The 288358-nt window shown below is 43.7% G+C and overlaps 4 protein-coding genes across 9 annotated transcripts; 2 read left to right on the top strand and 2 right to left on the bottom strand.

The window, feature by feature from the left end:
• The first annotated feature begins 105226 nt into the window (after nt 1–105226).
• Nucleotides 105227–171241, top strand: FHL2 (four and a half LIM domains 2). Of its 3 annotated transcripts, none has more exons than XM_014791696.2 (6): nt 105227–105431; nt 145189–145368; nt 156887–157061; nt 163161–163330; nt 166245–166431; nt 170639–171241. In XM_014791696.2, the coding sequence occupies exons 2-6, from the start codon at nt 145213–145215 to the stop codon at nt 170788–170790; spliced, it is 840 nt and encodes a 279-aa protein (XP_014647182.1). In that variant the 5' UTR covers nt 105227–105431; nt 145189–145212; the 3' UTR covers nt 170791–171241. The 3 variants fall into 3 exon arrangements, with proteins under 3 accessions (XP_014647182.1, XP_087282437.1, XP_087282436.1); XM_087426311.1 differs by lacking the exon at nt 105227–105431 and adding an exon at nt 134332–134439; XM_087426310.1 differs by lacking the exon at nt 105227–105431 and adding an exon at nt 134858–134964.
• Nucleotides 171242–171342: 101 nt separating this feature from the next.
• TSLIG2 (tRNA splicing ligase complex subunit 2) lies at nt 171343–193163 on the bottom strand. Of its 4 annotated transcripts, none has more exons than XM_014791697.2 (5): nt 193034–193162; nt 190957–191123; nt 187792–188167; nt 185756–185830; nt 171343–171744 (listed from the first exon to the last, which is right to left on the bottom strand). In XM_014791697.2, exons 1-4 carry the CDS (start codon nt 193130–193132, stop codon nt 185774–185776), a joined length of 699 nt encoding a protein of 232 aa, XP_014647183.1. In that variant the 5' UTR covers nt 193133–193162; the 3' UTR covers nt 171343–171744; nt 185756–185773. The 4 variants fall into 4 exon arrangements, with proteins under 4 accessions (XP_014647183.1, XP_004435934.1, XP_004435933.1 ...); XM_004435877.3 differs by lacking the exon at nt 171343–171744 and having other exon boundaries at nt 185243–185830; nt 187792–187914; nt 188041–188167; nt 193034–193161; XM_087426312.1 differs by lacking the exon at nt 171343–171744 and having other exon boundaries at nt 185811–185830; nt 187792–187894; nt 188041–188167; nt 193034–193163.
• A 6925-nt stretch (nt 193164–200088) lies between these two features.
• On the top strand, nt 200089–265393 carry TGFBRAP1 (transforming growth factor beta receptor associated protein 1). The gene is made up of 12 exons (XM_087426309.1): nt 200089–200131; nt 226867–227568; nt 236607–236801; nt 238917–239071; nt 247645–247727; nt 250951–251292; nt 253075–253132; nt 255306–255449; nt 255910–256056; nt 256613–256772; nt 260181–260614; nt 262650–265393. The coding sequence occupies exons 2-12, from the start codon at nt 226881–226883 to the stop codon at nt 262824–262826; spliced, it is 2583 nt and encodes an 860-aa protein (XP_087282435.1). The 5' UTR covers nt 200089–200131; nt 226867–226880; the 3' UTR covers nt 262827–265393.
• Nucleotides 265394–277094: 11701 nt separating this feature from the next.
• On the bottom strand, nt 277095–279287 carry GPR45 (G protein-coupled receptor 45). The gene has a single exon (XM_004435874.3). The coding sequence runs from the start codon at nt 279173–279175 to the stop codon at nt 278054–278056; it is 1122 nt and encodes a 373-aa protein (XP_004435931.1). The 5' UTR covers nt 279176–279287; the 3' UTR covers nt 277095–278053.
• Between the last annotated feature and the right edge of the window lie 9071 nt (nt 279288–288358).

Here is a 288358-nt window from a genome sequence, read left to right as displayed (position 1 = left end):
TAGAAGGAAAGGACAACCCATAGTTCCTTTTCCTTCCAATCTTTCCGTACTCATCAGTAAGCCAAAGATAGATACTGTTGGCAGAATATCCATGCATTAAGAAGGGAAATAAAAACAGTCGAATTAGGTTTGTGCAGTGTTTCCATTGTTCAGTTAAGAACGAAATACACATGCATATGTGAGCTATGGAATATAAATTGTTTCATTTTTGAGATTTCAAATACGAGTTTAATGCTCTAATATTTGCATTTAACACCAGCATCATACTATATAAATATGAATGGTAAAATTCATGCTAATAACCTAAAATTTTAATTTTTCTTTACTTAGAATGGCATTACATAGTAAATAATACTGTGACAAGTTGAGAGGGAGACCACAGAAGAAAGGAAAAAGCTATATATTTTAATACTTTTGGTAGCACTTTTTTCCTGCTTTTTGAACAAGGGACCCCTCATTATCATTTTGCACTGGACCCCACAAATTATGTAGCCAGACTGTTCTACACCCCAGGGTATGAAAATTTCCTTAAGTGATCACTCCTGACAGCCTATTGGCAAAGAAAATTGGTTGATATTGATCAGAAGGGATTATTTGGTCTCTTGAAAGTTGAAGTTTTAGAATAACTGGGAGTCAGCATAGGAGGGTAGAGTCTTGTGCTGGGGGCAGTGAGCCAAGTTCAGACCAGTTCCTGAATGCCTATCAGCTGTGGATGCATGTGACATTGACATGAATGACCTAAACTCCTGTTCTCTCCTTACTCAGGCACCTAGGACCTCACTGCCTTCCTGCAGATAGCACCCGCCCCCCCCCCCAAAGGCTCTGGGCATCGCCAAAGGGGAGTTTGATCTTATAAACCCCCTGCCAGCTTTTTTCCCACAGAGACATCCACCATGCTCTGTCTCACTCGCTCGGCTCCCTGTTCATCAATGCCAACTGCTCTTGAAGCTGCTTGAACAAGCCTCCTTGCTGACTACAGCAACACTATTTCTGTTGCAAATTAAAGAAACGTTAAGGAACAGGAGATTTGTTGGTTCCTATTCCTGAGGCTCAAAGGTCATGAAGAGGACTCCTTGGGTCTCCATCTGTGAGGTTTGCTCTCCTCGTGCTGGCTTCACTGCAGCCCCAGACCCTGTCAAAATCTCCTAGGCCCACTCCAGAAGGATTGTGTCAGAATTTCTAGAGGCAGGGCCCCCGAACTCTGCACCTGAACAAGGTCCCCTGGAAATTCTTTGGCACACTACAGTTTGGGAGCCTCTGCCCTAGGGGTTCCGGCCACTCCCAGAGCCTTGGTGGCAAAGAGTCACCAAGCCAGCCGTTCCAGCAGGGCCATCGGCTCCATCGTCTTGGTCTCTCTTCCTTCCTTAGCCTCCTAAGTAATCCACCCAGGGAGAAACAACCGGAGTCCCTGGCTCGCGGGTGAGCAGTGCCTGTGTGCGCTCGCCAGGATACTAGCTACAGCTCTGAAACGCCAGCCAGCTACCCACCTCTCTGCGTTCCGGCAGGTTTGCCTATAAAACGTAGACAAGCAAACCTTACCTGCCAAAAAGCCAGAGACCTCCTGAGTTCTCTTCCGCTTCTAAAACATGTAACTCGGGAAGTGAAATGACTTCATAACCATAGCACATTTTATTAACCAGTGTGTTAGGGAAAGCACAACGCGGCATCACACCATCCTGTGACCTCTGAGATTCAAGCACTGCAGACACCCAAGGGGTATGCACGTTGTTTTGTTTTCTATCTAAGAGTGAAGGAGGAGATGTGGCTGTTGTTAGAAGAAAATTAAATCAATGGGCTTAAGAAAGCAGGGGCTGAAGGCGGAATTTGTTGAGTGGCCTGGGAAATAGGGAAACGTAATGGACATTCTTCGGTGTGGAGGGACAAAACAATCCGTGCTGTGGGCAGCCGGCCGCAGAGCACGCTGGAAGCCCATTTCTATTTTGGCGGCACCTGTCATCTAAGGCTGCGATGTCAGGCAGCCATCGGGCCTTCCCAGGAAGGACTACCCACTCCTTCGTTTCGTTTCCCTCTCCTCCGAGGATGGCTCCTGTGCTCTCACTCCCCACCTTTCACTTTGCGGTTGCTGTTCCCCAAGTTTTCATTGCCTTCCGTAACGCGAGCTGTTCTCTGGGCTCTCATTTCGGCTTGAGCCACGGCTGTTTCATGGAAGGCCCTGGAGAATGTGCTGTCCTTTCCACCAGGGTTAACAGGGATGAACTTAACAGAACTTAAACCAACTCCAGCCCAGAGCTTCCGTTCATGGATTCAGGCTCAGACACATGCGCATGCAGTGGGAACTGAGCACGGCTCGGGGCCAGGCTGCTGGGGTCGGACTCCCAGCTCCATCACTTACTGGTATTCGCGTGGGCGAACGACTGGATTGCTTTGGGCCTTACCATTTTCCCTCTGACGATTGAGAGAAATAAGAATACCTTCGTCTTCCCCGACTTCCTGTTGGTGCAGATCTCATTGCCCCGGTGGCGCAGTGTGGCCCTGGAGGACAGGGCTTGTGCTGAGGCTCTCAGGGCTGCGGAGAGAATGCCAGGACTTCACCTTTAGTGCCTGGCACACAGTGAGTGCTCAGTAATTGCTAGCTATTATTTTCACGTGTTGAGCACCCAGCAAAAGTGTCCAGCACAGACAGCACATTTTCAGTAAACATTATCTGTGTGAGTGTATTATTTACATATTTAAATTCATATTTTTCCCTCTAATTGAGGGCACCAAAAGACAGGGCCCCCTTACCTGAGATGGGATGGGGAAGATGTGCTCTGGAGAATGAGGCTGTTTTGGTTAAATTACACGTATCTGAGATTTTTTTCTCACTGTCTGACATCTTTCATGCTCTTTTCTGTTTTTTAATCCCTTTTTCTCTCTTCTGATTTGTTTTATACAAATTTGTCTGATCTGTTGTTAAATCCATCCACTGAGTTCTTCACTTTAGTAATTGTCCTTTTCAGTGATATTTCCATTTGATTTTTTTTTATAGTTTCCAGTTGTCTGTTTATATTCTTTGTTTTGTCATCTAATTTCATGACATTTTAATCATAGTTGTTTTTAAATCTCTGTAGGGACAACTCCAAAATCTGGATCTCCTTTGGCTCTGTAATTAGTGTTTGATTTTTTTAACTTTTAATTTTGAAATAATTTTAGACCTAGAATTGCATAGATAATACAAAAAAATTCCTATATCTCCTTCAGTCAACTTCCCCCAATGTTAACACCTTACATAATCATGGTACAAGTTTCAAAACTAGGAAACTAATGTTGGTACAATACTACAGTGGTCCCCCCTTATCCTCGGGGGGTATGTTCCAAGACCCCCAGTGGATACCTGAAACTGCGGGTAGTACCAAACATATCTACACTATGTTTTTTCCTATACGTACATACCTATGATAAAGTTTAGTTTACAAATTAGGCAGAGTAAGAGAGTAACAACAATATCTAGTAATAAAATAGAACAATTATAACCCAACATACGGTAATAAAAGTTACCGTAGATCTTAACCTCAACATACCATTTTTTTTCTTTCCTTATTAAGCGGAGAACTTTCACTTTTTCACTTAAAGGAAGCACGTTATAGCTTCTCTCTGGCATATCCAAATTGCCACCATCAGTAGTCTTGTGCTTTGGGGCCATTATTAAGTAAAACAAGGGTTACTGGAACACAAGCATTGCAATACCATGACAGTCCATCTGATAACTGAGACAGCTACTAAGTGACTAACGGGCAGGTGGTGTATGCAGCACAGATCCGCTGGACAAAGGGATGATTCACCTCCCAGGCAAGACAGAGCAGGACAATGGCTGATGGCGGGAGGTTTCATCACGCTACTCAGAAAGGTGCACAATTTAAAACTTATGAATTGTTTATTTCTAGAATTTTCCATTTAATATTTTCAGACCATGGTTAACCATAGGTAACTGAAACTGTGGAAAGTGAAGCCCTGGATAAGAGGGGACTACTGTGTTAACTAAATGACAGACTTTATTTGGATTCCTCTAGTTTTTCTTCTAAAGTCCTTCTGTTCCAGGATCCCACCCAAGATCCCACATTGCATTTAGTCCTCCTGTGACTTAGTCTCCTCCAGGCTGTGACAGCTCCTCAGTCTTTCTTTGTCTTTCATGACCTTGACACTTTGAAATGCACTGGCCAGGCATTTTGTAGAATCCCTCAGTCTGAGTTAATCTGACGTTTTCTCACGAGGCTGAGGTTGTGGGTCCTGAGGAGGAAGACCACACAGGTGGCGTGCCCCTTTCAGGGCATCACGGCAGGGGTACACGATGGCAACACGTCTTATCACCAGCAAGGCTACCTCGACCACGTGCCCAAGGTGGTGTATGCCAGGTGTCCCCGCTGTGGTTACTCTTTTCCTTTTCCTCCTCTTATTTAGAAGTGAGAAACCAACTCCAGACACATTTACAGTGAAGGGAATTCAGCTCCACGTTCCAGAGGGAGGCAGATCAAAGAATTTGTGAAGTGCAGTAATTAATTGCTGTTAACCACAGTAATTAATAAACATTTGGGAGTGATACTTTGAGGCTTTGCCAAACTGAGTTTCTCCTTAAAATTTTGTCCATTAATTTTAACATTCATTGGGGATCTCGCCTGCAACAACTGTTACTGTTCTGGTGGTGATTTTCTTTTTTTCTCAATCTTTTTACACTTATTAATTGGAATTTTTCTGTAAGGAAGTGTTGTCCCTTATGCCCACTTACTTAATCATTAATTTATATCAATGTGGACTCGTAGATACTTATTTCATTCTTCACACTATAATCCAATACTTGAAGATTTTATTTTGTTTCCTCAAATTATTCTAATTTGTTCCTCCTCCTCCTCCTCCTCCTCTCCCTCTTCCTCTTCCTTCTTCCTCGTCCTTAAATTCTTGGCACTACTAGATGCTCCAGGCTAATCTCATCTTTGCTATGCCCCAGCCCTGGAGTCAACCAGCGCTCTAGGGAGCCCTCTTCCTCTTATTGGAGAAAGGTAAGTCAAGACCAAGACACGGGCCCTAGTTGTGCTTGTTACTACTGGGTGTCACTGCTTCTATGCCCTTTGAGCAGACAGAGCTAGAAAATGAGATATATACATATCTCTGTGTATAAATATGTATCTATATTTACTTCTATATCAGTTTAAAATAAACATGAGTTTGAACTGGTGTCTCCCACTCCAGTCCAGGGCCACAGAGTTCATTCTAGCTTTGCCACTTTTCTTACTTGTAACTTCTTTTTCCAACAGTCAGAAACCTGACTCTAAATATTTGCAATATATTTTTCATTTGTTCAACCCTTGTACAAGTAGAAAGTAGTTACAGAATTGCTAACCTGCACTCCTGTGAAAATTGAATTTACCGGCTAGAGTGCAACGTTTTTGTACAATGCTTTTTTTGTCTTTATCTTTACAGTATCCAGGGAAAAAACACAAAGAAACCTGTTTTCCAAAGTTACTTAGATCAGCTCCTTTCTTACCCACTCTCTTCAGTGTGGTGAGGTCATTCATTAGAAATACAATTAAATTCATTTGTCACAGTTTGCCTTCCATCTTGGGTTCCCTGATAGCTAGGTTGAATTTTTTTTTTAATATAGAATAGTAAAGTTCACTCTTTGTGGTGAAGACTTCTGTGGCTTTTAGCAATTGCGTAAAGTCGTGTATTCACCACACAGTCATGATCCAAACAAGTTTTATCATCCCAAAATTTCCTCTGTGTTGTCCCTTTGGCCAGCTCCTCCCCCACCCTCAACCTTCAGCAACCACTGATCTGCCCCACAGCTTTCATCTTCCAGACTGTCACATAAATGGGATCAGACAATATGTGGCCTTTAGTGTCTGAGTTCTTTTGCTTAGTAAAACACATTTAAGATTTGTCCGTGTTATTTCATGAATAAATACCTTGTTGTTTTTTAATGCTGAATGGTATTCCGTTGTATGGATATACCACAGCTTGTTTATCCAGTCACTTGTAGAAAATATCTGGCTTGTTTCCAGTTTTTTATGATTATAAATAAGGATGCTATAAATATTCTCATACAGATTTTCATATGAACATAGTTTTCAATTCAGTTGGGTAAGTAGCTGGGAGTAGGACTGTTGGGTCATACGATAAGTATATATTTAACTTTATAAAAAAAAAAAGCTAAACTATTTGTCAGAATGACTGTACCGTTTTGCATTCCCACCAGCATTGTATGAAAATTCCAGGTGCTTTGCACCTTCATCAGCACTTGGCATTGTCAGATTTTTCTTCTTCTTTTTTTAAGTTATTCTAAAAGGTATGGAGTGGTGTTTCCTTGTAGTTTTAATTTGCATTTCCCTAATGGCTAATAATGTTAAGCATATTTGCAAATGCTTATTTGCCATCTGTATATGGTGAAGTCTCTGTTTAGATCCTTTGCATATTTTTTTTTTTGTTTGGGTTATTTCTTATTGTTGAGTTTTTAAAGTTCTCTATATATGCTAGATACAGGTCCTTTATCAGATATGTGATTCACAAATATCTCCTAGTTTGTGGCTTGTCTTTTCCTTCTGTTAATAGTATCTTCCACAGAGAAAATAGTTTTAATTTTGATAAAGTCAAACTTGTCTTTTGGGGTCATGTCTAAAAACTCTTTGCCAAACCCCAGGTCATGCAGACTTTATCCTGCGGTTTCTTTTAGAAGTTTTATGCTTTATACTCAGTCTGTAATCCTTTTTTTTTTTTTTTTTTTTTTTTGGTGAGGAAGACTAGCCCTGAGCTAACATCTGCTGCCAATCCTCCTCTTTTTGCTGAGGAAGATTGGCCCTGGGCTAACATCTGTGCCCATCTTCCTCTACTTTATATGTGAGACACCTGCCACAGCATGGCTTGAATGATAAGCTTGATAAGAGGTGTGTAGGTCTGCACCCACAATCCAAACCCATGAACCCCAGGCCGCCGAAGTACAGTGCATGAACTTAACCACTACGCCACTGGGCCAGCCCCTATAATCCATTTTGAGTTAATATTGAATAAGTTCTGAAGTACGTATTGAGGTTTTATTGGTTTATTTTTTGCATATGATATCTACTTGTTCCTCCACCATTTGTTGAAAATACTATTCATTCTCCATTGAATTTTCTTTACCCCTTTGTCAAAAATCAGTTCACTATATGTATTTGTCTCTTCTAGTTCCTGTGCCTTTCCATATAAATTTTAGAATCAGCTTATTGATATGTACAAAAAAGCTTGCTGGTATTTTGATTGGAATTCTGTTAAATCTCCAGATCAAATTGGGTAGAATTAACATCTTAACAATATTGAGTTTTCCAGTCCATGAATATGGTACATATCTCCAGTTATTTAAGCCTGCTTTAATTTCTGTCATCAGTGTTTTGTAGTTTTCAGCATACTGATCTTACACATAATTTGTTAGATTTATACCTAAGTATTTTATTGATTTTGGTGCTATTATAAATCTTTTTAAAGCTTCAAGTTTTGATGATTTATTATTGATGTATAGGAACACAACTGACTTTATATATTGACATTGTATCGTGCAACCCTACTCACTTACTTATTAGTTATAGGAAGATTTTTGTAGATCCTTTACGATTTTCTATATAGATAATCATATCATATCCAGATAGAGACTTATTTTTATTTCTTCCTTTCTAATCTGGATATCTTTTTTTTCCTTGCCTTATTACACTAGCTAGTACTTCCAGTACAATGTTGAATAGGAGTGGTTAGAGAAGACATCCTTGCCTTGTTCCTAATCTTAGGGGGACAGCATTTAGTTTTTCACCATTGAGTATGATGGCAGCTATAGGTTTTCCATAGATGCCCTGTATTAGGTTAAGAAAGTTCCCTGTATTCCTAGTTTGCTGAGAGTTTGTGTCACATATGCATGAAATTAATTTTACCTCTAAATACTGATAACAGTTGGAAAATGAAATTTTGCAAAAGTGCCAATTACAATAGCACCAGAAAACCTAAAGTACTCAGGGATAAATTTCACAAAAAATATGCAAAACTCATGCACTAAAAACTACAAAAGATTGATGTGAGAAGCTAAAGAAGACCTACGTAAAAGAAGAGCTGTGTTATGTCATGGATTGGAAGACTCAATATTATTAAGATATAATTCCCCAAGTTGATTTTCCCCAAATTGTCAAATTGATCTATTAGATTCCACACAATCTCAATCAACATCCCAGCAGGGTTTGTTTTTTGTTGTTGTTGTTGTTTTTACTAGAAATTGACAAGTTAATTCTAAAGTTATAGTTATGTTGCTTAATGACAAGGATACTTTCTGAGAAATGCATCCTTAGGCGATTTCGTCGTGGTGGGAACATCATAGAGTGTCCTTACACGAACCTAGATGGTACAGCCTACTACACATCTATGCTGTGTGGTACTAATCTTATGAGACACTATCATATATGTGGTCTGTCCTTGATCAAAACATTGTTGTATGGTGCATGACTGTATATCGAAACACAAAAGGCCCATATACTAAAAAGTTATAGTAATCAAGACTGTATGAAATTTATGTATGGATAGACATATAAGTCAATGTATCAAAATAGAGTTCAGAGATAAATAGAGAGATAGAGAGAGACAGGTATAGTCAATGGATTTTTGACAAAGGTGTAAGGTAATTCAATGAGGAAAAAGAGTCTTTTTCAACAAATGATGCTGGTACCACTGGACACCATATGGAAAAATGATTGCTCTGGCTTAGAGTAGAGAGGGGACCTCAGAGGCTCAAGAGTAGGTGAGGGAACGTCAATCAGGAAGCTATTGCTCCCAAGAGAAATGTTGGTAGCTTTGCTTTTAATCTAGTAACTTCACTTCCAGGAATTTATTTTGTATATATAAAAAAATTGACAATAACCTAAATGCTTATCAATAAGAGACTAGTTAAATTTCAGTTTAATTTAACTGAAATTTCAGCTTATTTCTTTAATAGGATAATATACAGTTGTTTAGAGAATAAAGAAGCTCTTTATGGAATGAGCACCAAGATAAATATTTTAATTAAAACAAAACAAAATGCATAATAATTGGATGTGTTAGACCATCTCTGGAAGGACACCTAAGGACCTGGCGCCATGAGTTGCCCAGGGCAGAGTCACAGGTAGGCTAGGGGACTGGGGAGGGAGGAGACTTTTCAGTGCAAACTCTTCCATACTTTCTGATTTGGGGGTTTTGTACCTTTGTATTGCCAATTAAAATATATAATAAAAATTAAAATTGAAAACAAAGAAATGATAGTAGATAGGACTAGGGTGATGGTCATAAAGACGGGGAGGAATAAACCAACTGCCAATTCAAATGAGCAAGCGTTGAAAAGAAATGAACACATGGCTGTAAGAGAGGGTAGGAACCAGGAAGTTGGTTAGGTTTTTTTGACTTGTGTGACTCCAATGCGAAATAGGAATACAAGTTTAGTGTATAAGGAGTGGCGGGTGGGCAGCAGTGGTGGTGGGAGGAAGGAGAGGGACAGGATGGAGAGGAAAATTCATGAAAATGGTGTTGAGTATGTTGCATTTGCAAAATCTAGGAGATGATGCTGAGTAGGCAGTTTGATGTTCGGATGGCTCCAGAGCTCGGAGGACGGACCTCGGCTGGAGAAGCAAAGTGAAGTTTCCATATGAATAGAGGGGAACTGATGCCAAGGTGTGAATGCAACGATCTACAGCCAGAAGGAATATAGTCTTGGCCGTAAGAATTTTATCCTAGAAAATATTTAAATTAAGCATAACCAAAAACTGAACTCAGCCACTAAACAAATAAACACAGAAACAAAAATTCAGTTGAAAACGTCCCTAGGAAGCCTTGCTTTGTCAGTGCTACTTCTTGGTGTCATAGCTAAGATAAGTTATTGCTGAAATGTGTGTTGATGTCAAATTGAACGAAGCAACTTGCTTCAGGAATGACTCGAAATAGAACAGCTACAAGTTGGGAACATTTTACCAAAGTTTTGAAGTTTAGATGGCAGTGGTTATTTATTGAGAGTTAGCTGTTCGTGAGTCACGTGATCAGAGGCTCTTCTCATTTTCGTCTGAGAGAGCAAGGGCCTTCTGCTCTCTGTCTCGGGAGGCTGTGCCTGCACCACACACGGTGTGGTAAGTTGAACTCTAAGAACCACGTTAGAAAGCAGGGACTCATGCACTGCAGAACCTCAACTCATGTATATTTTCAGAGACTAATATAGCTCATACTTTTCAGCTACAGCAAGCTGTGGGGAGGGAGGGAGAGGTGTGTGGCATGGAAGTGGTGGCCACACGTCCTGGACGTCATGTATGTCACGTAGATAGGAATGATGGGGACCTCCTGCCTGTGTCTCACTCGCTGGTGACAGCTTGACTTCACAGGTGGGCCTCGTGCCCCTTATTGGCTGAGTCACTCAGCAGCCAAAACCCGCTCCCCTCAGTGGCCCAGGGAAGGCTTTCTCAGTCTGATAACCAGCTGCCCTCCCCGCACAGCGTTCCTGGAGGCTTCTTTCTCCATCCGTGCCTTACTTGTCTGCTCTCCCTACAGACGTCTGCTCCCCTTGGGAAGGAATATTCTCCACGGTGCTTTGCAGGGGAAAAGGTCTGCTCGGTGTTCCCTGCTGCTTCCCAAGCATCCAGAAGTTGCTTTGCTTGAATGGCTTTTCCTGAAGAGAGAGGGCATCGAGCTCCAAAGGGGGTGCCCGGTGAGTGCGTTCCGCTCACACACGCCACCTGCTTCATGGAGAAATGCATTGCTTCGGGGGCAGCAACTCTGCCTCCAGGAAAGCCCTGCCACGTGTGAGCACGGTTCTGCTCTGCTGTGGAGGGGCTGGGGAGAAAGAGAATTAGACCTCAGGCAACAGCACTAAGGTGCTCGTCCAATCCAAAACATTCATAGTTATGGCAGGCTCCTGATCTAGTCAGCATTTTCTATTTTCTACAACATTTTACACTTTTAAAAGCTCAATTCCTCAGATAAAAGTCATTTTGTAAAATAAATAGTAGACAAATAGGAGCCGGCTGGGTGGTATAGCAGTTAAGTTCACACGCTCCGCTTTAGCGGCCCGGGGTTCACAGGTGTGGATCCCGAGTGTGCACCTATGCACCGCTTGTCAAGCCATGCTGTGGCCGCGTCCCACACATAAAGTGGAGGAAGATGGGCACAGACGTTAGCTCAGGGCTAATCTTCCTCAGCAAAAAGAGGAGGATTGGCAACAGATGTTAACTCAGGGCTAATCTTCCTCACAAAAAATAAAAATAACTAAATAGACACACAATTACGTAAATTTCATCTCTCATCGGTGGAATTACAGTAAGTTTAAACAAAGACGCCAAGATACAAAGAACTTGAGGTCTATTTAAGTTGCTACTCTGCCTATTTCTCTAAAAAGTATGTAGTAATCATACTTGAATTTAACATTTGCTTGCTGTGGTTAGAAAACCCTAAAGAATAAGGTAGTATATGTGTCTTCCGGCGGCGACCAGGAGATGGCGCCCATGTTAATGTCGGGAATCTGCCTCTGGGGACAGGGTTGCTGTAAGTCCTTGGGACAGGAACTGAACTGAATTGTGAAAAAAAGAGGGAGAAAAATAATCAAGGTATTTCATGGGATGAGAGAGCTTTAGGACAACAGTCTCAAGATCCCCTCAACATCGCTGCTTCTATTTTGGGAGGCTGCGAGAATAACAAGAAAAGCAAAAGAGGAAAAGGCAAGTTAAGGAAAGGAAATGATATTATCATTGTAAGCGCATCCTGTGTGCAGGGCTGTGCTAGGTGCTCCACATATATTGTCTGTACCTTCACCATCAGGCCATGAGGACATTGAGGGACCTTGGCTGGAACTCGGTGAGGTTACACAAGCTGCTCAAGTGCTCACGGCTAAGAAGCAATTGCGAAGCCAGAATTCGAACCCATATCTGTCTGGTGCCACAGTCCATCCACTGAAAGACATGCGTGTTTCTTCAAGAATAAGGAGCTGGAGGGGCCTATCTAGAATATACTCTGGTACACAATAAAGGAAACTTTAAATGAGATAATAGGAAATTAATAAGAGTCTAAGGTTTTTACTAGTATTTCACATCTGGTATATTAGAAATAAAATGTCCTAACTCATGAGGAGTTTCTGCCTCACTTAGCAATGAAATCGTACATAGAAGAGAGGAGGAATAACGTGTGTGTAGCTAAAAGAAACACAATTTAGATGGTAAGTGAGGTGAAAACTCTCAATGTCCCAACAAGCAGTGTTTTGCTGATTAAGCACAAGCTTCAGTGACTTTCCTAGTGGCCAAGGAGAAAAGTACGCCACCTTTTACAATTCGAGGAGGGCTCTGTGGTGCCAGCTGCCGTCCTCCCCCAGCTCTGACGTGAGCTCCACGTAGGTGTACTTCTGGAGTCACTGGAGCTTTGTGAACAGATCTGAGGTGAGGTGTATTTTGCTGCTGGTCGGTTGTCCGCAATTTTATCAATATCGTTTAGAAATTTTGTTGCATTGTTTAGCAACAAATGGGAAGGATAATAAGGCACAGTTACCGAATATCTACTCCATTCCTGGCCCTGTTCTAGGCACTCCCACGTATCACCCCATTCTCGGGACCACTTTCCACGCTGGGCACAGATAGAGAGGGGAGCAAAGGCTCTGAGTGGCACCAGGTTGGATCCCAGCTGCCAGGCTTCCCAGCCATGTGCAGTTACTCAGCCTCTAGGACCCACCTTCGCATCTGTCAACTGTGATTAATTTCTGTCTCATTTGTGGGTTGTGATGATTGAATGAGCTAAGATTTCAAGGGCAGAACTTACAAGTCTGTACTTCGACCAACTATTAGTTACGTAGAATAACCTGGAAGCAAGCCCTTTAATCGTAAGGCAATTTCTTCTCCAATGGTGCATTTATGGTATGTAATTTTGTCCTTGTTTTCCAACGTGCTTTTCAAAGCTTCTTGCTTAGGCCTCATTATATACCAGTGAAGTAGGTTGTGCAGAAATGATTATCTTCCCTGTTTCAAAGTCATGGAAATTGTCACAGCACTTGGCCGCTGGACATGTAGACTGCAATTTCTTAGGATGGTTGGAGAGGAGGGCGCAGAACAACAGACATTTTGGAGTTAGACAGACAGGAAGTGGTGTTGGGTAGGATGTGGTGGGTGAGGGACAGAGAGGGTGCTTCCTGCCCGCACACCAGTGTGGATGCTGAGGCAGTAGATCAACAAACACACCCTGAGGCAAATCCCACCGTGTGGGATTTGAGCATGTCATAGATAGCTCGTCTTCCCTAAATCCTCCCGCCACAGGCAGACGGAATTTGTCACAACATCCTCTGGTTCTTGTAAAATTTGCTATAGGTGATTTTCATTTCCAAAGGATTCTTTTTACTTGCTTTCTCCAATGCAGAGTGAGAAGTTTCCTGACTGAAACCCGTTCTAGGCTGGGCTGCCACATACGATGAGGATACATGGTGATGCCCCGCACACCCTGACAAATGTCTTCCTGACCCTGAAGGCAGAGGTGCAGCTGCAAGAGAATGAAAAAAAAAAAAAGCAACAGATGTGGGCTCAGGAGACAGCCAGCTCCAGGAGTGACGGCGCACGCTGCCTGCTCTACTGGCTGTTCCTACTCCCAGCCCTGGGTTCCCAGGTGTGAATAAAGAAATGGCTTCTCCCTCACCTCAGTTCTCACCACACTATGAGAACTGTGTCACTGGAACATTCTCGCTCAGGCTGAGCCATGACAGTTACCTGGACCCCTCCAGCCAGCCGCAAGTGGCCAACTTCAAAGGCTGCTCCTTCTGGTCTCCTCTGTCAGCAGGGCCCTGGTGTCTGGATGGGTTTATTGATCCAATCACTCATTCATTCATTCACTATCAACGATTAACTGAGGCTGCTCAGGCCAAGGCGCAGTAGACTCTGCATCAACTTGCTAGTCAAAGGCTATTTACAAGGAGAAGATGTCAGCAAAGACTTAATCAAGACTTAATCATCTCGTGAAAGTGAAAGTGAATTGTTCATGCCTCAGATGGACACAGGAAGAGCTCAAGTGTTATTCTACCTACTCAGTCTGCGTAATTAAGCGTTACCATGCGGGAAGGCACAGCATTTCCTAGGGATCCCAGAGCAGCGGGGAGGGTGATAGTCTGTAGAACAGTTGAGGGCCGTTACCTGGTCATCAGATCATTAAAGCTCTGCATTGGCTCATTTCCTATCAAGCTCATTTCCTGTGATGATGCTATTGTTACTGTCATTTTTTAAAATCAGGATATATATGGCCAGGAAGTAAAATGTACATAACCAAAAGAAATAAATTGAATAATCTGAGATAATATTTTCCCTTAATTATCTAAACACTTTATGAAGGAAAGCTATTTTTTAAACGGAAGCATCATTAGAAAATGGGTTCGATTCTTTCCCTCATTGTGCATTGTGCTTAGATTCTGTGCACAGAATCTACACCGGGCAGGAGGATAGACGTGCCCTTAGGTCTCGGAGATTAAGACACAGAGGGACACTGAGAAACCAAGGGCTGACGTGTCAGAGCTTCAGAAGGCGTCATTACATACACTATGCTCCTGTTCTCTCCAACTGGAGGTTTTGTCAAGGTCGTATTAAGGACTTTTAAGGCACCTCTGTACCCTGGATTTACATACCCCACTTACAGCAAATGCATTCTTTCGATTGCAGGAGCTGCATCTGCTCAACCAGCTGGAGGTTCTTTACAAAATCATGGCTCTAGTCTCCCTGGGCAAAGACAAGAGAGAAGGGGCCAGAACCTGGCACAGGAGACCGCTTCTGCTGGCTGCCCCGTTCTCTTCCTCCACAGGCAGAAGTTCCACTTACGCAGCCTCTGCACTTTGGAACTGCTGAGGAGCGAGTTGCATTTGAAACTGCCAAGAGCATGTCAGCACTGGGTTTGATCTCTCTGTGGTGAAATGATTTGACGGACCCACGCGCACACCCTCACTGGAGAGTGCAAGGTGGCCTCTCCGGTAAAGGGGGACCCTGGCAGTCCCGGGTTCTGTGCCCCTGACAGGTGAGGGTGTGCCTTGACTTTGGCCTTGGTTTTGCCACCTGTAAAACCTGTCCTCGGGAATCACCGGCCCTTCTGCAGCAGAGCGTAACTGCCTTGTGTTCATAAACTCAAAGCGCCCGGCAACCCTTCAGCATAGAGGTTGGGACCTGCCCCAGCCGTTACGTGTTCCCCTTTGAGTCAGGGAGCCATTATTTTGTAATTAAAGTATTTTTTATTGTTTATTTAATTTTTTTCTTGGAATTTTCATGTGTTGAGATGAAAACTTCTAAGCCTTTCCATGTATGTGTGTATACGTGTGTGTGTTTGTTTATTCCTTTATTTCATCACACTATGGACCTGTGACATGGCGCACTGGTTATAATCCTACCAGCAAGACTAAGTGCTTCATGATGGTTTAAAGCAGGTGTTAGCAAACGTTTTTCTATAAGGGACCAGACACTAAATATTTAAGCTTTGTGTATTTTGTGGTTTCTGTTACAATTACTCAACTTTGCCATACCACAAAAGCAGCCACAGGCAATATATAAAGGAAAGGGTGTGGCCATGTTCCAATAAAACTTTCTTTATGAAGACTGAAATTTGAACTTCATAGAACGTACATGTGTCACAAAGGATTCTTTGATTTTTTTCCTCAACTCTGAAAATGTGAAAACCATTCTTGCAGGGCACACAGCAACAAGGGGCATGCCCGATTTGGCCCATGGGCTGTAGTTTGCTGACCTATGGTTTAAAGTTTTGGCACAAGTTGTTAAATATAATTTCTCCACGGCTTTAAAGTCGCTGTGGTGTAACACTCCTAAACCTGTGCCAGGACCCAGGGCTCAGTCACATGCTTCATAGCTCAAGGCCTTGCTCAGGCCAGGGATTTATTTTTATTTGCTGGCCCCCTGCCTCCCTCTGTCCAGTGACAAGGGTGGCACTGGGGTCCTTGGGTTCACTGAGGGTCACCCACTCCCCTCAGAGCCCTAGAGCTTCTCCAGCCCAGGGTCCACAGAGCCCCTCAGGATGGGCTACTCTGGGCGTGTTGAGTTTCTCTGCAAGGAGGTACTACAGTGCCAAGACACTCTGCCCTCTGCCGTTGGACACACACGTCTCCTCATCCCGCAAAGACTCTCCACATGGTACTAGGAAGTGACCTGAAAGTTTTCTATAGATTTGGCCACCCCCAGGGTTTAAATGACTGAACCACTTCTATTACTAGAAACTCTGGATCCTTGGTTTCTCCTCCAGGGCTGTCTGATCTTCTCCTACATGGTCATTCCCCACCGTATCAGTCAGGGGTCTCCAGAGAAAGAGAACCCATAGGAGATATATAAGAAGAGTTTTATTTCAAGGAATTGGCTCATGGAATTGTGGAGAGTGGCAAGTCTGAAATCTGTGGAGCAAGCTGGCAGGCTAGAAACACAGACAGGAGTTCTATGTTGGATCGGGATTTCCTTCTTCTCCAGGAAGTCTCTTCTTCTCCTTCTTCTGAGGATACCTTCTTCTCCAGGAATTCCTTCTTCTCCAGGAAACCCCAGGACCTTCAGTTGATTGCATGAGGCCCACCCATGTTATCGAGAGTACTCTGCTTCCCTTAAAGTCAGCTGATTGCAGATGTTAACCTCACTTACAAAATACCTTCACAGCAATGTCTGGATTAGTGTTTGACCAAACTGGGCACCATAGCCTAGGCAAGTTACACATAAAAGTAACCATCACAGGGGCCGGCCCCGTGGCGCAAGCGGTTGAGTGTGTGCGCTCCGCTGCGGCGGCCTGGGGTTCACCGGTTCGGATCCCGGGCGTGCACCGATGCACTGCTTGTTAAGCCATGCTGTGGCAGCGTCCCATATAAAGTAGAGGAAGATGGGCACGGATGTTAGCCCAGGGCCAGTCTTCCTCAGCAAAAAAGAAGAGGATTGGCATTAGATGTTAGCTCAGGGCTGGTTCTCCTCACAAAAAAAAAAAAAGTAACCATCACACCTGTTATGGACTGAATGTGTCCCCCCAGAATCCGTATGTTGAAACCTAACCGCCAATGTGATGGTATTTGAGGTGGGGCCTCTGGGAGGTCATAAGGGTGGAGCCCTCATGAATAGGATTGATGCCCTTATAAGAAGAGGCATGAGAGAAATGATTTCTTTCTTGGCCATGTGAGGATACAGCAAGAAGAGAGCTGTCTGCAAACCAGGCAGCAGGCCCTCACCGGACACTGGGCCTGCCAGCACCCTGATCGTGGACTCTCCAGCCTCGAGAACTGTGAGGAATAAATGTCTGTTGTGTAATCTCCCAGTCTATGGTCTTCTTATTATAGCAGCCTGAGCTCCGACAATCCTCAAACACAAAACGCTGAGCAAAGCAAGGACCAAGGCCGCGGTGTCCCTGTGAGGAGCGGGAAGCGCCTTATTCCTTTTCTCCAAACTTCTCTTCTGCTCCTGCCTTGGGGGAGAAGGCAGGAAATTCCACTTGGTAAATGTGTTTGAAACGAAGACATGAACATTCGGAGGGCCGTCAAGCTCACTTGTCCTTCCAGCTCTGCCTGAAGAGCAAGAATTTGCCTCCCAACAACCCAGTCATGCTCTTGAGGAACTGACATATATTGTGCAATTTAATTATGCAAATAAATAAAAAGGACCCCACCGCCTGATGAGTAACATTCACATACTCAGATCCCAGTGAAGAACACTGAACTCTACGTGGCTCACTTACAGCGCTCTGTGCAATGTGGACCTGCGGTTGAGGGGCAGCTGCAACTGCAGAAATGACCAGAGCTGTGTGGCTTTTATCAAATCTGTTGATTTCTCTGAATGTCACTTTTCTCATCTGAAAATGTGTATACAGTCATACCTGCTTTCCTGGGTGTATCAGTCTGGGTCCAATCAGGAGACAGGATCACACAGTGACTTAAACAAGGGATGTTTAACTGAAAGAATTACTAAGCTGTGATTTTAGAAAGTAAATAGAAGAAATAGAGAGATCTCTCTCTGGGTCTCCAGGGCTGCAGGAGAGTGCCTGCAGGACAAGAGTGGAAGGGGCAGCTCCACTCCAAGCCTGGGTGCAGATATCCATGGAGAAGGTCTGGTTGCAGCCCCCGGATGGTGAAGGAGTTGGCGGGTTTGCCCAGGTGGGAGCTGGTCCACAGTCCCTGCAAGCAGGGAATAGCCAGGGTGCAGGCGAGCCACAGCCAGTGGGCAGGTTCATGCGCTTGCAGAGGATTTGGGGGTGCTGCTGTGGGCAGGAGTCCTGGAGCTCCTGGCATCGTGTTGAGGGAGCTGCAGGGAGGTGATTGGCAGGCCAGACAGGGGCTGCGAGGTCCCATTCTGGGCATTTGGCTGGGGCGGAGCACCACTGGTGTCCCCACAGCCTCATCACTGCCCATGAGTGCAGCTGCTGGGGCCAGCAAGAGAAGCCCCTTCCTCTCGTATTGTCCCTCCAGAGCCCCCTATTAACAAAGCTGAACATCTCGTTCACTGCAAGGAGAAATGCTGATAGGAATTCTGCCCCTTGCTGCAGAGCAGGTACTAGAGGGTGAATTCGGAGCAGAGAGGTAATCCATTGATGACTAGCACACGAGGAATGTTTGGGAGGTTAATGGGGATGATGTGTGTGAAGCCCTTGGAGTGACCCGATTTCCACCGTGCTGCTACCCCTGGCTGCTGCTCGCCCCGAGGGCAGGTCCATTTCTTTAACCTGAGTTTTCAGTTGGCAAGCCTAAACCTCATAAGTTATGGCAAATGCCAGTCAGCCAGTGTCTGGAGGTCTGGCGAATGCCTCCCAGGAACCAATATGTGGACAGAAAAGAAGGGGGGGAGAAGCAAAAGGCCAGCTCCCAGGCCACACAGCAGCTCTTAGCCAAAACAGACTTTTCTTTGTTGCTTTTACATGCCCTCACGTGCTTTCATGTTTAAAATGCCAGCTTATAGCAACTGTGCCTGGAGAAAGGGGAAGATGAACTAAGAATTCCTTCATCATTCCCCTTCCCATCTGTACTAGTTTGCTAGGACTGCTGTACCGAAGTACCACAGGCTGGGCGGCTTAAACTACAGAAATGCATTGTCTCACAGGTCTGGAGGCTGGAAGAACCAGATCAAGGGGTTGGCAGAGTTGGGTCCTTCTGAGGCCTCTGAGGGAGACTCTGCTCCAGGCCTCTCCCCCAGCTTCTGCTGGTCTGCTAGAAATTTTTGGCGTGCCTTGGCTTGCAGACGCATTGCCCCGATCTCTGCGTTCATGCTCACATGGTGTTCTACCTGTGTGCTTGTTGGTGTCCAAATATCTCCTTTTTATATGGAAACCAGTCATATTGGAGTAGGGGCCCACCCTACTCCAGTATGACCTCATCTTAACTAATCACACCTGCAACAACCCTATTTCCAAATGCGGTCTAAGTCTGAGGATCTAGAGGTTAGGACTTCAACATATGAATTTGAGAGGAAGAAACACAATTCAACCCATAACACATCCTCTTCCCATTCTCAAGCTGTTCATTTGACAGATGTTTATCAAGCGCTGAGCTCCTCCGACAGCGAGCACCATATCGGCCATGTACCAGGCCTCAGGCCCCGTGCTGGGCACTGGAGCCCTGCAGTGAACAGACAGACATGGTGCCTGTGCTCACAGAGCTTTGTGAGGACTACAAGCAAATATTCTGTTACCACAGTGTGACGGGTGCTGTAATGGGGGAAGCGTAGGGTGTCACCTGAGAGGTCCTAGGAGGGACATGTAACTTGAGTTTGGGGGATGATTAGGGAAGAATATTCCAGACAGAGGGAAGAGCATGTGCAGAGCCTAAGGCTTTGGAGGACTGAAGGGGCACACGAGGTTAGCAATGGGTGGGGACAGGTGGAGTCCAGGGGAAGGTCGCAAGAGCCTCCAAAGCCAAGTTAGAGTTTTGACCCCAGCTTGCAGGCAGAGGAGCCACGGAGGGACTCAACAGACGAGTGACTTCAGAGAGTAAGCTGGATGCTCATGGGTTCAGGGAGAATGGAGAGCAGAAGGCAGGACTGGAGGTAGAAGGAGAGTGCCGGAATCCAGGTGGAAGATGCTGGTGACCTGATTACAGATGGGGTGGAGGGGAAGGAGAGAAGTGATGAATCTGAGAGGAGAATGCAAGAAGACAGGCTTAATTGGATGCTGTAGGTAAGGAAGAGAGAGACCATAAAGACAACTCGAGAGTCCTCGCCGGAGTAAGCAGATGGTAGTGCCATTCATCAAGACAAAGCGGAGCAAGAGGGGCAGGGGTGGGAGGGGTGAGGAATAAACTCCTTTTAACTTTAATTTAGAGAACAAATTGATAGTTTCTCACATGTTTGGTTTCCCGACTCAACAACAGAAAGTCTAAAGTTTTTTGTTTTCTTATTAGACTTCTCTAAGAGGAAACATTTCTATAGCCTATAATAAAATACGAAAAGCTACCGCCTTAATGAATTATAAGAAAACGTAGAGCATTTAAAAGTAACATCTAACCTGAGAGGAACTTGGAGATATAAAGAGCTGCATATATTTTAACAGCAGGCGCTTGGAGGAATTACACTAATGGAGTCACGTTACTGTCTTCTGGTATACCCAACACCGTGCTTTTCGTGAGGAGGAGTGTAAATGCACGTATGGAGAAGTGCACAAACGCTAAGTACACTGCGTGATGAACGCACACAAAGTACCCGCCTCCGGAACCACCACTCAGATGGAGAAGTGGAACATTAGCAGCATCCCAGAGGCCCCTCATGTCCAACCCCCTCCTTCCTGAAGGGAGCTGCTCTCTTGACTTTGAACGCCATAAAGCATGGTTGGTGGGTTTTGAACTTTACATGGATGGAATCATACAAGTCAGCGTTCTTTTGTGCCTGCCTCCTTTTGCTCAACAACACATTGGCGAGATTTGCCCGGGTTGCTGCTCATCAGAGCAATTGCTTCACTCACAAAGCCGTTGCACTAATCACCCACCACCACCACCACCTAGTGTATGAGTGTCGAAGGCTCCTCTTCCCAGCCAACACTCCGCAATGCCAGTCTTCTTTTACTTTAGTCATCCTGACGGGTGTGTAGTGGTCTTTCATTGAAGTTTGATTTCTATTTCTTTGACGGATGATGCTGATCTTTTCATATGTTTACTGAGCATTTGGATATCCCCTTTTATGAGATTTGTTTTGCCAGTTAATTTGTAGGAGTTTTTGAAATCTATTTTGGTATGGATCTTGTGTCAGTGAAATATGTTGCAAATGTCTTTTCTTGCTCTCTGGTTTGCCTTTTCACACTCTTAATGGTGTCTTGTGTTCAAAGAAGTTTCTAATTTTAATGTAGTAGACCTTATTAATCTTTTCCTTTATGGTTAATGTTGTCTGTGTCTGGATTAAGAATATTTTTGCCTACCTCAAATTCTCCTATATTATTTTCTAGCTACTTCATGGTTTTTATCTTGAGTTGATTTTTTGGACATAAGGGTCAAGTTTCATTTTTTTCCATATAAATATCCAATTGACCCAGCAACATTTATAAACAGACCATCCTTCCCCCACTACGCTGCAGTGCTGCCTTTGTCTGAGGGTCCGTGTGTGTTTAGGCTGGGTCTGGACCCTCTCTTCTGCTCTGTTGGACTATTTGTTGGTCTTTGCATCAGTATCACATCGTCTTAATTAGTCTAATTTTATTACAGCTCTTGATATCTGGTAATGTAAATCTTCCAACTTTGTAGTTTTGTACTGTCCATAAGTTTATTTCCATAAAGTTTAGAATCAGCTTCTCAGTTCACACACACACACTTGCTGAGATATTAATTGGGATTACATTAAATCCATAAATTTGACATCTTTACAAATTGAGATTTCCTATCCATTAATATATTATGTCCTGCCATTTAACTAGGTCTTCTTTAATTTCTCTTGCAAAATTTTTTAGGTTTATTGGTAAATTAAAAAAAAATTTTTTTGATGCAATTGTAAATAGGATTATTTAAAAATGTTCATCTTCTAATTGTTTGATGCTGGTATTTATAAATACAATTAATTTTTCTATATTGACTTTGTATCCAGCAATCTTCCTAAATTCACTTATAATTTTTAATAGTTTGTAGAATTTTTTGGAATTTCTTTATGCACCATCATGTAATTTCTGAATAATATGAGTTTTACATCTTTTTTGCAATCCTTATACTTTTTTTCCTTACAGCAATGACTAGGACATTCACTACAGTGTTGAGTAAAATTTTTGATAGCAGATACATTGTCTTGTTCTCAATCTCATGGGAAAGCCTTCAGTATTTTATCATGAAGTGTGATGCTTGCTCTGTGTGTGTGTGTATACGTTTTCCTGAGTTAAGGAAGTTTGCTTTACTTCCTACTTTGCTAAGAATTTTCCAACAAATCATAGATCAGTATTTACTTTATTAAATGCTTATTGGTTTTTGACTTCTAAGTAAACCATACATTTTTTAAATAAATCCAAATAACCCTCTTGAAATGAATGCTTAGATCATTGATCATTAGCCTTTCTTCTTTTCTAAAGTATTCCTTTAAAGCTATATATTTCCCTCTAAATTGGGCATTAGCTGAATCCCACAAATATTAATATGTATATTTTCATTATCATTCAGTTGAAAATACTTTCTAATTATTTTTTGTTGTTAATTTTGAGCTAATTGTACAATTTTAAGATAATGTATTTGTATGATTTCAATCTTTCTAACTTTGTTTCGACTTGCTTTGTGTACCACCTTATGATCAATTTTGGTAAATGTTTCATGTGACCTTGAAAAAAAGAATGTGTAATTTTCAGTTATTGATTGCAGTGTTATATGTGAAAATATGGTCAAAACTGTTAATCCCTAGAGGAGATTTGCTGGTGAAAAATTCAGTTTGTGTTTATTTGAAAGTGCCTTTGGTTTGCCTCCATTCTGAAGGATAATTCTCCTGGATATAGAAATCTATATTGGGAGTTATTTTCTTTCACCATTTTGAAGAGATCTTTGTCTTCTGGCTTCTGTTGCCTCTTTAAAATGCACCTCCCAGCCTTGTCATTGCTCCTTTGGAGGTTAATGTGTCTCTTCGTCTTCTGGCTGCTTTTAATTTTTTTTTTTTTTTAATGATTTCCTTTTTTTTTCTTTTTTGCTGGGAAAGCTTTTCCCTGAGGTAACATCTGTTGCCAATCTTCTGCTCTCACTTTTTTTTTTCCCCTCCCCAAAGCCCCAGTACATAGTCATATATTCTAGTTGTAAATCCTTCTATGTGAGCTGCCCCCACAGCATGGCTACTGACAGACTAGTCGCGTGGTTCTGCCCCTGGAAACCAAACCTGGGCTGCCAAAGCAGAGCACATCGAATTTTAACCACTAGGCCATCAGGGCTGGCTCTTAATTTTTTTTTTAACTTTTGTTTTAGCAGTTTTCCTGTGACAGTATAAGAGTGGACTTTTTAAATATTTATCCTGCTTACGGTTTGTAGCACTTCTTGACTCTGTGGTTTAATATTTTGTCCTTTTTTAAAAAAATCCTCACCCATTAACTTTTCTAGAGTGTGTAGGCCTCATTTTCTCTCTTTTCCTTTTGGACTCCAGTATGACATATGGTCAACTTTTCACCATGTCCTATATATCTCTTAAGCTACTTTCTATATATCCCATTCTTTTCTCTCTCAGTGATTCAATATGGCTATTTTTGAATGGTCTATACTCCGTCTTAGTAACTCTCATTTCTGCTCTTCAGCCCTTCTATTTAGGTCTTAATTTCATTATTATCGTTTTCAGTTCTAGAATATCCATTTGATTCTTTTTTATAGTTTCCAGTTCCCTGTTGAATTTCTCCAACCTGTTGTTAAATTTATTGAATTTATCAATCATATTTATTTTAAAGTTCATATCTGATAACTCCAATATCTAGATCTAGAGTGGGTCTCTCTCTATTGTCTGTATATTTTCTTGGTTTTAAGTTCATTGCTTTCTTTTTGCATGTCTGGTTATTTTTAATTGAATGCTCGACATTGTGTAAGAAAATTCACAGAGATCATTTGAAGATCTAGATGATGTCATCTTCCACTAGAGAGAATTTACCTTTGCTTCTGGTAGGCAGTTGGGGAAGGAGAATATTACTTTATCTCTCAGGGATTAATTTGATTCAGATCTGGGATCTTTTAAAGCTCAGATCTAGTTGAGGTTCATGATGTTTCCTGGGGCGTAACCTAGGAATGAAAGGATCCCAAATGAAAACCTGGAGTGCTAACCAGGCTTTCCTCCTTGGTGGGTCCTGACCTCTGACTTTTGTCCTCCCAATGCTCTGCACAGCTTCTCAGCCTCCCCTTTGGAATGGGCAGATAGACGTCTTGAAGGGAGAAAGCAGAGCCACATGTCAGTCTTACCTTTCCTGACTTCCCTTTTACCTGGAATAGTGGCTTCTCAAGGTCTTGCTGCCTAGCAGTTGAGTATTGTTTTCAAACTTACTATTGTTAAACCCAGCTTTTCTAGTTTTCTGGAATTAGAGAATTCTAGAAGGTGAGTGGTCTGAAAAACTGCTAGAAGTGGAATTTTCCAAAAATTTGCATTTTAGAATACTATTTCCAAAGTTATATGGAAAGAAGCATCTATTTCTTTTTTAAAAAACATTTAATTTAAGAGGTTCCATTTAAATAAAAAAAGAGATAGCATTTTTCTGACAAGAAAAGTGAAGGTTTCATTGAATCTGAAGAATAGAATAGAATACTATTTACTTCTGAGTTGATACTATTTACCTAATTCTAGTGTAAACATATTATTTATCATCCAAATTGAGATCGTTTTTGAGAGTGAAAGGGGCATTAAGTATACAAGACACCAGGAAAACAGGTGTAACCTAGGATTTTCTTGGGAAAAATGGGATACATGATCACCCTATCTGTAACCATCAGGTTTAGGAATTATAGGAAAACTTCACTTGAAGAAATTAAAACTCTAAAGATGCAATCTGCTTTAAGATCTATCCTATTAATGATGCACAAGCAATTATTAAGGAGAAAAGAAGAGCTATCGATTTCTCTTCCTCTTTATATGAAACATGTACTTTTAGTGGAAAAATATTTGGAAAAATCACTCTGCACTGTCATTTTAAAATTTCATATAATGATAAAATAGACACTTTAAAAAAACTTCAAAAGTTTTAAAAATGCAATTAAATTCAGAGGCTGGATGGGTAAGATGAGCAAAAAAAAAGTTTGTCTCACAGAATTAGGTAAATTTACAAGTAGGCACTGCAAAGATCCCCAAACTGAATATTCATCAGAAAGTGAGCTCGTAATGCCTGAATTGATTTACTTGATTCCAATCCTCTCGTTTTAGAAATTTACCGCTAGTGTCGGAGTACTTAATAATACAATTTCACCATTATGCTTCTTCATTGGGAGGAAAATTTTAAGCTTCACTTAGTTTATTTTTAAAGCAATATATCAAATAAATATTTCCTGCACAGCATCACAGGAACTCTATATTTCACTAATAAGGTTCATAAGACCAAGGTTCTAGATAAAGAGATCAATAAATGTGAGAAACCACACATAATTTATACGTTGGAGATCTGTTATTTGTTCAACTCAGGCATATGGTCAACAGCCTTGAATTATAGGATTTTAGGAATTGATTTTGTTTCTCAAATTGGGGTCTTTGCACCATCTGGATCAAGGTCATCTGTGGGTTTTATTAGAAAATGAAGACGTGGAGGCCCCATCTCCGTCCTACTGATTCACCATCTCAGGAAAGCCTGGCCAGGGGATCTGTGTTTGTAACCTGCTCCTGGCTGATTCTTCTTCCCACTGCAGTTTGAGGACCGCTGTGATGGCGGGGAAGAAGGAGGCGCCAGGATTTGGACAGAGCTCCGTAAACGTGGGCTGGAGCCACGGTCAACCAAGCGGCAGAATTTCTTCTGGGCTACAGTACTTAGTCTATGATATGGTTCTTCTGCCTCGCCTCATCCTTCCCTCTGTTTTTATTCTTTTGGTGTCTTATTTGCTTCTGTCCCCTGAGAGTTCCCTGGTGATTTGACCTGTTGACCTGCTCTGTTTTTCAGGTTTGCCTCTGCATCTGGGGGCCACTTGTTTCCGGTAAAACCCATCTCTGCCTTGTGGCTTCAGGTTTCTGCAACCGGCTTTCTGGGTACCCAGCTCCAGGTGCCTGGCCAGCTCCCAGAGCTGGGCAGTGACGCTGCACAGAGTAGAAATTCGAACACAGAGTGCTGCAAGCTAGAAAAGCGCAACCCACGGGGCCACTTAGAGTAGGGCCAAATCGCATTTACCCTTGAGGCCATCTCTGTGTCACAGAAACAGTCAGGTAACTAATGCTCATAATGACCATGCTGGGTTGCCAAAGAAAGATGCAATTGTGCTCACCGTAGGCAGCAAATGAGTAATTATTTTAGAAAATTCCCATGAGTGATTTTTTTAAAAATCTGTAACAGGCTTCGGTTACCTGGGAATAATCACTCAGCTGGAATATCACCAAGTCACGATGAGCCTTCATAAATGAAGAATAACTGCATTAGGTGTCTTTTTTTTTTTTTTTTTTTTTTTTTTTTTTGGTGAGGAGGACTAGCCCTGAGCTAACATCCAATGCCAATCCTCCCCGTTTTTCCTTGAGGAAGATTTGCCCCGAGCTAACATCCATGCCCATCTTCTCTATTTTATGTGGGACGCCGCCACAGCATGGCTTCACAAGCAGCGTGTTAGCATGCCCAGGATCCGAACCTGCGAACCCCGGGCCACAGAAGCCGAGCGCGCGCTCTTAACCGCTGCGCCACTGGGCTGGCCCCTAGGTGTCCTTTTTTGTTTGAAGAAAAAAGAAGTTGCAACAACCTGTTTTTACACCAGATGGCAGAGTTGATTTTCCTTTGGCTGTTTCTAAACAGACTTTCCAAAATAACTGCCTGCCTATTTATATGCACAGCCTATTACGAGTTGGTCCACATCAGGTTGATATAATTTGGTAATACCTTTTCACACAAGGACACAGCACACTAGAATTACTTTATCCTAAGCCTTGTCCCGGGGAAGTAGAATTCCAGGCAATCTAAAGGATGTGATTTGCTGGTTCTTACCTATTTTGTCAAAGGAGTTGTGTTTAAATGACACCTGTGTTTGCTTTCAAATTAACACAATTTCTAGTTTAAAAATTTCTTATATCCAACTACACAACCTATTGGCCTATCATTCCAATAGTTTATAGAACTTCAACTATCCAGTTCCCCTACTGCATTAAAAAAAAATTGTTTACTACTCTTGACAATTATAAGGAACTAATTTGTACTTTTACTTCTTCTTTTGTGTGTTATCTTGTCTTTATCTTTTTCCTATTTAACCTGAGAAGCAAAAAGTAAAATACTAAGACATAAATCCCTTTTTAACAACTAGTATTGCTTTCTATAATAAACATTCAATACGCCTTCTATAATAAAATACACCTTCTCTCTAGTCCTAGCAACAAGTGACTATTCAGCAGACACAACTATCCATGAAGGTTATACTACCATACAAATTCCAGAATGTAGCCCTGGATTTGAAAAGGGTAATTACAATCAAACTTTGAGACTATGAAATGTCTTAGTTCATATGTTGCCACTTATACTATTTGTGAACTCGTCTTAGGACTACTTTCATGTATAAACTGCTTGGAGCGTAGAGATTAATCTCGCCATCTTGATCTCCCCAAAGGGCTGGGCCATATTGCAACATAGATGCCCAACAGTGCTGTGGCATGAGTGAATGCACGAATGGGGGGAGAGAAGAGGCTACAGTTTGTTGCATTATAGATTCTTGAAATGCTTAAATTTCACCCCACGTATTCAACACTTCCATTCTTGTCTATCCCACATCCTATGTGAGATCATTTAGCCTAGAGCACTGTGCCTGGCACACCATCAGAACTCAGTAAAGGTCAATGTCCTTCTGGTCTCTTCTCTTCCTCAGTCTATGACCAGAGCCCTTGAGAGCACTGAAACCCAGAGGATATAACATTACCGAAAAACAACTGAAAATCTGATCTCACCAAAAGTGACACTCATTTGGTTAAAACAAGCCCAAATATACCCAAGGGACAGCTTTCTCTGACTGCACCAGCATCAAACTTGCTAACTTTTCCAAGGCAAGTTCTTCACTGTCAGTCAAGAAATAAAGATTTTTATGTAAAGACAAACTAAAGTTTAGCGGTGGCATAAGGAGGTTCGAATGCTTGACATCTTCCAGTAAGTAATGTTGGGTGACTTAGCATGCTCATTTTTTTTCTGTCATATTTAAACTAATTCATTCTTTGCATTGAATAAATTTTGAACGGCCGCTTTGGGCAGAAAGTTTTTTTATAGATATGGAGGTAAGGAAACCAAAGTCTATGAGAGGCATAAAGGCTAAATTGGGCTCCTTTGCATTTTATTTTCATGTATTCATTAAACATCTACTGAGACTGTAATGTTCATAACAGCCAGCCTTAATTAGCTCCTGCTGTGAGCCACGCATGAATCTCAACACTTTACCTATATTAACTCATTTAATTTTTATAAAAACCTTATGAACAAAATAGTACTTTTAGCCCCATTGTGCAAAGGAGGGCCAATAAATATCGGGCTGACTTGACTAGCTCACGGCACACACATGCAAACTGATCAGTTATAACAGGCAACAGAGAAGGAACAACTGCTCCTGTCTCAGGGAGGGGAGCGAGGCAGGGCCTCCCCAGGCAGATTACACTCAAAGGGATCATTACAGGGGGAGGGGGGAGGGGGGTGGGAGGTGGAGACACCACGGCCTAACCGCCTGCGGACCAGCCAGCGGGTCAGGTACGACCTGCGGGGAGGGCTGTGGGGCTGCAGCGGCACCTGGGGGTGAAGGGTCACTCTCCCGCGGGGCTAAGGGCTCGGAATGAATCTTGTAGAGCAAATGGGGGTTTTTAGCAGAAAAGTTAACTCAATCAGACAGCGGCTGTAGACAAGACGCAGCAGTGTGGAAAATGAGCCGAGGTGGAGGGAAATGGGGTCTTTGGGATCTCCTGGGAGGGAGATGAGGAGACAGACGTGGGCTTGAATCTGCTCCTTGGCTGGGTGAGCTCGATGAGGCTTTGCTCCTTCAGGCGTGACCCGGGGAGGACTGCAGGAGCACGGTGCTTGCGCTGCGCGGTGTATAAAGGAGAGGCTCCCCGGTGCTGGAGCCCGTCCTCCCCAGCGCTCCTCCAGCCCCACCGCCAGGCCCCCTGGCCCCGGGCAGTGATAACGACGAGAGCGGGCATTACCGACACCAGACCTGGGCTCCGTGCTGGCCGTCTCTCGGCCAGCCCCGACACCCTGCGAGGTAGGTACAGTTATTGTCACTGTTCACCCGTGAGGACTCCGGCGGGGGGAGTCGGGCCACCTAACCAGGTCACACAGGTGTCACCCAGGGGGCCGGGGTTCAGACCCAGGTCCGTTTGGCTCGTTCTAACTTCACGCTTGCCCTCTGTGCAAGCACTTGCCGTGCTTCCTGCGAGTCCGCCATTGCAGAAAGTTTCCGAATCCCTTTTCCGCACCGGCCCCCGGGGCAGGTTGGCAGTGAAGAGCAAGAGGGTCCTGTCTGGAGCCAGCATGCACTGGTCGGTGCCGTTCGCGTCGTGCCGGGCACACCGGCCTGCGGAGCCGCGCCCCTGGCCTGCCCGCACTGGCTGGAGGCGGCCGGCAGCAGGTCCCCGGGGACAGGCTCGGGCCACACAGCATTCCGCAGAGGGCAGGGGTCAGTTAGAGCAGGCAGCATGGCACGGGCCCGGAACCTGGCTGCAAGCCACAGGCACACCGCCCGCAGCTCCCGGGCCTCGGCGGCCAGGCTGCCGGCGCTCGCTAGTGGGGGCCGGGGGCCGGGGGGCGGGGGGAGCCCCGGGGCGCTCGGAGAGGACGACGCATGCGCGCAAAGGCAGCTCAGCCGGGCCCTGAACGCACGGCATTTCTCAGCTAGACGTTGCCTTGTTACGTTACTGTCTAGAAACCGAAGTCAACAAACCGAGGGGACGTTTCGGTCTGACGCTAGCAGATAGTGTGCGTGTGCGCTCTGTAGGGAAACAAGCAAGTTTGAGCCCGACTGCCACGATAGGATCCACCGAGCCAGAGGCTGCTTATAGCGCCCCTTTCTCTCGCGGATAGCCAAGCTTCTGTTCAGAATCCTTTCTCGCCACCTTCTGTTTGGGTACCTCACCTGCAGAGCAGCTGATCCAGGCCCTCGTTTGCCCCTGGATTCGCAAAAGGCCCCGCTGGGCCCGCTGCAGCCCGACCGGCACAGCCTCCCCGCAGGGGCCCTTACCCCCATCTCACCCCCTCCCAATGCCTCCCCTGTTCCCCTCCCACCAGGGCCCTGTGCTTTGCTAGTTCAGTTAATAAATCAGTGCATGCTAAGGTGACAACTCACGAAAGTGACTTAATAAACCTCTCTGAGACCGTCCAGTTTGTCCTACTTTCTCTTGTCGAATGGGGAAGGGCCAGCTGGCGGAGTGTGGCTGCGGGCACGTTCATCCGTGCAACCTGACCCCCGGCCCCTGGATGTCGGGCAGAGGGCCACGGACGTCACGCCTCCGGGGGAGCTGCTCTCTGCCCCTTCCTACGCCTGGCCTTGCTCTTTCATTTAAACAGGATCAGCTACTGATTGTACACCGACACCCCCACCCCCGTGAAATTCTGGTCCAAATTCTGTTTTCAGCCCAGGTCTGCTCCTAATAGGGGGACTATAGCGTGGGGCACGATAGGAAGTGCTCAAACGGAAGTCTGCCGAAAGAGTGCTAGAGACGCCAACTCTGCCCCAGGTGAGTGAGTCTTGAAGAAGGAGTAGGAGCTTTTTCAGGGGAAAAACAATTTTTTAAGTGTGTGTGTGTGTGTGTATGTGCACACGCTGCGGGGGTGTGTGTGTGTAATAAACAAGTAATTAACATTTAATATGCAAGAAAACTAGTGATAAATGGCCCCAAAACTCAGCGGCTTACAGTAGCAAGCATTCATTTCTCACTTCCGGTCCACAGGTCGGCAAGGGCTTTGCTGGACTCTGGCCTGGCTCCAGGCTGTGGGCTAGATTCAGCTGTGCTCCCTGTTACTCCAGATTTGGGGGCCAGCAGTTACTCAGAGCATGGTCTCCTCATGATAGATGGGAAAAGCACAAGAGGGGTGAGCAGAAACCCACAGTGTCTCTTAAGGCCTTGGCCCGGAACTGGCACACTGTCCTTCTGTGCCTGTTCCCTTGGCCAGAGCAAGTCATTTGGCCAGGTCCAACATCAGCAGGCAGGGGGTGAGTTTGGAGAAAGAGAGTGGGACTGTTAGTGAAGGGCTTGGCTTCCTTGCTTATCCTGTAGGCATAAAACACATTCAGGGCTATGGACCTGCTTGGCCTGTGGCTCCCTCCAACCCACCTGCCCCAGGGCACACAGGGGCTGCATGGAAACTGCCACCTGCTGCCAAGGACAGAGCAGAAGAGCTTTGGGACAGGCCCGGGCTGATTGCCAATGTCACCCTGGGTATGCATGTGTCAACACGTACACTTAGCTCTGAGGGACAGGCTTGCGAAGAAAATTGAGGCCTCTGAAAGCATTTGGTAACTAAAGGGCAAACACCTTAAAGCACAAGACTCTTGCTACAAAAAGAAATGGTTAGTTAGAAAGAGGCTGAAATATTTAGATTCAAAGCCATTGCCACTAATTACTAGCATATTGCTAAACCCAAGGCTCGGTTCCCAGATCTATAAAATGCTTCTATTAATTCTCATACTTCACAGAATTTGTAAGACTCTGATAAAATAATATATGCAAAACCTCTAGATCATTATATAAATGCAAGCTGCCATATCCCCAAGGTAGTGGAAGCAAAAAAATAGCTACCCATCCAATGAACCAAACACTGTCTTTCCTGGGTGGACCCTGGTGCCAGCAGACGTGGTGGAATGAGAGAAAACACATACCCCCTAAATGCCCGTTGGAGACCCAGAGAGGAAGGCAGTGCCAGTCTTTTTAACGGAGCACATGCTTAATGGAGCAAACAGCACTATAGACTGACCCAGTGCCCAAGAAATGATGTAGTGATAAAACTGACAGATACAGCTTCCACTCCCGTTACGTCATTTCAACAGATAGGAAGCATTGCCATGAACTCACCCCCGAAGGCCTCCCTTGGAATCAGATGAAACTTAATATTTACTCTTCCGAGCACTCGAGAAATGAGTGAGAATGGAAGACCTTCAACTGCTTTGGCAGAGAATCTAGAAGAGGGGAAATGAAGATAGGCAGAAAAGAGTGACAGGGATAAATCAGTGCCTTAGAAATGTAAAAAATTGGAGGAGGTGCTGATTTCAACTAAAAATAATCCTTGGAAATCAGACACCCTGAAGTGGAATTTGTTTGTATATTTTGTACCTGACAAGAGTCAGAGCCGCTGGAGCAGCCACAATGGACACAGCTGGGAGAAGATTTGATTCTGGATCTAACAGTGTGGGGCAGACCCGAAGCGGCTTCATCTGGAGACCAGACATAGGCTGGAAGCCAACTTTGTAAAGGGAAACCAATAAAAGTCAGCTGGATTTTATCGCCAGGCTTTGTGCACTGTTCATGAGGCCTGCCCGATCCACAGGGACAGCAGGAACAGAGGACTGACTTATAAAGCGTGTCTTTTGAAGATCCGTCCATCATCCCAGGGAGGCCAGCCTTGAAGCAGTTCCGATATGCTCTTGGCCAGTTCACTATGTAAGATATGGGTTGCTGGGACTATCTGAACAAAAGTGGGGGAATAGATTTCCAACATTTGTATTTTGATGGCTTAATGGGACTCATAGGGTGGGCAAATACACTCCAAAGAAGGCCAATGACCAATTTTCCCTTATGTTATCAGCGAAGTGGGAAGTATGCTAAGCATTGACGCTCTTTATATTTAGCAGAGTCTGGACTGTATGAAATTACCGTGCTAAACTGGTTTGCTTTTTTATAAGGCCCAAAGGAATAGATATTTATCTTTATCTGACTTATTTCCACAAAGATTACTTGGGATAAGAAGTTAATTTATGTATTCACATTTGATAAAATGAGATATGTGTAAAAAGTAAGGAAATGGGGGAAAGTTGCAAAGGTTTTCATTTAGTTCCGGCACGATCTCTACAGATTCACATTCTCTAGTGTTTAGATCAAATTTTGCATGTGGTAGTCATATGGGTCAAACAGCAAGACATGGCAGTTTTATAGATAATGACTGAGTGGGACCAGCCGTGGCTCTGGAGAAGAGATTACAACACTGAGATTCTGTAATATGTCAATGGAACCACAGCCTTGTTTTCTCTTCAGGAGAAAGCTTCTTGGGATAAGGTATTGTATGTACAGGTTTCCCCTGCTATCTGAAAGTAGAGCATTCTTATGAAACCTTTCATAAGCTGAAATAACATAAAGCAAAGAATTAATTTATATGGGAACAATTTTTGAGTGTTCCCACACCCAAAAAAATAACCTACCAAAATAAATTGAGATAAAGCACAGATGCTCACAGACACAATTCAAAGCTACAGTGGCTTGATGATGCTGAGTGTAGTGCCCAGGGAAGGAGCTTGTGGGCACCACTCTCACCGCTCTGGGTGTGCGCTGCCTCTATAAGGGCTGCCTGCAAAACAAATACTGAATAGTATTTTTGCTTTATGCTTTTTTTTGGATGACTGGTCTGCCATGTCGCAATCAGGATGTATATATGTATGTATACCTGCCCAAACACTGCATGAAATTCTAATTTAGATAATAATAATCCTCTTATAAAAATGTAAGTACTTTCAAGAAGGCTAAGGGTATCATCATTCACAGAAAAATGAATTAACTGGCTCAGGTTACTTTCCTTCTATTTTCCAGCTGAATGTAAGTGTAGGGTGGAAGAGGGAACCAGGAGATAGACAAAGGATGTAGGTTGGGGAAGATTCTGTGTGGGTCAGGGTCCCTGGAAGCAGTGCCTGAGATGTGGATTCTAGTGCGAGTGATTTGTTCAGAGCTCTCCTGTGAATCCTGTAAGGACATGTGAGGAGCAGGGGAGGGCTCAATAAGGAGCAAGTTCAGCCGACATCTACCCTCAGCCTGGTCCCATGGAGAGCTCTGGAGTATGGATGGCATCACAGAGCCCAGCCTTGTCTGTGACAAGGAGCCCAGACTTTGTACCCAGCATCGTCAGTCACTGGCTGAGGGCCACCCTGGGGGGAGGGCAAAATCTCCCAGGTATTTCAGGGCCAAGCAGCTCCCACTGACCAAGGGCAATTGTCAGGAGAAGGGGGCAGCTGTGAGCCTGTTGCAGCCAGTGCTCATAGCAGCTTGGGGGTGGGTGCACTGGCCAGTACAGGGGATCTGGGCAGGGCACCCACAGCCTCTACTGGAGATGCCAGAACATACCCCAAACAGTCCCTGTTTCCAATGCACAAAAAGAGAGAAACAAAAACTGTCTTCCTTCACCCCTGTCTCCACCTCCTGGTACCATGATTCAGTACACAGCTAGCCCTATATTTCAGTGATTTTAGGAGTTAGTGCTGGATTTTGTGGACTACTTCAAGAACTTCTCAAGTTATAGAATTTCTTTAATGAGAAGTTATAATAACTTATTGAGACAAATGGACTACATTTTTGGAACTGAATTATTCTTAGAAAATCTAGAACATGTGGTCATCCTACATGGAGTTTACTAACGTAGTCAGATGGAATTACAAAAGCATTCTTCTGACATGCAGACAATGCTGTGGAATTGTTACTCTGTTACATGAAATAGACACATAAGAAGTAAAGAGTTTATATAAATACAATTGACATTACTTTTATGAAACTAAATAAAAATTTTAGGGGTTTTCTCACTCTTTTCTTCAATATTTATAGCCAGTGCCAATATTAATAATTACCCTAATGTTCCCAAAGCCACATCATTGCCGCTTTCACATGGGAAATACAAAGGATTTGGATTTACTTTTCCCCCACCCATGCCTCACTTTCTCCCTCTCCAGTGTCACAGTGCACTCCACGCCCGCTAGATTGGAGTCATTGCTGAACTGGCGTTCTAGGATGCTAACCTAAATACTGAGACTGTTATAGAAATGTTCATACATAACTTGTCAAAGAAAAACAGCACTCCTTTCTTTATTGGTTCTCTAAGATCTTTCCCTTCTCAATCTTATGAGAAAGTGAAAACATTGTACAAGTTCTATCCGTTGGACAATAAGGAATGACTTTTTTTCTTTTAATATCAGAATTGTTTCAAAGGCGTTCATTAAAGGCTAAACGACAAAATGGACCAGTAGGGAAACAGCCTCTCATGAAGGGGGGAATCTTACTTCAATGACTGGCAGGAGGTTGGATGGTATTACTTTTCTTTTATTGGTACACGGGTCAAGGTCTCATTACCTACAGTTTTTAATTTGCTCAGTTCCTGTGCTCTAGGATGGTTTCCTCCAACACCCAAACAATAAAAATTGCCTCGAATTTTGTTGATGCATTTTCCATACAAAGTATCCGTGTAGTTGTGCTTTTCCCTCCTTGCTGACCTCTCCAAGTACGAGTGTTTTGTCAGGAGACCCACCAACCTGCTCAAGTAAAATTCAAATTGGAATTTGAACAGGAAGAAGAAAATGCCTAAAGGAAAGTCTAAAATGTTATTCTGTGGAGAATAAGGGAGGTGACAAGTAGAGGAAGGGTGAGATAATTCTTAGGAGCAAATGTGAGGGGGGAAAGTGGGCATAATTCTTAGGATTTCACACGTGCATATGCCAGTACTCACAATGTGATTAATAAATGTGGACCTAAATTTTGTACTTGAAATAGATACAAGACCAAAGAGACCATAACAACATTGAAACTTATAAAAGTAAGGTCAATTAAGAGGAAGATGGAGGCATTTAAAGAAACCAATGTGGCAGCACAAGAAAATCTCTGATTAGATTATATTTAAAATATGAATAAAGTGAGCGAGGACAAATAGAAAATTAGCATGATCCCATAAGAGTAGGTAGGCTCAAGTCCAGTATGAAATGATCTTGGAAAAACGTTGAGAGCAGCAGAAAATATTGTTTCATCTTGTTCTAAGACTTGTGCTCTCATCACTTACTGAACTTCTCAGTGCCTCAGTTTCCTCTTCTGAAAAAATCATAATACCTATCTTATGGGGTTTCCAAAAGGATTAAATAAGTAATATATGTAAAACACTAAGAACAACGCCTGACGTAAAATAAAGGTTCAATCAGTGTTATTATTAGCTATTATTGGCACTCTGCGTGTGATCCGCATCCAGCTTGTTGCTGGTCTCTTATTTGTTTATATTCCATGATAAATGACTTTCTTCATTGCCTAGAAATTTATACTAGATGACCTCTAAAGGCCTTCTCCAACTTTCAGTATTCTGTAAATGGTTTCATGGCATCTTTCTATAAATTCTGTCTCTCGAGCAAGATTATTTGTTCCTTAAGGTCACAGCTCTGTGTTTAGTTTGTTGGATCCCCAAAATGCCTGGCACAAGGCTGGGTACACAGCAGATATGCATCAAAGAGTGATTTGAGAACATAATTACTGAAGTCCATGTGTAAGTCCACATCTGAAGAAGGTAAGTAGAGAGCTATGTCCATCAAAATAATTTATTAAAAATAATTCCTGGAGCCAGCCTGGTGGCTTAGCGATTAGGTTCGTGTGCTCCGCTTTGGCGGTCCTGGGTTCGCGGGTTTGGATCCCTGGTGCAAACCGGTGCACCGCTTATCAAGCCATGCTGTGGCAGCGTCCCATATAAAGTAGAGGAAGATGGGCATGGATGTTAGCCCAGGGCAGATCTTCCTCAGCAAAAAGAGGAGGATCGGCAATGGATGTTAGCTCAGGGCTAATCTTCCTCAAAAAAAAATAAAAAATAAAAACAATAATTCCTACGTGGGTCAGAAAAATCTCTATCATGAGGATGGTGTGGGTACTTTACGTGAATGCTATCATTTAATCATCTAACAAATTTAAGGGTAAAATATCATTATCCCCATTTACCAATTAATAAAGTTGAGGCTCACAAAGATTAGGTAGTTTGTCCAAATGCTCACAGCTGGTGTGAAATGAAAATGAAATCAGATCTCAGGCCTGTCTGATGACGAGCCCATGTTTTTACCCACTACCTTACACTCTATCAATTTAGAATGTGGTAAAAACATGCAGATTGGTATAATCTCTAGTCTCGAGTACAAAGAAATCAGAGACATAGGAAAAAATATCACTCTGTTATTTTATGTTAATAAAAATAAAACTGATGCCTGAGAGTTCTGGTATCTTATTTCAGGCTGCTAATGCTCATGGGGATGTGGTCGGTTTTCCTCCAGATCATGGACAAGGCTTGTAACTGTCTGAACTTGAGCTTGTTGACTCTGTTGCTGAGGTCAGTAGGCATGAAGGGATTCAAATTGTGGCACTGCAATTTCAGAGACTCCAAACAGACCTCGAAATCTGAGCCAAGATCAGAAAGGATCTCATTAACACATGTAGCCTCAGCAAAGAATATAGGGCAATAAAGTAAATTGGTACATTGTGTGATACTGACTATAAGCACAAAGAAGGCTAGGGTCTTCAGAGTTTGCTGATTCTTGTATTGCCTTGGCTCCCCAACTTGACGGGGAAGCTCTATGAAGGTGTAAGCACTAACTCTTCAGTGTCTCCCTGGCACTCAACTGGGCACATGAGCATTCCTTATATACTTTCCAATCAATTGATTCAGGTGTGAAAGAATAGCCGAGATGAAGATGGAAATGTTCTAATACACATCCAATCCTCTGATCTTCTTTTGCCCTAGAGAACAGTGGTTCTCAAAGTGTGGACCACAGGCCCCTGAGGATCCCCAGGACCCTTTCAAGGGGTCCTCAAGGTAAAAATTGTTTTTATAATAATACTAAAATGTTATTGCAAAAGCAAGAGTGGCTAAAACTGCTGGCACCTTAGCGCAAACCAAGGCAGTAATATCCAACCACACTAGCAGTCGCTCTGTTCTTCACTTCTCTTCACGTATTCTGTTTGGAGTCACAGAAGAAACAAACACACCAAGAATTTCACTTAAAAACTTCCTCCTTAAGTCAGTAAAAAGTATTAATTGCATAAAATATGGACTCTTGAATACACTTCTTTTTAATACTCTGTGTGATGGAATGGGAATTGTGCAAAATCACCCCTGTGGCCTATTGAAGCAAGACGGTTTTCTTTCTCAAGGAAAAAGCGCTTGTGGGATTATGTGAATTACAAGCTGAACTAGCCACTTTTTCAGAAACACCATGTTTACTGGAAAGAACATCAGACAAACTATGGTTGTTCACACTGGGCATTGGGCAGACATTTCTTGAAAAATGCACTGAATAAACCTGTCAATTTAAGGAAAACTATTGAGAGCGTTTGTAGCCAATGATAAAATTTTAAATTTCAAGCAAAAATTAGAGTTTTGTGAAGCTTGTATCCATGACCATTAGCTTGATAGCTTCCAAATAAGGATGTTTCTGATGAGATCAGTGGTGCTATTAGCAAATGTGATTTTTTATATGGTATAATTATCATTTTTTGATATTGTATATATCTTCATACCACAGTGAACCAATATTTTTCCAAATGGCCAACATTTGGAAGTAAGAAATCATGCATGACCAAAAGATCTATTCAAAGTGCGAGATACACCAATGAGTTTTAATGTAATAGAGTACAAAAAGTTCATGAACATGATTTCCATTTCCATTGCAACTAATATTACAAAGCTGACACTTGTCGTGTTCATGTAGAATCAAAGCATATTATCCACAATTATCTGAAAAGACTGATAAAATACTCCTCCCTTTTCCAACTAAATGTATGTGTGAGCCCAGAGTTTTTTCATTCACTACAACCAAAACAGCATATCACAACAGACTAAATGAGAAGCAAGTAGGAGAATCTAGCTGTCTTCTATTAAGTCAGACATCACAAAAAATGGAGAACAATGCCATTCTTCCAACTAAATATTTTTGTTTTGAAGAATATATTTATTTTTCATAAAAATATTTTTGTAAAGTAAACATGTAATGGGTTTAATATTTTAAATGAATTAATATTCTTTTAAAACATCTGTCAGTTTAAATAGCAAATACATTAAATATAAATAGATTTAAAGCATACAAATTGAAGCTATTTGAGTCTTCAATAATTTTTAAGAGCATAAAGAGGTTTTGAGGCCAAAAGTTTTGAGAACTGTTGCCCGAGAAGTTTAGCTTTGCTTCTTGACATGACAGAATTTTCTAGAAACCATTTAGGGGCAAAGCCCTCCAAGGTCCTAGTTTCCTCTTCTCTGGAAGAGATCGAAAGAGTTAGTCACACTAGTGGTTCACCCAGGTGTGCTGTGTATGTGTGGCCATGTCACCAACTGATAACAATGGAAGGCTCGGCATCTAGATCTGCACCCTCTAGGGTGGATGCTTACAAGCCACCTTGATACAGAGGCTTCCAAAGACAGAAGACTTCAGAGTGCGAGGATCTCACACAGATTCACTTGGGGCCCCATGTGACACCCCCCTAGAGTGGACAGACAGGTAACAGCACTGGTGGGGTTTGAATCCTGCTTCTGCTGTGTCTACCTGTGCAATTTTGGACAAGTTACCTAACCTCTCGGAGCCTCATGTCCTCAGCTAGACTATGGAGATGATAGTACCCACCCTCATTGGCTGTGAAACAAGGCTTTGCCCCAGAAAAATCTCCCCTTTTCATTAGAGGTGACTTGAAACCATTAGTTATTTACTTCCCCTTCCTTGGTCTTTATGATTCAAGGGGCGCATGCCCCCAAAATGTCCTTCTTAAAGCCAAAATGCCTGTAGCAAACTGAAGAAAAGCAATTTTCCAACAAAGTGACAGAAAATATCATCAATCAGTCAAAACACACGGGTGAGGGCCAGCCTGGCGGTGTAGTGGTTAAGTTCACATGCTCCACTTTGGCGGTTTGCAGGTTCAGATCCTGGGTATGGACCTACACACCATTCATCAAGCCTTTCTGTGGCGGCGTCCCACATACAAAAAATAGACTAAGATTGGCATAGCTGTTAGCTCAGGGACAATCTTCCTCAAGAAAAAAGAGGAAGATTGGCAACAGATGTTAGCTCAGGGCCAATCTTCCTCACCAAAACAAAACACGTGGATGATGGATATGTTTATGCAAAGAATGTTTAGTATTGGAAGAACTGCATCACAGTAAAACGTATTTCAGAAAACAAAAAGCGTACATCCCTGGGTCCTGATAGTTATGCACTACCACACTCCCCAAAGACTCCCCAGGGTGAGAGCTCACCAGGTTCTCTTCCTCAGCCTAAAATATTCGCTCCTTTTTCTCACCAGCAAATGACTAATGCCTGCACTCTCCTGTAGTTTGGAGAGTTATGCCTTTTTGCCTTTGAAATGCCAGCTGGCTAATGAGAACAAGGGCTCTGGGGAAGAGAGCCCGTCTCCAGCCCAAATAACTAAAGGGGAAGAAAAGAATAATAGAGAACAATAGGAATAGCAGCAGCTTACTACCAAACATGTCTCCTGCAGGTGTTCTCTTATGGCCCAGGGGACACTTAGGCAGTGTGATGACAATGCATGTTAGGGTAGGGCACTCCAGAATTACAGATTATGTAATTATGCCATTTATTTCCTTTTCTTACCTTACTTTGTTGGTTAGAACTTCCAGCACTACGTTGAACAGCAGTGGTGAGAGAGGACATCCTTGCCTTGTACCTGATCTTGCGGGGATCACAATCAGTCTTTCTCCATGAAGAACAATGTTAGCTCTAGGGTTTTTATAGATGTTCTTTATCAAGTTGAGGAAATTTCCCTCTATTAATAGTTTTCTGAGAATTCTTATCCTGAATAGGTGTTGGATTTTGTTGAATTCTTTTTCTGTATCAATTAAAGTGATTAAATGACTTTTTTCTTTAGCTTGTTAATTTGATGGATTACATTGATTGATTTTCAAATGTTGAACCTGCCTTCTATCCTTGGAAAAATTCCACTTGATCATGATACATAATTCTTTTTATATATTGTGAATGCTATATACTAATATTTTGTTAAAATTTTTATGTCTATATTCATGAGGCATGTTGGTCTAAAGTTTTCTTTTTTCCTTTCTTAATTTCTTTTTTTTTTTTTTTTTGTAATATCTTTGTCTGGTTTTAGTATCGGAATAAGACTGGCTTCATAAAATGAATTGGGAAGTGTTCCCACCTCTTGTATTTCTGGAAAAGATTGTGCAGGATTGTGTTAATTCTTTTTTTAACATTTGGTAGAATTCTCCAGTGAAACCATCCGGGCCTATAGATTTTGGAGGCGTGTAAATTACAAACTCAATTTTCTTAATAGTGGTAGGGCTGTTCAAATTATCTACTTCATATTGGGTGAGTTGGGGTAGTTTGTGCATACTGAGAAATTAGTCCATTTCTTCTAAGTTGTTAAATCTTTGTGTGGAGAGTTGTTTGTAGTGTTCCCTTATTATCCTTTTGATGTCTGCAGTGTCTGTAATGATACCTCTGCTTCATTCCTGACATTAGTAATTGTGTCTTCTCTCTTTTTGTCCTTGTCAATCTTGCTAGAAGTTTGTCCATTTTATTGATCTTTTCAAAGAGTGAGATATTTGTTTCGTTGATTTTTTGTTATTGTTTCTGTTTTCAATTTAATTGATTTCTGCCCTTATCTTTATTTTTTCCTTTCTTCCCCTTACTTTGGGTTTATTTGGCTCTTCCTTTTCTAATCTATTGAAGTGGGAACTTAGATTATTCATTTGAGATTGTTCTTCTTTTCTGATGTATGCATCTATTGCTATAAGTTTCCCTCTCATTACTGCTTTAGCTTTGTCCCACAAATTTTGATATGTTGTATTTTCATTTTGATCCAGTTCAATGTATTTTTATTTCCCTCGAGACTTACTCTTTGACTCAGTGATTTTTAGGAAGTATCATGTTTAGTTGCTTCGTTTTGGGAGATTTCTCTGTTATATATCTATAATTGGTTTCTAGTTTGACTCCATTGTAGTCAGAGAACATACTCTATATTATTTCAATTATTTTAAATTAGTTAAGATTTGTTTTATGGCCCAGGATATGGTCTGTCTTGGCATATCTTCTATGGATACTTTAAAAAATGTATCCTGCCATTGGCGGGTAGAGTGTTCTCTAAATGTCAAATAGATCCTATTGGTTGATGGTGTTGTTCAGTTCGTCTATAGCCTGGCTGGTTTTCTGTCTAGTTGTTCTTTCTGTTGTTGAGAGAGGGGTATTTAATTCTCCAACTATAATTGTGGATTTGTCTATTTCTCTTTTCAGTTCTACCTATTTTGGCTTCACATATTTTGCAGCACTGTTGTTTGATGCATGCACACTTAAGATTACTGTGTATTCTTGGTGGACTTACCCTTTTATCGTGATCCCTTTATCTCCCTGTTCCTCAAAATTTTCTTTGCTCTGAAGTCTACATTATCTAATATTAATACAGCCACTTCTGCTTTTTTTAAAACTGGTGTTTGCATTGGACATCTTTCCCCATCTTTTTACTTTGCTTAATTGCTCCTTTCTTGGTCCTTTGGCTAGAGAGAGCAGGCTTTTCTTGGGGCTTTTTTCTCCTCACCCATCATTGTTTCTGGGTTGCTAGCTTCTCTAGCACCTTCTTGGGGTATATGAAGCCAAAAGAAAACTGAAGAACTCACTGCTGTGTTGTTCCCCAGGCTCCAAGGTTTCCACTAGGAGTGAGGTAAGACTGAGTAGCCCAGAGACATCACCTAGCCCTACCCCAGGAACAGATCATGAGTTGCCCCACTGCAGACAAAACGACTGTGAGGGCCCACAGGGCGTGCAGCAATCAGATGGAAAAATGCATCCCCCAGCAGTCAGAGCAGAACAAGAGCACCCAGGGATTCCAACACCCTGGCTTCCCTCAACGCCATGAGGTTGCTACATAAGCCACCTCCCCCTCTCCCGTAGAGCAGCAGAAGAGGAAGTGGGAAGCTATATGAGAGAATGTGAATTTTACAGAGATTAAATAGACTGATTAAATGGACTTCCTAAATGGACTGATTAAAATATTGAATCAGACTAAGCTTTTAACTCAATCGGATGTTGAAATAACTGCATCTCACTAACTGTGGGTAGGAATGCAGATGAAAGCCAGATTCAATGTAGGCAAATTAAAGACATCATAGTTTTTGGAACATCCCAGATCAGAATCGTACTTTCTAGGTGTTTATTGTCTGGTGAGCATGGGAGCCTAGGTTGTGGTGCGAATTCTGTTTTATGTATTTCCTGTAATAGTTTTGTGGTTTTACTTCCATTGGTCTTTTTCATGAGTAGTTCCCATTCTTATCTTTTTCTTTTTTTTTTTAATTCTGAGCACTCAGATTCTTCATAGTCTCCCCTAATTCCCTTTAACTATAAGACTATGGTGATGACATCTTGCGAAATGTTTCACATATTAGATCCCTTAAACCATGGTTTAAGGTTCCATTAAACCATGAAAATGTCTTTTATTTCCAAGCAAAGTGGACTCAGAAGTTTCCAATATTTCAGCTGTGTCAAAGAGTAGAAACAAGAGTTATTTTGATTGAATTTTAATTCAACAAGTCTTTAAGAACCGATGTGGCAGGCACTGAGCCAAATGCTTCCCCTATTATCTCATCTCAGTATCATAATAGCCCTGTGACAACTGTGTTATCAACCCAAATTTCAGATGAAGAAAATGAGAGGTGAATGGACACTCTCCAGGTCGCCCAGCAGGTGTGTGGCTGAGCTGGACACCTTGCAAGTCCAGGCCCCTCCCTACCCTCCACTCTTCTTTGGACAATTCAGAAAAGGCTTTCTCTGTGTTCCCAGATATCATGTCCTCCCCTTCTGTTTCCATTTCAGAACCCTCAAGAGTACAGAATTGACAAGAAAAGTGCCTCCCCAGGATGGGAACCAGTAGCTATTCTCAGTGCTGTTCTGTTGGCCAGGCTGACGTTGGCAAGACTGTTCATATGCTCCTATCTTTCCGAGCTGAAGCAATAACGGAAGACACTATCTTTGAGATGCTTTCTTTTGGGTTCTTGATAACACCCTTAAATCAGCTATTTTATGTGTTTTTCATGTGATACTTTCTCATCTTTTTTCTATTAAAAATATATTCATAATATAAGAGATGATGTTGAATTATTTAATTTGTTTGACCATCTCATCGCTGATTTTAAAGTTATTAACAACGTGCCTGGTTTTTTTTACTTTTCTTATGTATCTAAACCTCCAAACGAAGAAATAGAATCATTCGCATTGTGATCTCTAAGATCATAATGGGGCATTAAAATACCCTTTTTGGATTTTAGGGTGTTTATCACTTGGCTGGGGAGGGAATGGGCAGAAGTGAACACAATTACTTTATCATGGTGTAAAATTTGTCTGATGTTTATTTGAGATAAGGTCAAAGAAATATTATTCCTCGGGAAGAGAGCTTATGTGTGTGTGTGTGTGTGTGTGAGAGAGAGAGAGAGAGAGAGAGAGGGAGGGAGGGAGAGAAAGATCTTAAATGGGAGATTGGAAGGGAGTTCTAGAGATACTGCAAACAGTTGACAAAAATATTAGATTGAACCACGTTAAATTCTCAATAGTCTACCATGTTGACCTTCAAAAATGACAATTTTATATGAGTCAGCACAATTGCACTGAAAGTGAAATAGGTCCGAAGTGGGCAGGAGAAGATGGCAGAGGAGTAGGGAGGACAGGGCTTACAAAGTCGTAATTATTGATGGTCACTCCCCTCAACAGCGCTTGGGCCGAGCAGGGGATTATGTAGTCACAGTAACGGTAAAGTCAGTTCCGAAATTTTCTGGGGACTTATTCAGGAAATACAAGGGGAATGAAGATACAAAAGAGTTTCAGGAGAGTCATTTACTCCTGAAATTGTAAGGTGGATCCAGGGCTCAGTTGGAAAATGTCCCCATGTATCCAGTGACTTTTGGGGTTGAGAGAACTATCTAAACCTCAAGGATCGAATTATGATGAAGGAAGACCCCATCCCCAAGAGGGTCCAGTAGACAGTGAAGATAAATGGTGCCTTTGAGATCAAACACACACACACACACAAACTCACACCCCAAATGTCCTGGATAGCATGTAACTGGGGTCACGTAGTTTACCCATTACGTAAACTGTGTCTCCAGATTCCCTCACTCCAGTCAAAGGCCTGATTGTGTGTGTGCTGGGTGGGTATCAGTGGACAGGATAATTCAAACAGAAGGGCAAGTGGAAGGTGACAGAGCAGAAATCAGGGCTGTGGGCTTTGAAAAAGATCTCCTTACCTTCTGCTCACATCCCCATAGCCATAGGCATGATGGTAGCAGGGAGTGTCATGCCTGAGAAAAAGCCATGGAAAGTTCCACCTCCTGAGATCCACTCCTCACCTGATTCAAAATTAGATGGTTATACAGATACGGGTCAAATCTGCTAGTTGGATCCTAACTCATCACTCCTGAGAATTAAACTAGACAGAACTTCAAACTGTGGGCACAAAGAGTACAGACAGATGGCCTCAGACTTGCTCAAAATATCTTCCCCAGGGCCCCTCATTAGGTAGCAGGCTGCCCTTTCCAAGAATGTGTTTATCAAAAAGGCAACTGGAAACTTTGCTTTCTCTAGAACTCTGTTAACATGCAACTTGAGATAGACGCTACACACGCCTTGATTTGGAGAGCGGAGCCGACTATTTATAATAATAACGGCCGAGGCCATCACCTCCCCGTGGGACCCGCACTGCCAGCAAGGTCAGACGCAGTCATTTGCCCCTCGAGAGAGGCCAAGAGTTTTCGGTGCACCAGCTCCAGCGTGAGGAGGCCGCAGATTCTAACTGCAGCTCTTCCCTGCAAGTGTGGGCCTGGTTGCTCAGATTTTCTTAAGGAAAAATTGAATTTCTAGGCAGAAACAGTCTAATGAGACCCTGAGAGGCAGCAATTCTACACCCCCAGAGAATCCAGCCCTGCAAATCCCTGCTGCATTCAAGAGCGCTCTCCCCCTAGAGGCAGTGGGAGGGAACCAGGCTGTTCTACTGCAGGTGCTGGCAGAACACAAGAGGGCAACAAAGATGATTCTGTGTTGGAATTTAAAAACTTCAAAATAAGGCTTCGGTTATGCGTTTAAATTTTCTAGTCCAAGAAAAGGCATCTCACATTCCTGGGAAGGGGGATATTGTGAACTCCTTTGCCAGCTGGTCACCTGCCATTTATGATTCAGGAATTCTGATCTCAGTTCAGTGTGCAATTGATTATCAAACCTGAGTTTATGAAATAGTACAAGAGAAAATAGTGTAACCTGGTAATTCAAAAACACAAAGCAACTTAAAACTATGCAGGCTTGCCGCCTTCTTCTGGTATTGCTAAAAATGCAAGCACTGTGCCTAAAATGGGTTTTCATTTTTATGCTTTATTTCTTTGACTAGAGAGGGAAATCCTCGAAAAATTTCTAATCTCCGCACACACGCCCTGGGGGTGATGCTTTCATGGGACCACGGCCTTAAGGTGGCCTTCACACACAGCTCATCACCTCGGAAGAGCTGTCAGCAAAGCAACCAACTGAGAACTCCCAGAACCCAGCTGCCTCTGAAGGGCCCAAGGGGTGTGGATCTGTGAGAGCAACACCCTAGATAACAGGCAATAAAAACCGACTGCCTGTCTTAGGAGAAAGTTCAAGCATAATTACAGTTAAAACTGCATCTTAAACAGAAAGAGTATGGTGTTTCAGTAGACTGTACGAAAAGTTGGTATTGCCTGATTAAGGCCAGAAGTCCGAAAGTAAAAAGTACGAAAACACACTTTTCTGAGTAAGGAATCGTACTTAAAATCATTGCTCTATTTCCAACTCTTCTTTTTCTGAAGTCATCAGTAGGGAAGTGCATTTTCTCATCCAGTCTGGAGGCCAGACTGTGTTCCAGAACACGGGTTTTGGACTCAGGCAAAACCAAGCTTGAATGCCAGTTCTGTCTCTCACTACTTCTCGTGTAAAATTAAGCATTTACTTCACTTCCCTGAGCCTGTTTCCTCATCTGCAAAACAAGAAAAATATATCATAAAATTATAAAGAATAAACGAGATAGTCTCTGTAAAGAGCGCATCACACGCAGGGCCGGGCACATAGTAAATGTTTCATGGTCCCAGTCATCACCCACTTCTACACAGGGATAAGCCTTCGAACTGGCCAAGCTGCTTCCCTCTCCTCATTTCTAGAGTGAATTCCTAAGTCCCTCCCCACCCAGCCTCATTCTCTTCTCTCCCATTGCCCACTCTATTCTTCTTTTCCACAATGAAAACACCATGCTTTCGTGCAAGATGATCTCTGGTAACAGAGACTAAAATGCTAGACAAAGTTCAACCAGGAATATTTATTTTTAAGAACATTTTAGAGTCTAATACTAGAAATATGTACTTAGACTTTTAAAAATGCAAGTTATGATTCTTAAAATACTTTTTAAATGTAGGAGTAGACATTTAACATGCAATTAAAATAGATCAAAAATGGAATTTGATTTTCTTCTCCAAAGGCAATTTTGGCTTCTGTAACGTGAGTATAGCTGCTTGTGCTATGAGAAATAAAGGGATTTACCTAAGGCTTCTGAAATCTTAAAATTTATGAATATACAGCCAAAGATCAAAGATTTAAGAAAATCTCTAACATGAAAGGCAACAACTAAACCAAAAAACAGGAACACAAGCTCATAAGAAACAGAAAATGCAGAAGTAGAAGGACATTTTTAAAAAAATAACTAAAATTAATATGCTGAAAGATAAAGGGACAATATTGTATTCATGAAATAAGAACAAGATTCAATAAAAATGAGCATTCAAGGACCAAAACAGAGCTCTAAAAAAAATTTATGATACCAAAAATTCAGTTAGAAGGGTTGAAGCTAAAAATTTAAGAAATCTCCTTAAAAAAAGAAAAGAATAAAGAGACAAAACAAGGAACAATGGAAAAGAAAAAAATAAGAAAATTAGTGGACCCTTCCAAGATAATAGGTGTTCCAGAAAGGGTAAACAGAAAATGGAGTTGAGAAAATAATCTGAAGGAGACACATTTCAAAACTGAAAGAACCTCAAATGATTCAGACCAAGACTCATCATTGTAAACTTTCAGAACCCTGGGGACAAAGGAGAAATCCTAAAATCTTCCAGAAAGAAAAAAGCATAATCAACTAGGCAACATTTAATGGATGTAAATGAGAATGATGTTGCATTTCCCAACAGGAAACTGGAACTTAGAAGACAATGGAGAAAAATCTTCAAAATCCTGAGGGAAAATGTGTAACCTTAGACTTCCATACCCAGCCAAATGGCAGTTATATGTGTAAGCAGAATAAAGTACTCAGGCATTCAAGATCTCAGAGCTTCTACTGCCCATGCGTTCTTTCTCAAGAAGCTATGTGAGAAAGTGTTCTACCAAAATGAGTAAATATTTTAAGAAAGAGGATGGTGTGAGATCCAGGGATCAAGAGATCCAACCCAGGAGAGAGGGAAAGGAATTTTCAAGATGAAGGTGATGGGAAATCTTTCTGCAGCTAGAATGTAATCAGTGCAGATTGGAGCAGAACGACAGAGGGCCACAGCCGGGACGTAGAAGGAAAATTCAACTGATAGATTACCAATTTGTAAGGGGATGTACATTCCCAGGGGAGAATCTGAGCATGAATTAATGATAGGTAAAAGGAAAACAAGCAAATAGAAAAAAAATGAGGCAACTGTCAAATCCATGAAAAAGAAAAGAAAGAAAATATAATTATGGCAAAAACAAACCCCATGGCTCAATGTGTATAACATTTACACAGTTACCATGAGAGCTACCATATTTCGATTTTATAAAAATTTTTGATAAAACTATATTGAAAGGATGGAAAGGCAAAATAAGTGGGTGAGTGTGGGGGAGAGAGTAAGGTTTAAATTAATTGACATCTTATCTTCCACAGGAACAAGACAGTTGGCAAGACCTAAGCAAAATATAAAAATCAAAAAATATTTGAAAACTCAAAAAAGCAAGAAAAGTGGTATAAACAAGTTATTTTGCAATATGAAGCTAAGTACCAGAATAACCAGATAAAACAGTTATAAGTTTTTGCCTCTAGGAAGTGGGGTTAAGGAAGTGTGAAGTATGAGATTGTCCTTTTTCATTATAAGCCGTGTAAAATTGTATAATTTCTAAGATGTTTATTACCCTGTAATAAAGAAAAAGTTTATTTAATTTTACAAACAAAAAAATGTAACTAGCAAATTATAATGAACATAAATTCAGGTGGGAAAGGTCTTAAAAATATATTCTTTAAAAAGTCACACCAAGATAAACATATTTCTTTTCTAGCAGGGTTATGGAGTTAGATCAGGGGCTGTGAGATGCACTGGATACATCCCTTCCAAGGAGACATCAGGCCTGCAACTCAGATGCAAAAGTCTCCCCATTGAGGGTCAGAGTGAAGAGAACAGGGGAGTCCAAATTCTAAGCCCCAAGGCACTTAGATCCCTCCCTGAGAAGTACTGACAATGACGAGGCCACTGCAATGCAGCAGGAAGTGCCAAGCAGAGAGGAGTAAGGGGTTAATTCTAAGCTGCCTAAGGTAAAAACATCCCAGAGTTACCTGTTCATCCAAAAGAGTCAGGCAGGAGGGGTTGGGGTTTTGACCATCAAACGATAACCTCTAAAATACAAGAATGTCCTCATTGGTCACGTTACTAGAACATCAAGGTCATGGGAGATAATGGTTCTCTGCATGCTGCCCCAGTTGGATCACATAGGAATACCGTGCTCAGTTTGGGATGTAACATTTCCAAAAGAACAGAGATGGGAAAACTATGATAAGAAAATTCATGGTTGAAGGCAATATGAATGTTAAACTTGGAGACAAGAAGATGAAGGTGTGATGCAATCATTCTATTAAAAAATTGTGGAGCTGTTACATTGACAAACTAACTTGTAATGAGTGTTTCCAGAAAACAAAAAGTTCAAAACCTAGTTCAGCCAGGGGCTCTGCACTGTGCTCTTCTAGTGCTCTGCCTATCTGTATCATTGTGCTTGCCCCTTCGTATAATTATCACTGACTGTGACCCTCTAAGAGGCAGCGAGGTGTCTTATTCACCTTCATGTCCCCAGCAGTCAGTGCTGTGCCTGACACATGGTAGGCACTTGAAGTTGGGAGGCACGTAGATTTTGGCTCAATATAACTTTAACTCAAAGAACACCAAACACAAGAGAAAGCCAGCAATGGACTGGACTCTCTGGTGAGACGATGAATGTTTAGTCACTGGAGGAATCAAGAGGAACTGGATTCCTTCACTGGGTGAAGGCTTGTAGTAGATGACCTCTGAGATCCTTCCAACTTAAGGAGCTGTCAGTTAAGGTTGGTTTCAGGTCTGCCAATGATAGCCTCTCAGGAGTCTCTCCTGACAGCTAATGGTCTCTACGTCCTTATCTTTCAGGGAGACGGGTAGCAGGGGACGACGAGGTAGGGGAAGAAAGTGTGACTACAAGGGAGAACTCACTTTTGCCAATAGCCCTTAGTGAGTTCTCAAATGTGCTAGAGCAAGACCAATTACCTCTTGGATCAATTAAAGGGAAAGAAGGGAGATGACATGGGTGGCAAACACAACATGACATAGGGCAGAAGGAAGAGGCAAGAAAGCTCCCTCCGATTCAAACTTCCCATATCTCGAAGTCTTCACCATTTCTACCCACCAAATCACCATATCGGGATCTATAGAACAGAAAGAATTGGGGAGACAAGATCAAGGAAATTACAGGTGGCAGGGTTGCCACATTGAACAACTCCAGAAGACACCATTAACCTCATAGTCATGGGAATGGTGCTCTCTGGTCTTGAGCAGTGCATAATCTGCACAGCAGGACATGGTGGTCCTGGTGAGACCAGAATGCTGGCCAGATGAGGGTTTCCTTTATACTTACTCAGAAATGAGATGGGAGAGATTAGTATCAAAGTCCCAGAAAAACAACAGCAATAGCAACAATGAGCTACTTCAACGTGTATTCAAATTTAAGATCTCCCTACTTGCTAGACTGTTCTAGGTTATATTGTACTACCCTAGTCTTGGGTTGATTGTACATGTAGACCCAGACTAACTACGCACCTATATCATTTTTCTAATGAGTAAATATCCAACTTAACGTGCCTTAGTTTCCCAAACACTAGACACTGGGAAATCTGATGGCCTTGTTTTATTGTCCCTTGCCCAGGACTCATTCAGTAGCTCTACTGTAAGGAGCAGAGCAAGTGGAGTTAAGAGGGAGGTGGATAATGGGGAGTAGGTGGGACATCAGAAGCCAGAGGCGCTGACAGCTGAGAAGAGGTGGTGAGCCTGCGTGAGGAGCAAGAGCAGACCGCTCACACCTGTCTATTTTTATACGAGCACTTGGCTGCTTGTGTCACTCAGCTCTGAGGGCATCGGTCCCCAAAGCCTATTTTAAGAGACTTCACTTCAATGACTGATACCAGCGACATGCAAATTCTGCCAAATGACTACGGAAAGGGGGTCTCAGCAGCTTTCATGATTGGAAAAGCAGAAATATTGCCTCGGTGCAGGCTGTAGACTTCAAGGCAACTGGTGAGAAGATCACCAAGGAGGAAGAGGCCCAGCGCGCAGGCTCCTCGTGTCCTGTAAGACATTTCACACCTCGCCATCCCTTCCCCGACACAGGGTAAGTGTCTATTGTTTTGATTTTCCTGTTACTTTTTAAGACTTTCTTCACAAGTGGTCTGTCTCCTTTTTGGGCAAAAGGTTTTATATCTACAAGAAAAAAATAAAGGTTGAAGAAAGAACCTTGCCCTCCCTCCTAACCCTCTCTCAGAGGGATGACAGGGGTTGAGTTCTGAAGACTCACGTGGCTTGGCGGTGATCTGATGCATAATTCAGAGGACACTGGATTCTCCTCCTGGAACAGGCCACACACCAAAACGTTCCTCTCCTCACTCATAGCTTCTCGTGTTCCACGCACCGCTAATCACAGAACTGAGCTGGCCAGGTCCACTGGAGACTTGGACACAGGACACACTTCTTATCAAAGCACAAATGGAGCACAAGGGTGCCATTTCACTCTCCTGCTGGCAGGCGCTGCCTCCTCAGTGTCCTACCCAAGCAAGGGCTCTCAGATAACCATGACTTCTGATGACAGTCAACGCTGAGGGCAGGGGAGGGACTCATGACCAGCGCCGGAGAAGAACCGCTGGACCAGGTTCACCAGTGACCAGTGAGGAGACTGAACAGTCTGGTTTCTCTCTCCAGTCCTCCACACGCCGTGCCAGGCAGATCCTTGGGATACGGTGAGGGATAAGGTGGGCCTGGCAGGTGGCCTTATAGGTGCTGAACGTTGAAGCCCTGGACTGACCTCTCACCCCACCAGATGGCCTTCAAACCACAACCGAGGAAAAGACTCCTGAGCCTGGAAGGCTCTACTGCTCCACACAAAGCCCATGTGACTCAAATAGAATACTTGGAAAGAAAAGGGAAAACAAAACAGGATTTGGATAATTGTGGTTAGAAAAATAGCTTCAGGATCATTTGGCCTGAGCATTTGGAAGACTCAGAGGGCCTGAGGAATGCAGTGGATTCCGGGAAGATGGATCCGAACACGCATTCCTTTAGAACACCCAGATACCGAGTTCTCATTTGTTTTCTGGGAACCGATAGTGTCTGAAAAGGGATCGTCCTCTTTGAGGCTGGAGGGCAGAGAAGTACTCTAAGGTTACAGTCAGATGGGAAAAATAAGGGTAGGGAAGAACATCTAATACTCATTAGACTATTGTTTTTAACAAATTCTAATTCTAAACCAACAAGAGGCAGGCAATGAATGTGCTGCTGTAGTAGTCCTCACAGGGACCTCACAAGGTACCCAGCCCCATAAGAGAACTCAGGCTTCCCCACAAGGCGTCTGGCTGGTGGAGTAAATCAGTGAAGCCAACTAGGGCATAACAGGGAGTGGTGGGACTGGGGTAAGCTGGCAAGCACATGCCCTGTCTAAAAGAGTAGCCCTCCTTGGCATCAATGTCTGCAAGAATGCTCAAAGCAGCCGTTGCCAGATCTCTCACTGTTTCGAGAAGGCCTAAATCTACAATTTTATGTAAAAATCTCATAATGTTGGCAAAACATTTTTAAAAAACAATATTATTCATACTAAAAAAATCTACTGGCTGGATTCTGTCCATGGACTTCTGCTTTACAATTTCTGGCCTATCAAAATAAACTACAGACAAAAAGGAAGAAAGCTGGAGTATCATGCTTCCTGATTTCAAACTTTATTACAAAGCTATAGTAATTAAAATAGTATGGCACTGGCATAAATACAGACACACAGAGCAATGGAACAGAATAGAGAGCCCAGAAGTAAACTTATGCTTACATGGTCAATTAATTTACACAAAGGAATCAAAAACATACAATGGGGAAAGGACAGGCTCTTCAATAAATGGTGTTGGGAAAACTGGACAGCCACATGCGAAAGAATGAAATTGAAACACTGTCTTACACCATACACAAAAATTAACGCAAAAAAGATTAAAGGCTTGAATGTAAGACCTGAAACCACAAAACTCTTAGAAGAAAACACAGGCGGTAAGCTCCTTGACATCAGTCTTGGTGATGAGTTTTTGGATTTGACACCAAAAGCAAAGGCAACAAAAGCAAATATAAACAAGTAGGACTAAAAAGCTTCTGCACAGCAAGGAAACCATCAACAAAATGAAAAGGCAACCTACTGAATAGAAGAAAACATTTGCAAATCATATATCTGATAAGGGACTAATATCCAAAATATAAAAAGAACACATACAATTCAAAAGCTAAAAAACAAACAAGCTTATTAAAAAATGGGCAGAGGATCTGAAGAGATATTTTTCCAAAGAAGATATACAGGTGGGCAACAGGTACACGAAAAGATGCTCAACATCATTTAATCCTCAGGGAAATGCAAATCAAAACCACAGTGAGATATCACCTCACACCTGTTAGAATGGCTATCATCAAAAAGACAAAAAATAACAAGTGTTGGCGAGGATATGGAGAAGAGGGAACCCTTGTGCACTGTTGGTGGGAATGTAAATTGGTGCAGCCACTATGGAAAACAGTACGGAGGTTCCTCAAAAAATTAAAAATAGAACTATCATGTGATCCAGCAATTCCACTTGTGGGTATTTATCTGAAGGAAATGAAGACTAACTTGAAACGATATCTGCACCTCCGTGTTCATTCCAGCGTTATTTACAACAGCCAAGACATGAAAACAACCTAAGTGTCCATTGCTGGATGAATGGCTAATGATGTGGTGTATATATATACACACACACACATACATACATACACAACGGAATACCACTCAGCAATAACAAAGAATGAAATCTTGCCATTTGCAACAACATGGATGGACCTTGAAGGCATCATGCTAAGTGAAATAAGTCAGAGAGAGAAAGACAAATACTGTATAATCTCACTTATATGTGGAATCTAAAAGAAAAAACAAGCTCGTAGATTCAGAGAACAGATTGATGGTTGCCAGAGGCAGGGGGCGGGGGTGGGCGAAAAGGGGTGAAGACCATCAATAGGTCCGAACTTCCTTATAAAATAAATAAGTCATGGGGATGTAATGTACAGCATGGTGACTATAGTTAATAACACTGTATTGCGTATTTGAAAGTTGCTAAGAGAATAGATTTTAAAAGTTCTCATCACAAGAAAAAAAAATTCTGTAACTGTATGGTGATGGATGTTAACTAGACGTGTTGTGATGATCATTTCTCAATATATACAAATATCGAGTCATTATGTCGTACACCTGAAACTACAATCATGTCGTATGTCAATTATACCTCAATAAAAAAATAACCTGCAACGTATAACTTTCTAAGACAAGATATATGTCCAAGAAATGACGTACAAACAATACAATTACAGTCTTTGGGGAATGGAATACTGCTTAGAGATCAGATCAATCCAGATTTGGGATGAGAAGCTGAGGCCTAGAGAGTTGAGCAAGTGCCTGGTGAGCAGCCCGGGCGGATGAGAACTAGAAGCGCCGTCTTCTGCCGTGAAGGCCAGTCCAGTCCAGGGCCCCCCCTCCACGGCAGCCGCCTAGCCAGGCACCTAGACCGGAGACCGTAGAGCCCGTCACGCTTCTCCTCCCAGAATCAGCTGGTGCCTGAGTCCGTCTTTCTGTGCTTCACGTCCTTTACATCTTCATTACAAGAGGGAATTGACGGGATTGCGCTGACTGGTGAGAGAAGGAGAAGCTGCTCAGGAGGAGGCTGTGGGCAGCACTTCCAGCCGGGGGGATCCAGCCCTTCGGCCCCCACCTGTGCCCTTTCCTGTAACGCTGTTACACTGCGCGTTTCATTCCTAACCGGAAACTCAAGTCGGGGTTTCAACTCCCCTGCAAAAAGCCCTCGGACTACGCAGCTGAAAGCGCTCTCTCCTTCCTCCAAGCCCCCCGGACGTTTTGCAAACCTCTCCTTAGGCACCGCCTCTCCAGCTGCATCAGCCATCCCCCGCTTCCGCTGAGCGTGCGAGGCGCCTGGGAGCCTAAAATCGCCCGATACTTGGGCTTCACCCCAGCCAGTTGACTCAGAATCTCCAGGCCCAGGTCGTTAGTGTGCAGCCAAGGTTGAAAACCCCTGAAAATGCCTAAGAGCAAGACCAGTTGCATGGTCTGCACGGCCCCGATGCGCAATGGAAATGGAGGCTCCTGTTCAAAAAGTAGGAATTTCAGTGACAGAAAAGCGTTAACTCCCTCTAGGTGCAGGGCCCTGACTAGAATTGCACATTTTAAATTACAGTTATTAGGTTTTTCAAAAGTGTTTTTACATTTATAAATGACATTGTTCTTTTTAATTTCATTTTCTAATGTTTATCGTAAACATAGCAATACATTTTTGCAAGTTGATTTTGTATTTAGTGACCTTGATAAATACACATAAATTCTAATATTTTATCTATAGAGTTTTGGGTTTTCTGCATACACACTCATATCATCTGAGAGTTATGGCAGTTTTATTTCTTCTTCCCAATATTTATAATTTGTATTTCTCTGGCTTGTCACTCTGACTAGGCCCTCCAGTACAATGTCATATGAAGTGGTGTTAGTGAACTTTGTTGTTTTACTCAAATTCAGGAGAAAAGCATTCAATATGTCACCATTACTTATAATATTTACAGTAGGTGTTTTACAGATTTTCTATTTCGTAATAAGGAAACTTCCTGCTTTTACAGAGAGGTTTTTTTTTATCATGGTTAGGTGATGAATTTTACAAATGCTTTTTAGGACATTAGTTGAGATGAGCATATGGTTTTTATCCTTTATTCAATTAATATGATGAAGTACATTGATTTATTTTGAATAAATTTTTGAACTTGTTTATTCCTGAAATAAACCTCACTTAGTCTGCTGTATTATCTTTTAAAATATTACTGTATTCAGTTAGATAATATTTTGTTCAGAATTTTTATGTCTAAGTTTATGAGAGCTATTGATCTATAATTTTCCTTTTCATAATGTCCATGTCAGGTTTGGTTTTAGGGTTATGCTGGCCTCATAACATGAGTTGAGAAGAGTTCCTTTGGCTTAGAGTTTTTCAAAAGTTTTGTGTAAGATTAGTATTATTTCTTCCTTAAATGCTTGAAAGATTCAGAAGCGAGTCATTTGAGCCTATAGTTTTCTTGGGGGAGGGGGGGCAAGATTTTAATTGTGGATTTAATATTTTTATGAGGTAATTCAGATTTTCTATGTCTTCTATCAGTTTTGGGTAAATTATGTTTTTAAGAAATTTGCCCACTTTGTTTAATTGTCAAATTTAGTGACATTAAGTTGTTTGCAACACTCTTCTTTCTCTGGCAGTTTGTGTTTTTACTCATTTTATCTTGATCAGTCTGGTCAGGGGTTTATTAATTTTGTAAGTAGTTTCAAAATATCAACTTTTGGTCTTGTTACTTTTCTCTGCTGGGTGCTTGTTTTACATGTCATTGATTTCTGTTTTTACTTTATAATCCCCTTTCTTTTATTTAGAGCATTGATTTTTGAACATTTCTGCTTTCTTAATATATATGCATTCAATCCCAGGCATTTTTAAGTTTATGTTTGATGTTCATGTACTAGCTTCTTGAGATAGAGGTTTAAATTGTTGAATTTCAATCTTTCTTCTTTTCTAATGTATGCAATTAAGGCTAAACATTTTCCTCTAAGCATTGTCTTAGCTGAAACCGGTAAGTTTTGGTACGTTGTATTTTAATTATGAGCAAGTTAAAAATGTTTCTAATTTCCTTCCTAGTCTTTTTTTTCCCCAAAATATTTTGCCCATTTTTAGTTGAGACTTCCTAGTTTTTATTTGACCCATAGGTTATTTAGAAATATGTTTTTTAACTTCCAAATATGTGTATCTTCTGGTTATCTTTCTCTTTTTGATTTCTAGTTTAATTCCACTGTGGTCAGTGGTCAGAGAACACTGATTGTATATGATTTCAGTCTTTTGAAATTTGTTGAGGCTTGCTGTGTGGCTCAGAATATGGTCTGTGTTGGTACGTGTCCCTTGTGTCCATGAAAAAAATTGTAGTCTGCAGTATTGTTGTTCTTTGCAGTATTATATACATATATATAAAATTTATATATATATAAAATAGGTCAAGTTGATTTTTTGTGTTGTTCAATCTTTTACATCCTTACTGACTTTTTGTCTGCTGTAACAGTCCCTGAGAAAGGTATGTTAAAGTCTCCAACTATGATTGGGCATTTGTCTCTTTTCTTTATATATTTTTAAGATATATATAGATAGAGATATAGTTATTCAGTGCATAGAAATTTAGGACTGTTATATCTTCCTGTTAAATTGATGTTTTTAGGGCCTGCCCCGTGGCTTAGCGGTTAAGTGCGTGCGCTCCACTACTGGTGGCCCGGGTTCGGATCCTGGGCGTGCACCGACGTACCGCTTCTCCAGCCATGCTGAGGCCTCGTCTCACATACAGCAACTAGAAGGATGTGCAACTACGACATACAACTATCTACTGGGGCTTTGGGGAAAAAAAGGAGGAGGATTGGCAATAGATGTTAGCTCAGAGCCGGTCTTCCTCAGCAAAAAGAGGAGGATTAGCATGGATGTTAGCTCAGGGCTGATCTTCCTCACAAAAAAAAAAAAAAAATTAAATAAATAAATAAATTGATGTTTTTATCATTATGAAATATCCCCCTTTATTTCTAATAATTTATTTTTTCCTTAAAATCTACTTTATCTGTTGGTAATTTATCTATACAAGCTTTACTTTTAGTGCTTGCTTGATATCTGTTCTATTTAATCCTATGTGTATCTTTATATTTAAAATGTGTCTTTTATAATCAGCATATAATTGTTTTTTAATCTAATCTGATATTTTTGTCTTTTAATTTAAGTATTAGTTCACTGACATTTAATGAAATTACTGATACATTTAGTTTTAAATCTATCGTCTTGGTAATTTTTTTCCATTTGTCCCATCTCTTCTTTGTTGTTTTATTTTTCCTTGCTTGCTTTATTTATTAATCAAGCATTTTTATTATTCTGTTTTAATCTATCAGCCTATTACTTATATTTATACTTAGTAATTCTTGTATTATTATTTTAGTGATTAACCATGAGATTAAAAATACATCCTGGACTTAGTATAGTCTGTCTTAAATTAGTACTTGTACTACTTCCTGAAGAGTGCATGAAACTTAAAACAGTTTAACTTCATTTACACCCCTCCTGCTTTTTAATTTTTTTAATTTGGTGCTATTATTGTCATATATGTTACCTATATTTTATTTAATTTACTTATTTTTGTGAGGAAGATTAGCCCTGAGCTAACATCTGTTGTCAATCCTCTTCTTTTTGCTGAGGAAGATTGGCCCTGGGCTAACATCCATGCCCATCTTCCTCTACTTTATATGGGACGCCCCCACAGCATGGCTTGATAAGCGGTGGGTAGGTCGGCACCTGGGATCCGAACCTGTGAACTCCAGGCAGCTGAAGCAGAGCACTCAAACTTAACTGCTACACCACCAGGCCGGCCCCTACCTATATTTTAAACCCCATTAAGTCATTATTAATTTTATTTACCTTCACATTTTCCCTTTTAGGTGCTCTTCTTTTCTTCCTACATATGTGTACTTCCACCTGAGGTATTTTCCTTCTGTCTGAAAAGTTCTCTTTAGTACTTTTTTAATGAGAGTTTGTTTATCTGAAAGTGTCTTATAGGCATTTTTTCCTTTGAGCTCTTAGAGCATGTAAAGATGTCATTACATTGTCTCCTGGCTATCAAAAAGTCATTCATCAGTCTTCCAGTTGCTGCTTTGAAGACAATACGTCTTTTTATTTACTCTTACAATTTTTTCATTATCTTTCACTTTCAACTATTTGTCTATGATGTGACTAGGCATGGGTTTCTTTATATTTATCTGCTGACATTCCCCAAGATTCTTGGATCTATGGTTTGATGTCTTTTATTAATTTTGTAGACAGTATTTTTAAGAACAGTACTTTTAAAAGTATTGCTTCTGTCCCATTCTCTCTCTCCTCTTCTTCTGGGAATCCAATTATCCATATAGTAGACCTTCCATCATGTTCCCTGTCTTTTGCATTCCTTTTTTTGTTTTCCATTCTGTGCTTCAGTCTGGATATTTTTATTATCCTGTCTTTAGTTTACTAATCTTTTCTCCTGCTAAGTCTAATCTTATATTAAAGCCATTCATTTAACTATTAATTTTACTTAGAGTATTTTTTTCAGTTTTAGAGTAATCATTTCACACACGTACACCCATATATATATTCAGATCATTGGTAAAATTCTCCATCTTTTACTGTTTCCTTGAGGATGTCAGTCATAGTTATATTAAAAATCTCTGTCTGATAACTCAGTATCTAAGTTACTTGTGAGACTTTTTATTTCACATTTCTCTCTTGGTTTTCAGTCATTTGGTCTTACTTTTAGTATGGTTTGTGGTTTATTTTGAGTTCTGGACGTTGCGTGTGGAAGGTGTTGTTTTCCTGCAAGTTGTGTTAATGTTCATCTGGCAGACAGAGAGCATGCCCACTGTCACCACGATCCTGCCATGGGTAAATCTTACGCTGTCGGGGTCGGCCTGTTTAAGTTTTGTCCTTTCCTCTCTGATATAGCCCTTCTTCTAAGACAGGGCCCTTCTGGGAGCTCAATCAAGATTCTGTGCTATTTATCAATGCTTCTCCTCTTCTGTGGGCCTTAAACTCCGGTCTTTCTCTCCCCAGGACCCTGTGGCTTCTGAAATCCCTGGTCATCTCTCTAAGCTCCAAGCTGCAACTTCCTGCGAGTTTCTTAGGTTTGCCTGATGCGTACTCACCTTAAGAGTGGGCAAATGTTCCAAAGGAAAGTGTATGTAGAATTTTCAGTTCACTTCTCTACAACTCCTTCCTTTACGCAATTTTGCCTCTTGAGCAGCCACTTTTGCAGCCCTGATCTTGAACCTTTGTCTCCTCAACCCAGTGGGACACTCACTAAATGCTGTGACTCTTTCACCTGGGCAGAGAGCTGGCAGATGCTCTCAGCGAAAGAGCAGGACAGGTGTGGACTCAGGCATTGCCCCATATCTAGTCCTGCCTGCACTGATTGTACTCCAATGCCTACATACATTTATGTATTTTTTCCAGCTTTTATTATTTTCAGCAAGAGAGTTAGTCCAATGCTGGCTACTCTATCTTGGTTGGAAATGATATTCTCTCCCCCATCCCCAAACCTCCCTAACAGTTCTATTTTTATAGATATTTATCATCAGTAATATTAATTATTTGCCTCCCTCTGGGGCACTTTAGTTGCATATTCACACAGAAAGGAAAGATAGGACCTTTTCTTATGGATGATTCCTGATGTTTTTACATTGATAATTATTTAATTTAAGGAAATCCTCAAAAAAATGCATAGTCACAATTTGCATCCCAAGAAGCACTAATATCTGTATATTCAGTGTATTGTGCGACATTCTCCAGCAATGGTAGCCTAGGATATTTCAGGCCTACTCCTGATACCAGAAAAGCTGGACAAAATATAAGAAAATCTGTCTGAAGTCATCCGAGAGAGTTCCAAGGCAGTGAGGACTCAAAGCAACAAAATTCAGGGGAGTGGGGGGAGGGAAGCCAGAGGGTTAGTCTGATGCTCTGTGCCACTTTGCCCTTGAAGCATATGCTGATTCCAAAGGGAACAGACAGGGCTTAGCAATTGCTCATTGATGATCATCATTGAAAAACATGAACAAAACTTTGAGTACCGACCGGACCCTGGCACCCAAACTCATGCCTTAAACACTGTCAGCAGAAACCCAGAGCCCAAAGGATTCATTCTCTAACTGACTTGGAAAATATTTGTGGTTAGAAGAGGGTGGCCCGCCCGTGCCTCGCCCAGAGATCCCCTTTAAGGAGTAGCCCAGTCAGAGAGAGACGAAATGTCGACACGGCTGAGTCTGAGGGCTGGGTTTCCACCGGGACTGAACGGACACCTCGTAGCACTGTCTATAGCAGCTATCATTCACTGTGTGCCCACTGCCCGCCAGGCGCTGGGTGAGGCGTCTTAGACTCACTTCTCCGAGGGAGGGCCCCACATCAGCTTCAGCAGCATCCCCAGGAGAAGGTTAGAAATCCAGAATCTCAGGCCCCACCTAGTGAGTCAGAATCTGCTTTTTTGCAAGATCCCCAGGTGATTCATGTATAAATTAAAGTTTGAGAAACAGTGGTCTAGACTCGTTGTTTCAATCTTCATAATGACTGTTATTATCTCCATTTAATAGATGTGAAACTGCTTCTCATGTTTTTCTCTTTGACAGACTACCCATCTCCATGTGGCTGGCAGTAGTGGAGCCAGACTCTGGACCCAGTTCTGTCCGACACCTGGGCTGATGCACGTAACCATGACCTTATGCCCCCGGCTCCGTCTACTCTCAGTGTCGGCTAAAGTCTGACATCGTGAAGGTCCATCGTCATTCAATTTTTATTACAATTGTTAAAAGTTTCCATGCATCTATATTTGAATTTCGTTATGGGCTGAATCGTGCTCTCCACAAGATTCATGTGTTAAAGTCCTAACTTCAGTCCCAGTACCTCAGAATGTGACTATATTTGGAGAAAAGTCTTTAAAGAGGTATTTAAGGTTAAATGAGTTCATTAGGGTGAGCCCTAATCCAATGTGACTGGAGTCTTTATAAGAAGAAGAAATTAGGTGTTAGGGACTGAGTGTTTGTGTCCCCCCAAAATTCATATGTTGAAACCCTACCCCCCAATGTAATGGTATTAGGAGATGGGACTTTGGGGAGGTAATTAGGATTAGATGAGTTCATGAGGGTGGAGCCCTCGTAAATGCGATTAGTGCCCTTATAAGAGTCATGAGAGAGCTTGCTTCTGCTCTCTGCTCTTTCTGCCCTGTGAGGATACAAGGAGAAGTTGGCTGTCTGCAACCCAGAAGAGGACTCTCACCAGAACTCAACCACACTGGCATCCTGATCTCAGACTTCTAGCACCAGAACTGTGGGGAATAAATTTCTGTTGTTTGTAAGCCACCCAGTCTATGGCACTTTGTTATGGCAGCCGAAACTGACTAAGACATTAGGATACAGACACACACAGAGAAACGACCACGTGAGGACATAGGGAGAAGACGGCCATCTACAAGCCAAGGAGAGAGGCCTCAGAAGAAACCAACCCTGGCAACACATTCATCTTGGCCTTCTAGCCTCCAGAATTGTGAGAAAATAAATTCGTACTGTTTTAGCCCCTCAGTCTGTGGTACTTTGTTATGGTACATCAATTGTATTGATGTAAATATTTCATGGCCCAGGCCTACTGATCTATTTTCATTTGCACAGTGATTTAGATCTAGTGATCCGTCTACTATGTCATGCTTACCATAATTCTACATCTAGATATAGACCCCACAGATTGATTAAAAATTAGTCCACTCAAATCTCAATACTTGAAGATCAAAAGATATCTGTATGATTACATTACATGCCAACTGCGATTGTGGCTTTCCTGATTGAGCTTCGTGGCTTTACTTATGTTGTCTAGACTTAAAATGAAATAGCAGCCCTGAACCCATGTAAGGATTGGCAGGAAGAAAGTGTGACTGTGGGTAGTGGGAACCAAAGACAATACAGGACATAAAACTAGCCTTGAAATAGTAAGTCACCTGTTCTAGGCATGTATGTGTGCTAAAAAGAACACGTGTTCCGTTATCTCAGGAATCTTACAATCATTGAAGAGGCTGAAAGTTAAATGGCTTAAACAATTTTAAAACCTAATTAATGGCAACAAAGGAAGGGCAGATTTGATGCATTCAGAACTGACTGTGTCCATCTATTTGACATAAACGAACACTGCTGGTTCCTTAAACCCCAGCAGCATCACACGCGATGTTCTAGATACAGTCACATGAGTGGTGGGACAAGTGCCCTGTGTTGTCTTCTGATTTAAAGTGATTGCACTCAAGGTCAGAGGCGAAACTGGAGCACGAATCTGCCAGATCTAGGGCAGGGAAGGAGTTGGCTTGGTTCCCAGGTGGACCGTGTACTCCTCCAACTTCACCCATCATTCAAGGCCAAGCCAGCAGAACAAAACTCAGCTCTATTGTGCTGTCTGAGTCACCTCCCAGGTTACTTTTCCCCTATGAGCCTCAGTTCCCTCTTCTGTAGAATGAGACCACTGTACCCATTTCACATGATAGCGCTGGGGATATGATGGAGGGTGCTCACAGGTGGTTAATGCTCTTCGTTTTTAGGAAGCTTGGGAAGAATGAGGGCTAGACAGAAAGATGGTGGGTTCTATAACTATGCCACAGTTCTGGCAATGCCATGTCCTTTTGTGTTTGTATCCTGCAATTCCTCATAGTGCAGTGAGGGAGTTGTTTATCCAAAATTTGTCAGGCTGAGCGCAATGTTGTTAATGATTCTAGAGGAGTGCTCTGAGCAGGAGGGGAGAGGATTTTATTTCCAAGGCCACTGCTGAGAGAGGGCACCCACTTAACCTTGGGAAGTGGTGACCAATAAACCACATGCCATCTGAATGTTCCTGGTGTTGGGGTTACCTGTGAATTTTCTCAGAAGCCAACTCTGATCCAGGAGTACAGATCACTAGCTAAGCCACCACTCCATCAATTTACTTTTATTTGCTGAGGAAGATTTGCCCTGAGCTAACATCTGTGGCCAATCTTCCTCTTTTTATATGTGGGCCACTGCCCAGCATGGCCACTGACGAGTGGCGTAGGTCCACACCCGGGAACCAGACCCGGGCAGCTGAAGCGGAGCACAATGAACTTAACCACTAGGCCACCGGGGCTGGCCCCGATTTACATTTTTTTAAAATGTTGTCTTCCTAATTGTTTTTATCTCTTCATTCTATTTTCATGTGTCATTTAAGTTTTGTTTCCATTTTTGTTGTTTATAAAACATGTTCATAAAGTTCAATGACTTGAACTAGAAAAGTCTTCAAAATCCAGGTAGAACGGCCACCTACCAAGTTGTGCTTCCTTTAAAAGATGAAAGTGGGGAGAAACTAGAACACTCATTCATTGCTGGCATGAGTGTAAAATGGTGCAGCCTCTATGGAAAGCAGTACGATAGTTTCTCAAAAAATTAATCATAGAATTACCACATGATCCAGCAATCCCATTTTGGGTATATACCCCAAAGCATTGAAAGCAGGAATTCAAACAGATATTTGGACACTCATGTTCATAACAGCATTATTCACAATAGCCAAAACGTGGAATCAACTCAAATATCCATCTGCTGAGGAATGGATAAACAAAAGATGGTCTATCCATACAATGGAATATTATTCAGCCTTAGAAAAGAAAAGAAATTCTGACACATGCTACAACATGGATGAACTTTGAAGACATGCTTGGTGAAGTAAGCCAGTCACAAAAGGACGAAAATTGTATGATTCCACTTATATGAGGTACCTAGAGTCATCAAATTCATAGACACAGAAAGTAGAATGATGGTAGCCAGGCGCTGGGGGAAGGGGGAGTATTATTTAGGAGGTACAGAATTTCTGTGTGGGAAGATGAACAAGTTCTGGAGATGGATGGCTGTGACGGTTGCAAATATCGTGAATGTACTTAGTGCCACTGAACTATACACTAGAAATGGTTAAGACGGTAAGTTTTATGTTCTGTATATTTCACCACAGTTTGAAAAAGGCACAAGTGAAAAGCAAACTGGGTGTGTTTGATTGATCAGACTCTTGGTTCGGTTAGTACTCAGACGTTTGTGTGGCTCTCACAGGCAGGGCAGATATCACAGTCGTCTCTAGGGGAAAGTGTGTATTCCTCTGAAAGTGCTCTTTACATCGACCAAGTAAAGTAAAAAGGGCAATATATTTTTTCTTCCAGTTACATAAAAATAGAGAAGTGAATCTAGGTCGATGTTCTTGATAGCTCTGTTTACTTTCCATCTCAAAGAATTCCTTCCTGTTCTGGGAAAAACTAACGAGCATTTTGCGTGCATTTCCATGTTTTCTGAGCCTGAGGAATGTGATTGATGATGGCCGGAATTTAAACTGCCAAGTTCTTAGAAAAGGTATGTTTTTAAACTAAACACCACAACCCAAAGTCCTTTTCCTCAGACTCTCTCTGATACTCAAATGTTACTAGATTTAACTGTCTATTCAGAAATTGGCAAGGGCATCATGTTTAGCTTTGCGATTCTTCTCTCACACCCTACCCCAGGTCATAACTTCTACGCCCACCCTCTTCAAAGACAGAGAATATCAAGAATGATTTGACCTAAGCATGTTCTTTTCATAAAAAGTAAAATCTCGGGACCACTTCCATGAACTTGAAATTACTCTTTCCACGCCCGGGCTTCAAAAAAGGTCTTTGGTGACCCAATATTTTGTGTGGTTTCATGGAGGAAATCTTACCCACACACCCTAAGAGCTAATTTCATCTCATTTTATTGATCCAAATGTGAACACTGGAAGGCAGAACCTAGGCAGGCACACAGCATGAGCTGCTTCTGAATCACGGAAATGCCCTCGGGCTGCTTGGCCAAAATGCACAGGTAACAGAATTTTTTAGTCATCTCTTTTCTGTCCAGTTCTAAAATTGGGAGTTCAAAAGAGCTTCTAATGTGAGCTGACACAGAGGGCCACGCCCCAAGAAAAATGGCCAGCTTTAGTGGCAGAAGAGATCAGGCAGGGCCGCTCGAGAAGGCGTTAATGGGTCCTCTGGCTTCACACTGGCTGTTCCAAGGGCGAGCAGGATGAGGTGTAGTGGGGCCAAGGTCACTGGCAGGAAGCCTGTCACAGGGTAGGAATGTTAATGACAGCTGTTAGTCCCCTCGCAAGTGTAGACATTTGTGAACTCAGATTCTCTTGATTTCACTAAAGGGGCTTGGTAAAGCACTCCACGTGATGGAACAGTTCACTGAAATTGTCATCATTATTATTGAGGAGTAGGGATGGTCACCAAAGAGAAAAGGCAGAATGGCCAAGAACTTGAGTTTCAGTCTCTGCCATTTATGATTGTGTGACTATTAGCAAGTTCCCGGACTTTTCTAAGCCTTAATTTCACGATCTATAAAATGGGAATAGATGTTTGTCCATGAGATGTTTGTCAAGATGGAATGAGATAATGCAGGTATACACACAGGACAGCAGCCGGTGGGTGGGAAAGTGTGTGCCGGTTTTTACGTTTGGTATTCTTTCTGCTTCAAGGGCCATGAGCAAACCACCTGTCTGTTAGTGAGCTGGAGTTTACAGGGCACCTGTCGTGCACCCAGCACCCGGAGAAGTGCTGAAAGCTACATACCTGTAAGATAGGTGGTCCCAGACTTTACAGTCTAAGGAAAGAAAAAGACATACATTGAAAAAGTGTGTCAAGATCAAAGACATATTTATGGAAAACTACAGGACATTAATGAAAGAAACTGAAGAAGACACAAATAAAGATATTCTGTGGTCATGGATTGGAAGAAACAATATGGTTAAAATGTTCATACTACCGAAAGAAATCCAGATTCAATGCCATTCCTATCAAAATACCAATGGCACTTCTCAAAAAATAGAACAAATAATTCTAAAATTTGTATGGAACCACAAAAAAAGAGCCCGAATAGCCAAAGCAATATTGAGAAAGAATAACAAAGCTGGGGATATCATGCTCTCTGATTTCAAACTATATTACAAAGCTATAGCAATTAAAACAATATGGTACCGGCATAAAAATAGACACATAGATCAATGGAACAGAATAGAGAGCCCAGAAATAAACCCACACATATATATGATCAATTAATTTACAACAAGGGAGCCAAGAACATACAGTGGGAAAAGGACAATCTTTTCAATAAGTGGTGTTGGGAAAACTGGACAGCTACATGCAAAAGAATAAAACTGGACCCCTATCTTACACCCTACACAAAAATTAACTCAAAATGGACTAAAGACTTGAACATAAGACCCCAAACCATAAAACTCCCAAAAGTAAACATAGGCAGTAAGCTCCTTGACATAGGTCTTGGCAATGAGTTTTGAATCTGATGTCAAATGCAAAAGTAACAAAAGCAAAAATAAACGAGCAGGACTACATAAAACTACAAAGCTTCTGCACAGCAAAGGAAATCATCAAAAAAATGAAAAGCCAACTTACTAAATTGGAGAAAATATTGGCAAATCATACAGCCAATAAGGGACTAATATCCAAAATACATAAAGAATTCATACAACTCAATAGCAGAAAAACAGTCTGATTGAAAAATGGGCAGAGGATCTGAATAAACACTTTTCCAAAGAAGACACACAGATGGCCAACAGGCACATGAAAAGATGCTCAACATCACTAATCATCAGGGAAATGCAGATCAAAACCACCATGAGAAATCATCTCACACCATTTAGAATGGCTATTATCAGAAAGACACAAATTAACAAATGTTGGTGAGGATGTGGAGAAAAGGGGACCCTCGTGCACTGTTGATGGAAATGTAAATTTGTGAAGCCATTAGAAAAAACGGAATAGAGGTTCCCCCAAAAATTAAAAATAGAACTATCATATGACCCAGGAATTCCACTTCTGGGTATTTATCTGAAGGAAATGAAAACACTAACTTCAAAAGATAGTTGCACCTGCATGTACATTGCAGCATTATTTGCAATAGCCAAGATACAGAAACAACCTGAGTGTCCATTGATGGATGAACGGATAAAGATGTTGTGGCATACACACACACACACACACACACACACACACACACACACCACCTATATATATAGACACCACATTATATATATACACAGACTTACATATACATACCATATATATATATATACCACAGCATCTTTATCCATACACACACACACACACACACAATGGAATATTACTCAGCCATAAAAAGGAATGAGATCAATCTTGCCATTTGCGACAACATGGATGGACCTAGAGGGTATTAGGCTAAGTGAAAGAAGTCAGATGGAGAGAGACAAATACAATATGATCTCTCTATTTTTTCTTTTATTGGTGTCATAATAGTTTATAATATTGTGAAATTTCAGTTGTATATTATTATTTGTCAGTCACCATATATATGTGCCCCTTTACCCCTTATACCCACCCTCCAACCACCTTCCCCTCTGGTAACCACTAATCTGTTCTCTTTGTCCATGTATTGTTTAACTTCCACATATGAGTGAAATCATACGGTGTTTGTCTTTCTCTGTCTGGCTTATTTCACTTAACATAATACCCTCAAGTTCCATCCATGTTGTTGCAAATGGGATGATTTTGTATTTTTAATGGCTGAGTAGTATTCCATTGTGTATATATAGCACATTTTCTTTATCCAATCATCAGTTGACAGACACTTGGGTTGCTTCCACATCTTGGCTATTGTGAATAATGCTGCAATGAACATAGGGGATGCATAAATCTCTTTGAATTGTTGATTTCACAGTCTTTGAAAAAATACCCAGTAGTGGAATAGCTGGGTCGTATGGTATTTCAATTTTTAATTTTTGAGAAATCTCCATACTGTTTTCCATAGTGGCTGTATCAGTTTGCATTCCCACCAACAGTGTATGAGGGTTCCCTTTTCTCCACGTCCTCTCCAACATTTGTTGTTTTTCGTTCTGGTAATTATAGCCATTTAGAAAAATGTCTGTTTGTAGCCTCTGCCCATTTTTTGATCAGGTTGTTTTTTTTGCTGTCGAATTGTATGAGTTCATTAACCCCTTGTTGGATATATGGGTTGTCTTTTTGTTTTGTTCATATTTTCCTTTGCCTTGCAGAAGCTCGTTAGTCTGATGAAGTCCCATTTGTTTATTTTTTCTTTTGTTTCCCTTGCCCAAGTAGACATGGTATTCGAAAAGATCCTTCTAAGACCAATGTCAAAGAGTGAACTGCCTATATTTTCTTCTAGGAGTTTTATGGTTTCACCTCTTACCTTCAAGTCTGAAATCCATTTTGAGTTAATTTTTGTGTATGTGAAAGATAATGGTCTGCCTTCATTCTTTTGCATGTGGCCGTCCAGTTTTCCCAACACCATTTATTGAAGAGACTTTCCTTTCTCCATTGTACGTTCTTAGCTCCTTTGTTGAAGCTTAGCTGTCCGTATACGTGTGGTTTTATTTCTGGGCTTTCAATTCTATTCCATTGATCTGTGTGTCTGTTTTTGTACCAGTACCATGCTGTTTTGATTACTATGGCTTCATAGTATATGTTGAAGTCAGGGATTGTGATGCCTCCAGGTTTGTTCTTTTTTCTCAGGATTGCTTTAGCTATTCCAAGTCTTTTGTTGCCCCATATGAATTTCTGGATTCTTTGTTCTATTTCCGTGAAGAACGTCATTGGGATTCTGATTGGGATTGCATTGAATCTGTAGATTGCTTTAGGTTATATGGACATTTTAACTATGTTTATTCTTCCAATCCATGTGCATGGAATATCTTTACATTTCTTTATGTCATCATTGATTTCTTTCAATATCTTATAATTTTCATTGTACAGGTCTTTCACCTCCTTGGTTAAATTTATTCCTAGATATTTTATTCTTTTTGTAGCAATTGTAAATGGGATTGTATTCTTGAGTTATCTTTCTGTTAGTTCATTATTAGAGTATAGAAATGCAACTAATTTTTAGAAGTTGATTTTGTACCTTGCAATTTTGCTGTAATTGTTGATTATTTCTAATAGTTTTCCAATGGAATCTTTAGAGTTTTCTATATATAAAATCATATTATCCCCAAACAGCGAGAGTTTCACTTTCTCCTTGCCAGTTTGGATACCTTTTATTTCTTCTTCTTGCATAATTGCTCTGGCCAATACCTCCAGTACTATGTTGAATAAGAGTGACAAGAGTGGGCACCCTTGTCTTGTTCCTGATATCAGAGGGATGGCTTTCAGTTTTTCCCCATTGAGTATGGTGTTGGCTGTGGGTTTGTTATATATGGCCTTTATTATGTTGAGGTACTTTCCTTCTATACCCATTTTATTGAGAGTTTTTATCATAAATGGATGTTGGATCTTGTCAAATGCTTTCTCAGCATCTATTAAGATGATCATGTGGATTGTATTCCTCATTTTGTTAATGTGGTGTATCACATTGACTGATTTGCAGATGTTGAACCATCCCTGTGTCCCTGAGATAAATCCCACTTAATCATGGTGCATGATCCTTTTCATGTATTGCTGTATTCTGTTTGCCAGTATTTTGTTGAGGATTTTTGCATCTATGTTCATCAGCAATTTTGGCCTGTAGTTTTCCTTCTTTGTATTGTCCTTGTCTGGCTTTGAGATCAGCGTGATGTTGGCCTCGTAAAATGTGTTAGGAAGTGTTCCATCTTCTTCAATTTTTGGAATATTTTGAGGAGGACAGGTACTAAATCTTCTTTGAATGTTTGGCAGAATTCTCCAGAGACACCATCTGGTCCTGGACTTTTATTTTTGGGGAGGTTTTTGATTACTGTTTCAATATCTTTACTTGTGATTGGTCTATTCAGATTCTCTATTTCTTCATTATTCAGTTTTGAGAGGTTGTATGAGTCTAAGAATTTATCCATTTCTTCTAGATTGTCCAATTTGTTGGCATATTGTTTTTCATAGTATTTGCTTATAATCCTTTGTATTTCTACGGTATCCATTGTAATTTCTCCTCTTTCATTTCTAATTTTATTTATTTGAGCCTTCTCTCTTTTTTTCTTAGTGAATCTGGCTAAGGGTTTGTCAATTTTGTTTATCTTCCCAAGGAACCAGCTCTTAGTTTCATTGATCCTTTCTACTGCACGTTTGGTTTCAATTTCATTTATTTTTGCCCTCATTTTTACTATTTCCCTCCTTCTGCTGACTTTGGGCTTTGTTTGTTCTTCTTTTTGTAGTTCTCTTAGGTGTAGTTTAAGATTGCTTATTTGAGATTTTTCTTGTTTGTTAAGGTGGTCCTGTATTGCTATGAATTTCCCTCTTAGAACCGATTTTGCTGCATCCCATATGAGATGGTATAGTGTATTTTTATTTTCATTTGTCTCAAGATATTCTTTGATTTCTTGTTTAATTTCTTCAATGATCCATTGGTTGTTCAGTAGCATGTTATTTAGTCTCCACATGTTTGTCACTTTCCCAGCTTTTTTCTTATAGTTGGTTTCTAGTTTCATAGCATTATGGTTGGAAAACATGCTTGTTATGATTTCAATCTTCTTAAATTTGTTGAGGCTTGCTTTGTTTCCCAACATATGGTCTGTCTTTGAGAACGTTCCATGTGCACTTGAGAAGAGTGTGTATTCTGCTGATTTTAGATGGAGTCTTCCATATATATCTATTAAGCCCATTTGGTCTGGTTTTTCTGTTAGTTCCACTGTTTCCTGTTGACTTTCTGTCTGGATGATCTATCCATTGATGACAGGGGGGTGTTAAGGTCTCCTACTATTATTGTGTTGCTGTTAATGTCTGCTTTTAGGTCAATTAATAGTTTCTTTATGTACTTTGGTGCTCCTGTGTTAGGTGCATATATGTTTATAAGTCTTATGTCCTCTTGGTGGAGTGTCCGTTTTATCATTATATACTGCCCCTCTTTGTCTCTCATTGTCTTTTTTATCTTGAAGTCTACTTTGTCTGATATAAGTATGGCAACACCTGCTTTCTTTTGTTTGCCGTTATCTTGGAGTATTGTCTTCTATCCCTTCACTCTGAGCCTGTGTTTGTCTTTAGAGCTGAGATGTGTTTCCTGGAGGAAGCAAATTGTTGGGTCTTGTTTTTTAATCCAGCCATCCACTCTGTGTCTTTTGATTGGGGAATTCAATCCATTTACATTTAGAGTGATTATTGATATATGAGGGCTTAATGGTACCATTTTATCACTTGTTTTTCAGTTGTCACGTATTTCTCTTGTTTCTCGTCCCATCTACTTTGGATTGCCAATTCAGTTTGGTGGCTCTCTATGATGGTTTTCTCATTATTTATCATTTGTGTCTTTGTTCTGATTTTTTGTTTAATGGTTACCGTGAGGTTTGTATAAAAGATCTCATAGATGAGATAATCCATTCTCTGATAGCCTCTTATTCCCTTAGTCTAAGCAGGTTTCATCCTTTTCCTCGTCCCCTTCTAAGTTGTTGCTGTCACAACTTATTCCATTATGTTTTGTGAATTTGTGGATAAAATGAAGTGATTATATTTATTTTTAATGTTTCCCTTCCTTTTATCTTTAGAATTATAATTAAGTGTTTGCTAATCTGTTCTGATAGAAAGTTGCAATTTTCTGAATTTTTCTGCCTATTTCTCTCCTTGTTCAGGGTTTTCTAAATATTTTCTTTTTTTCTTCAGGTATGAGGGCCTTCTTGATCAAATCTTGTAGGGGGGATCTTGTGACAATGAACTCCCTCAGCTTTTGTTTATCTGGGAAAGTTTTTATTTCTCCATCATATCTGAAGGATATTTTTGTTGGATATAGTATTCTTGGTTGAAAGTTTTTGTCCTTCAGAATTTTGAATATATCATTCCACTCTCTCGTAGCCTGTAGGGTTTCTGCTGAGAAATCTGATGAAAGCCTGATAGGGGTTCCTTTGTAGGTTATTTTCTTGTACCTTATTGCCTTTAACATTTTTTCTTTGTCATTGACTTCTGCCAGCTTTACTAATATATGCCTTGGAGAAGGTCTTTTTACATTGATGTAGTTAGGGGTTCTATTGGCTTCATTTACATGTAACTCCAGCTCCTCTAGTTTTGGGAAGTTTTCAGCTATTATTTCTCTGAACAAGATCTCTGCTCTTTTCTCCCTGTGTTCTCTGTCTGGCACATCTATAATCTGTATGTTGCATTTCTTAATTGAGTCAGATATTTCTCACAGAATTTCTTCATTTCTTTTTAGCCTTAGTTCTCTGTCCTCCTCCATCTGAAGCATTTCTGTATTCCTATCCTCTAGATTGCTAATTCTGTCCTCCATAACGTCAACTCTGTTATTTAAGGACACCAGATTTTTCTTTATCTTATCCATTGTGTTTTTCATCTCCAACATTTCTGACTGATTTTTATTTATAGTTTCTATCTCTTTTGAGAAGAATTCCCTCTGTTCATTAATTTGGTTCCTGATTTCTTTGAACTGTCTTTCTGAATTCTCTTGTAATTTGGTGAGTATTTTTATGATGGCTGTTTTGAATTCTCTGTCATTTAGATTGTAGATTTTTGTGCCTTCAGGATTGATTTCTGGGTGTTTGTCTTTTTCCTTCTGGTCTGGAGTATTAATATATTTCTTTATACCGTTTGATGGAGTGGATTTGTGCTGGCTGGCGCTCAGTAACAGAATCTGGTCACAGGTTCCACCTGCCACCACTGTGGGAGAGGGGAAAGGAGCTGCGTAATCTGAACCTGCTGCGATCCCTGTCAGCTGTGCCTGTCTGAGCCTGGGCCACTCCTGGGGATCACAGCGGCCCTGTGAGGTCTCCCACTGAATGGGAAAGCAGTCATGCGGGGGCTCAGGGCTGCTGCTGCCTGCTCCCACAGTCCTGCCGTGACACACTTCCCCCTTTGGGGCCATAGCAGTACTATGGGCATTCACAGCGGCTGGGAGCTCTTTCGGTTCCCCCAGACTAGCAGCTCAGCTGCCATCTGCTCCTAGGTCACACCAGCCATTGTGCTTGGTGGGCAGGGCCTCTCCACTGACTCTGAGTCAGAGCCACTCCATGGGACCCCGGTGGGACTGTAGACTCTCCCACTCGACGAGAGTGATCACAGTGGGGCTCAGGGCTGCTGCCACCTGCTCCTACAGTCCCCCCAAGCCACACTCCCCTCTTCAGGGCCACAGTGGTACTACGGGCATTTGTGGCAGCTGGGAGCTTGTTCACTTGGGCTGCAGCTCTGCTGCCGTCTGCTCCTAGATCTGCTACTATGTCGCATCAGCCTTTGTGCTTGGTGGGCAGGGCCTCCTAACTGGATCTGAGCCTGAGCCACTTCCTGTGGACCTCGTGGCCCTGAGGACTCTCCCACTGGATGGAGAAGGGATCACATGGGGGCTCCGGGCTGCCGTCACCTGTTTCTGCAGTCACACCAAGGCACACTCCCGCCCTTGGGGCCATGGCAGTGCTTTGAGTGCTCCAGTTGGGAGTGCATTTGCATGCATGCACTGGGCTGCCTGGGGGCCAGAGAGTGCTCACCTATCTCCACCACCTCCTGGGGGTGGGTAATCCCTCCACCTTCAGATGTATAGCTGTGCAGGTCTCTCAGGCGTCCTGATGTGCTGTGTGGGTATCCTCTGCTGATCAGTGAATGTCCATTTAGTTGTAGTTCGAAGGAGGAGAGACAAAGGGAACAGCTCACTCCGCCATGTTGGTGACATCACTCCTCCATGTGATCTCTCTCATATGCAGAATCTAAAAGAAGAAAACAAGCTCAACAACACAGAGAACAGATCTGTGGCTGCCAGAGGCAGAGGATGGGGGTTGGGAGAAATGGGTGAAGGGGATTAAAAAGTAAAAAGAAAAAAAAAAGTGTGTCAAATTGTATCAGAGTTCAGAGAAGAGCTGGTCCTCAAAGAAGTGGTAGGTTTTGAGCCACACCTTGAAGAGCAGATAGAATTTGGGGAGGAGCTTCTGAGCGAACATGTAAGCCCCACCAGTCCTCCAAGCCTGTTCCCCCCTGATCTCATGCTCACTTCTCTCATTTAGACCTTTCAGAGCCACTTTGACGTCAGAACAAATAGGGCCATCTTTGGGGTGAAGAGCCCGGATTAGGAGGTGAGGATGGTGAAAGTCTGAGAAAAATATGCTCTTGGCTTGACTTTGGGCCACCCCCCAGGACATGAACACAGGAAGGACAATTGTCTGGTGGCTGGTTCTTTGTCATCTCTTTAACTTGTCACCAAAGAAATGATGCTCAAAAAACGTGATCTTGTGCGTTCTGTTCCTCGTGTTTTGCTTGCTCAGATTGTCTAGGAACTCAGGTTGAATAAAAATCTTCACCCAAAGAAGGCAACTATTTCTTTCTTCTTCTGTCTCTCCTCCAGGCATTTGTCCTTTTACAATGCCCAGTTTTACATTTGGTGGAACTGTTTTCCCCTCTGCAGAACAGGCATGTTGACGGGCTTGATTCAGACTCCAGAGAACAACTGGGGGCTGGACACATGAGGAGCCATGCCAGTCACGGGCCAGGTGGGAAGCAGATGGCACTCTGACGGAGGGTAATTTGCAGCGAGTTTAATAAAGGGACTGGTTTTTAAGGGATGGTGAAGCTCCTCAGGGCCGGGGACAAGGGAAAGCATTTACCACCCCAGGACTTAGAGGGACAAGGGAAGAAATGATCACCCGAACCCAGAGAGAGAGGTGATAGTTGTACAGAGGGCATGTGGCAGAAGCTGCAGCTTTCCTTAAGGAAATACAGAAGGAACAACAGCAACCTGACAGGGAGAGAGCTGGGAAATACACAAACACGGCAACTTTCCTCCCTCCTACTCCCGCCAGGGCTCCCTTGGGCCAGACCCAGCTGGCAGCCATGTTGTGGAGTCCAGCGATTCAGTCCACGAAGGCCGGCCTCCCAGACGCAGACCCAGCTGGAGACGGGGGGGATGCGGATGGGGAAGGGGAAAATATTCAGCACAGTAAGCTTTTACTGTTTCTTCATCCTGTGAACATGGCACTTTTTTACTCATATTACAAACTTGCTTTGAGTAGGATTTATTATAGAATAGAATTCAGGATATAAATGGGCCCATCTTTTACTTCCAGCAAGAACACACAATGAGATGTTCTTGAAATTGTTTAATTATTCCCGTTCATTGACTTTCATGACATGTACAGAATGATAATGCGTATGCATACTTTAAAATGTTTTTATTGTATAGATAACAAATATTTATTGTTAAAGAAAGGAAACTAGAGAAAATTATTAAGAAAATAATAAAAATTATCTGTAATATTATAATCCAAAGTTGACATTTTTAACATTTTGATGTATATCCTTTCAGTCTCTTTTCTTTGCACAAGTCTAGGTGTTTTTATATGACAACAGGGGGTTTTGCTCCTTATCCATTTTTATATTCAGCTTTTTTCACTTAATGTGGCTGGTGATCACATTCTTGCATTGCTACATGATCCCTATCTTGTGGATGTATCACAATTTATTTAGACAGCTCCTATTTTGGGACATTTCAGCTGTTTCCAATTTTTTGCTATTATAATTACACCACAATGAGACTATGTGCAACTTTGAAAGAGACGTGTCTGATTTTCTGCTCTTGCTGCCTAATCTCTCTAAAGTAGAGAAAAGCAGCAAGGTCTTGAATACAGCTTCAAAGTGAGCAAAGCAACAAGCATTTGCCGCTTATATGTGGATTATGGCCACACTTTTTCACATACAGATTAAAATGGCCATCCTACTAAACTCTGCTAGAATCTCTGTGCTCAGTGGTCTTCTGACATTCGGCAGGAGAGACACCACGTCCCCCTGAAGGCCTTAGGGGCAGCATGGCGTGGTGTGTCATTGGCTCCCCATTGCCCGCAGGGCAAGTGAACACATGTAGGCCCAGGACAGAGCAAGAGGCAGGCGGGCCATTGGCCTGGAAGGCTTTGGTCACGTCAAGCACTCCATTTCCATTCCCTGTTGGTGCTAAACCACCACCATCACTTTTGATAGTAAGGCTGCTGGGATAGGGCCAGTTTCTGCATGCGATTACCCTTTGCCCCTCCCCAAACCCGAGGTGCAGGACACCTTTCGAACAATGTGAATCTTCCTCCCTTGTCAACCCTGCAGACTCCCTCCCCTCTCTGTTTCTGTTTAAGAAGATTGTCCTCTTGGCAAAGATTTTGATACAATTTATGTTTGCTGGGGGAGAGAGGAAGAGGACTCAAAACCAAAATAGAACAGTTAGCACAAAAATTTTTTCCTGCTGAATGTTGTCTGGCACAGGGTTATGTGGAATCCATCTGCTCCCAAAGGAATTGTAGAAATGTCAGGAAAATTTTTAAAAAGTTTGATTGGGGAAGACTTGCAAGTCCAATACAAGGAAGAGAACCTGCCCACAGTCCTAGAGAGGGACTATAAGAGACTGACAACTGAAAAATTAATACTAGCTCATGGGCAGAGCACAGAAAGCAGGCTTGGCATCACAGACATGCTCTGGGGTCACATTAAATCCTTCAGCCAACGCTCTGTGCTTACTCCTGCCAGGTACGTGCTGGGTCTTAGGGATTCACAAACGAATAAGCCACAGGCCCTGCTTTCCGGGCCTCAGGGTCCAGTCAGCCTACGGTTTCTACCTTTATGTAAATGAGGAAATGCAACACCAAGTTGGAGATGTCACAAAAAATTACGTCCAGCGTTCAGTAGGAGCCCAAATGAGGGAGGCGGGGGTCACGTCCACATGGAGAGGATGAGTCAGGCCCTCCCCAGAAGATGAACCTCGTCCCCAGCCTTGAATGAACGGTGATAACAATGATGGTGACAAAGGCTGATGGGTGTTGGCCGACCACTTACAGGCACTGTCACTGAGCGAACTACTGCCAGGGCCCGTGAGGCAGGCTAGGAGCCCAGGGTGAAAAATTGAAGGAGGCACCCCCCCTCAGGCTCGTGCAAAGACAGACTTACAGCTGAGAGTGAGGGCCTCCTTCACTGATGCCTGGGCTCCCAGCGGGCTCGCCCCAGGCCTGCCCTGGGCTAACACAGCATTTAGACCTCGGTAATCAGTTCTCTCGGCTAAGGGATGAAACGCCTGCTCTATTAACACCAGTTTACACGAGGAGGAGTCGGGGAGGGTAGGTTAACAGTTCATCACAGGCAGAACCGGTATCCTCACCTGGGTTCTTCCTCCAGAGCTGGGCTCTCGACAGCATCTTCACCAGGCAGTGGTGGGTACTGGGGTGTCTTCGAGGCACGAGGAAGAGAGCAGTCAAGGCCGAGAGAGGGAACAGCAGAGCAAGTTCTGAGAACGGCAACCCGCTCCTACCCAGAGGCAGCAAACCTATGGCTCACAGCCCCATCCACCCTGTGAACAGGTTAGCTTCAGCTCCTGGAGCATTTTTGAAAATTTTAGGCCACTATTTAAGAATGAGTTTCCACATTACACTCTGGATTTCTACATTCCCCGGAAAAATGGAACGACAACACTGGCAACGCTGGGCCTGTGTGTCCGCCCAGGAGGACCCAGGAGTGGAGAGAGACTGCCTGCTCTGCTGCCCTCCGCCCTCCACCACTGCCCAGCAAAGGCCTCGAGCCATTTCCTCCCGCCCAGCAGTGCTGTCTTATGTACTGCAGCTAAACATGTGGGTACACTTCTGACAAACGTGGAGGGATGAGGGCCTGAGGTCGAGGGCCCGAGGCCTCTTCCTTCTCCCACAGTGGCCTGCCACACAAGACAGGAGGAGGTGGGGACGTGTGCAGGGGCCGACCACGGAGGGCTCCCAGTCCAAGCCGAGGAATTTAGACCTTGCCTTTGGAGACAACTGAGAGCCTCTGAGCGTTTTAACCAGAGGAGTTTCAGACTCAGAGGGCAGCCCTGTGGGAATGCACGGAGTGACTGGGCCTTCCCCTCGTCATCTTGCTTTTCGTCTCTTACATCTGTACTCCATGTTGCCCCTTAGGGACCCAGCAGAGGGCACAGAGCACCAAGATGCCTTCTGTCTCCTTGTTCTCAGCTGATCGCCCTGATTCGGATTTCACTGAGAAAAGAAAAGCCACCAGGAAGAGAACCACCTCATCTCCCACCACCTCATCTCCCCACCACCTGTGCCTCGACCCTCGGTTCTAGGGATGAACTCTGCTCTCAGGCAAGGCCAGCCCCTCTAGTACGCTGGGTCCCATTCCTTCTCTCCTACTCAAGGACTTTGCTCCTGCATTTTCCTCCTCTCTCTCTTGTATCATCTTGTCTTTCCTTTCTGCTGGTTCTTCTCATCAGCATACATACTACAATATCTTCAGTCTTAAATACAAAAACAGATAAACTAACCAAAAAAGTCCCCTCCAATTACTTCTCTATTTTTCTACTCCCCTTGACGGCAGAATTCCTCAAAAGGGTTCACTCTACCAATTGTCTCCACTTCCTCATCTGCAAGTCCCTCAGACTTTCCTCAGTACATTTCCACTGGACTCCTTTGTCAAGGTCGCAACGCCCGCCACTTTGCCATATTCCATGCCTCTGTAGCACTGACACCCCAATCGATCCCTCCACTGGAAATATTTCCTTTGCTTCGCTTTTGGGACACCATGCTCTCCTGGTTTCCCTCCTCTCTACTCTGTCTCTCCATCTCCACATGCGTGCCACCTTTCAATGATACGATTTGGTTACTAGGGTTTTTGATCTCTCTAATTAAGCTTCGAGCTCCATGCAGGTGGGGACTCATCTGAGCCATTTTCTTGTCTATCGTGAGCCTCCAGACTAGCGCCTAATACTCAAGAAAGGCTTGTTGTGAAGAGAGTCAGTCAACAGGTCATGATTTGTGCAGTGCCCAGCAGAGCACAGAAGCATGTATGAGCGCTTAATAAGGGTATTACGGCACCTGAGGGTGCTGTAACAAATTACCGCAAATAGGCTTTAAACAACAGAAATTTATTCTCTCACAGTTTTTTTGGAAATCAGAACTCCAAAATCAGGATGCCAGCAGGGCAACACTCCCTTCCAAGGCTCTAGGGGAGAATCTTTCCTTGCCTATTCCAACATCTGGTGGCTCCTGGCATTCCTTGGCTTATGAAAGCACAATTCTACTCTTTGCCTCCATTGTCTTCTCCCTTGTGTCCAAATCTCCCTCTCTTTTCTCTTATAAAGACACAAGTCATTGGGTTTAGGGCCCACTCTAAATCCAGGATCTCAAAATCCTTAACCAATTACAAGTGCAAAGACCCTATTTCCAAACAAGGCCATATTCTGAGGTTCCTAGTAGACATGAATTTGGGGGGAATGCTATTCAATCCACTAAATAAGTTTAGATCTCCCTTGATATTTAGATTTTCTAAATACCCCAAACAGCTACTAGAGCTTCACCTATTGAGTCGCAAAGATTTTATAGTTCTTCAAGTCTCTCTTAAAAAGAAACAGTTTGTAAATTGATGGAGCCGATAATGGTATGACATTTTCAATCTAAAAACTCAAACATGTAAAAATGTATCTTCTTTTATTTTCTTATATGTGATTTTTAGTTTTTACCTTGAGGTTCCATTCCACCTAATGGGGAAGATCAAGCTAATCATTTCCAGGTAATTTCGGTCTTTTCCTAAGTCATTCCAGGTTGAAATACACTGAGTTCTAATTCCCACTCCCACCACCATCCCTCCCATTTCTGCTGTCATCCAGAGCCCTGGCTGGTTCTGTGAGCAGGGTCTCTGGGGTCTTGTCTGCACTCCTGGGATATCCCTCAGGGCTGAGCACACAGACCCCTAGACCTACTGGCAGTCTGTCCCTTGTCACAGACTTGGCAAGGACTCCACGCCAGCATCTAACTTCCTTGTGTCTGCTCCAGCTCTGCTCCTCTCTGCTCCTTCCTTCACTCTATCTAGGCTAAGGGAGTGGGGGGAGTGTGTGAGTAAGTAAGTGGCAGGCCAGTTCTGCCCGATTGTACTATGCACACATTTCTCCTGTCTTAAACCTGGTTGGAGATGTGTTTGGTTTGGTTTGGTTTGGTTTTCATTTTTTAACTTATAAGTCAAGAATTGTCTTTCTTTGATCTCAGTTTCCACCACCGCCACTTTTCTCTGAGAGGGTAACTCATGTTTGGCGGCCTGTGTAAAGCAAAGGCCCTCGGGTCATGAGTGAGGAATTTCACTAAAGCGTGGGGACACAAAGCTTAGTGCCAGGACACACCCTTACATCATGCCATCCACATTCGCCAGGAAAGATCGTCCATCAGACTAGACCCAGATGTTCTCCACACACAGCACCCTGAGGATCTCAGAAATTGTTTCATGGTGGCTCTAGGCTGTAGAAATACCTAACAGTTCTGTTGATTAAGTAGTTATGTTCAAACTGCTTGATACATATTTGTGCCCTAACAACATAGTAGCCTTTTGAAAAAAATAATACCCATAGTAATAAAAATAATAAAGATAACTTTTATTTTATTCTTTAATAACCACAATTTCTTATTATTTAGATGTGTGCCTGTTGGGCACTGAACAACTTTTCAAACACTAGAATCAGATTAGACACCATCTGTTATGGACTGTGTCCCCAAAATTCATATGTTGAAACTCTAACCCCCAATATGACTACATTGTGAGATGGGACCTTTCAAGAGGTAATTAAGTTTAAATGAAGTCATATGGGTGAGGCCCTAATTCAGTAGGATCTGTGTCCTTATAACAAGAGGAAGAGACACTAGGGATGTGTGTGCACAGAGAAGACGGTGTCAGGGAGGAAAAACTTTTTCTCTGTCCTCTTAGGTTCAGTGATTGGGAGCCTATAAATTAAACAAACAAAAGGCAGATTAACTGGAGGAAAGGTACACAATTTTTATTAATATTTACATGCATGGTTGCTCACAGAAAAGAAGCAAAACTCAAAAAAGCTGTTAGACTTGAGAGTTTATACACCATCTTAACAAAGGAAGAGGGACCTTGCCTTCAAGGGATGATAAATCATGGGGAAGTGACTAGGAAATGTATGGGGGAACTAATGGAAGGTAAGGGTTATGTTAATAAGGTCTGTTTAGGCAAACTCATCTTGGTGTGACTCTCCATCTCTGGTGATAAGAACGCTTCTCTTCCTGATGAGGGGTGGGGAGGCATCTTCACAAAGGGAAATTTATGTCTTGCTTGTAGGCAGATAAGGGGAGGACAGGGAACTCTTCCTGAATCTGTTGATTTTCAACTGCCTTCAGCTCAAAATAGGCCTTATGACACAGTGGCGTATTTTGGGGTGACATATCCTGACCCCCTTCAACAGCCATCTGCAAGCCAAGGAGAGAGGCCTCAGGAGAAGCCAATCCTGAGGTTGGTCTTCATCTCAGACTTCCAGCCTCCAGAACTGTGGCAAAATAAATTTCTCTTGTTTAAGCCACCCAGTCTGTGGTATCTTGTTATAGCAGCCATTGCAAACGAATACACCATCATTCTTGTTTCCTTTCTTTTAATTTTATTTTATTGCAGTGACTGCCTTTGACAAAGAACAGAGCTCCATCTAGCACTGAAACTAAAAAATGACCTTGAGCTGGTCATCCACGTGGGGTGGGCCAGATGTCTAGGAGGCAATCTTCCCTACAAGAATTTGAAATGTCCCCAGGGCTCTATGAGTTTGCTTTGTGCTCCAGGGCACTACCTCCCACACTTGGGGAACCATGGCATCAGGCCAAAAAATGCAGGTCTTTCTCTTTCAAGAGACACAGGTTTAGTTATATAGGTAAATATTTTCTTCTTATAAATGTCCAACCTTACTACTTGGTTCTTTTGACTATTAATGTTTCATCTTTATAGTACAATCATGCACCACATAATGACGTTTTGGTCAATGACAGACCTCATATACAACAGCGGTCCCATAAGATTAGTACCATACAGCCTAAGTGTGTAGTAGGCTATACCATCTAGGTTTGTGTAAGGACATGATATTCACGCAACAATGAAATCGCCTAACGACACATTTCTCGGAACCTATCCCCGTGGTTAAGCAACACATGACTATAGTATTAAACTTCATGGTTCTCAGTATTTAATATCAACCTATAGGCAAAGCACAGCTATAACCAAGTCAATATAGTTGAAGAGGAGAATGTAAATGTAATGAACCCCATCAAAGAAAAGTAATGGAATTGCTGCAGAGTTGAGAGGTAAAGGGCAGAGAAAGGTGGATGGTGATGGACAGTGGTGGATTTATTATTTTCCTCTACTTACCTGGTGGAAAATCAGGAGGAAATGACTAAATGCTGCAGGATAAGAAATAGAAGCTTAAGTACATTGTTGAAAGTTAGAAAAGTAGAATGGAAGCATTAAAGTAAATATTTAAGAATGGAGAGGAACAGAGAAGATGGGGGAAATGTTAGTGAGCCAAATTCTTCACCCACACTAGGGAAAATTAACAGATACAATCTAAATCTGATAAATTACCAAATAGAGAAATAAACATATGCTCTTAAATTGTTTTAGAAGAACAACAAACAGGTGAAGATGTCTCCGCCTGGAGAGTGCTACTGTGTGCATAGGATGATTTCAAGTTGAAGCAAGATTCCTTTACTTTTCATTTGCCTGCTTTCTGTTTTATTTTTAATTGTTTTCTGTTATTTGACTTTATTGCTTTCATAATAAAAGTTTTGTTTTCTAAGAAGAAAATGTTCTCCAAACGTTAAATGGAAAGAACAGTATCCAAAACAAAATACTGTGTAGTGTGATGTCAATATACTCCAGCTATCTAGTTCTAACATATGTTAGAAAAAGATTGGAAAGAAACGAACTACACTGCTAATAATGGCTAATTCTGGATGATGAGAACACTGGTATTTTTAATTTCTGAAGTTAGTAGGCAACACTCTTTATAATCAGAAAAAAATGTTTATCTTAAGAGCTGGTACCAGAATTTTTCTCAGAGAGAGAACTAAATTTTCAGTATATGAGATTTTAGAAAACACCTTCTTACCCCTTGAGGGGTGGATGAGAGCTGTAGGCACCGATATCTAGCGACACCTGGGCAGTGAAGTAAGAGTGCTCCACGCCCTTCTCAAGCTGCAGAGCCAGCTCACGCTTGAAGACCAAGCCTGGTCACAGAGACAGGTCACTCTGAATTACTGCTTTTCCATAAACTGCTTTTCTACCAAATTCTTAGGCATTATGGGCCCCATTCTGGTCTTTGAACCTCTTTAACAGTCCAAAACAGCTGCCCATACCTGAGGTATGGATGTTCTGGTAGGTCTCCATGAGCCACAGGAGAGAAGTCAGCATGTGTAGATTGATGTCAGGGTGTACGTGTAGCTGTGGTGGGTCGGTGGGAGGTGTTGGTTCTAGCATGAGCCACAAGGGGGGCTCTAATTCAGAGCTGGACTGTCCTCTTCTGTCCAAGGAGCCTCCAGAAGACCCAATAAGTTGTCATGCCACAAGGCTGGAATGGGCTAGGAGCCACCCGTGGGTGGGCCTGCACGGTTTGATCAACCCAGACTTGAAGTGGGTTATAAAATCAAGGCTGTGTGCACAAGAAAGCCTGTTGGGTAGGTGCCAAGGTGACTGTGGGACATATTGGAGGCAGGAAACTTTCTGTCCTATTTTTGTGTCCCTTTGGAAGCTTCTCAGTCTACAATTTTAAGAAAAGGTCCAGGGGGTTGCAAACTCTGAGTCTACAACCTTTAAGAAAAGGTCCAGGGGTTGCAAACTCACATGCCTGTGGCAGCCAGGTAGGGGTAAAAATGTGTGAAGCAGCCTGCTTAAGGCAATAGAGGACGGTGGGGAGACCCTGAGCTGGTGAATAGGACAACAGAAACCATGCTCAGAGGGACTTGGCCCTCTAACTGCAGATGGGTAGCCCTGGAGGAGAATCCAAGGCCAGTCTGATCAATTCAGATCATAAAGCCAGTGGAAATCGTGCTAGGATTGGCGGCATTGGCCCCAGCAGTACTGGCCAAGGTTTCCAGACAAAACCTTAAGCGGAATACGAGCTTCATCAAATCCAGTTACAGTCATCAGCCTTTTGCTCGATTGTTTTCTCCCATATTTTCCTGCTTTCCTCCTTCCTCCTACATTTTTCTTTTCAATTTAAGCAAAACAGACCTTGAGTTTCTTGCTTCTGGAATGTTACTGAAAACAGCTTACTTTGCATAAATACACTGATTTATAAATGAGAGACCATGGTAACTGGGAAGCTGCAGACATTCTTGATTTATTTTTGTTTGTTTGTTTGACTTTCTCAGGGACACAACTGTTCAATGCACATATTCTTTTCAAATCTGCACATTAGTTCCAGAGTCTTGACCAGAATTCCTTAAGCCAAAGGGATTTGTAATCAATGATCCTTCCAGAAGGATCTACTGACAGAGGTAGAGGAAAAATTACTATCCACATAAAGAACATGGAGTTAATGACACTGAGGGCTAAAATTCTTCTCTTTGGTTATGCCTAAATATGTCAAAACAAGTGATTAAAGCAGGAAAAATTATTCATCTTGATACCTTCACTTACCCATCCATGATGTGCTACCACAGTTGGAGGATAGAGACACAAAGTTTCTGGAATAAAGAACTAATTGAAAGAATTCACCAGTGAAACCATCTGGTCCTGGGCTTTTCTTTGTTGGGAGGTTTTTGATTATTGATTCAATCCCCACACTAGTTATAGATCTGTTCCACTTTCTATTTCTTCATGATTTAGTCTTGGTGGGTTGTATGTTTCTAGGAATATATCCACTTCTTCTAGGTTATCCAATTTGTTGGCATATAATTGTTCACAGCAGTCTCTAATGATCTTTTTTATCACCAATCCTTCATAAACTCTTCCAAAAAATTGAAGAGGAGGAAACACTTCCAAACTCATCTTATGAGGCCAGCATTACCCTACTACCAAAGCCAGACAAAGACGCTACAAAAAAAAAAAAACTACAGGCCAATATCCCTGTTAAATGTAAATACAAAAATCCTCAACAAAATACTAGCAAATCTAATTCAACAGCATGTTAAAAGGATCATACACCATGACCAAGTGGGATTTATCCCTGGGATGCAAAGATGGTTCAACCTATGAAAATCAATTAATGTGATACACCACATTAACAGAATAAAGATAAAAACTCACACGATCATTTTAATAGATGCAGAAAAGGCACTTGACAAAATTCAACACTTGTTCATGATAAAAACTCTCAAAAAATTAGGAAGGAAACAAACTAAAAGGAAATTATCTCAACAAAATAAAAGCCATAAATGAAAAGCCCACATCTAACACCATGCTGGATGGTGAAAAGCTGCAAGCCTTTCCTCTAAGACAGGAACAAGACAAGGATGCCGATTCTCACCACTCTATTCAACGTAATACTAGAAGTCCTAGCCAGAGCAACTAGACAGGAAAAAGAAATGAAAGGAATCCAAATTGGAAAGGAAGAATAAAATTGTTCCTGTTTGCAGATGACATGATCTTATATATAGAAAACTCTAAAGACTCCGTAAAAAAAAAAGTGTTAGAACTAATTTTACAATTCAGTAAAGTTGCAGGATACAAAATCAACATTAAAAAAGTCAGTTGGTTTTCTGTATACTAACAACAAACTATCTAAAAAGGAAATTAGGAAAACAATCCCATTTACAATAGCACCAAAAAGAATAAAATATCTAGGAATAAACTGAGGAGGTGAAAGATTGGTATACTGAAAGCTACTATACATTGATGAAAGAAATTAAACAAGACACAAACAAATGGAAAGACAGTCAAGATCGTGGATTGGAAGACATAATATTGTTAATTTGTTCGTACTACCCAAAGCAATCTACAGATTTAACGCAATCCCTATAAAAAGCACAATGACATTTTTTAAATAGAAATATTCAAAAATTCATATGGGACCACCTAAGACCATGAATAGCCAAATCATTCTTGAGAAAGAGGAGCAAATCTGGAGGCATCACAGTTCCCGATTTTAAAGTATATTACAAAGCTATAGCAACTGAAACAGTATGGTGCTGGCGTGAAGACAGACATATAGAACAATGGAATAGAACAGAGAACTCTGAAATAAATCCCTGCATATACAGTAACTGATCTTTTCAAAGGTGTTAAGAATATACAATAGGGAAAGGATAGTCTCTTCAATAAATGGTGTTGAGAAAACTGGACAGCCACAAGCAAAAGAAGGAAATTGATTTCTTACCATACACCATACACAAATATCAACTCTTAATGACTTAAAGATTTAAACGTTAAGACCTGAAACTGTAAAACTCCTAGGGGAAAACCTCATGACATTGATCTTGGCAATGATTTCATGGATATGATGTCAAAAGCAAAGGCAATAAAAACAAAAGTAAACAAGTAAGACTGCACCAAACTAGAAAGCTTCTGCACAGCAAAGGAAACAGTTGAGTGATAAAGCAACCTACAGAATGGGAGAGAATATTTGCAAACCATACATCTGATAAGGGGTTAATTTCCAAAATACATAAGAAACTCCTACAACTCAGTAGTAAAAAAATACTAAAAAAGTGGTTAAAAATAGGCTAAAGACTTGATAGACATTTTCCCACAGAAGACATACAAATAGCACACAGAAGACATACTTGTTTTTCATAACAAGTGTATTAAAAAGTGCTCAACGTCACTAATCATCAGGGAAATGCAAATCAAAACCACAATGAGATATCACCTCACATCTGTCAGGATGGCTATTATAAAAAAAAGATAGTAAGTGTTGGCAAGGATGTGGAGAAATCTGAATCCCTGTACACTGTTGGTGGGCATGCAAAATGATACAGCTGCTATGAAAAACAGTATGGATGTTCCTCAAAAAATCAAAAATAGAACTACCATATGATCCAGCATTCCATTTCTGAGTATTTATTTATCCAAAAGAATTGAAATCAGAATCCTGAAGAAATATCAGCACTCCTATGTTATCCTGCCATATGCAACATCATGGATGAATCTTGAGGACATTATGCTAAGTGAAATAAGCCAGTCACAGAATAAGCCAGTCACAGGAAGACAAATACTGCATGATTCTGCATATATCAGGTACCCCAAATAGTCAAATTCATAGAATCAGCAAGTAGAATGGTGATTGCTAGGGGCTGGGGGGGTGGGGAGGTGGCTTGGGGAATGCAGAGTTACTTATCAACAGGCATAAAGCTTCAGTTGGGCAAGATGAATAAGCTCTAGAGATCTGCTATACAACACTGTATCCATAGTCAACAACACTGTATTGTGCACTTAAAAATTTGTTAAGAGGGTAGATCTCATGTTAAGTATTCTTACCACAATGAAACAAAAAAAGATTTTTTAAAAAGGAAGTAATTGAGCAGCCGGCTTATCAATGTAAGGAGTGTAATTTGATACCAAATGTCTAAGCCCCACTTTCCCACTGGATTTGTTGGCTTTTCCACCCCGGGTTTCAGGACACGTGAAGTGACCCTTGATCTGCACGGCTCAAACTCCCAACCACCGGCTGACTTACCCTGTTTTGGAGAGATTGGTTTTTGAAAGAAAGAAATAGGGTGTTTTTGTTTTGTTCTTGTTTTGCTTTTATCTGATCTCCTTTTTCTACTTCCTGCCCACCTTAAGGGTTTTAAAATCCGTGAAAATCTTCACAGTAGAAAACAAATTTGGACTCCTTGCTCGAAGGCCTCTCTGATTCCTGCCCAAAACTGAATAGTAATTTGGGATGCCTTTTTCCTCGTGATTTTTTATGATAAAAATAAATAATGATGGAAAAAACAGGTCAAATATTGTGCATTTTAAGAACATATGTGTCACAGTAGATAGCTCTCACTTGTTGAATAGCTGCTTGATTTTCTTTTCGAGAAAGTACAGAACTGTCTGTAAGGAAGTGAGTGCATGTGGAGAAAAGGAGACCCCTTGGGTTAGTTCCTCACCACATGCTTAGTCAGAAAGTTTTGTTATCTACTTGATCTTTTTGACTTTTTCTTTGAGGAGCAGCCCCACCTCCTTGCCAAGTTAATTGTTGGGGGTTTAGTAGCATTTTCACAAGACATTTTATTTTCTGGACATCTTCTACATCAGGAAGACATGGCTCTGATCCCGCTTCCTCCTGCCTGTGCATCTTTCATTTCTTTTTCTTATCACCTCTAGCTCCCTCCCTTTCTCCTCTCCCCCATCCTCTTCTCCAGTACTCCCACTCCCTTCCTCCCCCTCAATCCTTTCTTTGCACTCGGCAGCATCCCCCTCCCCACCCTGTGAGACTATTAGCCCACAGTTTCCCCACCTGATGGTGGGAGTCCAGCCTGAAATGATTGCTAACCTCTTTTCCTTACCGTTTACCTCCACAGGGTAAGTGTCAGTTCTTTGTGCCTCTGTTAAAATGTCTTCACTGTAGCACCAATGAGACAACAAAGAAACTACTAATGCCAAGGTTGCTCCCTATGTGTCTGGAGAGTTTCACTGGTGAATTTGTGTTGCCTTAAAACCTTCCATGTTTTCATAAATTACAATGACCCAGTACCATGAAGTGAATTAGAGGACAAGGCCTCTTGTTTTACGCAGGTAAGAGTTCATTTCAAGGGGAGGTTGACAAATATGGTAACATCTTGATTTTGTCAAATGTCACAAGTTATTTTTCAACGATTTTAGTTCAACAAAACCAAACCACTCCCTTCCTGGACATTTTAATTCGTGTGTACTTTAGATGAAATATAATCCTGTGTTTCCACTACATTTGCACTTAATACAGCCAACTGTTGTTTTCTTAATGTCCAAGAACACTTTAAGAGATTTCAATAAGCCTCTTTTGAAAGGCTTTCTTCCTCCCAGGCCCCCAAGCAGGAAATTGTATTTTACTAAGAGTAAACAAATTTTATAATTTCCAAAGGTCAAGTGTGGCTTCATGCCAAGCACCCAACATGATTAAAGAGGTTCCTAAATTTGACAAAATGTGTTCCGTTCCCTCTGGTTCAAAAGTGTGCATATGTAAAATTCCCCAACATGTTTATAATCATATATGTATATATAAAATGATCGATATATTATGTAAATACATTATGTGTCTCTATATCTATCTCCAATTTAATGCTTTCATTTAAGTTCTGATGCTAAGGCCTGTGAATGGTCCTCCAATCTGCATAAGTGTAATCAATAAAGAGTATTGCATCACACATGATAAGAGTTTTGCCTAACCTGGGAAGGTCTGAAGCCTTCTCGTGCCCAACATTTAGACCCCATTGCTTTCCAACTTCTGACACTATGTGTCCTCTCCTCCATCTGAATGCCGTTCTCAAATTTTTATAACTCATTATTTTGTTAACTAAATTGGTTTTCATGCTCTGAATGCATTGCAAAAACTCATTTGCAATATGCCTGCTGCCCTCTTAAAACTGGTTGCTTTCCTCCAACTGGCCTGGGCTACCCCACAAAATGTAAACAATATGTGTGTGCTTCTTGATGGGGACCACTCCCCTAGACCTTGCACCCTTAGAAGCTCAATATTGTCTCTGCCTAATGATTTCAAAATTTTGTTAAATATTTTAATATTACTCAAGACCTATGTACCTAAAAATTCAAGTTAACTATTTTCATGCATAGACATATAGATCTTTGTCAAAAAATGTCAACCTCTTTTCACCTTTCATGATGTCTCTGAAGAATATAAAAAGCATAATTAGGGGCCAGCCCTGTGGCGTAGTGGTTAAGTTTGCACGTTCTGCTTCGTTGGCCTGGGGTTCGCCAGTTTGGATCCTGGGTGCAGACATACTCACCACTTATCAAGCCATGCTGAAGCACTGTCCCATATAGAAGAGCTACAACTCTACAACTATGACACACAACTATGTACTGGGGCTTTGGGGAGAAAAAAGAAAAAGAGGAAGATTGGCAACAGATGTTAGCACAGGGCCAATCTTCCTCAAGAAAAAGAAAAAGCATAACTAGGAAAAGGAAGACGTATTATCACATTTACAGACGTTAAGGAAATCACTGAAACATTCCATCAAGGCTGTTGCTTGATGCTCCTTTGCTCCCTTAAATATGTGATTTAATTGGAACTTTTCTGTGCATCTGATTCAAGTGGAGGTGGGTGTTACCATGTACTCAAACACCTCACTCCAATCTTTTCCCTTTTTCAAAATCCAGCTGACCAACTGGTTCATTCCTCCACAGCCCGTCTCTGATCTAGGACAGGATAGAGTGTCCTCAATTAAGCCCAACTGCAGGATTCTGAGGCCACTCCAGCAATATATTTTCCTGCCAGGATCACCTGGCTGCCAGGTGTGGGGAAAGAGATTCCGGTCAAAACGCTCCCTTTTTTATGTGTGCCAACAATACACTTGGGAAAGGGTTCACAATTTCTGAGCATCCCTTGGTACTCTGCAAGTGTGTATGCTTAGACACACACACATATGCACACAAAGGTATGTGCACACATATATGGCACATAGAACTTTTTCTATTCATTTCCACATATTCCTGAACCCAACATGCCTTCCACTCCATCCCAAGAAAGAGCCTGAAGCTGACTTTAAAGTGTAACTTTTTGCACAATTATTCCAATCTTAAGAAAGAGGAATTTTAGTGTGACCTGGGGCCCAGGACTATCCCAGCTGGTTCTGATTTAGTAACCCCAGACAGCATTCTTGTTCTCTAATCTCACCTTTACATCCGGCCAATAGCCAGATCTCTATCCTCTGAAGTAATCATCAGAAAGGGCAGGAGAGGCAAAGGCTGGAAAGGGGTGGTATTTGTTTACTAATTCAAAGGAAAATCATTCACATTAATGGTTCATTATTGGCATTTGTTTCCTGAAAGTCCTGAGAGCCTTTCCCTGGTGCTTGGCAGATTTCCTGCCTCCTGTGTCTCTTGCCCGTGGCACCACCCTGAATATAAACCTCCCAGTTGGAAATAGGAAGAAATGAAAATATAGGAAGAGGATGAATGGCTCTGACAATAGTTGTCTGAGGACAGTAGAATCAAAATGAAGTGGAGAAATGCAACTCATTATTGCATATTGATTTTATATTGTGCAACTTTACTGAATGCATTTATTAGTTTTAACAGTTTTTTGGTGGAGTCTTTAGGATTTTCTATATATAAGATCATGCCATTTGCAAACAGGGACAATTTTGCCTCTTTCCGATTTGGATGCCTTTTATTTTTCTTGCCTAATTGCTCTGGCTAGGAATTTCCATACTATGTTGAGTGTCTACCTACTAACAGCAAACTATCTGAAGAAAAAATAAAGAAAAACAATCCCATTTACAATAGCATCAAAAACAATAAAATACTTTGGCATTAATTTAACCAAGGAGGTGAAAGACCTATACACTGAAAACTATAAGATATTGATGAAAGAAATTGAAGAATATACAAATAAATGTAAAGATAGCCCATGTTCATGGGTCAGAATTAATATTGCTAAAATGTCCATACTACCCAAAGCATCTATAGATTCAATGCAATCGCTATCAAAATTCCAATGGTCTTTTTCACAGAAATAGAAAAAACAATTATAAAATTCATACAGAACCATGAAAGACCCCAAATAGCCAAAGCAATCATGAGAAAGAAGAACAAAGCTGGAGGCATTACACTTTCTAATTTCAAACTAAATTACAAAGCTAAAGTAATCAAACAGTATGGTACTGGGCAAACACAGACACACAGACCAATGGAACAGAATTGATAGCCCAGAAACAAACCCATGCATGTGCAGTCAACTAATATTTGACAAGGGAGCCAAGAAGGGGAAAAGGTCTCTTCAATAAATAGTGCTGGTAAAACTGGATATCCACATGCAAAAGAATGAAATTGGATCCCTATCTTAGACCACTCACAAAAATTAACTCATAATAGCTTAAAGATGTAAATGTTAAACCTGTAATTGTAAAACTCCAGGAGGAAAACATTGGGAAAAAGCTCCTTGACATTGGTCTTGGCAATGATTATTTTTAATATAACACCAAAAGCACAAGCAACAAAAGCAAAAGAAACAAGCCAGACTACATCAAACTGAAAAGCTTCTGCACAGCAAAGGAAACCATCAGCAGAATTAAAAGGCAACACACTGAATGGGAGGAAATATTTGCAAGTCATATATCTGATAAGAAGTTAATATCTTAAATATATGGGGAACTCATACAACTCAATAGCAAAAAACAAACAATCTGATTTAAAAATGGGCAAAGGAAACAGACATTTTTCCAAAGAAGACATACAAATGGCCAACAGGTACACAAAAATGTTCTCATGGTTTCTAATCATCAGGGAAATGCAAATCAAAACCACAGTGAGATATCACTTCACACCTGTTAGAATGGCTATCATCAAAAAGACAAGAGGCAAGTTCTAGCAAGGGTGTGAAGAAAAGGGAACTTTTGTGACTGTTGGTGGGAATATAAATTGGTGCAGCCACTATGGAAAACAGTATGGTGTTTCCTCAAAAAATTAAAAATATAAGTACCATATGATCCAGCAATCTTATGTATGGGTATATATCCCAAGGAAATGACATCACTATCTTGAAGAGATATCTGCACCCCCATGTTCATTGCAGCATTATTCACAATATCCAAGACATGGAAACAACATAAGTGTCCATCAGTGGATGAATGGATAAAGAAAATGTGAGAGATATATATATAATAATATATTTATATATATATATATATATTAAGCCATAAATGAGAAGTAAATCCTGCCATTTACAACTGTATGGATGAACCTTGAGAGCTTTATGCTAAAGGAAATGTCAGGCAGAGAAAGATAAAAACTGTATGATCTCACTTATATGTGGAATCTAAAAAAAACTAAACTAATAGAAATGGAGAGTAGATTGGTGGTTGCCGGGGCGGGGGGGGGGGGGAGGAAATGAGGATATGTTGGTCAAAGGGTACAAACTTTCAGTTATAAGATAAATAAGTTCTGGGGATCTAATATCCAGCATGGTGACTATAGATAACAATACTGTATTACATACTTGAAAGTTGCTAATAAAGTGGATCTTAAATGTTTTCACCACAAAAAAAAACAAAGGCAATTTTGTGAGGTGATGGGTGGGTGACTAACCTTACTGAGGTAATCATTTCACAATATATCAAATTATCACATTGTACATCTTAAACTTACACAATGTTATATGCCAATTGTATCTCAACAAAGCTAGGAGTGGGGAATGAAGTAGAGATTCATAATTTAAAAAGGAAGTGAGCAAAACAGGAAAATCTGACATGGAATAATAGGATTAGCAAATTAAGATGGACTTTCTTTTTTTTTTTCCCCCTCTGAGGAAGAGTCACTCTGAGCTAACATCTGTGCCAATCTTCCTCTATTTTGTATGTGAGTCGCTGCCACAGCATGGCTGCTGACGAGTGGTGTATGTCTGCTCCTGGGAACCGAACCTGGGCTGCTGCAGTGGATCACGCTGAACTTAACCACTAGGCCATGGGGCCAGCCCCTAGACAGTTTTTAATAGAAATTTCTTTTGTGTAATCCATGATCCTTGAGGTTGTTGGAGATCAGGTGATATATAGTTTCAGGATTATGGATCATGGATTCAATTGTCTTTAAAAGAATTGCCTGCCTGCTGCCTAAGTTTTTTCAGTCCCAGCCTAATGTCAGTCAGCTTATAGGTTTTTGGGTGTTGGAACTTGAAGCATCTATGTTGTGTGTTTAGATCAGTGATTATACTTAAAGGAGTGGTTCAAAGTCTGGAATTAATGATCCAAGTTGCTGGAACCCATTTGACCCATACTCTCTGAAATGGCCCAAATACTGATTCTATTTGGCTAGATTCTCCATTGAGTGAATTAAAAATATAGTTTTCATCTTTGAAATGCAAGCCTGATGACAGTACGATGATGAAAATAAGACAGAAAACATCACCCGAACACAAAACCAAGGCTCACCAAGGGGGCTTGTGAAGCTACTGTCACCAATGGATAAGGAAGTATTTTAATATTTTAACTGAAGCTCAAACCCTGAAGAGCTCCCCCACCTAAAGTAGGAAATAAGTGAGGTTAGGACAAATACAAGAAAGCACTGCTTTGTACAGCCTGTAATAAACTTAGGAAAGCAGCATAACGTCAAAGGATGCAGGAGGCTGACGATGTAAACAGGTCCAAAATACATATTCAGTTTTTTAAACGTGAGCATTTGGTAGCTTGAATATCCATTTTTGTGTGTGTGTGTGAGGAAGATCAGCCCTGAGCTAACATCCAATGCCAATCCTCCTCTTTTTGCTGAGGAAGACTGGCCCTGGGCTAACATCCGTGCCCATCTTCCTCTACTGTATATGGGACGCCTCTACAGCATGGCTTAACAAGCGGTGCATCGGTGCTCACCCAGGATCTGAACCTGCGAACACGGCCGCCGCAGCAGAGCGCGTGCACTTAACCGCTTGCACCACTGGGCCGGCCCTTGAATATCCATTATTAAGGGAAAACTTAATATTAAGGGAAAGCTCTGCAATATGATTGTAACTGTTTGAGGCTGATGTCAAGAAGGGTGACTATACTCTCCAATTATTATTACTGGTGCTTCTGCTAAAGCAGAATTTTGAACTGGGAGTGCTGTGTCCACTTAGACGGCAGATACTTTTGTCGTTGTTGTCATTGTCAATATGGTGGTGTTCAGAAGAGGACGGGGAAATTTTCCACAAACTGAGGGAGGCGAAACCTGGGGACCTTCCTATTTTTCACCGTGGAAGTCCCAGAAGTTTCCAATGGAGCATCCCTTGCCTCCCGCCATACTGACCACCCATAGGCAGAACCTAAGGTTTTGGATTGCTGATGGAAGGTTAAGCAACAGCACAACAATGTGGGAGAAAGATTGGACAGAGAATCCAGGAGGCGGAGGGAGTCCTCCCAAAGCCCCTCTCTCCTGGTCTTGGAGGAGAGGAAGTCCCTTAAATATGAAAAGATATAGTAGGTCGATTCAGAGAATTGGGATAAATTTTTAGTTAATTTGTCCAGAGATTGTATATAATGAGACTTTAACTAACGTAAAATCTGTGGGTCTCTAGAAACAGCTTAAAAGGTCTACACAGGAAAACAAAATCTGCTTCACGTAGATTCAAGTAATTTCAGCAGAGGAAAGGTGACGCCAAGAACCGACTACACGGGTGATGGTGGAGCTGAGAAGCTGAATTGAGAGGTGAGGAGGAAGCCACAGCTGGCCTCAGAGGGTGGCAGCGTTATGACTCAGGAGCTGGGTCACCCTACAGACACTGGAACGGTGGTGAGAGCTGCAGCTGCGGCCTGAGACACTGCCGTAGCAGAGGGGAGAGACACCTGCTTGCCCTTCCTCCAACCAGCTTCCCCCCAGCGGCTGAGCCCCTGGAAGCAGCAACCACAGGAGCTGGGAAAGGCTCCCCTGTGGGGACATGGCCCTGTGACACAGAGCAGAGCGGGCAGGGGAAGGCTCGAGGAGTGGATCTGGGATGAAGAGACCCAGAGCCAGCATCCCTGTCTTCACTGTTCTTCATGGACCAACACAGACAACAGGATGTGGGGAGCCGAGGCTGTCCCAAGAGCTCTCTGTGAGTTGTATCTATGCTTTTCGTTCTACCACTGGGCCTGGCAAGTAGTGGGAAATCCCTGCATGTCCACCAGATTGAAAAAATAATGGTCTCAACTCCCCATGCAGTGTGCTTACTTAGGCATAGTCTTAGAGATAATGCCTCTCACAGTGTATCTTTAAACAAACTGGTTTATGTTCCCTAACTGGTATTGGAGATTTTAAGGTGGAGAAATATTCATGCAACACCCACTCTTCTGACATTTCTCCTAACTGGGCCACAAGGGCTGAACTTTTCTGACTCTTAAATTATGTCTATGCATATCTATTCTAAAGAGCATGAGGTGACTTAATGAAGAAAGCGAATATTTACCTTGTACAACCCAAGTGTCCATCAAGCAATGAGTGGATAAACGAAATATGGTATATACACACAATCAAATATTATTCAGCTTTAAAAAGGAAGGAAACTCTGACACATGCTACAACATGCGTGAACCTTGAAGACATTATGCTAAGTGAAATAAGTCAATGTGATATTATGACTTTTAATACGATAAAACAGTGTGATATTATGACATTATAATATAATACGCCAGTGTGATATTACAGGGAATTTTCTCCCCAGCTCCTGGCCAGAGAGCCTAAAACCCTTGTAATTTCCTAAGTGATAAGAGCGAAAAGGGCATCTTTTCTTATGGAGTGGTAAAGCCCCATAATAGCTCTGGAGTGACAAAGATGAAAGGAGTGTATTTTGTCATTCATAACAAGCCCCTTTCAACCAGACTTGAGTTTATGTTAATTAGGTGACTTTTGGAAAGCCCCTAAGGATGGGGGAACTGGTTGCCAGGGAACCAACCATGAGATTAGAAGGTTGGAACTTTCAGTCCCACCCCCCAACCTCCAAGGAGGAAATTGATTTAATCACCAATGGTCAATGATTTAATCAATCATGCCTACATAATGAAGGCCTCCATAAAAACCCAAAAGAATGGGGTTCATAGAACTTCCAGGTTGGTGAACACATGGAGGTGCTGGGAGGGTGGTACACCTGGTGAGGGCATGGAATCTCCGCACCCCTTCCCACATACCTTGCCCCGTGCGTCTCCTCCATCTGGCTGTTCCTGAATTGTATCCTTTATAGTAAACAGGCAACATAAGTAAAGTGCTTCCTTGAGTTCTGTGAGCCTCTCTGGCAAATTATACAACCCTAGGAGGGGGTTGTGAGAACCTCTGATTTATAGCCAGTTGGCCAGAAGTCAGAAGGGAGGCCAGACTGGCATTTGGCTTCTGAAGTGGAGGCAGCCCTGTGGGACTGAGCCCTTTACCTGTGGGATCTGATGCTATCTCCAGGTACAGAACGTCAGAACTGAATTGAATGGTAAGACAATCAGTTGATGTCTACAGAGAATTGGAGAATTGGTTGATGTGGGGAAAAAACACACACATTTAGTGTCAGAAGTGATGTGTTGCGGCAGTATAAAGCAAAAACAGTTTTATTCTCTTTAGCCAGTCACAAAAGGACAAATGCTGTAAGATGCCACTTATATGAGGTCCGTAGAGTAGTCAGATTCATAGAGACAGAAAGTAGAATGGTGGTTGCCAGAGGCTGGGTGGTGGGGGAGAGGAGGTGGTGTTTAAGAGGTGTAGAGTTTCCATTTAGAAAGACTCAACAGTGTGAATGTATTTAATGCCACTGAACCGTCCACTTAAAATGGTTAAAATGGTAAAATTTATGTTATGTATATTTTACTACAATAAAGAATGTTAAAATTTTAAAAATATATTTACCTTGTGATTTTCCTCCTGAACTTCTATCCATAAGTCTGGGCATTTAAGACATTTTAAAATAACTTTTACGCGTGCATTATGAGGCATAAGGGCTGTGCTTTGAGTGACTTAAAATACTCTTGTCTTACAATTAGTTAGATATCTTGGTCTTCTGAAATAAGGTGACACCACACTGGACTCTAGGAAGGCTGGCCTGCTTAGGTTACTCTAGGCTGGGCGAGCTGATGGACTCAAGTTGCAAGGAGAAACTGCCTCTTACTCTCAGGCAATCAGCAGAATCAATAAACACTTTAGTCATCTGGGAAAGGAATGAGGAATGCACCTCATCTGATAATGCAGGAAATAGAAGATGAATGATTATTTTCCTCTCTTTGCTCTTCAGTTTCAATTTTTATGAATATGGGAATGAGCAGAACTGAAGTGTAGACTTGCTGAGCCGTGGGAAAAAGAGAGAAGCTACCTGCTGAAGAGCAAGTCAGCTGAAGGTCCACTGTGTCTCCCCTTCATCTTTTCTGTCTTTCCATTAGTCTGGCTTTAGGACATCAGCCCTTTGAGGAGAGCAGCCGGCACTCAAGGAAACAGGAAGTTTCCAGCAACTTGGCTTGCGCACGTGACCTGGCCAACCTCCTGCTCTTGGAAGCCCCTCTCTGTCTTTGGGGACAAGCTGGATTTGCCTTCAGACTCTCAGACTCCTGCAGCTTAGAGGTTTCCTCACCCCACCTCAGCATGAAGAAGAATAAACAAATGAAGTGGAGAGTAACTTCGTGCTAATAACACCGAGTGTTTACCCTACGCTTCCCAAAGGCTATCTTACCGTAAAAATCATTGTGTTCTACACAGCCATTGAGAGGAAGGGGCAGACAGCACTGCAATTAAGAACATGACTTTGCAGTTAGCAGACCTGAGTTTCAAGGCATGCTCCACCATGTGCTGTCTGCCCCCCGCCCCCCGACAGTGCCTTGCACGTCGTAAGAGCTCAATAAATGGCAGGTATCGTGGTTATCAAAGCAAGTGTGTATCTCAGTCTAGAAACACAAGTATGCGGTAAATATTGCTTTCTTTCCCTTAAAACAATTCAATGAGGACTCTGGGCACCCACTCCACCAGCACGGTAGGACACTCCCCACTTGGCGTTACTGGGTTCTGTTGACCAAGAAAAAATTACTACAATTATAAACAGCAGATATTTATTTGAGCAATTAGAATTGCAATTCGGGAGACATAGATTCAGATAGAAACCCAAAATGTGTTCCAATTACAGGAGAGGGGCTTCGGGTTTCTATGGGAAAAAGGGAGGGTGAGGTGAGTTGTACTAAGAAAGAGCCCATTGGTGCTAGAGAGGCCAGGCTAGGTCTGTACTTCATAGATTGGCTTGAGGTTTGATCATCAGGCAGAAGGCTAGACTTGTACTTCATTGATTGGTTAGCAATTTGGTCTTCAGCAAAGTCCAGTTTTATCAGTCCTTACAAACAGGATATTCTTGTCCTTACTGATTTCTTGGAATGTTGGTGGTTTGGTCCAGTTTGGAAGATAAAGAAAACAAAACATGCAAGGCAATTCCTCTGAAATGGCTGCTCTGGCTCTATTTTAATATGGCTCCACTCATGTCATCTCTCACTCTTCCCTCCCGACCTTCACTACACCCAAATCTGGAGGCTTATGTGTCCCACACAGTGGGTGCCAGACAATCCCATCATCTAAGGCAATCTCCTGGCCACACTGGTGGCGGCAGTGCAGAGGTCCCAACCATCGTAGAATCCACAGCCCTCCCTTTCATTCATAGCCCCATGGGGTGAGGGCTAGGGGTGCGTCATGGGACTAATTCTCTCTACCTGCTTCTGAAAATACTCAGTCTTTCCCCTCTGCATCAGTCAAGGTCCAGGCAGGAAAGAGATGCCACACCCAACCTAGGCAATTGCAGTAGAGTTTTAACAAAGGAACTATTTAGAAAGATGTGGGCAGCAGTTCGGGAAACCAATAAGCGACAGTGCAGGACTTTGGAACTGGTAATTGTGGAAGTCGTTACACCATTAGTCCTTAGGTCAAGGAGAAAGAACAATTACCTGAGCCCATAGAGGGTCTCCAAATGGAGAGGCCCCCGACAGGCGCTGTGGCCTTTGCCAGAGGGTACAGCCCACCTGCAGCAGCCCTGCAGGGAGGGTGTGGGCACCTGAGGACCTGACCTCACTCGTCTCTCCTGATCTGCTGTTTCCTTCCACTGGCCAAACCCAACCCAAAGCTGGAGAACAAAGGAGCCCTTTGATGCTTGCTCACATCAGCCACCTGGGCACAGAGTGAGTGGCAGGGAGGAGCAAACAGAAGATGTTCCTTAGGCCCTTCCACTCCAGGAATCCCAGCATCACCTTTAGGTGGGGGGAAGTTAGGCTTTTCCAATGGTCCCACCATGTGGCGATTGTAAATGGTTCTATAATTATACTCTTGCTGACATGATTACAGCCCATTATGTCTGGCAACAGACAGGGCACGTCTGGGAGTGGCTTCATGTATAAACTCAGGGGCTAAGAAGGCATTCAGTCCCTCCAAATTCTCCCTCAGCTTCTAATTGAGGTTTGACATGTCACTGGTTCTTTCACCCTTTTGATTGACAATTTTGATCCCTATGGGGCACAGGTGACTGTAGACAGAGAATCAGCAAGCTGTTATCAGTAGTGTGAACTGGCGTAGATGAAGACTGTAAGAGCAGATTTGAGAGGGATTCAGGGAGTACAGTGTCTGGTGGGCAGTGAGGCACGCAAGCCTGTTGGCGTATTTGTGTGTGGCGCGCTTTGTGTATTTGGGGCATATGACTTGAAGTAGAGTGACGTGTTGGATCCAGGGGTCTTAACTGAGGGGAGCTTAGCCCAGTCCTCGGCACACAGCAAGCACTCACATGCTTTCTTCCTGCCAGTGTGCCAGCTAACAGGACACTGAGACGCCAGTCAGCATTGAGTTAGCTCCCTGACTCAGTGACTTGGTTCATTTCAACACCCAAACTAGTTCCACATAAGCCACGGGTCAAAAAGAAGAGCTGCCTGGATTCCATCACACCAACAAACGGCGGTGCTGTTTTTCAGGTTGAAACTTTCCAGAGCTGTTCACAGACGTATTTACACCATTGGTCATTTACGCAGCCCTTCTTGCCGGTTTATTGCTCTGGGAAGTGCGGAAGGAATGTTCACGTAGAGATTTCAGTCAGAGCAAGTGGGATAGCTAGACCACAAAAGGTATTCATTTGAAAACAAAGACAGCAGCAAATGTGGGACTCGTCCTTCCCGCTTCTGCAGATAGACACTCGGTGGGCGACACACTTCGTAAACCACTTCCCTGTGCACCCTGACACACTGGTTCTGCGTGGGACGACTCCCCACTATTGAAGAACAGGGCTCTCCTCATCCTCGCCCTTCTCGGCCTGCAAGAGTGAGCTGCTCCACACCTCTCCTCCCGGAGCTCTGCTCTCTGCTGGCTTCTGGCCTCCACACTAAGCACTTCTCCTGCTCTCTGCATGTCCTTCTCTGGCTCCAGATAGCTCATCTTCCTCTGTCATGGAACCTACTAATCCAACACAGGAAAACCTGTCTGGGGTAGAAGAGACCAGCTCCCTCCAGCTAGCAGCAGACGCATAAGCCCCCTGTGCCTTCCCACCTCAGGGAAAGCAAGGAGGAAAAGGCAGTCATGGCAGCACTCAGGCTAGACGGGCCTCGCTGGCCCTGGTGACAGAGGAGAAGCATGCACTCCCTGCACCGGGCTCAGCAGCAGGGCCCAGGGCCGCGCTCAGGTAGCTGGGGGAGGCAGTCCCTTCCACTTATGAAACTCAGCTCTGGCAGGTTCCAGGAGCAGCAGAACCAGGTTCACAGAAAGATTAAGGCTGTCCAACCAGGAGCAAGGAGCAATAGTGACAGTGATCCCGCAAAGAGATGACTGCGGTGGCAGCAGCAGTAAATGGCATGTACGGGCACCGGAAGCATCTTTCTCCTCTCTGCTCCGCAGTGAGAGGCTCAGGCTCACAGGACGTGTGACGACGGCACACCGTAGATTGTAAGCTCCTCGAGGTGAGCTTCTTCCATTTTGTTCAGGCTGCAGCTCCAGGAGAAACCCGCAGTGCTTGGCACATGGAGGAAGCTCAATGAATATTTATTGAAAAAAAAAAAAGAATGAATAGTACTGATGGATGAACAAGGAGATTTCATGACCTCATGGGCAAAATGCCTGCGAGCATGGCCTGGGGAGCTGAGGTGCCCTTGCCCGGCTGGAGGCCAGGGATAAAGTCCTGGAGCCCAGAGGCCATCGGAGGTCTCCATCCTTGTGCCTACCAGTCTCTGGTTCCTAGTGAGAGCTCAACAGACATTTGTGAATTGAATCAAAATGTTTGTTCCAGACCTATATGTCTTCAGTTTTGGTCTCTGAGTTTTTGAAAACTGGACCAAGAAATACCTGACAGCCTTTCCTCTAGGATGTTGTGGAGTAGAAGCAAGTTCCTCATCCACATCCAATTCTTCTCCGTGGCACAGCCAGTCCTGAACACAGCCCAGAATCCTGGGCCACAGCCCCCGTGAGCAGACGCTGCTCCTCCCCACACTCGTCTGCTCCCGGGTGAATGTCAGCAGGCACAGTCTGTCACGTGCCCCACCCCAAGCCCGTGCATGTGCAGCATGCCCCTCTGAAGGGGTGGGAGGGAGGCAGCATGGAGGAAGGGAGAAGGTCTCACTGGGATGGATGCCTCTGAGAGCTGTCCCTGGAGTTCAAGGAGGAGACTCTCAGGCTGGTGAGCCTTACACTAGCCCTCACCGTGGTCACCCGGTGTACGGGCGCCCCAGTTCCTGGCCTCAGGCCCGGCGTCCTCCACGAGGAGTCTCCCTCCCTGCACTAATCTCTTCCCTTGTGTAGGGAAGGGGCTTGTGTAGGGACACCCGAGGCGGGTGTCACCCATTCTCACTGGGCATCTGCAGGGCACATGCCCGTGAGTGAGCTGGCTGAAATCTGAGGTAGGCAGTCAGAGTTAACACAGGAGGGGCTTTAGGGGCACCATCCAAGAAGGGCTTTGGCACCAGAAGTTCCAAAGAACAGTCCAGAGGGTTGCCTCAGCCTCCAGGCTCTGCCGTGGGTGGTGTCTGCTATAGAGCCCCTTCCTGTAACATCAACTCAACACAAAAGCTTTGAAACTACCCCATTCTATGCCTTAGGCCAGGTCCTATTCACAGAGGAGACCCCACTCTTGGTTCTGCGTGTAGAAGAAAGGCAGTCTGAGGATTTAGGGCCTTCTGTACCAGCAGACCCGGAACCCAGTGGGAGGGGAGGCCGTCTTCCAATCACTGATACTTCCAATATCAGTGAAATGTGCTATCACGCAGTCAGGTTTGGAGGTCATTAGTCAAAAACAATAAAAAAGGAAGTCATCTTTAGAACACACATATCTTTTAAATAAAAGGTACATAAATGCCTTTGTTATGTCCTGATCAGAGCATAACTTAGGTTGTGTTAGGTCGGATAAAGGTGATCTGGGGGTAGGGATATTTCCTATCACCCCTATTACATAAACTTTCTGATTTTCTTCCTCCTTCTCTTTCTCTCAGTGATTTTTTTTCTCTCTCTCTTCTTGACTTAACCTTTGCCTGACAGGGGCATTCCGGGCCTCTGCTGGCGTTGCTGCATTAAAAATTGTTGGTATTGGCAGGAAAAGAAGCTGTTGACCCCTACTTGGATCTTTCCAGAGGCTGGGAAGACCCCAAGGAATTCTGTAATTTAAAATAAATTTGGGTACATTAACACAGAAATACAGAAATCTCTCTCCTGATTTTCAGAAACTTAGATTTTAAATGAAATTAATATTCTTATTATAAAAGTAATACAAGATCATTGTAAACAATTTAGAGATTGCATATATGCCAAAGAAGAAAATAAAACCAGCCATAATTCCATCATCCAGCCATAACCACATTTTCACATTTGGTGCATATCCTTTCAGAGTATATGTGTGGGGTAACTGTGTAGTAACTTATTATATGTCATCCCTTTCCCCTTAAAGTCGCTTGCTTTTTTGTTACCAATATCTCATAATATTGTTTCTATGTTATTAAATATTCCTCTATGATGTTTCTAAAGGTTGCAGTGTTTCCTTTATGGCTGTACTATTTTTCATTCAGCCAGGCCCTGCTGTTAGCCATGTAGGTTGTTTCCAACTTTTCCCAATTATTAAAGAGCTGCAAGAAATGTCCCTGCAGCTCTCTCTCTGCCCACATCCGGGATTCTCTCCCGAGGGTAAATTCCTAGGCCGGGAAATGCTGTGGTGATGCACACAGCTGTTGCCAAATAGCTGAGCCTGGTTATTCCCCCTTCTGTGGCCCCCCAGCCACAGATGAAATGCCTCTCAGAAATAGGAAACTGAAAAAATAAGAAATTTAACGGTGAGTCAGGAACTGCTGCTCGTCTTTCAGCATATGGTTTTAAAAGGCTCTAGTTAGATTTCTGTTTTAATTCTATAGAAGAAATGATTTGTAGCTTGAGAAACCCTCATAATCGTTCACGAGCAGGGAGGATGGAGTGAGAGAGGACGTTCGGTAAATTATTCCACTGTAGCTTCCCATAACCCCAGCATTTGTGAAGCTGATCCCTTGGTCTTCCCCAGAATCTTTCTCATCCAAGCGAATGCCCCTGAAGCCAGGGGAGAGGGTCAGCATGCATTTTTCAGGAGGCGGCACTGAAAATCCATACCGGGCCACCGAGGCGCTGTGTGGCCTGGGGGATGTCTCCTCCTGTTCTATGCCTCAGTGCCAGCCGCCTAATCTGAGGGGCTCACAGTAAGGAGCCGCGGGCAGCCCGCCAGAGGCTCTGCAACTTGTCTGACACAGCGAGATCCCTCCTGGCGCTGTGGCTTCCCCCCCTTCCTCTGCTCTTTGGAGGCTGGAATCTGTGTGAGGCCTGGGATGTCCTTGAGGCGGGCAGGCCAAATGCGGAGCTGGCAGCCCCTTCCCTTCTGGGGGCTGAGGTGCCTTTAATTCAGATACCTTAAAAGGCTTGCGGGAGCCAGGGGCTGAGTTCTTATCTCCTGTGCTCTGAAGGGCCCTTATTTATAGCCCTGTGGGCTAGAGGGGCTCAGCTGGCCAGCAGCTGCATACACGGTTGGTTGGGGGAATCCAACGAGGTAGTTGTCCTGTGCTGCGGCTGTCCCCTCTGGTCGGGCTGGAGGGCAGAAGACAGGACAGGTAAGGACTCCAGTTTCCTCCTCTCTTTCCTCTCCCTTGCCATCCCTCCCGCCCTGCGCCTGCACAGGCTTAGATAGCAGCTGCGCAGGCTTCGTGCTCTGTGCGGAGGGAGTGTCCCAGCCCTGGGAGGGAGCTCTCTGGCACTGTGGACTTGCAGACCCCGAGCAAAGACCCAGGTGGCACTGGCAGCTGGCACCCCCAGCAGCAAAGCTCGTGCCCCACGGGCCCTGGGGAAAGAACAGAACTGTCCTCCCCAAAGCCACAGCAGGTGCCTGCGGGAATGTAAAGAACACAGGAGAAGCCCTGTTCATCCTACCCGCTCCCAGTTGAAATCAGGAATTTACACTGACTTGTGAACAGTGGAAAGCGTTTTTTGAAAAAGGAAAGAAAAAGAGAAAAATTATGAAATAAACATTGGAATGGGGTAAAGCCACAGTGCTCTTGAGCTTTTCCTCCCTGACAGAATTTCCGGATGGCCTGGGGTGAAGAGGCAAATTACTGATGAGTCTGATTACACTGGGAAAGTACGTTTGTACAAGATGACTTGTTATGGCTGTTGGTTCCAAAGTACAGATAGCTGTTGTGTGCTTTAAAAAGGAAATGCGTTAATATTTTACTGAATTCTAGAGCAGTTGTATGCAAAATGCACAGTCCTGAGTAGTGCATAATAATGCATTAATTGCATAATAAAGTTAATACTGATAGAGTGACATATATATGATAATAGGTATCGTATATGTAAACATCCTCTAGCCAGACTCCATGCAAGACACTTTTATAAAGTCCAATCTAAAAGGGAAAAAAAAAACTGTCAGACTAGTTTTATTTTTTTTAAATAATTCTGAGGTCAAAAGATAGTATTAATGTCTGCATTAAAGGATAACGTTATTTTATCACATATTTGCTCTAATAGGTTTGTTGTTGTTTTATTTGTTTCTTGAGGGATGTTATTTGAATTTTGTTTTATTGCTAGGTTTATAACAACAAAATGTGCTGTAATAAAATCTATTACATTTTGAGATCCATCGTATCTTAAAAAAGTTTTCATTTTTAATGGAGTAGCGAACTAATCAACTCAAATGATTACATTTTGGAGGCTTTTTCTAATGTTAAGATGGTATTTTAATGTAGAACCTCCACGAAAAGTTGCATCTTTTCCCGTCAAGCATACCCTGACCACTCATTGTTCACCCACTGTCTTGTCTGTCTTTGCACACATTCTGCACCTTTAGATTTCATCAGCCCACTTGGTGCTTCCAGAGTTCTCGACTGGTTTCAGATCCCTGAGGCCAGGACATGTAGTACCTCTCGCTGCAGTCCCACAGCTCTTAGCACAGGGACCTACACACTTTCTGCTGCTCTCTAAAATATTTCAGACTTAAAAACAGATGGCCAAGGGACACCGCCTTTAAATCATCCTCTCCCCGCTGTTAAAAAACAAAATTCAACTGAGTAAATTTCAAAGATCTTATTGGCTTTATTCCAGGATTCACGAATCGAGTAGCATCCCATCCAGCAGCGTTGCTCCGAGGAGCAAATGAGAGACTTTTACAGGCAGATGGGAGCAGGAACAAGGAAGTTACACTAGGCAAAAAGCAGATTGGTTGTGGCAAGGTCACTGTCCCTTAGGGGACGGCTGGTCCATCAGGCAGATGACCTCACTAGTGTTGACCAGGCGATTCCTGACCTACGGGTTCAAGATCCATTTCTGGGAGAGCCCAAACTATAAGTTAAGCATCAGTTTTGTGACGTGGGGCTTAGCATCAGTAACTCCATTTGGGGCCTGTTGTCTTGTTTTTAACACCACCAAAGAGATGAAATTATATTCATAGCATTTATATTTTCTTTTGTTTTTTTCTTACTATACAAATATATCTTTACCATAAAAAATACAGACCAGTAGAGAGAAGAAAATGGAGAATTATGTGTCATTTGACCACTGAAAAATAACCACTCTTAGCATCGTATTGTTTATCTTAACTATTTGTTGATTCTAAGAGGTCCTTGATTGTAAGACCAACCATTAATTTGATACTGGCTTTAAAATAGAGGGAAAAAATTCCCACTATGTTGTACGGATTGATGTATTTTAAGATAAATCCAAAAACAATAAATTATGGGGGGAAATATAAATTATAGTTAAAGAAAAAATATATATATATATGATAAGGTTATTTGGTAATCTACTTTTTGTCCAATTTATAGTCAAGGTACTTTTACTGTGTATTCAAGCTCTGATTCTTTGAAAATTGGTTATCTCTATATGACATTGTGATTTATTTAGTCAGAATATGAAAATATTCATAATAGTTGGATAAATGGGAAGGAAAAGCATAAAGCAAGATTTAGATAAGTAATTTTTATCAGAATATAACTTGTTTTGAAGCATGATCTGCTAATTTCTACACTATTAATGCTACCTACTGAATGGTGAAATACCTCAGTCATCTTGTGCCTTTATCTGTATGCCCCCAAAACCTGTTTTACTGATTTTCTTCATTATCATTGATTTGTCAGCCTTTCATCACTTAGTCTCCAATATACCAAAATGATGAAAAATAGAAAGGAACTAACATAAGTTCTGAGCAATTTGGTATTTAACAGATGTATTTCATAAACATCTTTAATTTTTTTAAGTGTAAACCTGTGAAAATAAAATCAATTTTAACTCTGAGGACATTTTTACAATTTGGGGCTTTGTCTGAATTTAAAAGATAAATTTTAGATAGACACAAGAGAAATAAAAACTCATTTTAACAGAAGACTTTTGTTACAGTTAAAAAGTAATACTGAAAAGTTAAACTGAGGTAAGACCGTAACAAGCCAATGACACATAAAATGTGCTCCACGTGTTTTATTAAGAAGGTGTTAAAGGGAAAAGTGCAGGAATTTCATTTTGGTTTTTAAGAAGTGCGCCTTCTACCACTGCCTGGGACTCGTGTAAACAGCATGAAGGGGCGGGGGGGTGTCTGAAGTGGCAGCAGGAACCGACGATTTTCACGAGAACTACAGGCCACCGAGCACTTTCTCCCAGGCTCACCTCTGTGCTGATAAATCTGGACTAATGTTCCAATGTCAGCCTACAGTGTAGCATGACACAAAATAGAAAAGACAAGAGGTTGCTTGTTCCAGTTCTCTCTAATTCATACTCTTTGTAGTAAGATAAAACATTATGTGAAGGCACACAGTGTTATATGACAACATATTATATGTAATAACTAAAATGATGAGCAGTGCCATTGCTCAAAAGTAGAGCAGGGTTACATTAATTGTGGTATAGCCATAGTGCGCAATATATACAACAATTGAAAGTAACGTTTGCATAGAATTTTTAAGTTTTAAAAATCAGAATACAAAGCTTTATTCATAATATATAGTCTCAACTGTGTAATATATATTTTTATATAAATACTGAAAAAATATAATAAATAAAATGTATAAAATTATTGTTTCTGAGGGATAAGATTAGTAGTAATTTTATATTTTCTCTACATTTTAAATAGTTTGCTAAATTTTCTACACTGAGACTAATCATGAAAGTTTTTTTACTGCAAAATTCCATGCAAATATAAAGCATTCTAATGATTGCTGCCAATTATAAAAACTGTAAATAACCAACCAAAATGGTCAGACTCTTAAAAATAATAGCTAAAATTTATTGAATGAACTATAACCAGGAACTATGTATTTGCTCATTTAATACAACCACCCTTCAGGTAGGTACTATTATCATTATTATTATTCCTATTTTCCGATAAAGAAGCACGCTTAGAACAGTGTTACCCACTGCAGAAGGTGCAACCACGCTAACGATGTGGTCTGGCTTCAGGACTTGGTAATCTAGCTGGCGTTAGAGGAACGAAAGAGCAGGATCCAGGCCTTGTGCACTGAACAGTGCGGTTTGAAAGGCGTACAGGAATGCTCTGGGAATGGTGGGTAACGTTTGTACGGGAATATTACTTGGAACAGGAGGGAAATACTTGGGGCACTTTACACAGAAAGAGGTATGGAGCCTAGAGGAAGTAAGGAATGATAAAGACCGAGAACATTATGGGGGGACAATGTGAACGACATGGTGATGGGAATAAATGGGATCCGTCCTGCCAGGTGAAGGGTGTGTCCGAAGGGCACGAGAAGATATGCTGAATGTACGTGTGTTGGGGAGAGGGGTGAAGTAATGACTTAAGGACAGTGGCTACTTTACTTCTCTTTGTTCCTTTGGGACGTTTCTAGAAACCAACAATTTGTAAGAAGAAATGAAGAGGTCTCTCGGCTCCCCAGAGTCAAAAGGAGAAAAACCTTCTCTGTAAGGAATCTGAATTGCGGCTAGTTTGAATTCCAAATGTAAAATAAAATGAAGCTCTGGGTTAGAGAGTTAATAGAAGCTGGCATTTGAGAGCTTACGTGTGCAGGCACTGTTGTGACTGCTGCACGCACACGTGCGCACACTCACACACACGCACAGGTTCGTGTGAGCCGCACAGCAGGTCTCTGGGGAGAGCTGCAGGCGTCCCCGTTTGTGTGTGATTTCACAGAGGCGCTGAGAAGTAAGGGGCTCAGAGGCAGGGTGCGGCGAAGCTGGGATTTGAACCCAGGCAGTACAGTGCCAGGACTGACAAGACTCCGACCAGAGACGCTGGAAAAGTCTCCACTAGGGAGAAAGAACCTCACCTTAAAAATGCATGAGGGCTTCCAACTTATTGTGTGTTCTTTTTTTAATTCTCCCTTTATTTCCAGCACCTTCTCAAGAGCATGGGAAGGGTGTCACTCTTCTTAGTCATACGCCTGATAGCTAGCACGGCACCTGGCACACAGCAGCTGCCTAATAAATATTTGCTGACCTAAATTGTTGTGTTTAATTCAGGCGTTAAGAAGTGTTAAGATCCAAAGGAAGGAGCCAGAAGTTTTCCTTGTTGGCTAGTACTTTTCCCTTCTGCAGCACTGGCTAGGAAACAGGCTTGATACTCACTTCCTACCCTTTGATACACAGCACAGGTCATAGTTAATGATCATAATAATTTTTTATGGAATTTTTATTGGGAAATAAACATGAAGATTTGATGATAATGTATCCCTAAGGAGTAAATTCTCTGACTTAGAAGTTTTCATTCACCATAGTCAGTGTATATGTGGTGTGTTGCGTGTGGTATGTGTATGTGAGTGTGTGTGAGGTGTTTGTGTGTGGGGTGAGTGTGTGTGTGTGTGTGTGTGTATGTGTGCTGGGGGAAGGGAAAGAGGATGGAGATGCTGAATAAATTCTAAACGCTGTAAACTTTCTTTTTCAAAAGCTCTCCAATTTTGTTCAGAATCTCTTAATTCATTTATTAGGGAACAACAACATTTTGCTCTCTTTAAATATAATTTAGTAAACAAAAATGCAGGTAAGAGAGAATAGTCTCCTTATTGCAAAACTCCAACATTAATTACTCTGAATTACGGACCAAGTGTTATGCCCTTCCAATCCTTAAATCAAAAGACAGAGGTCAACAGGACTTGCAAATCAGTTAGGTTCAGTGAAAAAATAATAACATGGGTGTGATATAAAGGATGCTCAGAGATTTTGACAGTGCATGAGACAAACTCCTTTTAGGCACCTCTCTACTCCTGCAAATTGAAAATGCAAAAATCCTATGAACAGGTGCAAATTTATTGGCACTCAAATTAACCAGCTTGGGCAGTCATCCAATTGAGGAAAGAAATATTCAAAATTCTATGTCTAAAACTCCCTGATGGAAAAACTCTGAGGGCAGCAAGGAGAGTGGAGCGAGCATCTTCTAATTAAAACAGAGTTCCCAACAAGTCAGTGGGTTTGGAAATTCATAGCGGCAAGTTCAACATCATTTAAACAATGGAATTTGGACAGAAGAACAGATAAACCCCTCGCCCCCATTACTAAGCAGCAGTGGTAGCCAGTCCTCGAGTCCGGCTGCAGATTACCTCTGGCAGGGTCCTGGCACGCAGCCCTGAGCTGTCTCTACTTGTGTAAGCAGCACCTCACTGTTTCCCGGGAAGCGTCAGCAAACCTCCTCCAGCCTCAGGCAGGAGCAGCTGGGCAGTTCCAGAGGCCAAAGGGAGCTCAATTGAACCACAAGTCTTTTTTTTTTTAATTTCTCATCTGTCACAGTACAAATGCGCCCTTTTAACCCTTTTACACACACACACACACACACACACACACACCCGCCACTTCCTCTCTGGTAACCACCTATCTGTTCTCTGTGTCTATGTCTTTGTTTGTTGTTGCCGTTTTATCTTCCACATATGAGTGAAATCATACAGTATTTGGCTTTCTCCATCTGACTTGTTTTGCTAAAAAAAAATTTGTTATCATATTTGTAACTTAAGTTAGACTGTATCTCTCACCTGCTCAACACTCTCCAATGGCTTCCCAAATCAAAATAAAATCCTAATGCTACACAACCTACAGAGCCCTTCATGATGCAGGTGCCGGGAATCTGCCTCATCTCCTCCCTTTCTCCCCCTCCATCTAGGATGCTCTAGTCACACTGCCCTTCCGCAACTATGCCAAGCAACTGACCTGCCCCAGAGCCTTTGCACTTGTTGGTGCCACTAATGCCTCAGGCTCTCGCCCAAGAAGATGGCACACCTCCCTCCCTCTTTCATTCACACACATCTGAGAGCCACCCCTGAACACCCCATCTAAAGTTACACTCTCGGCCACTCTCTAGCTCCTGGCCCTGGTTTACTTTTCTTCAAAGCACTTATCATCTCACATAGATACACACCCACAGAGTCACATGTATGTCAGTGTCTGTGTCTCCCCAATAACATGTGAGCTCCCATTTCCGCAGAGACTCCCTGTTTTGTTCACAGAGATAGCCCCAGTACCTACAGCGTGAGTGGTGCATGGTAGGTGCTGAATCAGTCTCTGTTGAAAGAGGAAGCCTCAAACAATCCATGCTTATCTATTTCATTTGAATTCTGAGAAACTTTTTCACTGTAACAGATATATCATCACCCATCACAAAGTATTCTTATTAGGGTCCAAGTCTAATGCTCCCCTGTCCACAACTTAACCTCATTTCAAAACCTTCCACTACACTTGCATTGTGTTAAGGGGGAAAGTGGGCATCAGGCTGCCTGGGTTTGGGTCCCAGCTCTGCCGCTGACAACAAGCCCAGGCAAGATTTCAACTTCCCAGAGCCTCATCTCTAAAATGGGGATAATAACAAGAACCTCTTAAAGCGCTTGTAAGGATTCAACAAGGCAATAGTAGACATAGCTCCCCTTAATTGCGTTCATTCCACATGCCGGAAAGCACACTGTGTTTTGGCCTCGCTTCCTCTGTCCGTCTCCACAACAACCACAGGGCGTGGGTACTATTATTACTCCCAGTCTACAGATGAGGAAACAACCTGAGATCCAGAGAGGTGTCTCCACCAAGGAGATTTAATTGCTATGTTAGTTTCCTGTTGCTGCTGTAACAAATTACCCCAAATTTATTGTCTGAAAGCAACACAGATTTCTTCTGTTACAGTTTCAGAGGTCAGAAGTCTGACACGGGCCTCACAGGGCTAAAATCAAGGTGCTGGCGGGGCTGTGTTCCTTCTGGAGGCTCTAGGGAGGAACCCATTTCTCTGCCTTTTCCAGCTTCTAGAGGCTGCCTGCCTTCTTTGGTTTGTGGCCCCTTCCTCCACTTTCAAAGAGAGTAATGTGACATCTTCAGATCTCTCCGATTCTGACTCTCCTGCCTCCTCTATCTCGTATTAGGACACTTGTGATGCCACTGGACCCTCCTGGATAATCCAGGATAGTGTCTCCATCTCAAAACCCTTAATTTAATCACAACTGCAAAATCCCTTCCCTGCTTCTGGAGAGTAGGACGTGAACAGCTTTGGCAAGTCACTGTTCTGCCTGCCAGCTACTGAGAGCAGCACTGGGATTTGAACCCCAGCTGACCTCCTGACCACTATACCACCGGAGTACACAGTGAAGCCTGTGGTGTGCAGTGGACTGTTCTCCCTGTGTTGTGATGAAGGGAGGATGGAAAGCTTGGATCTTAGGTTCAGGTTTTATGTATGACACCAAACAGGACAGTTCGGCCCCTTCTGCCCTGTCACCTGCGTATAGGTTGCCAAAGATTCACAGTTAACTCTAAAAGTCATTTTATCTTATCAAGCTAATTTTAAAATAATCAGTCTCACCTCAAACATATTACTGACTTTCAAGAAACCATAGACATTTGATAAAAGTAGGTTGCAAAGTGGAAATGAAAGCCCTGCTCGGAGACAGGCCACGTGGCGCCGCCCGTGAGGGGAAGGTACCTGGGCAGCCAGGGCAGAGCTGGAACCAGGGTGCCCACAGTAAGAGAGCGGGCGAGGAGGAGCCCATCAACACCTGAGAGGCGCCTCGCTCAGCGAGGCACGCAGGGCCCAGCAACACAGGGGACCAGGAGAGGGAGGTGGCCCAGGCCACGACAGCAGGGGCTGGGGCAACGTCAGCAAGCCGCAGAGCAGGCTGACGCACAAGGAGCAGAGGGCCTGGGCAAGTGCGGCCACGCGTCAGCCACAGGAGGTGACCGGCGGGCTTGGATCAGGCTGGTGGCCTAGGAGGATTCCAGCGTCTCAGGGGCTGGAAGAGCCCGAAGGCAGTTCCAAGGCCCAGCAAACGAGACAGTTCAGGACAGAGCTCTAATCCGCAAGGGAGACAAGGAAACAAGGCAGAGCTTATGTGGGTACAGAAGAAGCGGGATTGGGGGAGACCAGAAGTCGGCAATGGACTGCGGTTCGGGGAAGATGGGGTGTCCATGACTCCCGAATCTGTGGCAGCTGAATTGTGTCCAGACCTCCCTTGCGTGGCACGGGGCTGCCCCTTAATATATACATATTCCCTCCACCCATTTGGGGACAGCTCAGGAGCTGCCAGGGCGGAAAGCGTCTGAAAGGGCTCAGGTCCCCCAGGCGGGCGGGATGGGGGAATGGCCTCAGCAGGCTCCTGCATGATAGCACCATGTCATGACTGTGAGTTTTAGGGGCAGGTACCCAGTTGCATTATTCTGACCCTTTCCTTAAAGTGTACATCACAATGCTAGAAACTAGAGGTGGATAAACACATGGGCTATATGTTTTTGTGGCAAAGCAATAATAATAATATAGACTGTGTGCTATAGACCTAATTTCCTCAATTATTCATACTTAGGGTGACCATAGAATTTATGGTCCAAACTGGGGCACTTTAGAGGGAAAGAGTATGCTTTTATTTAAGTATGCCAGGTCAACAGGTGTAAATGGGCAGGTCCAGGGTGCCGCTCCTGGGGGCGGGTCCAGTCTCTGGGCCCCAAGCCTCATCTACATGCACCAAGGCCACCCCCTCCCCGCATCCCCAGAGCTGCCTTGGCTGGAAACAGAAACGTTTAGAGGGACTATTCAACCCCCATAAGCTTCCAGCAACCTCAGACTTTGTGTGTGTGTGAGGAAGATCAGCCCTGAGCTAACATCTGCCAATCCTCCTCTTTTTGCTGAGGAAGACTGGCCTTGGGCTAACATCTGTGCCCATCTTCCTCCACTTTATGTGGGACGCCGCCACAGCATGACCTGACAAGTGGTGTGTTGGTGCGCTCCCAGGATCTGAACCTGAGCACCGCTAAACCACGGGCCGGCCCCAACCTCAGACGTTTTTATTCCTTTCACAAGGAAGATAAGAAACCTAGAAGTAAAGTTTCTCATAAAGTATGTTTCCAGTGTGATCCCCTGACACTGGCCACCATGTTGAATTCAGACATGTTTCTTTCTCCAAGAGATTGTCAACGTTTGAGAGTTGCAGGCCCCACCTCGTGGCTTGATTTTCTTGTGACATTTTCCTAAGTCAGAGTACTTTTCTTCTTGGCTGTCACTCCACAAGTTCATAAGGGAACCAGTTCTCCCTCACCTGAGTCTGCCCAAAATGCAAGTTTTTCAAACTAGGGGTCAGTTTCATAGTTCTTAGTGAGCCACATAAAACATTTAGTGGATTGAGACCACAAATTTTTAACAATAAAATGAAATAACCTAGAATAGAAAAAAAAAGAGAATAAAAAGGAATAGAATGCACCTCGCATTCATAGCAAGGATAAGAATTACTTCATGACAATATGCTTCCAGCACTACACGTGGGCTGTGTGAAGCGGTTGTGAGGTAAAACGTACTTCCTAGTGTGGGTTGCTGTCAGAGAGCTCGAGATTCACTGCTGTAAACCCTGTTTCCAGGTTTCCTGTCTCCCTTCTGGATCCTCACAGTGCCAAGGGCCGCTCACTCACTCCTACGCGCCCTCTCAGACGTCCTTCTCTCTCTCCAGACGGCCTGCTTTGATCCTTTAGGCTGGAGCCAATGAGATTGTTTCTCATTTGATCAATTCTGTAAACCTGAGTCTGCATGGAAAAAAGAAAAGAAAAAAACAAACAAACAAACAAAAAAACCTGTGCTATTCACCAAAGAGAGAAAGGGCCGCGTGAGTAGAGACTGCTGAGAAGCTTAAAACCAACTTGGCTCATTATTAGGCACTCCGCACCTCTTCTGCAGCATCTGCTGCCCCAGTACTATTTGTGCCTAAGTGTGGAAGTGCAAATTCTTTTAATTCACCTCCCTTCCATGCCACAAAGTAAGTGAAAAGCATCACAGCCTGAGCGCCTGGCCCGCCCTGCACTGCTTCGGGGTCTCTGCAGCAGCTCTGGCTTCCAGCCTCTTCCTGTAATTTGGCAGAAGGGCTGGCGGGCGGGTAACTGGTTGCCCCCACATCAAAGGCTGCCTTTCATGACTGCTGGCTAGGGGAAGGGGGAAGGGGGGACCCTGTGCAGAGCAGAAGGGAGAGACCCTGGGCAGGATGTCCGGAAGGAGAGTGAAAGCAAACTGCAGAGGTATTTTAGTAGACATGCTGTTTCCATTCTTTACCATGTGTTTTTCATTCTGGTCTTGGTTACTTTTGACTTGAATTATGGAGCTCTGTCTCTTGGTTAAGGTAACTGAGATGCGATTGCTTTTATACATCAAAAATGAGTATTGACTTTTCTGGGTGGGGCTGGGAATGATGGTAAGTGGCCAAGACACAAAGCACATTGTCTTTCAGAAGGCTGGAAACTCTTGTCTTCCCTTTTCCTGGTGGGAGTAGAGAACTTATGTTTCCAAGAGCTGAGAGCACTTTGACAAATGCAGATGGTAAAACATTACTTCCACCATAAAAAAAACAGCCCCGATGATGGAATAGTGGGGCCATTATACAGCCAAAGAGGAAGCAGACACCTTTTAAGCAGAGGGGCAGGACATAAAGATAAACAGTCTCCCTGCTACAGAAATGTGGTGGATTCCTCTGAGGTCTGAAGCAAGTACTTCCTCTCTTTGTACCTCAATCTCTTCTCTAAAATCCAGATAATTATATTTGTAAAGAGCTACGGTTAGAGTTTATGAAATACGTTTTTGAGATCCTCAAGTGGCTTCCGAATAACTGAAAGTTGACCTACAATTTCTAATCATTCAAAAAGCTGCCCCTTGCCTTTGCTGGGGCCACGTTGCTCTGTTGGCCTTACCCAACACCTGGATACAGCCAACTACCTCCGTGCTACAGTAAAGACAAAAGAATCCTCACTCCTCTGGGGGCAGAGATCAGAGAGAGAAAGGAAAGACAGGCCCCAGGGACCTGGCGATTGACACCACTGCCTGAGTCTGGCCCAGTGCAAACACCCTCAACTTTCGTTAGCCTTGAAGCAGGCTCTGCTGGTTTCCCATGTCATCCAAGCTTCAGGAAAAGGCAAGAAGTGGGAGAGAAAATCAGTGCTCTGACGTTGCTGACTGAAGCCTCTACTCTGGTTTTGTGGTTTTCTGAGAGACAGGGTGTCTGTTGAATGAAAAACATCAGAATGAAAAATAGTCATTCTGCAATGATTTTGATATCTTGGCCAATGCAATCCATAGTATAACTGATTCAGACCTTTGTTTTCTCAATCAATCAATCAAATCAAGAGGACACACAAATCAACCTAAAGACATAATTGTGTGGCAGTATTAAACTGCAGACAGTATTTCATTTCATTGAGATTTCTTTCATCTGCAGCATTTAGTTGTCAAAGATAAGTCACATCTGTCAGGACAAAAAAATTGGCAGAAAATGTGTTTTAATAGTCCTCATGTTTTTTTAAGTGGCTTATGGTTCAGTTTGTAGATTCATGTCTAACCTAGAGCTATAATCCTGTAATGAAAAAGTAAATCAAACCATGACGAAACTATAAATCAAAAATGTTTGTCCTTGTATGTGACCCATTGTTCCCATCACAGTTTTGCTTCTTCAGTGGCTTTATTCTGTCTGAGAAACACCAACTATCCATCTATGCTGGGTCCCGGCAATCCCCACGCACGTGTCCACACACACAACATTCATCTCCACACGCATCTTGCCACAAACTTGGGGAAGCCAGGAATTAGTCATACTTCACAGGACTCCTTGCTATTCTCACCAATGACAGCAGCATCTTAAAAACCCAAAGCAAAAAAGCAAACAAGTTACAAACATGAGCAAACCAACACGACTTTAAGCCAAAACAGCTGTTTCTTACATTCCTTTTCCTTTCTGGTCCTCAACACAGCCTAGATCACTGCTGGGCAGGCGTCATGCTGGAGGACCTGCACAGGAGCTGGGAGGGGCAGCCCTCCACAGTCTCATTTCCGGGGCAAGTCCTCCGGGCTGACCCTGCACTCAACTATGGGACCCCAAAGAGGCAAAAGCTAACGGGAACAAAAAGACTTAATACTGAACTCTGGTCTAAACATAAAAATAGCGCTGTGAGGAAATATTAAATCTTTTCTATTAAATCAAAGAAACAAATCTGGAAAACTAGACCTTAGAAGGTTGAGTTCCTGGTGGTAGGGACTTGATTTAAGAGGCCAGTACAGAGCCGTGCTTTCCACGTAGTAGACACGCCTTGATGTAACGGTACAATAGCAATGCAATGGGGAGTGGATACATTTGTCTTGCTGCTCAGAAGAACAAGATTGTTTTCTTTACCTCAGACATTGGGGTGTTTTCTTTACCTCAGACATTGGGCTCTCTGTAGCATAGTTGTGAACGCTAACCCAACACCCAGCATCCAGTGATCAGACATTCAGATCGCCGGTCTCCTCTTTAAACCCTGGCCTGTGACCTTAAATAGAGCAGAACACTGCCACAAAGCCCCAGATCACTAGCACCAAATCAAATTTACAAGGAGTCTGTCCCAGGCACTCCACGTGGAGATGGCCACCCTTCCAGGCTGGTGATAAATTGGTAACTATGGGACAAGGGCTACATTCACTTTATTCTCACTTAGGAGCCTCGTTTATCAAGGGGTCCTGGACCGTATGGAGTCTGACTAGAATTTACACTTCTCCCGTGAGTCTGAGCTATGCATAACACACGGCCACCAGGCCACTGGGCAGGGACGAAAGGAGAAATAATGAAGACTAGTTCTTCCCCCAACCTCCATTTTCCAGTCTCCTAGTTCTCCTTTCCAGAGCCAACTATGATTGCCAACTCCTTGTGCATTTTCTCAGAGATATTCTAGACAAATCTAATGGACATGCAGCTTTTTCTTACACACAAATGATAGCAAACTCCACACAATGATTTGCACCTTGCTCTTTTCACTTAACACTCTATCTCGGAGATTGTTCCATACCCATATGTTCCATACCCATATGTTCCATATATAGGGATTCTGCCTCACTATTTGTAGTTGCGTAGTATTCCAATGTAAGGATGAATGACTTGACTGTTTCCTACCTATCAACATTTAGATGCTTTCCCATCTGTTGCTACTGTAAACAATGCCTTAATATATTTCTACATTTGTGTTTGTGTACAACAAATATATACAAGTATAACCTTCTGGGTCACAGGATCTGTAATATGACATCCCTTAAACTACACTGTATCACAGAAAATTATGTCATAGGCTACTGAGCAATTGTTAAGAAGCTACATAGTGGGGCCGTGGCTTAGTGGTTAAGTGCGTTCACTCCACTACCGGCAGCCCTGGTTCGGATCCCGGGCGCGCACCGACGCACCGCTTCTCCGGCCATGCTGAGGCGGCGTCCCACATACAGCAACTAGAAGGATGTGCGGCTATGACCATACAACTATCTACTGGTGTTTTGGGGAGAAAAAGGGAAAAAAAGGAGGAGGATTGGCAATAGATGTTAGCTCAGGGTCGGTCTTCCTCAGCAAAAGAAAAAAACAAAAGAGGAGGATTGGCATGGATGTTAGCTCAGGGCTGATCTTCCTCAAAAAAAAAAAAAAAGAAGCTACATAGTGAGCAGCACTTAGCTTAGTTGCTAACTGCTAGAATAGCTCCAGGAAGAGGTGGTGTTCTTCTTTTCCTTAAAAAGAGAATGGAAACAAAAAATAAAAGAGAGTGGAAAATTTCCTTCTTCTGACTAGAAAAAAAAAAAGTCAGATTTTATGCTTGGAAAATTTCTGTCCATTTTTTCAGGAGGGTGAAGGGAGAGAGAGAGCCCGGAGAGAAGAGGGACATGGAGAGGCTCTGTTTTTTTGAGAGTTTATTTCTTGTGCTAATTGAGAAGGAGAAGCTATAAGGAGGGGTAGTGAGTGTTTAGAAACTAGGGACAGTCAAATGACTTGCTCAGGAGGCAGCGTGATGGACAGGAACGGACCAGCATGCTATGGAGTCAAATACTCTCCTGATTTGAATCCTATCTACACTGTTAACTCTGACTTTGGGCACATTATTTAACCTGTGAAACTCAGTTTCCCTATCTGTGAAATCTACCTATGTTGCTTTTTTTTATTCCCATCAGGCTTCTTATGCTATCATCTCCACATCCTCAACTGCCGGTGCCTTCAGCCTATTGAAATGTGGCATCTCTCCCTAGCGCTCCATTGAAATATATTTCAGAAGTCACCAACAACCTCCATATTGCCACACCCAGTGGACTCCTAGCAGCCCCTTGCCCATTCAACACTACTGGCCACTACTCCCAGAAATCTTTTAGTCATTGACGCTCCCACTCTCTCTCTTGGTTCCCCTATCCCTCCCTGAGTGTCCCTTCTCAGGGGTCTTTGTAGACACTTCCTCCTCTGCCTGCCCCTTAAACCCTAGAGGCTCCCGGAACTTGACTTTTGACCCACCCCTCACAATCCACATGCTCTCTTGGGTGACTTACTGATTCGATGGGGATGTTTTTTCAAACTACCATTTGGCTAATGACCCTTACATCCATATCACCAGCTCTAAACTTCCCCCTGAATCTCATGTCCCTACAAGTTTGGAAAAATTTTTTATTTGGATGGCTGTCTCAAAACTACTTCAGTTTCAGTAGGTCAAAACTGAATTCATCCTCCACCACAAACTTGTTTTTTCCATTTTCTTGATGGTAGTATCTTCTGGTTATCCAAGCCAAAGAAATTATCTTAAACTCATCCTCAGTATCCAATCATCTATCATAATTTCTGCTGATTTTACATCTTTAAAATTCTTGAAACTGACACCCTCTCCCGATTCCCACTACCACTGCCCTTATTCACACCCTGCCTTCTTTAACAGGACTAGTGCAGCAGCCTCCTGTAGGCTGGGTTTCTCAGGAGCGGTCTGGGATCTATTGAGGAAGTGCCCCCGGTAGAAAGTACGGAAACAAGGCAGGGAAGGGGAGGAAGCTAAGCAAGGATACAGTGTCAGGCTAAGCCCCAGCCTCAGTCTGATCCCACAGATGTTCTCCTGAGTGTAGATTATGCCTTAGATTTGACCCCACTCAAGGAGGCAGTGGGACTTTCCCGTTCTCACACCAGTCAGTCGTTGCTGAGGACACCCCAGGAGAAGGCTCCAACAACCCAAGGGCAGTCCACACAGAAAGAGCAGAAAGGACCCGAAGGGGCCCACGGGGGTCTGGGCACAGCACCAACAGCATCTCCCATACCTCCTAACGGAGGCCCTGGTAGATTTCTGTACTTCAGCCAAAGTTGTCTATCAAAATCAAAGAACTGGTGAGGTCAGTCTCTCACTTAAACCCTCTCAATGACTTCCAATCTCCTAGCAGCACTCTCTGGAAACTGGCTTCCTTCTCATCTTAATAGGGATCTGAATTAGACAGGGGGAGGGAGTCTGTATTAAAATACATCCTCTCCTGAAGATTCACACTGTATGCTGGTTCATTAAAGGCTCTGAAAAGTTCCACAGTAAAGAAATCTGTTAACTTCCATAACTTGGGAATTACCAGCCCTATCTGACCTTAACCTTGAGTGCTTGCTTGTGTGTGTTTTGTATGAAGCCCTCTTATGTACTGCTGTCTGCAGACCTAAGTGTGACATGCTGGCCTATAGGATAAAGCTCCTTAGCAGGGCGCATAACGTTATGGCCTGGCCCCAACTCCTCTCAGCCTCATCCCTGGCTCTAGTAATGCTGAACTGTGTGCCAAGCCCTGACATAGGCCTTGATGGGTCAGAAGGGCCTCTCCCCATTCATGCTGTCCTCCTGGCTACCTCTTGCCTATCTGTCAAGGCTCAGGTCAGATGACATCCCTTCCAGGAAGGCGTCCTAGGACCCTGTATCAGTCAGGGTTTTCCAGAGAAATAGCACCAAAAGAACCTATAGATAGAGAGAGAGAAAGAGAGAAAGATTTATTATAAGGAATTGGCTCATGCGATCATGGAGACTGAGAAGTCCCAAGATCTGTAGGGTGAGTCAGGAAGCTAGACACCCAGAGAGCAGAGGTTTCAATTTGAATTCAATAGCAGGAAACAAACCAATGTCCCAGCTTGAAGGTAGTCAGGCAGAAAGACTTCTCTCTTACTCTGGGGAGAGTCAGCCTTTTTGTTCAATTCAGGCTGTCAAATGATTGGATGGGATCTACCCCCATTAGGGAGGGGAATCTGCTTTACTCAGTCTACCATTTCACGTGCTAATCTCATCCAAAAACACCCTCACAAAAATATCCAGAATAATGTTTGACCAAATATCTGAGCACCTCCTGGCCCGGTCAACTTGACACGTCACAGACCCCTAACCATCACAGAACCTCACTTTGGGCTAAGTGTTTTTCCTGTTCTCCTATCACTTATACACATACAGTTTCCATGTCTTTTTTTTTTTTACCGTCTTAACTATTTTTAAGTGTACAGTTCAGTAGTGTTCAGTGTTCAATATTCACATAATTGTGCAACAGATCTCCAGAACATTTTCATCTTGCAGAACTAAAACTCTGTACTCATTGAACACTAACTCCCCATTCCTTTCTCTCCACTACCCCTGGCACCCACCATTCTACTTTTTGTCTCTATGAATTTGCCTACTCTAGGGACCTCACATAAGTGGAATCATTCAGTATTTGTCTTTTGTGACTGGCTTATTTAGCTTAGCATAATGTCCTCAAGGTTCATCCATGTTGTAGTATGTGACAGGTTTCCTTTCTTTTTAAGGCTGAATAATATTCCACTGTTTGTATGCACCACATTTTGTTTATCCATTCATCTGTCAACGGACACTTGAGTTGTTTCCACCTCTTGGCTATTGTGAATAATGCTGCCATGAACATGCAAGTGTGACTATTCCTCAAGACTTTGCTTTCAGTTCTTTTGGATATATACCCAGAAGCGGGATATACTTTCCATATCTTAACCCTGACCAGACCTTATTGGTATTTCATCTTTACCAAACTGGCTCCCTCCCTTCCAGTCGCACTGGACTTGAAGCTCTGGAAGGGATGGGCTGAGTTTTATTCCTCTCGGTGGCAGTGTGAGGATGAATCACTGAGCAAATAGCAAGTTCCTGCCCAGTGGTTTCCTCCTGCTCACCCTCCTCCATCCAATTGCCATGAGAAGGACATCATATGAGTTTTTAATGTCAAAATAGCCCTAAGTTCCAGGACGGTTTACAAATTCATTTCAAAGATAAGGATTCTGGGTGAGTAGAGAAAAATGATTCTAGCTAAAACCAGGAATAGGAGACAAGGGCTATTAAGTTGTGCTTGAAAATAATTAATGAGAAAGAACTGTTGTACATTATACTTTGTTTTTTCAAAAGTTCGCTTTAAATGTGACAGCGTCAATCTTTGATAATACTCTTTCTAAAGTTATAATATGCTTTCTATTTTAAAAAGTTACGTTTAAAACTTTAACTCAAACAGTACTAGGAAATTATGCTAACCTCCTTTAAGTTTTCCTACAGTTTAGGATATGATGGGTGTCAGTCTGCCTTAATTTGGGGATCGGTTGTTTTGTTTGAGTGTGTGAGGAAGATTATCCCTGAGCTAACATCCGTTGCCAATCCTCCATTTTTTTTTTTTTTTTTGCTGAGGAAGATTGGCCCTGGGCTAACATCCATGTCCATCTTCCTCTACTTTATATGGGATGCCGCCACAGCATGGCTTGACAAGCGGTGCGTCGGTCCGTGCCCAGGATCTGAACCTGCGAACCCCAGGCCGCCGAAGCGAAGCGCACCAACTTAACCCCTGTGCCCCCAGGCCGACTCCTTGGGATCAGTTTTATTGACAGAAATGAGAATGAATGAGTCTAAATATCTAAAGTGATGATGGTAATGTGCACACATATGCCCACATTGGCCCTTTTGTAATTCCTTTATGTTCATTCATATTACTGCCCCTCCCTTTAAATTTCATGAGGATATAATAAACAAGCCATAAGTTCAGGGCCAAAATGGTGGACACTTTGTAAATAATGAAATGGAACTTGGAAACCTTAAAATAAAAACCTTCTATGTACTGGTCCCATGACATCTTACCTGAGATTGGTTTAATATGCAGCGTGTTGCTTCTTAAAATAACTAAGCATATTTCTATGATGAAACTTTTCTAAATGCTCACAGCCGTCACTGCTGCCTCTGGTACTGGGCTTTGTGGCACGGTTCACTTCTGTCCGATAGCATTACTCATTTTACCTGCTGCTCACTTGAGTCTCTCAGCATTTCTTTCCACCCATGCGGACCCCTCTGGTTGGCAGCATAATAGAAACGCAAGCTGATACAAGAAGACATGCATACCACACACCTCCCTCTGGTCGCCTGTGCCAAGAACTCCTTCTGGTCTGAGTAAGACAAACCAAAAATGTTGGTTTTGGACAACACCATCAACTAGCAGTGAAATATATGACATGTTTCCCAGAGACAGCAGTCAGAATAGACTTCAAAAGGCATTGCCCAAATGAATCTGCTGGCAGGTGGTTTATGGCTATTCAGAGCAACATCTGAAGGACTGGTGCTACCAGAGGCATTCAGTTAAAGTAAGTGTGGGCCCTGACCTGGACCAACACTCAGTTTAATCCTCTCCTCTCCATCTGCCCGGAGACCAGCCCTGGACCCTCCAGACATAGAGAAGAGAAAATAATTCATTTTGCAGCTATTTGGGGTTATTTCTCTCATCGAGTCACATGCCCGGTTATTGTTGGGACCATGAAAGGAGGCAGACAGGCCAGGCTTCTCGAAGGTGAAGGAGTTGCCACTAAAGCTACCCTGGGTTTAATTTAAGACTTCCCAGGTCTTCTTCCAGCCTGTAAGCTGCTGCTTCCTTTGGGGAGACAAAACTCGCATGCTGCCTTCCTGCCCTCCTGTGCCCCGACCTCGGGGTGAGCACTTAACTCAGGGTCCCGCCTCCCGAGTCACAGACTCTGCCTCCAGCTCCGCTGGGGTGCAGAGGGTAATCCCAGGGTCCCCGCCTCAGTCTGAGAACCGGGCCGGGGCTCCTGGTGTTCCTCACCCTCTGGAATATTCCTCCATTCTGGTTAACTTGGCCTCAGGCCCTCGTGGGAGGAACCAGGCAGGAGTTGGCTTGTTCTCCTGGCAGGGACACAGAGAAAGGCTCCCCCAGCTGTAGCCTTGTTACCGGCTCCCACAGATAAGTGCAGCCCCGTGCTTTTCCAATCCGACTCATACAGAGGTCTCCAGAGGAGCTGACAATGGACCTAAGATGGACGCAAGGTGAATTTTATATCACTTCTCTGCTTCCTCTCTGGGATTGAGAGCCTTGATAGGCATTTAAGCCATGGTATCACATCATTTAATACATATCATGAACAGGACTCTCCATCACAGTAGACCAAATGGCAACTTTTGTTAGTCCTAAGCACAATTCCATTAGCCACTCTATTGAACAAAAATGTAAAATTTACCATTAACTTGGGGCTGACCTACGAAGCTGGGGAATGCCCCTACCTAGCCCTAGGTTGCTGTCTTGCTAGACCTATAATGCCATGGCCTCACTGGGAACGGCTGAAGCCAAGTGTGAAGCTAAGTAGTGGAGACAGTTTGGGGTGTCTTTAGCTTCTTCCTCGGCAACCATTCCCAACTGCCGAGAATCAACAGGGGAATAGTACTGTGAGCCTTATTTGCCCACGTAAATTAACTAGCTAAGTGCAGACTCCTTGCATATTTCCCAAACGGAATCTTCCTTTAACTTTCCCGCATCATGTTCTCCTCCTTCAATCCCTCACTTCTCTGTTTTCCCTACTGACAGTCTCCTTTTGTTCTCAGGGAGGCAGTTCTTCCCAACCCACCTCTGGGGCTCCTTCTCTCTGTCCCAAAGTCGTGTCGCACGTAGACGTTCTCCTCCTTTGGGCCACAGCCCCCCTCAGTCCATCCTGCCACCACCTTCAGCTGTTTCTTGGCCCCACAGGGAGATGCTTCACACTTCAGTGGCTGCCGCAGGCTCTGGAATCTCTCCTTCTCCACTGCTCAGCACCACATCAGATGCAGAGCCCTCCAACACTCCTCTCCTCCTCGAGTGTCAGACGGAAAAGGGGAGAAATGAACCTTCCAAGATTCTAAGTCTAAATCCACACCCATCTCCTATACATCCACACCCTTTCCTATACGAAAAAATGCCACCATATCAGTAGCCAAAAAAAAAAAAGAAAGAAAGAAAACATTTGTTGTAATAGTGATGACGAATGATTGTTCCTCTAAACTCTGCGTTCCAGGATCGGAGATGTCAGGTTCACATTCATCGACTCTCAGCCCGAATAGTTCTGCTCAAACAAGGGGATGCTGTCCTCTCCCTGTTTGTGTATGCCCCTTGGAAATGAGCAAGAGACACCGGGCCAAAATCAACAAATTCTCACGGCAAACCCAACTGGCTGTGTGAAGGTGCACTTCTCGTAAGCGGAGGCTGTAATTCTGCAAGTGCAGAAATGCTGGTTCCAGTCTCTGTTGGGAAGGGGTCTAAGACTGCCTGCTGATGTTTAAGTCAAAATTAGGATCACATGACTTGGAAAGCCCGGTAGCCATCTCTGTGAGTGTAGATGGCAACAGCCAAAGAAGGTAAAAGTTTACTAATCTGGCCTACCTTTGGGAATGTTTATACGTCAACAGTATGAGTGAATGAAGGAAATATACCAGTTTTTCTTTCAGAGTGATTCACCTTAAAACAGGTATGGTTGGAGGGAGATGAGCTGTGAGCTCCTGTCTGGGACCATCTCTGCAGCCTGCCTATCAAAAGCACACTTCAAGAGTGGGCGGCCCTCTTCAAAGCTACAGCTGAGTTGTTATCTCTAAATAGGAAATCGCAGGCAGACCAGTTTCCACAAATGGCCCGTAACACACGCTCGTGCTTTTGTGGAGGAGGGAACCGTTACAAATCTCACGGGAGTGAGAATTTTTATTTTGTATGTTCCCATTTGTACAGATGAAATTTTTTAAAGGATTTGATAGAAAATCAAACACGCACCAAGCATAATTTAAGGACACAAACTCACTGCATTCGGTTGCTAACAATGAAGACTCTGGCTTCAGTTTGCGCTATGAAACAGACTTCAAGGAAGTCCCTCAGTGAGCAACGTTCTTAGTGGTTGATGGGCTCAGGCAGCGGGGCCAGGAGCGGGTCAGGAGAAGCAGCCCCTGCCTCATAAAGAGCTGGACTCTTGGAGGCAGAAGCACTATCCCAAGAACTTCCACGTGTTGCCCTTGCAGCCTCCTTTTCAAGGGGATGCTATACCCTGAGGGGTTACTCCAGTTAACGAAAGAAGAGCGATTGCCGAGTCCACATCTGCTGCCATCTGGAAGGACCGTTCCTTCCGCTTTGCTTTAATTCAAGTTGTTTGCAAGTCGGACCTCAGTGCAAAACCCCGATAATTGAAATGCCCAAGTGGCCAATGAGCCTGGTTTGTCTGGTTCAAGTAGGTCCACGTGAGCCCTTGCATGCACCGCAGCCCTATATTGGTTTAGGCATTTTCAGGAAACTTAAATTGAATTCAGTAAATATTGACCAAGTTGCAAATTGCGGAGAATACAGAAGTGAATGTCTCAATCCTTGCCCATAAGGGGCTCACACTCTTTCCTCTGTTGTTATAAACAAGGGACAGAGGAGACAATGTAGAATGATAAAAAAATGAAGCTATGGATGGGTGCCCCACACAGCCTTCCTAGGGGAGACACCTGATCTGGGTTTTAAAGGAGAAACAAGAGTTTTCCAGGCAGAACAGAGTGAGCAAAGGAGTTCCAGGAGTTACATGATGAAAGGCATCTTCCCTCACTGGCTGCAGGTGGAACACGTGGGAGCAAAGAGAATGATCTGGAAGGGGTCTCAAAGACCTCCTAGCTCAGGATCGCAGGCCCTGCTCTCCTGACCTGGTAACTTTACAAACACATTCTTAGAAAAAGAAAACCTCTCGAGGGTTTCCTTCATCTGCTTTTAGCACAACCTGGAGAGTCAAGGGACCTATAGTGACATAGGGAAATAGGCACTCCACACAGACAGCGGGGAGAGAGAACCGAGTCCATAGAACATTAACAAGGTCTGGGAGCTAGGTTATGGCAAGGCCATCTGCAAGATGAAATTATAATTTCGAATTGTTGAAATGAAGGCAAAAAAAAAAAAAGGAAGGAAGAAAGAAAAAGAAAAAGGCATCTCAAATTTAAGGACAGCTAGATGAACATCTTGGATATCTGACAGTGATTTGCCATTGGAGCCTCCTCCATCCCTGCGGGGAAGTGCATGACTAATCTGGTACTGTTAGAGAGTAATTGCTCAGCATCTCTAACTGTGCAGAAGTGTCCAAAAATATTTGTGCGGTTAGGATAGCCCAGAATTTTAAAAGATTTCTTGGGGGGCAAATAGCACTGCCAGGGTACGCTGAAGGTCAGACACTTGAGATGATCTTTTCCTGGCATTTCAACAGTCAACTACTATTGCAATGACGTAGAGAGAAGCAGGGCTGTTCTGGAAAGCACTGTCATGACTCTCAGGGTGAAGGTTAAAGTGCTTTCTGAAACAGGCGGAAGATATTCCTTAACTTGTTTTTAGAAGAACATAAAGCAACATAAAATATAGCTTTTTTTTTTTAAAGATTTTATTTATTTATTTATTTTCCCCCCCAAAGCCCCAGTAGATAGTTGTATGTCATAGCTGCACATCCTTCTAGTTGCTGTTTGTGGGACACGGCCTCAGCATGGCTGGAGAGGCGGTGCGTCGGTGCGCGCCCGGGATCCGAACCGGGGCCGCCAGCAGCGGAGCGCGCGCACTTAACCGCTAAGCCACGGGGCCGGCCCTAAAATATAGCTTTTCATCACACACAAATCCACACCATGGTGAAGAATCATCCACAGGAGACACTCTAGAATATTTTCAATGATTAATTAGCCGTGAAACGGACTTGAAGAAGAACTAGATAGTTTGAAATAACCCTTTAAGGTAAGAAGAGAGGTCATACATCCTTTGCTCCTCAGGTGAGGTAGAGGGGACACGCAAAGGTTAGGGGTGTTTGTCACCTATGGCCACACACTGCCCCATAGGGGGCTCCTGGGCTGAGAGCTCAGCCCCCTCCCTCTGAGAGCCTGGCCAGCCCAGGCTCTTCCTCCCTGGACCACTGGATTTTCTGTTAATGACCCTGATCAGAGTGGACATAGTACAGAAGGACTTTAGTGGCAGGGGAGAGCGAGCCTGGGATTTGAAAGTTGCAGTGTTGACTCATAAAGTTAATTCACAAAGAATAATTGTGATTTCAAGTATGGTTTAAAATCAACATTCTGAGAAACAAGGCAGGCAAGAGAAACTCCCATTTCAGGGATGCCAGGAAGAATTGTCAGAGGCCACAGGGAAAAGTGCTTCAGGTATTTTAGGGAAGCAAACATGGTTCATTCAAAATAGGATTTGGGGCCAGCCCGGCGGCGCAAGCGGTTAGGTGCGCAAGCTCCACTGCAGCGGCCGGGGGTTCGCCATTTCAGATCCCGGGCGCGCACCGACGCACCGCTTGTCAAGCCATGCTGTGGCAGCATCCCATATAAAGTGGAGGAAGATGGGCACGGATGTTAGCCCAGGGCCAGTCTTCCTCAGCAAAAAAAGAGGAGGATTGGCAGATGTTAGCTCAGGGCCGATCTTCCTCACAAATAAATAAATAAATAGGATTTGGCCAGATTTACACAGACCTCGGACATCCACACTTCTTTCAAATGGGTTTTTAAATAGCTGACAGAGGAAAAAAAGTAAAACTACTGGCAGGCAGAGAACGGAATGGATGACTGCAGGAAAGGACTGAAACAAAAAGAGAAAAAAAGATCTCAAATCAGAAGCAAACTTTTTCTGGGTCCACAGTAGAAATAGTTTTCATGCGAAACAGCCCAGCAGCAGTTCCTGATCCTCGACGGACCGGAAACACACAGCGGTGTGAATGGCTTCATTTCATTGGCTATGAAGCTGCCACATGAACCTTTCTTAAAGAGTTATAAAAGCCACCACAGAAACTTGTACCCAATGCTCCAAAAAAGCTTTAAGCAACTACGACAAACTCAGAATCGTGGAGTTTTTTGTGGATTTGGCTGAAAATCAGACATGTTTTGAGGTTTTAAACACTGATTATTTGCATCCACTAAATCAGTTTGTGAAAGCGACAGAGCAAAGAAACGGGATATGGAAAACTTGCCTCTTAAGCAAGAGCCAAGCGTGTCCCCCCCCTAACCAGCGCATGGCAGAGGGGGAAGGGGAAGGGAAAGTTTGCCTTTTTGTGGAGGGCTGAGCTTTGCCTGGAAGTCTAAGAGGCCAAGGAACAACGTGTAGGTCCTACAAGAACACAGCTGTACCAGACCAAGTTCCTTCTGTTTGCTGGAGCCGACGTTGGCACCAAGCTCATGGGCACAGGCAGGTGAGCACCCTGCCTGCAGAGTCATCTTCCATAGAGGTTTTCCTGTTTGATCCAGGCAAATCGTGCCTTTAGAAACAGTGAGCCCAGGTGTCTGAGCCACCGCACTGGGGTCTGGGGCTGTGTCACCGGGAGGCGCGCAGAGACCTGCCTCCTGAACTACCCCGCTCCCGGGAGCCTGGCGAGAACTCACCCTCTTACCGCCAGCTTTTATGATCTTAGACACTTACTCACCCTCCAGCCATGTGAGGCAATTAAGAATGATTACCTCTGAATTAAGGGAAAATCATCCAGCAGTCTCCTGCCCAGGGCTTGAGGGGGCGGAACTGCCTGCGAGAAATCCTATTTCGTAAATGGGATAAAAGTGCTCTAAAAATCTTCATCGAAATGGTCAGTTAGGTACTGATGTTGACCCCCAGCTCATGTTTCACGGGTTCCCTTTCTTCGTGGTGATGATGAGGTCTCCTGGGGCCCATGGGGTGGCCACGGTCAGGAGGAGGCCCCTGCCCATGCCCACAGCCTCCCATGCCCACCCGTATCCCCCACCACGGGGTCTGCAGGCAGGCCACACTCCTAGCTCTGCCTTCCCTCAGGGCCTCTGGCAGGAGAGTGAAGTTCCAGTTTTGCATCCCTGAGACACACGGGAACACTTCACCTTGTGAGGCTTCTATCTTGTGCTTTCCTCAGGAGAAGTAGCCGACAGAGTAACGACTATCTGCGATTGGATTTGAGCATTTCAGCGCCTGGTCTCTGTTTAGTCTGCCTCCGTTCCCACTCCCCCACCCCCACAGAAACTAGCATCTCTAGATTTCTGTAAGCCACTGAGGCCAGAGTTGGAATCCCTCTGGGGTATCCTACCTCAGCACTATCAGTCATCAGAATTACCTGGAAGGCCTGTTAAAACACAGAGCCGGCCTGAGAATGTTTTCCTCTGACACATTTCTGGCGGTCCTGGTGCTGCTGGTTGGACCACACTTCAGAGAGCCATTGACCTACACCATACGGTCTTCCCTCTCTTTCCTTTGTTCCTAGCTGCTCCTCTCCCTGAACACCCCACCCCCACCCCAAAGAAAAAGGAGGTCAGCGCAGTGTTGGCTGGTGAAGGAATTACAGGAGAATTGAAATAAACAAGAGAAGAACTTGAATAACCTTTCAGAGTTGCCACTTGATCCCTTTCCCAGGAAATAACATTTCTTAATTTTTTCCCTTCCATGAACTAGCCTTTTATCTATAGCAGAGAATTTTCTTTCAAAAAGACAATCTTTGGGGGCCGGTCCAGTGGCCTGGTGGTTAAGTTCAGCGCACTCCACTCCAGTGGCCCTGGTTCCTGGGCGCGGATCCCGGCTGTGGACCTACACCTTTCATCAAGCCATGCTGTGGCGTCGACCCACACACAAAAAATAGAAGACTGGCACAGATGTTAACACAGAGCCGATCTTCCTCACACACACACAAAAAATTTTATTGAGATATAACATTACGTCATATCCCAGGTGTACAACATGAGTCCATATTTGTGTATACTGCAAAATGATCACCACAATATGTCTAGTTAACATCCATCACCACAAATAGCTACAATGTTTTTCTTATAATGAGAACTTTTAAGATCTACTTTCTTAGCAACTTTCGAATATATAATACAGTATTATTAACTATAGTCACCATGCTGTACATTACAACCCCAGGACTTACTTATTTTGTAACTGGAAGTTTGTACCTCTTGACTACCTTCATATTTCCTTCTTATTCTGGATTCATGTTTCCTTTACCATCAAATAAAATACCATGGAATAAAACTAATATTTACTGAGGGCCTACTATGTGCCAAGGATTGTACTAACAGTAGTAAATGGTGTATATGCATCATCTCAAAGGATCTTCCCAATGATTTTGAAAGTATGTGTTATTAGCCCATTTTACCTATAAGCACACTGAGGGTTAGGAAGGTTTTGTGGTTGCCCGAGGCCACAGAGCTAGTCATAGGTAGGACAAGGATTCTAATCTAGGCCTGATTCCAAAAGTCAAGCTATACTGCCATCGATAGCATTATAATTTCTAAAATAGTCTATCTGCTATACTGTAAAATAATCGATTACAAAATGAAAGACTTGTCACATATTAAACAATTCTTCTGTAGTCCATCCATTCATTCAGCATCCATATTTATTAAGTGCATCCTATGTGCCACGCACTATAGTTAGGTCCTGGGAATACAATGGTAGACAAGATAGAACTTGTCAAAATACATTCTATGAGAATGTCTTGTGAAATTTATTTTTTAATAGTTTGTCCTTTGATTAAAATTGTTCAGAAAAGGACATATGTCAGTAAGCCAGAATTGCATTCCTCCTTCCTGTTTCTCTAGCCAACCTCCTGTGACTTTCTATAAACTCAGTTTAACAAATTTGTTTCCTACTTTTCTTAAAGGAGCATGTGTTGCTTTAATTTTTAAAACATTTTTATTTTTTGAATGGGTAATACATTTATATAGCTCAAAATTAAAAAGAAACCAAAGGGTATATAGTAAAATTTAATCTCCCTTCCACTCCGGACCTCCAGCCACCCAGATCGCCTCAGAGGCACCACTATTACGTGTATATGTTGTCGTCCCCCCCTTCCTCCTTTTCTGTATTAACAAATGGTTGGTTACTGTCTACAAAGAGTTCTCTACTTTTCTTTTGGTTGATATATCTTGGAGATCATGCCAAATCAATAAATGGAGCTACTCTGTTCTTTTTAACAGCTGCACATAGGAATAATTCTAGAATGTACTGTAAGATATTTAACTAGGCCCAATTGATGAATACATAACCTGGCCCAATATTTTGCTATTACAAACAATTCTACAATGACTCCTCTTGGATGCATATCAACTTACCCATGAGTGAGTCTGTTTGTGAGATAATTTCCTGTAAGGGGAAATGCTGGGTTAACGGCAAATGGTACACGCATTTGTAATTGAAAACATCTTTCATTATGGAATTTTTCAAGCATTTCAAAAGGAGAAAGACTAGTATAATGAACTCGCACCTACTCGTCACCCAGCTTCAAGGGTTACCATTAATCCATGGCTGATACTATTGCGTATATATTGGTCCCATCCATCCCCTCCACCTCAAGTTATTTTGAAACAACCCTAGACATAATAGATAAATATTTTGGCACTATTTCTGAAAAGTAAGGGCTTTAAAAATGTGTGTGTGTAATTTCATTATTACACCTAAAATAAATAATTTATTGTCATCAAATATCCTATTAGCGTCACATTTTCCCAGATTATCTCATGAAAATTTATTTTTTTAATATTTTGTTCTTTGATTCAGAATCTAAATAAGGTCCATCCATTCACTGCAGTTGGTTAAGTCTTTTTTTAATCTATCGGTTTCTTCCTCTTCTCTCTCCTTCTTTCTTTCTTTTTTTTTTTTTTTTTTGCCACATTATTGTAGAAACTGGATAAATTTGCTTCCAGAGTCTGGATTTTGCTGATTACATCCCCATAGGGTCATTTAATATGTTCCCCTATCCTTTAGGCCAAAGGGGAAATGCAAAATTAAATTGTGTGACACAGCGAAAGCAGTTAGAAGAAAATTTATAGAACTAAAGAACTATATCAAATGTTTGCTCTCGAGTTGGTGCAGACACAGGTGTAGGAGCAAATGTTTCTTCCCGACGCCCCCTTTCGCAGGCGTGGGACTCAGCCCGTGCCCCTTGTCCTGCCATCTGTCCCCATCAAGTGTGGGCTTCAGGCACAGGGCCCGGGCTTTGAGTGTGGGAGGCACTTGCTCCACCTCACTTTTCTTTTCCCGCCCTGGAGTGGAGAACAGAAGGTATCAACAGCCCTCTCCCCCTGGAGTGTTGGGGACTGGACCTTCCCCCGTCCCCTCTCTGTCGGAACAAAGAACCTGGCGTTATCCGTCTGCTGGGCTCACTTCGTGACAGAGGGGTCTGCAGGGTAAGGCGGAGAAAAGCCCACCGTGCACATACATCCCGGGCGCGGGCTTCCTGCCGTCGGAGACCTGAGCCGTGGCCGCGGCGCATCCCTCGCGCTCCCCCCGCGCCCTCTCAGGCTCGGCCGGCCTCGCGGTCCCGGAGCCGGCCGGGGAGTCCGGCCGTGGGCCCTCTGCCCCTGCGGCCCTCGCCCCAAACTCGGAGCCCGGGAGCCGACGCGGGGGCGCAGCTCCGCGTCACCACCACTAAGACCCCGAGGGCCCCGCGGCGAAGGACAAGCCCAAGGCGAACAAAGAGCCGGGCCGTGCGCCCGCGCCCCGGGGCGGCCGAGGGGCGCCGCGCCCCGCTCCCCGCGCCCCGAGCCCCGAGCCCGCGCCGCCGGCGCCCGGGAGGCGGGCGGCTCCTTATATGGTCAGATGACACGGCGGGGCGCTCCGCGCGGAGCCGCTGCGCTCCACTCGGCCGGCCGCGGAGCCGCAGCCCGGAGCCGCCGCCCGCCAGCCCGCGAGAGCCGGCCCGCCGCCGCGCGGTGAGTGCCCGCCGCCCCGGCCACCCGAGGGACACGGGGCTCCACCGGCAAGGCTGGGGACAGGGGAGCCGGGCCGCGGGGACGCCTGGGGACAGGGGAGCCGGGCCGTGGGCACACCTGGGGAGAAGGGAGCTGAGCACTGAGGGGGAGCCGGGGAGAGGGGGGACGAGAGCCTAGCCCTGGGGGAGACCCCGGGAGAGGGGAGCCGAGCGGTGGAGGGGACCCCGGGAGAGGGGAGCCGAGCCTTGGGGACACCCGGGGAGGGGCAGCTGAGCAGTGAGGGGCAGTGAGGGGGACCAGGGGAGAGAGGAGACGAGCAGTGGGGGAGACCCGGGGAGGAGGAAGCTGAACCGTGGTGGGGAGGCCCCGGGGGTACTGGAGGCCGGAGGGACCCCCGCCCCATCCCCGGAGGGAGGACCGCAGTCCTCGTCCTGGCGAGCTGGGTCACCGCCGGGTGTGGAGGAGAGATTGTGTCACCCATGGGCTAGCGCCGGGCAAAGGGTGGCCGCGGGTCGGAGCGCAGGGAAGTGACCACCCCCTGTGCCCCGGGGTCGGGGGTTGGCACGCAGGCCGGCTGCCTTCAGTCTGCCCAGGGGGTCGGGGGCATTTCCCTCCACTAGAAAGAAGTGGAGCTTGCGGGTGTGGCCTCACGTATTGACTCCTGCGGAAATTAAAAAACTGAACCACTAGGTTAAAAAATGGGCTTATTTTAAATGAAAAAAATTCTAATCTTAGATTGCAGTCGTATGATATCTTAGCATACCTGAAATTGTGGGAAGAGAGTGTTAAATGTTGTTTCCAATTTTAAATGAAGAATCAATTATATTTACTTTCAAATCGCGGTTTGGGTTTCCATTCGAACTAGGCCAACTCAGGTTAAATGAAATGGATACAGCTGCCTTCCGTGGCCTGCACTTATTTGGGGAGGTAATAAGTCACAGTTCTCACAGTTCTGGCTTATAATTAGGAGAACTATGTTCAAAACGAGACACTAAATACTTCTGGCACCTTTGTGTTAACCCTGCTTGTGTGTGTTTTGTAATAATGTGTTAGAGACAGTTGGCTTTGGTATCCTGAAGGTGATTTAAACCAGAAAACACTTGAGACCAGTCTTAGATGTATGGGAAACCCTAGTCTGACAATTAAATTTCCATAAACCCAAACTCAATGAAGAACGCTTCATTGTGTATTTATATAAGATTATTTCACAGTGTTTTTCAGATATAGCTCACCCTAAATTTTTAAGGATTATCAGTGAATATATAGAATTGGGTTTCCACAGTGTTTATTATCCTCCATGCTTCAAAATGCTTTTACACAGCAGTGTATCAATAAGGAGCAGGTTGGCTTACTGCCCACCCGGCACTGTTCTAGGCACACATGTTGGCAGTCTCATTTACAAATAAGGCGGGTGTGATAGGCTAGTGGGTGTGCAGGGACTGGAGCTAGGCTGCCTGAATTCACGTCCCTGAGTTCACTGTCCCTCAACTGTGAGCTGTGCAACCCTGGCTAAGTCACCTAACCTCTTGGTGCCTCAGTTTCCACAACTGGAAAACAAGGATGTGATGGTAGCTTGCTTGCAGGGTTGTTATGAAGCCTGCACACCATAAGCAGTGTATACATATTTGACACTATCCTCATTTTTACGGATAAACTGAAGCACGGAGAGATCAAAGGAACTTTTGCATAAGGTTTCCCAGACTATAAATGATGGTCCTGAGATCTGACCCCAGACAGCTTGAGAGCCTGAGTCCTAACCACTAAACTATTGGGGGCACACCTGAATATTTCAAGGAGGCCTTATAGTGCATATTTTAACCCAAAATGTTTGTTAAACCACTTCCAGTACTGAAAGAAATCAAAATTGCAGGAAAAAACGCCCAGTGGGATACTGAAAAAAATTAGACTGGGCGTCAGGAGGCCTGGGTTCTGTTCCTGTCCTGCACTGAGGGTCAGTCACCCAGCATCTGGAGCTTGGGCTGCCTCATGTGTCAGCAGAGGGGCTGGAGTAGGTAGTTAAGCTTATCTCTGACTCAGATGCCATGACGCAAAGTTCCTCGAGCTTGGGTGAACAAAAACATTAGATATTGGATACTTCCTGTGTAGTTTTATTAGGAGAATTTTATTAAAGCCACATATATCACGTGGCATTATACTGAGAGGCCACATCCTCAAGATGACCACCTTGGACAAAATGCATGGGCCTTCTCTAGTGACTGAGACCCCCGTCTTCCAGGAGACCAGGCTGGCCTTGTGTCTTTGGGGTGAGTTAAGTGAATTGCTACTGTCATCCTGAATGGTGGATTTGAACGATAGTTTCTGTGATGGTTAATTTTATGTCAGCTTGACTGAGCCATGGGGTGCCCAGACATTTGGTCAAACTTTATTTCTGGGTGTGTCTGTTTCTGGAGGAGATTAACATTTGAATCAGTGGACTGAGTAAGGCAGATTGCTTTTCCTAATGTGGGTGGGCCTCATCCAATCAGCTGAAGACCTGAATAGAACAAAAAGTCTGAGCAAGTGGGACTTCCTCCTGCCTGACTTGGATTCAAACTAAAAAAAAAGACTAAATAAGAGAGAAGTCCGTTTGCCTGACTGCTTGAGCTGGGATGTTGGTTCTTTCCAGCCTTCAGACTCAGACTGAAACATCAGCTCTTGGGTATTGAGCCTGCCAGCTTTTGAACTGGAACTTGCACCATTGGCTCTCCTGATTCTCAGGCCTTCAGACTCCGACTGGAACTACACGTTAGCTCTCTTGAGTCTCCAGCTTGCCAGTTGCAGATTGTGGGGCTTCTCAGCCTCCATAATATTGTGAACCCGTTACTTGTAATAAATTTCCTTATACACACACACACGCGCGCGCGCGCACAGTCATGCACCTCATAACAATGTTTTGGTCAACAACGGACCATATATATGACAGTGGTCCCATAAGATTAGTACCATACAGCCTAGGTGTGTAGTAGACTGTACCATCTAGGTTTGTGTAAGGACACTCTATGATGTTCGCACAACAACGAAATCGCCTAACGATGCAGTTCTCAGAACGTATCCCTCTCATTAGGTGATGCATAACTGTATTATATATAAAATCTCCTGTTGGTTCTGTTTCTCTGGAGAACTTTGGCCAATACAGCTCCCTAGTAACTTTGCTTAAAAAGCCTCCACACCAGCTCCCAGTCTCCCTTTATTAAGATTTCATCACTACTATGCTACTGGTGATCTTGATTTTCCTTTTGCTGTAAAATACAATTGCCTGCTTGGAGATCTGCTGGGAGGTCTGGGGCAGCATCTAGCCTCTCCGTCATTACTCCAGTTCTCAGGGGTGATTTTCATGCCTTGTCTGAACTTGGGCATCACATGTCATCGTATTCGACCTTTGCCTTCATAATCCACACCTTTACTGCCCCGAGTTGTCTATGACTTAATCTCCCTTCGGCCGATGTTGCTAAGTGAGGCAAGTGAAGTCTGTGCCAATAAGAGAGGTGGCTGCCCTGTTTTTATGGGTAATAAAATTAATGTCAAAGGGCATTCTTGAAATCTGTAAATATTTAGGTTTTCAGTCAAAAAGAAAATAGATCTGTCTATGTCTGCTGATACAGACATATTTGAACAAATAAGAATTAGCCAGTCAGTGAAGGAACTTGCAGGAGATGTGCAAGCCTATCACGACAGGGTCCTGATGCAGCATGCTCAAGAAACGCCGTGAAGGAGCAGGACGGGGGCTGGGGGGAGATGAAGAGGCCAGTCTTTCATGGAAGTTGGGGGTCGCCAAAGGAAAAGGCCAGTTGGGGGTCACAGCAGATGGAAGTCCAAGCAGACGGAGAGTAAACAATGAGCTGCCTTTTGGAGATTGGGGGAGACCGATGAAGGAGAATGAGTGGTTTTCTTTCTGTTCGTGTGGAAACAAAGCATAAATAACTGCTCACACATTCCCAGGAGGGCAGTGGTGGAGCTTTCTGGTGGGGTCTCCCCTGATCCCCACAACGCTGGGATGATTTACGCACCTGAGGCAGCCCGCCATTCTAGCCTGCATAATTATGCTTGTGTTGTGTCGTCTGAACTGACATGTTTTGAGATTAAATTACGAGATAGTATCTTAAAGGTGATTTAAATTCTTCGGGGCTAGAACTGGACTGGAACCCTTTCAGAGACTGTATGTCTTATCTCAGTCTCCCAGTGCCTAAGACAGTACGTGGAAAATAGAGGTTCTTTCATACATTCTCATTGACTGGATTTAAAGTCCGTGGAATGTCAAAAGACATTCTTGTGTTTACGGACTTAAGGTCAGAAATTTGACATTTATTATTTTCCGGTTTTTTTTTTTTCATTATTCAATATCCAAAAGATGATTCAGAAGACAGCAGTTTACCTTATTCAAGCATTGTCTCTCACACAAAACATTTCTTAAAACTATCAGAGACTAATCAAGATTTTTGTAAAAGTTTTTGAAAGTTACCGATTTACCTACCAAGTGACAATCCATCCCTGACCCTGCCCGTACACTCAGTAAAGGCTCATTAAATTAATCCATATAGCAGTAGGCATAGTCAATCTCACACCTTACCAACGATCGAAAAATCAATTTCAAATGGATTCTAAATACACTATTATATTTTTAAAAATAGCAACGTCCTTTGAACTGGCGGCCTCTCCCTTTCACTAGAGTTTCTATTTAAAAGAAGCAGTTCAGCCAGACTAATGAGAGAATGTTGGGGTGAGCCACGTGTGTGTGCCGACACCTCCACCCGTAGAGCACAGACGGTGCCGGCTGTTCTCTGGCTGTTTCCAGGTGGACAGTCCCATGCCTTTGGATGGAGGGTGTTTGATTTACAGGCGCACTGTGTCTGTGTAGAACAGCCTTTTGCTGATATCTGGAGCCTGTGTTGGCGGAGCTAACATGTCTTCGCAGAGATGCGTGGAAGCGTCTTTTGCTCCTTGACCTGACCAGGCCTCATCCTGGACTATGCAGCTGTGTGTTCACGTGGGTTTAGAATCCAAACACAGTAAGAAAAATTCTACCCGCTGTGGAAGCAGCAGTTTATCTGGAAGAGGGAAAGAGGCCAGAGAGGGGGGAGAAAGAAGGAAGCTCGGGTTCTGAGACATTAGAAATTTTAATGGCATCAGAGGCCAAACCACATTACATTTTGGGTTTGCTATGCAAAGTGAGTTGTTAACATAAAACAGTCCTTGTTTTCATTCTCAATTTTTGCCTTCATGTTTGTACTCTGGGAAATTTGTATTCATCCATCCGTTCACCCATTTGTTCATTCATTCTCCAAGCATTTATAAAGTGTCTGACCCTGTATTTGTCACCTGCTGGCCAGGCCACAGCAAGACGTGGAGCCCACCTTCCCAGCACTTACGGTTTGGCGGGGACACAGGTGGTCACAGTGTTGTGTGATGTCATGAAAGCATTGTATCTTTAAATACGTTCTTAAGAAGAGCCCACGTGCAACAGATCCATTTTCTTAATTCCCTCTAGAATGTTCTGCTTGATTGTTGATAAGCAATGGAATTTCCCACCTGGGTCCCTGGTGGCATTTAAAGATGGACATGGCTTTGTCGGGGACTGACTTACTAAAGCTGCTTCTCGTGTTGTGGGAAGGGTTTGGGAATGTTGGCAGATTTCTCTTTAGGCATTGACTATACTAGAGAAGTCTCATAAAGCAGGATTGATAGAGAGAAACTCCTGGGTTTCGAGGGGGAGGAGGAAAATGGCCCCTTTGGGGTGAGATCAAAGGAGGTAGTTGAATAGAGGGAGCACTGAACGATGCTTGACTGAGGCTGCAGTTGCACATCTGGCCTCATTAGGCAGGGCGGGCATGGCCCAACAGGCCTCCTGTCTGGGAGGACGGGCCACGCTCCTGAACTCGGGCCTGGGCTGGCATGCCCAGCAGAGGCTGCCCGCTGCGCCAGCCTCCTCCCTTGAGTCTCAGGAGATCTTCCTGGTAAAAGAAAGTGCACGAGCTTCCTGGCTATAAGTGTCCTCACCTCTCTTCCACCTCGTTTCCGAATCTCCTTCCTTTCTTTCCGTTATTACCACCTCTCCCTACTTCCCTTTACCCTCCTTTCATTTTCCTTCTCCCTTTGTTCTCATCTCTCTCTTCTCTTTTCCTAGCTCTGACACCTACCCCACTCAAACTTTGTTCTACAGTTCTTAAATCTGAGAAGTTTAAAATAACCCACGTTTACCAGCCTGTGGACTGAACATCACCGTGATTTTCAGTAGGAGAGCCCTGTGCATCATTGCTCCATTGCTCTCTGAACGTTCATTCTCAGGTCAGACTAAAGCCCGGGCTGACGACAGACTCGGAGTCAAAGCGCTCTCCCACCACGCCCGGGCCTGCGCGCTGCGCCTGGGCCTCGCCTCACCCGGTGCAGTCAGCGTAGCCTGGAGACAAGCGTGTACTCTGAGATCCAGCTTCTTCAAACACCCTGGTTGTTCAGAGCCCAGGGGGGAATGACATCAGAGGATGATTTAGCCCCGGTGGGGAATAAGTACTCCGGACACTGTAATTTGGAGTTGATTCACTGACATAACGAGTCAGCAGCCACACCTTCTGTTCATGTGTCTCCTTGCTTCATCCTTGCCGTGTTTCTGTGCACCAGGTGATGGACAGGAATGATGTGTAACCTGTGGGTGGGGTATGCAGGTTCAGAGAGGGGAACCGATTGGACACAATTAGGATAAAACAGTCCTTACAGAACCAAGATGTCCAATTTTTATTTAAAGGAATGATTCAGAAGTGGACTCCGACACCCTGTAAACATCTGTAGAGTCATTGCCCCTCAGTTTCGTCTCCCTCAACACTACATGGCTTACAGGCAGGAAACTTGCAATGGCCCTCCTGTCTCCCCTCAGCACTGCAGGCTGCCGAGGTGAGGTGACGTGCTAAAACCCATCGTCTCCAGGGCAAATTCAAGTTCATGATCAAGGCTGCAGGCTCCCCTTTCTTTGGCCTTTGACTGTCTTTTCAGCTCCGTCCTTGCTACTCCTGCAGTGATCTCAGTCACGCCCATCTTCCTGGGGCATCTGCTCACTCTCCCCTGTCTCTTCTCTCCATGCCTCTGCCCTCTGCCCCTTGGCCTGCAGTATCATCTGGCTAACCCCTCGCAACACAGGTGACATCTCCTCCAGGAAGCCGGCCCTGCCTTCCCAGGAGGGGTGGCTCAGGGGCTCCCCTGGGTTCCCATAGTACCCTGTGCATCTCTCCATCACAGCTCTGGGCCTGGAGCGTTGTCATCTGTTTGATCTAGGTCTGTTTTCCTCATTAGACCACAAGTTCCTTCAGGGAGGGCCTGTATCTTCTTCATCTTTGTATCTCCAGCACTTTGCATAACATCTGATGTACAGTTCTAGCTCAACAGATGCTGCTTGAATGAAGGAGTAAACAAGTACTTTATATGAGTAAAAAATGCCAAGTTATTGGGGGCTTCTAATGTAGGACTGTAGATACATTTTTTTCCATTAAAAAGAAGCTTAAGATTGATAGTGTAACTTTAAATACACAAATTTTTTTTAAAGAATATTTTATTTGGTAGCATTTAAGTAAGGGAGAATTGGTATTAAACACTTTGTGGTAGAAGGGAAGCTCTTAGTTTTCTCATTAGCTTATGGGCTACTTACTTTGATCTCACGGTTTGTGCTTCATACAATTCTCCAGAAATCTGTAAGAGGACCTTCCCAGGTCTAGTGTATCCCGCTCTGTTCCTAATTAGTGATGGGTGCTCATTTTACACTCTAACTTGTTGGTTTAGGCAGGAGAGCTCTCCTGATCATTAAAATTGTAGTGACTTCTTAGAGGAGATAAGGAGCAAGGTGGGAGAGAGAGATCCATCATCATCGGAAACAATTCTACAGAAATGGGAGCCGCACCACTGGGCCAAGTGCCTCAACACGTTCCAACCCTCTCAGCTGGTCGCAACCGCACTCCTCCTGCTGGGCGTGGGTATCAATGACGAGGGCGTTTGTGTCTGGGGAGCCTCAGCCATACTTGGAGCAGACATGGAGCCCTGCTTTTCTCAGAGTTTGCTGCCTTAGAGAATTTCCGTCCTGCCTTGTGGAACTGGAGGAGGTAGGAGACACACACACCACGTACAGGAGCATCATGATCATTACCTTGCAGGAAACAAGGTTCACGTCTCCACTGGCTTGAGGACACAGACATGGTGCTCTATAGACGTCGTCGGGGCAGTCTGTCGTCTGTTTCCTGTCCCCAGCCGGGTCTGTGCCTGTCCGAACCCGCCCGGAAACACCTTCTGATTTAGATCGAGAGTTTGTTTTTTCTGTCTTAGGTGGCTATTTGGGAAAGCTCATGTAAATCCTCTTTTTTCATTAATATTCCTGGGCTCCAGTTTTTCCATCCATAAAATGAGGTGGTTGTCATAGATAATCTCAGGAGTTGCTTCCAGCTTTTAAAATTCTATGATTTATGGTTCTGTCTCCTTTCATTGTTCTTATTTCAGATTCTCAAATCATTATTCTTATATTTGTGTCAATGGAATAGGCAGTAAGCCTCTGGTTCCACAGGTAAATGGCACCCTTTATTGGAAAAATATATATGTTGGAAGGACAGCTCTCAATTGTGATGAAGTAAATGATAGCCACTTTCCAGGCCGGTGACTAAGCAATTACAGGAAAGCACTGACTCTTCTGTCAGCATGGCTGCTGCAACCTGAGATGGCCTTAGCACAAAGGATACTTATACGTTAGCTTTCAGAGTAATAATTCAAATGCACAAGAGCCTCATCTTGTGATGTTATCACAGGAATGTCCAGACGATGTTTTCTTTACCTCCAGGAAGAGCTGTTTTGAAGGATGGATCTTGCCACCTGTGTCCTGCTGCATGTCTAATACTCTTGGGAAAAAAGTGTTCTATAAACACAGAAATAACCAAGTATGGATGTTTGAAAGATGTTCATTTCTTTGCTTACAGTTGTCAGGACTGTGTATACACAAAAGTACAAAATTAATAAACACTATCAAATTTGCAGTTATCATAAACCAGGCAGCACTACCTTATTTGCATCATAGGGTATTATTCTGGAATTTCACTCTTAAATTGTTTGAAACAACTGAAAATTGAACCGAGTTTAATTAGAGTTGGTGAAACGTGCTCGGAGTTACGTAGTCAGCCAGTCTACATATTTAACAATTTATAAAACTTTTTAATTTTAGCAAATTAAATATCACCACCTGAGAAAATATTCCTGAAGAAGACTGACTCTCTGTTTTTAATGCCCGGGAAGTGTTTCTCCACCCCCAGTACTGCCACAGTAGCCTCTTTCTTTCCGGTGTACTTCTATCATATTTGCGTGGGAAAGGCAGATGAGGATGAGGAGAGGTGAAGACCTCCTCATGCCTCCCTCCACTCCCTCATGCACACTCTCTGCCCACCCTGGAAAAATGCAGCGTGCCTGGTGTGGAGATGCGTTCTTGTTCCCCTTTGAAAGGCGCGAGGGGTTGCTGGAGTGGCCGTTGACTGCAGCCACTGCATTGTCTCGTGTGTGATAATCCCTGTTCTTGGAAGCCAGCCTTTCCCTTTATCCTGCTCTCTGGATACCTGGGCAGCGGAAGGATAATCTTTTCATCTGGGACAAATGACTTGCCCCAAGGGACGTATGGCAGTTTCTCTTGTGCAAGGGCAGGCGCGCTTCTCACTGCCACGCCAAGGTCAAGGGCAGCGTTCTCTTGGCATCTTATCTCAGATGTGCCAACTCCGATACCCCTCCCTGAGCCACTGTGGTTTCTTACTATTCAAATTTATGAATCATAGAGGGGAGCTCATGGAAAATCTTTTTATAGAAATGAACATATTGTTTCTATCCGTGCCTTTCTATTTTGGGGGCAGGGAGAAAGGGAAGATGTGAGGCCCTGTCACACGTTGAAGCACGCACACGGCCCACAGCATGAGGGCTCTGATGTGAACTCTTACTTGTTTCCAAAATTGAGACAGCTGGTTCTGACGCTGCAGACCCGGCTATGACTGGGACTTGAAAGAAGTGAAATGCGTTCAAACAAAAAACTGCCCCAACTAATTTTTAAAAAGTATCATTGAAAATTATGACCGTTTAAAGGGTAAGTTTCCATTATTCACCCAGAGGAGATCCCTACCCCTTGGCTACGGATGACACTGACAGCCATCGGACGGTTAATGCCTTTGTATGCCCGGCATTCCGAGCGTGCTCACTGGAACCTGTGTTTTCTCTTCTTTTTGACAGGTTGTTGAAAAGCCAGGTGTCAAAATGACCGAGCGCTTTGACTGCCACCATTGCGAAGAGTCTCTCTTTGGCAAGAAGTACATCCTGAGAGAGGAGAGCCCCTACTGCGTGGCCTGCTTTGAGGCCCTCTATGCCAGCACCTGCGAGGAGTGTGGGAAGCCCATCGGCTGCGACTGCAAGGTACCCCTGGGCCTGCCCTGGGCAGCGTCCCAAACCACGGGCCTTCCTGCGTGGCCTGTGCTCAAGTCCTAATCCTTATCGCCTGTTGAGTTCCGTCTCTTGAGCCCCCGCTGATGGGGTTGGCCCCTTCAGAAGCCTTTCTGAGCACTTGGTCAGTGCTTTCCCAGGACACGCGTGCTGAGTGTCCTAAGGTACGCTTCTCGCCTTCTAGTGACCAGTGCCCTGGTCTGACCGCCGCCTCCAGTGCTGTGGCTTTCTGTGGGGCAACACCCTCTTTCTGCTGTTTGCCTTGTGCTGACTCACGGCTCACAGGTACTGCTCAGTAAATGTTTGATGAGTGACTGTGCACGAGTGAACCAAAGCTGATTCCCAGATCAGGGAGCACAGACAAGCACCAAATTCATTAGAATAGCAGGGGCTCTTTTCTTTTTAGTGGGGGAAGACCAGAATTTGTATTGTTCTTTTTCACGGGGAAAGGCTCACACAGAAGGAATTACCAGCTTTCCTGCTGTGGGTGGGCAGCAGGTTCCACAGAGGCCACTGGTCACTGTGCTGACTGCCTGGGCCTGAGTGTTGGGAACAGGTCTGTACTCTCAGCATATCCTTAGTCCACCCCAGGCCACTGAAGGGTGGCCCTGTGCTTCGGCGTCTCTAAGGTCTCTTATGTCTTCACCTGCAAAACTGCCACTGAAACACACGTGACAAGCACTAGAAGTGGCTGTCATCTTGAGAGCCACAGATCTGGTACAACGTGGGTCACTTTGAAATCTCTGTGGGAATTCCCAGCTTACTGGACTCCAAGGCCATTCATGGAATTCCACTGTCTCTTTTCTGCTCTCACTCCGGTGTGCCTTGTCGGAATTTTTGCCGCTCTACTCCGGGGTGGTAGTATAAGTACGTAACTGCTGGCTGGTTGAGTTAGGCTGTGTCTGCAGTTGGACCATTCTAACACATCCAATGCATGTTTCTTACGTTTCTCTCCTTTATCACATCCTTCCTAGGAAAGGCAGCAAGCAGCAGGCTGCACTCAGGCTCTGTTGCTAAGTACTTAGTGACAATTGAGGAATAATTAATTTCCATCTTGTGCAGAAATAAGCCTTTGCCCAGAGCAGAGCTGAAGGATGTGCAGCGTGGGCCGCTTGAAACCAAGCTGCCGCTATGGATCTTTTGGCTTCAGAACAGGAGTGGCATGCCAAACGCGAAAGAAACGAAAGTCAGCAGTGGTTCTGTGTAAACTTTAAACTGTTCAGAGATTCGGCTACCATGAGCAGAAAGTAGCTGATCTTGCTAGTCTCAGAGTGAAGACCTTCCTGTCTCCAGCTGTCTGATGTGTGTCTTGCTGTACCTGATGGGCATTCTTAGTCCCTCTCCATTTATTTGCTAGGCTGAAAATAAGAGCTCAGACACCAAACCGCCTGGTTCCAGCCCTGGCTCTGTGTCTCACTAGCTGTGTGAACTTGGGCCGATTACTTGACCCCTCTGTGCTGGTCGTCCCATTTCTAAAATGGAGATAAAACAAGGGTGCCTGCTTCCTAGGGTTATTATGGTATGTAGATGTGCACAGCCCGCAGCACTCTAAATAGCAGCTGATGGTGTTATAAACTCCAGACTTCCACTTTTCCTCTGACTACTTCCCTATTCTTTATGTAACATGTTCCCTCCACACACCTCTGGAAGCTTCGCCCTCGCTCTTTATCAGTTTTCATTACAGAAACATCAATAAAAATGTCCGATTTGAGGAAGAACTAATAGGCAGAGAAAAAAATTATTATTTTATAAAAGCTTTACCTGGAAAAGACGTAAGTAGGTGAGATATTATTCTGACCAAGGATAACCCTAGTTTACAGGAAACACTGTGGATATTTGTGGCTAGTCATCCTTCACTGGTGGCTAAAGTAAAAACCACAAAACAAAAATCACTTATCATTTCTCCAACATGATTTAGTGGAAAGACTCTTAAAACTAGTTATCCTTCCGCACATACTTTATGAGCAAATAAACAAGAATCCCCCAAGTGGGGCCAAAATCAACAAGGCTGCTGCAAAGTCAGGAGTTAATCATGCTGAGCTTCTCAACCCGGCTCAGCGGCTCCCTCTGTGTGAAGTCACGCCATGTGATTTTCTACATTTTGGAAGAAAAACAATGTGGACTTGAAGTTAGGCCTTGCCATTTGGAGCCTTTGAACATTTGGAACAGTTTTCTTGACTTTCAGAAGTAATTATGTAGTTTTGTGGAGGAAGCAATGATAGAAAAACTGTTTCTGTTATTTCAAGAAGTAAAGCCAAAAGTCCTGGCAAGCAGGGCGCTCGATCAAGCAGCTAGCTGAGCAGGCAGCTCTGGTGGCCATTCTCTTTTCTTAAAATAGCATGGGCACCATGAGCCCCCTCACTCTCCCTCTGAAGGATGTGTGTCTGTGTGTAATTTTAATGTATTGGCAAGCCTATGGTTTTCGGCTATGTGGGTACTGACAGACTTTTAAATGAGATAGACAAGACCTCAGGACCTGTTTCCACAGTTAGCTTATATACATTTGAATATCATTTCTCTGCAGTCACTCAATTACATTCTTTATTTCTATGTAGTAACTCTGAGGGAATGCTGTGATCGCAAAGGGTAAAACTCATTCACTTTTATGGCCAGTGGAATAGTTGAGAACAGGTAATACAAATCAAATTTCATGATCCTCTGACATTACACTGTTTCTGAAATTTTTCTTGGACACTTGTGGATACTGCCAAAATTTTTTTTAGCCTGATTGCAGATGTTTTTTGGATGGGTCTACCTAATTCCTGGGCTTCAAAAATTCAAGAAACTAAAGATAGGCTAGGCCAGTAACTTCAGAGATGGCCGCTAGTACCGTGCATTTAACGAAGCGGTGACTTGAACAAACTCTGGGCCTTATTGCCTAGCTCAGACTGAATTTTCCATGTCTCTGCGAGCAGTGCCATGAAGTCAGATGGGCTGCCAAACCCACCCATGTGCCCCAGAGGGGGCTGTGAAGAGAAGAAATAGTGATCTGCAGATCTAAAACTAGCATTCAGGGTCAGCTTCTAATAGTAGTCATGAGAGATACCACACATTGAGCGATTACTTTGTTCCACTGTGAAAATGCCTTAATTGCCTGATCTAAATTCCTCCTAACACCCTATAGAGAAGAACTTTTTTCATTCCATTTCAAGGGGAAGCCACTGAGGCTTAGAGAGGTGGGGATCTTGCCAGGGTTACAGGATTAGGAGGTAGTCGAGGTGGAATTTGAACCCAGAGGTGGTGGTTCCTAACTGACATGCGATGTGTCTGCCCTGTGCAGCCGCGGGTGGGCACTGTCTCTGTGACTCCCAGGTCAGACGTGGATTCATCTAGTGGTCAGTCCTATGAGTAAAAGGCATCTGCCTGGCCTCTGTCACATGACCCCAACAAAAGGCTCCTGCCTTTCTCCTGGGATCCTTCAGTGGCAATGTCTGTGCTGCAGAAATGACGCTTGATTTGTTTCTGTGACTCTCTTTCCAGCTTTCTAGTTAATTAAATGGGAAACATCGAATTAGTGATCAGTTTGGCACAAGTCCACCCATCAAACTATAAAAGTTTCTCAGCTAACATTTGGAAAGTTCTTAAAGGACAGAAAACTTCTGGGGTCTTTAGGCAGAAAGCAGCCAGGGGACTCTGAGATAGGAGACTAAGGTTTGTACATATCCAGTTAAATCTGATGTCCCTGTTACACTGACCAAGGCTGGTTTAGGGGGCATCAGGTGGAAAAACCTGTTCTTCCTGCCCTTGAGCAGGACACAAGCCTCTCCCACTGGTCCTTCCGGGCCGATCTGGGAAGAGCTACTATTTCAGATACTTGCTCACAGTCCAACTTGCCAACCCGGCACTTTTTTATTTGTTGAGGTGATTTTTAAGTACTTAATGAGTGAATCACCTTTTTAGAGTTTCCATGTAATTTGTCCACAGAGTTTGTAATGAGCATTGAAAATACGTATATTTACTTAGACATCCTCCTACAAAAGCAAAATCTGTTTCTGAAGGGAATTGAGTAAAGCAGGATCCTCGGAATTGGGCACAAAGCTGACCAGATGGGTAATATAAGAAGGACCTCTCAGTCCACACAAACCAGCAGGTCATCTGCAAAGCACACCAACACGGACGCAGCGTTCAGCAGTGACACAGCACCCACCGAGGCAGGACTCAAGTCAGACTCGCCTGGGGCCCCCTGCGACGAGCTGTGTGACAAGGACAAGTTATGACGCCCCCAAGCTTTGGCTTCCTCGTCTGAAATCGGGGTTGCCGTCCCACAGGACTGGGGCCGGGGAGGAAATGAGTGAACATGGCTGGAGCACCTGGAACAGGGCCGCACGGCGTAAGTGCTGACATTCCTGCGTTGTCTGTTCTTCAGGATCTTTGCTTTTAAGGATTTGAAAGAATATGCAGTTGGAAACATGATAACCTGACCATCTCAAAGCATAGAACATCTTTTCAAAGTGCTGAGTGCGAATCACACTGAGAGTCCATTATCAAGTGGAGCCCTGTGGCTTTGAGGACTGCTTGGTTGTGGAACTTCTCCCAGCCCGGGGGAGCCACGTGTGATGGAGGGGTGAGCGCCAGGGGCAGCTTTGGTGTGGAGTGCCCTGCCGCCCAGGACCACCCTCAGTTAGCTGAAGGTTGAGGGGTCCCCTTAGGTCCCTTATCGCCCCCCATGGCTCAGCTGAAGTCACCACGAGGGCACCTTCAGAGCCAAGCCAAGGCACTCCCGTATTAGGAATGTTTCTGAAATGGAAAAATATAAAATCGGAAAGGAAGTGTTTGGGCCTAATCTTACATTGTTTATCAACGTTTTACTGCAATTTATGACATTTCTGTGAGCACAAGATTAGCCTTGGAATTTTTTCTGGGATTTTTTTTTTTTTCCTTTTCCTCCTTTTTTCTTTTTCATTCTCTTTCCAGAGAACTTTAAAACCTGGATATTTCTAGGACATTTTTAAGTTCTTAAAAGTCTGTCAGTGAATCTGTGCTTCTTAACCTGGTATCTCCAGCTTCTGAGCGGTATCTCTGTCCTACTCCCCTTTGGGGCCCATGTGGTGTGCTAGGTACCAGAGGAGACTCGCTCGGTACTCAGAGCCAAAACTAGAAATCTGTGTGGAGCTGCGAACACCAGGGATGAGAGGGGCCGCCAGGCACCAAGTCCTTGCACTAAATATCCAGAGCACGACAGGAAGCTCAGGTTCAGGCACACGGGTCTAATCAATTATGATCTAGCTTCTTGGCCTCTTGGTGGCATTTTCCAGGCTGCCTCTCAGCTCCAGGGAATTACGTGCCTAAAATCCCGCCTCACGGTCAGGAGGAGGACTCAGGACTCAGGAGAATGTCTTCCTGGCCAAAAGCCTCAGTGTGTCCTAAAAAAGCAGAGCTGGCAGTATTTAGTTACCTTCCTCTCGCCATAAAGTCTTTTCTCACTTCCTACTTATTGTGGACTTTCTTAAGAAGTGAGTCCAGGAGGAAGGTATGACATGAATTTGTTAACTTAACTCAGACTCCTCAGGAGACCACAAACTGAGAACCCGAGAAAGAGAATGACGGGGGATCCCGATAGCATAATTGGTTAGATAAGGGTTCCCGTATATGATTTTGAAGGAGACGTATGATACAGGTCTTTACAGCGCTGTGTTAGCTGGGGGTGGCGCGTGACTTCCCTCAGCCAGCGTCACGTACAGCCGACAAGCGCCCCAGAGCAGGTGTGTTTGAGCTGGGCCCTACAGCTGAGGGGATTTTGCCTGCTGGAGAGGAGGGGGAAGGGCTTCCCAAGGCAAGGGACAGCATGGGCAAGGGCAGGGGGTGTGAACGGAGCACTAGAGCAGAAGGTGAGGCTGTGGGCAAGCATGTTGGGACCCACTTGTAACGATGCTGCTGGGCTGGGTAATGGATATGAGCCAAATACGCACCTGAGTGCTTTCAGATCACTGACGGCTGAAAGACAGTGGGAATGTGGCAGAAAACGTGGTTCGCCACTTTGTAGCATCGTTACGTGAATTTTACTCACCTATAAAATGAGAATAAAACCTGATTTCATAGGGTTCTTGTATGGCTCAAAATTGGTAAGAGGGGATTAAGACAAAGAATTTTAGATTTAAAAGGGCTGAGGAACTCTAAAGCACTCTACAAAAGCGGAGTGGTAGAATTCCTAGCATGGGAGCTTCAAGGTGAGGGAAAGTTGAATCGATATTACCGTCTTCATGAGTAAGTGTAATTTCAGCAAGCCACGCTTCGAGGCAGCTGTTTTCCTCATTAGCTGTGATCTGAATAAAAGCTAACACTCACAGTAATTGAGCAATTACAATATACCAGTTATATATGCTTTAACATAAAACTCTTACATGTTAAAATGCTTTCCACGTAATAACTCATTAATTCATGCAGTGTTCCCAGCCAGTGGTAGGTACTGTTATTCTTATTTTACAGGTGAGAAATCAGAGGCTGAGAGAGGTTAAATAACTTGCCCAAAGTCGTGTAGCTGGTATACAGCAGAAACCAGACTTGAATCTAGAGCCCTGGGGTTTACCCACAAGGATGAAATACATCAGGCGTTTTAGACAGGTGTTCCCGTGATCCCAGAGGGGCACTGTGGTACAGCAGATGTGGAGCCAGTGACCCAAGGTCCCCACTCGGCCTGCATGCAGTGGTCACTCAGATGTCGTTGGCCTGGGAAATTCACCACTGCCTGCAGCTAGAGGTGGGGGGTGGGCCATTTATATTCCCACTGATGACCCACCACCAACGGTGATGGTAGCTTGTTTAAAGACTCTTTATTTATTGCACACCGTGAAATTTAAGAGCATGGTCATAAGGTGATATTTATCTTTAGGGAAATTTTTTTTTTTTGCTTGAGGAGGATTTGCCCTGAGGTAATATCTGTGCCAATCTTCTTCTATTTTGTATGTGTGTCACTGCCACAGCATGGCCGCCATCAAGTGGTGTAGGTCCGCACCTGGGAACTGAACCCTGGCCACCAAAGGGGAGTGGGGCCAAACTTAACCATTAGGCCGTGGGGCTGGCGCCTAGGGAAAATATTTTGTCAGAAGGTTTTGAGAATTATCAAACATTGTTGAGTAAACAATTCAGGAACTGTTGTGTGTTAATGCTGAAATATGTGTGTGTGCACGCACGTGCAAGAGAGAGGTAGACCCACAGAGGGAGATTGTGCAGGGGAGTTACGATGGCTGCAGGAAAGGAATGCCGGGATAACTCACCCTGGTTGTCATGTGGGAGTGACCCCCGGCCCAGCTCTCCTGGGGGGAGGGTGGGACGAGAAGCATTTCCAGGCATCTGCTCTGTATCAGCCCAAAGGGACAGGTCAGCCTTTCAGGTAGAAGCCAAGGTGAGATGGCTGCAGCCACTCGGATGTCATAGCTCGCGTCATTCCGAGGAATGCAGCAGCTCCTGGGAGACGGGGTGACCGTGAGCCCAGGAGTGACCTCAGCAGGGTAGTGTCGGAAGGGTAGACGTGAGGAGCTGGGCTTCAGAAGGTCTAGACGTCGTGCTTTGATGCCTATGGTCTAGTAAGGGCATGTTGATAGTACCCAAATTTAGAAGACACTTTGTGGTGTCAACTGTCTGTCAACAAATCAGCCTTAAACTGTAGCAATTGTGTTTTCCTGTCAAAAATGTTAACCATGGGAAAAGTGGATTTCTGCAGTGCTTCTGATCCATGCGAACATTTTAAAATGAGCTTTTCCGTGACTGTCCAGTCACTTAACCCCTCTGCTGCTCCTTCTTCCTTCTGGGGTCTCGCTAACAGGCTGGAGACGGTGGTGACGCCTGGAGGTTTTGCTCTCACCATGGCCTTCGTGGAAGTTCCTCCCTCAGTGTTTTTGAAGGTCACCCTCAAAAGGCAAATTTCCTTGAACCCGTATTTCCTTGCCTTCTCTTTTCACTACCAGCTTGTAGCCCCTGTCTGTGGGACGCTGGGTCGCTGGGCAGAGTAGCCAACATGAACACTAGACCATCTTCGGGAAGCAGGCCGGCATTTCTCCCTTCTCCCCGCACCCCTGCTCCTCTGGGTCTCTCTTCTCAGCCTGGCGCTGATGCACACAACATGAAAAAGGCTTGCAGATTTTCCACAGCAGCAATCCTGTATGAGGTGACTGGTCTGCACAGAGGGAACCCAGCTAACTTCTGAAAAGGTGTTTTTCATCTTTTATGTAGTCATCAAGACTTATTTTCTAATTTTTTTTAATTGTGGTAAAAAACACATAACATAAAATGTACCATCTTAACCCTTTGTAAGTATACAGTTCAGTAGTGCTAAGTACATTTGCATTGTTGCGCAACCAATCTCCAGAATTCTTTTCATCTTCCCAAACTAAAATTCTGTCCCCTCCCCGCTCCTCCCAGCCCCTCATAGCCACCATTCTACTTTCTGTCTCTATGGATTTGACTAGTCTAGGGACCTCATGTAAGTGGAATCATACAGTATTTGTCTTTTTGTGACTGGCTTATTTCACTTAGAGTAATGTCCTCAAGGTTTTTCCATGTTGTAGCAGGTGTCAGAATGTTCTTTCTTTTTTGAGGCTGTATAATATTCCATTGTATAGCTAGACCTCATTTTGATTATCCATTAATCTGTTGATGGACACTTGGGTTGCTTCCACCTCTTGGCTAGTGTGAATATTGCTGCTATGAACATGGGTGTACAAATATCTGTTTGAGTCCCTGCTTTCAAATCTTTTGGGGATATACCCAGAAGTGGAATTGCTGGATCATATGGTAATTCTATTTTTAATTTTTTTGAGGCACTGCCATATTGTTTTCCATACAAAAATTTTTAAATGCATTTATTCCGCACAGTGTTATAACAGTGATAGCATGATCAAAAACTCCAACTCTTCTTAAATTAGGCTAATTACTGTTCTTATTGGACAGAGCTTTAAATGGTTTGTTCAGCTTTATTCAGTCTAGACAAAGGCAATGCCGAATTGCATTTATTTGGGTACAGAATATGGCATCGTTTCTGAATTTTTTCAATGGATGTACACAGATCTCATCAAGGGTATGGTTTTTGAAAGCCAAGAGTAACACCAACTCTTCCAGGATCTTACCTGGAGTGGTTCAGTGGAAGTAGATTTTGAATCAGGACTTGAGCTTGAACCCTGGCTCAGCTTCGTGCCAGCTGTGTCACTGCAGGCAAGTTACTGAACTTCTCTGAGCTTCAGTAATAATATTTACCTTGCAGGGCTGCGTAGTGCCTTGAACTCATAACATGGTAATAATTATCATTACTAGTACCCCAGAAGGAGGAAAATAATAATTTCTTTTTGAAGAAGGGATATATGGAGAATACAGGCTTGGCAGTTTATAATGAGCTTGCATAGAAGGATGGTCATTAACTCAAATTAGAGCAGTTTGTACTTTATTTCATTTGTCAAAATAACCAGTAAAGTGGCCGCCCAGTGGCGTAGGGGTTAAGTGTGGCACTCTGCTGCTGGCAGCCGGCGCGCACTCATGCACCGCTTGTCAAGCCATGCTGTGGTGGCCTCCCATATAAAGTGGAGGAAGATGGGCACCGATGCTAGCCCAGGGCCAGTCTTCCTCAGCAAAAAGAGGAGGATTGGCATGGATGTTGGCTCAGGGCTGATCTTCCTCACACACACGAAAAAATAATAACCAGTAAAGTGCAGATGATTTTTCCCAAAAATTTCTGAAAATACTTGAGGCTAAAAATGCAAGAGACAGGACAGTTCTCTGCCCCCAGTACACGCTGCTCAGTTTGGGTTTGCGGAGGACGGAGAGGGACAGGCCTTTCAGAGAGCTGCTGCTCTGGTCCTGGGGGGCGGGCAGTGCCAGCAGGGGCTCAGTGGGGAGACAGCCTCACAGAAACGAGCCCAGGCAGTCCTGCATGGAGAGAATCCTACCATCCTCTCACCTTCCTTATGATCTCGCATTGGCCGTGGTTCTGCTCCCAAATGTCATCAAAAGCGAGCTTCCAACAGGAGCAGCGTGAGGGGGAGCAGTACAAGGCACACCCTTCACAGATACCCAACTGCTCTCAAAGTAATTCGACATTTATATTTTTTAAAACTCCCTGAACTAAAACAATGTGCAAAGAGATCATCAAATCAAATAACTTTAGTTTGGTTCAAGGTTCTGGGAAACCGCGCGCGCACACACGGTATTTCAGCAAAGGAGAAGTGTTCTAGCAGGGGTTGCGTTCAGCTGGTGTGCCAGGACTGTCGGATCAAGTCCCAGGTGTGTGTTTTCACGCCCCGCACTCGGCGTCACTCCAGCCTCGGCCGCGGCTTGGGCCGCAGGGACATATCTCGGGAAGGATATTCCTGACGGCCGTCTGCATGAGCAGTGCGGGGCTCAGACCTGAGATCTGGAAGGCTCCCAGGAAACCGTGCGGTGGCCTAGAATTCTGTTTCTGCCTCGTTAGTAAACGGATGATGGTTTCAGGTGAGAGCTGGGAATACAAAGGGCAATAGAAAAATAATCCTTCTAAGATAACGCTGGATATAAATGGATTATTTTAGTTTTGTGTCGTGCCACATGCCATTTAGAAAAGACAGGTAGGAGAAGATTTCCTGTTGTTTCTCAGGCGAGATCAAGGGTGGCCCCAAGTCGACACGGTGTTGTCTCGTGGGTTCGTTCCCCACTGTCACCTCGCGCTGACAGGCGTGGGCCTCGCCTGCGCCCCTCGTCGCCCGTCTGCTCGGCCTCCGTGCTCTCCCCCGCTCCCAAGGCCTCGTCCTTCTGTCACCGTCTTAGCAGTTCATTCTCCTGTTTAAATAGTTCAGCGCCTCCCTGCTGCCTTCAGGATGAACTTCAACTCCCTGCAGACCTGAGAGGGCCCTCCTGGTCCAGCCCATGCCCTGCCCGTCCCTGGAGCCTGGCACACAGCTCCACCAAGCGCCCCTCTCACCCGCGTCCAGCTCGCGCGCTCTCTCTGCCTGATGCTCCCTCTCGGACCCTCGCTGCCATCCACCCCACGCTTGGCTGGTGACCCCCACACCTGAAGGCTCAGCTGACCCGCTTTCCAGCACCTTAGACCAGGGCCCTGTCCCGGGCCTCCCTGTCTGGCTCTCCCTACACCCGGGCTTCTACCCCCGCCAGTGCGCTCAGCCACCCTGCTGTCTGGTTGGCTTTGCAGGGCTTCCTCATGGCCAAGGGGCTCCTGCCGCCGGCTTCCTTCTCAGCGGGTGTCAAGTGAGAAGCGTGATGAGTCTCATGTTTTCTGTTTCTCCTTCTTACAGGCTAAGGGAAATCCATTTGTTTTTCTAAAGCATCTCTTTCCCTCTCACACACACACCCACCTGTCTAAACGGTTGTTCCCGAATGCAGCAGGAGAGAAGGAGCCTAAGTTGGCTCATTTCAGGGCTAGGTGCTGGTGGTCCAAGAAGGCCCACAGGCCTTGGCCCCTTTACTCCCTGTCTGCCCCTGGCTGTGCACCATGCCCCCTGCACTGTGGGTCAGGCAGAGCAGCTGCCAGCCCGCCTGCCTCCTCTGACCATCTCTGTGGTCTGGCCTGCAGGACTTGTCCTACAAGGACCGACACTGGCATGAGGCCTGTTTCCACTGCTCGCGGTGCCAGAGCTCGCTGGTGGACAAGCCCTTCGCTGCCAAGGAGGACCAGCTGCTCTGCACGGACTGCTACTCGCACGAGTACTCCTCCAAGTGCCAGGAGTGCAGGAAGACCATCATGCCAGGTCAGGAGCGCTCCCTTCTCCCTCACGACACTGCAGAGCCGGCCGCTCTTCTCTTCCCTCCTACTGGCTGAAGTTGTGCTCATTCGAGTACTTCAGCAGATATGCGTTGTGCCCTCCTGTGTGCCGGGTACTGGGCAAGGAGCTGGGTGCTCATAGAGGAGCAGGCCGAGAGGCATACCCACTGCTCTGCCCTCGTGCACGTGACGTTCTAGACAGACCCAGATTTGACCGCAGCCGGGTCAAATGCCAAGGAGAGTAAAGGTGACTTGCCTGTTGATGGGGGAGGATGGGACTGTGTCCCTCGTTTTGGGGCGGGGGGGGGGGCTTAGTTTGCTTCTTTCATTCGTGGGAGAGAGGAATCTTTTATTTTAAAAAACAGAGTGAACAAAAATATATAGAATTTTTAAATACAGAATTAAAAAAACACATCTTGTTAGACATGTACAGAAATGAAAACAAGGACAGTAACCACTGTGAGAAGGGCCTAAGATTCGGACCCTGGACAACTGAGAGAAAGGTGAAGACAACGGCTGTGGCCAGCTCACCTGTCACAGATGATCAGTGACGTGCTCTGCATGACCAGTAAAGGGTCACTGGAGGGTACACTTGCCAGATTTGGTGGGTAAAAACATAAGACTCCCAGTTAAATCTGAGTTTCAGGTCATTTCTTAATATCTGTCCCATTTGGAAGCTGTAATCTGGCATCCAACCAGAGAGCCACCTAAAACCAGGAGGCACCTCTGGCCACTGAGTGTCATGGGAGTGTGGCCCTCACAGAACAGGACGGAGCAGTCACCAGACTGCGGGCTTGTCTAGTGCAGCAGCAAACTGGTTGGGGACCCCGAATGCCGAGAGTAAACAAGGACCTGGGGGCTGTGTCTGGACACGAGGGCACGCGGGCTCCGAGGCTCCCGTCAGGAGGGCGCTGACAGAACAGCTGTCACATGAGGGTCAGCTTGGTGGGGGGGCAGTGGCCAGCCCCGGGCTTCTAGCTGCTAAACAGCTCAATACAGCTGGGCGTCCCCCTCACATTGCTGGGGAAGGCAGCTGCTTCAGTGGGTCAGCACCCTTAATCTAGGAAGATTTAGGCTTAAGGGCAGACATATCGAGAGAATCTAACCCGGAGTAATAATATTGTCTTAAATCTTCTCATGAAGTTTGTGTAAGGTTTAAAAAAAATTGAGTCTAAAGAGTAAATTAGTCTTGTGAGTCTGACTGAACGTGTGTATTGAATAAGTGATTTAGACTTGTGATTTTAAATTGAAATTTTCTTAATTTAGAATGTTTTGATGTTTAAGATATCTTATGATTCATCATATTTACAAGTGTAATTCATTTTCAACAACAGTTACTTAAGAACTTGAGGTTTGGCTTGTTAGTTGAGGTGCTTAACCTCAATATCCAATCTGTTGAATTTTTAAATGCCGTTTTAAAGCAGTTCAGTTCACTACATTAATAAACAGAACCAAACACACAGGCCCCTTGAAAGTGGTTTTTAAAAATCACTATATTCATGAATGCAATAATAAGACATATAAGATGAACTTAAGTTGAGAGTTTTGAGTTTTTTCCATCAATAGATTGAATGTTAATTTTTAGAAACCTGGGTAACTTGCTTACTAGTCGTTATTTCCCACCGTAGCGAGATTCACACGGACGTGCGAAGAGAATTAAGGCTGCAGAGATGATTGAGAGTCAGGCTTTTGACTCTTGGGTGGAAGACTGATTGCCAAACAGAGTGTCTGTTTTATTTTTGGTTTGCTTTGTTTTGGGCCATGAAGAGATACTGGAGTTCTGAGTGAGAGACCGACATGAGGGGAGTGTTATTTTAGGAAGATATGTTGGATAAGAAATAACCATTTTTACAAAGGCAAGGGGGATAACTAGGCTTCAGTAAGGTGGTTTCTTATTGCTACCACATTTCTCTGGTTAATACATCTTAAAAATAACTGCAACACACTATTACTAGGAACCGAACCCCAGACGATGTCCCCGTAGCCCTGCTGGGAGTGTGAGCGGGGACAGCCGGAGGCCGTGGTAGCTTCAGGTGGGGCACTGCAGGCAGGAGGCCTCGGACAAGATGCCGTCAGCATTGCAGGTGTTGGGAGTGAGGGCCCAAAGGTGGCGGCAGTGGGAATGGAGACTAACCCACAGAAAGCCGGCCACCAGGTCCTGTCCCACAGGGAGTCACGTGCAGAGACACTGGCATCCTGGAACAATGAGAACCACAAAATTAACTGAAAAACAAATTAAATCTTTATTAGGTGTTCATGACCAGAGCCCAAGGAAGGACCCATTCATGACTCATAGCAGACTTCTGTATATCCTCTTTCCCATCTCCTTTTCGCCGCTCCCACATTCTGCGGCTGCCAGAAGACTCTCCTTCCCCCTTGACGCGCTGCCCAGAACTCGCCTGCAGCTGAGGGGGCGGGCTTTCTCGGCCTGCTATCTGCATCCTCTTCTCTGTGTTTACCTCCTGGTTTTTTCCTTCATTTGTTTGCTCTTCCTCAGCAGTGCTCTGCCCTTTTGCAAGAACAGATCTTCCTCAACTTATGATGGGGTTACGTCCTGATAAACCCATCATAAGTTGAAAATAGCAGAAATCGAAAATGCATTTACTACACCTAAGCCACCGAACATCACAGCTTAGCCTCGCCTACCTTACACATGCTCAGAACACTTACATAGCCTACACTTGGGCAAAATCATCTACCACAAAGCCTATTTTATAATAAAGTGTTGAGTGTCTCATGTAATTTATTGAATACTGTACTGAAAGTGAAAAACAGAACGGTCGCATAGGTACAAAATGGTTGTAAGTGTATCAGTTGTTGACCCTTGTGATCACATTGCTGACTGGGAGCTGCGGGGGCTGCCCCTGCCCAGCATCATGAGAGAGCATCTACTGCATATCGCTAGCCCGGGAAAAGATCAAAATTCAAAGTATGGTTTCTATTGAGCGTGTATCACTTGTGCACCATTGTAAAGTCAAAAAATTGAAAGTCGAACCATCGTAAGTTGGGACCGTCTGTAAATCCTGCTGGCCCCTGAGCTTCTCCAGTTCTCTCTCCCCTTCATTACCGTACCTGGAGGACCAGGTCAGGAGAGCATTCTCTGGGGGGTGGAGGGGGAGCCACAGGAGGAGGCCCCGGGCGATACTGGAGCTCCAGGGGCTGGTGGAAGGTGCACACGTAGCCTTAGCATCACCGAGGTGGTCGTGGGAACCGCCAAGGTCTTTAAGAAGGGGGTTTGTCATTCATTTTGCGATAGTGCAGGGTGCAGGTGTGAGAAGAATGCCCAGCTCGGGCACCGTTAATGAGAACGTAGTTCCATCTCACAACAGGCAATTGTAAAAGCATCAGCACTCCCCTCCCCACCTCTCAGTGAAGGGCTTCTCACTGATGGCTACCGGGGGATCTTCAGATGGAGACGCTGGAGAAGCCTGGCTGGTGCCTGCTGGGATGGGGGTGCGAGCCAGGAGCAGGGAGTCAGGAAAGAGAGCCTCAGGATATCACGTTTGAGCAGTCTTGAAGGATGAGGAGCTGGATTTCAACAGATGGAGGTCAGAAAAGGTCACTTCTGGCAGAGGAAATGGACTGGGCACCAAAAGCAGGGTGTCTGGAAGAAGCCTGGTGTGTGCAAAAACCAGGAGAAAAAAGAAGCACTAGATTATAGCACTGGCTTCTCCGCTTTGGTTTAATTTTTTAAAGTGCTACAACCAAATCAAGATGAACAGCAGTACAGAGCATCACATAGCTTTGGCAGTGAGTTTAGATACATAGGACGAGAGGCATGTACTAATGAAAAACTCACCCACTGGCCCCACACCCTACAAAAGTCAATTTCTTGACGTGGTCAGGAGACTACGGTTCCCTTGTCACAAAACCACTAGGTTTGTGCTAGGGTCCCCGGGGTCCCTACCTACCCAGTGCCGAGCCCCTGTTTGCAGAGGTTTATGCGGGTGCCCTAAGCCTCTGAGCACGCTCACGCCATGACTAATCCTTCTCCAGGTTTCTGGTTCCTCACTGGCTTATTTGAATCAGAAAAAGACACTCCTTCCTCAAGACAGTACTTCATCTGCTGGAGAATTGCTCTAATCTGTGGATTCTGTTAGAAGAAGGAACTCTGCTGCCACCTGCTGGCCATATCGTACAGTACTTACACACGTCTGTGTCAATGGCGGCTCTCAAATGTGTACCTGCCACCCACCTTGGGCTGGAAGTGCCCAGTGGATTCCCTACTAGGGACAGGAGTTTCCTGAACACTGGTGTTGATGTAAGACGATTTCAGAACACGCCAAGAATGCACTCATATGGTCCTGCTTGCCGTCATTAGGGAGACTCATAATGGCCCTATATTCATTGACAAAATCCTTGGGTTTCTAGGCTGCTTTTTCAGAGGGAAAGTCAGAGATTAAAAGAGCAAGTGACAAAGGTATTCATCGGGGAAAAAACCCTGGATACCAAAGAAAATCATTCTAGCATTTACATCCAAATCCTTCCACCATTTTTACCTGAAATTCAACTGCTGAATATAATTTTCCTCATTTCAGGATTCATCACCCCACGACTGAACCCCATAGCTTTGAAGATCACTGTGTGCCACTCCCCAACACATCACACGAATTCCCTGAGTATTTTATATGCTCTATGGGAGGTGGTGCTCAAATGTCTGGTCTTGGAAGCTGAGAAGATGTCCCCAAAATACATGTAACAAAATGATCACGGAATGATCCTCAGCGCACACCCTAATTACTTGAGACATGGACATCTCCTCACCAACCTCACAACCAGCTAAAATACAGCCGCTAGCCTTGTCGTTTCAACCCTATTATTTTTGGACTTAGAGCTAAAGCCTAGTTTACAGACGTCTGCATTATGCTGCCCCCTGGTTCCAAAGCCAGCCGTCCTGCTTTCCGCCGAATCTCCCCTCATTCCCAGACTCTCAGTTGAAGTCTCACTTGTGTGCCCATCATTCTACAGTCCCCATCCTCTAATTGAGCCCAGGGGCTGGCAAAATTTTTCCATATGAAACCAAATAAATGTTTTAGGCCTTGCAGGTCATCCATTCTCTGTTGCAACTACTCAACTCTGCCCTTGCAGCTGGAAAGCAGTGGAGTGTAGACGATGGCAGTGAGTGAGTGGGCGGCGCTGCGTTCCAGTGACACTTCAGTTGTAACGCAGGCCGCAGTCCAGACGAGCCCGCGGGCCCTGCCTAGTGTGCCGCTGCCTGAGCTAGCCCGGGTATTTGGAACACTTTGCTCCTTTTCCCCAAATCCTTCACTTCTGCTTCATACAAAGGGTGCTCGCTTACTTATCTTTCTGAACCATCTCTTTCTATAAATATCCGTGCTTTTTGTGTGTGTGTAAAGTATGGGAAAAACATCAATCAACAAATCCTGAGCATTCCCTGTCAATCATGCTGGGTGGGGTCGGGGTGGGAGTAAACCAAAAGGCTTTCAGTTCTCCAGGACTTGGTAATCTACTCGAGGAAATAATGTAGATGTATCAAATGATAATAGTCGTTCAGAAGGAAGTAGGCTGTCGCGATGGGAAATTACTAACTGGGATGTCCAGATAACACTTGTGGATTTCACGATAGCACTTAGCGCAGCAGGTAGGCCACAGCTTGGTGCATGAAGCGAGTGATGTGGAGGCTCCTTACTGAGTCAGGCTCCAGACTCTCGGTTCATTTCCATCCCATTGAGAAGCAGAGGGCTGTTTGTCAACAGGCCCCTCTGCCCCAAAGTCCACACTCGGTGAGGATTAGTCTGAGCTGTGCTAGATTTTTCTTTATATTTTATGATGCTGAGAGAGACAAATATTTTTTTCATTTAATGTTCATAACCACATTGTCCAACAAATAAATATTGAGTATGTACAGATATTGTTCCAGGAGTTGGGGGTCTAATAATGAACCAAAAGACAGAGCCCCTGCCCTCCAGCAGAAATTACTCCCATTGAGAGGTGAGCCTTCCGGAGCTACAGCCACTCGCCACGGTCACAAAATGAGATGGTGGCAGGTTCTTAACACAGATTGCTGGGCCTCCAAGCCAGTCCTTTGACAACTCTGCTCTTTCCTTCTTGACTCTCGCGGCAGGTACCCGCAAGATGGAGTACAAGGGCAGCAGCTGGCACGAGACCTGCTTCATCTGCCATCGCTGCCAACAGCCAATTGGAACCAAGAGCTTCATCCCGAAGGACAGTCAGAATTTCTGTGTGCCCTGCTATGAGAAACAGTATGCCCTGCAGTGTGTTCAGTGCAAAAAGGTATCTCTTCCTCTCCCTGGACCTCGCACTTTCTAGTCAGTTTGCCTCCATGGCCGCTGTTGGTCAGTTCTCCCTTTCCGAAAGTGAGTACACCTTAATGCTTGAAGGGCGAGGTAGTTAGGTCTGTCCTGCCTCACGTTCCATAGTTCTGACGTACTGCTGTATATTTTACCCATTGGACCTCTGTTCCAGTCCTTCTTTCAAAGACGGACTTTGAAGCTTGTTGTGATCTGAGACAAAAATCCTTTATCCCTTCTGTCTTCTAGAACATTTCCAAATATGTGACTTGATGCCAAAGGGAAGGAGAATTGACCATCCCGAAGCTGTCTTTGTTACACTGCTCTCCTTGAATAAACAAGAAACCAACTGCTAAACTTAGTGAGAGGGAAAGAGGATGTGGAAAGAAAAGGAAAGGGAAAAGGTCAGCCGTGGATAGGGGACAGACCAGGCATCACACTGCCACAGTCACCAATGTGCTGTACTGTCATGGCTCTGGTAGTTAGAGGACAAAAGGAAGCCACATCTACAGGAAGCCCTGTCTCCTTGCCCACCCTGTCCACCCCCACGTCCGTGCCCTTCAGAGTGTGGCTTCTCTTACACACACAGTCTCAGCACTGTTTGGACTGGAGCCGCCGACTTTGCCCTGGGCGGTGCCAGGTGAGGACTTAGTGAGACTGTCTGCCTCCTGCCCTTTATTGACCCCGCTGTCTCACCCCGGGGCCCTGCCTGCGCCTGCTCGGCCCTGGCTGGAATGCGCACCTCGCCTGCACCTTTTCAAAGGGCAGCGTGTGCTGATCTTCCTCCAGCCTTTCTCTCTTGTTTCCTTCTGTCTCATTTCCATTTTATTTCCATTTATTCTTTTATTTATTTATTTATTTTTTTGTGAGGAGGACTAGCCCTGCGCTAACATCTGATGCCAATCCTCCCTTTTTTTTTCCTCAAGGAAGATTGCGCTGAGCTAACATCCATGGCCATCTTCCTCTACTTTATATGGGATGCTGCCACAGCATGGCTTAACAAGCAGTGCGTTGGTGCGCGCCCAGGATCCAAACCTGCGAACCCCGGGCCACCGCAGCGGAGCGTGCGCATTTAACTGCTTGCACCACCGGGCTGGCCCCAACGTTTACTCTTTTAAATTCCGTTTCTCTCTATTTCCCCTATTTATCTACTGTGGATCCCTTCGTCCTTGGACGGCACTCTCATTCCTGTGTTTATGTCAGGAATCCTCTTCTCTGCTCACTTCCCTTTTGTTTTGTTTTGTTTTTCTCATCGAGACGGAAGGAAAGTTCATTTTAGTTGCTTTTTCTTCCTGTTTTCTCCCTCACCTCATTGTCCTTTTCAGTTGCACAAACATAAGTGACACATCCTCCTGGGACACACGCCTTTGTGTGTGTGTTCATTAGTGCACAAGAAAGCCCTCATGCCAGAAACTTCCATTCTTCCCACCGGGGAGTGGGCGCTCTGGGGTACTGGGTGGAAATGCACTCCAGTGTGAGACTTTCAGGTACTTACCGACGCGTGCTTTGGAGGAGAACAGAGTCTTAACAGAGTATACCGGGAGGAAGGACCTGAACTCATCTGAGGAGCCAGGGGCAAGGCTGGTGTTAGGGAAGGACTCTCTAAGAAAGTAACAGCCATGCTGAGGCACATCTGAGCTAGCTAGGTGATGTGGAGTGGGATGGGGGATATGGAATCCAGATGGAGGGGGATGAGGGAGTGTATTCCAGGCTGAGGAAACATCTCACGTATACCCATCTTCTATACAGACAGAGATACCTTCACCCAACATACTTTGCATAAATTCTGTTTCTAGGGGGAAAGCTTATAGGAAGATTATTAATGGTTTATAGTTTAATGAAAAGAGTACAGGATCGAAGGAAGTCCTGAACTCTAGTTCCTGCTTTGTCATTAACTAGCTGTGATTCTAGCTAATTCTAGCTAATTCTCAGGCAAGTCACTTAATTTCTCTGGGTCTCAGTTTGCTCACCTGTAAAATGAAAATAATATCTGTCTTAACGTAAGGACTTTTATACTTTATGTAAGGACTAAAGGACGTACTGGATGATATAGCAGTGTTAAAAAAATAAAATGCATGAAAGTGCTACTGTGAGGAGTTTCTACTCCATCTTGCATTGCCATCATTCTGTCACACTGAGACCCACCCAGACTCCTCTGATATCTTACTCAGTTCTGTCCTTCACCCATTTTTTAAATGAATATGAAAAGCAACAATATGAAGAAAGAAATACTAGATAAAATTGAGGTGTTGATGACAGTTCTATTACATCTGGCTTCTCACAAGTGTTCTAACGGCACACAGGGTGAGAAGGCAGGCTTTGGGCTTGTTTTTCCCAAACCTTCCAGGATGCCGTCCCCTCACTACAGCATCAGCAGGCAGCAACCCCACGGTGTCTTTTAAGTCTCTCCTCCTTCTACCACAAGTAACTGAACAGAGAGAGCTGCAGGTGGTGTTTGAGAGGTTACCCCCCGGGGTACAGAGCTCTTTACAAGTGACTTAGGCACAGGGCTGGTAAGCAGCAGGGTCAGGATTCAGATCCGACTGTCCTTGCTGCAGGATCCCATCTTTCCCTCCCTGCATGGCAAGGAAGCAGTACTGCCCCACGCACCCATGCCTTCGCTTCCCCAGCATCCCTGGGAGGGCTGAGAGCAGACATCCCAGGACCGGTGTAACAAACGGGAGAGCCGGGGTCCGCAGCAGTGGACTGAAAGCATGTGGAAGGGGCAACAGTGAGGTCTGTAGAGCAGTTTCTCAGTGACTTGTAATAAACTGGACATTTTCTGGATGAGGGTCTTGCGTCATCCAGTGGCGATGGCTGAGCGTGAGGAAGTGTGCTAAGAACACTTTGAGGCCACTCTGCCTGGGGAAACTGACCCTCGCTCTTGCCTCCTCCAGCCCATCACCACCGGGGGGGTCACTTACCGGGAGCAGCCCTGGCACAGGGAGTGCTTCGTGTGCACCGCCTGCAAGAAGCCGCTGTCCGGGCAGCGCTTCACGTCCCAAGACGAGTTTGCCTACTGCCTGAACTGCTTCTGCGATTTGTATGCCAAGAAGTGTGCTGGGTGCACCAACCCCATCAGCGGTGAGTGTCTGTGGAATTCCCTCTGAGTGCACGGCCGTCTGCTCTTCTTCACATAGCCCTTTGAAGGTTGAACAAGGTGTAAGATTTTAGCGTGTGAATTTGTTTATGCACCTAGACTCCCTAGGCCTCAGTAAGGTCCTGAACAGAGCCGACTCTTCTGCCTACCTGCGTTCCTCTCCTTGTTACACCAGGAACTCTTCAGCAGGTGACGACTTCCCCTCGAGCTCACCTGATCACTAAGAACTATAGGGCCTGTTGCAGGAGGTCTATTATTTCTGCTTTCGGTCAGATTATCTCCAAGACTGCAGCCTGTGAGTATATGACAGCCACATCAGCACAATGAAGCCAGCATTTCCAGGCTTAGCAGCAGTACTGTGTTCTTAAAGGCACTCCATAGCATCTTAGGCCTTTCTACCACCAAGCCAGGGCTGTATGAGGGCAGAGGGCAACGTTCTAGGTGGTTCTTTCATATTCCCCAAAGGGTTGGGCAAAGTGAGAGCCCAAAGTCTGGCTGGCTGGCAGACCAGGCATTGGACTAAACTAGTAAACATGCTGAGAAATTCAGTGTGGAGAGCAGACGGCTGGTCAGACTGAAGTCCTATAAATGTTCCCCACCTGTTGCCACACAAATCACTGGCTGGGCTCGGAGGGAAATGTGTGAGGGTTCCATAACGGCACAGGAAAAGTTCCATGATGTGGAGTCCCAGCGCTGTGAATTCAGGTGACCGGGTGATCCCTATCCACAGTAGATGGCAGACACGTGGTATAAACACAGCGGCCCAGCCAAACGGAGTTCCTGCGTAGCTTTGCGTGTAACTGTAACCACACAGACACATTTACACACCCTCTGTGCTCGTCCTTGACTCTTTTTCCTCAGGTCTAGAGCCCAGTTCACCTAACTCCGCTAACTCACCTGATGTAGGAAGTCCCAGGTCACTAAAATCATCCTCTCCTGTGTATCCAGGGCTCATGTTTCCAAATGAAATTAAAATATGAAGAAGAGCAGCATAGTATTGAAGTCTTTCTATGTTAAGACATCCAATTGCAGCTGTTTATATACCAGATTTCTCTTGGAATCATTCAGAGGGAAAAATGCAATCTTCTGCCCTAACATATTAATCTTTAATGCTATTTTCTCAGTAACTTCTGTGGAAATAAGTGTTTATAAAATCAAGCTTTATAAAGCAATATAATCTACATAAAAGTACTTTTAAATGTAAAGTATCAGATATGTGTGTTAATAGTACTAATTATTATTTAGCACTAAAAAAACAAAAAACACTAGAAAAACAGAATGAAACTTTCCTCCAAAAAAGGAGAGTCAGTTTTCTGAAATGCAGAGACTAACGTTCAGGAATTTTGAAAGTGTAGCTAAAATGTACTTTTAGCCAGATTCCTACACAGTTGTGCAAGAGTGTGAATTTAGGTTAATGGATCCTTACTTAGTTCTTTTTCTCTTTAACAAAATTTAAATGATTTTATAAATTAATTTGAAGTTGATATTTTCCAACTTTTTATGTGTAGTGATGCTTAATTCACACATAAATACAGTTGATCCTCATCATTCAGAGTTCATATTTGCAAATTTGCCTACTCGCTAACACTTATTTGTAACTCCCAAGTCAGTACTCTTGGGGCGTTCGTGGTCATTCACAGACATGCGCAGAGCGGTGAATGCGTACATGCCCACTCGAGGAGGAGCCAAGTGACACTCGCCCTTCTCGTTTCAGCTCTCATATTATGAACAAGGGTCCTTTCCACAGTCTGTTCAGTGCCATGCTTTTTGCATTTTTGTGCTTTTTGTTGGCAATTTCGCTGTTTAAAATGGCCCCCAAGCCCAATGCTATGTTCCTAAGCACAGGAAGGCTGTGATGTGCCTTATGGAGAAAATACACGTTAGATGAGCTTCGTTCAGGCTGGAGTTATGGTGCTGTTGGCCGTAAATTCAATGTTACTGAGTCAACAATACATATTAAGTAAGGTGTCTTTAAACAGAAATAGACATAAAGCAAGGTTATGTATCGATTGGTTGACAAATATCTTGTGACCAGAGGCTCGCAGGAACCTAAGCCTCTATTTCTCTTAGCAACGGTGGTTCAGAATTTGCTAGTTCAGTGTTCAGTGACTTTATAGAACATAACTACCTCAAATAACACGAACTGACTGTGTGTACATCTTGCCTTTAGGAGGATTTGTCTCCCTGGGGCTGTTTTTGCCTCCCATTTCTATCACTTGCCCCATTTGCTGGCATTTCTAGGAAACAGTGGAGCTTCTGAAAGGAGGCTTTCCGCCTGGGACAGCTGCCCGCGTAGCTCCTGTCACTAACATCCTTCCTCGTCCTTTCCCCGCCAGTGCTCCTCCTTGCCCCAAATCTACAGTGGAGCAGGACTTAGCAGAGGTGCGAGAAAGGAGAAAGCATGGAATGGTGGAAACGCTGGGGCACCCTAGCAGCTTCTTGGCTTTTCACTTAACGTAGAGCGCTAAGAAAATCAACCATCTTCCAACCACTCTGCAGCCCCTGCCCCGAAATCAAGTTAAAGTGTTGCCTAAACCACTGGCTTTCAAACTCGGCTGCACATTTGAAACACCTGGGGAGCTTTAAAAATTACTGCTGCCTGGGTCATGATTTAATTGGTATCGGCTATGACCTGGGCGTTAGAATTTTTTACAAGTTTCCCAGATGATTCAAATATACAGACAAGTTTGAGACCCACTGGCCTAAACCGTCGGTTTGGTTCTGCCTCAAGGCCAAGGCATGGGCGCTGGGCTCTGCAGGTCTTTCTTAGCCCTGAGTCTACGATTACGAAAGGCAATCCATACTCTAGTCACACTGGTTATGCAGAGTCACTCTTCTTGTAAAGCTCGATGATGTTTAGGAAAAGAGAGTTGAAAAGGTTTCTAGTGCATCCTCCAGCAGTAGCAGAGGTGGTGTGGCATTAGAAAGAGCACAAGAACTTGTGTTACAAGACCTGGGTTCAAGTCCTAGGCCAGTCACTAACCAGCTGAGGGGGATTAGCTCTAAGGTCTCCCCCAGGTGACAGGATTTAATGCCAGCATCAGCATAGCCAGCTAAGTCACAGAAGGAACTAACTGGTGGTGAATTACAGACTTCTCATGTTAGTCTGAGACCTCAAACTATTATAAATGGAGCAGTCAGTGTGGTTGCTTTGTTTTCAACATGGTAGACTGAACCATTGTTTTGGAAAGAACTCTTTGCAGTTGAAATTCATGATCCAAATTTCACCAAAATCGATTACAACTCTAAGAGAGCCCCATGTATTTTATTCTATTTTATTTCACGGGGCTCAGTGGCAGTACAAACCAACTATATTGTAATAGGCAGCCAGTTTAAAATATAAGATAGCTTCCTCTAGTGCCCCCATATCTTCATCATCTGCCCTCTCCTGTCTCGGCAGCCCCCTCTTCCACCAGTCTCACTGAATGTCCCGCTCTTATTCTTATCACCCACGTTCATGCTTCTGTAGCTTGTCTCAGGATATTCCCTCTGTAAGAATGTGATCCCCTCCTCCACAACCACCCATCATTGCTTTGTGAGGCCTCTCCTGGCCATTTTCCTCTTCTGCCCCCCTTTAGCACTTCATTCATTAAATCACGAAATATTTGAGTGCCAGACATGAGGCACCCAGTGAAGGAGTAAGGGAAATCAGCTCCCTGACTCACGGAGTTTCATTCTCGTGGGGAAAATCAAATACACACAATAGTCTCTTTATAATTATAGCATTTTGGGCCGGCCCGGTGGCTTGGCGGTTAAGTGCGCGCGCTCCGCTGCTGGCGGCCCAGGTTCGGATCCCGGGCGCGCACCGACGCGCCGCTTCTCCGGCCATGCTGAGGCCGCGTCCCACATACAGCAACTAGAAGGATGTGCAGCTATGACATACAACTATCTACTGGGGCTTTGGGGGGAAAAAATAAATAAAATCTTTAAAAAAAAAAAAAAATTATAGCATTTATCATACAGTTTTGGAGCCAGTTTATGCATGTTCCTTCTGATGTTTATGAGTTCCTCGAGGCTGTGCATCGTATCTGATTTATACGTGGATCCCCCACTAGAAACTCCTACTGTCCATCTCATAGAGTCCAAACGCAAGACGGAGCAAACCAGGATGCCTCTTCCAGTCCGTCGCCCGATTCTAGCCAGCAGCATTCCCTGCCTCTCCTCATCGCTGGTATTTTTCTCTGTTACCAGGACTCGGTGGCACCAAGTACATCTCCTTTGAGGAGCGGCAGTGGCACAACGACTGCTTCAACTGCAAGAAGTGCTCCCTCTCCCTGGTGGGCCGAGGCTTCCTCACAGAGAGGGACGACATCCTGTGCCCTGACTGCGGGAAGGACATCTGAGTCACACCCGTCACTGCTCGCCACACACAGATTTAGATATTTTCTTTCTCAACCACACGATAGTGTGTTCTGGTTTCCACCAGCCACATCGAGACTTTGCTCTTGTGCTTCTCAGTGCTACTCACGTTTGTTTAAGCCCTTTAATCCTTTGTACTAGTTCAATCCCAGGGAAGGAGAAAGCCCTATGTAAACCTTAGGTGGGAAGATGGTTTTGAAGTTTTGTAATCAAGCAAGGCAAATCCAAGTTAAAAATCCTTTTGAATATCTTTATAAATGTATCTTTCTTTCACTGTGTATTTAATTTTTAAGTGCAATTAACATATCACGATCTTGCAAGTTTTCCAAACTACATAAAGTAATGAAGAGTTGGTATTTACAACTGTGTAACTTCCTGTCACGTAAGGCCTAAAGCAAAATTATATGGCTTACAATAAAGTTATCCAGAACAAAATCTTCTGCCAGGCACAGTGTGTGAAAATAATGATTACACATTAAGGTTCTAAGTATAAACAACACTTCATTTCATGTCCACTGATCACTGTGTGAAGTGCAAGTTCTGATGGGCTGGGTCAGTATGACTGAAATTGCATCACGCCTTTTATTTCCAAGAAAGCCTTCAGCCAGCACAACAACCTCTTCCTGGCTACCTTCTCTGTCCCCCTCTCCCAGACTTTCTTTCTCTTGGAATTTAATGCTCCGCATTTGATGCAGTAACATCAGCTACAGGATCTGAGCTAATGACAGTGAAGGCAGTTTTGGGGTCCTTTTCTTGACAGCGCCTGGTGCCATCCCAGTGTCATGGATCCACATCTTACACTGACCTGCCTTCTCTTCCATAAAGTGAAGGATTACAAAAGGACACTAGCACCTCGAAGCCAGAGATGATATCTCGTTCATCTGTACATTCTCAACACCGAGCAATTAGGGCACACTGGAAGCCTTCAGTAGGTGTTTCTGAAAAGATAAGAAAGACAGTAAAAGACAGACAGACAGAATCACTGCTATAAAGGTAACACCCTGAGCTCTTCGTTTGGCAGTAGTCTATAAAATCATCTTTGAAAGCACAGTATATAGTTGGAAAGCACTGAGCCATTTATGAGACAAGGCATTTGCATATTTCTCTTTTTAGAATGGTAACAATAGTGACTTTTTGTCCTTAGTTTTCTAAGACAATGCAATATGATAAACTATATGCTGTGCAACAGAAAATCTGGTGGAAATCAAGTCCCATCTGTGCTGAACATATGTGAAGTCAGTCTCTTAATCTGAGTGCTGGTCACCACGAGAAGTGTTTGATAATGTCTGAGACAGGCTTTCTGGGTTTACAGTTAGCTTGAGGCTTTGCTTAAAAGGAATAACTCCACCTTGTTAGTTGTTTTGCTCTCTTATATTATCTTACATTAACTATAGTAATAATATCTTATATTAATCTTACATTAGTTACTTCATATGTAATAAAAGTTAACAGCATTCTTGCAGATGTGCTTTTTAAAATAGCAAAATTCCCAAAAAAAAAAGTAAAAGCTTTCTAAATTTCATTATTCAACATCTTGTTCCTCATTAAAACCACAAATACACGAGTCATGTCCAGCCTTAAATTAATGGTTAGGGGGAGTCACGCTTCCAGTAAGTAGCTCCTACTGGACTAATCCTCCCTCAAGTAACAACCATTCTGGACAAACTATTTTTAAAAATTTTGCAAACACTGGAGCATGACCCAAAGCAGGAAGACTTTGGAGGGTAGTGGACACCCGAAGAAAAGAATGGCAATGGGTGGGTTTCACATTTTTATGGTTTTTACCCAAGGGCGGCTCCAACAGGGTAGCTAAAACCCTGTTAGAAAACCTGCAGTCTTACTGGCTTGAAGAACCAGAAGCCAGAGTTTGGGAAAAACAGCCCCTTGAAAGCAAGAGGGAAAATTCTAGAAAAGAGAGCCCCAAGCTCTTTGTATGAAATCTCTACAAATCCTGGCTGACAACTGAACCATGCATGCATAGACCAGACTCCAAGCAGCCCAGCCAAGGCTCAAAGTGCTGACTGGGTGGGACTTTCGGATTGGTGGTATGCAGAGCTCAGAGACGCTCTTCCCAGAGAAACAACCATTTAACTGGGAAAACTGTGTATATATAAACTGAATAACTTAAAGTCTCTGAAAATTTCCCAAAAGCATACAGCAAATGAAGAAACATTTATTCAGGAAAATCTACTACATGTTAATAAAAACAGTGAGAGTCTGTGGCGTTTGAGCCATAGCCTGATCCCATCTCACCCCCCTCCCCAGCTTCACGTGACAGGAGCTCTGCTCCGGGCCATCTACTCTGGGCGGGTGCAGTCAGGAAGGGAAGGGCTCCTGCTGGTCTAGGGCTCTGACCCAGGTGGGACAGGCTGAGCATCCTGGGGCTCCGACTGCCCCTGCTCCAGCCTGCTCATAGGGTGGAGGCTCCACATCAGAAGGGGCAATCTGAGAAGACCAGGGGCCACCATCCTCCCCTCCCAGCACCTAGTCGTAAGGAGTGCTAGTCCAGGAGAAGCAGGACCTTCCAGCTCCCAGGGGGAGAGGCAGGCTCAGTGAACTGGTAGCTCAGCAGCTCTGCAGGAGAGGACTGACTTTATTTGGTACCAAGAATGCAGAAATCTGTGCCTAAGGGGAATGTCAAAAACTACAGAGATCTTGGTGGCAAGCAATTAAGAGGGGGCTGGTAGCTCTATGATACTAGCAGCAAAATGCAAAATGGCAGATCATCCAGAAGTTTAACAGAGAGAACCAGGGAAAGAGACGGCTAAGAAGAGCCCTCCTGGGATCCCATTTACCCTGGGGGTCCAGAAGACTGTGGGCATGGAATGGATTGCACCACTCAGGAGCAATCAGCGTGGGATGTGGAGCAGACTTGAAAGCATTCTCCAACCCAAACACAGACCACCAGCCAAGAGCAGAAGTCTTATTAGCTCAAAGTGCTCAAGCAGAACCTCTGACCAAACACTGGCTGAACATATATTATAACCATGTTCAAAGAACTAAAGGAAACCACGTTTAAAGAATTAAAGGAACATGTATGATAACAATTCCTCATCAAATAGAGAATTCCAATAAAGATATGAACATTAAAAAAAGAATCAAATGGAAATTCTAGAGTCAAAAAGCACAATAACAAAAAGAAAACTTCACTAGAGGGGCTCAATAGTAGAGCTGAGTGGGGAGAAAAAAAACAATCAGTGAACTTGAAGATAGATCAATAGAGATGAAATTTGAAAAACAGAGAAAAAAAGAATGAAGAAAAATGAACACAGCCTCAGAGAAATCTAAGACACCATTAAGTGCACAAATGTATGCATAATGGGAGTACCAGGAGAGGAGAGAGAAAAGGGACAGAAGAAGTACTGTAAGACCTAACGGTTGAAAACTTCCGCAAACTTGATGCAAAATATTAATCTAAAAACACACATCCAAGAAAGTCAACAAACTCAAACCAGGAAAAATGCAAAGAGATCCATACCCAGACACATCATAGTCAAAATTTTGAAAGCCAAAGATAAAGGGAAAGATCTTGAAAGAAGTGAAGTGCGATTTGAGCTGCCACACTCGTCTCAGGAGAGGGAGTTTGAAGTTTGAGTCCAACCACACACAAAACTGCACCCCAACTCTACCCATCTCCTCTGGAGATGGGATGGGAATCACTCCATTGAATGATATTTCTGACTGGCTCTAAAATAATATAGTTCTATGATAATCCTTTTTATTAAGCAAGACTTATTAAATTGTGAAATAAAACACATACATAAAAGTGCACAAAACAAACATTAGCACGTAAAACTAAACTATGGAGATAGAAGTCAGAACAGTGGTTACCTCTCTGCCTGGGAAGGGACATGAGGGAAACTTCTGGGACGCTGGAAATGTTATGTATTAAGGTTGGCAAACGATGGCCCATGGGCTAAACCCTGCCCACTGCCTGTTTTCTTAAAAACAGTTGTACTGGAACACAGCCACACCCACTCACTTACATATTGTGTGGCCCAGAAGGCCTAACATTTTTACTGTCTGGCTCTTTATAGAAAGTTTGCCTGGGCCGGCCCGGTGGTGTAGTGGTTAAGTGCACGTGCTCCGCTTCAGCAGCCCGAGGGTTCGCAGGTTCGGATCCCGGGTGTACACTGACACACCACTTCTCCCACATAAAGTAGAGGAAGATGGGCTTGGATGTTAGCCCAGGACCAATCTTCCTCAGCAAAAAGAGGAGGATTGGCATTGGATGGTAGCTCAGGACTGATCTTCCTCACAAAAAAAAAAAAAAGTTTGCCAACCCTTGATCTATATCTTGATCTGGGTAGTGGTTACATATTTAAATATATATAAATTCACTGAGCTGTATAAGATTTTTTAAACTTTACAGTATTTTATGATATCTCAATAAAAATAAATTAAAAATACATATGTTACACACTTTATAGTTTCCTGTACTGGATGGTTATTTTAAAGCTTGTCTTTTTTCTTTAAACACAGCAAGCAAACTTGCTTGATCTTTACCTGATCATTCCAACCCATGAAAACTCTGGGGGTCAGTCTCTACCACCCGATGCTTCTGCTGCAGCCTGTGCTTGGTACATTGTTTCCTTGCATGCTTGGATAATTTTGACGTGTGCTAGTCTCTGCCTTTAAAAAATTATCTGTGGGTGTTTCCCGAGGCTTACAATGAGCATGTCTTCCTGCAGAGATGATTCCTGTTGTCTCTGCCACCAGGCTGGAGCACCACCAGACTGGAACTACTTCCAAGTCACTCCCTCATGTCTTTCACCATCCTGGGGATGTAAATTTTGGGGACACATCTGTATAAGGCCCTGCTTGCTTGCTTCTCACCTCCACCCCCCCATCCCTTCTTCCTATTTTCCTGTTTTTTTCTCTTCCTGCCCTCTTTTCTTTCCTCCTTCCCTCATCAGGGCAGGTTTACTTCTAATTCACCTTTCCCATGTGGGATTGCTCTTCGGGGTCGTTGCTATTAGGTTTCCTATCCTGGGGGGCTCGGGGCTTTGACTTCTCTCTCCTTTACGTCAGTCACCTAAACCATGGCTCAATTTCCACAGACCGTCAAACAAAATGGCCTACTTCTTTGGGTTCTTGTGTTCTCTTAGATTTTTGCCTGTCAGCTCTTCAATGCTTTTACGGTTTTTATTCTTAAGTATTGTTTCCAGCAGAATTGTTCCTTACATTCAAGAAGTCAGAGTAAGCTTTTTTCCTCTAATTTTGAGCATAAGAAATCCTAACTATAAACATTGCATTAGTTAATTCCTCTTGGTGACATTCTACGATGTTGAGACTTACCTTGATTTTATCTTCCTCAACTCATGATGGGGTTGTGTCCTGATAAACCCATCGTAAGTTGAAAATATCATGTCAAAAATGCATTTAAGGGGCCGGCCCCGTGGCTTAGCGGTTAAGTGCGCGCGCTCCGCTGCCGGCAGCCTGGGTTCGGATCCCGGGTGCGCACCGACGCACCGCTCCTCCGGCCATGCTGAGGCCATGTCCCACATACAGCAACTAGAAGGATGTGCAGCTATGACAGACAACAATCTACTGGGGCTTTGGGGGAAAAAATAAATAAATAAAATCTTTAAAAAAAAAAAAAAATGCATTTAATACACCTAACCCACTGAACATCATAGCTTAGCCCACCCTACCTTATACGTGCTCAGAACACTTACATAGCCTACAGCTGGGCAAAATCATCTATCACAAAGTCTATTTTATAACAAAGTGTTGAGTATCTCATGTAAGTTATTGAATACTGTACTGAAAGTGAAAACAGAACGGTTGTCTGGGTACAGAATGGTTGGAAGTGTATTGGTTATTTACCCTCGTGATTACGTGGCTGACTGGGAGCTGTGGCTTGCTGCCACTGCCCAGCATCATGAGAGAGGATCATAGCACACACATATCGCTAGCCCAGGAAAAAGATCAAAATTCAAAGTATGGTTTCGATTGAATGTGTACTGCTTTTACACCATCATAATGTCAAAAATCAGGGCCGGCCCCGTGGCGTAGTGATTAAGTGCGCGTGCTCCACTGCTGGCGGCCCGGGTTCGGATCCCGGGCACGCACCAATGCATCGCTTGTCAGGTCATGCTGTGGCGGCGTCCCACATAAAGTGGAGGAAGATGGGCATGGATGTTAGCTCAGGGCCAGTCTTCCTCAGCAAAATGAGGAGGATTGGCATGGATGTTAGCTCAGGGCTGATCTTCCTCAATCAATCAATCAATCAATCAATCAATCAATAAAAGTCAAAAATCATAAGTCAAGGGTGAACCCTGATGGTCTAGTGGTTAAAGTTCTGCGGTCTCTGCCTTGGCAGCCCAGGTTCGTTTCCCGGTCATAGAACCGCATCACCAGTCTGTCAGTTGCCATGCTGTGGCGGCAGCTAACATAGAAGAACTAGAAGGACTTACAACGAGGATATACAACTATGCACTGGGGCTTTGGGGAAAAGAAAAAAAAAGAAGGGGTGCTGGCCCAGTGGCGCAAGCGGTTAAGTGCATGTGCTCTACTTCGGCGACCCAGGGTTTGCAGGTTTGGATCCCGGGCACACACCAACGCACTTCTTGTCAAGCCATGCTGTGGCAGCATCCCATATGAAGCGGAGGAAGATGTGCGTGGATGTTAGCTCAGGGCCAATCTTCCTCAGTAAAAAAACAAACAAAAAAAAAAGAGGAGGATTGGCATCAGATATTAGCTCAGGGCTGATCTTTCTCACAAAAAAAAAAAGGAAAATTGGCAACAGATGTTAGCTCAGGGTGAATCTTTCCCCGCAAAAAAAAAAAAAAAAATTATATTAAAAAAAATCGTTAAGTGGAATCACTGTAAGTCAGGGACCATCTGTATTTCAGTTTCTTAAGCTTTCATTTAAATACATAACTATCTTGTAGAATAAATTATATATTTAAATTTTGTAGTAATATTTAATACGCAGGATATTGTAAAATTCTTAATAAACTAGTCTACCTTCGACCAAAACGATGAGAATCCAGTCACTGAAGTAACTGAAAGCAGTTTCCCTTAAGAGGCAGTCACCTTGTTTGGCCCTTGAACACAGCAGCAGCTCAGTAAATGTGTCTGCCGTGGTGCAATGAGCCCTGAACTAGCTGATCACTACTGTCTCAATATTGTCCTTAGTAACAGCTTAATCTCTGGAAAAACTTTAAAGAAACGTCTGCAAAAGACCTCACTGCTGTTGATGGAGCAGACTTTAGAGGCTATCAGAGAAATCCTTGTCATCAACATAGACAGAGCAGGGTATATTTAGAACACATCACTGACTTTCTGCAAATGGACACAATCCAATCTGTAAGCAGAGGCCTGCCCTCAAGTTATAAATCAGCCAAATAAACCTAATGCCTTTTGAAAAAAATTTTTAAAAAATTAGCTATACTAAAGCAGAATAAAAGTGGAATTAATTTGTGTATCGATTAATAGTATTAGAGACTTAAAATACATAAAATATAAAATCAATTCTTGATCATCTTTAATGATGCTCATTCAGACTTGTGGGCACCTCTCATTTGCCGCCTGGCCATTAAATGACAGACTAAGGGGGCTCAAGGAAAAGTATAAGGTAGAAATATAGAGAAAGAAGATCTAGAAGAGACTTAAGGATCAGAGTGGAATCCACCTGCTTGACAGAGGAGGAAACGGAAGCCCAGAAAGAATAAAGCTCACTTTAATAGAGGCAAACACACTAGAACTCAGGTCGTCTGACTCCTAGCCCCTTGTCCTTCCTGAGGGAAATCTTCTGATGACAGTGCAAAATCTAACTGCTACAAAGTTCTGTATTACTTACATCTCTTCTCTCCATTAGCCTAGTTGACTGTCTTTATGAATAACTGCTTTTCTAAAAGTTGGCACCCTCGGACACTTTATTCCCAGGACAGAGGGGCTTCTATCTCTGGTTTAATAGAGAAGGGCAAGAGATCTAGGTTTTAGTCACTCTTCTGCCACCAACTCACTGCATGCCTTTAGAGAAGTCACTTTCTCTCTGCACATCAGTTTCCTCTTCTGTAAAATCAGAGTGCTGGATTAGATTGTGTTTACAGTCTGAATAACCTCTACTGGAAAAGAATTAGAAAAATCCATCATTTGACTTACTTTAAGTGAAAGCATTAAATCCAAAATAAAACACACATTATTTTCTTACACAGAGAGATGATTATGGAGGAAATGCCGTCTCTGAATACATGAGTTTGTCTGAAACACTGAAAAGGAAAGGTCTGGGCAACACACATGCCGAAGTGTCCATGAACTAGGAAAATGACCTTTCTAAGATTGCCAAAAGGAATGGAGAGAGATTAACAAATAAATCTGTTACAAAAATAAGAGCAGCATAACTTCATCCCAAGACACCTATTAGCAGTTATACAATTAGCAAAGGAGGAAAAAAATCTCCTGGGTTCTGAAGGGATCTTCTAAAAGAAAAATCCATTCTGTTTTTGGTTGGTTTCCTCAGGCATCAAGGAATTAAAAACGTAACTGGTAAACTATGTAGTGTACAGAATACTGTGACTTTAATTATTAAATGTTCTTTAGATTCCTTCTCAAATGATTTGAATGTTTAGATGGAATCAATTGGGATTGATAAAAGGAAGCCCCTTGAGGGCAGGGACCATGTCTTATTATTCAGACTCCTTATTTAGAGTGTAAATACAGTAAACACCTGTTCAAAGAATGATATGTTTGTCCACGGAGTTTGTTTGGTTTATTTAAGAAAATAGAAAAAAGTTGACATTCTCTTTTTCATTAAAATGATAAAACTGGAAACATATTTTTTAAAAAGTGATATGACTTAAGTAACATTGGAAATGAGTAGAGTCTGTAAGAATAAAGGCAAAAGGAACTGTACTTAATCACTGTACTCTGATACAGTTGTTTCCCACATGGGTGCAGGTTACAATTCTGCAGCTGTTACACATGTACACTGAAACTGAACAATTAAGTAAATGGATGGTGGGTGGTGGGAGCCAGGTTTCTCATATTGGGGTGGGAAGTACAGACAAGCAAGCAAGGGAAGTCTAGAACGATCCATATGCTAATGGATTAGAGTTGGAGACATCAGTATGAATTCATGTTTAGCTTACTAAGATACAATTATGTACAGAAATATTTCTAAGTATGTGTAAATACAGTGGTTAGTGTACACACACATATATATTTCCTTGCTCTGTCAGTTGAGAAGGGCTAAAAGCAATGACAGCCCAGTAGCAATGAGCACATGTAGTGTCTAGATCTTGCTTTCTAACACCATTCTTCAATAAAAGGAACCAGGGCTCCTTGGAGAAATGGCTGAGTCTAGGACTGGGGTAGGAGATATAGAAGATGAACCTGGAGCTTCTTGTAGTGCCAGAAAGTAAGGAAGTGCTCAAAAGAAACCACAATGATGAGGTTAAGTCAAAGGGACACAGGAACCAACTGAAAGAGTTTTCAATGGCCAAAGCTACAATTTGAGCAAAAAAAGCATTAGATTATAACCCAAAGTATAAGTATCTCAGTCCACATTGACACAAATTATTAAATAAACAAATAAAATGGGGGAGAACAGACAAATCTCCTGCACAGAATTCCAAATAATTTATGTAGATACTTGGCTCGCAAGGTGGAGCATAACTCCCTACTCCTTAAGTGGCTTCTTTCCAAAGAGTATAGTATGAACAGAAGGAAGAAGAGTGACTGTATACTAACCTGACAAACAGTGCCTCAGCTGGGTGACCACCATTCACCTCAAAAGTGGTAAGTCATGGTGACAGTATGTACCCTTCATATGTGATGAAACGGGCACTTTACCTCTATGACCTTCCCCCCAAAACCCACGACCCCAGTCTAATCATGAGAAAAACATGAGGGACAATTCAAACTGAGGGACATTCTACAAAATACCTAACCAGTATGCCTCAAGAATGTCAAGGTCATCAAAAATTTAAGAAGAGTCTGAGAAACTGTCACAGCCAAGATGAGTCTAAGGAGGTATGATGACTAAATGTAAGGTGGTAGCCTGAATGGGATCCTGGGACAGAAAAAGGACATTAGATAAAAACTAAGGAAATCTGAATAAAGTTATGAACTTCATCTACGAATAACATACCAGTATTGATTCACTTCAATAAATGTACCATACCAATGTATATGAGTAATAGAGGAAGTCGGTGTGTAGTACATGGAAACCGGACTACCTCGGCACTTTCTATAACTCTAAAACTTCCCTAAAAGCTTTATTTTTTAAAGGTTTATTTTAAAAAACTATACAGCAGGGCAGAATAGACATAACAGAAGGCTTAGCTAGATACGGTGTCATTATATTTATAAAAAATATCTCTTACTGGTACTTTATAGCCTTCTAAGGTTTAATTATTTGTCAAAGAAATATAAATATTTTAGTTCAAATAGGCTAAAAAAAAACTGGGATAATTTTACTAGAGAAAAAAATGTTTAGGGCTGTTACATACTTATTTAATTAGTCTTATTTCTGTCTTTTGACTAAACTGAACACTTGGTTAAGCCTGAACACAGTTAACAGCTTCCAACTGCTCTTAGAATCAAATCCAAAGTCTACTGTGGCCTACATAAGATCCCACACCACCTGCTCCTGCCTATCTTCTCTGACTTGATTTTATATGACCCTCCCTGCTGTCTCACTGATCTGAGGCACATCAGTTTTTCTGTTCTAACAGCCTCAGGGGTTTCCCTTTGCCCTTGTCTGGTATCTTGGTTATCCAGTATTGGATAGCAAACCATCCCCAACACTTAGTGGCTGAACACAACCCCCATTCTATTTGCTCAGGATTCTGAGTCAGCTCTTTGGGCTGGTCTCACCTGGGACACTCGTGCAGCCACAGTCACCTGGCAGCTAGAGTGGGGATGGGTGACTAACAGTCACGTCTCTGGTGGTTGGTGCTGGCTGTTGGCTGGGACATGTTTTTCTAGCTGGCTCTTTTGCATGGCTGCAGCAGGCGTCCAAGAGTAAGAGCAGAAGCATTCATTTGATCAAAGTGAATTACAAGGCCAGTCCATAGTCAAGTGGTGGGAAACAGACTCCACCTTGGATGGGAGGAGCAACAAAGAATATGCAGCCATTTAAAATCTATCACACGTAGGATGCTTCTCCTGAAAACTTTCCATAACTATTTTCCCCAAAATATAATCTCTTTGAAGAGGCCTTTCCTAACCACCATATTTAAAGTAGCTCCTCACCCTACCTTCCCCATCCCTCACTATTTCATGACTCGGTTTGATTTGTTTGTCATTATGATTATCCATTATTTCATTGAGCAGGAACTTAATTAATTCACATCTTTATTTTTTCTGCCACAATAGGGAAGACAACCAAGTTTAATAATAACTGACAGAGTACAGCACTTCAGTTACTAAAAAGCACTTTAGCAAAAACAATCTAAATGGAAATAAGATTTTGTCTCTCTTGTCCAGACAAAAAATGAAGGATCTACTTTTTAAGTTCAAGGTAGAAGGTTACTCCAGGCTTTTCCAAGTTAGTCAATTTAGAGCTTCAGTCTCCAATATTAAGATACCAGTTTAGAAATTAACTTTTTTAAGATCACCCCAAACACAAATAATCCCTCAACTGGTTTGTCCCCCTTTGTTAAGAAAGCTTAGAGGGGATAAGGTTCGGGGGTTGTCCGTTTCCATCCCTCAAGGCATAGTGGCAATCAACATGTTAGCCCCTGTAGTGTCAGGATATCCAAACCCCAGGCCACTCTAGCACCCACCACTTCACAGCAGGGGCCCCAAGATGTGGCTGAACTACTGGGATCACGCCTGATCCTGATCCCAATCAATCCAAGTACAGAAGGCTGTACTATAAAGAATAACACTGTTTGATATCGTTTGCTCAAATAAAAAGAGATCAAGTCATTACAGAGTATTTTTCCACTTTATTTTTTTAGGAATGACACCTACTCAATAATTTTATTCAGTTTATTTAAATAAGGATAAGGCTACTTAAAAGACTTTTTACATACAAAAATGTACATTACAAGGTTAAACTTTCTGTACTGAATTACAAAACCTGCACAAGCATTTAATAAAAGAGCACACTTAAAAACGTCTTGACCATTTTGTAGCCTCTAAAAATTACTGAAGTTCCGCAGTAGTAAATAGAGGAAGCTCTTACATATGATTTAATCTACTGGCAGTTTCACTTAATGTAAGTTTTAAAAACGTCATTGCTATTGAATGAGTCGCTAGATCAGTTTTAGAATCCTCTCTCAAAACTTACATCAACCAAAATATTATTTCAAAGAATAATGAAAATTCTGAAGAATTTTAATACTAGCAAAAATATTATGGCCTCCTAGCAGTAGCTGAACCCACTTTCCAAAGTGCCTGGTAGCTGTCTAGGTAATAAAAGCTATTTTGGTAAACTGTGCTGCCTTTACAGCCACTGGGAAGCAACTGAGCGCCTGGGTGCTGCAGGGTCTTGAGACTTTCCAGAATTCACACAGCAGTCTATGATCCCTCAAGTGTAAGAGGATTGGGGGTCAGCCTCTCTTCACCCCTCAGGGAATGAGTAAGGCCAAGCAGTATGACCTGCAAACCCAAGCCTAAAGCTTAGGCTCTACAGAAAGGAGGAAAAATATGGGAAAAGAGGATAAGAAAAAGGAAAACAGGGAACCAAAGAGAGAGAGAGAAAAGAACAAGACCACCTGCCAATGGCAGGAAGTGGTCAAGTGCCTGTAACTACATCTCAGAAGCCACCTACTGACTCTAATGTCAATCACCTGCCTACCCCAATAATAAGAAAAGCTGGCTTTACTGGAATAGAGAATCAAGAGCAACAATATTAACCCAGGTTACAAGCAAAGAGTATTCCAAAGTTGTTCACCATTCAAATCAAGTCCTTCTAACCTTTAAAGCACACCAAAGCAACACTTCAAAACATAGGATTCCCAACACTTCTGCTTCAGAGTCCAATCACTCAGCAGGCTTCATTATGTGGAGAAAGACATATCAGGACAAGCTGCATCTATACACCTCGAGAAGGCACAGCACGCTAAGATGTAGGTATTATATAATACAAAGTACATGGTTTAGTGCTTCTCCACATTTCAAACTCAAAATAGCTCAATAATATGCTGCTATATGAGCACTGATTCTGAGTGTTCATAATATAAACTTCAATTTGAAGCAACAATGTTACACAGTTCAGCTGTTATTACCAACCTACTCTGTAAGTTAAATATACAAATTAAAAATTACTTTTATTGAGTAACTAAAAATAAGTTTCCACTGACTTAAAACTGTCAAATGCTAACTCTCTCTTAACTGAGAGAGAAATGCAGATGGAAGCAGAGGGGACAACCAAATATAATTTGTCATTCTACCCTAAAATCTGCACTTTTAAAATCTCCCTTAACATACAATTATGTATAGGATCACAGTTGTCCTTCAACAATATTACATGTATCAGCCCTGCAGATAACTATATATTTAACAATTTACTATAACATTAACAATTTAGCAACACTTAGTGTGTATCAATTTTGTCTTATGTGTACAAATTTACAGTCTGGATAAAGGCAGAATGGCTAAAAACTACAGGGTTAGAGTTTTAGTACAGTACTTACCAGCAAGGCTGAATTAATTTTTTGTAAGGCTATTGAATAGCTGAACTAAAATGCTTATTTGAACAAATCAAAAGAAGAATGAGACTCCTCTAAAAAGTATTGAAAAGGCAAACCCCAATCTGAAGATCAATCACACAAGGGACAAAGTATAAACTATCCTTTGCACTTGGTTAGAAATATATAGCAGAAAAGTGGACACTAGAACTCATGAATATAAGGTGTACCCTATTTTCCCACTGACTTCCATTATACAAGTGGAATGAGAATACCAATTTAACACAAACACAAAACCTTACCAGATACTTCTGTGTGTGACAGCCCTGTGGGAAGCTGTCCATACTACACCAGCAGGGAGCCCCGTCCAGCTGGCACACTTCTACGCCATCACTCTGTGCTGACTTCTGACTTCAGCATCTCCTCTCTGCCTACTCCAGATCACGCTGAGTTTTCCCCATCACTGCCATACTCCCTGGACTCTCTTAAGTTCTAGAATTCTATCCCCCCTCTTCCAAGTCTCTAAACTTCCTGCCATCGGGTACCACTTCTAACGTGATTACTTCACCCAAAGATTTTACAGTTAGCTTCATTTTGAAAAGAGTAAGCTCCTAGGAGGGAGTGACACCTGAGCTCACAGAGTGAGATCACAGACTGCTCATGAAAAGAGTAGGGAGGGCTGCTGCATGACAAGAATATTCTCAAGGGTGGACCAGGGTCAAGACTGACCAGTCAACTCAGAATAAATCAATTCTATTATGACTTCAAGGAAAGGAGCAATAGCAAGCACTGATTTCTCTCCTGATTTTTACGGGAAGAAGCAATGCAAGCACTTAAAGAACAGCAATTTTATCCATATATTCTGAACAGTTTATTGGCAGCACTATAAATATGCTTTTCTTGGTGAACCTTGAGGATGAGTTTGGCAGTATTTGCTAAAATATCGTGAGGAACTGTTATATTCTTTTGCTTGGGAAAAGAAATAAAAATTGTGAACTACTAAAATATTTGAGTTTTTAAAAAATCTCAAATTCCCCCAAAGACTAAAATAGACTAATGAGGATAATTCCTGAAATTCATCAGATGCTTTGGACCAGACTTGCAGCTAATGATTTGACTAGGGTCAATATAAAAGACTTATACTAAGCCATTCATTTAAAAAAAATTCTTTCCTAATCAGGGCATGAAAGGCAATAATTTTTTTAAAAAAGGAAGAGAGGGAAGGAAGAAAAGAAAGACAAGACTATTTTTTTGAACGTAATTTTAAATCTCTTAAGAAAATTCCATAACAATCAGGATCTCTGTAAATACTGTCAATGTATGTGAACATGTTTGAAAAACTAGTTACAGTTATATTTACATTTTTGGAAACTTTCCTTCATGGCCATGTAACATGTTGTATCTTCCTCTTTGCTTCTGGGGGCTTCAGGTTATTCTGAAAGACATGAAGAGAAATCAGTTTATACTTACAGAAATATCAGAGAATAACTGAAATGGACGGGTTTTTTTTGGTGAGGAAGATCAACCATGAGCTAACTCTTTTTACTGAGGAAGACCGGCCCTGAGCTAACATCTATTGCCAATCCTCCTCCTTTTTTTCCCTTTTTCTCCCCAAAGCCCCAATAGATAGTTGTATGTCATAGCTGCACATCCTTCTACTTACTGTATGTGGGACGCCACCTCAGCATGGCCGGAGAAGCGGTGCGTCGGTACGCGCCCGGGATCTGAACCCAGGCTGCCAGTAGCGGAGCGCCCGCACCCAACCACTAAGCCACAGGGACGGCCCCTGAAATGGACATTTTAAACCACCAAGGTTTACTACTAACATATGAATGGTAGATCACTGCTGCCATCTGGTGGGAAAAAATTTTAGGAGACGAGGAAAAAAAGCTATCCTCCCCTGGCTCCCATTCTTTGAGCTGTGGTTTTCAAATGTTTGCATATTAGAATCACCCAGGGCACTAACAAACATGCCCAAGCCTGGCCCTGATCCCAGAACCAATTAAATCAAAATCCAAGCAGGTGGCAGAGACGAGGCTCTGACTTCTGTTTGGGTTTTTTGGAAGCTCTTCCAGGTGATCCTAAGGTGCACTTGATTCGGAACCTCTTAATCTGAAGTTCATGTGCCGGATGCACAGCAAGCCAAACACTGAGACATCAATGCTTGGAGATGGAGAAAGGCCCCATTCGAGTTGGCCAAGATGAGAAGGTAGGAGCATGGGTTCCCTCAAACCTGCCTTAACAAGAGCAAAAAGCAGGGGGGTTTTATAGAACTAAGGGGCTTGGCAGGAGGAGCTTCAGAGAAACAAAGGGGTCACTCCCGATAAGCCTTCTGTGCAATCTGCAAGGGCTGCTGGGGGCTGGCCAGCCAGTGATCATGATCTTCCCGAAGGCATTCTCTTTCTTCTGCAAAACAAACTCACAAATCCTCGAGACTTGTGTCACCCCTCAAGTTCAACAAGAAAACAGCAAATTCACAAGATTCATCTATGTCTGTGTTGGGAACAAGGTTAAAATGCAATCATGTTCTTATTGAATATCTACAGTAACCCTCAGGTACCCGGCTTCACATTCAGTTAAGAACCACTGACTGCTCCAGATCTGCTTCCTCCTTGCCTAGCCCATCTCCTCCCTCAACCTCACAATCCAAGATCAATACCAGAAAAGATTAAAAGAAAAAATATCATACCTCACTGAAAGAGTAAAATCCCCTTGGGTAGAAAAATGCTTTTTAAGAGACTGAAAAAAAATCCTTGAAGCTCCTTCTTATTGCAATATTTGAGGTCTGAATTATTCTTCCTACTCTTATCCGACACCCTCCTCCTCCTTTCCACAAAGGTAACTGTAAATGTACAGTAGAACACAACGTAGCGGATTCCCCCAAACTTCCTCTATCCTTCCAAAGATAGGAACATTTGAGGGGTAGGGGAAGCAAGTGGTCAGTCCTAAAGATTCTCATGTGGTTTTAAGGCAAGTGCAAAACAGACAGACTTAAGGTCAAGCTCTAAAATGCTACTTAATAAATGTGTGAACCTGGACAAATTACTTGACATTCTGAGCCTCGCTAACAAAGGAATATTCCTCTCTTTTAGTTCCAAGATGTTAAAGGATCTAAATGAGAAAATCTAGGAAAAGCGGCTAAGAGACTCTCTCTCTTTACACATTTTAAGCAGAAATAAATTAAGTGCATTTTAGAAAGCATGGGCTTATCATCAGGGATTTTAAAATTCTGGGGTTCAAACACTGAGAAATGAGATGAGAAATGAGATGTAAAATAAAACAGATCATTTAAGGGTTCAAGTTCAGTAGCATAGCTGACCCACCTCAGCTATGAGGCCAACTGCTCAGAAATTTCATTCATCTCTCTTCTTAGGATGGAAACCACCCCATACTCACCACAGCCTCGGCTTCTTCCTTAGGAGCAGCTCGCTTTAATTTCACCGGAGTAGTTCCAACAGGGGACAAAGGTGGTGACTTCACAGCGCCCGAAGAGCTTTTCCTATGCGTTAAGTCATGGTTCTGTTTAGTGTCATTATTATTGTGTTCCATTTTATTGTTCACAGGCAAATTGGAAGACAAAATTAGGGGTGAAACACTTGAAGAGGAATTTGATAATTTTCGAAAGGCATTACTGGTAAAGCTTGCCTGAGCGGGAGGCTTGAGTCGATCGTTATCTCCATTCTCTGTCTTTTTCACTTTTATGCTTGTACTTGTTGAACTTCCATCAAACACAATGAGGGGTCTTTTCCTTAACCCATCTACAGTGCTACTCCTGAAATCAATGAGATGTATTCATGAAAAAGACCATCTGGAATGGCAAACCAGTTCACTGAAACCCAAATTAAAACAAACAGTGACCAAAAACGATTTACCGATAAGACTAATCTACTGTATGTAGGACTACTGGAAATATAATTTTCTGTTCACCCTAAGTGAAACGATAATTTTCTAGTGCTTTGAAGTTTAAAATATTTATTGACAAGAAATGTAAATTTAGTTTTAATGTATACACAAGATACAATTACTTTTAAACAATCAACCAACCAACCTTAGAACTCAAAACAGGATTTCTTCCTAGTAACTAAAAAAAAATTTTTTTAATTTTTAAAAATTACCATCCTATTGATAGGGTTATCTTGACTGTGTCAATTATTATTTAGAAAGTATAATAAACTATAAAACTATACCAAGACTACCACAGTGGTAGTCTACAAACAATGCGGCAGAATATTCTATTTTCATTCACTAAAGGTCTCTAAAGCCAAGGCATTTGCTAAACTAACTGTAACTGTAACATTTGTAAAATTTTAATTTTAAAATGTGGCAAATCTTCGCATTTAGCTTCTGAAAACCTAATTTCCACTCTTCATGGTAAAGATAAATAATAAAAGCATTCATTTATTCATTATACCTCAAGTGAAACAACAGAATAGTTCATGGAAAAAACCTTTTAATTAGGCCTGTTAAAAGAACTTGAGCAGCCAGTTATTAGGAAGAACCCTTCAGTCTTGCTACTCAAAGTGTGGTCCAGGAACCAGCAGCATAAGTATCATCTTGGGAGCTGTTAAGAAATGCAGACTCTGAGGCTTCAACCTGTACCAATTCAGAATCTGCATTGTAACCAGATTCTAGGTGATTTGCCAAACTCATCAATTCTTGGGTCACTCTGAACATCATTTGGTAGAAGATGAAAAATAAGCTCACTGTGCACCCACCAGCACTGCAGAAGGGCAACAGAGGGCCTGAGAGCAGGCCACACCAGTTGTGAGAGTTCAATCTAAGGTTCGAGAGGCACACTGAAGTTTGAGAAGCCCTGCACTAAGGATCTGTCCAGCTCTCTGTGACCCTGGGCACGTCACAACACTGCTCTGGAGCTCAGTTCCTCCACAGATAAATAAATAAGCGATTCAACAATACCTGATGATCTCTTAGATCCCTCCAGCTTTAATGTTCTGATTCAAGAGTCAAATTGTGATTTTTTAAAACAGAGCCAAAGATCCTTTCCAAAATGATATCGAGGGACTAAAAGGGATTGTCGTATGAAGTATAACAGTACTGAAAGGACAATGTGCTTAAATGTGTGGATCAAGAAGAAAATACTGCCTTAATAAGAGCCTAGAAAAGTAAATTAAGATATATACAGCATAGATTTATGAAAGTTAACACTAATACATAGCCTGTACCAATATGGAACCATCAAGCTAAAATGACGCTCGATCTGAACTGAACATGTTCCTGATCAAAGGTGAGACTGTACATGTATTTATTTTCCAAAAGACTATGAGCATACATGTTGTATTCTTCAACTATTCTCCTACTTGGGGAGTAATCTCCCTATTAAGCATGAGTTTTTCTTCATAACTAGAGGTTAAAACCACTAACCAACTCAGAGCTAGTGCTCTCCCTCACCCCCACCCTCTCACTCTATTTCTCCCACTCTCTAGTGCACTGCCTCTGACAGCACCTTACAAACACAAGGCTCTAAAAAGAAATTCAGTAATTAATCAACAGCACCCATTTGTGATAAAATATATACAGGAAAAGAAACAACTAGCCCACTTAGGGATTTTAGGACACTTTGTTCTCATTAACTTACCAAATACAGTAATAAATCAAATGTAACTTTCTTTAAAAAAGGAAATTCATTTGCTTGTGGTTTTATAAAAATTTTCTGAAATTTAAAAATTTTCAATAGTGTACCTGAAGCTATATGACGGTCTCTTCATTTCTGTATTATTCAGACCTTCAAGTTTTACTTGACTCCACTTTTTTCTCACAATTCAGCAACTTTTGTTGGCTCCACCTCCAAAATATACCCAGAACCCAACTACTTCTTACCAAGTCCTCTACCTCAGTCAAGGTCACCACCATCTATTGCCTGGATTACAGCACAACCTCCTAATTGGTTTCCCTGTTCCCCTCCCCGCACCTTACATCACTTCTCAGGTCAGCAGCCAGAGTGAGCCTGCTAAAATGTCATCACATGGTGTCATCGCTCTGCTCAAAATCCTCAATGGCTTCCCATCTCAGAGCAAAGCCAAAATCCTTACAATGACTTACAAAGCTTTATGTGATGTGACAAACAATCTCCCCCACTCACCTCCAATCAACCTCTTTCCCCTACTCTCCACTCCAAGCCTCCAGGGCCTCTTGGCTATCCTTGGTATATGATGGGCACACTTCTGACCCAGGCTCTTGTATTCTGCCTGGAACTCGAGCTTGCTCTCTACAGAATAGTCATTTCTTGGCGAGGTTGATCCTGGCCACTCTACTTAAAATTGTAATCCTTCTCCCTGTTTTACTTTTCTCCTTAGCATTTATCACTGTGTAACATACCATGTATTTCACTTAACTTTTTTATTATGTTTCTCCCAATTAAAATATGAGCAGGGGATTTTGTCAGTTTTATTCACTGCTATAAGCACAGTCCCTGATGCTCAATAGTTATGGAGTAAAGGAATTTTTTTTTTTTTTACTTAAGTTTACCTAGAGAAGAAAAGAAAAGCAAAATTGTTTAGTCATATGTGAGGTAAGATGAAAACCAGAACCACTGAAAAGTACCTTTTAGTCTCATTTTTTATCTCATGTTGTTCTCTTTTCTTTTCCATCATTTTCCCCCATCTATTCTTTGGCAAATCTCTCTGAGGCAATGGTATTGCATGCTGGACATAAAGATCAGCAAGACTGTCTTTGTTCATTCTCACATCATCTTCAACAGCTATGCTCTTCTGTGGAAAAGGAAACAAACATAATTTCAAAACAACATCCTTCATTTTAATAACTAACAACTACCTACCTAACAGGGTAAAACATCACTGCTTAAATAACGAATTATAAAACAATTTTTGCAATTAGACACACATTTAAGAATCCTAAATGGTACTGCAAGAAACAGTATTATAAATAGGTTAAGCTCTGCAAATATTAGGTTCAGCCTCATCTTAAAGACAACAGTCACATGCCCTCAGTGTGACAAGGACTGCTGTCCACAACTGCTCAGACAACATACCAGGCATGAAGACCATTTCTAGCAGCATCATCCTAATCCATGAAGGGAAAACGGGGAACTGCCTGGGGAAACCAGACAAAAGAAAGCTAACAATGATAACAGTCACTACATTCTGTCAAAAAGCTATCTAGAGTGTTACTATCATGATCAGATTAGTAGGCTGGAGACCTCACCCTGTATATTATTTCCCACATTTCTCTAATGTGCTTCTTAAATTGAAGTTAACTAAGATTTCAAATGGAAACTGCAGTCCCCTTACTGATAATCATACTGATAACAGTACCTCATTAGAACAACCTGCCCCTCATGTTTTCACCAGTCCTTTCAAGTAGCTTCCAGGCATTGTCCAATCACCCCTACCTAAATCACCTCATTCTCCCTCATTTTCCAATTTGTCCTCAACATCCCGGAAAACATATAGCATAAGGCACAGGAGTAGTTATGGATACAGAGTTTGGATTTAGGAAGGAAAATAAGAATGGAAATGAGATTATGGGCTCTTCAACTGCAATTCAGAAAGGCCTGGAAATATTTGCGTTTAGTAGAACTGACAAAACAAATTCAATTTATGTCCTCTGATAAAGTTATCCCAATTACTTTTTTTCCTTCAAAATTTGAAAACACAAATTTTACTTATTTTCTCTCTTATACCAGACCATCGTTTATTACCAATTTTCACCCTGTACTTACTCAGAGGTATGGAGATACCCTGGGGATTCTCTTGGACAACACTCCCACAGAATTCATAGGCATATTAGAGAAAACACTGCTCCAGAGCAGTGGTTCTCAAAATGTGGTCCCTGGACCAGCAGCAAGACCTTGTGAAAAATGCAAATTTTCAGGCCACATCCCAGACCTACTGAATCAGAAACTCGGGAGGGACCCCAGCAGTGTTTTAACAAGCCCCGGGGTGATTCTGATGTACCTAAAAAGTTTCAGAACCACAGGTAAAAGGTAACTGACATCACTAAAATAAGCCACAATAGGGCTTGAGGAAATTAGAGTACTGACGGGAAAACAACAAAATACGCTACATAACACCCCAAGGAAAGTTTCAGTACTTCTCTGCCACTTTAATCTTAGTACTGTCTTCCTCTACTATCAGAGGCCACATCAACTGAAAAAGAGCCAGGAGCCCTGAGTTGCCCTCCTGGCTGCACCATTCACCGTTAGTGTCACCTTGAACAAGTCACTCCACCTCTCTGGGACTCAGTTTCCTCATCTTCAAACGAGGTGAGAGTGTGGAGAACGGGCGACGTCTCCGATGCTTTCCGGCCCTGATAGTGCCGGAGGACTACCCCTCCTCATCGCTATTCTAACGAGTCCCTCGCTTCCCCAGGCCCTTACTTACATACGGCCGCAGGGGTCGCCCAGGACTCCTCTTTCCGAGCCATCAAGGACCCAAAAAGATAAGTCCTAATTCCCGGGAATTCCTGATATTCTATGGACGTCTCTTTTACGGATAGGGGCGTGGGGAGACCTGGTCGGTGTGTGCGGGGTCGAGCGGGGCACAATCCGAGCGGGAGGAGCGACGGCGGCGGGTGTATCCACCGCCACCGAGGATTACTGGGGGCGAGCTCAGGTCCGAGCCCGTCTCCCGGCAGGCCCACCCGCCCCGGCGCGCCCGACCTGCTCCAGGGTGAGGAGAAGGAACTCTTGGGACAGCAGCTCCGGGTGCAGCAGCAGCTCCGAATCCGTGCAGCTGCGACCGCCCACATCCCCCGCCATCGTCGTCGCCAGGAGACCCCGGCCAGCTACCCACAAGCCTCCGCGAAGGAAGCGTCCCGGAAGTGACGTAATGGGCGGGGACTCGGGGGTGTCGTCAGTCTGGGTGCGCCGCGCGTCGTGCTCCTACTTTCTCGCAAGGTGGGGTACCGGGCTGGCTCTGGCGGGGGAATACTCCCGGGGAGAACGAAGGAAGGGAAGGGAGTGTCTGCCCAGGAAACCACTGGCATTTCAAGTCTTGCAGGCAGAAAGGGAAAAACGAAGTTCACAGAGCCGGCCACGATTGGTCGCGCTCCAGTGACGTCCAATGGCAGAGGCCAAAGGGTATCTCAGGGCAGAGGCCAAAGGGAGCCTCAGGGCAGCCTCGCGGGGGAGAGGCGGGGAAGGCAGATAGACGTTACCCCAAATAGGGCGCTTGTCACGTCTGAAATTCTTTTGGTGTTCTTATTTTAACCTGTGTATCGTTTGTCTCCTAATCCTCCTCCAACGTGATGTAAGGCCAGGGACTTTAATTCCCTGTAACCCCAGCGCCTGGCACGTAGTAGGCGCTCAAGTATTTGTTGAAATAATACTCTGAACTGACTTGCTCACATATGAAAATAATTATCGACAGAAACGACGGTGACAATAGCCGAACGTTTGTTAGACGTTTACTGTGTGCCAGGTACTGTATTTGATATGGCTTATCTCATTCCTCAGAACAGCCCTATCAGGTCTATAATACGAGAACGCTTATTTTTCAGGTGAGGAAACAAGCAGAGAGACGATTTGCTCAAGATCAGAGAATGAGAAGTAGCAACACTGACGTTCAAGTACATTTTCTCTGCACTTAAAACTACGATGAAGTAACAGTTATAGCTTAAACAAATTGTAGGTGTCAGTTATGATCTAATCCTTGGTAATTAATTTACTAAGAAATCTTTCCTACTTTCATCTTTTGTGGAAGAGATATACATCCCAAAATATTTTGCACAACTAAAACTTAAACTTGCAGACATGTTCTAAATGCTTATTGTTTGCGTCCTCTATGCTGTGTCGTTTTATTGGAAATTATTGCAGTGTCTACAAAAATATGAACCTCTCTGAGGATGCCAAAAGATAAATCTTGAGAGTGTTGGAAAATAAGTAAGATGCTAAATCAAAAAGACAGAGCTGAGAGGTGTTTTGGAATTTTTCTTAATCTTTTATGTATATGATACTTTATCTAGAAATTGAATTTCAGAGCTGGGTGGAAACTTAAAAGTTACTCAGTCCGGTTCTTTCATTTTAGTGCTAAGGAAGCTGATCTGAAAGAGAGTAAATGAAATAGTTTCATTGCCCAAAACTGAGAGAGATTTAGAACTGAACTGATCCAAGCCTTTGGATGTCCTAATTTGGAGTTGTGTATCAACTTAATAGTATTAGCATCGTGGTATTCAATATCCAGATCTGATTTGATTTTCATAACAATAGTGAAATTAGTGTGACTGGTATTATCCCTATTTCCTTCACTAGAAGGCACATTGTTTTAGTGGCAAAAGCAGCTGCCTTAGAAGGAGCCTGGACTTGAAAGCTAGACCTCAGTTCAAATTTTGTTCTGCTGCACTAAGACCTTGGGTAAGTGACTCAAGTCTCTCAGCCTCAGTCTTCTCATCAGAAAAATGCTGTGCTAACACCTTGCCTGAAGAATTATCAAAGGAGTAGAGATTATATAACACACTTGGTACAGAGAAGGTAGTTAATAACTGGTAGCTGGTTCTCAGCAAGTTTTCGGTCATAGGAGGCAGTCTAGAGTGTTAGAGAAAGGGCAGGCTTTGGGGTGGCCCAGACTTGGATTTTAACCCTGGCTCCAGCAATCACCTAGGACAAATGCTTCACATCTCCCCACTTTAGCTTCCTCACCTGTAAAATGGAAATTATAACTTCACCTCACGAAGTTGTGAGATTGGAGCTCCAGTATGTAAAGTGCCTCCCCTGTTGCGTGTGCCTTGAGATTTGTCGTAGCCTGTTGACTGTCATCAAAAGAGAGGAGGGGCAGGATGGTGGTGTAGGTGGGAAAAAAAATTGCATTTAAGAGTCTGAAAATGTGGTTACAGTTCCTTGCTGTGTGCTTATTCCCTGTGGTTTTCTGAACCAGTCACCTCACCTGAAGCCTCATGCTCTTCATCAGCAAAAATGTTGTGTGGCAGGTAACAGTTGTGCTTTTTTTCTCTCAGTACTTTTCAGTTTAAAACTAAAAGTACTTCCCTGCTTACAGCTCAATCCATTAAGATAATTCTAGGTGCCTCTGAAGCAAAAATCTCAGGATTGAGATTGTCCCTTGACAATCTCAGGATTGTCCTGAGGACACTCCTCAAGGAGTGTCCCTTGAGGCAGAAAAAAAAAAAAATCAAGATTGAGAGAGGAGCAAGTAGAATAAGATTCTAACACCCCTCCCCTCTCCAAGGGAAGGAGAGACTGTTTGCTAATGCCTGCCCCGGGGCCATCCTGGGCAGAGCCTCGGACAGTGGAACCTCAGAGAATTTGCCTTCTGCTTACTGTTTTAATCAGAGTTTCTGGTGAAGGAAGTTGTAGGGGGGAGAATTTGCATTTCTAATAAGTTTTGAGGTGATGCTTCAAACATGTCTAGGCAGAAGGGCAGCCTCACAGAGATTGCTACCACATCACAGGGCAAGGAAGCCACAGACATCCTGACCCTCAGGCCTGGCCGCCACCATGATTGGAGGGGTCAGGCCTGTCAGCGTCCAAACCAAAAGACTGAAAACCCAACACCCGAGGGGACAGAGAACATCTTGGAATCCTTGTGGGGACCAGTGATGCGAGGACCTGACGTCACCAGCTTCTCCTCATCTTGGCATTTCAGAAATTCCCTAACCTAGACCGCTGAGAAGATTATTGTCACTGCAACTGAGTGGGGGCTCAACATGGAAATAAAGCTTAGTTACAGAAAAAAAATTCTATTTGTTACACATTTGAGTTTGTAGACCAAAGTTTATTCCTGCTACAGTATTATCCGTGAGTATTATATAGAAACCATAAATTTAAGTCCAGTATTATGAGAATTTTCCCTTCACTCAAAGATCATGAGGTTTTATTTGTTAACATTTTTATGTGGTGCCTATAATTGACAAGAATAAAGCTGAGGGAAACCAACCAGCACTGCCCCGCCTGAGATCATCACCTCACTGGGTTATGAGTTCCTCTGGGGTGGGGGGCCATACATTTCCTTTGAATCTCCCACTTGGTCACTAGCATGCACAGTGCTTGCACTCAGTAGGCGCTCAATAAATGGTTATTGAACCAATGAATCATAAAATATATACTGAGAACTTTGGGTGTTGATTCCATTGTTGCTAGTGTAATATTGAAGATATTTGTGTTATAAATATTTTATCATTAGTTGTCAAAAATATATCTGAGCATAAATAAAATTAAGGAACTTCAAAGTGAATGTAACAATTTAAAAAACAATAATTGACATTTTGGACCCATGTTTTTAGCTATTTAGAACCACAGTTCTGCTTTGAGTTTCAAATAACTACCTTCAGTACCATAATGATAGTGATTATATTTTTTATTATTGTCATTTTTCATTCCTTTTACAATCAGATCATAAAAAAGATGCATTTTCATATATGAACTACTGACTTTCTTGTAAAACCCATGTCATGGGTCACCTCTTTCATGAGCTCCTTGAAACTGTCTCTTTCATCTTGGGGTTCTGAGCACCTAGCCCAGTGCCTGGCACCCAGTGTAAGAACAGTAAGTGTGTGCTGAAGGAACGTGACTCAACCTTTCCTGATCCTCAGGCACTTCCTAACTGAGCCCTACTGTCACCAAACCTCTAGAGCACATTATTTTGTTTAGGATCTGGTTAGGTGGGTGTTTCTGCCACATATCTGACTAAATCAGTGGTTCTCAAAATTAAGTTAACATTAGAGTCACCTGGAGAGCTTGTAAAAAAGTGTGCTGGGCCCCACCCCCAAAGTTTCTGATTTGGGAAGTTTGGAGTGGGGGCGTGAGAATGTGATTGCTAACAAGTTCTGAGGTGATGCTGATACAACGGATTATCGGTCATTCTTTATAAACCACTGCACTAAATTCAGCTGCTTGAGGTCAGGGGCTGTGTCTTCATCGTTTCATATCCCCAGCAGATTCTGCCACAGTACTTGGCACATAGGAGCTGTTCAAGAAATATTGATTTGAGTAACAGTTCAAAAAGTTTATTTTACTGCATCTAGATTACAAGTATATGAATATATGTGTATATATCATTAAATGAGCTAATACATGTAACAGCTCTTAAAACATGGCATGTAGTAAGCTATGTTTGCTTAAAAAAATCATAAATGTACCCTTTCTTTGCTTAACCTCATGTAAAACAATACCTAAACGTGCTACATGTGTACCTTTAAAAAGAGAGCTTATGAATTAGAGTAACAGAATCTTAGCATTAAAAGATAACTAGTGGTCTTTATCTTTAAAAGATAACCTCTTTAAAGATAACCTAGTTTATTAATACTGAGCATCAGGAATTTAAAAAATTGGTTGAGTGCTTCCTACATGCAGATAGACACAGCCAGAACATGATAGACACACTTGTTGCCCTCAGGAGCTTACAGCCAGTGAGGAAGTGAAGAACCCAGGGTAAGTGTGAGCATGTGTGAGTGTGAGGACATTAAGTTTTGAGAGTAGATGGCAACTATTAAAGCATTCAGCTGTATCTATTCAACTCTTAATCTTCGTTAATCTATTAGAACACATCTTTTTCACATTCTGTAAAATACTCAACATGTTTAATATGGGTCCAAGGGATATTTAATAAATATTAAGTGAAGTTAATTAATAATTCCTTTGAAAAACATGACTTGGATATTTCTTCTTAAAGATAATCAATTGAAACAACATGAGGAATTTAGAATTAGCCTGATGCAGATATTTGCACATTTATGGAATAATTATTTATACACAGGTGACTGTCATATGTGAAATAGACTTCTCAGAAAGTTCAGGGAAGAACAAGTGTTTCTAGATGGAATAATGTGCACATGTGGAGCTTGCCATTTTTAAGAATCCTATGGTAAATCCTTTCATAAAGGAAATAATTATTTCTGAATTATCTTTTTCCTTCTTTTTTTGTTAATACACATTTTCACTTCTAGATTGTTTAAAGCAGAACACAAATGTTCCATATACTATTCAATCAATAGAAATTAATTTTATAGATAAAAAAATTCACTGTGTTGAATTCTGGGTTCTTATCCTTGTCTGTTCTTACTACCATGGAATTTGGGACAAGTCATTCGCTTCTCTTTGCCTCAATCAACTCATCTGTAAAATGGAGAAATTAATAGTGCCCACTTCATAAGGATATGGTAAGGCTTAAATGAGATCATCGCTGTGGGGCCCTTAGCCCAGTGTCTGGCAGTCAGTAGATGTCACTCTGCAACTAATTTTGGGCAGCTCTCTGACTGAGTTGGTATGGTAGAGCACTAAAATGGAAAAGGACAAATGTGGATTCTCGGCCCAGCCGGGCCAGTGATTAGCTGACGACCAGTCACACATCCTTCATGGGCCTGGGCAAAATGAAGAGACTGGGCTGGGCTTGTTCTGGTGCCTTCCTGCTCCTTGGCTCCACTGGCTGTCGGCCTCCTTAGACTTGCGAGTCCATTCATTACCGCTTGCCCTTGAAGCACAGTCTCTGCTCACAGCTCTACACTGCTGGGAAACGCGTCCCTTACCTGGAGGCTGAGGCAGTGCCACTGGTTCCACTGGGTCAGAGCTGAAGTGCTGTCTGGGGATGGGACATATGTGTAGACATGAAGTCACATGAGAGAAGCCGGTAGAGGACAGGCCACAGAAGATAAATTCTTGATGGTTCTTTGTTTCCATCCTTTAGCTTTTTTGGGGGAGTGCTTTTCTCTCTTTGAAACAATACCACAGAGTAGAATCTACTATCTGTCTGCTGGCCCTAGATAACATCTTTGTTTTTCAGTCTACAAGGGCTGGAAGAAAGCTGAGGCCACAGGTCACTCACTGGCGGTTCTAAAGTCCGGGAAAATCACTAAGAAAATTTGGCTTTTTATATGCTAATAATGGAGCGTTGACAACTTTACAGGAGCTTTCTAATTTTTTCATCATGAAATTGGATTTTGACTATATACTGAAGAGAGGTTCATGGACTCCTGGTAACTGAGGATTCTTCATTGTGGCTTGACCCAAAGGAATAGCTATTGATTGACTTTCCTAAAAGGAGTGGGTAAAATAGTCCCAGGACGCCCGTCTTAAATAAGTATATCATGCAAGTATATTGCTCCCCCCAGGGAATTCCTTTCAGTCCCTGGGGCCCTGGACTAGCGTGGGCCTGGGGGCGGGCAGCTCATGCCCAGCAATACATTTCGTTCCACAGGGAACACCACCAGCAAGTCAACTGCTCAAGGCCGACTTGGTCAGGTGACAGCGTGGTCAAGCTAGTCCCAGGCTGGCAGGCTGGATTGATTGATTCATTCATTCGGCAGGTATTTCCCGGGAGCCTGCACTCTGCCCGGCCTGTTTTGGGGTTAGAGCGGCGAGCGAATCAGGCAAGGCCCGGGTTTTCACGAAGCCCTGCGTGCCGGTGGGCGCGGAGAAGGCACGGTAACGACAGCGGCCACCGCTGACACGGCCGGGCACCCACCCGGGCCAGGCAGTGTCGGGAGCGCTTCACGGGAATTAACTCAGTTCACGCTCCGACCGCCGCCCCCGGCAGGCGCTGTTGTGATCCCTGGAGACCGGAGGAAGCGGAGGCCAAGAGGGGTGGCCCGCCGGGCCGGGCACGGAGCGGGTTCCCGACGCGCGGGAGGTCCGGGCGGCGGCCAGGCCGCGCTCCCGCCCTCCGCCGGCGCCGGGCGGCGCCCCACGTGACGGGAAGCGGCGGCGGGCCGGGCCAGCCCAGCGGCGGCGGGCCGGGAGCGGGCGGCGGGCGGCGCGGGCCCAGGCCGCGGGGCCGGCGCGGGGCGGCGGAGGCGGGCGGGCGCCGCGCCGGTGAGTGCGGAGGGCGGCGGGCGCGGGGCGCGGGAGGCGTGGGCTGGAGCGGGCGCCTGCGGCCGGGGTGGCGGGGAGGGAGGGCGTGAGCGGGCAGGTGGGTGCGCGCCGGCAGGACTGCAGGGGTGGGGGGCAGGTGCCTGGACAGCCGGGGGCCGGTGTGCAGGAGTGGGGGGCCGGGTGCTTGTTGGGGTGAGCAGAGGTGCACGTGTGTGTGGGCTGGGGGCAGGTGTGCCCCCGCGTGGGGTCAGCAGATGTGGGTGTTGGGTCGTGTGAGGAGAGAGAGGGTGTGGAGTGTGTGTGTGTGTTTAGGGCGGGGGAAGATCTGAGTAGTCCTTGGTTTGGGGGAGGCTTTTGGTTTTCTGGAGGGAGGGGTCCAGAAGGACCTCAACCTGGGCCCCTTGCCTCCTCTCCGTGTATGGAATGGTTTTGTCGCTGAAATTGATGTTTCCTGGAGCTCTTGGGATTTGAGAGCTCAGATTCCGGGTCACGTTCGGGCCTGAATTGTTGCTCTAAATTGGGAGACTGGGCAGGGGTGTGTTGGGGAGGAGGGAAGTCGCCTCGCCCCTTTCTCAGCCGAGATCAAGGGCTGGCTGCTGCCACCCCGTGGGATTTTTCCTTTCCATTGCCGTCTGGAGGTGCAGGTGAAGTTGGGTTTCCCGCTTGCCTCCTATGTGTTATATGGGGATGACTTAAAGACAGAAGCTGTGGTCTCCAGTTGTCTGCACCTGTCATTGCTTCTGACCCAGCGCTGTTAGATGACTCTCACAAAGTCCCCTAGGCTGCTCTGGGGGCCCTACCTGGCTGCTGGAAATGGGGGTTCACGCAGTGCTTCTTAATGCCAGTGGACTGTATTGGGTGCTGGGGTCAAAACCTGTCCCAGAGGGTTTAATCTCTGATGAAGTGCTTGTGGGCAGGCCCCTGGCCATCCGGAGGGAAGGCAGCTGCAGGAGGTTGGAGTGACAGGTTAAGGCACTGAGGCAAGTGTGGGAGGAGGGTCCGGCTGCAGTGTGAGCTGGCTTACCTGAAGTCAGAAAGCATGGCTGGAGGAGCGTGCCGCTGCCCACTGCTTCCTCCTTGTGGGCCCTCTTCTCTGTTGGTCAGCCGGCAGCTGGCGGGCAACTGAGGGCTCCCAGCACTCTGGGCAGATAGAAAGGAACATCTGGTCAGCTGCTTCCTTTTCTTTTTCCTTCCGTTTCTCCCAGACAAGCAGCCTCAGCAGTCACTGAAGTGGCCTCTTTGGTGTTTGATGCTACACAGAGCACTGACCGGAATCCCCTGGAACTTTCTGCTACTGGCCCTTCGTAGGCCCCAGTTCATCTACGAAATGGGGCAGTGCTGCTCCATGGTGGTGATGGGCATGGAGCTGTGGGTTCAAACCCTGGCCCTGCCACTTCCTAACTGTGAGCTTTGGGCAATTTACCCCACATTCTGAGTCTCAACTTCCTCAATCAAAGTACAGGTATTATTAGAAAAGATGCATGCATCCTAATAAGGAAATTAGCGTTTGGCACAGGGCCTGGCACTTAGTAGGTGCTCAATAAATTATTAATAAATATAAACAAGGATGTTGGGCTCTGTCTCTCAGCTCTGAAAATCAGTGGTTTTATGCTCTGAGTATTTGTTACCCGAGTGAATGCTTTGCTCTGGAGTTAGATCCTTTTGGGTTCTGAATTCTAATTTGCTGTACACATGACGGTATACATTTTACAGAGGTGTGGGGTGAGAGGTATGGTGATACCCATCGCCTTCGGGTACTCTGCCTTTTCTCCTCTGCTCACAACCATGAGCAGCAGTTCTCTGGTCCCAGAGTTGGGGGGAGCTTTTCCACCACTGCAGGCTCCCAGGATGCTTCCCGCTCTGCCTAACCCTCCAGCAGACAGGGATTTTTAGGGCCCATTCTTCCATCCGGGAGCTCCAGTTGACAAGTCTTAAAAGTACAGAGCTCACTGTTTAAAAAAATGCTAAATTTTCTAGAGGCCTGATTTGCAGTTAGCATTTCTGTTAAGAAAAAAAAAAGTAGTTCTTACGGCTTATTCCTTCATGCTAATATTAAAAATTTAAGAAAGATTCTTTAAGAAAACTTGAGGAAATTTTGCTTTATGGGTTAAGCATCTTCATCTTGGTCTGACTTTAGTCTTCCTCAGAAATACATTAATTATTTGTGGCGGCCAGGTGTTTAGATACTGCCAAATAACTTGGCCCGTATTTTACAACTCATCTCCTCTGTGGCAAACCTGACCGCTTTTTCCTTTATTAAAAAATACATAACTACTAAGTGAAGGTAGAAGTAACAAATTAGTTTGAGGCTACCCCAAATGAGCTTGAGTGCTTCATGCAGAAGAGCAGGAACAATCATTGAGCGTGTTGTGAAACCTTCCAGATGGTTTGAGATCAAGGTCTTTTCTTGATAGTCAAGTGGCTGCTGTTGAGTAAATTAAAGATTCAAGAAAAGTAATGTTTGTAAAAGGGACAGTTGCTTAGCATCCAGTAGGCGCTCAATAATGTTTTGTGGCTGTTGGAAGGTCCCGTATTGAGGAAGATGTTATGAAGCAAATACCCTGGAGACTCACAGTCCCCCTCTGCTCCTCTTCTACCTCCCCCTCCCTTCCCAGATACCTTCTTCTGTTATAACTGCTGATGTTTCTAGTCTAGGATGTATATGATGTATACATATATATGTACACACGTACAGTGTGTGCATACACATAGAGACACCACATATATAGGTACATATTTATACACCTAGATATAGATATATATATACACACACCACATATATATGTGTGTGTATATATATCTGTGTGGTGTGTATATATGAATGTACCTATATGTGTGGTGTGTTAATATATGTGGTATGTATATATATGTGGTGTGTATATACTGTATATGGTGTATATATACACATATGTATGTATATTTACATATATATGTATTTAAATGTAACTATGAATAGTTACATGTAGGTATGTACTAGGATAACATCAAGATGACAAGCTAGATGTTAGACTTTAGCTGTCTTCTTTTTTTTTCTTCTTTTTTTAGATACTCTTTCAGGTCATTGAAACAGGTTTATTGTGCTATAACTGGTCTTAACGCTGTTTCTGTCACATGAGCACAAAAGATAACATGAAATGGTTGTCAAGTAGTGTCCTAATTTTCAAAAGGCGGAAAAGTTGTCTTTGGTACAAGTCAATAAATTTGTTGTTGATTGCTGGCAAATTTCAAGATTGAGTCAGTAAGCAGAGGACTATGGGAATTTAGAGAAAATGTGGGGCCAGTGGGGTGCAGTTCCGTGAGAGCCATTTATGTCATGTAAACGTATACCCTGTTTTGATAAGATTACTAGGTTAGTGGAGAAATGTGTAAACGTGTCATTCCATATCTGAAATTCAGCAAGGGAGTGCTGATGCTGAACCCCACTTGGTGAGAAGTATTTATTTGTGACAAAAGTTGTTTAGGGGCCATAGGGCAGGGGTAAGCCATTTTGGCAGCAGAGAAACCTAAGGAGGTAGGATGAGGGAGGATGATAGGATTCCTCTTCTAGACTCAGGATGAGAAAGTGAGGGCCCTGCTGATAACAAGGGTCCCTTAGGAGGAGCGAAAGCATGATGGTCTTCTGTAGGCCCCACCAAAGTGGCCTAATGTTTGGAGTTGTAGCTTTCTTCAGGAGGACTGTATTCTAAGAGAGGCTCTGAAATCACTTCCCCTTCGGTCAATAGAGTGGAAGGAATATGGCCTTGGAGTCAGAAACAGAAACTGGGGTTGAAGTCTGTTTCATCGCCTTGTGGCTGTGTAACCTTGAGCTAGCCGCCGAAGATCTCTGTATGCCTGTAATAATACCCACCTCTCAGAGGAATCGTGAAAGTGAAAGGGAATCATTTATGTCAAGTGCGCAGTATCCTACCAAACCCAGTGCTCAGGTGCTCTAAAGAGGTGGCCATCAGGCATAGGCCAGGGCCACAGTCAGTTGGTTCCCATCCTTCATTCAGACTTGGAGCAGCCTTTATCCCTGGGTGGGCAGTGTTGTTCAGTGGTTAAGGGTGTGTGCTCTTGAGTCGGCTGCCTGGGTTGGAATCCCAGCTCTCTGTGGTCATTTAACCTTTCTAAACCTCCTGCAGAATGGAATTATGACAGTACTCACCTTATAGGCTCACTGTGAGCATGAAGAGAGCAGTTACTACAGTCTGACACATAATGAGCATTCTAGAAGTTGTAGCTGCCCTACAATAGTGTTGTTACCACCCTGTCCTCCAGAGGAGCTAGAGAATAGTCCTGGGGAAGCATGTAGTCCAGTCCAAATTCCTATTTTACAAGGAGGTGACAGGCCCAGAGGCTTTAAGTGACTTGCCCAAGATCACAAGCAAGTGGCCAACCACTAGAGCTCAGGATCCCCAGGTTAATCTTGAGAATGTCTGCTTTGTGCTGTGCCCACTTTACCACTGCTCCCCAGGTGGCCCAGGTTAGCTCTGGGGCTTTGATCCTCACGAGGGTGTTTAGAAGGCTTGTGCCTCTGCCCTTGCCCAGCTCTGCTTCCCCACAGCCCTGCTGCTCGCCATCAGAGCCTCTCTCCCGCCAGGTCTTCTGAAGCTCATGGTGTATCAGATTTTGGACCCAGCAGGAGTCAGCTCACGTTTACTCCAATCCAGTCTGAACTCAACTATGGGAGAAATATTTCAAATGAGCAAAAGTCTCAGATTCTCCTCTTTGAAATGCATTCTCAGGAGAAAACACTTAATTTGTAGGTATTATTCCTATCTGTAATTTTAAGCTGAGATACTAAACTTGGGAAGAGTCACCTTCAAAAGTAACTCAGTAAGTAAAAGATGGTAACATTGCCCCAGGACCCTGAGGCACTGAGGGAGCTTTCCGCTCCCTTTCTGCTGCTCACTGCCTGTTCTGTTTGGTCCTTTTCGGTTACTGACACTCAGATGGTTCTGAACATCTCCTTTCCTGCTAGAAAAGGAGACTCTCAGCTCTCTTTGCTCTTTTTTGATTACTCTAAGGAAAGATGATAAACCAACAAACTGTGATTACATTTACCTTTTTATTTTCACTTCCTGTTTTGAGGTAACTGGGCTCACTGAAGAGCTGAAAAGTAACACAGGGCTCACATTTACTGTTTACCCAGCTTCCCCTGTTGTTGACGTCTTGAATGACCATAGTACAGTGATCAGAACTAATAAATTAACATCAGTACTATTAGCCAAACGACAGACTTTATTTGATTTCATCAGTTTGTCCGCTAATGTCTTTTTTCTGTTCCATGATTCTGTTTCTGATCCAGTTTCCCCCCATTGCATTTCATTGTCAGGTCTCCTTGGTCTCTAATCTGTGACACTTCCTCTGTCTTTCCTCATTTTTCACGACCTGAACACCATTGAAGGGAGTCAGGACTTTGTCGACTGTCCCTCAGTTTGGGTTTGTCTGGCATTTTCTCGTGATTAGGTTGTGGTGATAGATTTTGTCAAGAATACCACAGTGGCGACATGCCTCAATTACATTTTGATGTAATGTTGGGATGCACCCCATGCCTCCCCCCTCTCCCCACCAAGCATCAGGAACAACTCTGATGAAACTCCGCTGGGTTCTAGTGGCTCTGCTGTCATCAGGAAATTTGCTGGTGCCCAGGAAGCGATTCTCCCTCCCCTGCCCCTGGTGAGCCAGGACATAAATGTCCTCTTGTTCCTGCCATGTTTCTGTTTTGTTTCCATGTGCCCAGTCCCCCAATTACCCTGTTATATTTCCTTGAGGATTTAGGAGAGATTTTTTTCCGAGAAGCCAACTGCAGTTTAACAAACAAAAATTTCAGGGCCGGCTGGGTTAAGTGCATGCGCTCCACTTTGGCGGCCCAAGGGGTCACAGGTTCGGATCCCGGGTGCAGACCGACACACCACTTGTCAAGCCATGCTGTGGCGGCATCCCATATAAAGTAGAGGAAGATGGGCACAGATGTTAGCCCAGGGCCATTCTTCCTCGGCAAAAAGAAGAGGATTGGCATCGGATGTTAGCTCAGGGGTGATCTTCCTCACAAAAAATAAATAAATAAAAAAATTAAAAACAAAAATTTTAAGCCTTCTTATCACACACACACAAAGTTATATTTGTGACCACTGAGCCTTTAAGTCACATCACATCTTATCTGACTTTAGAGTGGTCACTAAGATCATATTTTTCTTAATCTTGAGATGATGCTGATTGTAGTTATAATTAGTCAATTTATATCCTAAGAAGAAAGCTAATCAGCCCATAAAGCTACCAAAATTCATCTTTTAGGTGCGAACTGAAGTTTTGAGACATTGATGTGGTTTATTGAATGTTTTATTTCTGTAGACTACAAAGGCAATTGTCAGAGCACCTGTGGAGTCCCTCATAGGAATTAGAGGTATTCAGCGGTTGGATTTTAGTAGAGGACTTCAGTTAACATTGTATTGTGCTAGTTTAGCACAGAGAGAGCATCTGAAGGTAGCTTGGGATGGAAACACTTTTGCTAGCAAGGTTTGCCTCCTCTTGCCCAATAAAGAATTTTGAGCCTGCGATTTGGCTGATCATTCAGTCATGAACATAACATAAGAAATAGAGATTTCCAGGCCAAAGGAAAAAATATGTGTCCAGTCATACCTACCTGTCCTCCTTGATAGCCACAACTAGGTGGCCGGGAGAGGAAGGATAAGCATGGGGTTGGGCCTGTGTGAGACAGGAGAATGCGAGGGTCAGAGTTTGTGCTCAGTGCCACAGGGATGCAAATACAGAGGCTGGACATTGGGCAGCAGGCCCCTTGGTAACTGCCCACACTGTTTCTGCTTTATTTAGCAAGCTGACCCAAGCCAGGCCGATGCCAGCACACGCCCTCCATCCAACTGAGTCCACACCTGACTTTTCCAGGCTGTCCCAATCCAGGTATTAGGTCAGCCTCCTTGCGGGTTCCGTGGGAAAATCGGCCCCCGCACTTGCTTCTAAGTTTTCCTCCCTTGCACATTCTCAGGACCAGCCTGAAACGACACAGGGAGTAAGGACGTGTTCTGTTGTGTTCAGAGCACTCCGTTCTGGCCGCTCCTCTTCACCACGGTGAAATCGTCTCTCAGCTCTGTCCTCTGGGCTTTAGCTGCCTCTCCTGATCATGTGGGACCAGCATAGTAAATGGAGCTGAAAACAGCTGATGAAGCCTGGGAGGTTCTGTGCCCTTCCCAGCCCTTCCCACGAGTGTCAGAATATGGCAACTTTTGTTAATTCCCGTGTAGGTTTGGTTTTTAGAACTGACATATTCAGTTTTCTCAGAGATTTTCCCCTGTAATGGATATTGGTATCTGTCTATGGCTTCGGGGTCTTATATGTTTACCCAGGTTAATTGAGAAACTTCTTAAGGAACATTTTTTTTCCTATAAAAGGAAAGTCTTTTATTAAAATGGCAAAATATAAACTTTTAAAAAGTCATTGTATTGATAGAAACACTGCAAATCACAGGAAGATTCAAAGAAAGCAAGCACACTTACCCCGAAAGCCTGGATGCCTGTGATCAGCCGGTCCGCGATGGGTTATGGGTAGGTCTGTGCAGTCCTCCCCATGCCCACTTCTGACGCTAGCCTTGACATCCCCCCCCAAACTTTCCATATGCACAAGCAACGCCACAGGCAGATGAGAATGAGGCAGTGTTTTTTACTTTAGAGATTATTCTGTTGTTACATTCAATCAAACCATTGTAGTTAACGATGACTGTTTTCTAACTTATAGTTTTAGTCCTTTGAAAAGGTGCCCAGGGAATAGCTTTTGCTCAGGATCCCTTTGGACAGCTGGTTGGTTTGTAGAGTACCTTGGACGCTTGCAGACTTAGATGACTGGCTCTTTCCAACTCAAGCGGCTAGCTAATTCAAGAATTCAGAACTGAATGTAGTTAATAAAACAAGGGACTAATGTGAAATAGTATGAACAGGTTAATAGCTGTAACTTCTCTTTATAAATAAGAGGAAGGTTGGCTGAGGTTAGATTTCCCAGGGCTTCACATTTACACTGGGTTTGGATATCTTTTAGGCAGCGGCATACTTTCCAAAGCCTTTGAAGGAGGGTAACAACATGATGTTTGAGGTTTGAGGTGCACCTTCCTTCCCATCTTTGTGTATTGACTTGAATCTCTCCTGGCTTTGGTCCCAACATTAGAGTGACCATTTGATCTCTGTTTACTTATAATGGACTATCAGAAACTAAAAAACATTAATGTAAAATGAGACAATAGCAAATATAACTTTAAGTAGAGTGTCATTTTTTAAAATGTAGATAAAGAATAATCTTTAGTTTGTTCATAGTAAAGGGCCTCCTGTTACAGGGCTGTAATACCCATGGATGAGTTTTTGAGTTTCTGCCCTCTGAAGTGGTGAATCTCTGGTGCACATATAGCTGCGTAGGGCTCTAAAGAGTTTGTTTAATTTTAAAGTGTTGATGTAATTCTCAAATGGGAAGTTTTGGGGAACACATAGGACACCATGCCCATCTTAATTAAGGTTGCTCTCATATTGTGTGCACATTCTGTGACAGGAGATAACAGAGTGTCATTCTTTGGTTCAAAAATAGTAATTACTGGTAAGGATCCCATCTTAATAAATGCCACTTTGTCATAGCATTCTTTTAGCAGAATATAGTTATTTCTGTCTTAGATCACGAGTCTATATATATATATTTTTTGCTTTAATCTTATAACACTGGCTCTACAGGCCTCTTTCTACGTCTAGATAATCTGTCTACTATTGCTATTATTCCCAGTTTGTTCTTTCTGCTGTGACTTTTTTTATGCGGCCTGGCCTTGGTGAGATTGAGTACAGAGAAAATGGAAAGGGCAGCAAGGCGGTGAGTCCCAGCAGTCCTGCACTGGCTGAAAAGTAAGAGTGGAGATCCTTGTACAGCCGTGGAAGCTGCAGCCAGGTGGCGGTGCAGGGAGTAAGAGCCTGGTGCAGACTCCGACCCCGAGCAGGACATTTTCCCTCCTGAGTGTTCTATCCCATGCCAGTGTCTTCCTCCATCTTCTGATAATCTAGGGGATTTGTGGAAATAATTGATAGGATGCCCGATGTTGGGCTTTGTAAATATGGTTAAAATGTAAACTAAGCATTGGCTTAAATGCACTAAGAAATTACAGGTAAATCACTTACGTAAATGATAAATGTTTCCGTTAAATGAAATTTTAAACAAGGAACATACATTTTGTGAATCCTACCAAGTTGATTACACTGAGTTTCTGTATCTATTTCCAGGGTAGGCTGGTTTGAGGAAATTAGTAGAATTTTATTTTTACATATGTATAATTTTAAATAATATTTAATACATTTACAAGAATATTTATAAGTTTGTATAAGCTATAGAGAATAATAATAAAAGCAACTTCAGCTTAAGAAAAAAACATTCCTAATACCTTAGAAGTCTAGTGTCTACCCCTCATCGTGTCCTGGCTTCCCTGCATTTGTGTGCATCACTCTCGTACTTTCCTTTATGATCTGTGTATGGCTGAAACCCTAAATACTATGTTAGTTGGATTTTCATGTTTTCGAGTCTTACAAAGCCTTATATATTATTCAGTCTAGAGTGTTCTGCAACTTTCCTCCTCAGCATTGAGATTTATCCTTGTAGGTAACTGTGTTTATTGTCTCATCTTGATAGTAGTCCATCCTGTCGAGGAAACTTGAGTTGTTTCCAGTTTTCCCTTATCTCAAACAAGATTGCTGCCAACTTTGTTGCTTATGCCCTGGCGAACATAAATTCTGTAGGGCATATGCTCAGAAGTGGAATCTCTGGGTTACTCAGGAATGTCAAGGGTTTCCTAGAGAATGCCAGAATGGTCTTGCCAGTTGAGAAGCTTCCACCAGCAGTGTGGAGAGTTTTCATTGCTCTATGTTCTTGCAAACACCTCATGTCATCAGACCTCAAATATTTTTTCAATTTAATGGGTATGAAATGAAGTTTCATTGTAGGATGGTTTGCAATTCCAGATGATTAATCAGGTTGAGCATTCTCTCATGTCTGTTGGCCATTCATATTTCCTCTTCTGTGAGAAGCCTGTTCCTGTATTCTGCCCATTCTTTGATTAGATTATTGTTGTTTTCTTTCTATAGGAGTTCCCTGTATCATCGAGATATCTTTTTTTGTCAGTTAGGTGATGTCATTGTCTTCTCCTCCCATCCCCATATTTTCTGCTTTCACTTTTCACTTGCTTTAAGGTATCTTTTGAAGAACGAGGTTTTACATTTTAATGTGGATGAATTTATCTTTTTCCCTAGGGTTTGTACTTTTTTATATCTTATTTTAGAAATTCTTTCTTACCCTAAGGGCAAAAAGATATTTTTCCATATTTTCTTCTCAACATTTGAAAGTTATGCCTTCCGTACTCAAGAATCTTAATTCATCTGGAATAACTTTGATGCATGGTACAAGGTAGGAATCTAGTTTCTTTTTTATCTTCTATATGGATATCCATTGTCCCAGCACTGTTTATTAAACATATATATGCTCTGTGTACACCTCATGATATATAGTGCCACTCTTGTCATATTTCAGTGTTCTGTATGTGCACGGTCTGTTTCTGGACACCCAGTTATGATCTCTTGGTCTCACCTCCTACCAGTACCACGTTATCGTGATAACCTTAGCTTTATATTATGCCTTACCTGTTGAGTCAGTCCCTTTAACCTTATTTTTTTCAGAACTCTCTTACTTTTTTTCGCCCTTCTTTGCCATATGAATTTTAGAATCTTCTTGTTGAGTTACACACACAGACACACACATGTATACCTGTTAAAATTTTTATTGGAATTGCATTTTTTCTCTGCTTCAGCTAGGGGAAACTTTTCTTTTCATTAAAGCATGATTTTGGTATAGTAAAATACACAGAACCTCAGTGCACAGTTGAATGAATTTTGACCAATCTATGCACCTGTGTAACCTGTACCTCAGACAAGATACAGACTATTTCTATCACCCTGGAAGTTCCCTTGGGTCCCTTTCCATTTAGTCACCCCTTTCCCTCCAAAGTGAACACTGTTCTGATTTCTCTCACTATCGAGTAGTGTTGCCTACTTTTGAACTTCATATAGCTGGAAACAGACAGGATGTGTATGGCTTCTTTCATTCAGTGTTTTGTTTTTTTTCTGTGTGTGTGTGTGAGGAAGATCAGCCCTGAGCTAACATCCGAGGCCAACCCTCCTCTTTTTGCTGAGGAAGATTGGCCCTGGGCTAACATCCATGCCCATCTTCCTCTACTTTATATGGGACGCTGCCACAACATGGCTTGACAAGCGGTGCATGGGTCCGCGCCAGGGATCCGAGCCTGCAAACCCTGGGCGGCCAAAACGGAGCACGCGCGCTTAACCACTCCGCTACCGGGCCAGCCCCTCATTCGGTGTTTTTGAGATTCACCCATGTTGTTGCCTTCAGCAGCAGTTTATTCCTTTTTATTTCCAAATTGTATTCCACTGTGTGAATACACCACATTTAAATGGGTGCAAATGGGTAAAACTGAGAAGTTCCCTGTTTTTGGCTGTTAACGTATAAGGCTGCTATGCACATTCTTGTACAAGTCTTCGTGTGGATATTGGTATACACTCAAGAGAAATGGAAAACATTAAGAGTGGAATTGTGGGGTAATGGGATAAATACATGTTTAACTTTATAAAAACCACCAGATTTCCAAAGTAATGCTACCATTTTATACTCCTTCCAACAAAGTATGAGATTTCTTTTTTTTTTTTCTTTTGAGGAAGATCAGCCCTGAGCTAACATCCATGCTAATCCTCCTCCTTTTGCTGAGGAAGACTGGCTCTGAGCTAACATCTATTGCCAGTCCTCCTCCTTTTTTTCCCCCAAAGCCCCAGTAGATAGTTGTACGTCATAGTTGCACATCCTTCTAGTTGCTGTATGTGGGACGGGGCCTCAGCATGGCCGGAGAAGCGGTGCATTGGTGCGCGCCCGGGATGCGAACCCCGGGCCGCCAGTAGCGGAGCACGCGCACTTAACCGCTAAGCCACGGGGCCGGCCCCTATAAGTTTTTTTTTTTTTTTAAAGATTTTACTTATTTATTTTTGCCCCCCAAAGCCCCAGTAGATTGTTGCACGTCATAGCTGCACATCCTTCCAGTCGCTGCATGTGGGACGCGGCCTCAGCACAGCCGGAGAAGCGGTGCGTCGGCGTGCGCCCGGGATCCGAACCCGGGCCGCCAGCAGTGGAGCACGCGCACTTAACCGCTAAGCCACGGGGCCGGCCCAATATAAGTTTTTAATTTTTATAAAATCCAGTTTATCAAATTTTTTCTTTTATGGTTAGCACTTTTTTTGTGTGTGTGAGGAAGATCAGCCCTGTGCTAACATCTGCCAATCTCCCTCTTTTTTTTTTTTGCTGAGGAAGACTAGCCCTGGGCTGACATCCGTGCCCATCTTCCTCCAATTTATATGGGATGCTGCCACAGCATGGCTTGCCAAGCAGTGCGTCAGTGCCCTGGTTAGCACTTTTTATATCCTAAGAAGTCTTTTTTTTTTTTTTTTTTAAAGATTTTATTTATTTATTTTTCCCCCCAAAGCCCCAGTAGATAGTTGTGTGTCATAGCTGCACATCCTTCTAGTTGCTGTATGTGGGACGCGGCCTCAGCATGGCCGGAGAAGCAGCGCGTCGGTGCGAGCCCGGGATCCGAACCCGGGTCGCCAGCAGTGGAGCGCGCTCACTTAACCACCAAGCCACGGGGCCGGCCCAATCCTAAGAAGTCTTTATGTACCCCAAGGTCCCCAAAGATATTCTTCTATGTTTTCTTCTGGAAGCTTTATAGTTTTAAAATAATTTGATGTATCTCAAGTTAATTTTTGAATATGGTGTGAGGTAGGGATAATTAAGGTTAATTATTTCCCCCATAAGGTTATCCAGTTGTTCCCAGCACCATTTATTGAAACGATTGTCCTTTCCCCATTGAATTGCATTGGTGCCTTTTTCAGGAGGCACCTGAAATATGTGGGTCTAATTTTAGACTTTCTCTTCTATTCCATTGATCTGTTTGTCTATCTTTGTGTCTTAATTACTGCAGTTTTATAGCAATTTCTGAAATCGGTTAGCGTAGGTCCTTCAACTTTGCTCTTCATTTTCAAGATTGTTTTGACAATTCTAGGTACTTTGATTTCCATTTAAATTTTAAAACCAACTTGTCAATTTCTGCAGAAAGGTCTGCTGGGGTTATAATTAGGTCTTCCTTAACGTCTAATAATAAGATTTTATTTTCTCCATAAAGATCTTATACATCTTTGTTAGATAATTCCTTCATACCTAATTTTTTAATACTATTGTAAATGTCTTTTTTTTTTTTATTTTAAGGAAGATTAGCCCTGAGCTAACATCTGTTGCCAATCCTCCTCTTTTTTGCTGAGGAAGATTGGCCCTGGGCTAACATCCGTACCCATCTTTCTCTACTTTATATGGGACACCGCCACAGCATGGCTTTGATAAGCAGTGCGTGGGTCCTCGCCCAGGATCCAAACCAGCAAACCCTGGGCCGCAGAAGCAGTTAACTGCTACACCACTGGGCTGGCCCCGTAAATGTCTTTTTTTAAGAGTAAAGTTTTTGTTTATTGTTTGTGTATAGAAATGCAGATTACTTTGGTATATTGATTTTTAAAAATTAAAGAATATTTCTAAAATTTTATTAATTCTAATAGATTATTTGTGAGTTTCCATGCAAATAGTAAAGCTATAATTATTCACAGATGACATTATGTCTTTGTTTTCAATTCTTTATTACTATTCTTCTTTTTCAACTGGCACAGACTTCCAGTACAATATTGAATTGATGGTGTATTAGTTTGCTATGGCTACCATAACAAAGTACCATAAACCGGGTGGCTTAAGCAACATATATTTAGTGTCTCACAGTTTTGGAGTGTAGAAGTCTAAGATCAGGCTGTCGACAGTGTTGGTTCCTTTTGAGCGTTCTCAGGGAGAATCTGTTCCAGGCCTCCCCAGCTTCTGGTAGCCTCCAGTGTTCATTGGCTTATAGCTGGCCGTCTTCTCCCTGTATCTTCACATGTCTTTCCTCTTTGTGTATCCATGTCTAAATTTCCCCTTTTTATAAGGACACCAGTCATATTGGATTAGAACCCACCCTAATGACCTCATTTTAACTTGATCATCTGCAGGGACCCTATTTCCACATGAGGTCATATTCACAGGTACTGAGAGTTAGGACTTCAACATGTTTTGAGGGGATAGCAGATGCTAATAGCAGACATCCTTGTCTTGTTCCTTGTTTTAAAGTGAATGCTTTTAAAATTTTGCTATTAGGGTTTTTGTTTGTTTACTGTAGATAGCTTTAGCAGGATAATATGCTACAACTTTTTGTCATGAATAGGTGCTGAATTGTATTTAATGCTGTCTTGCATCTGTGGAAATAATTATGTTTTTTCTCTTTTAATTTGTAAATATAATGAATTAAACCAACAGACTTTATTACCATAAACCAATACTACATTCCAACTTAGTCATATTGTATTTTTTAAATCTATCTATTGGTTGATTCAGTGTGCTAATATTTAATACTTTTTCATGTTTATTCATGAGTAAGAATGATCTATGGTTTTCTTTTTCCCTATATCCTTATCTGGCTCGGATATCAAAGTTATACTTTATACTGGCTTCATAAAATAAAGTGGGATATGTTCCCTCTTTTTTTTTATTCTCAGAGAAATGTATTATGTAAAATTGGAATTATGTGATTCCTAGATGTTTGGTGGAATTTGCTAGGAGAACCACGTGGACCTGGTGTTTACTTTATGGGACAGACAGTGTCCATGAAATCAGAATATAGCTGGTGCTCTTGCATTGCTCATCAACTCATCCAAATCAGCTTTCCTGGGCTTGGCTGTGTGCTATGAAAAGAAATAGGGCCTCTACAGCCCACGTGGCTATTGTAACAGGTCTCCAAGTAAAGCACACAGAAAAACATTTTTTAAGGTTATGGTAATATCAAAATCTCTGCTACCCAGCTCTGTAGCCAGAAAGAATGGAATTGTCACTTCATGCTGTGGTTTAGGAAACCTAAAGAGCCTAACAGAAGATGCCAAAAGCAACAAATTCTTTTAACAGTAGCTACAGGTGTTACCTAAAAATAATGCTTCTGTGTACATCTATAGAAAAAAGTCAGTATTTTTATGTTAGCGTTTTCAAAGACTCTTAGATTCTAATTATCACTAGTGGTAGTTGCTTTAAAACAGCAGAGTGTATATTCTTATTTGGTAGAAAATAATTACTAATATGTTAATTTTGGCCCTTAGCACATATTGCTTTATACTGTTGCTTGTTTATTTTATTTTTCTAGTCCTATTTCCTTAAGGAGATTGGGAGACTCTTGGAGAATGAAACAGTGTCTTGTAACTTTTTTTTTGCACACTTAGAGGTGCTTGTTGTGAATGTAATATTATCTTTATTTACACTATTATCCATGAATACTAATAGTTTTCACTCTCTTTCCCTGTGTATGTATTCTGTGGTTTTGAGAAAAATATGAAAATATTGATCTTTTACATTATAATCATGCTTTTTTTTTTTTTTTTTTAGATTTTATTTATTTATTTTTCCCCCCCAAAGCCCCAGTAGATAGTTGTATGTCATAGTTGCACATCCTTCTAGTTGCTGTATGTGGGACGTGGCCTCAGCATGGCCGGAGAAGCGGTGTGTCAGTGCGTGCCCGGGATCCGAACCCGGGCCGCCAGCAGCGGAGCGCGTGCACTTAACCACTAAGCCACGGGGCCGGCCCTATAATCATGCTTTTAAGATGAAGTTCTAACAAAAAGTTGGTTTAAATTTTAGATCAGTTTGAGACCACACAATAGAGTATGAATTGCACACCTTAGAGAAATTCTTAATTTTATTACCATGTTAAAACCTCTCTGAATTCAGACCCCAATAAGTTGGGGTCTTAATGATAGTACAGAGAGGTATGGCCTAAAGTTTATCTTTTTATAATTCATATTTTACCTAAGTAAATTTATCAGGTAAATTAGAGCACGGAGAAAATTTTAACCATTTTTAAGTACCACAGTGTTACTTTATCAGCTTTCATTTACCTCCATGTAATTCTATTTTAGCAACCTTGGGGTTTATAACACAGTACTGTTTATAATCGCTATGCTGTGCCTTAGCTCTCCAGGACTTATTTATCTACTAGAAGCAAGTTTGTACCCTTAAACAACATCTCTCCATTTCCCCCACCTGCTAGCCTCTGTTAACAACCATTCTACTCTCTGTTTTTATGAGTTTGGCTTTTTTCGATTCCACATATAAGTGAGATCATACAGTATTTGTTCTCCTCTGTTTGACTTATCTCACTTAGCGTAATGCCCTCAGGGTCCAGCCATGTTGTCAGAAATGGCAGGCTTTCCTTCTATCCCATGGCTGGACAATATTGCATTGTATAGTTATATATACCTTGTTTTCTTTATCCATTCATTCATTGACAGGTTGTTTCCGTATCTTGGCTATTGTGAATAATACTGCAATAAACAAGAGAATGCATAGATCTCTTGGAACTCCTGTTTTTATTCCTTTGGATAAATACCCAGAAGTGGAATTGCTGGATCATATGGTAGCTCTATTTTTAATTTTTTGAGGAACCTCCATATTGTTTTCCATCATGGCTGAACCAATCTACATTTCCACCAACAGTGCACAAGTGTTCCCTTATTTCCATATTCTCTCCAACACTCATCTCTTGTCTTCTTGATGATAGCCATTTTAGCAGCTGTGAAGTGATAGCTCATGGTTTTGATTTGCATTTCCCTAATGATTAATGATGTTGAGCATATTTTCATGTACCTGTTGGCCATTTGGATATTTTCTTTGGAAAAATGTCTATTTAGTTCCTCTGCCCATTTTTTAATCAGATTGTTTTTTATTGTTGATTTGTATAAGTTCTTCATATATTTTGGATATTAACCCCTCATCTGATACATGGTTTGCAAATGTTTTCTGCCATTCTTTAGATTGCCTTTTCATTTTGTTGCTTGTTTCTTTTGCTGTGCAGAAGCTTTTTAGTTTGATGTAGTTCCACTTGTAGATTTTCACTTTTATTGCTTGTATTCTTTGTGTTATATCCAAAAAATCATTGCCCAGTTCAATATCAAGGAGTTTTTTTCCTTATATTTTCTTCTAGGAGTTTTACGAAAGAGGTCTTTTATTTAAGTCTTTAATCCATTTTGAGTTAATTTTTGTGAGTAGTGTAAGATAGGCATCCATTTTCATTTTTCTGCATGTGATTATCCCAGCACTCTTTGTTGAGGAGACTGTCCTTTCCCTATTGAATGTTCTTGGCTCCCTTGTCAAATATTAGCTGACCATATAAGCGGGGGTTTATTTCTGGAGTCTCTATTCTGTTCCGTTGGTCTCTGTGTCTGTTTTTATGTGAGAACTATACTGTTTTCATGACTCTAGCTTTGAAGTATAGTTTGAAATCAGGAAGTGTGACGCCTCTGGCTTTTTTCTCGTGGCTGCTTTGGCTATTTGGGGTCTTTTGTGGTTCCATACGAATTTTAGGATTTTTTTCTATTTCTGAGAAAACTGCCATTGGCATTTCGATAGAGATTGTGTTGAATCTATAAATGGCTTTGGATAATATGGACAGTTTAATAATATGAATTCTTCCAATCTGTGAACATGAGATATCTTTCCATTATTGTGTCTTCTTCAATTACTTTCCTCAAGATCTTGTAGTTTTCATTGTACAAATCTTTCACTTTGTTGGTTAAATTCATTCTTAAGTATTTTATTGTTTTTGATGCTATTGTAAATGAGATAGTTTTCTTTATTTTCAGATGTCTCATGCAGAAACATAACTAATTTCTGTATGTTGATTTTATATCCTGTAACTTTACTGAATTGTTGGTTAGTTCCAGCAGTTTTTTGGTTGAGTCTTTAGGATTTTCTATATTTAAGATCATATCATCTGCAAATAATGACAGTTTTACTTCTTTCTTTCCAATTTGGATGCTTTTTATTTCTTTGTCTTGCCTAATTGCTCTAGCTAGGTCTTCCAGTACTATGTTCAATAGGAGTGATGAGAGTGAGCACCCTCATCTTGTTGCTAATCTTAGAGGGAAAGCTTTCAATTTTTCACCATTGAGTATGATGTTAGCTGTTGGTTTGTTGTATGTGGCCTTTATTATGTTGAGGTATGTTCCTTCTATACCTAGTTTATTCAGAGTTTTAGTCAAGAAAGTGTGTTGTATTTTGTCAAATGCTTTTTCTGCATCTATTGAGATAATCATATGATTTTTATCTTTCATTCTATTAATATGGTGTATCACATTTATTGATTTGTTCATGTTGAACCATCCTTGCATCTCAGGGATAAATCCCACTTCGTCGTGATGTATGATCCTTATGATGCATTGTTGAATTTGGTTTGCTAATATGTTGTTGAGAATTTTTGCGTCTGTATTCATCCGGGATACTGGTCTATAGTTTTCTTTTCCTGTAGTGTCCTCTTCTGCCGTTAGTATTAGGGTAATGCTTGCCTCATAAAATGAGTTTGGAAGTGCTCCCTCCTCTACAGTTTTTTGGAAGAGTTTGTGAAGGATTAGCATTAATTCTTCTTTAAATGTTTGGTAGAATTCATCAGCAAAGCCATCTGGACCTGGGCTTTTCTGTGTTTGGAAATTTTTGATTATTGATTTAATCTCGTTACTCATTATTGGTCTATTCTGATTTTTTGTTTCTTTCTGATTCAGTTTTGGTAGGTCGTGTGTTTCTAGGAATGTATCCGTTTCTCCTAGTTTATCCAATTTATTGATGTATAATTGTTCATAGTAGTCTCTTAGGAATCTTTGTATTTTTGTAGTATCAGTTGAAATGTCTCTTCTTTCATTTCTGATTTTATTTATTTGAGTCTTCTCTTTTTTTTCCCCTAGTTAATCTAGCTACAGATTTTTCAATTTTGTTTATCTTTTTGAAAAAATAGCTCTTAGCTTCATTGATTTTTGTCTATTATTTTTCTGGTCTCTATTTCATTTATTTCTTCTCTGATCTTTGTTATTTCCTTCCTTCTCCTAACTTTGGGCTTATTTTATTCTTCTTTCTCTAGTTCTTTGAGGTGTAAATTTAGGTTATTTATTTGAGAGATCTTTCTATTTTCTTGATATATACATTTATTGATGTAAACTTCCCTCTCAAAATTGCTTTTACAGCATCTCATAGGTTTTGGTATGTTGTGTTTCCATTTTCATTTGTTTTGAGATTTTGTGTGTGTGTGTGTGTGTGTGAGGAGATCAGCCCTGTGCTAGCATCTGCCAATCCTGCTCTTTTTTTGCTGAGGAAGACTGGCCCTGGGCTAACATCCATGCCCATCTTCCTCCACTTTATATGGGACGCCGCCACAGCATGGCTTGCCAAGCAGTGCATCAGTGCGTGCCCGAGATCTGAACTGACAAACCCCGGCCGCCACAGCGGAGCGTGCGCACTTAACCGCTTGCGCCACCGGGCCAGCCCCTGAGATATTTTTTGATTTTGCTTTTGATTTCTTCTTTGACACAACAGTAGCTTAGGAGTGTGTTATTTAATTTCCACATCTTTGTAGATTTTCCAAGCTTTCCTCTTGTTGTTGATTTCTCATTTCATACCATTGTGGTTGGAAGAGATACTTGGTATGATTTCAGTCTTCTTAAATTTGCTAAGACTTGTTTTGTGTCCTATCATATGGTCTACCCTGGAGAATGTTCCATGTGCACTTGAGAAAAATGTGTATTCTGCTTCTGTTGGGTGGAATGTTCTGTAAATGTCTGTTAGGTCCATTTGGTCCTATGTATGGTTCAAGACCATTGTTTCCTTGCGGATTATCTGTCTGGATGACCTATCTATTGCTGAAAGGGGTATTGAAGTCCCCTACTATTATTGTTTTGTTGTGTATTTCTCTCTTCAGATCCACTTGTATTTGCTTAATATATTTAGGTGCTCCAGTGTTGGGTGTGTATATATTTATGATTATCATATCTTCTTAAATGAATAGACCCCTTTATCATTATATAATGACCTTCTTTGTCTCTTATTACCGTTTTTGGGTTAAAGTCTATTTTGTCTGCTGTAAGTATAGCTATCTCTTGCTCTCTTTTGGTTTCACTTGCATGGAATATCTTTTTCTATCCTTTCTCTTTGAGTCTATGTGTGTCCTTAAAGCTGAAGTGAGTCTCTTGTAGGTAGCTTATAGTTGGGTCTTATTTTTTTAATCCATCCAGCTACTCTGTGCCTTTTGATTGGTGAACTCAATCCATTTGCATTTAGAGTTATTATTGATATGTGAAGACTTACTAATGCCATCTTAGTAGTTGTTTTCTCATTGTTTTATATTGCCATTGTTTCTTTTTCCCTCCATTTCCACTTACATTTGTAAACTGGTGATTTTCTGTGGTGATATGCTCTGTTTCCCCTTTATCTTCTGTGCATCTGCTCTAGGTTTTTGCTTTATGGTTACTGTGAGGCTTACATGAAACATCTCATAGATGAAATAGTTCATTTTAAGCTGATAGCAGCTTACCTTAGATTGTCTACAAAAGCATCACCCTTTTACTCCTCACCTTTTATATTTTTGATGTCATTATTTACCTTTTTATATGGTTCATTCATTAACACATTATAGTAGCTATCATTATTTTTAATACGCTTTCCTTTGACCTTTATACTATAGTTAAGTGGTTAACACACCATCCTATTACCTATTTAGTTTTCTAAGTCTGACTATATATTTACCTTTGCCAGTGTGTTGTATACTTTTGTATGTTTTCTTGTCGCTGATTAGCATCTTTTCATGTTAGCTTGAAGAACTTTCAGCATTTCTTGCAAGTCAGGTCTAGTGGTGATGAACTCCCTCAGTTTTTGTTTATCTGGGAAGTCTTTATTTCTCCTTCACATCTGAGGGTTAACTGCTGGATAGAGTATTCTTGGCTGGCAGTTTTTTTCTTTCAACACTTTGAATATGTCATTCCACTCTTTATCCTTGATTTTTGACAGTTTCATTATAGTACATCCTGGAGAAGGTCTTTTTGCATTGAGATAATAGGGTGATCTGTTAGCTTTGTGAACTCGGATGTCCAGTTCTCTCCCCAGGTTTTGGAAATTCTCAGCTATTCATTCTTTAAGTAAATTTTCTGTTCCCTTCTCCCTCTCTTCTCCTTCTTGAATCCCAGTTATTCTAATATTTGATCTTTTGGTGAAATCCTTTAGGTCACGGAGGCGTTCTTCATTCTTTTTCATTCTTTTTTCTTTGTTCTCCTCTAGCTGGGTTACTTCAAAATTCCTGTCTTCTAGCTCACTTATTCTGTCTTCCATTTGCTCTACTCTGCTGTGTATGCTCTCTATTGCGTTTTTCTTTTCATTCATTGAGTTCTTCAGCTCCAGAATTTCTGCTTGGTTCTTTTTATGATTTCTATCTCTTTGATAAGAATCTCATTTTGATCATGTATATTTTTTGAGATTTTGTTGAATTGTCTTTCTAAGGTTTCTTGTAGCTCATTGAGTTTCTTCAGAACAGCTATTTTGAATTCTTTATCAGCTGGATCACAAATTGCATGCCTTTGAGGTTGATTATTGGAGAATTGTTATTTTGTTTTTCTGATGGCATGTCTCCTTGACTTTTCCTGTTTCTTATAGTTTTGCATTGCCACTTTTGCGTTTGAAGTAGGAGACATCTCCTTACCTCTTTACTAGTTGGCTTCAGGTGGGGTATTTTTTGGATGGTGGTGTTGTCTGCAGTTTTCTCTGTCTTCGTGTGGGTACGCTTGCTGCACTCTTCTTGCTCCCCCTTTAGGCATGACTCTTAAGCTTTTCTGTCTTCTTTGGTTCTTACGATTCACCATGCTGGCTACTAAAAACCTCTCATTTGTGTCCAGAAGTGAAGCTATAGGTCAAGTTTGTGGTTTATCCCTTGTGCACAGACTGTGGCCTGTCTTCTGAGCATGCTCCCTGTCCACCAGAGCTCTCTCTCACCACCACACACACAGGCCCACACAAGGAGCCAGCCACAGAACTGGGGGAGGTGTGGGTTTAGTACTCAGGGTGTTGGGGGTGCCCGTGGACCCAGAATGGAGATCCATGGGTGTGGTCCTTACAGAGGCTCTTGCTAAGTGCATTCGGCAGGAACTGCATCCCTTTAATGCCTTTTGAAATTCTTATCTGCCTCTTTCCTAATCTCTTCCCTCCCCCGAGTCATGGAGGGCCTGCCTCAGTACTCTGGGTCCTCCTGGAGGAGGAGAAAAAAAGGTTTCTCTGAAAAAAAAGAAAAAAGGGTTTCTCCAGCCTTGTCCTGCACGACTGGGGTAGCCAGGCACTCACTCACTGCTGTCGTTTTCCCCCTGCAGGAGAGGTCACTGCAGCAGGATAGTTTAGCCCCGTGCACTGTTTCCTTGTGGGGGTTGGGGGTGCCATGCTCTCCAAGTTTCTGTTACCACTGCTTCTGCTGTGACCAAGCTTGCTTTTTTTTTTTTTGCTTTAATGGCATGCTGGAATGTCTCCTCAGGAAGGCTAGACTTCTGCACATTCTGTCTTGTGTGTGGGTATGGGTGTCTCCCCAGTTCATTACTCTCCAGATTCTTTCCCAACTGTAGCAAGAGGGGTCTGGGCAGGTTTGCTGGCTCCACTGTCTCTGCAGCCTATACCAAGTTCTCTCTGCCTATTACTAGATGCACAGGTGGGCAAGACTCCTCCTGGGTCCCTCTTCATACGGTGCTAGATTCCACAACACCCACAAAGGTGCTTTTGTTCACAGATGTGTGTCTAATTTGTTGTTTAAAAAGGGTGATAAAAGAGGAATGTCTTACGCCACCATGATGGTGACATCACTCTCCTTCTCATTTTTAGAAATTATCATTTAATTGTTAGAACAGATCCTTTATTTAAAGGCCTATAGTGGGAAACTTATCTTTAGCAAGACTTGACTAACTAGTTACCAAGTAATGAAACAATATTGCATTTCTTTTAAAATGTTATGGAGTTATGACTTGTTAATATACCAAATGCTTTTCTTATGACTCCCTCCCCTCCTTCTTCTCTGTTTACCCCAGTACTTAGACTAAATATGAGGTGTTTGATTCTTTCCATATATTTTTCACTGCAACTATGGTTATTTTATCCCTTACACTAAGTGCAGGCAGAGGCTAGAATTATGGACCATATACATTTAAAAAGTTAAATAGAGGAGTTTGATTATGAGTGCTCAAAACTTGTTTCTCTGTTTCTTCTGCGAAGGGAGAGATACAATTCACATTTTATTTTATTTTATTTATTTTTTATTTTTTTGCTAGGGAAGATTTGCCCTGAGCTAACATCTGTTACCAGTCTTTCTCTTTTTGAATGTGAGCCGCCACCACAGCATGGCCACTGACAGACGCATAGTGTAGCTCTGCGCCCAGGAACCGAACCTGGGCCACTGAAGCAGAGCATGCTGAACTTACCCACTAGGCCCCCGGGGCTGGCCCTACAATTCACATTTTAAGTAGCAGAATCCTGACACCAAAAGCAAAAGTTGAGTGGGACTACCAAACTAAAAAGCTTCTGCACAGCAAAGGAAACCATCAATAGAATGAAAAGGCAATCTACAGAATGGGAGAAAATAATTGCAAATCATATATCTGATAAGAGGCTAATATGCAAAATATATAAAGAACTCATACAACTCAAGAGTGAAAAAACAATTTGGTTAAAAAATGGGCAGGAGATCTGAATGGACATTTTTCCAAAGAAGATGTGCAGATGGTCAACAGGTCCATGAAAAGATGCTCTACATCACTGATCCTCAGGGAGATGCAGACCAAACCACCACGAGATATCACCTCACACCTGTTAGAATGGCTGTTATCAAAAAGACTAGAAATAACAAGTATTAGTAAGGATGTGGAGAAAAGGGAACCCTTGTGCACTGTTGTAGGAATATAAATTTGTGCAGCCACTATGGAAAATAAAATGGAGGCTCCTCAAAAAATTAAAAATAGAACCATCATATGATCCAGCAATTCCTCTTGTGGGTATTTATCCAAAGAAAATGAAAACACTAACTTGAAAAGATGTCTGCAGCCCCGTGTTCATTGCAACATTATTTACAATAGCCAAGACATGGAAACAACCTAAGTGTCTATCAATGGTTGAATGTATGAAGAAATTGTGGTGTAAATATATAATGGAATATCATTCAGCCTTAAAAAGAATGAAATCTCGCCATTTGCAACAACATGGATGGATCTTGAGGGCATTATGCTAGGTGAAATAAGACAGAGAAAGACAAATACCGTATGATAGCACTTATATGTGGAATCTAAATAAAGAAATAAATAAAAAACCAAGTTCACAGATAGAGAAAACAGATTGGTGGTTGCCAGAGGTGGGAATTGGGGCGTGTGAGAAATGGGTGAACTGTTTTTGTTTTTGTTTTTTAGTTTAAATAAATTAAATAAAAAATAAATAGAAGAATCACTCTATCCTGCTATTTTTGTGTGTGTGTGTGAGGAAGATCAGCTCTGAGCTAACATCCATGCCAATTCTCCTCTTTTTGCTGAGGAAGACTGGCCCTGAGCTAACATCTGTGCAGATCTTCCTCCACTTATACGTGGGACTCCACCACAGCATGGCCTGACAAGCGGTGCATCGGTGCGTACCCAGGATCCGAACCTGGGCCGCCAGCAGTGGAGCGCGAGCACTTAATCACTACACCATGGGGCCGGCCCATATCTTGCCATTTTAAAAAAGAACCCTGATTGATCAGTCAGTGAAGAAGTATTTCATATTACTTTGCTTTCACAGACTTGGATGTTTCAAAGCCTAGGTTTCAATATGTGGGTTTTATTCATTAGCATTTAAATGGAAAAAATATGTAGGTTGGGGTTTGGTGACTCTATTTAGTCAACACAGACAGATGGTGGTGTTTAAGAATTGTTTGTGTCAGAGATTAGAAACCCACTCTTCTCTCAACTCTAGGCTTTCCCTGGAACTCCGGGGAGTTCCTGCAGCTCCGAGATAGATGGACACAATTCTTTCTCTGTGATGCCTTCTGAGCATCATTCCTCACTTTCCTGCCTCTTTTCCATGGGCTCTGTGAAGATGAGCTCATGTAAATGAGCATGGAAATGCCTGGGGGGGATGAGTGTGTCTGGCTTACCTTTCAGTCCGTCTTTCCGAGGAGGTGGACACAGATTGCCCACAGCTGAGGGCAGAAGACAGCATCGTTTCATTCCCCCAACTTGGGAAATAGAAACCGAAAGTAGGCTGGGTCATGAGGGGAATGCATTAATGATAAGGTCAAGCCTAATTCTACTGAGTGCTTTCTATGTGCCAGGTATTCAGCATTTTACATGAGCTTTACTCAGCCCTCAAAGAATTGTATGAAGTAGATGCCTCTATTACGCTCATGGTACAGTTGAGGAAACGGAGGCATGGAGAAGCCAAGAGAGTTTCCCAGGGTCACTTAACTAGTAAGTGACAGGAGAGGGATGGGAAGGAACTCTGATGGTGTCCAGTGGGAAAATCTCATCCCCAGACCTGTACACCCTCCTTCCCGGGAATTTTGTTGACTCAGGGAAGGGAACCAGAGTCTCCCTCGTGTGTAGCTGTCACCACCCCAGTGGATGCGGGATATAAGAAATTGTAGAGTTCTAAAATCTTTGGGTTGAAAGGCACCCAAGAGGTTCTCTCATTCCTCCCCTTCCCTGATGCATGAATCTTTCTCAAGTATTTCCAAGAGGTTTTCCAGCCTCTGCTGGAATGCCTTCAAGGATTAAGGAATTTAGTCTCTTGTGAGGCAACGCTATTTTTGGACAGCTTGAAGTGATAGGAAAGTCTAGCCAGCCTCCGTTTAATGCCCATCAGTCTTCTCCAGTTCTCCTGAGAGCTACCTGATCTCCCTCTCTTGCTGGAGGATACCAGGGACTGCCATGTGTGTGTCTCCTTTCCAGCTGGCTGAAAACTCAGGGAAAGCCTGTCTTGCCCATTTCTGCTGCCTCTGACTTTGTGGAGTGTGAAACCAGAGTCCTCTTCAGAGGAAGAATTAGGAAACCAAGGGTTAGGGTGTGGGGCAGTCTCTCTTCCAGTGGGAGTAATCTATTAACTGACATATCAACAACCTTCTCACAAACCATCTCAACTCCCCACCTGAAAGACTTGGAAATTCGAGGCACATCTTGACTGCTCTGCATGAGCACATTTACGCTAGGAACCAAGTATGGTGCTGGGGCCAGCGTGCATGCTTCATTGCGAAGAATACAAAGGAATTCAGGGTGTGGTTCCTGCCTCGGTGTTTCTGAAAAGATCCCAGGAGCAGGACTTAACAGCACCATGTAGTTGCGTCCCACCATTCACTTAAAATCCAGGGGCTGGAGAAGCTTAGGAAGACCAGTGAGGATCATTTTTGCCTTTTTCCACAATTTTTTTTGTTTTTATTATGTTGTCTGTGAGTGATTATTACGCTTGTCTTCTACCTACAGGTCTGCCTCCCACGAAGAGTGTCAGGAAACTCCATACAAGTCTCAGCTCTGTTGAGAATGAGCAGGGTGTGCTCTCCTGCTGGGCTCTCCCATTTGTCTGGTGGGAGGACACCAAGTGGGAAATCTTTTTTTTCCTTTACTATTTTTTAAGTGTCAAATGATCTCCTTTCACTGAAATTATAACTGAGGAATCAGTGTCTATTTTTTGTAACCTGAAATGGTTCTGCTTATTCCTTGTTACTCTAAGTTGACTCTTCTTTTCCTCTTCTGCAGGTCAGCCAGCAGACATGATGAGCACCAAGGCCTTTACGTTGGTCTCCGCTGTTGAGCGGGAGCTGCTGATGGGCGACAGGGAGCGTGTCAACATAGACTGCGTGGAGTGCTGTGGCAGGAACCTCTACGTGGGCACCAGTGACTGCTTCATTCACCACTTCCTGCTGGAGGAGAACGCTCTGCCCGCAGGGACAGCCACATTCACCGCCACGAAGCAGCTGCACAGACACCTGGGTTTCAAGAAGGCAGTGAGTGAGCTGCGAGCCGCGTCCGCCCTCAACAGGCTGCTGGTGCTCTGTGACAACTCCATAACTCTGATCAACATGATGAGCCTGGAGCCTGTCCCTTCAGGGGCTCGCATCAAAGGGGCCATGGCGTTTGCCTTGAACGAGAACCCTGTGAGCGGGGACCCATTCTGCGTGGAAGTCTGCATCATCTCTGTCAAACGCAGAACCATTCAGGTGTTCATGGTGTACGAGGACCGGGTTCAGATTGTCAGGGAAGTGTCGACGCCGGAGCAGCCCCTGGCCGTGGCTGTGGACGGTCACTTCTTGTGCCTGGCTCTGACCACCCAGTACATCATCCTGAACTACAGCACAGGTGTCGCCCAGGACCTGTTTCCTTACTGCAGTGAGGAGAAGCGCCCGATCGTCAAGAGGATAGGGAGACAGGAGTTCCTGCTGGCAGGCCCCGGAGGGCTGGGTGAGCGGGATGCTGTAGGCCTCCACTGACCTCTGCCTCTGATCTGCCCATTCTCTTTGCCTTATCGCCATGAATTCATGCTGAAACCTGAGAGGGAGATTTTAGTTGTGAAAAAATAGATGCTTGTGGAGAGTATTTGCCAACATTGAGGATATGTGGCAAGATAGAAACAGAACTGTGTAACCAGTGTTTGCTGAAATTTCATTAGATTGTTTTGTGAATGTGGAGTTCATGGAACAATATTGGCCAGTCATAAAAGTAGTTTTATTTTGTGCTAAAGTGAAGCTTGAAGATGGCTCTGGGGAGAAAATTCCGTTGAGTAAATAACTACAGAAATTAAAATCTGTAAGACTTCCGTATAAGATCTTTTCATGTGGGTGGGTTTGTCAGTTGATTGTTTTAACTTGTCATTCTAAAACAGAGTTGAGATGGCTCACTTATACGTATTTTCAGATGTGGAGACTTCCATGTTATGTCCATAATTTTCTCTTTTATTGACTACAGTTTCACCCACAAAAAAGCTTATAGCAGCTAGCTCCTTGAAAGGGCTTTGGCTATTTTGTATAGTCTTACTGGTTCTCTGTGCTGCCTTGTTGAGATTAAGGATCCAAGCTGTTAACTTCAGTGGTGTCTCCTGGTATTTTCCTTTGGTTGTGGATGGCTCAGATTTAAAATTAGTGTGTGTGTCTGTGATCCACAGGTGCTGGCGAGAGTGAGTCCATCTTAACACTAGTATTCTTTAACCTTAGACAGTGCATGTGTGAGCATCTCATTTCAAAGTGATAGGTACAAATACATTTTCTTATAGTAACAAAAATTCAGGTCATGAGCTAGTTAGTATACACTTCTTGATTTTTACTTCTTTTTTTAATAGACTTTACTTTTTAGAGCAGTTTTAGGTTCACAGCAAAATCGAGTGGAAAGTAGAGTTCCCATGTACCCCCATCCGTATATGCATAGCCACCTCCATTACCAACATCCCCCGACAGAGTGGTACATTTATTACAATCGATGAGCCTACACTGACACATCATCATCACCCAAAGTCCATAGTTTACATTAGGGTCACTCTTGGTGCTGTACATTTCTATGAGTTTGGGCAAATGTATAATGATGTATACCCATCATTATACTATCATACAGAGTATTTTCACTGCCCTGAAAATCCTCTGTGCTCTGCCTGTTCACTCCCCTGCCCCAACCCCTGGCAACCACCAATCTTTCCAGAGTGTCACATTGTGGAAGCCATGCAGTGCATAGCCTTTTCACGTTGGCTTCTTTCACTCAGTAATATGCACCTAAGTTTCCTCCATGTCTTTTCATGGCTTGATACTTCAGATTTTTACTTTTTGAAAAAAAAAATTCTTCATCCCAAACAGTTTTTTAACAAAAAATTCCAATTTTAGTGAAATTTTTTTATTATGGAAAAAAATTATGTTATACTACATATAAACATATGTAGTAAAGAGAATATTATAATGAACCCGATGTCCCCATCACCCCCCTCCAGCCATGCCAGTTCCTTTCCAGTTGTGTGATTTATACACCTAACCACTCCCCCTGTATTTTGAAGCTAATCACAGACATCACAGCATTGCATCTGTAAACATTTCAGTATGTATTCCTAAGTTACTTACAAAAAGAGAAAACCATAATACCATTGAATACCTAAAAAAATTTGACAGTAATTCCTTAATATCATTAAATCTCAAGGCGTGTCCTATTTCTATTAGTATGCATACAGAGGCATACATAAGTACATATATACATACATTTATGTTTAAGTGTATGTCTATTTTTCGGTTTATTTGAACCAGATTCCACGGAAGGCCTGCACATTGCAATTGGTTGGTAGATCTGTTATTTCTCTTATCTTGAGGTTTCCTCTCCTTTTTTTATCTTTCTTTAATTTTTTGTTGAAGAAATTGGATGCCTTCACCTATAGCGTCCCACGGTCTGGGTTTTGGTGATTTCATCCTCTTGTGTTGTTTAGGATGTCAGGCTGACCTCTGTGTTTCCTGCAAACTGGTAATCAGGATGACAGGTTTTCTCCGTCAAGTGTTGTTGTATGTGCTTCTGTTGAGGAGAGGCACACCTTCTCCAGAGGCAACGGAGGACCCCTGTCAGGATTACATCATTTCCTTTCTCTCTCTGAGTGATGTTTTTTTTTTTTTTTTTTTATAATTTTTATTTTTTATTTATTTTTATTTTTTCCCCCAAAGCCCCAGTAGATAGTTGTATGTCATAGCTGCACATCCTTCTAGTTGCTGTATGTGGGACTCGACCTCAGCATGGCCAGAAAAGTGGCGCGTAGGTGCGCGCCGGGGATCCGAAGCCGGCCGCCAGCAGCGGAGCGCGTGCACCTAACCACCAAGCCACGGGGCCGGCCCTCTCTGAGTGATGTTAATAGCTATTAATGAGGATGCCTCGATCCTTTAAATCATTAGGGCTGCCCAATGGCAACATTCTATTTCTGTCCATTCCTCCTTCCTACGTTAACTGGAATGCTTCGGTGAAGAGAAACTTTTCATTAACTGTTTGGTTGCCCCGGGTACGTTGTATAAGAAAGGCAGGATGAGATGGTTTTCAGTAAGATGATCCCTTCAGTCTTCCAGCAGTGACTGTTTTAAAAGTGTCGTTATGAATCATGGATGTAAATGTATGTGGTGTGGTTCGGTGCATCTGTGCTTGGTGGGAGTTTAGGCGGGTTGACTGCTGAGTGCTTTTCACACGACCCTAGAACTTGGAGAGCTCCCTTGCCTTCTGGTGTGACAGGGGTTCCAAGTTCGCTTTAGACGTTTCTCCAAGGACCCTGATGTTTAGAGGCCACAGTCTGGATGCTAGAGGTGCTAGCCGTCCGTTGTTTCCAGGCCTTTTCAGTAGACAGAGCTAGGAAGTAGGCATTTTTTAAAGATAAAATCCACTATGAGATCATACTGATGGAACAGGGCACTGACCCCATCCGTCTGCATACCTATCTCTTCTTTCACCCACACCGCAAATGAGTAAACCACCACCCCAACCTTTACCCCATCCTTTGACTCATTCCACAGGACACGGAACAGAATAACAATGCCAGCACTACTGTTCCCACAATCTAATTACTGAAAAAAGTTGGATTGTTTATAGTTCTTTTTGTCCTTAGGGTAGGGTATGTTTAACTCATTAGGAATGTGCAGTCACAGCACTGTGCCTTAAAGTCACTTAAAGTAGTTCCCCTCTGTGTGGTTATGTCACCAACTGGATATACAGTTAGATTAATTTGTTTCATGTTACTTTAGATTTTTAGAAATTGCCTTATTTTATGTTTTTACTATGTAAATATTTACAAGGTACTAAGTCAGCTGGATACAGCAAGGTGTATTCAAAGAGCTTATATCCTGTCTCCTTCACCTAGGCTCTCCTTCCCCCATAGGTAACCTTTATTTTTATGGCTATACTTTCATTTTTAAATAAAAAATACAAACATATGTAAATATTTGTATCTCCCTCTTTCGTGGGCTTTTTTACTTAATAGTGTATTATGGAGATCACTTCATAGTAAAACGTAGAGATATTCCTCATTCATTTTTGCAGCTCATCTACTCTGTTGTGTGGAGGTACCGTAGTTTATTCAGTCAGTCCCCTGTTGGTGTTGGTGGACATTTGGCTTTTTTCCAGTCTGATGGTATTAATAGGACTTATCTTTTTGTATTTTCCAGTGTATCTGTGGGAAAACTTTTGGGAAGTGGGATTCTTTTTTGGAGGGGTGGGGGGGTGGGGGAAGATTGGTCCTGAGCTAATATCTGTTTCCAATCTTCCTCTCTTTTTCCCTTTTTCTCCCCAAAGCCCCAGTACATAGTTGTATATCCTAGTTGTAGGTCCTTCTAGTTCTTCTATGTGGAACACCACCCCAGCATGGCTTGATGAGCAGTGCGTAGGTCCACGCCCAGGATCCGAACCGGTGAACCCTGGGCTGCCGAAGTGAAACACTCGAACTTAACAGCTATGCTGCTGCGCCAGCCCCTGGAGGTGGGGTTCTGAGTCAGAGTGTAGATGCATGTGAAAATTTGCTAGGTGTTGTCATATTCCCCTTGATGAAGGTCATCCCCAGCAATGGGTGACAGTGCCTGCTCCCCCTCAGCTTTGCCAACAGAGTAGAGTACGTTGACCAACTTCTGTGTTTTTACCAGTCTGGTACATGAGAAATGGTGTCTCAGTGTAGTTAATTGCATTTCTCCTATTATGAACAAGAACAAGACTGAACATTTTTCATACGTTTAAGAGCCATTTGCATTTCTTTTGATGGGAATTATCTGTTCTCTCTAGCCGTTTATTTTAGTGTTCTTTATATATTTGAGATAACTTGTCTGTTATGTGTTTCAAATATTTGTTTCCAGTTTTTACCATGCAAAAGCTTTTTCCAAACATTTCTAAATAATCCAATGTATTAACCTTTTTACTTCATTGCTTCTTCATTTTGAGTCATAGTTAGGGATGGGTTTTCCCCTCTTCCAGGTTATACACAAATTCAGCCTGTTTTCTGCCAGTGCTCATATGGTTTCATTTCTTAGGTTGAAGAGTGTAAGGAATGGATTCAATGTTATCTTATTCTATGTGGCTGCCCGTTATCCCAACAAACTGATTAAAGCTTCCATCTTTTCCTCACTGATTTAGGTGGCTGCCTTTAATGTACACTAAATTTCCTTATGCCCTTGGGTCTGTCTCTGGATTTCCTGTTTTGTTCCATCTGTCTGTAGGCCTGTTCATGCACCAATATCTAACTGTTTTAGTTTTAAAGACTTAAGTGAAAACATTTGACTCCAATATCCCTTTGTTGGCTTTAGTGTTAGGATTGAAGGGAAATAATAGTTAGTCATACTTAGGACTCATTTTCCCCCAGGCTTACACTGTAACTATGTGGACATCAGGCTAAATGAACCAACCCTCTTAATTATTGTTCTGCTTGTAATTGATACGATTATAAGCAAAGTGGAAGATCTCCTGTAAGCTCTCTTATACATTACCTATATGCAGATTCTGTATGTAACATAGTAATCACTACCATCATTATATGGCTTCAGAAATTAAGTTCAAATTACTATAATGGATGCATCTCCACCTTTAAATATATGAAAGCTACATATTTTCATTTTGCCAGCACTTTCTCCCTGAGGATCACACATGCCCATTCCCATGTGGTGAGAAATTGCTCTTAACTTTTTGCCTTAGTTTAAATTTTACTCTTCTAAGCAATACTTTGTTGAAAATTCCATAATTATTTTTGATTATTGTGACTTTAAACTCTATCCTTTGATAATGCTTCATGAAAAGTGAAGGCCCCCATCCTCCTCCCAGCTCAGATAAGGGGGTCCACTGATATTCAGAGGGGACACAATTGAAAATAATGGTTTTTAAAGGTGTACCATTTACAACTTTGTTATATTTGCATGTTGACAGTACTTGCACTGCTTTAATAAGATAGAAACAATAATTTATCACCTACTTAGCAAGAACATGATTAGCTGGTGGGTGTTCATAACAGTAGCCTCTGTTCCTAAGTGGATCTGTGGCCCCTTATAACTGTGTGGCCTGGACCCCCAGTTGCCAGTTATTGCTCTGCTCTTTTATTCTGGTGAAATACTCTGGTTTTCTTTCTGTGTGGAAGCCTTTCTTCTTGACCTCTGGCTCTGCCCTTTTCATTTCAAGAGCACTCATGTCAGGGCCTCTGCACTGCACAGTTCCTGGGGCGCCGATGCCCAGCCTTAAGCAGGTAGAAGCAGTGACCCTGATTTAATTCCAGGACAAGACTGCACAACGTCTTGGTGTCCTGTTCGTGTGAGAGTTGTGCTATACAGAACACGGTTATTTGACCCGAAATTCAGCAGAATCCTCAGGGTTGCTGTGTGCTTGCCCTTCACTAGTTTACGTTTTGCCAATCACCCGGGCGAAGGGGGTGTGCACCTGTGTCCCTTTAGGCTCTCTTTAGCTAGCTGGTTCTAAACGCGTGGAAAATTCAGGATAGTGCAAACCTAATGTCTTTCTCCAGAGCCCAGGCTCAGTAGCTTTGCACCTCATGTTCCTCTCCTTCAGCATTTTTTAATGCTGTTTGAGTACCTGGGCGTTAGAATTGTTGGGTTAATTCACACTTTAATTACGTCTTCTCTGTTACTGTAAAGCATTGTAAATGCCGGGCCCCGTGCCTTCAGTTTTGTGCATTGTGCCACCTCTGCAACACGACCAGACTGCCCTTATTATCCGCTCTCACCTTTTAGCTCTGAGTCATCTCGGTGTAGTTTTCCGCGTCTCCTCTGCTCTGGAACGAAATGAGAACAGGAGGCCTCACCAGCCTGGGGAGCTTGGTAGTGCTCTGCAGAAACGTGTTCTCTCCATCCTCTTGTATTCTGCTCTGGGGTCTCGTGTGCTCCGCGGATCAATTCCTCCCCTTCAGGAAGGGTGCTGTTACCCCTGAGAAAGCACTTGAACTCCAGGCCCCCCTCTCCCAGAAGTCTGACCTCCAGTTCCATGAAGGGCAGACATCGCCTCGTCACCAGCCCTGCGTCCTGACCCCTGTTTTGTTTTAGGCTCAGTCCTGTCCTGCTGACCCTGAGGCGAACAGTGCATGGTGGCCTTTGACTTCCCCTTCTCTTGCTCCCAGAGTCAGGTGCCAGGTTCCCTGATTCGCCTCTGGAATTAGCCCCCCTTCCTCTGTTGTACCCCTGGCCCTGGCCCCACCGAGGCCTCCTTCCTGGTGGCAGGCACCTACCTGGCCTCCCCTGTGTCTGGGTCTCTCCTTCCTTCCATGCACCCTTCACCCTCCGGCCAGGGGCCTTTCTAAAGCCCCTGGGAGCCTGTAGCATTCAGCTGGCGCTCCTCAGCCTGCCTTTCCTGGGCAGCGCTTCCTGCTCTGACCCTGACTTGACTTTCTACCCTCCCCGCCCCACACAGGGTTTGCCCTGTGCTGGGGACACATCCCCTCTTCCCTGCCTTCCCGGAGCCTCACCCGGCCTCGGGTGACGTTTTCCCCATGCGTGCCGTGTCTCTGAGCACTCAGCTCCCTCTGGACTTTTCCTCCCATCGGTGCCAGGAAAGCTTTTTACACCGTTCCTATGCCCTGGTTTTTCTCCTGTGTGGTAATTACTTGTGTGTTTTCTGTAACCCCTTCACCGCTGTGAGTTCCTAGAATGTGCCTCAGTTTGTCTCTTGATACCTAACTCGGTGCTCGATATGTAGTAAGCACTTAGCAAATGTTTATTGAATTTAAGTTGATGCTCAACATGCTAACTTATCATTTTTCTTTTTGTATGTACTCATTTAATAAAAGAGCTTTTTTTCTGTTCATGATGAGTTCACCCAGAGTCCTAACTCTTTTGGAGTATTATACTCAATTTTATGTTATTATTAAAAGTACCATGGTGACCATCCTTGTACTTATCAATTGGTGATAGATTTAAGAGTAGAATCACTGAATTAAAATGTAAGTATATATTCAGTTTTGTTAGATAATACCAAAACTGTTTCCTCACTCTGTACCAATGCTCAGTACTATCAGTCTATAACCTTGGCCAATCTGATGAGTAGAGGTTGGTTTTTTACTTTTTTCCTTTAAATTTGTGTTCCCCTGGTTACTAATGAGTGTGGAAATCTCTTCATGAATTTATTATCCATTTGCATTTGTCTTCTGTGAATTACTGATTCATACTCTATTTTTCTGTTGAGTTGTTGGTCTTTTTCATAATGATTTTTAGAGACTTTAAAGGGTCAAAGGGCAATACTTACGGGGAAAGAATGGTTCGTGTTAGGCAGTTGTGACTCCTTCGTGGGAAACGTGCACACACATACACTTTCTCTCACACACACGCTCATGAGGCTTATTGTCCTTTCATCTTGACAGAGTTTCAGCTGGTGCTGCTTCACGTGCCAGGAGCCAATATTTAAAGTGTTAATCAGGCCAAACAGGTGTTCCAAGCCCAGTGCCTTGCTGCAGGGAGGGCTCGGAGTATGGTAGGTGAGAGCAAGCCGTGTGCACATGTGTGGGATCCCCAGGGAACAGCCTGACTTAGAGGAGAAGAGCTCTGTTTGTACCTGATTGAGTTCAATACACATCAGTCTTTGTAACCACAGAGTATGTAGGAGGGTCAGTGATTTCATGGGTTTAGGAATTTTGCTCATATGATGTATTTGAGATACTTTCCATTCTTTTCATCTTAAAGTATCCTGCATCTCTCTCTCGCCCCCCCTTCTCGGTTGTGTGTAGTGAAAACTGTCTCCTGCAGCAGCATGTAATCGTTTGCAGGCAAGAGCATGCTGTTTTTAAAGGTGTTTTATGTCAACTACTTTAAGTTAAAATGGATTGACTTTACTTGGTGAATGTATTAATTTTCAGAAACTCCAGTATCTGTGGACTGTATACAGCTCGTTTGGAAATGGCTAGTTTAGTGCTTTATGTACAAGATAGATAAACTGTCATTTAATGTGGACGTTATTATTGACAAACACTTAACAGCAGTCTGTCTTGAATTGCAAAATTGGTTTTACCCCTGTCTTATGGAGTACGTGCATCCACAGTGAGAGTTCAGGTCTGAGCAGGACGGTTCCTGGTAGGACGCTGTGGAGCGTGCCTGGCACATAGGAGATGCTCAGGAAATATTCGCATGAATGTATTCACTATTATTGAATGGATGTATAAGGAAGGAAGAGCTGTGTCTTAGAGATGCAGACTGGTTGGAGGACTGGATATGAAAGAAAGCTTGCAAAGCTGAAATTGTTTGAAAGTAACTTTTTCCCCACATGTGGGGACATGTGCTTTATAAACCTTCATGTGGGTATATGTAAACATTTTTTTAACCTCATTTTTAATTGGAAGTAAATATAACATATTCGTTCTGAGAAAGGTAGTTCTCGTCACAAAAATAAAGTCCTGTAGGGTTCTCCTATTCCATTATCTTTCCTATCTTGACATGTAATGATGCGGGGGGTATTCTACCTCCAGACACATCTACAGAAAAAGACACGCCAGCGTGACCTGCAAGCCCCCCTGAGTCTTCCTCTTTTTCTAGGCATGTTCGCCACCGTCGCTGGGATATCGCAGAGGGCCCCTGTGCACTGGTCAGAGAACGTGGTCGGGGCGGCCGTCTGCTTCCCCTACGTCATTGCGCTCGATGAGGAGTTCATCACGGTGCACAGCATGTTGGATCAGCAGCAAAAGCAGACCCTGCCCTTTAAGGAAGGCCACATTCTACAGGATTTTGAAGGTACTGGTTTACACAGAAGTCTTCACGAGGTTTGGTTATCGACCCTTTCATGATGATATTTCTTCAGTAAATGTTCGTAAGGGCCCGTTAGGAACTGGGCCTTTTGCTAAGCGTAGAAGATACACAGGTGATGGTAATACAGTCTGTGCTTCAGGAGCTCCAGGGTTAATGGGGAGACAGACATTTAAACAGATAGCTCCAGCAGTTTAGATAGAAACAAAATAAGGCCAATTGGGAGAGCAAAGGAGGAAGTATTTCCTAGAAATATGAGGGAGGGCTTCCTGAAGGAAGTGATATCTGAGTCAAACCTTTAAGGATGAGTAGGAGTCAGCCAAGCAGATGTGGGAGATAACCTTCAGGTAGAGAGAAAGGTGTGGCAGATCTGCACAAGAGGGACCCCTGGGCTTCAGGCCACGCGGGCAGTTCAGTGTGACTGTCGTGCACGGTGTGTGAGGAGGGAGGGCGTGAGATGAGGCTGCAGCAGACCAGGGCAGTCAGGGAGGGACTTCCTCTTGTGTGCATCGGTGAGCCAGGAGAGGGATTTATTCTGCTTTTCCTAAAATTATGAATGTATTCAAATGTACTGAAAAGTTGAAAGAAAAAGTGAACCCCCATACACCAGTCACCTAGGTTCAACACATGTTAATGTTTTGCTGAGCCATTGTAAGGTAAGTTGAAGATGTTATGCTTAATCCAAAATACTTCAGCCAGCATCTCCTAAGAATAAGGGCATTTTGCTACATAACCACAAAGCTATTTTCACACCTTAGAAAATGAACTCTAATGTCCTACCCATGTTCAAGTTTCCCAAGTTGTCCTAAGGATGCCTTTTATGATATTTTCTTCAAATTAGGAACTAATCTAGATTTATACATTGGATTTGCTATTTAAGGATTTTAGCTCACCAACCATCGCCCTTCCTGTTTGAGATGCTGGGGATAGAAACTCACTAAGACTCACAGCGCCCACATTAAGCACATCAGATTCCAGTTGGGGGCCCTGACACACGCACTGGGGGAGCATATTTCATAACAGTGTTACAGTGAGTGCTGGCGGGGGCACAGCAGTCATGGGCATATGGAGGCTGATGACATGACCCACCCTCCGTGGAACAAGGGAAGGCTTCCTGGAGAAAGGGACACCAGCACAGAGGAGGGACAGAATCTCATCTGAGATGAGAAACATTACTTTGGTTGTGATTTAGAAGACAGGTAGTTTAGACCAGGGAGCAGATTAGGAAGACCAGGATGGAAGATGGGTCAAGGGTGCAGGCAAGAAAGCATGAGGGCTCCTGTTAAACCAGTCACTGGGACTGGAGGGGAAATGAAGGATGCCAGGAGAGAAGAGCAGAGGGAGCAGGAAAGGCTTGGCTGACACTAATAATCCTTCAGATGCAACGAAAAGAACGTTGCACTGCTTCCTGTGAACAGGTCCTAGTGAGTTTAAAAGGTGTCTCCAGAAGGGAGCAGAACTCACTTTAAGAGCTGCGTAGGAGGAGCTCGTCTTGGATTGCGGTTCTGACTCTTGAGGGGCCCGCCTGTGCCAGGTCTCACAGGTGGAGTGAGGACGGCCGTGTTGGCCACAGGTCAGTTAACTCAGGACTGTGGGGAAATGAACACGGTAACGCCACGACTTGGGTGTATTTGGATGAGTATGAGGTGTTATCTCATGGTTCAGAATGCTGCATTGTAATCTTAGTTTCCTGTGAGCTAACGTGGAGAGAAAAGAATTTTTAAAAATTTGATATGAGGTATATCATAATTCTTATAGATAATGTTCCATAATTGATCTCTACAACCTCATTGGAACTATACATTATGTATCTACCCAACTGATTTGGAATTTATCAGCACTTTCGAAGAAAAAAAGGCAAAAAAGCATATTTTATACTTTGGAAATGTAGTACTAAGTGTTCAGCCTTTTCTGACAGTTGACACTATGGGAAGAAGAAAAGAGAAGCATTGTAATTTATAATTTCTGTAGGAATTCTATGTTGGGAAAACTATGATGAAATTAATCAGCAAATCAGATAACAATCCTGTTTTGGGGCAGCAGTATGCTTTCTTGCAGGCAATATGTTCTCTCCTTTTCCAACGGTGTTGAATTTCTTCCCAGGAAGAGTGATTGTCGCCACAAGTAAGGGAGTTTACATCTTGGTTCCATTACCTCTGGAAAAACAAATACAGGATCTTCTAGCAAGCCGTAGAGTGGAAGAGGCTTTGATTTTAGCGAAAGGAGCCCGGAGGAACATTCCAAAAGAAAAATTTCAGGTTTGTAATTAGCTGATCACAAGAAAGCATGCCTCCAGGCCACCAGTTAGCAAACATTCGGATCTAACTAAGCTACTTCGGCCCTCCCTGTGTGGCAGACCTTGCAGATTGCTGTGGTATCTGTTATTTAATTTTCTCAGCACATGCACATGTGCAGATAAGGAAACAGGTTGCAGAGCAGTTGAGCAGCTGAACTGAGATTGCCCTGCTAGCAGAGGCGAAGTCAGATTTTGAACCTCTGATTAATTGCCGTGCTTAATATCCCGAGTTGTACTTCTTATCAACTGTCTTCTTCATTGCACCTTCAGAGAAGAACCAGGGGCATAGTCAGAGAAGAACCAGGGGCATAGTTCTAATAAACCAAAAGAATAATGTCAGGTTAATCTCTCTCCTAATTTAGAATTTGTATTTATTGGGATGGGGTTGAATTTTAAAAGTTTAGATTTATATTATCTACAGGAAAAGCTTTGTTACCCATACTGATAAACTCTCTAACGTTGCAGGAATCCTTCTAATTAATTTCCTTAGGAGAAAACCTTTAATGCACGTAAGAAACACTAACTTTAATATAGTTGGTATGATAAATATGATTGATATAATAATCACAAATTATTCTTATGCCCGATGAAATCAGGTTCCCTAAAAATTGCTTTGATCAGTTATTAGGTTAGTTCAGGTTACTCTATGTATTTGAGAGTAATAAAACATAATATCGGTGTGTGTACACTTCATATGAATATCTAAATCGGTCATTAAATGTTCTCATGAGTTAATAAGGATCCCCCTGATTGTTACCCATCAGGCAGATTTTCCCATGACTCTGTGATTGTTGTGGGGTGAAGTGATGCTTTTTGGCCTCAGTTGCTTTATGCTGCAAAGGGTAGGCTCTGAAAGTGAGAGAAGACAGGCTGTGTAATTTATGGTTATGGGATATGAAAGAGGGTATCTTTTCTGTATTTAAATATTGATGAACTTTTCATCTTTGTTTCTAATTTTTTAAAGTAAGACTGATCTGTTAGCGTTCAGCAGGGGGCAGCAAAAGCAAAAAGAAGAAAGCGCCTGTTTGTCCAGGGCCGGGCACTGGGCTGAGAGCACTGCTTCTGCAGGGTTTACTCACCCCTCCCCGGGTGCGGCCGTGCCAAGAAGGGTGCGGGATCGACCACCTCTGCCACACGGGCTCCCGGATCCTTCTCTCTCCTATGAGTGGGGCCCGCGAGCTGCCGTCTGTGGATATCTTGGATGTCTGGGCGAGCCACGTGTTGGCGTGCCCCCTCCTTGCACACACATGTGCACACTTTTAAGTGTGTAACATTTTCTTAAAGAGGCTTTCACATTCTTTGTGTGAGTTTTGCTTTTTCTCCCCTTTTTGCCAAGAGTAGAGAAATGCAGTCAATATTAGACAATATCAATAGTCATCTTGTTCTCTAATCTGCTGTCTCAGTTGGAGATTTTTCCTTTCTAACATGCTCCCTGCCTTCTCCCTGTTGCTCCAAATTCGTACATCCAGCCCTGAAAATACACCCTCAGAATGATCTTAAGTTCAGCCCTTTCTTAGAGCCTGTCGTTACTGCTGGTGTGCAGACCCTTCTCCTATTTTGCCTGAATTATTTTAACAGCCTCATTCCTGTGTGTCTGTAGTCCATCCTCCTCGCCACTACAGGCATGGAGGGTGCAGATTAGAGAACAAGAATGATCTTTCTAAATATAGACCAAATCCTGTGCTTTAAATACTTCAGTGGGTGCCTCGTTGCCCGAGGTAAAGTGCAGACCCTCAAGCACTGCGTGTTCTGGCCCAGCCCACCTCTGTGGCCTCGTCTTCTGCTGCCCTCTGCCACTCCTATGGAACATGCCTGAACCCTACATTCCCGCCTCAAAGGATGGAGGACAAAGGGAACTAACTGTGATCGAGCCCTACAATATGCAAGCCCTCTGCAAGGCATTTTAAAACATCTTTGATCCTAAAAACAATTCGGAAATAAGCGGTACCACTATCTGAACACACTGAAGACATGGCAGCTTAGCTCGTTTTCCCTCTGGACACATGGTTGGTACAGGAGGGCCAGCCCTCTAGGATGGTGCCCTTTGCCCCGCGTGCCTTGCCCCTCCCCCCCGCCCCCCCCATTTAGCAGAACATGCTGTGCGTTTCACAAGCCTCTGCCCTCTCCCTTTTCTTTACTTGTTACTTATGTTAGTTCTGGTACTGGACTGTGCTTCCCTACTTGATAAAATACTATTTCAGTACCTTGCTTAAATATGTCCTCTTTCTGAATCATTTCCCTTCCTCCAGGCAGGGCTAATAACTCCTCTGTGCTTCTGCGTTATATATGTTACATTTAACACACATCCGTTTACTCCTCAGCTCCCAGCATTCCCTCCCTGAGTTCCTAGGTAGACTCCTCCCTCCTTCTATTGTTCACACCCAGCTCATCCCTGGGCTGAAATACGAAGGAATGGATGAATGGGTAACTCAGAGCTTTGAACTGCTCTTCAAACAGAGCTGCGGTGTAATGAATTGTGAAGCAGAAGGTTTTTGTTTAAAATAGAACCATAAGAGAAAAATAAGGCAATATTGAAAAAAAGGCTTGAAGATGACTTTTCCTGAATGTGTATGTGTTTTTAAGGATTAGATGTGACTCTTACAATAATTAGGTACATTACTTATTTTAATTTTAGAATGCTTGCAACCAAATGCTAGACTCTAGGCCTAGAGAAACCAGAAAGGGAGAGGAAGAGAGACCAGAAGTTCAGAAGCCTGGGTCTTTACCATTTCACTCCTTTCTCTTCATTTAAAAATAAGTATTGGTTTTGCTTCACTGAGTTCTGGACTTGGTTGTTATTGTGGTTGAGCCAATTCTGATTCTTAGCAACCCTGTGTCCAGCAGAGCGGAACCCTGCCATGTCTTTTTGCACCATCCTCTCACCTTCCGGCGCTACATCAGACAGTGCTCTGCTGCTATTCATGGGGTTTTCTTGGCCAATTTTTTCGGAGGTGGGTGGCCAGGTCCTTCTTCCTAGTCTGTCTAGTCTGGAAGCTCCACTGAAACCCATCCATCATGGGTGACCCTGCTGGTATCTGAAATACTAGTGGCATAGCTTTCAGCATCCCAGCCACACGCAGCCGCCACAGTATGACAACCCACAGATGGTGATGTGGTTCCCTGACCAGGAAATGAACCCAGGTCATGGTGGTGAGAGCACCGAATCTTAACCACTAGATCATCAAGGCTGGCTGGTTCTGAACTAGTGAAGGATTTATCAAAAAGTTTAACTGTGGGACTAGGATTAAAGGAATATTTCTTCTAGAGATCCAAAAGGGTCAGAGAGCTGTTTAGAACTTGAGGAAAGCAGGCTTAAATTATATTAAGGTTTAGGATGCTATAAAAAAAGAGGCAGCAAGGAGACAGCTTGCTTTACAGACAAAGGTTTGTGTTAAGAAAAATTCTTGATTTGTATCAGGTATTGTGGATGATATTCATATTTAAGCTTGAACTCTGATAATTTTGATTCTATTTCATCTGAAAATATTTCAGTATTTATCTTTAAAAGACAAAGATGCCCCCTTTTAAATGTAACCACAGTACCATCAACATCACTCCCCCAAATCAACACCAATTCTTTCATATCCCGGAGCATCCCATAGTGTTCCCATTTCCCCAGTTGTCCAATACATGTGTGTGTCTTGGCGTTCTTCTTATCCTTAGGGAAAATCCTGCCAGGATTGGAGAGTCCAGTTACTCTGTTTTTAGAGTCACTTGGGATAGTTCTCTGTGTAGTTCTGCCACCAATGCTTCTATATAAATTATTAGGTTCATTTGTTTCATTTGACTTTTGTTTTATAGGGATTGCTTTTTAAAATTTAATTCTTTTATAATTACGTAAAATATTAGCATAGTTCAAAAGTCAAATCAACACAACGAAGTGTCTTCACGGAAGTCCACCTTCTTTTTCTCCCTTTACCGCATGTTTTCTCCCCCCTCCTTCCTTCCTCTCTGTCTGTCTTTTGGTGTGAGGGTTGGTATGTTTGTTTTAATGATAACCTTAATAGTATTAACTTTACAAAAGTCCTTTGGTTTTCTCTTTTTGCTGGGGGGGAGGGTCTTATTGTCTGGTGGGTCCCCACTTTGAGCAATATTTGAAATTAGCAAATGACCTCTTCGTCACCTTTCCCAGCATCTGTGTTAACGTGATATCCCTTTATTCCAGGTTAATTCCTGTAGGCAGTCTGCACACATGCTGTACTTTTTGTGGCATCTCCCCACTCTCCCCTGTCTTTTTTTTGTGAGGACGATCAGCCCTGAGCTAACATCCATGCCAATCCTCCTCTTTTTGCTGAGGAAGACTGGCCCTGGGCTAACATCTATTGCCAGTCCTCCTTTTTTTCCCTTTTTCTCCCCAAAGCCCCAGTAAATAGTTGTATGTCATTGTATGTCATAGTTGTACATCCTTCTTAGTTGCTGTATGTGGGACGCGGCCTCAGCAGGGCCAGAGAAGTGGTGTGTCGGTGCACGCCCGGGATCCGAACCCGGGCCGCCAGTAGCGGAGCGCGCGCACTTAACCGCCAAGCCACGGGGCCGGCCCCATCTCCCCTGTTTTTTGATGGTTATATTGTCTCTGCTTTTTCAGAGCGTATAGCCGTCACATGCTACACTTCCTCCTTTTGTCTGTTCGTCTCAGTTCTGTGTTGAATTTGGGTGGATTACTCTGCAGTCGTGTGGTTTTCTGAAGCCGTCCTCTGGCAGATATTTCAGGAGGGGCGTATGGGAACGCTATCCTGAGCTTCTGCATGTTGGGAACAGTTCACCTGCAGCCTCTAGACTGGAAGGCCAGTTGGGCTGGATCTAAAATCTTGGACTCACATTTTCTTTCATTGAGAAACTTAAGTAACTTCCACCATTATCTTTTGGCATAAAGCATCGACAGTGAAAAATCTGATGACAATCTGAATTTCTTTCCCTTATAGTGAATTGGTGTTTTTGCTTAAATACCCAAAGGATTTTTTCTTTTTCTTTAGAGTCCAGTATCTTAGGGTTAGTACTTACTGGAAAACTGGAGCCTGTGAAGTCCCCTCAACTTTCCTCTGCTGTTCTCAACGGCCTGCCATGTTTCCTGGTGGTTCCTGATGGCAGTTTAGGGACTCTGGCTTTCGTGGCCTCAATGCCACTTTTCCCTTCTCCACTTCTTCCCATAGTCTCTGATACCACCCATGTCCTGGAGTTGGGGATTTTTTCCAGGGGCTCATACTTTCATGTTTGTGGGCATGCCTTGTCACCAGTATCGTAATAAATGTGGTCAGTGAGTTTTTGGTTTTGCTATCCCAATTGTTCTGTTTGGTTTTTTTTACTTATGGTAAAATACACATAACATAAAATTTACCATTTTAACTGTTTTTAAGTGTACAGTTGAGCAGCGTTAAGTACATTTGCAATGTTGTGCAACCGTCACCACTATCCATTTCCAGAATGTTTTTTATCACCCCAAATATAAACTGTGTACCGATCGGACAACTCCCGTACCCCCTCTCCCCAACCCGTGCTAACCGCCATTCTACTTTCTGTCTCTATGAATTTGATGTCTTTAGGTCCCTCATGTAAGTGCAATCATACAGTGTCTTTTTGTGATTGGTTTATTTCACTTTGCATAATGTCTGCAAGGTTCTTCCATGTCGCAGTGTGTGTCGGAATTTCCTTCCTTTTTAAGGCTGAATAATATCCCATTTGTTGGAGAAGGTTGTGTTTCATTTAGGCAGTGCATGTTATGGAGGAGCTGTAAAACAAGGTACATTTTGAATTTAGTGCTAGGAAGAACTGTTCTCTTCAGAAGCTCTTGTGTGATATTTAATACAGCCTTGAAAGCAGATTTAGAAATCTCTAGAATAGAATCTTCTGTTTCACAAAATTTTTAGTGCCCCAAATCATAGAAGTTAGAAATCTCAATTCAGAAGTATTTAACTATTATAGTATTATAACTAATAACATGGGTTTTGACTTCAGTTTCATCTTGCTCCCAGAATACATGCGACCTCGTAAGCCTGGCTTGTATTGGGCCCTCAACCTTCGTACAGAGTAGACATTGAGTGGCACTGCTTACAGATGTGTTTTGCTAATTCACTCTCTTCACCTGCTGTTCTGATAGCTGCCTTGTTCTGAAGGACAAGCTAGTAATGTAGAAAGAAAGCTGAAGACTCCATTGTGGAGTTAGCTCCAGTGTTGGGGAGATAAACAGACTCCCTTGTTCTCTGTCCTCCCCTTGTAGTCATCCTTCTAGTCCTTTTCCTGCCAGCCTACCTGGCTCCAGGTTTTATAAAAGTTCAGCATCACCTGAGCAGAGAGCAGGAGCTGTCAGTCTTGGTGGACAATCTCGAAAGGAGGCAGTCACTTTCAGAGAACCAAGAATTGGCTGAGCTTGGTAAAGTTTCAGATCCGTGTTTCAGGTCAGGTTACGTGGCGTTCTCTGTATCATCCACGGTTTCAGCATCCAGTGCTTATATCCAGGACGAAGGAATCTCTCTGCATGCCTCTTCCAAATCTACATATAGCGTTCCCAGACTAGAATACAGAAAATAACCCACCTGTGCTTAGAGATTGAGAGTGTTAGCAAAAGTAGTTTTCATTTCTCTTTAGGAAGAGGAAGACTAGATGACATTTGAATCCTGCAGCTACGAGGAATAAATTGGCGTTTAGCTGATCTCTCATCCAGCATGCTGGGTGTGATTGAGAATTCTTCTACCACAGCTGATGGCCCTTTTTTCCTTTTTGCTAAGTGGATGGCCTCTCTTATTTCTGCTTTCAGAAATGAACTGGCATTCCCATGCAACAGAACCGTGACCTGCTCCTGTCTGCTTCTTGTTGGGTGGTGTAAATAGGCCGGTTTTTAGGTCAGAAATGGCTGGTGTCAGGGAAGAAAGATGAAGGCAGGTGATGAGAAGAGGCATGAAAAAGCAGCCTGCCTTTTCTGACATCTCTACAGGAATTTCCATGGGGACGGGGAGGAACTGTTGTGTGCTTTTGAGAACTCTCTAATACTAGAGCAAAAGCACGTTTTAAAGCTGATTTGAGGGAGCAGGAGTGATAGCCTGTAGATCCCGACCGTCTCCACCCACCTCCTTTCTTCAGCAGGTGCCAGCGATAACTGCCTGCTGTGTACCTGGAGGAATCAGTGGGTGGAAGGAATTGGGCTCTAGAATCAGAAAGATCTAGTTTTAAATCCTGGCTCAGCCACTTATTACTTTAGTAACTTTGGGCTAAAAACTTAATATCTCTGAGCAGAATGTTCCTATCTGTAAAATGGGGATAGTGAGTGACAATGAACGTAGACGTTCATAAAAATTGATCAGCTAGTTCTTCAGGTCAATAAGCACTTACTAAATAGCAGATACTATGCTAAGGGTGTGGGGATACTAAGATGAATAATGTGTGTACCTTGCCTTCAAGGAATTTATGGCTTATAAAACAGCATGATGGGGGCTGGCCTGGTGGCGTGGTGGTTAAGTTTGTGTACTCCGCTTTGGCAGCCCGGAATTCAGGGGTTCAGATCCTAGGCACGGACCTGCGTACAGCTCATCAAGCCATGCTGTGGCAGCGTCCCACATACAAAATAAAGGAAGATAGGCACAGATGTTAGCTCAGGGCCGATCTTCCTCAAGCAAAAAGAGGAAGTTTGGTGACAGTTGATAGCTCAGGGCCATTCTTCACCAGAAAAAAAATAAATAAACCTAGCATGATGGATTGGAAGGAGGAGGAATTAAGAAGTCACAGAGTCTTAAACACAATTAGAGTCTTTAATTGTGAGGTGATGAGGGCCTGGGCACTGATGATGGAACCAGTAAGAACAGAGTGAAGAGACGTGTCCAACAGCTATTTCAAACAAAGGATGGACAAAACTTGAAAACTGACCCGATTGGGCAGTGACAGGGAGGCGGTGAAAGTAAAGACACCACAAGACAACTTCCTAAAGTGTTTGGGGAGTACTGGATTAAACAAAGATAAACCGGCACCTTTTTGGAGGAACTCCCAGACTGTAATGTTAGTGTGGGCTGTGCATCACCAGGAGGAGACAGAATGCACAGCGTTTCCCGTGTTGGCTAGGAAAGCCTATTGATTTATTAAATGGGATTGGCCTGGTGCTCTGAGGGGTGCTCAGAAGTGCTGCTGTGAGGTGTCAATTCCAGAAGAGTGGAAGAAGGATGAGCTGCTGCTAGACTGCCAGAAACACCAGAGGTGTTACTATCCATCTGAGCAACTGGAAGTTAAAATAGGAGCAGTCATTGAAGCCCTGCGAATTAATGAGGAGAGAATAGAAGATAAGGAATGTATTTGGGAAGGATTGGGATTTATGAAAAAAATCCATGAAGGAGAAGGAAGAATAGTTAAATAGAGAACAACTTTATTTCAAGAATGAGGGGTTGATCGACATATGTGTATATGTATATGCTGAAAATAATTTTGTGTATGCCTTGCTTTTTCCTTACCTTGTAATTTCAAATTTCTATGTAATAGAAATTAGAAATAGAAATTTCTCCTTACAGTAATGATTTTAAGGTATCTCTAAGAGTCTAAACCTGTCTTTCGTTGCAGGTAATGTACAGAAGGATTCTGCAGCAGGCGGGGTTCATACAGTTTGCACAACTCCAGTTCCTGGAGGCGAAAGAGCTCTTCAGGTAATTTGAGGTGTTGGTAGCAAGACTTCAAGTGTCCCTCTGTGGTCAGAGTCCTCTTCAGCTGTGACGCTGTGGTGGGAAGTGCAGCCGCCATTAGACTGGGCTTCAGGGAGAAACGACAAGGCCCGTGTCTACTATCAGACATCACCCATTCTCATTCCCGGACTCCCCCACCCTCAGCCGGAGTTCAGCTGTCCTGTATCTTGAAAAGAGTGGGGCTGCTGAGGGGCGCGCATCGTAGTCCTGTGAGGAGAGGAGGAGGGAATTCTGAAGAGTGAACTTGGTAACATGTGAAGGATTCCTAGGGAAATACTATTGCTCACTTTTTCTTTTCTCCAGAGATTTTATAAGAAGCTATGAGTTTAGGAAAGCAGCAGGTGCTTCTGGGATGACTCATGAAAACTATTCTTCTGAAAACTTTTTAAATGGCATGTTCCTGGTTAGCTCTCTCAGAAAGTAGAGTTTCTGTTATGAGGGTCCCTTCTGGCATTGTGATTCATCCTGTACCCCGTGGGCCAGCTCCCACTACCCCCCACGCCTGTCCCACCTGCACACCTTCACTGTCACATCCACATTCCTCTCAGGCTGGTGGGCTCAGTGAGGCAGTGGTTGTTGACGTGCTCACTCAGCACTCCTTACAGAAGATTAGCTTAAACCTGAAATGATGGTCTTTAAATATCCTACTAAAGTATTGCCTATAGATTAAGTTTTCAAAATGTCTAACTAGATTCTGCACAGTTCAGAGCCACCTAAGAGATAAGATACATACGAAGCCTCCAAGTAGATCCTTTCATCTAGGTAACGACAAGCAGGAAGACTCTCTGAGGCACGCTGTCTACCACCTGTTCTGTGGGATGTTTGCAGTACAACCCAGGCCGCATTTACACCCAAAGTGGCTCTGGTCTCCTGTCCTGTCACAAAATTGGTTGTAGAGAAGAGATTTCTGAGTAAAGAAGGAATCACCTATTGAATAGTGATGTTCTCTGTAACTTTCACTTATGTAAATTCTGTGTGCTGTTCTCATCTGTTCCTGGAAAGATCAGTAGCTTTGGGGTTTAAATATATTCTTTGCCCCTTTGGACCTAGACTCTTCTCTGTCCTATCTTGTTTTATCCGTCCAATGTGGAAGACCTCTTCAACTGGGTCATGGGTGCCTCCCATTACATCCTTTTCTGATGGATTAATTCAAAACACTAGGTAAACGGCCACAGCTGCATTCCTAGGAAAGGTCACTGATTTTGTAGGAAAATAAGTGTAGAGCCTGTCAGTCATGAGTTCAAGCTTCCTGCACTTCATACTTCAGCCTCTCAATAGCTCAACTTGAAATTGCCTGCTGCTCAGCTCGTCTCAAAAGTGTGACTGAGCAAGTTGATACTTGAAGAAGACACTCCTAGACAAGGACGATTCCACTTCCCCTTCCTGTGCCCACAGCAAACGTTGCTAATAACTCAGCATTGTTTTTTCTCATTGATCTGAGACTTGTCCTCAGATTCCTCCTCAGTTCAGTGCTAATCATGGTTGGCGCCTAAGATAGAAACTGTTTATCGTTCATGTCGTGGGGACCTATGCTAGATGTTGTGCAGCCTGTCCTTGTACCCGGTCACCGTCAGCACTTCTTGCGTTTAGCGAACTTGGCCTAAGCGTCAGAGCTAGGATGAAAGGGTGAGAGAGCGCCCTGCTCTCGTGGCGTGCCCACACTAGTTCGGAAGATGGATGTGTCCCTGTCGTACGGCGTGGGTGCCGCTCTGCAGTGTGAGTGGAGTGCTGTGGGAGCATTGCAGAGCGTGACTTACATCGGGATTTGTCCTGGACCGTAAATGATGAGCAGAAATTTCCCAAATTGAGAATCGTACTTTAGGCAAGGATTTTTCAACTAGGGCACTGTTGACATTTTGGGCTGGGTAATTCCTTGTTGTGGGGGCTTTCTCCTGCGTGGTAGGATGTGTAGCTGCAGTCCTGGCCTCTACCCGCTAGGTGCCAACAGCACCCTCCAGTCATGACAGAATGTCTCCAGACATTGCCAGATGTCCCCCAGGGAGCAAAACTGCTTCCTGTTGAGAACCACTGCTTCAGGCAGAGGCAACAGCAAAGGCTAAGAGGTATGAAATGTAGCAACTGGCAAAATAATGAGGGAGAGTTCAGTGTTGGTGCGTGGAGGGATGGTTGACGCTGAAGTTGTAAGGTGTTTTGGGATCAGTTTAGAAAGGGTCTCGAATGCCAGGCTAAGAGGCTTGAAAGGTATCTTGTGAGTAGTACAGAACCACTGAGGGTCAGGAGAGGGCGAAGATGGAGAGAGCAGAGTGGAAGGAAGGAGACCAGAGGCAGGAAGCCAGGCGAGTGGAGGAGAGACGATCAGAGCTTGAAGGAAGGCAGTGGCCGTCACAGAAAGTATAGATCCTGGGTCCTCCCTCAGAGGTTCCCACTCAGTGTGTCTGGGGTCGGGCCGCTGCTTCTGTTTCCTCCAGAGATGTCCCACAGGTGGATCTGGTGCTGGGCCAGGGTTGCGGTCCACAGCTAAGGGATGCCACCATTAACTTACCATGGTAGACAGGATGAGCAGGCTGGAGGGGAGGAGGTGGGAAAGGGACCAACAGTGAATTAGAGATGGAACCTCACTCCATATGGCTTCCTGGGCCTTACAAGCTTCGGACACTACGCTGGCCACTGAGTTGCATCCTAATGTTAGGCTCTGAAACACTAACGAGAGTCACCACAGAAATAGCCACGTGAATGCTTCTCTGTCTTCTGTTGTAAGATCATTGATGAGGAAATCGTAAGTTATGTTCTTGTAAAGTCCCTCCTTTGTGGACCATTCAACAAATTCGTTTGTAATTTAGTGGTTTCAGAAGGACCGTCCTCGGCCTGTGATCAGACGGTGATGCTTTGTTTCCTGTGTGTGCTGTCTTCGCCCTGGTTTCCGGGGAGTCTGTGCTAGCTCGGTGTTCAGCTCGCCTCAGGCGTTTCGATACTCCGCTGCCACGCTGGTCGTGTGCGTGTCTTTCTCCGTGGTCCCCTCTGGTCTTTCTGGAAGCAAGTGGTGGCACACAGCTCAGTAGTGCTTTGCTGCACTTGCAAATTAGGACAGTTGCTCTGCCGTGTTTACCCGCATATCCAGCTCCCCATTAGCATGTGCAGACATGCACACCCCTCCAGTGTTGTTTTGTGTGCCTATGTGTACTCTTTCTTTCTTTTTGCTTCATTTAGTTTGACACTGTAATTGCAGAAGCAGCCAGCTTGATGTCCGGGAGCTGATCTCTCTCTACCCCTTCCTGTTGCCCGCCTCCTCTTCATTCACACGGTCTCACCCTCCTCTCCACGAGTATGCAGACCTGAACCAGCTGACCCAAGGGGACCAGGAGAAGATGGCCAAGTGCAAGCGCTTCCTCATGAGCTACTTGAACGAAGTCCGCAGCACAGAGGTGGCCAATGGCTACAAAGAGGACATTGACACAGCCTTGCTCAAGCTGTACGCGGAGGCCGACCATGACAGTCTGCTGGACCTCCTGGTCACTGAGAACTTCTGTCTCCTGACAGACAGCGCTGCCTGGCTAGAGAAGCACAAAAAGTGAGTGTTCTCTTTCCGGATGCAGCCAGGGGCTTCGTGCCTAGCCCCTCCCCACCCAGTGGGGAGACTGTTGTGAAGCTGAGGTAGCCAGTGTGATGTGTGAGTTCCCAAGAGATTCATCAAGTGACAACCTTGAAATCATGGTGACAGCCCGGCGCCCTCAGGTTATATCACCTTGTCGTGGTCTGCAGACCAACTGAAGGGGTCTTGGAGGGCATTAACTCTCAGACCATTTCTTCAGTGATAGAGAATACAGTTTAGACCTAGGCATAGGCCTTGTTAGTAAATGAAGTGATTCTTAATCTTCCTCCGTATTCCATCTAGGATTGACCTGTGGAAGATGCCACGTGTATGTTGGTAAAATTAATCATGCAGTTTACTCATTGATGAGTAGATTGAATGGATAGATAGACTTCAGGATAAATAGATAAAAAGGGAGGCTTCTTGATAAAAGGTTATGGCTTAAAACTCTGCCTTCATTATGTGCGTGAGTTGGTAGGCAGCCACCCCACTACTTTATGCACAAGGGCGGCTTGTCTGTAGTGACTGACTAGATAAGAGCCAGCATCTTCTTCATCCTGGGCAGATGGTCAAGTCGTATGACCCTTCTAGGCCTCAGGGGTTTTTTCTTTAAAAATGAGGGGGGTTGGGTGATCCCTGAACTCCACTAGGCAATAGGACTCTTTGTCTGTGATTTTTATTATGTATTTGAAATGGGAAAAGTACTGATGAAACCCCATGGAGACTGCGGGGGTTCCAGTGCACAATCCTGTTCAGATGCCGTGACAATACAGGCTTGTGATTGGTCTTCATGAGGGTTTTGGCTCTCTTAGCAGTTTCCCTCAGTTTCAAGCACACTGTGAAATGGAGTTATTTTGTTTAGGAACCAAAAAATACACTCATGTCTCTTGGTAGTGACTTGGGATGGTAGAGTCCGGAGAGTAAGTGTAACTTGCTGAAAGATTAAAGAAAAGAGAAGGGTTCCTGCAAATAGTTCAATATCTTGAGAGTTTGCTTTCTAAGGGAAGAGATCTGACCTCCCCGTAGATCAGCTTGCCCCAGTCACCTGCTGGGGAGGAGGAGGACCGGGGGCGGGGCCCACCTGCAGAACTTGGGGAGGGCGGGAACGGCTCACTGCCCAGGCGATGCCAATGTTATTGCACATCCTTCCCCTTATAACTGAGGAAATGGAGGGCCAGGGAAGGTAATCAACTTGCTCGAGGTCATACAGTCCATTAGTAGTGAAGCCCATATTGAAACTCGGGTCCTTGAACTCTGGATGCCCTCCCCAGGACTCTCCCTGACTCTCTGTTCTCTGTGATGCCTGGATTCTGTTGGCCTTTGTTGCTGTTCATACTCAGACTCCTTACCCTCTCTTTCCATAATGACTCAGATAGCATACCTTCCGAATATTCATTTAACACCTTGTGATGGGTTAATAATGGTTAGCTGAAGAGGTATGAAACAGTTTAAATTAATATTTGAAGCAAATTATAAAGCAATTCCAAATGTGATTTTCCATAGTATAATCATAATTATATTTCAGTTTATCTTAGACTTGAATATGATCCTCTTTGGACGCTGACAGGGCGCACATTTTTATACCATAAGTAAATAAACAGAAATGAGGATCTTTTTGTTGCTTGAAATTTGTTGTTGAACGCTGAGTTGAATAGAATACAGAGCAGGAGTAGGGGACCAGGGCCAGGGGTGTCGCTGTGTGGCTGCCACCTGCAGCAGATGGTGGGGACAGGGTGCACTCACCACGCTGTTTCCTTCCAGGTATTTTGCGCTGGGACTGCTCTATCATTATAATAACCAGGACGCTGCTGCCGTTCAGGTTAGTTCCAAAGCATCTGAGCATTATTTAAAAATCAGTACCATTTCGCTTTGTGTTATTTGAGAAAAAATCACAAACATCATGATAGAGACCACTTTTGCCTGATCTGTAACCTTTTTTACAGAACAAAAATAGTACTATTTTAGAAAGTGAATTTCTTGAGAAATGTTGGCCAAGAGTTTTCTTTTCTTTGTCTTTACATCTCTTTAAAGAACATTATCAAGATTGAGTTTTTGAAAATTAAGAAATAGAAATATGATTTTTTACTGAGCCACGAGGCATGTGATATCACTGCCTTATCAGACAGTTAAGCATGTGAATAAGTTTGTTTATAATTTCCACTGTTAATGACAATAGCTGTTGCCAGTGAGCTGGGTAAATTATGATCCCCATGTCATCTGTGACAAAACTAAAGCTGACCCAAGCCAGTCACTTGCCCAGGATCACACCACTGGCCAGTGGTAGAGCTGGGATTGGAAGCAGTCTCTAGGTGGCCCTGGCAGGGGTCCCACACCTGAACTGAAAATGGCATCAATTTCTAGCTTTGTCTCTTGTCTTGAATCTCACATCTCATACCTGGTCTTGAGCAAACTTCATCTCCCTCTTTCACGAGACCATCTCCCCTTCTGTCATTTGTCATCCGCTGGTAGTGCTTTGTATCGCAGTTTCCTCACGTGCGTTTTTTGTTTTGTTTTGTGAGCAGCCAGGAACATCAGCGGTACTCACAAAGCTAAACTCATCTTTATGACTTTGCAAAACCACACATATATTCGGTTGCTTTGAGAAACTGTCATGGTAAGATGGTTGCAGAGTGGGTTAAAAAAAAATGGGTTCCCGTCATCATGTACCCAATGGCTAAGAGTAGATTTGGGTGACAAAGATAAAAGTTTGATTTTATTTTTAATATTTTCTCCCAGTCCGTGGCTTATCTTTTCATTTTCTTTTATTTATTTATTTGTTTTATTTTATTTGATTTTTTTGGTGAGGAAGATGGGCCCTGAGCTAACACCTGTTGCCAATCTTCCTCTTTTTGTTTGAGGAAGATTGTCCCTGAGCTAACATCTGTGCCAGTCTTCCTCTATTTTGTGTGTGGGATGCTGCCACAGCACGCCTTGATGAGTGGAGTAGGACCCTCGAACCCCAGGCTGCCAAAGTGAAGCTCGCCAAACTTAACCACTATGCCAGTGGGCCAGCCCCTGATTTTTTAAATCGCATAGTTCTGAGAATTACAGTTTGATATAAGTGTAATAATAACATTGGCAGAGCTATAGAGAGAAAGATTTGAAAAATTGAAATAATAGGAAATAAATCTCCATATATGGCAGAATTCTGCTATAAAAAAATGACACGTTTCAGTATGTGTGTGAGTAGGTTATTTGGCGTGGGGAATTCAGTGTTGAAGAAACTAGTACCGTAAAAAAAAGTTCATATGCTGATGTCAGAATTTACGCTGCCCGCCCTGTTTCCTGGGCTTCTTGTTCATGCCATGATTCACAAGTGCAGCGCGGTGGATAGGTAGAGGAGGTACACGACACAGGTGATGCCGTGTGGACAGCCTCTGTGTCTTCCGCCCCACATGGCGTCGCCTCATTCTGGGGTTCTGAAAGTAAACCTCGGTTTACATGGCAGGGAAATTTCTGGATCAAATAGCAAAGGACTGTAAGTCTGTCATGAGCCCCTGTGCAAAAGACAGTCAGAACCTAGGGGACAGAATCACGAAAGTTTTTGAAAGCATAACATCTGACTCTCACAGTCCAAAATGGACTTCAAAATCAAGAATTCCTGTGATGGAGAAGGTGAAAACAGCCTCACTGATGGAGGCCAGTGAATTTCTTCTGTGTTGGATGTTGTCAGTGATCATTTTGTTTATTTCATGGAAAAACATTTTTAATACATCCACCTCTTCCCGTGTATTATATTTACTATTTGTATTACTGTGATATCATTTAAAAGGAAAGAAAAAGAACTTGGTGCTTTATTTTCTTGGTTTGCTGGAACATGTCTTCTACATTTCTATATTTCTCTGAAACAATTTAAATTGATTTAAGCATTTAAAATTTGTCCTACTAGTTTTAAGTATTAAGAAGCCAAGTAAGTAAACATGTGCCCTTTCTAAGCTAATTCTAAAAGGTATATAACCTTCCATTTGTTTTAATTTTTTACTCCTTTCCAGTTGTGGGTGAACATCGTGAACGGGGACATTCAGGACTCCACGCGCTCAGACCTTTACGAATACATCGTTGACTTCCTCACCTACAGCTTAGACCGGGAGCTCGTGTGGAAGTATGCTGACTGGGTCTTGCAGAAAAGTGAGGAGGTTCGTGCTTCACAGATGCGTTCTTTTTTGGGGGACCAGTAAAAACAGACAGAAAACTTGATTTTAGGTGGGAAAACAAGCCGTGCTTCACTCTCTCCCTCCACTTCCTTTGTTATCTATTCAGTACATCTCCTTGAGCCATCTGAATCCCAGCTCTTGAGGAAGGCCTGCCTTTCGGTGCTTCTGAGACATCCTGCATCCTGGAGATGCTGGTGACTGTGAAAAGCGTAATAACTAAATTAAGCCAAACTCTCGAGATATTGAACTATTTGCTGGAACCCTTCTCTTTTGCTTAACCTTTTAGAAAGTTACACTGACTCTCTGGACCCTACCATCCCAAGTCACTACCATGAGGTGTCAGCGTATTCTCTGGTTTCTAAACAAAACAACCGTTTCATAGTGTATTCGAGAAACTGAGGGACACTGCTGAGAGAGCCCATACCCGCTACTCTTCTTTCAGATTGGAGTTCAAGTTTTCACCAAGAGGCCTTTGACCGAACAGCAGAAGGATAGTTTTAATCCGGAAGATGTTATCACCTGCCTTAAGAAATACCCTAAAGCTCTTGTGAAGTATCTGGAGCACCTGGTTGTGGACAGGAGCCTGCAGGTGAGGCCTTCAGAGCTTAGGCTGAGGGTGCGGCTGCGGGCTCCCGTCGTCACTGAGAGATGGGATTCGACTATGCATCTGTTGGTGGACGGCACTAATGTCGTGTTACATGTTCCCCTAGGGTTCGGGCTTTACTTGTTGATGGTCTGGGGGAGCTGGAGGTTTGTGAAAGAGACCAGAGGAATAAGTCGCTTGTTCTTGCCCTCCATCTCATGTCCACTCAGCTTATTCTGTTTCTTCTCTGTTCCTGCCTTGTTATTCTTCTTCAAGGAACTGAGAAAAGCTACCCGTTTCTGGAGAATACTTAAATCCTGTGGCCCTTACTTCTCAAAATAAGAAGTTACCCTTTTATATTTTTCCCACTGATTTTAAATTCACCTTCTCTGTTTGGTGGTTTCGGAGAGGTTTTCGATCACGGGTGTGTTGTGTTAATTTTCCTTGAGCCTCTGCCCCCGCGCAGCTCAGCACAATCCGGTCTCGAGAGCACTGCTGACCGGGCATCCCCAGCGTCCCTCTCGCCAACGCTGTCTGTCTGCTCGGATGCCCTTTCCTGCAGAAGGAAGAGTACCACACGCGCTTAGCTCTCCTCTACCTGGACGAGGTGCTGCGACAGGGGCCCGGCGCCAGCGGCAAGGGTGCAGAAGTGACTGAGACACAGGCGAAGCTACGACACCTGCTCCAGAAATCCGACTTGTACCGAGTCCACTTTCTGCTAGGTGAGGAGGCTCTCGGGGTCTCTGCGCGGATCAGCTCCACCGAGGCCCCCAGGAGGGGGAAGCAGAGGTGAAGGCTCTGCATGGCTCCGTGTTTTGAGTCCATGGGGGGATTCCTTGAGCCTCTTTTGGCATAAAGTCAGCCTTCCTGGAGGGTGGGGCAAAGCTTCTCATGCCTCCACCCCCTAGAAATGGACGTTGGCCCTTTAACTGATGACACAAAAGCTGCCCTGGAGGGTGTGGGAGTCTGCATGTCTGTTGAGCATACCTTCATTTAACTTTCCTTGTTTGACTTTGAAGCATTGGAATCAGAGTTCCTTCTGGTGACTCCAGCGTTTGATCCAGGCTTTGCTAGCCGGCACTGCCCAGAGCAGCCCACTCACGGACTGCCCAAGGCTCAGAGCCAGAGGGGGGCAGTGCCGGTGTCTTGGAGGGGAGTGTGGTTTTCGTTTCCTCGGGATGCAGAGACCGCGGTTTCTGTAGTGTGTAAAGAGCCACAAAACAGCATGGTGCTCACACCTGGTAGAATTCACTTGTCTCTTGCTGTATGTGACATGATAGAATTTCTAGATTTGTTCTGACTGGGATTAGTAACAAATTTCTCTTCAGCAGCATTTGACACCATTTTTGACCATTAACTACAGTTGATTCTCATTATTCTCAGTAGTTATGTTCTGGAAAGTCACCGCAGACACTGAGTTAGTGAATCCTGAACCACTGCTCTTAGAGGAAGTACAGGGTTAGGTTCCCATGAGCCTCTGGTCACAACATTTCCTCAACCGATCCATACCTAACCTTGTTTTATGAGTGTTTCTGTTTAAGGATACCTTATTTAATGTGTATTGTTGACTCATTAACGCTGAACTCACAGGCCTGTAACTCAGGCCTGAAGGAAGCTCATCTAACACACATTTTCTCTGTAAGGCACATCCCAGCCTCCTTGTGCATAGAAACACTGGGCAACACTTCAGCACTGCGCTTGGTGCCATTTTAAACGGTGAAATCACCAACAAAAAGCACAAAAATGCAAAAACCGTGGCGCGCAGTATACCATGAAGAGGACATTTGTTTACAGGAGAGCTGCAGCAAGGACGCAGGGCATGGCCTTGTTGACCTCAGCTGGGAACATGCGTGTCAGGCCGCTCACATTTTTTGCCACTCTGTGCATGTCCGCAAACGACCACAAAAGCACCAGGAGTATTGATTTTGGGGTTACAGATAAATTTTGGTGAGTAGGTGAATTCGCAAATACAGAATCTGTGAATAATGAGAATTGACTGTATATGGTGGGCATGGGTCAAAACTGAGCATGATTAAGATACTAATTTCCATAATACCCTATGAAGCAAGCCCTATTTTTAAATTATTTTTGTTATTATTTTTTTTAATGTATTTGTTTTTAATGCAGTTGTTTATTTGAAGGTCTGTACTGTTTAATTTTTTTTTTTTTTTTTTTTTGGTGAGAAAGATTGTCCCTGAGCTAACATCTGTGCCAGTCTTCCTCTATTTTGTATGTGGGATGCAGCCAAAGCATAGCTTGAGGAGCGATGTGTATGTCCATGCCCAGGATCCGAACCCACGAACCCAGAGCTGCCGAAGCAGAGCACGTGCACTTAATTAACAACTATGCCACCAGGCTGCTCCTATTATTATTTTTACAGGAGAGTAAATTGAAGCTTAGAGAAGTTCTCCAACTTGCCCCAGGTCACACAGCTCGTGAGCAGTAGCTCCAGAACACTAGCTGGGGTTGATACGTCACCTGAACAGCACTTGCCCCCGGGCTGATGTGCAGGTGCCATGCTTGTCAGCCACACTGGTCTCTCACAGCTGCTGTCCATTCTGATTGTTGGTGCCCATGCTATACTGGTCGCTCAACATTTTTACTATCATCCCTGACTTATTCCATACTTCATGCTTCACAAATCCCCTTCTAAAAATCTCCTGCTGGTCGTGAGTTGGTGATCAGTGTTCTCATCCAGCTACCGTTTTTGAACATGTGTCGTGTGTGGGACACTGCACCAAGCTTATAAGGGTGGATGTAACTTGGTTCTTGTCTTCAGTTTAACGAGAATGCAGATAAGGGCTGATAGACACTCTGTGCAAGGCCGAGGGAGCAACGAGCCGTGCGCTGGGGTGGAGGGGCAGGGAGAGCCTCCCAGAGGAGGTCCTGTTTGAGCAGTCATAAAGGATAAATCTGGGCTTGCAGGGAAAACTGGGGAGCTTGTAGGAAATGGGGCGTCCCCCAAGGCACTGTGGATGAGCACTGGAAACTCAGAGACATACTCTGTCCCCTTGCTAGTCAGGTGACTTGGGGGGTATAGTCTTGGCATGTTGCGATAAGGGTTCCTGTCCAGCCTACCCACTCGGGGTGGCTATGAGAATCAAATATAAATGAGAAGATGGGTGTGAAAAGTGTAGATCACTACAGTGACCTTTTCTTCACCCTCTTTGCACCTCTGCTTGTGCCTTAAGTGTGGTAGCCACTTAGTAATTATTTGCTGACATTCTTTGGGAGGATGATGGTGATGCGCGTTGCAGCCTGTGTGTTTAGTGCTGTAGGTGACCTGTGTGGTGGAGCCAGCCCTTTGCTCCAGGACTAGTGGTGTCTGCCGTGTACATCAGGCCTGAGCGTAGCCAACTTTAAATGCAGAATGCCTATAAATTGAGAATTAACCTTGGCCCCTGAAATAGGAGTTGTCCTCGGAATATCCCTTCACATTAGGAAGAGAAAGTAAGATCTCTTCCTATTTTACAGAGTGATGGAAAGCAAAGGGCCTCTACCAGTGAGAGACAGCCCACGAAGGGCAGCCCGGGTCAGAACTAAGGCTCCCTTTGGTGCTCTCATTTTACTTATGACCTGGAAACTGAAATTGCAGAAGAAACAAAAGGAGATCTTTAGAATGATGTAGATACGGATTTTTAACAATATGAAGCCATATTCCTTCCCATGAAATATATTTTAAATTGAAATAAAGGAGTTCGCCACACTTTTGGGGGTGGTGGTATAGTCTGGATTCAAGTGAATATAGTGCCTTTCTGCTTTAGTTAAAAGGTCCCATACTGGAAAAATAGGAATAATGGTGGATGAGTTGGAGGCCTGCAACTGTGACACTCACTGTTTCCCTGGGGCCTTCTGACATCATGGGTCATTTGTTTTATTCATCGTTAGACTGAGATCTGGCTCTCCTTGTAAGTTGAGTCTGGCTTCGGTGTTGCTAACACCCAGATTGGAAGCATGAGAATACAAGAGCACCCACTCTTCATCGTCTCGGGGGCGGTCTTTAGCAGGGTCTAGGCAGCTGGGTTTGGTTTGCCCTGTCTTAGGCTACAAGCACCAGGCTGTGGCCTTGGATTGGCAGGCCGAGTGGCTCAGGCCCTGCCTGTTTCTACCTTGTGGATTCCGCCCAACAGATAGAATCCAGGGCGCCGGCCTTCCCATGGAGAGCGCCATCCTGCACGGGAAGCTGGAGGAGCACGAGAAAGCCCTGCGCATCCTGGTGCACGAGCTGAGGGACTTCTCGGCGGCTGAGGACTACTGCCTGTGGCGCTCCGAGGGCAGGGACCCGCCCTACCGGCAGCGGCTTTTCCACACGCTGCTGGCCATTTACCTCGGCCCCGGGCCCTCCGCGCACGAGCTGACCGTGGCTGCCGTGGACCTCCTGAACCACCGTGCCGCCGAATTTGACGCCGCCCAGGTTCTGCAGCTGCTGCCCGGCAGCTGGTCAGTGCAGCTCCTCTGCCCATTCCTGATGGGGGCCATGAGGGACAGTGTCCACACCAGGAGGACAACGCAGGTGGCTCTTGGCCTGGCCAAGTCTGAAAACTTAATCTACAAATACGACAAGGTGAGAGCCTGGCCCTTCTAGGCAAGCCAGCCTCCTGACCAGTCGATGTTTTATTTGAGGTAGATTTTACCTGTGGAAATATTCTGTGTCAGTTTTTCTCTCCACCACTTCAGCACGTCAAATGTGTGATTCTACTCATAGGAAAACAGAGATCATGTGAGCAGAGGCAGAGGCTAGGCTGGCAGGGGGAACGTTGGTGTCGTTTTCCTCCCCTTCTAGACCCCGGTGTTCAAGAGAGCATGTGGGAAGGCTAGCACTTACCTATGGCGTACATACTGTGTGCCAGGCACGGATCTACACTTTACATCATGATATCATTTCATCAGCACAACAGTTTTATGCAGCATCTACCATTATATCTCCGTTTCACAGAGGAGGAAAGTGAGGCACAGAGAAGTCGCCCAATAAATGGAGGAGCGCAGATGCGAGTTCCAGGCCAATTCAGAGCTCCACGTTCTTGGTCACTGTATTAGGCAGCTCGGGCTGCTATAACAAATACCATAGACTGAGTGATTTAAACAACAGACGTTGATTTCTCACAGTTCTAGAGTCTGGAATTTCAAGATCAAGGTGCCAGCAGATTCGGTACCTGGTGCCTGGTGAGGACTCTCTTCCTGGCTTGTAGACAGCCCCTTTCTCTCTGTGTCCTCACATGGCAGAGAGAGAGCGAGCTCTGGTCTCTCTTCCTCTTCTTATAACGGCCCTAATCCCATCCTGGGAGCCCTACCCTCCTGACCTCACCTTAATCACCTCCCAAGGCCCCACCTCCGAAGCGTTGGGAATTAGGCTTCAACGTACAAATTTGAGGGGGGACACAAACATTCAGTCCATAACAGTCCCCAGGCTCACTCCCTTCTGGAGACTTCTCTCTTGTGAGGCCTGTATTCCATGCGGCTGGTGGAGCGATCTTTCCAAAGCAGGAATCCGATGTGTTCCTCCCACTTAGAAGCCTTCGGTGACTCCTCCGTGGAGGAATCGAGGCCTGGAAGATTAAGTCACCTCCTTTGGCCTGTCTCTGTCCATCTCTCGCTGCTTGTCTGGATGCGTGGAGCCTCCCCACGTGACGTGTTGTTTCATACATATGGCCTTTGTCCCGGCCCTGCCCTCTGCCTGAGATATTCTTACCTTTTCCTTTTGTGCCTGGTGAATGCCTCCTTGAAACCCAGCCTAAGTGTTTTTCCTTTGTGAAACCTTCATATCCCTTTAAGCAGACTAACCATCTCTTTTGCCTACTCCTGTACTGTGTGCATGCATTCGTAATGGTCTCCCTTTACTGTTGGACTTTGGTTCTTTGAGAGCAGGGAACTTCATTTATTTATCTCAGTATTCCTAGAGCCCAGCCTGGCATCTGGAAGGCATTTAGTAAATGTTTGTTGAATGACTGATGAAATTAATGAGTACAGAGTGAATTCACTAAGTTGCTATTCAATCCTGCCAATAGGCTGACTTGCCTGTGTTGACACAAATGAATTGTGAAGAAAGGCTTTTTAACTTCCAAAACTCAAGTCCTATGTGTGGGACAGGGAGCAATGGAATCACAGCTCAGTTTTCTTAGTTACCTTTAAAGAAACGAAATTCTTTCCTAGGACCTGGCAGAAATGTGCCAGTAATCAGCCATATGGCTTGACTAAGTCTCTGTTTGTACCTTACTTTTTTTGTTTGCAAATGAGAGGACCAGGGAATTGGATGATTTACACTGTCTTATTCGGCTCTCACATCACATGACTTTATAACAGGCCTTGTTAAACGTGCCGGCGCTCAGGGAACGTGAGGGAGAGTCCTGGTTGGAAAGGCCTTGGCCACACAAGCAGCAGGCTACTTTTGTGAGATAAGAAACCGGTTTTACAATTTTTTTTTTACTTTTCAATTTACTAAGGATGTTTTTGTTTATTTTCACTGCTAATATTCTATGTCAACAAGTGGATGGTAAAGCAGTCCTCATCCATGATAATAATCCGTGGGCTAATACGTATCAACTCTGAAAACCTGACGTAGCTTTATGTGAGAGACCCACAGTCTTTATTTCTTTTTGCAGATGAAGTTGAAAGGAAGCTCAGTTCTGCTTTCAGACAAAAACCTCTGCCAGATGTGCCAAAATCCCTTTTGTGAGCCCGTGTTTGTTAGGTACCCAAATGGAGGTCTCGTCCACACCCACTGCGCTGCCGGCAGACACACGAACCCCAGCTCCCCCAGCCCTGGCGCCCGGACTTGAAGAGGCCCACCCGAGGGCACGAGGGGGACCCTGAGTTCATGACCAGGCCTGCTGGGTGCAGAGAGCAGAAAGCCACTGCACTTGTGTCAGCCAAGACAGAGGGATGACATCTGGGTGCTGGGGAGCCTCAGTCAGTGTGAAACAGGGCCTCTCCGCTGCTGACCACTCTGCTTTGAATGGAAATGGAAACCCCGGAAACAGAGACTGCGAGACTGCACCGTCCAGGTACACAGTAGTCCACAACAGATGTCTGCTTTGAAAGATGAGCCTTCCCTGTGCAACCCAGACAAACTGGGCCCCCAGCCCCACTCCCCGATCTTTAAACACGCATTTGCACGGGAAACATTTGCTTCAGGGCGGCAGAGAGGTGAAACCCCATCTCGGCCAGGCGAGTGGCCGGGACACAGAGCCCTGTGGCAGGTGGGTTTCACGTGATGCGCCTTCCCTTCCCGTGTAAGTGCGTTCTCCGTCCACAAGGCACAGCAGCTGGGGTCCTGTCTGTTTCTCGAGATTACCTCGGGGGCTCTGCCTTTGCTCTTGGAAATAGCTGACCTTAGGGAAGTGTTTGTGTTCCTTCCTGCTTCCCGTCTGGCTCTCAACCCCTGAAAGATTCTGCCTTGTTTACCCAAGCTCTCCCTTTTGGGTAAATTCGTATGCTTCTGGCTGCCTAGCAAGTGAAGACCTGTCAGAAACTGGTAAAGCTCGAAGAGAGAAGCTGCGTGCCCATCTTAGATGACAGCGGACAGGAAACCAGGGCGGGTGAGGGCCCAGTGTATGTTCCTTTACTGTCGCCTCATCTGCTTACTTGAAACTCCATGATTAACACGTTTGACTAAAAATTTTTATTCGAAGTTATATCATCTTTGTAGTTTTTCTCTTGTTTAGAAATTCCCCTGTCATATTGGTTAGGGACATTTTTTCTTGTTAACGTACCTCCTGTTGAATACTCGGGAAATTAAAAGGGAAATATTGTGAGCACAAACGGAGCGTATTTTCAGGGGAGGTCGGTTTTAGCCTCACACTCTCAGCAGGGCGGACAGTGGTGACAGCTGCCTTTGCACGTGACAGAGACGCCATCTTTCCTGGCGGCTGCTTCTGCACACCCTGCGGGGAAGTCCAGTCGGGCTGCCTTACCTGCCAGCACTTGACACGCCTGCTCTGAGGTTTCCTGAACACACAGGAAAAATGCCTCCTGTTCACCACGGACTGGGAATTCAGTGTGTTTCTGTTTGACATCTCTGAGAAACTGAAGCTAGTGTTGCTTCACTGCCCTCTTTTGAATTTCTTCATTGTGCATATTGATTCTATTAGGAACTAACAATCAAGACACTGTATCCCCTGCAGTAACGCTTGGAAAACAAGTATCAGCGTCTGTGTGTGACAGGAGAGGACCCTGCACTGTCAGCCCAAGCCCCGGGACGGGGAGGGGGAGGAAGAAGAGCTCATTCCCCATTCTTTAAAAAATGTTTTCCTGAGCTAATAATGGTCAGTATTCATTTTCGTTTTGTGATTCTAAGGGGGCAAAGAAAGTGAAGGCATCCATGCATTCTTTCCTAACTGTGTCTCGATTATCTAAAGAATAAATGATGAAGAAGTTCTTGTAACTCAGCCACACGCTGTGTACATTGGTGTGAATTCAAAGCCCAGGCGTGAGTTTCACCCTGTGGATGACTGTTACGGAATGGTCGTGTTGCTATGTACGTTATCATTACAACTTATGAGTTTGCATTTATTCCTTGAAGAATGAGTTATGCAATATTGCACTTTTAAAAGCACTGTTCCTCTGTACACAAAATGGGTGAAATCTTGAAAAAGACTTGTGATTGCTCATTCCTAACTTGGGGACACTAGTCTCTTTTTTCTCTGAACACTGATCAATATTTTGAAATGTTTGTTAATCCTCTAGAATAATGAGAATTCAAGTTGAACTGTTTTCCATCTCTACCGAATCCCAGCACGGGCAGAATTCTATGACACTGTGCAGAATTGCCTCCTGTGTTAAAAACCATGCCTTTCTCTAACTCCCACAAGGTCCTTTTCTCAAATCATATTTTTAAAAGAAATACATGGTTCTTTCTAAGGCCTGCTGTTTTGTGATTGTGCCGTTGAATAGAGCAATTAGAACCATCACTCAGCCCTTTTTTCCCTCGTTAGGTTCCGTGTAACCATTCTAGTTAAAACAGCATGAACTGAACTCGGCTGACATTAATATTCTGTGGGCAATACTATTTAATTTTATGAACTGTTTGTCTTCTGTTGCCTATCAAGTATTAATGTGGGAGTGTGGTGTAGGCTGTGGAGCCCCGGGCCTGAGCGCAGAGCTAGAGAGCCCGTGCCGGTGGGCTTGGGTATGTGGGCGTCCTTCAGGAGTGCAGGGAGCGCGGGCGGCCCCGGGGCGCGCCATCAATCCATGCCTGTCACACCATGGGGGTAGCTGTTGCATTTTTCTCTCTCCTGTGGAAACCTTTGTCCTTGCAACTTTATCCTTCGCCCCTGGCTGGGTCCCAGATAACCAAGATGTACAAATGTAAACTTGTTGATTTTATTAAAATTCTTTTAATTCTTGGTTCCTTCTGTAATTTTTTTTAAATAAAAACTATCTTGGTGACATGACGGTTTCCACTCTCATGATCCCTAGCCTGAAGAGTTCTAGAACCTAGTCATCTGGACCTGGCGACTCCTCCCAGCACCTGCAGAGGACTTACGGTGGCACTCCTTAAATTCTTTGTTAGTCCTTTGCTGAATTTTAAATGATCCACTTCTGAATTTATCTCCCACATATTCTGAAGGCGCTCCTTGACGTGTGTTGCCTTCCGATTAATCGTGCCCTGAGAACTTGAGCAAAGGAGATTTCTGGTTATTTCTTACATGATTTGCCCTTTAGCCAAGTGCTCCTAAATAAGCCTTGGATTTCTAACCCTGAATATATTCAAGGAATATAACTTTTTTTTAATCTCACCTTTTAAATTTTAATTCGTCCCTTAGAACCTTGCTTATGGCTGTCTTTGAGAAATCCTGTTGAGTGAGTTTCACGGCACTTCCCGGGTTCATTGTCTCCCTCGGGGTGCTGGACTGGCCCTGAGGCAAGGGTGCTAACACAGCGGGCAGCCCCTGACTCTGCTCTCCCTGTTCTGCATTCGGTGGGCTGGTAAATTCTGAATATGTGTGGGTGATAGTGGAGGTGAGGTGTCATGAGTCATCTGTGTGTCAAGTTGAAGAAACTGAGGCCCAGGTTGCTGGCGTGATTCTCTTGGCATTTGAGTCCCCCACGCCAGAGCTAGAGTCCCCACCCCCAGGCTTCCCAACTGGTGCTTCCACCACAAATGAAAGAGAAAAACAAGAAACCAACCCAGGGCGGGCTGTACTTAAGCAGAAAATCACAAAGTATCAACTTGACTCTCCTTTTCTCATTCCTATACCACTGGTATCCCATGGTTCATTAGCATATTAGAGATTAACAGGGGGTGCTTGGGTTTACAGGCCTGACTAGAAAGGAAGAAGTGGTGTACTCACACTGCCTGGGAGAAGAATACAGGCCAAGTGGCTGCGAGAGAAAAGAGTGTAAATTGATGAACTGAAGGTGTCTGTTGGTGGAGGCAGAGACTGGCGCCTGACTCAGGTAAATGGGCTGTGACTTGTGTGAGGAGTAATTAGATATTAACTGACACCCCATTTGCTCTTAGCAGATCTGTCAAGCTTAGCGTTTGAAATGAAAATGTACAAGAATCCAGACCATATGGACCAGAGGCCCTTTCACCTTTGCGAAAAAGCTAAATGGCTGGAGCACCATCTAAAAGCTTGTTAATACCTTGTTCAGAGATAAGCACGGAATTAATGAAGCCTAGGGAAGGGAAACAAATAGCTATAATACAATCTGCAGTCCAGAGTCGTAAATTAGTTAAACGAGGCACATGGCAAGAAGGGATTAGACAGCAACACTTACAACTCAACAGGCTGAGTGTGACTTGCAAAGTAAAATGTTACCACTAGATTCGGGAAAAGCTGGGTCTCGGGCACACTCAACTGTGGTCCTGCAAGTCTCGTCCCCTGGACCTTGGTGGTGTCATCCATAGACTTGAGGTGGAGCTGGGTGGTATCTGAGAACCCTTCCAGCATTGACCCTCTGTTCCAAGTGTGGGAAATCAGGGCAAAGTAGTGGGTATGGTCCAGCCTTTGAAACCAAATGCCGCCCTATAGGATCTCGGATCTCAGGATAGCACCCAGCACAGGAACTCTTCTGCAGCGTCCCCGAGGAGGTGTCTGAGCACGCCCACAATCTCGCTGCATTGTTGTAATTAGTGGAAAAGTGTCTCTCTGTAGCCCACACACGCTGGTTCAGGAGTCGGTCTACATGCCCTTTTCAATAGCTGGCTTTCAGACGCCCCTTTCCTCCAGTGTCTTCCAGTCTTGGCTAAGAATCCCTTTGCCTTTCCTCATGTGCTCTGGCTTCCACAGTCCTTCACCATTATGGTCATCTTTCTCTAGAGAATGTTTTCCATTCATCTCATTTGAAATACCAGTTTTTCCATTTCCAATTCCGTTGGTTTCCGACTAAGCCAAGGAGGCAGATTCCAACCTAATCTCAATAGGAATGTGAGCTTCCACGACACAGCACACTGCACCACTGCTGCTCGTCGGACTGACTCATCCCAGCCTCTACCTCTGTCTTATCACCCACATGTGTATGATTTACCCAGAGCAGCTGGTGTGCACACTAGAGCTAGGGTACTCCGGCTGCCACCCCCCCGCCTCCTCTGCAGTCAGCACCTTACAGGAAAACCCCCACCTCTGTTTCTAAATTGTTTTTCAGTACACTGCACATTTACAGGCAACTGTTGACTTAAGCTTGTAAATAAATATAACTGAAATGTTAAACTTTTCCTGTCTTGAGAATTAAGGAGAGCATTTCCCCAGTTGTTCTTTATACTTCCAAAGGTATTAGATTTCTTTGATTTCAGTTAATTTGTTTGCTTTATATGAGTAAACATGGTCAGAAACTCAATTTTCTATCCAAAAAGGACAGTTTACCGTATTACTAGTATGGCTATATTTAATACATTTTCCACATATGTTAGTCTTCTAGTCATTATCATGGATTTTTTTATTGTGGTAAAATACACGTAACATAAAACATACCATTTTAACCATTCTTCAGTGTAGAGTTCAGTGGCCTTAAGTACATTCACAGTGTTGTGCAACCATCACCACCATCCATCTCCAGAACTTTTTCATCTTTCCAAAAGGTGAAACTCTATACCGATTAAACAACAACTCCCCATCACCCTCTCCCCAGCCCCTGGCAACCACCATTCTACTTTCTGTCTCTATGACTGTGACTGCTCTAGGTAGCTTTATAGTGGAATCACACAGTATTTGTCTTTTTGTGACTGGCTTATCTCACTTAGCATAATATGCTCAAGGTTCATCCATGTTGTAGTATGTGTCAGAATTTCCTTCCTTTTTAAGGCTGAATAATATTCCATTGCATGGTTTTAAAATAGTGTAGTTCCCCAAAGTGTGTATACCAGACGATTTGCTTATATGTATTTTATATAACATTAGCATTGCTATTTTATGTATTCTCATCAACCTGTAAACTCTAACCCTATGGCAGCCATCTAGAAGTCATCCATTTATTGTCCTAATCTCTTCCATTGGGTTAAAACAGACCAACAAACAAAGCTCACAAATGGTCTAATGCAGGTCCTTGAAAATGGGTTAAAATCAGCACAAGGCAAGACACAAAGATTTCCCCATCATGATGTGACTCTTGGACATCTGCAAGGATCTGCAGAAAGCTCATTCAGAACCCAGGGCCAGCCTTACCTATAACAGGAAGTGACCAGAGCCGGGGCAGCTGCCCCGGGGCCCGGAGTGCGTGGCTGAGCATCTGGGGGGTGCCCCTCCGTGGGGGGCCTCCTGGCGAAGGTGTGCACGTTTTCTATCACTTCTCCAACCTAGCGTCTTTCAGGAAGGGAAGGAGGTATGCCTGTCCTCAAAGCCCTGGTCATGCCCCTGCTTAGGCGGCCACTCCAGTTATTAGGGCTCCAGTTCCTGCCTCAAGGTGGTCACTAAATGGCATTACGGGAGTGCCGACAGCCTGATGAAGCTGAACGCAGGGTAGGAAGGGGGCATTCTCCTCTCTCTCCTGGGAGAGCAAGAAAGTGACTCAGCAGGCAGTATTGACAGCATTGTGTGTGTGTGTGTCTGGATCTGGGATCATGAGGGCCGGTCGTCACCACTTCTTCCAAAGATGGGAATCCAGGAAGCAGTGCCACGGTGAGTTAGAACCGGCCTGTTTTCCTTCCTCCTTCCTCCACCGCTGTGAGGAGTCTTGGTGCTGGGCATTTCTAACATGTTTCCACACCTTTGCTGCAGACCTGGTTCCTGGGGAACACACAGCAAAGGTTATCTAATTACAGGTGGAACGTTGGATGGCCTGACACATCAAATGTGTGAGCATTCTGTAACCCTTCATCATCTCTGCCCCCGGAACTGTAATTTCACGCAACTGAAGGCTGGAAACTTGCAGGGGCTGTGCCAATTTCCTATTTGTGCTAAATTTGCACCTACTGGCGTAATTTTCAGATATCTTGTGTTTATACAAATACTAGAAAATGAGCTGCTTCCTAGCAGCCGACAGAGAAGGTCAGCCACTCCCAACCTGCCATGGCTGTGCCAGGATGGGCATCCAGTGGGCCAGGAGGCCGGAAGGCTCTCTCTACGCAGCAACTGTCTGGGGCTGTCCTCTGTGGGGAGTGGCCATGTTCCCTCCCAGCCGGTCACAGCCTCGGTCACCTGCTCCAAGTTTACTGTCATGTTCGTGCAACTGCAGAAACAGAGCTGACCTTGCCACAGAGGGAGGCAGCTGAGGGGCTAAAGGACTCACGTTACCAAGAGCTGTACTTAATGCTAAGGGGGCGGTTTTCCTTTTTCAAGTCATGCATTCATTTATTCAATTATTCATTCCTTCCACAAGTATATGTTGGAAGACTGCTATGTGCCAGGCACTGTACTAAGTTCTGTGGATAAAATGGTGAAAAAGACACATCTAGTCTCTGCCCTGCTGGAGCTCACCATGGAGATGATTGCAACACAGTGGGACAAATGCCAAGGGTAGGCAGTGCAGGTAAGCCAGAAGCAGAGGAGAAGCCCTGCGTGGGAAAGAAAGTGCTCCGGGCAGAGGGAACAGCGGGGCCAGGCCTGGAGGTGACAGGGGTTCTGGCCCCTTGGAAATGGAGAGAAAGTTGTTCGGTTTGGCTGAAGCTTGCGAAGTAGGCAGAGGATGGTGGCAGATGAGGCTTATGCTGAGGCTTCATCCGGCTTCTCAGCAGACGAAAATGCAAGCATTTGAGCTGTAGAAATACAGCAGTCCCACGACCCAAGGGCAACCGCTGCCAACGTTTCCATCTAGTATTTTGCTCATTCGTCTTGGTCTTTATGTAGTTTTTAATGACATGGGAAAGGACCCCCCCCCACACACACACACACAGAAAAGGGCAGAGTACAAAATGTTTCAGCCAGTTTATTTGGAGAATCCTTTGTTTTAAAATATAGCAGTATTAATAGAAAATTAAGCCCAACAAATCAGGAGATGATAGCTATTGAAAAAATAGTTTTCGTTCTCCCAGATCCCAAGAGGAGGGGACACACCATGCCACGGGGCCACATGAGGTAGCACCAGGGTCAGTCAGGAGGCTGAAGGAAGGGGCATAAGAGTCTTTATTGTGGTTTCTGTAGGAAGGAACGGCTGAGGCAGGTAAGCAGGCTGAGGATTGGCTAGCTTGAATGATTTCAGCAGGCTCCGGGGCACAGGGGCTGTCTCTGGTTGTCTGGTACCTGGTTCTGGGGTGATTAGGGCAGGGAGATGGAGGCAGTGGGGATGTGGGCTCTGGATTGGTTGGTTTGTATCTGAGACGTGTGCTGGCAGGCATGTGGTTTACTCTCTAGGAGTTAGCTAGCCCGGGGAGGGGCAGTCCCTCCAGGGTCAGCAAGGCCCCTGATGTCAATGCATTAGAACACAGAAAATAAAAGACATGATCCATACGTCCTTTTGATCAGATCACTGGGGCAGCCACAATTGTATTCTACTGTACTTCTCAGGACAGAGAATTGAACATCAAAAATATAATATACTTCTTACAGCAGGGTAGGAAAGTTTGCCTCAGATGAGCATAGGGTGATAAATGGGACATAGGATGGTCTGGAAACCCTTTGTAGGTCAGCCCGCCAGCCAGCCAGACTTCTGCTGTGTTCAAAGGGTTTCTTGAGTCTGGGTCATTCAAGTTGGCCTGTAATTGCCTCGAATAGCCCTTTCAGCCCAAATTGGTTTCTGGAGGGGTGTAAAATACCTTTAATAGTTATTTCTTGTACACTTTTCTATATATAATTAGTGAATATATATTAATAGCAAAACTACAAAACTATAAAGCTCTTGGATAATGCCTCCTCAATCAATGGCTGTATTTTTTCTCACCCCAGTACCTTCATGCCCCAATTCATAGTCCAGCTGTGGCCCAGAAGAACCTGGGCCCAGCCTGTTAGTGGAGGGCCCATTGGTGGCTGGTGGGAAGTGCTTCATGACCTATCCAAACAGTTTCCCAAGATTTTGATAGTTCTCAAGCACAGCTGGTGAAAGAATAAATTGCCACAAACTTTCTGTAAAAAACATTTTATTGTTGCATGAAAAGCCACTCATTTCACTTTTAGAACTTTATTTTAGGAAAACAATCAGTGGCTAGGCAAAGAAATTTATGCCAGGAATGTTCGTTACAACATTTTTTTAAAATAGTGAAAAATAGAAAAAACCTGAAAAACAGGGAGTACTTAAATAAGTTAGCTTGTGGTGCATCCACACAATGGAAGACTTCCAGCCATCAGAAATCACTTCAAAACATGAAAAGAAAAAAAACCCAAAAATCTAGGCTACACAGTTGTGGTGTGGTATAGTATGAACTGAATTTTGCAAAGGAAAATATACATTTTTTTATGTATAATAACACTAAAAAATCTTTAATTTTCTTTATGCTTCTGGGTAAAAAAAATCCAATAAACATATTAATTGTTATGTTTTTATTTCTACAAGCGGTAAATTACCTCTATAATTGAAAAAAATTATAATATTTTTAAAACTTTTCTTAGGACAAGGGAATTTATTCATAAGGATGGAAAATACACCATTCTTTTACAGAATCTAGATCTAAACTCTAATATATTAGTGTCACCTCATGTCTAGTTAAGGGCTTAGCCATATCTGCTTATCTCATTGTTTGAGAAGAAGGAAAGATCTGAGGAAACAGAGGAGGGGGCCAGGTAATGGAGAGGACCTGTAGGCAGAAAGAGCTCACGTGAGGTGGAGCACAGACTTAGATTCTACGTGACGAAAAGCTTGTGGGACACTGGCACTGTGGAGAATGGGGAAGCAACCAGGGGCACTCATCTGGGCCTGGCTGGAGAGAAACCCACAAGAGTCCCCAACCACCTGTGCAGGTTGCAAGTGGATGCGTTCAACAGCCCCAGAGCTCCCAGAGATGGGGAAGCACTTTCCGAGTAGCCTAGTCAACTGCTTCCCGGGAGCCCAGCAAATCCCAGAGGGAATGGGAAGTCGTGGGAAGAAGCCTCCTGTGTCCCATGGTGTTTCTCCTTCACCTCTGTTCATGCTTTGAAAGCAAATTAAGCTTTCCATTTTTCCATATGGATGTTTTAAATTATTCAGTCATGTTTGTCTTTTGTGGTGAGGCTAGTGACCCTCTCTTTATGGTTTAATAAAACATTCGAAGTCTTCCTGACACCACAGCGAAAGCCTGTAACGAGGGAATATGGCAGCAGCATTTCAATGAGGGAGGAAACGAGAAAGATGGTCCCCACAAGGACAGTTAATAAGGAGCAGCAAACCTGTCTTTTAAAAAATGCTTCTGAATACGAGCTTGGCTACTTTTTCCTCGACTGGAATGCTTGGCAACAATGCCAGAGGCAGCAGGAGAGCGCACAGAGGAGATGGAACATGCAGATTCAGCACAAGGAATTTGTTCTTATTGCCCAGGCCTTGGGGATCTTTAGGCGTTTACCTGAGTACCTCAGGTGGCTGAACTTGCATATTAGTGCCCTCAGATTCTTGATTGCAGAAGGTAAGGTTCTGGTTGCATCTAAGTGTTTCTTATACAGATAAGTTCTTTCTGTTCCTATCAGACTAATTAGGAAAATCTATCTGAGCTACAGCCACTCTTGGTTCCCTCTCTGAGCCGGGCAATCTTGGGCACCTGTCTTGTTCCTACGCCACCTTGCTCCTCCAAGATGAAAGGCAAGAGAGCAGAAGGTAAATTGGAACTGTCTGCCACAGTAGCCTCAGACGCCTGCCAAGATAACGCACACAAATGCGCGCACATGCACACACACCATGCCTTTGCATTCAAACAGCCTTTTATTTTTACAGAATCCAGATGCTAACCTCCCAGGTAGGGTCCCCAAACCCTCCCTTCCCTTGACTAGTTAAATTGCCGGGGCCTGGCCCGAGCCCCCTCCCACACTCGGTTGTGGTCCACCTTGCCATCGGCAACCAGTCTCCACTCTCAACAGGCAAAGCTTTGAAATTACCCTCTTGCCTTTAACATAATGAAATCTTAGGTAGAGTTGGTCTCAATTACTGTTGATTGTTGTTTTAAATAGCAATTTTTTTTTCTTATCTTAAAGGAAAAATTCATCCCTTTGTGGCTGCAAATTTTCAAACAGTTTAGCTTTCATGTCTCCCTTCTTTTGTGTCTAAAAGATTAAATGTGGTGACTTTATCTCCTTAGGACAGGTATAGACGGGTGCAGTTTCTGTATCTGGATGTGAGGTAAAGAGAGAAGCAAACATCTTGGGTTGATGTGATAGAGATGTGTCTGTTTCACAATGAGCAAAGTCTCCCTTGTAAAATTTGTACTTAAGACTTCAGAATTTGTGTGTGTGCTAGGATCTCTTGTTTTTCAAAATCATGGTGTTTTAGCAGAGACCACTGGGAATCACCACATCCTTCTCCTCTCCTTCCACGTTAAGAAAGCTATAGCTGGGCACCTGGCCTTCCAACTAGGGACTCCCTTTCCCAGCCTCCTTTGCAGCTGGGTGTGGTCATGTGACTCAGCTCCCGACCCTGGAAGACCAAGAGAGTGTGAGTTTGTCTTCTCCCACTGCTCCTCCATACTCTTTCCCTCCTCAGGAGCTGGAGCACAGACCTGGCTGCAGCCCACACTGACCACAAAGATGAGGACAATGCCCCAGGGGTTAATGGGAGACTGGATGGAAGGAACCTGAGCCCTGAACAACCGCATGAGCAAAGAGCCCACCTAGCTGCCCTGGACCTTAATGAGAGGGAAACAAGGCTGTTTTTTCAAGCCACTTTGGTGTTGGGTCTGTTTGTTATAGCAGCCTTAGCTTTTTACCCTAATCCACATTCCTTTCTCCCTCCTGCCTCCCTGCATTCCCAATTATGCTACTCAGCTCTCTGCAGACTTCAGAACTGCCCTCAGAACAGCGAGATGGGCACATTCCATTGTTTATCCAGGCATGGGAATGGGGTTACACCCTCCCATCCATCCTATCCCCTGGCAGCCCTGTGAGGCCAACTTACAGCCCAGGGAGAGTTTCCAATGGAATTAAGTGGTGCAATTCAGGCCATCGTGAATTTTGCTCCTTAAAGTCAAATCCATGCTCCTGGCTTCAGTGGGTGTTGTATTCTTGTCAACTGAACCCTGAAATCTTATGACCACACGAGGATGAGGAAATGGACTGAACAGCCAGTTTCTGAAACACATTTCTACCCTTGCCCAACAAGGACAAACCCTGGCCATAAAGCAAGTTGACAGGACAACTGTAATCATTATTGACACTGTATATTCAGCTTCCACCGTGGACCAGGCATTGGGCTAGATCCTTTATATACCTTATTTCACTTATTCTTCACGGGGCCCTCTGGCTGGGAGTAATTCCACCGTTTAGGAGATGAGAAAGCCGGGGCTCAAAAATGCTCCCTGACTTCCCGGCATCACACAGAGAGCAAGGCGGCCCTGGGGTTTGGACTGCCCATTCTGGACCACATGCCCTGTCTGCACCACTGCCCGTGCATTTTCACAGGAGCAGAAACCTGGGTGCTGGGCATTCCTGAGCCTTCAGGGGCTCTGGAGGCAGGGCTGCCGACTGCTCAAGCAAGGTGACAAGGGTAATGTCGGAAATACTTAACATAGTGGGGTTTTCAGTCCAAAAAAAGCGTGTGCTGTCAATCATGTTGGGGAAAAGACACTCAGGGCTCCGAATAGCAAAGTAGGAATTGATCTCGATTTGTGTTGCTCATCTCGGTTGTCAGAACAGTTGGTTCCTAGAGAACCCTTGCTTTTATTTCACTCCAACGGCAGGGATCAAGATTCCAGATGAAAAGGTGGTGGATTTTCACGGGTAGTCTGAATTAGGATGACACTTCTGAGCCTTACTCGTGTCTTATTTTCTGAGGCTAGGCTCTCCCAAGGAGCCGGGCCTGGCCTCCATGACAGCCATTACCACAGTCACCTCCCGTGGCCCCACAGAAACAATTCAGGTGCCCAGGGTTTGAGTGAACCCTGGGGCTAAAGAGAAGGTGAAAACAAGACCCCGTATCTGCGTAGTATCTTAGGAAAGCCAAGTTCATCAAAGGGTCAAGGATGCCGAGAGAATTCTGAAGGTGGCAAACAGAGTCAGAGGTGAAGACTAACTGGCTGGAGTTACTTAGTGGGGCCGTGATTAAAAATAAAATCGGGGCACCCCAGTTGTGACCCCCATTGTTAAACAGTCTCCTGGTTGTCATCTTACCGTTAACGTCCTTCGTGAGTCATCCCAGCTTGGTTAGTAACTTTAAGGTCCTAGACTTCCTGAAGTTGTCTTATCTTAGGAGGTGCCGGACTCCAGATTCTTGGCTTACTGTTCATGGTCTTGGTGCTAATTTTGGCAAGAACAGAGGCTTATACACTGAAAGAGCAATAATATTTTATTTAAAATATATACAAAATTATTACTTTAAAACATATATATTACAGTCCAACATACATCAAAGAACACTGATTGATGTGAATTTTGGTACCTTCATTCATTCAATTTGTGATTTCTCTTTTGCTCAAGGCTCTTGAAGAACATTAAGGGGAGGGCGCCCAGTGGCCTGGTCCCGTTGGTGGTCTGGCTGTGCTGTTGGACACCACTGAGGCCATGCAGCTCTGCCTCGTGGGTTTGAAGGCAAACCCTGGCCTTGCTGGGTGCGCTGGGGACACAGAATTGACAGGACCCACGTCAATCAATCCCACACCAATTGCCCACCCTCAGTCTCTCTGTCATGTCTGGGTGTAAAAGGAGGGGGGAGTTGGTGAGAAAAGGTGTCAAATATTTTCTTGACAAACTCTTTCTTCCCTAGGCTTAGACTAATGTAAATGACATTCACTCTCTCTCCGGCCTCCGTCACCATCTGTACCCCGGGGAGAGAGCATGAAAATGGAGAGCTGGCCTCTTACTACAACCTTGGAAAGGAAATGAGAGGAGAAATACAAAGGGAGCTTCTGTGCTCTTAGGCGGAATTTGGGTTACGATTATCCTGAGATAAGTTGGACGACTGCTTTTGGGCGCAGCCCACGCCTTAGTCATCACTATGTCCCCACAGTGCCTTGCATTCAGTAGGCACTTAACAAATGCTGATTGCATGGATAAAGAAACGAATGCAGGGTATCTGGTGACTACAAGTAGAAAACATATACGTTCTAGAATCGGAGTGTTTGAGAGATGACAGGAACGTTGGAGATCATCTAGACCTGCTTCCTCGCTTGGCAAATGGGGAAACTGAGGCCCAGAGCATGAAGTGACACGAACAAGTTCACATGACTAGTTCCTGATAGAGTTAGACTTGGAATCAGATTTTCTGAATTTCTCCTTAAATTTCTGACTCCCTTCACATCTGAAACTGTAGAGAGAGCTCAATGGACTCAGTGGCGGGCCCTGAATTCAGGAATATCATCCCCCAACCTCCGAAGCTCCCGGTGGTCGGGGTGGCCCTGGCAGCGCGGCCGTACGTGCGGCACAAGCAGCAAGGTCCCCCTGGGCAGCTCCGTCCCGCTCCCAGCCCTGCCCAGCTCGGAGGACCAGGGGCCAGGTAGGCAGCCCAGACGGCAGCAGTCAAATTCCCAGATCTGAACGAGGTAGGAGGAACACAGGGCTCGGTGAGAGCTCCCCAGCCTGCCGGCTGTTTATTATGCCCCCTGCTGCGACTCACAAGGACTTCAGCCTCAGGGGGCAAGAGGAAGGTCGATAACGCCCATGACCACGGCTGAAACTGAGAGCAAGTCACCACAAACACTTGCTGGCAGATGAATTACAGGAGGAGAGTGTTCTTTCTGTGCACTGGGACAGACAGAATGAAAACAAAGGGAGGCGTGGGGAGCAGTGGAGGGAAAGAGGGAAGGGCAGAGGGACTGTCACGGCAGAGTGGAGGGTGGCGGGCATCAGGGAGCAGGGCCGGGTGGGCCGGGCCAGGCAGGAGGGGTGGGTACATGCACAAGAACTTGGGTGGGCTTCCCATTTCAGCTGAGCTGCCCCTAAACATTCTCTGGGCTTCTAGCCACTGAGGCCTCCCATGTGTCATACGGAGGAACTAAGAAGCATGGGGCTCACTGCTCCCTGGCGTGACTTTGGTTTATAGAACGGATGATTTGGCATGGCCAGAAATGACCAACATAAGGAAGCTTGCACATTTCCCCATACACCACAAGCATAAACACCTCTGAAGAATGCTGGCGTCGAATACAGTGAAGGATAACCCACGAGATGACGCCTACTTGGGTTTCTCACCTCGGAATACGGCCCCACCGGCTTTCTCGTAAGCAGATGTGGAGGGAGCTCCTTAGACAGAACCCTCCCCCTGTCCCACACTCAACCAACTTCACTCCCTGCTCCCCTCTTCCTCCCTAAATTTCTGCCCAGCTTCCGCACTCCCCGACCCGTTCCTACTTTGTCTTAACTACCTTCCCGTTGCATCAGACCCCCACACTGTTCTTCTGCGATAAGAAATAAAAACAATTCATCTTGCAAACTTGGGAGCTGCAGCTCATCTGGTAACAAATGAGTACCTTTGCGCTTAAATCGCCACCACAAAATGCTGACTGCAACTACAGCGCCAGGAAGCAGGGCGGAAGGACAGACAAGCTTGGTCCTGGAGCCCACTGCGTGGTCCTCCTGCCTCTCCCCTAAACAGCAGACTGGTTTTCATTGCACACATAGACAGTGCTTGGCTGGATTCTCCTTCGGATGCGCTCAGGCACTCTGGGGAGGATTTGGAAGGTCTGGGGCAGCAATTCTACGCAGGCCTCGCGGAATTTTTTGATTCTCCAGCAGTAGACGATGGGGTTGAAGACAGACTTGAGGTAGCTGAGCCAGAGGACGCAGGAGCTAGTGGTGTAGAAGGAGGAGCTGCAGTAGAACCTCCGGCTGAACACAGACAGGAGGCTGTAGACCGAGTGCGGCAACCAGCAGAGCGAGAAGCCCACGAAGAGGATCAGGATGGTGGTGAAGGCCTTGGTTTTGAAGCTCAAGTCCACGCTGACCTGCTGTTGCCGCTGGAGCCGCCGCAGGCCAGCCCTGGTGAGCTGTCGCAGGTCCAGGCTGTCGGACTGGTTGTGGACACGGATGGCGTTCTTCCGGACCGTGTGGAGGATGCACAGGTAGGAGCACAGCATGACGCCAAAGGGCACGAAGAACACAGCCACCACCAGCGTCACCACATAGGCACGGTCGGCAGGGAACTCCGTGTAGCCCAGCACGCACTGAGGGGCCCGCGCAGGCACCTCCACGAACGTCCAGCCTGCAAGCAAGGGAGCGGAGACACAGAAAGACAGAGCCCAGGAGATGGCGATGATCGCCTTGGCCCTCCGTGGGTTCAGCTTGTCCTGGCGTTGGACAATGATGAGAAAGCGGTCCACGCTGATGATGAGCAGGATGGCCACGCCCTCCAGGACAAAAAACCAGTAAAGTGTGGCCGAGAGGCGGCAAAAGTAAGTCCCAAAGTGCCAGTGGACGGTGATCAGGGTGACAGCGGTGAAGGGCAGGCAGCATAAGGACAGCATGATGTCGGAGAAGGCCAGCGTGGCCAGCAACAGGTTGATGGCAGAGCGCATGGCTGGCCTCTGATACACGATGATGCAGACGACAGCGTTGCCAAGGAATCCGACCACAACCATCAGCATCATGATTATTGCCAAGGATGTCCTGAGGGGGGCGGGAGCTGCGGTCACCCCAAAATCCAACACATTGCTCCCATTCCGCAGCAAGTATTCGTAAGTCTCAATGGACGTGCTGTTACAGGCCATCATGGAGAAAAACTTGGAGCCGGGACAGAGATGACTGGAAGTGCTCCCTCAGCGCTTTGATGGCTGCTGTTTTCTGTCTGCCGGTTGCATCTTCTTCCCTGATGTCTTGCATCTCTAGGACACTGGAATGGTCGAGAGCAACATCTTTTTTTGGGAGCACTAGCCAGGGTTTGCAGTCCATTGATCACATCCTCATCGTCTCCACGACAACCAATTGTGTCCACCGCTTTGTTCTCGGGGGCTTTTGGTAGCCTAGAGCACAGATGAGCACGAAAGAGAAGGGAGTTAGACTTTCCAAGCACGTGTGGAGGCGGTGTTTTAAATTTTCCAGGTATTCTAAACACTAGAGTGTTGAGAAAGAATGACTCATTTCTTTACCATTTGAGACGAGGCTTGATATTCACCAGTATCATGAGCCTTGTCAAGTAGCCCAGGGAAACCTAATCAGACTTACTTCATGGGGCATGAGGAAGTGAGTGCTTTGCAACTGATATTTATGTAAAGAGCAGGTATTTAATAACTTGGATTAAAAGCAACCTGACTGAGTGAAGCTTTGGACAAGCCAACTTCCTTGAGAATGCCCGCCCCATGAGGGTAGGGAGTTCTGTCTGTTCTCTGCTGGAGCCCCAGCACCTAGAAGAGGGCCTGGAACACAGGAGATGCCCAGTGTTGAGTTGAAGTTGATGAATAAATGGTAGTTGATGCTGCTACAATAACATTTGTTTAACTTTGTTCTGAGATAAGTGGAGATTCACATTCAGTTGTAAGAAATAATATGGCAAGATCCCATATACCCTTCACCCAGTTTTCCCTAATCTTGGATAACTGTAGTGCTGCTATAGTATTACTTTTGGACATGCTGATGGGAAGGAGAAAACTGTCCCCAAAGATAAGGCCTTTTCAAAGACGAATGTTAATTTTTATTTTGTTTCTCTCAGATGTAGCAAGAATCGTGGTCAGTAGCTCAGGTCTGGAGTCTGAGTGCCTGGGCGGGGTGAAATCCAGCCCCCACCACTTACTATCACTGGGCACCAACCTCTGCTTGTGTGACCTCTTCCTCTGTAAGGTAGGAGTAATAATCGGGCCTACTTACAGAGGAGCTTCGAAGAGTAGATGAGAGAATAATAAAGTGTTTTACCACGCCTGGATCACAGGCGGTTCTCAATAAGCGTTTGAGCCCTGAGGCATTTGAGCCCTGAGGCAAACCAATTACAACGTTACAATGGGTAGTGCTTCATTTATATGCTATACACACGCGCATGTTTGCATCTGTTCTGGATCTGCCAACAGGTGAAGTGTCTCCATCCAGAGCAGGGATGTTTCCGGTTCGTTTCCCGGTCCCTCACCCCCAGCCATTTCCAATATAGCTGATTGAACCAGGCAGTGACCCAAGGGCAGCTAATCCGTAGCCTGGCCCATGATGGGATGTAACAGAGGGGTATATAGAAAGAAGCCTCAAGGTGTAGCCAGGCCACAAAGGTCTGTCCGATAGTCTCCATTTGCCCCTCCAAGCCTCCTGGCCACTCTCTCCGCTGGCGCCGGCCTGGGAGACTGGGCCCCCTACCCTTAGGTGGGAGGGGAGAGAGGCGGGATCTTTCTTGCCCTTGCTCCCTCCCACCTGTTGTGGTTGGCAGCAGTTCATTCCTCTCCAAGGTCTCAGCCCCTCCAGGGCAGCCCTCCCTCCGCCCGGCCCTCTCTCTAAGTTCCCTGACTGTTCCCGCCTCAGCCTGCAGGCTTAGGGGTGATGGGCTCCCTACCGCTGCTGGCCCCAGCGTGCTGCTCCAGGCCTCACTGGCTTCCCTTCACCTGGCCTCTCCTCTGACAAGAATGCAAACTGGTGCAGCCACTATGGAAAACAGTATGGAGAGTTCTCAAAAAATTAAAAATAGACATACCATATGATCCAGCTATCCCACTACTGGGTATTTATCCAAAGAACATGAAATCAATAATTCAAAAAAATCTATGCACCTCTATGTTCATCACAGCATTATTCACGATAGCCAAGACGTGGAAGCAACCCAAGTGCCCATCAATGAATGACTGGGTAAAGAAGATGTGGTATATATACACAATGGAATACTACTCAGCCATAAAAAAAGTCAAAATTGTGCCATTTGCAAATTCATAGATGGACCTTGAGGGTATTATGTTAAGGGAAATAAGTTAGACGGAGAAAGACAAATACCGTATGATCTCACTCATATGTGGCAGATGAACAAACAAACACATAGATAACAAGAACAGATTAGTAGTTACCAGAGAGGAAGAGGCTGGGGTGGAGGGTGAAAGGGGTAAAGGGGCACATGTGTATGGTGAAGGATAAAAACTAGACTGTTGGTGGTGAACACAATGCAGTCAATACAGAAGCTGAAATATAATGACGTACACCTGAAATTTACACAATGTTATAAACGAATGTGACCTCAATAAAATAATTTTTTTTTAAATGCCCAAGGTCACATAACAAGAAAAAAAAAGAATCTCTTATTCATCAGGGTCTGGTCTCTTTCCTCTCTGCATCCTGACTGATACAAGGGGTCCCGGCACGTGGAAGCTATGAGGAAGCAGAGACTGAGAGTAAGCAGATGGTAGGAGGCAGAGAAAAGTTCTGTATGTGTGTGCGTAAGGAAACAAACAGAGAAATCTGCTTCAGTTCCTGACAGGTTTCCGGTGAAAGTTGCATTTCCACATTCATATCAATATCGGCTCCTTTCTTTGCTTTTAGTTGAATGTTGAGCTTTTCCTTCTTGTCTAATCTCTTACGCCAACCTTTCCCGTCACCTCTCAGAGACAGCCTCTCTTGAACGTTTTCTGGTTTCAGTTTTGCTGATGTCTAACACCCATAACTCTACATGATTCACTTCTCTCTTGCTTCTTGATCTACTCACTTTAGACGCTCTGTGCCGTCACCATATGAAAGATGAAGGTTGGGCTTGTGCAGCACTGCCTCATTACTCTCTGCCTAATGATCGATGACTTACTCTTTTTAAAATAATTGAGTTACCATTGTAACTGTAAAGAATATACTTAAATGTCTGTATGGTATTCCATGAAATATGGACAGTATCTCTTCCTCTCTACTCATAAGACATGGAATCAGTACCTCTCTCCTTTTCCCACCTCTCCTCTCTCCCTGTCACATCCATTCTGTTATCAATTATGTCTTTACTTTTTACCCAGTTAGGTCATCAATAGTCACCTTCTCTCTGCAGCCACAATGAGGTCTTCTGTGCTTTTTCATTCATTGACTTTAAGAATTTAACTCCCATTAAATGGGTTTACATTTTTATGACTGTGTAATATTGTCTGGGGTGCGGATGGATTGTCTGTGCTGGAATTACTTCTCCCGGACCAGTTTAACAGGATCCTAGAGGGGTCATCCGTGCAAGGAGCACATTCCTAGCAGCAAGGTCAAATGGAGTCTCTTTCCTGACGACTCCTCGAAGCTTTGATGCTGCAAACCTGCCGTATCCCAGTTTGTTTCCTATGCAGCCCGTGACTTTCTTGTGCAGCGTTTTGTTTTCCTTGAGTTTCTTGTTGCCTTTCTCCTTTTTCCTTTTGCTTTATCTAGTTTTTTCAGTCCTGCTTTCTCTGCAGATGGTCCTTCTTCCCAAGGCTATCCCTCCTGGAGCTTTTGCCTCTGCTCCAGCTCTGGCTCTTTGCCCTCTGGGTGGGTGGCACAGCTCCATCGGGAACCGCCTTTCACTGCTCCTCTGTGAAGAAGGCCACTTGTTCCTAACCCTTTGTCATCTTCTTTCTTGTTTTCTTTATTTTGCTGGACAATATCCTCAAATTACTTGCTAAGAAAGGGCTTAGAGGAGGTAAGCTTTCTGAGTCCTTGCATATCTGAAAATCTTTCCTCTGCCTTCCCACTGACGGATGGCTTGGTGGGCTACAGAATTTAGGCTGACACAGTGTTCCCTCAGACACTGGGAAGATTGGTCCTTCTAACATTCAGTGTTGCTGGTATTAGGTTTGAAGTAGATTTGATTCTTTTCCTTCATAGGTGACAAGTTTTTGTCTCTTAAAGATTTGATATTTTCTTTCTGAAAATGGTTTTACAAGGGTGTATCTAGATTTGAGTCTTTTCTCATTTATAGTGCTGGGTACTCAGTGGGTCTTTTAAATCCAAAGCCATGTGCATCTCAACTCTGGGAAAGTCCCTTCTTCATAGCTTCATAGTTTACTTCCTCTCATCTTTCTGGGGGACACTTACCAGTTAGATGCTAGACCTCAGTGACTGGGCCTAATTTTTCATTTCTTTTCCTTTATGTATATTTTTATTTTTGTCTCAGTTTTTGGTCCTTTTTTCACCCCCTAGCCTCTGGGGGATTTTTTAAACCTTATGTTTAGTCCTATTTAATTTCTAATTTTGGCGATCATATTTTAAAAATCTAATAGGGTTCTTATTTTCTATGCCTTTTGCATAGCAACTCCTTCTTGTTTATGGATGTACTATACTCTCAAAACTCTCTGGGGTTATTAGAGATTTTATTTTAGGTTCTCTTCTTTTTTCTCAATTTTATTTGGTTTCTCTGGAGTCAGGGCCTCAGTTTATCTCACCTTTCTCTTTAAGAATGCTGGTTCTCTTCATGGCTAGTGATCAGGCTAAGTTCTAAGGGCTGGCCAGCTGCTGCGGGTGAGTTTCTCCACAAGCTCTCTCACTGAGTGGCATGCCCATGGGTAGCCCAGTGTAGGTCAGGCCTTGTGTCAGGGTGAATGGATGAGGTGCCAGCCCTGGAGCTGAGAGCTTCCCAGTGCCAGGAAGAGTATGGCTTCCCTCTGGGATCCCATCATCCACACTGTAAACCTTCACTACCGCCAATAGCATTGTCAATACATTCATTGAAGAGTCCCCTACTTTTTGCCTAGGGGAGGATATAAATATCTGTAGCCTGAACTTCACATACAGCGAATCTCCCTTTAAAAAAAACTGGTTTGAATGAGTTTCTGTTTTTCCAGTGCAGATGTTAAATAAGTATTTCACATAATGTACAAGGATTATACCAACCTCACCACTCACCTGTAAGAAGTCCTAAGTATATAATAGGGGGTAAGAACCCAGTCCTGGATCAGATAGATCCTACTAACTCGTGATCGCTACTTAATTTCTCTAAGACTTCAATTCTTCCTCTGTAAAATGGGGATAACAACAGTACCTACCAGAGAGAGAGAGTGTGAAAACCACGTGAGGAAATGGACTCGAGGTGCTGGGTACACAGTAGCAGTTCATGTGCATGAGCTGGTAATCTGTTTTCTTTTTTTCCCGACTTTACTGAGATATTACTGACATATAACATATGTAAGTTTAAGGTGTACAATGGGATGACTTGATACATTGTGAAATTATCACCACAATAAAGTTAGTTAACACCTCCATCCCCTCACATAATTACCATTTTTTTGTGTGTGGTGATAATGCTTATGATTTACTCTCTTAATTTTCAAGTATATAATAGAGTATTGTTAACTACAGTCACCGTGCTGGACATTAGCTCCCCAGAACTTATGCATCTTATAACTGAAAGTTTGTACACTTTGACCAGCATCTCCCCATTTCCCCCACCCCCCCGCCCCTGATGTGTTTGGCTTTTTTAGAGTCCACAAATAAGTGAGAACATACAGTATTTGTCTTTCTCTGTCTGACTTATTTCACTTAGCATAATGCCCTCAAGGTCCATCCATGTTGTCGCAAATGGCAGAATTTCCTTCTTTTTTATGGCCAAATAATATTCCAGTCCAACATTTTCTTTATCCATTCATCCATTGATGGACACTTAGGTTGGTTCCGTGTGTTGGCTATTGTGAATAAAGCTGCAAGGAGCATGGGGGTGCAGATATCTCTTTGAATTAGTGTTTTTATTTATTTATTTATTATTTATTTATTTTTTATTTTTTATTGTGGTAACATTGATTTATAACATTGTATAAATTTCAGGTGTACATCATTATACTTCTATTTCTGCATAGATTACATCCTGTTCACCATCAAAATGCTAATTACAATCCATCACCACACACATGTGCCTTAATCATCCCTGTCGCCCTCCTCCCTCCCTTCTTCCCCTCTCATAACCACCAATCCAATCTCTGTCTCTATGTGTGTGTTTGTTTGTTGTTGTTGTTATCTTCTACTTATGAGTAAGATCATACAGTATTTGACCTTCTCCCTCTGACTTATTTCGCTTAGCATAATACCCTCAATGTCCAACCATGTTGTCACAAATAGCTGGATTTCATCGTTTCTTATGGCTGAGTAGTATTCCATTGTGTATATATACCACATCTTCTTCATCCATTCGTCCCTTGATGGGCACTTAGGTTGCTTCCAAGTCTTGGCTGTTGTGAATAACGCTGCAATGAACACAGGGGTGCATGTCTCTTCATGCCTTGGTGTTTTCATGTTCTTTGGATAAATACCCAGCAATGGAATAGCTAGATCGTATGATAGTTCTATTCTTAATTTTTTGAGGAATCTCCATACTCTTTTCCATAGTGGCTGCACCAGTTTGCACTCCCACCAGCAGTGTATGAGAGTTCCCTTCTCTCCACATCCTCCCCAACACTTGTTGTTTCCTGTGTTGTTAATTATAGCCATTCTGATGAGCGTGAGGTGATATCTCATTGTAGTTTTGATGTGTATTTCCCTGATAGTTAATGATGTTGAACTTCTTTTCATGTGTCTGTTGGCCATCTGTATATCTTCTTTGGAGAAATGTCTCTTCAGCTCTTTTGCCCATATTTTAATTGGGTTGTTAGTTTTTTTGTTGTTGACATGTATGAGGTCTTTATATATTTTGGAGATTAACCCTTTACTAGATATATGGTTTGCAAATATCTTCTCCCAATTGTTAGGTTGTCTTTTTGTTTTGTTGATGGTTTCCTTTGCTGTGCAGAAGCTTTAGTTTGATGTAGTTCCATTTGTTTATTTTTTCTATTGTTTCCCTTACCCAGTCAGACACTGTACTTGAAAATATGTTGCTAAGACCGATGTCGAAGAGCATACTGCCTATGTTTTTTTCTAGAAGTTTCATGGTTTCAGGTCTTACGTTCAAGTCTTTAATCCATTTTGAGTTAATTTTTGTGTAGGGTATAAGATAATGGTCTACTTTCATTTTTTTGCATGTGGCTGTCCAGTTTTCCCAACACCATTTATTGAAGAGACTTTCTTTTCTCCACTGTATGTTTTTGGCTCCTTTGTTGAAAATTAGCTGTCCATAGATGTGTGGGTTTATTTCTGGGCTCTCAGTTCTGTTCCATTGATCTTTGTGCCTCTTTTTGTGCCAGTACCATGCTGTTTTGGTTACTATAGCTTTGTAGTATATTTTGAAATCAGGGAGTGTGATATCTCCAGCTTTGTTCCTTTTTCTCAGGATTGCTTTAGCTATTCAGAGTCTTTTGTTGTTTCACATAAATTTTAGGATTCTTTATCCTATTTCTGTGAAAAATGTTTTTGGAACTTTGATAGGGATTGCATTGAATCTATAGATTGTTGTAGGAAGTATGGATATTTTAACTATGTTAATTCTTCCATCTGCGAGCACAGCATATCTTTTCCATTTCTTTGTGTCTTCTTCAATTTCTTTCAACAATGTTTTATAGTTTCCAGTGTACAGATCTTTCACCTCTTTGGTTAATTTTATTCCTAGGTATTTCATTATTTTTGTAGCAATTGTAAATGGGATTGTAGTCTTAATTTCTCTTTCTGCGACTTTGTTGTTAGTGTATAGAAATGCAACTGATTTTTGTATGTTCATTTTGTATCCTGCAACTGTACTGTATTCATTTATTATTTCTAAAAGTTTTTTGGTGGATTCTTTAGAGTTATCTATATATAAAATCATGTCATCTGCAAATAGTGATGGTTTCACTACTTTCTTTCCAATTTCAATCCCTTTCATTTATTTTTCTTGCCTGATTGCTCTGGCTAGGACTTCCAATACTATGTTAAATAGGAGTGGTGAAAGTGTGCATCCTTGTCTGGTTCCTGTTCTTACAGGGATAGCTTTCAGTTTTTCACCATTGAGGATGATATTAGCTGTGCATTTGTCATATATGACCTTTATTATGTTGAGGTGCTTTCCTTCCATACCCATTTTATTCAGAGTTTTTATCATAAATAAATGCTGTATCTTGTCAAATGCTTTCTCTGCATCTATTGAGATGATTATGTAATTCTTATTCTTCATTTTGTTAATGTGGTGTATCACGTTGATTGATTTGTGGATGTTGAACCATCCCTGCATCCCTGGAATAAATCCCACTTGATCATGGTGTATGATCTTTTTAATGTATTGTTTTACTGAATTTGCTAGCCTTTAGTTGAGGATTTTTGCATCGATGTTCATCAGTGATATTGGCCTGTAATTTTTTTGTGTGTGTGTTGTCCTTGTCTGGTTTTGGTACCATGGTAACGTTGGCTTCATAGAATGAGTTAGGAAGCTTCCCTCCCTCTTCCACTTTTTGGAAGAGTTTGGGAAGGATAGGCATAAAGTCTTCTTTGAATGTTTGGTAGAATTCACCAGAGAAGCTGTCTGGTCCTGGACTTTTACTTTTCGGGAGGTTTTTGATTACTGTTTCGATCTCCCTACTGGTGATTGGTCTATTCAAATTCTCTATTTCTTCGGGATTCAGTTTTGGAAGGTTGTATGATTCTAAGAATTTATCCGTTTCTTCTAGATTATCCAATTTGTTGGCATATAGCTTTTTATAGTATTTTCTTATAATCTTTTGTATTTCTGAGATGTCTGTTGTAATTTCTCCTCTTTCATTTCTGATTTTACTTATTTGAGCCTTTTCTCTTTTATTTTTGGTGAGTCTAGCTAAAGGTTTGTCAGTTTTGTTTATCCTTTCAAAGAACCAGCTCTTGGTTTCACTGATTTTTTTCTATTTTCTATTTTTTTATTCTCTATTTCATTTAGTTCTGCTCTGATTTTTATTCTTTTCCTCCTTCTACTGATTTTGGGCTTTGTTTGTTCTTCTTTTCCAGTTCCTTTAGGTGAACTGTTAGATTGTTTATTTGAGATTTCTCTTGTTTTTTGAAATAGGCCTGTATTTCTATAAACTTCCCTCTTAGAACCACTTTTGCTGTATCCCGTAAATTCTGGCATGTCCTATTTTCATTTTCACTTGTCTCCAGGTATTTTTTTATTTCTCCTTTGATTTCTTCATTGACCCAATTGT

Source organism: Ceratotherium simum, chromosome 40 (assembly GCF_057802395.1).
Source record: "Ceratotherium simum simum isolate JZ-2026a chromosome 40, ASM5780239v1, whole genome shotgun sequence".
Lineage (NCBI taxonomy): Eukaryota > Metazoa > Chordata > Mammalia > Perissodactyla > Rhinocerotidae > Ceratotherium > Ceratotherium simum.
The sequence above is the reverse complement of the archived record's forward strand: the minus strand, read 5'-3'. Positions and strand labels throughout refer to the sequence as shown.

Coding starts and splice junctions, on each gene's coding strand:
- TSLIG2 (XM_014791697.2), bottom strand. CDS start 193,132: ATGGCGGGGGATGTGGGCGGTCGCAGCTGCACGGATTCGGAGCTGCTG. Junction 191,124..193,033: donor TTCTCCTCACCCTGGAGCAG/GTCGGGCGCGCC, acceptor CCTTTTCCACAG/AAGAGCATAGCTGTTGAAGA. Junction 185,831..187,791: donor AGGAAGAAGCCGAGGCTGTG/GTGAGTATGGGG, acceptor CATGTCTTTCAG/AATAACCTGAAGCCCCCAGA.
- FHL2 (XM_014791696.2), top strand. CDS start 145,213: ATGACCGAGCGCTTTGACTGCCACCATTGCGAAGAGTCTCTCTTTGGC. Junction 145,369..156,886: donor CCATCGGCTGCGACTGCAAG/GTACCCCTGGGC, acceptor TCTGGCCTGCAG/GACTTGTCCTACAAGGACCG. Junction 163,331..166,244: donor AGTGTGTTCAGTGCAAAAAG/GTATCTCTTCCT, acceptor TGCCTCCTCCAG/CCCATCACCACCGGGGGGGT.
- GPR45 (XM_004435874.3), bottom strand. CDS start 279,175: ATGATGGCCTGTAACAGCACGTCCATTGAGACTTACGAATACTTGCTG.
- TGFBRAP1 (XM_087426309.1), top strand. CDS start 226,881: ATGATGAGCACCAAGGCCTTTACGTTGGTCTCCGCTGTTGAGCGGGAG. Junction 251,293..253,074: donor TGGCTAGAGAAGCACAAAAA/GTGAGTGTTCTC, acceptor GTTTCCTTCCAG/GTATTTTGCGCTGGGACTGC. Junction 260,615..262,649: donor TAATCTACAAATACGACAAG/GTGAGAGCCTGG, acceptor TTCTTTTTGCAG/ATGAAGTTGAAAGGAAGCTC.